This window comes from Pristis pectinata, chromosome 1 (assembly GCF_009764475.1).
Source record: "Pristis pectinata isolate sPriPec2 chromosome 1, sPriPec2.1.pri, whole genome shotgun sequence".
Classification (NCBI taxonomy): Eukaryota; Metazoa; Chordata; class Chondrichthyes; order Rhinopristiformes; family Pristidae; genus Pristis; species Pristis pectinata.
In genome coordinates this window covers 119,625,952-119,863,332 of record NC_067405.1, presented here as the reverse complement: position 1 = coordinate 119,863,332, position 237,381 = coordinate 119,625,952, and the positions used below count along the sequence as shown (strand labels likewise).

The window sequence follows — 237,381 nt, the reverse complement described above, 5'->3', positions numbered from 1 at the left end:
GACTGTTACTGGTAGAGTTCCATATGGACTAGTAACGCATGTTGAGGTGTTTGTAATTTAATAATTTTAGATGAAAGGAGAGAGTGTAACATATCCAGGTTTGCTGATGATACAGAGATGGAGAGGAAGGTGAGCAGTGAGGACAGATGGAGGCTGAAAGTGACAAAGGCAGGATAACAACTGGGTTAGAGGGTGGTAGAAAGAGGGTTATGTGGGAAAATGTGAGGTCACTTGTTTTGGGAGGGAGAACAAAAAAAAACAAAATAGTTCCAATATGGTGAAAAATTAGTAAACATTAAACTGAGGGATGCTGGTGTGTTGGGTTCATACAAAGTAGATAGACAGCGACAGCAAACGATTAACTGAGGGATGCTGGTGTGTTGGGTTCATACAAAGTAGATAGACAGCGACAGCAAACGATTAACTGAGGGATGCTGGTGTGTTGGGTTCATACAAAGTAGATAGACAGCGACAGCAAACGATTAACTGAGGGATGCTGGTGTGTTGGGTTCATACAAAGTAGATAGACAGCGACAGCAAACGATTAACTGAGGGATGCTGGTGTGTTGGGTTCATACAAAGTAGATAGACAGCGACAGCAAACGATTAACTGAGGGATGCTGGTGTGTTGGGTTCATACAAAGTAGATAGACAGCGACAGCAAACGATTAACTGAGGGATGCTGGTGTGTTGGGTTCATACAAAGTAGATAGACAGCGACAGCAAACGATTAACTGAGGGATGCTGGTGTGTTGGGTTCATACAAAGTAGATAGACAGCGACAGCAAACGATTAACTGAGGGATGCTGGTGTGTTGGGTTCATACAAAGTAGATAGACAGCGACAGCAAACGATTAACTGAGGGATGCTGGTGTGTTGGGTTCATACAAAGTAGATAGACAGCGACAGCAAACGATTAACTGAGGGATGCTGGTGTGTTGGGTTCATACAAAGTAGATAGACAGCGACAGCAAACGATTAACTGAGGGATGCTGGTGTGTTGGGTTCATACAAAGTAGATAGACAGCGACAGCAAACGATTAAGGAGGCAAGTGGAATTTTTGCTTTTATTAAGAGGGTATTACAGTGCAAAACTAAGAAACTCCCGTGATATTGTGCAAGTTTTACTGAGGTCTTTTCGAGAACTGTGTGCAGTTTTGGTCTCCGTGACTCAAGATGGAGAGACTATCCTTGGAATCATTGCAGCATATCGTTGCTAGATTATTTGTTAAGAAGGGGAGTTCACACTGTAAGGAGGGATTCAGTACGATTGGACTATTTTCACTGAAATGTAGAAAAGAGGTGATCTCATTCCCTCCAAATTCTGTGATGCAAGAGGCCATTGATGGCAAGAGGTTGTTTCTTCTAGCTTGAGACTTTAGAACTTGGGATGTAATCTCTGGATAAGGGGCTAGCCAATGTTTTCTTGTGCAGAGTCAAAGAGCATGGAAGCAGGCCATGCCACCCACCATGTCCACTTTGACCAGTGGACCCATCCATATGAATTCCATCTTCCAGCACTTGGTCCATAATTCATGTGCTTGGCTAGACACTTCTTAAATGCTAAAGAAGTTGCAGAAGTTAGTAACTTTGAAATTCTCCACTTCGGAGAACTGTAGAGTCTCAGCGATTTGAGTACACTTGAGGCTGAGACTGATGGGTTTTTAGACACAAAGGGGTATCAGACTTGTGATATAGGATCAGCCATGATATGGAATGGCAGAGCAGGATCAAGGAACTGTATTGTCTTCATTTACTGATATCTCTTTAAAAACTAAAATCATATTTGACCTCAACAGTGAGAATAACTCCTTGTTCTCCTTATTCATGCAGGGGCTTCGATTTAAGACTGAGTTTAAAAAGTAGCACCTCAGACAGTGCTCCAGCCTTGTTCTCTGCCAGGGTTTTTGTGCACAAATCTCTGGAGTCTTGAACCCCCTGATTCAGAGGCTAAAGTGCTTCCAGCAGAGCCACAACTGACATCGCAAATATGAAGGTGAAAGCAGGTGGTCTTGGTGAAGGGGTAAATTGTGGGCCCACCACTTGTAAATGAATTTTTAAAAACTATAATTTTGGTATGAGATATCACACTAAAGGTACAACTGGTCTGGTTCAATCTTGACCAAAGGGAGCATAGAGTGGGTGAATAGAGAATGGATTTTATGGAGAGCTCAGACAATGAGCTACGTTTTGCTGGGCTGAAGCTGGTGATTTAGATCAGGAATGTCACCAAGTCTTGGACTTTTCCGCATGTGCTGCCCACTGTGGAAGTCCAAGACCTCCTTGGTGACAAATGGGATTGCTCTGTTCCATGTGGAATCCAACAGAAGGGCCCTGTCTTGACATTGTGGAATCACCTCTCCAATGGGGTAGGGTCAGAGACCCCGTTGATTTCATTGAGATTCTAGGTCAGCAATTACATGCCAAAGGAGAATGTAAGTAATTTATTTCCATGTTTTTATCCTTTAAAAATACTTCATATTTTAATTATATTTAATACGTTTAGATCTCTCTGACATTTAGAAATTTATAAATTGTTAAATTCCCTTACAGCCTTGACAGTTTTTATCCCTTCATCAGAGCATTTGTGGGATACACTGCTTGAGACCCATTCCCTGTTGAGACACCACCACTTTACTTGAAGGTGCTGATTGGCCAGTGATAGCCCTCTGCCATGGGCCAGATGAGGGTGGTTAGGTGACAAGTCCTTTGAACTATACCTGAGGCCCAGTGTCTGGCTCCATCTGGATAAATAGGAATAGAACCAGAGGAGTGTGTCCCATCCTGCAGACAGGTAGGGAGCTAGACCTGGCTTGTCATTTAAGAGCATAAGGAAAAAGCATAGGAGTGGGCCATTCAGATACCCTAGATTTCTCCATCACTGAAGACCTTGATGGGTATCCAATCTGAATTCCAAATTTCTGCTCTGCTTCTTAACTATTCTGAGATTCTGAACAGATGGATTGAAATTGAAATGGATTGGAAATAGCTAAGGCCCAAATACATATCCTTGGTGCACTTAATCAGTTAAAGCCTGACCTGCCAAAAATAATTCATCTATCCTTGCTGTTTTTTCTCCCTTTAATTAGTCTTCACTTCATGCTTACATCATTCATAATCCTGTGATCCCTTATTTGCTGTAATTATGTGTTAGATGGAAGCTTGTCAAGCAGTTTTTGAAAACATGAATACACAACACCCATTGCTTCACTCTTACCTACCATGATAATTACAGCTTCTAACAGAGTTGTCAAAAACATCTCCTTTTTATTAATCTGCATCAGCTATGCAAATTGTATTATGAATTTTTAAGCACCCTGTCACAACATCCCTTGATTTTTTTATCCCCTCCTTTTGAATCACTAGGTTATGTTTGCTGCTTAAAATCAAGGGAATTCTGTGGGATCTGCCATCTCTGCAACCATTTTGTCTAAGCATAAGCTGCAGGACAATGGGCCCCAGGGTTTTGTCGTCCCATGATCTCCAGTGCTTATGCAGATTGTTTTTGTTCCTCATTCCAGCTGAACTATTGGTTCCCTTTTATTCCTGGAATATTTTTGTTTTCTACCATGAAGAAAGGTACAAACAGTATTGTTACTATCTCTTCCATTTTCTTATTTCCCATTTGAAATTTCCCCTATCCCTATCATTAAAGGACCCAGTTTTACTTTTGCTACATTTCTTCTTTTTCCCTTAGCTATACAACTACTCAAGCTGTGGTCCAACCAGGATTTTGTGTAGTTGTAAAATATCTTAAATGCCCTTCCATTCCAGTCCAATGTTAATGCCATTGATCTACTGTAAACTATTTTAATTATCTCTGCTCCAGAGAAAACAATCCAAGTACGAACAAACTCTCCTTATGGCTAATATCCTCCAATCCAGGCAACATACCGATGAACTGGTTTTGTACCCTTTCCAAAGCTTCCACATCTTTCCTATAATGGGGCAACCAGAACTGCACACAATACTCCAAATGTGATTTAACCAAAATTTTATGCAGCTACAACATGACTTCCCAACTTCTTTACTCAGTACTGTGACCCGTGAAGGACGGCATGCCGTATGCCTTCTTTGCCACTCTATCCACTTGTGTTGCCACTTTCAGGGAGCTATGCACTTGCACCCTAAAATCTGCCTGTGCATTAATGACCTTGCGTCTTAAGTCCAACATCTGTGGTAGGTAAGTTACTGGAGAGGATTCTGAGGGATGAGATATATGTACATCTGGAAAGATGGGTTGATTAGGGGTAGTCAGTATGGCTTTGTGTATGGGAAATCACGTCTTACAAACTTGATTGAATTTGTTGATGATGTGATCGAGAAAGTTGATGAGGGCAAGGTGGTAGACGTGGTTTATATGGACTTCAGTAAGACTTTTGATAAGGTTCCACATTGTAGGCTGCTCTGGAAGGTTGGATCACATGGAATCCAGGGATAGCTGGCTAGTTGAATACACAATTGGCTTGATGGTAGAAAGCAGAGGGTGACGGTGAAATATTGTTTCTCAGATTAGAGGCCTATGACTAGCGCTGTGCCTCGGGGATCGGTGTTGGGCCCATTGTTACTTGCCATCTATAACAATGATTTGGATGAGAAATACAGGGCATGGTTAGTAAGTTTGTAGATGACACTAAAATAGGTGTTATCGTCGACAGTGAAGAAGGTTATCAAAAACTACAGGAGGATCTTGATCAGCTGAGTAAATGGGCCGAGGAAAGGCAATTAGAATTTAATTTGGATAAGTGCGAGGTGTTGCATTTTGGAAAGTCAAATCCAGGTAGGACTTTCACAGTGAAGGGCAGGGCCCTGGAGAGTATTGTAGGACAGAGGGACCTTGGAGAACAGTACATGGTTCACTGAAAGTGGACCCACAGGTAGACAGGGTGGTGAAGAAGGTTTTTGGCACATTGGTCTTCGTAAGTCAGGGCATTGAGTATAAAAGTTGAGAGGTCATGGTGCAGTTGTACAGGACGCTGGTGAGGCCACACTTGGAGTATTGTGTTCATTTTTGGTCACCCTGCTATAGGAAAGATGTTATTAAACTGGAAAGAATGCAGAAAAGATTTACAAGGATGCTGCCAGGACTTGAGGAACTGAGTTATTGGGAGAGATCGAACAGGCTAGGATTTTATTCCTTACAGTGTAGGAGACTGAGAGGTGATCTTATAGAGGTGTATAAAATCATGAAGTTTGAGTGCACCCAGCCTTTTTCCCCAGAGTTGGGTAATCAAGAACTAGAGGACATAGGTTTAAGGTGAGAGGGGAAAGATTTAATAGGAACTTGAGGAGCAACCTTTTTTAAACAAAGGGTGGTATCTATGTAGAATGATCTGCCAGAGGAAGTGGTTGAGGCAGGTACAATAACAATTTATAAAAGACAGTTGCATGGGTTGGAAAGGTTTGGAAGGTTATGGGCCAAATGCTGGCAAATGGGGCAAGCTTGGAGGCAGCATCTTGGTCGGTATGGACCTGTTGGGCTGAAGGGCCTGTTTCCATGCCGTATATAACTCTATGACTCTAGTCCAAAGGATCTTGCCATTTACTGTGGACTTTCTCTTGCATTTGACTTTCCAAATTGCATTACCTCAGACTAAACTCCATCTGCCATTTCACTGCCGAAATTTCCAGCTGATTTCCAACCTTCATTTTTGTGCATTACAGCTTGGTACGGCAACTGCTCTGCCCAAGACCACAAGAAATTGCAGAAAATTGTGAACACAACCCAGTCTATCAAGAAAACCAGCCTTCCCTCCATTGACTCTGTCTGTACTTCCTGCTGGCATGGGAAAGCCGCCAACATAACATAATCAAAGGCCCTTCCTACCTCAATCATTCTCTCTCCTCCTCCCTTCCATTGGACAGAAGATACAAAATCTTGAGAACATGTACCACCAGGCTCAAGGACAGCTTCTATACCACTGTTATAAAGACTCTTGAATGGACCTCTCATACAATAAAGAACTCCTGATCTCTTAGTTTACCTCATCATGGCCCTTGCACCTTATTTGACTACCAGCACTGCAGTTTCCCTGTAACTTTAATGCTATATTCTGCATTGTTATTGTTTTTCCTTCTGTGCTACTTCTCTGTACTTGTGAAAGGAAGGATCTGTCTGGATGGCATGCAAACAAAGCTTTTCACTGTATCTGGGTACATGTGAATAATAAACCAATTACCAATATATTACAAACAGGAGGTCCTAGCACAACGCCACTGGTCACAGACGTTCAGTCAGAAAAAAACACTCCTCCACCACCACCCTCTGTCATTTATGATCAGATAAGAGGATCCGTTCAACCCAACTGGCTCACCCTTTCATAAAGACCGAACGAAGGGAGCCCACCGCCTTTTGAATGCCTCTGCAGATTTTGCGATGAAGACCATTCTATATCTTATTCACTCTTGCTTTCGAGCCTTTGTATCACTTGTATCACATGCACGAAAGACAACTTAAAGAAACAATACTTACATAGATAAGGGGAAGTAACTGACACAAGCACAATGAACCAAGTAACTTCCTTCCGTACTATATCAGATTATCACCAACTTGCATTTAAAAAATGCTTTTAATGTGGTAAAATTTACCATGCAGGAACTATATCTAACATGTTGGAAATACTAGGGCAAATAGAGAAGTTTTAAACAGTATCTTAAAGGTTGAGAATGGTGGATAGCCGTAAGGGTTATAGTTGAACTTGAACTTTAAACCTTCAGCTATAAGTTATGGAGTAACTAAAATCAGGGATACTCAAGGCCAGAATTAGCAAAACACTGATATCGCTTGGGCTGGAAGTGATAACAGTATTAAGGAGGGGGCAAAACAGCAGCAGGGTTTGAAAATGAAGAAGAAAACTTAATAAAGTTGTTGCTTACATGGGAGTCAGGATATGTTACCATGCACAGAGGGTGATGGGCAAACAGAGCATGGTGAGAGTTTAGGACACAGTGTTAGTTATAGCATAGGCAGCAGAGTTTTGAGTGGCACATTGCCAGTAAAAAGCATAATACCACTCAGGAAGACCACATCAGTCGCTTTTAGTTTATGTGTCTTCCATGTTATGTACTAGAAATAATGCAGCACACACTCCGATAAGATTAATGATAAATTTCAAATTTGAGCGGAGTATAAGGTTGGAGATCAACTCTGGTCAAGAGTAATAATGGCATGGATGAGGGTTTCAATAGGAAATATGCAGAGTTGGATAGTGCTATGGAGGTAAAAATGCACTGCAGTTACTCATCTGGGCTACACTGGCATCGCCTCCCAAACCTCGCCACCATCAAGAAGGACAAGAACAAGAGGTACAGGGAAACACCAGCACCTGCAGGTTTCCCTCCAAGTCACACACTGTCCTGACTGCTTCATTGTCGTTGGATTTAGTCCTGGAACTCCCTACCTAACAGCACTGTGGGGTACCTTCAACAGAGGGACTATAGTGATTCCAGAAGGAAGCTCGCCACCATCGTCTTGAGGGAAATTAGGCTAAGCAATAAATAGCGACTTGCCAGCAGTACCTGCACCAGGAAGAATGAATTTTTTAAAAATCTCCTCCATTTGCCGGCAATAATGATCCTCTTTAAAATGAGGTTGGGTCTTCTCACATGTATTCAACCTTAAGCCAACTGGCCACAAATTGTGAATTTCACTCAGAGGAGCCAGAGGCTGGAGTTCAAAGAAATGGAAACCTATTACACTGATGCAGCAGTTGGTGAATTCATGAGGATGATAGTGAGCTACGAGCTTGTGAAGTGTTCCAAGAGTACTTGTTGCTGCTATCTGAAAACATTGGCCATCTGAAATGGCAAGTGTTTTTTTGCTATTCACCCTGATCAGCAGTTATAAAAAAAATTAAACAGGAAAAGCTGGAAATGCTCAGCAGATGAGATGGAACCAGTGCAGAAAGAAAATGAGAGTTAACATTATCTCACATCAGAACTTCGAAGTCATGGAATACCTGGCTGACTGAGGGTCTCGTGCACTGGGTGGCTGCACCTGCCGATTTCTGTCTGATTTGAGACCTTCAGAAGATGAAAGAGAAAATTAGAATAAGTTTAATATGTTACTCGGCACTCTGCTTCATTACTGGTTAACTGCTGCAATTACTTCACATGATATTTTCACCCACATACAGTTCAAAGTTTACTGTAAACTGCAAATGAAAATTGCAAAACAACCAAGGGAACGTTCTTGTTGGTAAAGCAACATGTGGTCAGCAAACTTTATCTTCAGTCTGCTATTCCGTAAGTCATGCCTTCTATGGTAACTTTAGTATTTGAACAAGTAGTACAGGAGAAAGTAATCGAATTGCAAGCCAAAATGAAAATAAGAAAAAAAAATCCTTGATTGGGAAGGGTGGGTATGCCAATTCACAAGATTGTAATTCTCTTTGAAAAGGATGACTGATCTGTTTTCCACATGTGCAGTCAAATAAAGCCAATGCATTGATCAAATATGTGACTCTAACATTATCAAGCAAGGTGCAACTTTTGCAGGGGACTTTTTTTTTAAAGACTATGGAAATGTAAACAATGGGAGATTAACATTATTTTGTGCTACCTCGTCTTGTTCGGAATGAGAAGGCAGAAAAAAAACATTGCCGATAATCATTATTCTAGTCATTAAGCCACATCAGTCACTTGCAGTTTGTGTCGTCTACACTATTTATGTACTAGAATTAATGTGGCGTACGCTCTGATAAGATTAATGGTAAATGGTTTTGGTTGATTTGTGACCAAATTCCATCTTCCTACCTTTGTATTGTATTGAAAGATATGGTAATTAACAAAAATCTTTCAATCGGCAATTGATTTGCTATCAATTGCCATTAGCAAAAGAGAGATCCAAATTCTGTCACATTCTGCATGTAGAAGAATAACTTAAATTTACTCCTGATATTGCCAATATTATGCCACTTCTTTGACTCCTTAACCAGCGGAGTCTCTATCTATCTTATCAGTTTCCTTTACTGTCTTGGACTCTTCAACCATTGCCCTTTAACCTTCAAACTTCTAGAGAATACAGTCACATTGGTATAATTTCTCTTTGTTATTAACACTTCTCTGGCATTGCATCAGAGAAATTGCAGCAGCCGATCTGTGCACGGCAAGATCCCACAAACAGCAATGAGGTAAATGACAGAACATTCTATTTCAAAGATAGTGGTTGAGGAATAAAGTTTAGCCAAGCAACTGGGGAAAAACTTCCCTACTCCTCTTTGGAATTGGGCCATGAGACCTTTCAGATCCATCAGGTTAGATGGGACTCAGACTTGTCTGAAAAATAGCAGCTCCAGCAGTGTAGCACTGCATCAGTACAGGTAATGTAGTCGACCCAGATGTTGTGCTCAAGTCTCCGGCAAGAATGTTATGCCCTCAGCCTTCTGGCTCAAAGGAAAGAGTGCTACCATTGACCAGGTCTGACATTTAACTAACTGCAACAAGAGAAGGAACTAGGATTAGTTAAGGAAGTGTTATTGTGCTGACGGTTTTCAGCTACAAAGAATTATCCAGCATTGTCAGGCTATTTTGCATCTTTTGGATCTCTGAAGGAATTATTCACTTAGTCATCCCTCTGTCATGGAATTGTGGAAAATCTGCAATATCTAAGGACGTTCATGCTGGCTGAAGAAGAGCTACCCACATTAATCCCACCTCTAGCTGTAGGTCCCCAGCCCTGCAAGCCACATCACTCTGTTCCTCTGTTTATTGCATATTCCCTTGCCTTGTTGCTTCTCCCCAAATGCAGAAATCTCACACTTCTTGAGATTAACTTCCATTTGCCACTTTTCTACCCAACTGACCAGACCAACTTCTTCATCTATAGACTGAAGCTTTCTCCCTCACCGCCAACAATATAGTCATTTTTATGTATTGTCCACAAATTCCTTTATTGTAGCCCCATTAAAGTCTAAATTATTAATATGTGTGACAAAAAGGGATCAAGTACTGAGCTCTATGGACCCCCACTGAAAACAGTCTTCCAACCACAGAAACTTTCCATCAACCATTATCCTGTGCTTCCTGCCTCCAAATTAATTTTGGATCCAGTTTCTCACTCCATTGGTTACCATGGTTTTCTACCTTTCTGTCCAGCCTGATACATGGGGTTTTGTCAAAAGCCTTGCTTAAATCCATGTGGACTACATCAAGAGCACCACCCTCATTGAACATATCTCTTCAAAAGATTCAATTGAATTAATGAAACAGGACCTTCAATTCATATTTACTTCATATTATTTCATACTTTTTGCAAAATATATAAAGAGGCCATTCGTCCCATTGAGTTTATGCCAGTATCCATCAATCCTATTTGCCCATTTATTTCCCTACAACCTATTCTCTCTCAAGTGCCCATCTCTTGCCACCCATATACACAAGGGATAATTTACAGTAACAAATTAACCAACCGCATTTCTTTACAATCCAGAATAGCCAAGGAATACCCACGTGGTCGCAGGGAGAACATGCAGACTCCATGCTGACAGCTCTGGAGGGCAGGATTGAACCCAGGTTGCTGGAATTGTGAGGCAACAGCACTACCTGCAGTACCATTGTACAGCCTACTATACTGATCTCTCCTTAAATTCATGCTGACTAATCCCTATTTATCTCTGCCTCTCAAAATGATTTATACTGTCCCTATGAATTTTCCAGTAATTTAAGCTAATTAACCTGGAATGATTTCATTTATTCCTTCCTCTGCAATTTAAAGCAACAAAACAACATTAACACACCTCCAATCCTCAGGCACCAGTCCTTTAGTCATAGAATTTAGACACAGTGACAATGAGGTACTGGTGTTATGTTTCCAAGTGAGGATGGCCTGTGACTTGGAGGGTAACCTACCAGTGCTGGGGTTCCCATGTACCTGAAGCCATAGTCCTTGGTGATAGAGGTTCGGGAGGTGATAGCAGAGTAAACTGTCAAGGAACTGCAGTGTATTTTGCAGAGGGTACACACTGCAGTCACTGTGCCCTGTTGGTGGAGGAAATGAACGTTCAGGGTGGTGAATGGGCTATGTTGTTCCTGGGTGGAATCAAGTTTCTTGAGTGTTATTGGAATTGTACTCATCCAGGCAAGTAAAGATAATTCCATCGTGCTCCAAACTTGTGCCTTGTTAGATGGTGTGGAAAGGCTTTGGGGTGTTAGGAACTGAGTCACCTTGCCACAGGATACCCAGCTTCTGACCTGCTCTTGTAGCCACAATATTTAAGTGACTGGTGCAGTTGAGTTTCTGGTTAGTGGTGACTTCCACTGATCAGTTGATGGTGATGGGCTTGTTCAGTGTAATGCCATTAAACGTCAAGAACAGGTGGTTAGATTCAGGACAGTACCTCTTTCCCTTTCCCATTGGATTCTGCTGCTCACAAAAAGACATGTTCCCTGTAGAAGTAGTACCTTGTAGAAACAGACTCTGTATGTTGGCTAATGTGTTTAGAACTAATTAAAAATTCAAAGACTGAAGTAAGTCCCTGTCCCCTGGAAATACCTGGCAGTCAGTTCTTGTTAGTCATCAAATTAACTGTGCAACTACTGCTAGCAAGCAGCCTTCTTACGACGGACGGTGAAAGAATCTGGAAGATCAAAGTCATGTTATAAGTAAATGGTAACTGCAAAACTTCATTCACTTCTAGAAGAACATCAGTTCCAAAAACCATTTAAAACTTCTCTCCTCGCAAAATCCCCAGTTTTGTTCTCTGTAGAGGCAGTAGTTTATAAAGCTCATACATTAGATAAAATCCACTGTATTACGCATAGCTCTACAACTGTCTATCTCCCAGATCATTTACCATTAGAAGAAAAATTATCCAATGCCCTTTGAAAATAACTTATTTCTGCGTCCTCTACTGTTTCTAGTGGAGGAGTTCGGGGGGGGGGGGGGTAGCATTTTGTTTTCTACATTTGAATGTCAGCGTCATTGCAGTACAGCATAAGGAAAGCATGGAAATTCATGTCCATGAGGTGAAGTGGAAATTTAACTTGAGGATTACTTGGATTAGGCCAGGTCTGAGGACAAGGGGACGTGTGCATAACCTAGTTGCAAAGACAATTTCAGGAATTACCTTGGGAACCAATTCCACGCAAAAAAAAAAATTAATGCCTGGCATGATCTTCCAAATTCTGTGATTGACAAAATATTCTTTTCTATACATGGGTGAATTCAATGGGTTGGATATCCTCCTCCATTTTGTATGTTAATAGCATTAAATTCTACTAATGCAACAACCATGAACAACAGTAAGCACCTGCTGACTTTACCTGATGTCATAGAGTCATACAGTAATGAAACAGGCCCTTTGGCCCAATGAGTCTGCATGGACCATCAAGCAGCCATTTACACTAATCCTACACTAACCACTTTTTATTCTTCCCCCATCCCCATCAACTCCCCTCAGATGCTACCCCTTGCCTACATACCAGGGGCAATTTACAGTGGCCAATTAACACACCAGTTTGCATGTCTTAGGGAGGTGGGAAGAAGATGGAGCATCTGGAGGAAATTCATGCAGCTAGAGGGAGAGTGTGTAATCTCCATACAAATAGCACTGGAGGTCAGTATTGACCCTGGGTGCTGGAGCCATGAGGCAACAACTTTACCAGCTGCATCACTGCTAAACTTGATTAGTGAATCTTAGTTTCTGTAGCATTTTTTTCAATTATCTCCTAATATTCCCATAAAAGATGTTTCAGGTGCCTTATACAGACAATGGATTCCTGACACCAATTTCAACAATGCCTCAAACTGGGACAAAGGGAAAATCCCTTGCAAAAATGACAGAATCCTGTTTCTTAGAGATAAGGTACGTAAGCATATAATCATCTTATTTATTTTTCTATTTTATATTCGGACAGTATTGAACAAACTTGTGTTATGCTCTTTTCTTTTGCAGCAGTTGTCAGTTTTTGTGCAAACACCGCTTGATTTGATGGAAATGGTAAGAATAGTTCTGTTTTGTAAGAGGATTTTCTAAAGGGACAAATTGAATTTAAAAGTGTGCTTTATCACTGAATCAGCAATCGTATTTTAATGCTTTAATGTGTTATCTAGAGTAAGCTATTTTAACCCTATGCCTACATATGTGCTTAAGTTGTGTATTTGTATAGATAACTCTGTGAAGGGGAGGATTCCATCCAATTTCTGATGAAGTTAATGTGGCCTATTGTGAGAACCTCAATGAAACTCTCAGGATTATTCCATCAGTATTTCAATGAATGATCTTGCACAGTCTGAAACAGCGAAAAGCAAATGGCTAGCTTTGTAAAGCATGTGGTTCATGAAGAAAGAGAATACATTAGAGTTGGAGAGTCATAGAGCAATACAGGCCCTTCAGCCCAAGGAGTCCATGCCGGCCATGGTGCCCACCCAACTAGTCCCAATTTCCTGCGTTTGGCCCATATCCCTCTAAGCCCTGCCCCTCTACGTACCTATCAAAGTGCTTCTTAAATGATACTATTATACCTGCCTCAACGACTTCCTCTGGCAGCTCGTCTCATTTACTCACTACTTTCTGCGTGAAAAAGTTGGCCCTCAGGTCCCTTTTAAATCTTTCCCCTCTCACCCTAAACTTATGCCCCCTAGTTTTGGACTTCCCCACCCTGGGGAAAAGACTGTTACCATCCACCTTATCTCTGCCTCTCATAATTTTAAACACTTCTATAAAGTCGCCCCTGATACTCCTACATTCTGAGGATTAAAGACCCAGCCTGGCCAACCTCTCCCTATACCTTAGGCCTTCTTTTTCCTGGCAATGTGCTCGTAAATCTTCTCTGCACTCTTTCCAGTTTAACCACGTCTTTTCCATAATAGGCGACCAAAACTGTACACAGTACTCCAAGTGCAGTCGCACCAATGACTTGTACAACTGCAACATAATGTCCCAACTCCTAACCTCAATGCCCTGACTGACGAAGGCCAGCATGCTGAACACCTTTTTAACACCCTGTCTACCTGTGATGCCACTTTCAATGAATTATACACTTGTACTCCTAGGTCCCTCTGTTCCATTACACTCCCTAGTGCCCTACCATTCATTGTATAAGTCCTACACTGGTTTGACTTTCCAAAATGCAGCTTGTTTTGCATGACCTTGCAAAATGCATTACCTTGCAAAATGCATTACCAAGAATCATTTCCCAATAGCTAAATCATATCTGTTTTCTTATTTGTATTTCTTTTATTGCTTAAAGTTGGGTCATCATATTATCACTATCATATAAAAGGGATTGACGGGTTTGCTCTTTGAAAGACAGCATTGACTCATTGAGCCAAATGGTCTCCTTCTATGTCAGGAGGAAATATGAACACATTTGGATCAAATGTTGTCATAGAATAATCCTGTGGCTAAAATAATAGCTGAAAACCTCCTAAGATAAGATATCTATTAGTCACGTGTACATCAAAACACAGTGAAATGCATCTTTTGCGTAGAGTGTTCTGGGGGCAGCCCGCAAGTGTCACCACACTTCCGGCGCCAACATAGCATGCCCACAACTTCCTAACCCGTACGTCTATGAAATGTGGGAGGAAACGGGAGCACCCGGAGGAAACCTGCGCAGACACGGAGAACGTACAAACTCCTTACGGACAGTGGCGGAATTGAACCCGGGTTGCTGGCTAAAGTACAATGGAGACCAAATATCAACTGAGTATGAGCTCTGGAAGAGTAGCCTGTTAAATGTCAGACGTTGAACAATTGCATGCTGTGGATTTTTACCATTTTTCAAATTGGCTCACCTACGTTTATCCAAAATAAGTTGGTTAGAGAATTAATCCTGAGAACTGAGTTTCAACAAATGACCAATACATTGTAAGGAGGGAGAAAATAGAAGATTAAGTTAACAAGAAGTGTTTTAAAAACAAATTGTAAGAGTTTCTGAAGCCCTGTATGTGTGTGTGTGTGTGTGTGTGAGCGAGCGTATGTATTATATACATATAAAAGTAAGAGAGTAGCCAAAAATATGTGTGTCCCATAGATACAATTAAAAAAAATTATAATGGGTGTAAAAGACAGCTGGAAAATTAAATGTTTTGTATCTATCCTCACTGTAAAAGGCACAATAAAGATGAACCTGGTGCCTAAGGAAGATAAAAGAATTAATATCACCCGAGGTAAAATACAACAGATATTAAGTGGTATAAAACCAGACAAATCCCCTGGATCTGATGCCATTCTGCACAGCAGTCTAAGAGGTGGCTGCAGACCTCACACACGCACCAGTGTTGATCTTGCAAAGTTTCTGAAATAATGCCAGCATATTAGAAACCAGCAATTGTAAGTATTTAAGAAAGGAGAGAGACAGACAGACAGAATAGGGAATGGAAGAGAGGTCAGCCTTACATTTGTTGTTAGTAATATGTTGGAATCCATCATTAGGATTGCTTAAAAGATCACTTAAGTAATAATTTGATTAGGCAGAGTTAGTATTGTTTTATCAAAGAAAAGTAATGTCAGACTAATCCAATGGAGCTTTTTCTGAATATAACTTGCAAGGTAGATAGGGGGAAACCAATGTATATGACATAACTGGTTTTCCAAAAAAGAAATTTGATAAGGCACCATGCTGAAAGGTTATTAGTGGTAAGAGTCCACAGGGTTGAGCGAGATTTGGAGTGAGACATTAGCACTGATAGAATTAGCTGAAGATCAGAAAACAGTGGAAATAAATTCATCATTTTCAGGTTGGCAGACTAGTACTAATGAGATGCCATAAAACCAGATCAGGGTCTTCAGCTGTATTAATGACCGAGAAGAAAAATTAGTGGTGGCATATCAAAGTTTGCTGATGTTGCAGAGGAGGATGGAAAAGTAAGTTGTGAGGAAGATACAAAAGGTCTGCAAAGTCATAGGGAGAAGTTAAGTAAGTGGGCAAGCAAGTGACAGAAGGATATCACTTGGAAAAATGTGAAGTTGTGCAATTTGTTTAAAGAATTGAAAAAGAATGTTACCTTTTACCTTTTATTGCAATGGTATTAAAATAAAAAAGCAACAAGGTCTTCCTAAGATTATATAGGGCTAAGGTGACAACTCATTTAGTATCTGTGCCTGTAAAATTTACTTGGCGAGTGCAAGGTAGATTTATTAATCTCCTGGGATGAGATAGCGGTCCTTTGAGGAAGGATTACTTAAAATTGGTCTATAGTCAATGTAATTTAGAAAGGTGAGAGATGATCTCATTGATTTAAGATTCTAAGAGGGATTGATGGACTGGATGGTGGGTGGCTGTGTAGCTTGTCAGTCTAGACTCTGGAGAACACATTGGTAATTTTGGTGAGGAGAAATTTCTCAATGCAAAGGGTTGTAATTCTTTAGATTTCTCCATCTCAGAGGACTGTGGTTTCTCAGTGATAGAATATATTCAAAGCTGAGATTGAGGTGCAAGGAATAATAGAGCAAGCTTGAGGGGCTCTACCCAAAAACATGCAATTGTTTTTGCTGTTTTTGTGCTACACTTGAGGTACTGAATATCTGCTGAAGGTGGCATTGGCAATTTATGACATTTACTACAGTTGTTTATTGCCTTTTTAAGTGCTTGCAGAAGTCTGGCTCCAATGCTGGTTGGTTTGCCCATGCTTGCAGTTGTGTATTTAAAATCCAGTACTTTTCCTCCTCCCACCCAGTATATCACCATTGCATCAAGGATAAAGCATGTGTGATGTGCATGATGATTACTGGGGGGCTTTGTGGTGTGGAAATACTTAAGGAAAACTTTGGACTTTTGCTGGTAGCTCAATTTGTAGTTGTTGAAAGAGGGAGAAACACTTCCATCAGATTTTAATGAGATATTCTAAGTTTGAATTGAATTGCCCACACCTTTTTCTACCCCAATGGATTCTGAAATAACTAACTCTCTTTTGAGCAGGTTAGCATATTCTCGCTGAATTACAGAATAGAAAGCTAGGGAAACAGCTCACTCCAAGCTTTATGTTACAACTTGATGCTCATTACAGCTTTATAGGCAGGATCTGTAGGCATGCAAGACTGAAGTCAGGACTTGTACAGGCAAGATAACTAATGACTATTCAGCAGTCAATCAGATTTCAGTTTTGTATTCATCTATCCATAATTAGTTTCTTTGAGACTATGACTTTTTATGCTTCTCACGAATCATGCTAGTAATTCAATCCTCCATCTCACCAATTGCCTCAGGCTGAACCAGACTATTTGCAACCTCAGCATACTTTCCAACCCTGACTTCATGTCCTACTCTATCACAAAGACCACCTACTCCACCTGGAAGCAGGAGTGGATAATTTGGACCCTTGAACCTCTTCCACCATCCAATCAAGTCATGGACTCCCTAGACTCACCTTCTCCCCGCACTTCCTAATAACTTAGGTTCATTGAATTCTTAGAACATTAACAGCTGACACAGCATCAATTGCTCTTTGTGGAAACATATACCAGACTTCTATCCCCTTCAATGTATGGAAGTGTTTGCTAACTTCACGCCTAGCTGTATTTTTCAGGCTGTACTGCCTTATCCTAGGCCGCTATGCACCATTTGTTCAGTCACCAGACATTTTCTCTCTTCTTTAACCGTCTCTCTCCTTTGATCCTATTAATTCCCCTTAATATCCAGAAAATATAACGCAACTCACCTTCTAACCCTCTAAATTCTAAACTACTACCTTGGTTTCTGTAATCTCTCTTCACAATGAAACCCAGGTATCACCCTGGTTAATCCTTGTTCAAAGCCATTTGAAGTGTGGTACGCCGATCAGCTCGCACTACTTGAGGTGTGGTCTGACCAGGACTCTTTATAACTGTAGCTACCCTCATCTCACTACTCTGATCCATGCCTTCATTACCTTCAGGCTCAATGGTTCCAAGTTTTCCTTGGCCGGCCTCCTATCCTTCTGGATCTGTAAATTTCAGCTCCGCTAAAGTGCTGCTGCCTTTATCCTAACCTGCACCAGGTCCTCCTCTGCTGTCGTGCTTGTTCTTCCTGAGTTACACTGACTCCAGTCCATTGAAACTGAAAGTTTAAAATATTTATCCTTGTACATGAATAGCTTCAAATGCTTGCCCTGCACAATCTCTGTTCTTCCTCCAGTACTACACACTTATGTAATGTGCATGCTTTAAACGTTGAAATCAAATGCATCCCTCACTCAATTCATTCCCTTCCGGAGCAACTGCTCCAACACTTACCCCCCCCCCCCCCCCACCCCAATCCTGATCCTGCCATTCATCCCAGTCCTACGCTCTGAAATTCCCCCCCTCAAACCCTTCCATTTCTCCAATCCCCTTTCCTGCTTTAACTTTCTTCGAAACTCACATTGACCAAGTGTTTGATGATGTATTTCTTTCGTGTGGATTCTTCTGTCTGATTATTGCCTTAGAACTGAGGTAGCATATTTTAGAAGAAGACAAGAACACAAGGAGAAGGAATAGGCCACCATGCCCCTCAAGCCTGCAACCCCCCCCCCCCACCATTCAATATGATCATGGCTGACTTATGCTGGCCATAACTCCTCTTCTGTGCCAGTTTCCCATAGTTCTCAATTTCTCGGTCTTTCAAATATTTATTTATCTCTTCCATAAATACTTCCAATGATCTGGCCTCCACCACTCTTGCGAACAGAATTCCAGAGATGGACTTCCCTCTGAGAGAAGAAATTTCTGCACACCTCAGTTTAAATGACCAGCTTTTGGTTATCTTGTAAGTACGTCCCCTTCATCGAGACTTTCCCACTGGTAAAAACATCTCAGCATTATCCTGTCAAGCCCCCTTAGAATCTTAGATGCTTGAATAAGGTCACGCTTCATTCTTCTAAACTCCAAGCAATACAGATCCAAATTCTTTGGCTTCTCTTGATAGGACAATCCTCTTATCCCAGGAACTAGCCTGGTGAATCTCCTTTGGACTGCCTCCAATGCTACTGTATACTTTTTTTTAGTTCAAGGGTCCAGAGCTGTGCACAGTATTTCACCAACGCCCTGTACAATTGTAACAAAGCCTCCCTATTTAAAATTCCAAGCTGTTTGCAATTAAGACCAAAATGCCATTTGCCTTCTTCACTACTTGTTGAACCTGTTTGTTAACTTTTTGTGATTCATGCACTAGAACACCTATACTTCATACATTTGCTGTCTCTGTACATTTAGATGATAATTTGCCTTTTGATTCCTCTTATCAAAGTGCATGACCTCACACTTCCCTACATTCAACTCCGTATGTCAGATTTTTGCCCAGTCACTCACTCAATCTATATCCCATTGTAGAATCAGAAGGTCCCATCACCTCAACCTTTCTACCTAATTTTGTATCATCAGCAAATTTGGAAACCTTACATTTTCTTCCCTCTCCCACGGTCTGATGTAAATAGTCAACAACTGAGGACCAGGAATTGATCCCTGGGATATTCCACTAGTTATATCCCTTCAGCCTGAAAAGGACCCATTTATTTCAACTCTGTGTTTCCACATGACAGCCAATTTTCAATCCATACTAACACACTTCCTCCAATATCTTGAGTTCTTAATTTATGCACCAGCCTCTTATGTGGCACCTTTCAATGCCTTTTGCAAATCTAAATACACACTATCTTATATCTTTATATAAATACACTGTTATTAAAAACAAATAAACTATCGTCTCTCTCTCTCACATCCTTGCATGTTGACTAGGTTTGATTATAGTCATTTTTCCAAAATGATTATTGACTCTAGCATCTTACCAACAGTAGATGTTAAACTATCTGGCCAACAGGTCCCTGCCTCTGCCTTCCTCCCTTCTGAACAAAGGAGGCACATTGGTTGTTTTCCAATCTTCTGGTACCCTCCTGGAATTTAATGAGTTTTGGAAAAATCTCAACCAATAGTTGAATCAAACAACTCCTTTTACTACATTGAAGAACTATATAAATGCAAGTTAATAGTGTTGCAACAAAATACAGAACAGTGGGTAGTTTTTGCACTCAAGCCTATTAGAGTCTGAGAGGAGTTTATCAAACTCATTTCTGATAGGACCTTTACAATGTAGGTCAGGAAGGAAAAGGATAGGAGTTGAATGAAACAGCGTGGGATAGGACTTTTACAGAGTGAGGAGTATTTCCTTGCACCAGTCTAAAATAAACTGTCCATAATATAGCTGTAGTTGTGACACTAAGTTGTACTGGGTTTCAGAAGTTCTGAGATGGCTGATGTGGGATCTGAAACTACCTCATCTGTGTAATAGTGATGTTTTCCTAAGGCTGTGACTAATTAGAAGATGTTGTTAAAACAATAAAATAAATGTTCTATTCTTCCAAGAATTCATAGGATTGTATAACCCTTGAAAATTGCTGATGAAAATAATGCATTCCATGTAAAAAATAAATAAAACTCTGTCAGTGAGCTGGCTGAATAACTTTGATGCAACTTATACTTTGATGCAACAATATTACACTCTTAAACAATTTAAACCATCAGTCTGAATTTTAACCATCTTTTCTTGATTTGTTAGTATGCGCCTCTTGATGGGGAGTTCATTCTTAGTCACAGTGCTGGATTTGCTGCAAGTGATGGTCAGAGTGAACCAGGATGTGAAAGAGGTATACCATCATTTAGTGACTCATTTTTTTTTACAAGGACTTTTCAATGTATTTCAAGTACTTAACTGTTTCCAACATAAATACATTTGATAGTGTTTACCAGCCTCTGAAGCCTTTCAGTTTTATCAAGCTACTTATTGCCCTCAAGCAGCCACTGCAAGCAGGGAAAATAAGATATCTGACCCAGAGCACTAATTTAATTCATGGAAAAGAAACTTGTAGTTAACTTGCTATAGCTTCTAAAATCAGGTCTGCACCTTGCACTAAATAATCTGTGATCCTACATTATATTTCTTTTTATATCATTCAATTTTTTGCTGAGTAATGATTGTCCAAGACTCCCTGACTTGTGCTCCAAGGTTTAGGTCCCTACTTTCAGATGCGTGTTCTTTTTTCCCCACTCCTTTTATGTATCATGTTGAGCCCAAGGGGTGAATGCCTTTCGCCATCCCCCTCTACATTTACCAAGTTCTTTCTGATTGCCAGCTCCTATATAGGCAGCCATCATTCCGCTTGCACTGTAATGTCTACCTCTTGAATTCTTCAGCATCCTTCAGCAAGGAAACAAGAATGTTACTCCTAATTCTTTAAAAATTATCACATTTTCAGCCAGTCCATCCAATAGGTATCACCTCTTAAATAAGAACGTAAGAGAATTTCCCACTGTGTATTTATACGAAGAGGCGAACGCAGCATTCTGCAGGCTATGCCTCCTTGTCTTTGAGTATGGTTAGAACTAAAATCACAGTTCAAGCGTTACCCCTCCCGCTCCCCCTAAATATCAACATTGTACGTTTTCTTGCATCCTTCAGCTTTTTCTTTCCTCCGTATCCTTCAATTTTGACTTCTCCAAGTTTCTTATTTGGACCTGAGGCAATCTACCTCAAAGGTTCTTGAGACAATTGCAGTTTTAGACAAACCCTGCATACCCAATGGCACATTGATACAAACTGTCCTCTGCATTGTTTGTCAAAGAGGTTACGAAGCTTGCTGTTGTGAGACATGGAATAATCTGACCTTGATGTAATAGTGAGCATGCCACATAACTTCCCATTACAACACATTGCAAATGTTGTTTGCGTCCTTTTATGCTTGTATTTGGAGAGTTTAGTACTGATCCCATATCCACAAAATCAGAATTATTTAATTTTCTAGAATTAATTACTCTCGTTAGAATGAACCCAACAGATAACAAAGAGATTCAGTAAAGATACCAATTCTGAAGTGCTAAAAGTGCCACACTTTTTCAACCGCAGGTGAAGATATCACTTTCAAAGACCCTGATCAGTATAAATGGTACGATCCCAAATATTGGCAGACAACTTTATCAATGAGTGAGCAGGAAAAAAACAAATACATTTTTACTTTGGATGAAGAAAGTGTCCCTTGCCAATATGATGATGTTGTTTTTCAACCTGGAACATCTTTCCGTGTGGATTTGGACAGCGATGCACAAAATATTAATGTTAAAACTATTTCTTTAATGAATATGGTGAGTGCTTCACTTCTTTGAATGCTAACTAACCTCTTCCAATATAATCTGCACCTCTCAATTTAGAGTATGAAGTCCATGTTTTGAGAACAGGTGTATGAAGGCAAAATTATAAATTTGGTCAGGTCATTTGCCAGGGGTAGTACAACCAGTTAAACTAAGGCTGTGGGATAAAACAGAAAATGTTGGAAATATACAGTAGGTTAGGCTGCATCTAAGGCGAGAAATAGAGTTAATGCTTCAACTCAACAAGCTTCCAGAAAATAGACAGCCCTAAACAGGGCAGGCAGTGGGTATTCTAAATGTGTGACCAAGCCAGTGTATCCCCCTGAAGAAGCAAATGTTGACTGCACTATGTTCCTGCCGGCTGGCATCCTGTCCACAGTCCTCCTCACCCTTAAGGGTTTGCCAGCAAGGGATGACCTGCCAGTTCATGTGGCACGCTTGCCTTCATCAGCCACGGTATAGAATATCAGAGTAGGGATTCCATGTTACAATTTTAAGGAACATTGGTTAGGCTACACCTGAATTATTGTGTACAGTTCTGGTTGGCACACTATAAAAAGGATGCAATTGTGTTGGAGAGAGTAGCAGAGGAGGTTCCCTGGGATATTGTCTGGATTGGAGCATTTCAGTTACAAGGAGAGATTGGATAGGCTGGGTTTGTTTTCCCTGGAGCGCAGGAGGCTGAGGGATAAGCTGATAGAGGTATACAAAATTATGAGGGAGGTAGATGGGATAGATGGTCAGAGTCTTTTTCCCATCAAGGGGGTACAAGAGGGCATATGTATCAGGCAATTTTATGATGGTGTTTGGATTCTGGAATGCGTTGCCTGAGGATGTGGTGGAGGCAAGTACTTTCACAACATTTAATAAGAATCTAGATAAGCACTTGAATTGCCAAGGTACAGAAGGGTATGGGCCAAATGTAGTAAATGGGAGTAGTATGGATTAGTACAATGGTCAGAATGGACCTTGTGGGCCAAAAGCCCTGTTCCTGTGCTGTATGATTCTTCATGCTTGAAAACCAGTTTAAGTGAATTTCTGTGACTGAAGGTGAAAGATCACATGTCAATTTGCTTTTACTCATTTAAATAACATGAAGCTGAATATTTTGTTTTACATTGTAGAAATTTGCTAGCAGTGCAGATTTTGATAATTACAAGCAGTCCTACACTGGAAAACTACAGTTCTATGGAAATGCCTCCATCGCTGTGACTAACACCAAGTGTGAAGATAAATCTGGCTGTGATTGCGGTAACTCTGATGTAAGCATCAAATTACTGTGCTGATCTAAAATTTATGCAGCGAACATGTTCTGGATTTCTACGAAGGAGTTTTGATTCAGACTCTGGCAATGCATAAGCTTTTTCAAGGTCAAGAAAGTAGGGCAGCATAACTGTTAAGCTAATTGTCTAGGAATCTGAATCCTGGGCCATTGATCCAGAGATACGAGTTTAAATCCCAACATGGCAGCTGGGGAATTTAAATTCAAGTAATCAAATAAATCTGAAATAAACTCATCTCAGTAATGGTGATCATGAAACCATTAGATTGTTGTCAAAATGAAATCTACCATCCTTTCCTGGTCTGGCCTATGATTCATTTCTCATGACTATAAACGATGCCATTTGGTTTGTTGAGTCTCTGCCGACTCTCAAAACAATCCCATCAGTCCCATTCCCTATTTATTTCCATGATCATCAATAGCCCTCCATTTTCCTGCCTCTTGCCTATACTCATGGCAGTTTCCAGGAGTCAATTAACCTACTAGCCAGCACACCTTTAGAATTCAGGAGGAAACTAATGCACCAAGGGGAAGCCACATAGCCATAGGGAAAAGTTGCAAATTTGACACCAACAGCACCTCTAGACAGAATTGAACATGGGTTGCTAGAGCTTTGTGCATGCTAGCTGCTGTACCACAATACCACGTGTGACTCCTGATCCACTGACATGATTAACTATTAACCCTCTCCTCAGCTCCAGGGCAATTAAGGATGGGCAACAAATGCTGGCATTGTCAGTGAAGTCCAGGCCCCTGAAAAGAAATCTTCCTGGGTAATATCCAATATGCAACCTTTTGAGTTTCATTTATTTGTTGGCAAAACAGTTAACAATATTTCAAAAATAGTTTCCTCAGTTTTTTTTATTTTTAGTCTTCATTCAAACATTTTACTCAATCTGACTGCCAAAGAGCACCTTCCTTGGTGAGAGTTGTTCTTTATTAACTACAGTGTGAGATTGTATGTCACGGTTGAAAATGGGCTTGGCTCAGTTTTGTAGCACCCTTTATTCAGCAGCCACTCCACACCCTGGGCTGGCACTGCAGTACTTTGCTGAGGGAGCTCTGCACTGTACATATCCTGTTAAACTGATGCCCACCTGTCCCCTGGGGAACTGCACTGTACACTTCCAAAAATCTGCCTTTCACTTATCAGTTTCTTGTTACGTAACCAGTTTACTACCCAAGTTCTTTTATTCCATAGACAATTATTCTAAGTTACTGCACAGAGGCTGGTGGGAGAAGCATATGACTGAGGATCAGAGGAAATCAATTCCTCGTGGTTTATCATCACTAAGAGAATACTGCAACAGAAATTTCAAGTGACTAGTCACTGTTTCATAGCCTTAAGATAGAAAATGAATGAACGTTCCTTTGGACCATGTAACTCAGTTGTAAATGACATATCATGTTTATTACTTTTCTGGACTTGATACTGCTGCTTACCCTTCACATGTAATGACCCTGAAATGGAGGAATTTCCCACATACATCCAACGGCTAATATAACAAAAGGTGCAACACTTCTTGTCAGTTCACTTAATGATAACAAACCACAAGAAAGTGATGACATTTTCTCAAAGAACTTCGCTGGGCTAGTTCCATCTGGGAAAAACAGGGGGAAGTTATTCCACTCATGTTTTGGAAAGAGTGGCTTTTGCAAATGTCCGAGGAAACCAAACACTCTTCCTCAACGGCTTGTCTCTACTGACCTAGAGGGACAAGCTGCCAGTCAATCTGATTCAATAGAAAGGTAACTAAGCAGCTGGCTAATAGGCAGCGTCTGTCATGAGATCAGTACCATCTGCTTTGCCCTTCAATGTATGTTAACATATCGAGGGCACCTTACATCATGGCAACAGTATTTGGCTGTATTCACTGCAGAGCTGGTTTTGTGTCACAACACATTTTAGCCACACCTAGAAGATACTCCGAAATGTTGTAATACAAATTTCATGTGATTAGTCACTCCGTCATAAATATTAACAGAACATTTTAAAAAAGCAAAACACAAGCCACAAAAATTTCGGACCAAATAAAATACTGGTGACACACAGCAGCCATTGCAGGAGCCAAAAAGATTTGGACAAAAGGGGCCTGAAACATCAGCCTTCCTGTTCCCAACATGGACTGCATGGGACAAAGTCAAACTACTCCTGACTGCTGATGAAAAGTTATGACCAGCACAAAAAAAACAGATGTTAGATTAGGGTGGCTTTAGTACACAGACAAATTTACACAGGGTGGAGCACGACACATGTGGTTTACATCTCCAAACAAGTTTTCCATATTATTATTGCCAAGCACTGGAGAGAGCTGCTCCAGGGATTAAAGAGTTAGAAGGATGGTGCAGAGTTTACTGGAGTTCTGTCATCGGAATATCTGGTTACGATGCATTGACTTGGGTGAAGGGACTGAGGGTACAACAGCCAAATTTGTAGGAGTTTAAAAGAAGATGAGTGGGTTAGCAAGTGTGAGGAGGATATACAGAGCCGGTAAAGGACTATAGATAAGCAGACAAGTCAAATGTAGTACAGGGAATTGTGTGGTTGTTAGCTTTGGAAGGAAGAATGAAAAAGCAAATTGCAATTTAAATGGAGTAGGACTACAAAGGGTCCCAGCATATGAAACTCAAAAAGTTAGCATGCAGATACAGCAACTAGTTAGGAAGGCTAATGAGAGGGCTCGATAGGGTGGATGCTGAAAGGAAGTTATTCCCTACCAGGGGTAGCCAGAACTAGGGGGCATGGCTTCAGAATAATGGATCATCCATTAAAAGGCTGAGAAGAGGAAGAATTTCTTCTGAGAGTTGTGAATCTCCAGAATTCTCTACACAGAAGAGTTGTGAAGGTAGGATCATTGAATATATTCCAGGCAAAGTTTAAAAGCCTTTCAATCTACAAGGGATTTCAGGGGTGCAGGAAGAGAGCTGGAGGCTGATGTTGAGGCGAGACTGGATCAGCCATGATCTTGTTGAATGGCAGAGCTGGCTCAAAGGGCTAAGTTGCCTGCTCCTGCTTCTTATGGCTTAATGACATAAGTATCTCCAGCCTCTGGCAACAGAAAATCTCCACATTCTCAGAACCTTTAGTAGCACTCCACCACCAATGAGGTAATGCTGAATTTTTAAATACAGTTATAATTTAGGAAGTGGAAGCCACAACAAGATCACAGAAAGCTGTTTAATGACAATCAGATAATTTTGTTAGAAACCTTTTGTTAAGGGATAAATATCAACCAAGGTATCAGGGAGAATCTCCCTGCTCTTCCTTGAAATAATGCCATGGCGCCTTTAAAATCCACCTGAAATTGCAGATGGACCTTTGGTTTATTTTCTCCATCCGAAAGACGGTACCTCCTGCACTGCAGTGCTTCATCAATACTGTACTCTTCAGTTAGCCTAAATGTTTCTGCAGCTGGAGCCTGAACCCTCAGCCTTCTGATACACAGGCATCTGGACCGTTGCTGACACTGTGAGATTAACTCACTCTGAGACTGGAAATCATATTTTCATTTACAGAATCACAGGAGGATTTGTTCTAATCTGCAACAAGAACTCAGAAGCCATTGTACAGAACTTGATTGTACAAACCCCTTAAAGCCTCAAGGGCACTGCTGTGAGATTTGTGGTAAGTTTAGGTTCAATTTATATCCGCTCCCATTTTATAGTTTGTAGAGATCCATTTTATTTACTTTGAACAATTTCATTTGAATTTTGTATTTCTCAAGACACAGGGTATCAATATCATGAAAATGGAACATTTTCCATTTCTGGTATCCTGTTTTCCTGAATTAGAATAATGATGATCCAATGCTGAATAAAGCTCCTTCTGTCTAATTATGAACAGTGTTTTGCAGAGCAGGATTATCAATTTGAGCACAAATGGGAGCGATCTACACTTAATAAGCAATTTGATTGGATCAGAAATTTAGTGCAAATATGATATTTATCAATCAGGAGATGATCTAGAACCTATCACGGTCAAATAAGTAAGAATCATATTTGTACAAATCTGGCTATGTTCTGATGATAACAACAGGGATAGATAATGGCCTATCCAAACATCCCGTCTCTCACTTGTGATACCTTGGGTGTCATGATTTGTGCACTCAACACCCATCCAAAGTCATGTGATCTGGAGAGGGGGCAAAAAACCCAAAGAAAACAAATCCAGGTCAATTTTAAAAGACTAAGAGTGGGGTAGTGGAGGAATGGAAATTAATGGATTCTTCTCTAATCAACCCGAAGATTAAAATTAGCCCATTCTCTCATCTGACTTGTGGCTTTGTGGATAACCATAACTAGTTTTAATACCTTCCATATTTATTTAATACTTGTTCTATTAGTCTAAGGACATGCATGTTTTCAGCATTTAATGTGCGAGTCCAGTAAGTGCATGACTAGATGTGTGAATAATGCATAAATAAAGCCTGGACTATGATCATTTCAAAGTAAGCAAAATGAATTGCATCTTTATTGGGTCTTCCAAGGGTTCAAGATGTCCCAAAGCAATTCACAGCTAGTTAAGTACTTCTGAAATTGAAACTCTGGGGACTCCAGCAGCCATTTTCCATATAGCAAGGCCCACAAACAGAAAGGAGGCAAATGAGCAAACCAGTTGCTTTACTTGCATTGACTGAGGGATAAATGTTGCCAAAGACATCAGAACTCCTTTGCTTTGTGGTGAATATTACTGTGGGGCAAGCAAAAAGAGCAGGCACCAGGATGATATGAAGCAATCTCTCAGGCTGCACTAGATTCAAGAGCAGATTTTGTGTTCAAATCTTAGAGTCATTGTTGCCCCTTGGGATCAAGTATGACTTGTTTCTCTCCTGTTCTGAGGAATGGAAGATGCCTGTGTGTGAATTATTTTCACGCACAGGCTGTTGCATGTTGGTAGTTAGCACATTTGATCCAAGCCAACAAGATAATGTATCAACTAAATGCAAACATGTATGTTGGCACACAACACACACTTTCAAATTCCCTAATTGGAAGGTGTCTTTTTAAATTTGAAAACTATATTTAATACAATTAGTGCTATGTATATTTTATGAATAAAGTATGTGTGTATGTATATATATATCAATGCTACTCATGTTTTCTCATGGACAGTGCACCTATGAAGTGTTTGAGAGACTGTTACCCAGGACCCAGTCCCTCAGTATGGCAGCAGGACTCTAGACTGTGGTCCTTCCCAACAAAGCCCCTCATTCTCCATTCACTTGGAGCCAGTAAGGGAGCTAATACTTGACATGTTCCTCAAATGAATTGTTGTAAGGAGCTGTTGAGGAGCCAATCAAGGACTGTATCCTGTAAATTAGTGGGGAAGCTGGTAGGTAATCACAGGCAGCCAAGACGTTCTGTGTCATGTTTGCAAAATGAATTATAAATGATTAATACATATCACTATAAAATAATGAATATTACTACATTAGATATTTTTCCAAAATGCTGGAAAAATAAAAAAAATAATGCTGTCACATTGAATGCAGGTGCCATTATTTATTTAACATATGATGATCAATTTGATCTGGAATTATACAGAGAGCAACTCATCAATTCGTTCTTTGGTTTGGTATGTTATCTCTAAAACTCTGTTTCCTATCTTGAACAAAATTATTAACAATCAAATAATTTCCCATGTTTTGCTTTTCTTTTGTTCTTCTATATTTTTGACTTTATGCAGTGATTTGTACATTTATTATTTTGTTTCATAATCTTCAATCAGTTTGCTTTAATATTCAAAAATTGTAATTTTCCAGCAAGCAGGCAGTGAATCCCAACTCTTTCTAACACAGGTAGCTTTTTCCCTGCCTCTCCTGAGGCAGAATTTCCTGGACATTAATGGTGAATGTTGCTGGGTTTCATTAACCGTGGGAGGAATGTGAGTGAAGTGTCATTACACCATCACTCAATGTTCAATGTGGAATGGTATAATAGGAACAGAAATTGCAACAGATTTTCCCTTCCATAGACCAGGGTGCTCAGTTTACTGTTAGCTTTGCCAGTAATGCTCTTAGCTAAACTAAGCTAATCTGAAACAATTCTAATGCAATACAAGCCAGAGATCAAACCTGGATGTTCCTTTCACTGTAGATTAATACCATGCCAAGCAATGGAATTAGCTCTTAAGGAGCTATGATGTTTGTTCAAAATTCTTCCTCAAGTGCCCTCTAAATCTCTTTCACCTTGTCTTAAAACTTTCCCTCTGGTTATAGTCACCAGTGATAAGGGGGAAATGTTTCCTACAAGCTGCCCTATCTATGTCCCTTCATTGCCTGGGGCATCTTAATAGTATCTTAATCACTTTAGTATAATGAGATGGACTCTTGTCTTCATAATCTACCTTGTTATGGCCTTGCACCTTATTATCTGCCTGGACTGCACCTTCTCTGTATCTGTAACATTTTATTCTGCATCCCGTTATTGCTTTCCCTTGGACTACCTCAATATAATGAAATGATCTGTATGGATGGCATGCAAAACACGGTTTTTCACTGTAGCTCGGTACATGTGACAATAACAAACCAATTTACTTCCCTACCTGTGCTATTGTCTTCAGTGATTCTTGGGCACGTGCATCAATATCCCTCTGTTCCTTGGTGCTTCCTAGGGTCCTACTGATCATTGTGTATATCCTAGCTCTATTAGTCCTCCCAAAATATTATCTTCTCTCATCTTTTAATGTTTATTTAGTTTAATAGCCTTCGTGCAAAGCAGCTCGGAAGACTCTATGGCACATTGAAGACATTATAGATAAACAAGTTGTTGCTTTTCATTTACTTAGGGTGACAACGAAGGTGTGCAGATATCCATGACAAAAATTTACAAAGAAAATTTTTCCAAGCAAACTATCCCCAATGATGCAGTTTCGCATATCCAGATTGTGCTAATTGATAACGCGACCAAATTAACAACAGGAACACTTGCCGCTCGATTGGCAGAAGAAATTATGGCAGACATCACCTCTCAAGGTATTTACCGTTAAGCTTGTTACATTTGATTGAAACATTGTGTGTCGGGGCAATGTGTTGCGTGGTTCGTCGAGAAGGAACTGGAAGTTATGATTGGCTGTTAATGATGTGGACTGGGTGTTTGTACAATTTCTTTCTTTCTTTCTTTCTCTCTTTGACTGTGCAATTGCTCTATCAGAAAAGGCTCAATGCAAATCAGAGCTTTATTTCACAATAAGGTATAGAACGGTGGTCTTACTTTAGTTATCTTCTCAAAAAAATATGCAGCAATAAGAACTGGAATACATCACCACACACCAATGGACTATGACACCAAACTTAAAGATGAGAAGTAAGGTAAATAGTCTGGTTTGAAGGCTGAGTCTCATTAACTTAGACCCAGCAGCATGTAGGTAGAAAATGACTGCTTCCTCTGTGGCCTCCAAAACACTGTGGCAGTGCAGCCACAATGTGGCAGTGACCTGGAAAGTGAAAGGTGGAGGTCTATTGTCAGAAGTGGTTACCAACTCAGTGCAGGAGTAATCTGGGTTATTTCTGTGGTGCTCAGAGCAGTACTGCTGCTAATCCTAGCTCCACAAAATTGCATAGTTATTTAGCTTTGGCCTACTAACTAATTTTGACCAGTATGGTTCCAATACACACTTTTTGCTGGCTGGGGATAAAGTTAAGGTTTAGATCAGCTGCATCTCATTGAACGGTGGAAGGTAGTTAGAAGACTAAACAGTCCGTTTCCATTCCTGTGTTCTTATGTGTTCCTATTTCCCATTTTGCTAGTCCTCAGTTATTCTATTGGGTAAGAAGCCATAAAAACTTTCCCTATAATTGTAAATATCTTTCTGTATTTGTAGCAAAAATGCTCGTGGTCTACTTTTAACCAAACCTGGCCGTCTTCACAGTCTCCTGGTTTCACTAAAGCCTTTCAGCCGGCCTGTGACCCAGTCTATGTCAGATGTCCAACTGTTAATAGCCAAGAAAGGGATCCAGGAGCTAAGCCAGTCCCACAAGTTGCTTTTTATTTGTCTATGAAGATGTAACATCACTGCACTTTATTGATACCTTATGCCTTTAAGTATTCAACGCTGCATTTTTCTTGTGAATCATAGAGTAATACAGCACAGAAACAGGTCCTTCAGCCCAACCTGCGCATGCCAACCAAGGTGCCTACCTGAGCTAGTCCTATTTGGCTGAATTTGCCCCATATCTCTCTAAGTCTTTCCTTTCCATGTACTTTCTAAATATCTTTTAAACATTGTAACTATTCCACCTCTACCACTTCCTCTGATAGCTCATTCGATACACCCACCACCCTTTGTGTGGAAAAACTTGCCCCTCAGATCCCTTGAAATCTTTCCCCTTTCATCTTAAAACTATGCCCTCTAGTTTTAGTCTCCCCTACCCTGGGAAAAAGACTGACCTTATCTATGCCCCTCATTATTTTATATACCTCTATAGGGTCACCCCTCAGCCTCCTTTGCTCCAGGAAAACAGCCCCAGCCTATCTAATCTCTATAATTCAAGCCCTCTGGTCCTGGTAACATCCTTGTGAATCTTTTCTGCATAATTTACAGCTTAATGACATCCTTCCTTTAGTATGGCGACCAGAACTGCACACAATACTCCGAGTGCAGTCTCACCAACATCTTGTACAGCTGTAACATGTGCAAAAACTATAAAATCCTGAACTGAAGCTTCCGAGCACCAGCCCAGTGTTTTATCTTTAAGTAAACTTGCATTTAAAATTTGTTCGACACTTTTGGTGAAATTAGTAACCATTTAACAAAGGATGAATGCAGTTTTTTAAATAAAAAATTGGTCTGAACTAATGACCTGCTAACAGCCTGTGCCTGTTCTTTATTACTGCAGGTGATGCATTTGGCATTGTGAGTGCTGAACTGAAAAAAAGCACCAACATTGAAGAACAGGAGGGAAGAAACATCAGTGCTGGAAAGATCACGGGGATTGTGGTTGGTGTCCTCATTGCTGCCTTGTTAACTGGAAGCCTGACATTCTTCTTCATTTCAGGAAGAATCAGGTGAATGTATATACTTATGGAATACAGGTGCTTTTCCGAAGCACAGCTTGAAATCAGAAAGACAATAGTCTGGTCTTGCCCTTGCAATCAGTGAGTTTAGGACATAACCAGCCTCTGTGTGTGTGTGTGTGTGTGTGTGTGTGTGTGTGTGTGTGTGTGTGTGTGTGAGAGAGAGAGAGACACGGAGAGCAAGAGGATACATATTATATATATATTATATATATATAGACCCACACCCACACACATACTTACTATATGTGGTCTTGAGAACCTTTAGTCATGTTTCCTCTTGACCTCTGGCTCCAAAGAGAATGATCCACCTTCTCCAGTCAAACTTCGCAGCTGAAATCCTTTGCCCTTGGACCCATTCTAGAACCTTCACATTTCTTCTAAAGTGTGCTGACCAGAGCACAGTGCTCCACTCGAGGCCACACCTATGTTTTATAAAGATTCAGCATAACAATGCTGTTTTTTTCCCACTCTATTCCTTTACTCACGAAGGACAGGATCCCATGTGCTTTAGGAATTGCTCCCTCAACATTTGCTGCTGTTATCCACAGATGTACCCAGGTTACTGTACTGCCTTTAGATCTGTAGACTGTATCAACTCTTGTTAGAAATGTATCACTTCTCTGTATTAAATTCCATTTGCTGCTTGTCTGCCCATGCTGCCGGCTTGTCCATGTCCTCTTGCTGCCATGTTGGTGTCATCTGCAAATTTTGAATGTTACTCTGCATATCCATATGTAAGTCATGAATGAATACCAGGGAAGGTCCGAGCCTGGAGACCACTGGAGTCTATCGTGCAGTCTACCCTGAAGTCTGAACAACAGCCACTTACCACAACTCTCTGCTGAACTGATGTTCTATCCACGCTGTCACTGCTATTTTATTCCACAGGCCTCTGTAGTTCCATGCAGGTGACATCCAGTGCATTTCCTTCATCAATTTTGTCTGTTATCTCATGAAAAAAATCATTTAGGTTAGCCAAGCATAATTTGTCTTTGACAAATCTGTGCTGGCTTTCCTTTTTTTAACAAGTACCATCCCATGTGCCTTTCAAATTTTACCCTGATTATTGCTAAAGGTTCTTGGCAATCATGGTAAACTGTCCTTCAACACTTTTTTGTGTCACATTTGCCATTCCCCAGTCCTCATGCACTTCCCAGTATCAAGGGAAAATTAAAAGCCCTCCCCTTTTGTTTTAACTGTCATTCTCTCTTCAGATCCTCTCTAGATTGCACACCCATTCTCTTCTCCATGTCCTTTGTGACTCAGGGAGCTCTGGCTTCAGTCACCAACCTTTCGCCCTTGTGGAAATGTCCCTAGCCTTTATTCAAAATATCTCATCTCCATTGCCTGTTACTATTATATCTGTTAATATTTGGTTTCATCTTTACTTTGCTGTATCCCGTCTCATTCCATTGAAGTTAGGTCTACTCCAACTAACCAGGTCAACCTTACTTTCCCCTTTGCCCTACTCCATTGCCAATCTAAATCTTATGATGTAATTATCACTGACCTTGGATCCAGTTGGCACATCTCATTCCCCAGCACCAGATCCCACAATGTCACCTCCTTTGTTGGGTTGAAAACATACTGATCAAGGACGATCTCTTGAACACATTTCAGAAATTTCTCCTGTTTGTTGCCCTTGACACTTATATTCCAATGAATACCAGGGGAATGAAGTTCTACAGTTGTTGCACCTCTCTGTAATTTCCCTGCAGATTTCCTTCTCTCGTTCCCTCTCTGCAAAACGCTCCCAGCTGTGAGATAGCTCCCTTCTCGCTTCTCAGTTCTGTCATTCTGTTCTGTCAATTTGCCTGACAATACTGATTAGATTCCATGATCTTCTGAGCTGGATTAGCCAATTCAGCCCAGACCATTGATGTTACTAAATTTAACACCGAGGACAGTTAAATATAGAACAATTCCAACTTATTAGGACTGTGTGCTTTGATAGTGATTTGTTTTAGCAGGATTCTGCTTGGTGCTTCTGTCTCATTGTAAAGCAGTTTAATTTAGAAGCTGTACGCAAACCAAAATTTAATGTGTTTTGAATTAGAGGGGGAATTGGAAACACTTGGGTCTCGTATGTAAGTGAACTTGTCCCTGTTATTAGGTATGCAATTGTTTTGTGGTTTATATTGTAAATCCTGCTTGCTGTTTATAATATCATTTTATACATTCTTTAAACAATATTTTAAAAATACCAGATTTATGTTAAAATGTTTTGAAAAGCTCGATGATCAGTCCAGGAAAGATACTTAGAAACTAGATCTCTATTTGATAGAATTTCAATCTGGTGGCAGTCAATCTGATGCAATAATTTCTGCCACAAAGGTCTTTCATGTCCTTATTAGTGATTTGTTTAATCCTACTCTACAATCCTTAAATTGCAAAGCTGAGAAGCCAAGGAAAAATTCTTCTTCTATCTCATTTGTGGTAGACTGTAGCTCTTAATTATCTCTTTGAAGAATTGTCCTTTCCATTTGGACACTGATAGTTGCTTCTATATTATAGTTGTTTCTCAGGAGACCATCCTTATTGGGTCCAAGTATAGCAGTTGGTTTCTGGCTGCAACATGTTTGGGTAATGAGCAGGCACCAAGTGCAATGCAGCTCTTGTACCCTTGTAATAACTATATGTCCCTGTCATTTTCATCGCTCAAGGGATTGCATGACCTCCAGAGTAGGACACTTGCTGGACTCAGGAATGTCAAGTGTATTTGGGGAAAACTCATTAAAAAATCAAATTTTGTTGGTAGTTGTCAGGAATTATGTAAATTGCATTGACTGGGAATTAGTAGCAAAAAAATTTATGGCATGTAATATCTTTAAGAAATGATTAATAATATCTTTTCACAAATGGTTTTACAGAGTCAAAATTCCATTACCCCTCATCAATTTCAAGAATTATTTTAACTGTGACGTTGCAGAGACTGTTGATAAGGGATTTAGCAATCCAGTGTATGATCCACAAGTAAACCTATCACCTGTAAGTATTAAAACCTGCTTCTTCCCTTTAATGAAGGGTTTTCGTATGATGTTCCACACACCAAAAAGATGAACTCTTAAGAGTAGCTGTCTGCTTAGATGAGGGCAGTCTTTATCTATTTCTTTCAAGCTGCTTTTAAGATAGTTAATGTCCTCCAGATTCCAGGTTCACTGATGTGTGTGGTTGGGGCATTTTCCCCCAGGCCTCATTTTAACATTGCCAGGCCTGGGTCCTATGCCAGGGGAAGGTGTCCTACCAGACAGGAGCAGGAGGCCCGAATGCCCATGACTGACAGGGTGGGATATGTGGTATGGGGAAGGGGTAGGAAGTGCCCTAGGTTTCCTTGTGGAGTTCAGTGAGCAGTCCGGTTCTTCTTTCCACCTCCCCACAACCCCCCTCCCCCCCAATCCCAGGGAAATAGTTATTTGAAACCTCACACCTTCCACCTTGGGTGGGGGTGGGGGTGGGGTTGCTGCTGCTGCTTACTGAAAGCTTTCCTTGGCCAGGTTGGTACTAGACACTGGCCTCATGACGGGAAGTTTAAGTTCCTAATCTGTAACTTCATCACACCTCGATTTTTGAATTTCAATGAGGTCCCTTGCCAAGGCCCCACCTGAGAAATGAAATGGGCTGCAAGGTTGACGGCAAGACCTCGTCACATTGCTGGGATCATAATCTCTCACACCCTGTTCTCGTGGCAGATTAACATTGGGGCTCATTAGATGTTTGCCGCAGACCTGAATGAATTCGTCTCAGCAAAACTGCGTGGTACAGCTGGTCCCCCAATAATTCATCTTGAGTTACAAGGAGGGGCACCACTGGGGACCGACTTCATTAACGTGCACTTGAAATAGTTCATGGGCTCCTAGAACAGTACAGCACAGGAACAGGCCCTTCAGTCCACAACATCTATGCTGACCATGATGCCAATTTAAACTGCACATGGTCTATATTCTTTCATTCCCCCGTCTGTTAATGTGCCTGTCTAAATGCCTCTTGAATGTTGCTGTCGTATCTGCTTCCATCACTTACCCTGGCAGCATGTTCTAGGTGCCAACCACACTCTGTGTAAAACAAAGAACTTGCCTTGTAAATCTTCTTTCAGCTTTCCCCTCTCACCTTAAAGATATTTCCACCGTGGAATACAGACTTTGACTATCGTCCCTAGTTATACCCCTCATATATTATACATGTCTATCAGGTCACCACTCAGCCTCTGATGCTTCAGAGAAAACAATCCAAGTTTGTCCAACTTCTCCTTGTAGCTATTCCAGGCAATACCCTGGTGAACCTCTTCTGTACTCTCTCCAAAGCCTGCATATCTTTCCTTTAATGCGGTGACCAGAACTGCACACAATACTCCAAACGTGGCCTCTCTAAAGTTTTATACAGCCGCAACATGACTTCCCTACTTTTGCGCTCAGCACCCCGACCAATGAAGGCATCCTATTTGCTTGCATTGCTACTTTCAGGGAGCTGTGGACTTGCATCCCAAGATCTCTCTGTACATCAATGTTCCTAAGTGTCCTGCTATTTACTGCATACTTTCCTCTTGCATTTGACCTCCCAAAGTGCAACACATCACACTTGTCTGGATTAAATTCCATCTGCCATTTCTCTGCCCATATTTCCATCTGGTCTATGTCCTGCTGAATCCTTTGACAACCTTCCTCACTATCCACAAAAAAAATCCACAATTTCCATGCCATCTGCAAACTTGCTATATCACAAACAGAGGTCCCAGCACTTATCCTTGCAGAACACTACTGATCACAGACCTCCAGTCACAGTTACACCTCTCCACCACTATTCTCTATCTTCTATGGCCAAACCAACTTTGATCACACGATCTTTAATCTTCTGGATCAGCCTACCAAGAAAGACCTTGTCAAAAGCTCCACTATGAAGTCCCCACCTTCATTCAGTGGGTGGTGATATGGTTCAGAGTTCTAACATTTCACAGTCCATATTCCTTAAAATGTAAGCTTTGTGTATGTGATAAATCAATCTCAGAAAAATAGATCTTTGAATAAAGAGTACTTGGGTGCCATCAGTAAAGATTGACTTAATTGACCCCATATAATTTCCTAAACATAAAGAGAATGGGAGATTTACAGCATTAGAAGTGCACATTCTTTACCCAATTAAAGGGATGAAAACTGAAACTAGTGCATATCATTTCTTAAGGTTGAAATTTGGCTCCCACTAATTAGATGTACGTTATTCCCAAAGATAAATATGGGCCATTCTAAGGTATGCAGTTTGATGCTTAATATGGAGATTATAGCTGCCTTTTCGTACTGCAAATGTTATTTTGCACCCAAAGTATGGTTGGCTTCCGTACCAGTGTCCAATTTCTGTGATCACCTTGTTATGAAGTGAACTCAAAATGCTGGAATGCTGCAGCTGAACTCTTCAGAGTGTAGGATTAGGTCAGTAGCGTAGTTTGTATTGTGTAATTTTCACTGGTACAATTAGCCTGCATTAGAATTAGATAATTCCACTGATGTTGGTTTTTCATCTTGCTAATGTTGAATGGTGCATGTAGAGCATTATCAGGGGTTCTGACAGAAATGAGGTGAGTGGAATGTAAACCCAGTACTGAAACTGCGAACAAGATCAGGAATGCCATCTCTAATCACCTGATATACATGTTACAACACTGTGATTCAGGCACACATCCAAATTCAATCAGATCTCCTGATTTGATTTTTATATATTTTGATCCAGATAATTTTTTTTTGTAGGATTCATGCGGTCATTACCCTGGAGAACATGCAATAAACATTGTCCCACATCAAGCAGGGACCAGCATTATTACTCCACCATTTGATGGGCATGATTTTGGAGAGCAAGAATGTTAAAATTTTGTGCTATGCCATGTATTAATTTTTAACGTACTAAAAAACAATTCAGTCTAGGAGTCGTTTGCAGACCAGTGTATCCATGTAAACCAAAAGTGTGGTAGAATGGTAGTCACGGTTAACTTCATTTTCAGACTCGTTTCAATTGAAGCTATTCTCACATGGTAGTGTATATGGTTGGAAATTGTTGAAGTACTTAAATTTTCTCTGGTGAAGTTTGAATATATGATAAAATGTGTTCTTCCCCTTCAATATGCAAATGTTGGGCCGGCTGAACAGATGAACTGAGTTTTCTGTTAGAAACCCTAACTGGTGAAACTAGTGAATCCACAACGTATTGTTTCCTTTCTGTTTGACGCTAAATATTTTATGTCAGTCTTACTTATCAAAGAATATAATTGAACTTTGAATTTTAGATTAAAGAGAAGATCCTAGTGTGAATCAAGGGAATAATGATGGTACAAAGGTGGATCAATGAAATGGAAAATTGAAAAGATTTTTAAAAAAATGACTAATACTTCGGGAGAGAACTGAACCAAAGGAACTGGGTTACACTTCATTATCATAGAATTGTTATGGTGAATCCTCCTAATTTGAAACTGACTTATAAGTAGTGAGAGAGAGCTCTGAAGTTATTACTCTTGTGCTGGTCACCCTTGTCCTTATTCAGTCCTGATGTGATTAAGTTGTGAGCCTAACACAGGGCTCCTTTCCATGTAGAAGGCCAGGAGGAGGAATTTTAATCATAGCAGAATTGTCATGTCCTGATGCAGGCTGACAAGAGAGTGTTTTATTTTGAACTGTGAACAGGTAAATTATCATTGCCTTAAGTATACGTGATTAATTTGCATAAACTTTTATCGAATGAAGGCAGCTTCATCAAGACGGGTAAGTGGATCGACCATAATAAAACAATATTCAGGCAATAATCAAAATACAGAGATATTCGTAGGTAGTCAAATCAAATCAATCTTTTTAATGCTTGTCATTGTTTATTATCTCCTTCTGTATGGCAAACATTACATCAAACCAATATTTTTAGGTATTTGGTAAAATAAAATTATTATTTCTTAACAATTTCTGAAAAGTTTTTATTCAGTTTTCAAACATTGTTCATAGAAAAAAACTGATGAAATAGAAAAATGTAACTCAGATTGCATTTCTGTGCATCCCCATCCTCTCCTTCCAGACAGTGATAAAAGGATTTAAATAAGAAATAAATAAGAAATTTAAATAAGATCATGAGCTAGTAACCACAGAAATAAACGCGTTCCTTTTATTCAAGTGATTCCTTAAAATAACAACCCAAGTCTTTCGGTAAATGCCAACTATTTACTTTTAAGCAAATATTTTGCAGTTTTTGGTTGGAAAGGTTAATTTTAGTTTCACCAGCAGAGGGAGAAGCGGAGCAGAGCAGCCTTGTTCAATCCATGAATTATAGAAAGATGACTTGCATGGTCAGGTTGATGCGACTGACTAACTTATGCTGCATAATTCTTGTAGAAAATTTTAAGATATTTTATTTCTGTCAAACCCTTTGCTTCGGCTACATAGCTTAGGAAGCAAAATATCTAGAACGGAAAGTCAACTTCTTAGGGTAAGACAACCTTTGATAAAATCTGGTGCACTGCTTTGCGGAATACCTCAGTTCAGTGGAACACTCCCGATCCTACACTCGAAGGGATGATCCAGGAGCAGGTAGACTTTTGTCAGTCTGTGAATCAGTTGTAAGTCTGTCATTTGTTCTGTGTGAATTGCAAGGATCAGCGCAGAGCAGTTACTAGGTGGAGCTACTGCACTACCTTTGTAAATACATTTTGAAATACAGAAGACCTATTTACCGGAACGTCATATTGCGGTGCATATCCCATGCTGTTATTACCCAAGGCGTGGTAACAAACTCTGTACAATGCAGTTAGTATCAGTCCAAAGTCAGGAACCTAAGGATGCAAAATCTCATGTAATTATTCAGAGAAGGGGAGTTTTTTGCAGTGTTCCAGCCAATATCCATCCCTCACTTAAATTACTAAAATACTGCCGATTCTGGGAAGGTGGTGTTTGAAAGCTGGCTGTCATAGTTCCTATATTACAATTGTGACTTGAATTCAAAGAGTTTCATTGGCAATAATGTGCAGAGACTACAACAACTTTCATCTATGTATTGTCTTAAAATAACAAAAGGTACTTCACGGGAGAGTTTACAGACAAAATTTAGATGTGGGGAGGTTGTGACCTAAAGTGCACGTCTTTCATCGTATTTTACAGGAATTTCTACCCCTTCCTCACTCTCGATTGTTATCTTGTTGAATAAGGGGTATTCTTCAGTAAGTCAATGCTTGCGGAACGAATGCACTGTTTTTGTTTTTTGTCAGATACGTTTGATATAAATCAAATGTAAAAGAATGACACACAATATTGTTTCTTTCCAAAAGAATATCTTAATGATTTAAATATTGAGATAATGAAAATCTTTTATTTCACCACAGTTGGGCTCAGGAGCGAGTTTTTACTCATTATTTGTTGGTCAGCTAAATAGCTAGGTTTTAACATTATGCGGGATGTTGTTTCTGAGGGAGAAACAGATGTTAGTGTCAGCTAATTACAGAGGCGTGACAACATTAGATCACACCATCCTTTCTGCTCGTCTGAAGGAAGTTGAAATTGGGAAACCAAGGGGTGAAGATGGATGCAATCTCCACCCACAGTGACACCAACTATCTGTAGTTTGGGGATGATGTGCCAAAAGTGAAATAACATTTCCAACTTAAAACATAATTGCATTCTTCCCCTTACCCCATCTACAGAGACTACCTGACAATTTTTAAGAAAATTATAAAATTGGAACTGGTGCTCAGCAAAGGTGCAGAATTGCAGTTGGTTGAGCATTTCAATTTCTCACAATTTTCCTTTATTTGAATTAACTAATTCAAATAAAAGTTATTGCAAGGGTCCAGAAGACTTCTTACTGGCTTCTTATCCATTCGATTTAATTAATTTTATTTCTGCACTAATGTTAATATAAGCTCCCTCACAATGTTTAGGTTCAGGAATGTCAACAAAGAAATTAATAACATTCCCCCTTTGCTAGTTTACTACATCTCTTGGAAATGCATCTGTTTTTTCCACAAATAATTAATTTAAAATGCAGCCACTGTTACAATAATGGAAAATGTTGCTTTCACAAGATGCAAACAAATGGACAGCAATGAGATAATTGTTAGTCAAGCTGTTTTTAGTTGTCTAAGAATGTTGCACAAGCCATCAGGAGAAATCCCGACTCCTCTGAATAACAGTGCAATGTCCAACTGTAGAAAAGGCGTTAGGTCAATATTGCCCACAAAGGATGAAAAAAGTTCCACAGTATTAAATGCAGAGGGGAAAAAAAGGAAGCTAGGAGGTGGAAAAGTCTGAGATGAAAATTAACATAGGATTAGTGTAAATGGGTGGTTGATGGTTGGCATGGACTCAAGTCTATTTCTGTAATACTGAATTTCCATTTTAATGGAGATGCAGTTTCCAATGATCGGGCAAAAGAGAAATGCCTGAAAGGTGTCAGAATTGCATCCCATCTGCACCCTTGCAAATCTGCATGCCCACCCAGTCTTCTTTCTTTGTGTAGAGAGCAGCAGTTACCTCCCCAAAGCAGGCTTCATGCAGCATAGATTGGCTACCACCACCTGAGGCTAGGAAGTTCGGAATGATGATGACTGTGATCACTGAGCATGTGACTGTGGTTTGCCAGCAGAATGTCACGGCTTCCTGTTGCTGCTGACTTAGAAAACCTTAGTCTCCAGATGATGGAGATCGCAGGCTGAGGTAAGTGGATTTAATTTTATATTTCAGGTGTTGGGGTATTCGGATCCAATGCAGGACTGGAAATCAACTAACTAGGAGAAAACAAGAGCAGTCATAATTTAAGATGATAAAAGGCTGGAAATGGTTTGTGATGTCTCAGATGGCTAACCTTTATCAGAAAATGTTTTGAACTTAAGGGCCATTCAGTTAGGTGATTGTTGAGCTGTTCTTGTGACTCTTTACTGTAATTTCTTCTTGGACTGTTGGGTGGGGGGGGGGGGGGGGTGGCAGGGAGAAGCAGCAAGAATTTGGAGAATTCTATCTAAATATTGGAAACATAATGACCACGAGCTTTTAGCAATAATGTAGTGTACAAATAAAATAACTAAATGAGTTTCAAAGAACTATTTTAAATATCTGACTGGCCGCAATAAGTAAGTTCCCCTCGATCTTGTTCTATGGGATGTTGTAAATTGGTGGCAGGTGGACCCACAATATGCAGCAAAAAAAAACTGGTTGAACTGTTAGCTTTAGATTTTTATCCACTAAACAAACTGAAAACCTGTCAAATAATGAATGGATACATTGAAGGACAATGTGCCTTTGCTCTCCCAGGCCTGTGAAACATTTAATTGCAGACTTGTATTTCATGTCTGGGCAGAGTGCAGTCTTGTGCTTTTTCAAAGAAAAAGCCTCACTGTATGTAGAATACTATAAACAAACATCCAGGTCATCTGAGACTTTTGCAAGTCACTGAAGTGCACCTTATTTTGGACTTAAATAGCATAGTCTGGTGCATTTCTTAATAGGTTTTATTTCTGGCATCCATTGTAATTTCTAATGATAGCAATACAAAAATATTCAAAACTAACAGTAGTTGTCAACTAAAGTGAAAATATAAAGTAATAACTTAAGTGGTTAGACCGCACTTGGAGTATTGTGTTCAGTTCTGGTCGCCTCATTATAGGAAGGATGTGGAAGCTTTAGAGGGTGCAGAGGAGATTTGCCTGGATTGGAGAGCATGTCTTATGAGGATAGGGTGAGCGAGCTAGGGCTTTTCTCTTTGGAGAGGAGGAGGATGAGAGGTGACTTGGTAGAGGTGTACAAGATGACAAGAGGCATAGATCAAGTGGACAGGCAAGAGACTTTTTCCCAGGGCGAAAATGGCTAACATAATTTAAAGGTGATTGATTGGAGTAAGGTATAAAAGGGGATGTCAGAGGTAAGTTTTTTTTTACACAGAGTGGAAAATGGCTAACATAATTTAAAGGTGATTGATTGGAGTAAGGTATAAAAGGGGATGTCAGAGGTAAGTTTTTTTTTTACACAGAGTGGTGGGTGCGTGGAACGCACTGCTGGCAGAGGTTGTGGTGGCAGATACCCTCTATCCTTCATGTTGCTATGTAGGAGGGAAGGGTTAGATAGATCTTAGAGCAGGATGAAATGGCGGCACAACATCATGGGCCAAAGGGCCTGTACTGTTCTATGATACTTCAGAGTATATTTAAAGTTAAATACACTAACTGTGCAATACTTTAAGGGAGGCCAATGCTTCCCCACACAATGAGAGATGATATGGTTAGGCAGCAACATTCAACTTGTTCACTAACTAGGTTTTCTTATTTTGCTAGTAAGGAGAACTTGATGGGCCAATCATTTCACTTTCAAAGCAATTGGATAAATTATGTCTGATTGCATTTGTTCATTCTTATTGCTGTAGGGTATTTCAATACACGTTCTGACCATCTTGCCATCTCTGAAAGTGGTGCTTGGCCCTGGTATCATCATTAGGCTTGTCTTCCCTGCAGGTGATATTTGGTTCTTTGCATTTTCCTGACAGCTTGTGCTTGCTTGTGAAGGAAAGCGATGCAAATGACAGTAATTCTGTGCATTGAACGGAGAGCACTTGTTAATGGTTACTCCGGCAAATAGACATGCTGGTGCAGTAAGTTGCAGTGGAATGCCAATGCTGACTGTGGGATGGATGTGAGAGGGTGCAGACCGAAGGATAGGGTGTCCCTCTTAAGATTGGTGAGAAGAGTGATGTCCTTGAACAGATAGGTGACACTTAATTCCGCATACTTCTAGATGTGTTTTACTTGTCATTGTGACAATCTTTGCTAATTGGATGTGGGCATTAAACAGCTTGTACCTCTTCATGAATCCAGGAGCGAACACAGCTCAGCCACATCTTCCTTCTGAGACCAACAGGCTTCTTTCTCCTATAAGCTGAGAATACAGTATCTATTATGGGATATTGCACACCCTGCAATGACAAGGTGCAGGGGCAGCAATAACTGAATTTAAATATCAGGCATTCTTTCCATAACATGCTAGAAGAACTCAGCCACACTTGTGCAATCTGTTAATGTTTTGGGTCTGGGACCCTTCCTTCCTCAGAGTTGAGGGAAGGTGGAGGGTTTACAGTTCAAAGCAGAACTGGGAGGAGAAGTGAACACATGGAAATAGGTTAAGACAGAGCAGTTGATAAGGAGCTTGAGTATTATGAGGAGAAAATGGGACACAAGCATTAAAATGGCAGCAAACTCAGGAATCAGCCCTGCAGTCTGAGCAGTGGGGCTCTGTGAAGTGATCCTCTAATCTGCATTTGATTTCTCCAGTACAGAGGAGGCTACATTGTGAACAGTGGAAGTAGGTAAGTGAATTGCTTAACCTGGAATGATTGGGCACCTGGATGGTGGGAAGGGAAGAGGTGAAAGGACAATTGTTGCAGCTCCTTGGGTTGTGGTGAGTGGGGACGGAAGAGCAGTCCTTGCAAAATCCAACAAAGGGAGAGGAGATAATATGACACAGTGGGATCTTGTTGGAGTTTCCAGCCTTTGTATCCACCTTCACCCTCAACTTCTAACATGATCCCACCACAAGTCACATCTTCCCTGCTCCCTCCCCCCCACCCCCCCCCCCCCCCCCCCCCCCCACCCAGCCCCGATTCCCACTCTCCCCCAACAGTTATTTGTTCACAGGCCAGTAAGCAGTTTGGTACCTTCCTTTTATGCTTTATTGACAGTTCAATTTTCAGTACTTTATCAAAGCACAATTCCATAATTACAAAGAGTGGTTAGCTGATTTTAAGACTACCCACTTTCACAAATTAACAAAAAAAAATCAAACTGTTTCACCAGTAGTGTTAGGCTCCACAGTGAGCCCTTTTAAGTAAATGAGAGATAAGTAGTTTGATTAGTTGCTTAATGTGGCACGTCACAATTACCATCCACTCAGACGGGGATCTGGTTGACTAAAACATGCAATCTCTTTACAGTGATCTTGAGTAGGGAAATCATACGGCATCTGTATGAACAGTAAATTGTCAAATACGGCACAGAAGGCACACAGGTGTGATGATAAAACAGATATACTGGCTGTGTGTACAAGCCTTTAATGCAATTTGGACAAAATTCTGAGTATTAATGTTTATCATACACTGAACATGAGTTATATATACACTGACATACGCACACTAACTCCCTTCAGAAGGAGCATATCATCTGGGTGCATATCAAAATGTACAAGACTGCCATGAAGTTTGTTTTTACAATAACATAACAATACAACATTTTTGTAGGAATGTATATTCATGCAATGACCGTTTTTGAAAAGGATCAAATTAATGTGGCTTCCTTATATTCCCAGGGACCACCAATTCTTGAAACATCTATGCTACCTCAATCAGCAATAGAACAATCAATCACACTTTTAATATCTTTTACAATAACTGTATATTTTAAGATGCAGCAGGTCCATGTCTGGCATTTCCCAGCATTAATGTTTCAGCATTGGGCGCATAATTGACAGATGTGGTCTTTCACTACAATGCTAGCACAAAGAAAGTACATCTACTTCAGAGATTAAAAACAGTAATACAAAAGGCAACTAAAATTCGTATTCACAGTATTATTTACTGGTGTCATGTATACCCTGAAGAAAACATTTTTTTTCATTTATATTTATAAACTAAGATGCACAAACAAGGACAATTTTATTTCACCATTTACCAACTATTAGAAATTTGGAAGGAAAGTTTGGTGTAAAAGAATGTGTAAGCCTCATAATCCCAAATTTATTTGGCTGTTAAAAGGTTGCAATTTATCAACACTGCACAAAACTGTAATCACCAAAGAATATGCATGATACCTAGTCATTTTATCAGGCTGACAGTCAAAATAAGCTAGAATTGTTCATAAAGGAGCATGAATACATAATTTAATGTGCAATCAGCAAGAATTAAAAGAAGAAATTATTCTTCATTCTTGGCACTTTCTTGTAGCAATTCAAAAAAATTTCATTTTTCTAGATTGAATAAAAATGGAAAATCCTATTGGTTTGTGGCTTTAAACATCGTAAAGTATTACCGAAGTTGATCATCATGCATCACATGTCGAGTGGTCCAAACCATCCAGTGTAATTTGGTTCCTGTGAGGAGAGTTTGGGCTTGGTGGACTACTTGGATTTGAGCTGTTTGAAGGTGTTGAATGCCTTGTTGAATCAGAGTCCTGAAGAGAAGTAAAAGGTATGCACATCAGTTTATGTTTGCACTACTCTTCAAGAAAACACAATTAAATACTGACTAATATTTTCATTATAATTGGAAGTGAACTGAGATTGAACAATTATACCCAAGTACTTACCTCTCTTTCAAAATCTTGGTCAGGATCAGAAATATTACGTGATGTCATAACAGCCTCCCCACCTAAGTACAAGAAATCAGTACATCAAATGAAAGTACCTTGACATATTTAATGAGTAGCACAACTATTTATAGATACCATACAAAGCTCAGGACTAGTAATCAATAAGCAGTGAAGAATATCCAAAAGTAACTAACCTAATAAATGATGACCAGCATATCTTTGGAATCAATCTCAGATTTTTGCTGAAGTGATATCCTGAACTGGCAGGAAAATTATGATCTGGTCTATCTAGAGTTCAAAAAATGTTAACTCAAACTAAAATCAATGAGGAGTGAGCACAAGACAAGGGTGTCTGTTAGTAACTGACTAAAAGGAAGCAAAGGATCAACAATGTGAAAGGGACTGCATTCCAGAGCATGGGTGAGTGACTGCCCTTGACATCAAGGAGAATCAGTAACAGTGACGCCAGTGGGAATCACACCAAAGAGTAGAGTCATACCTTGCACAAAATATGATGGTTGTAGTTTAATGGAAGTCAATTATCTTTGCTCCAGGAAATCACTTCAGGCATTTGCCAGGGCAGTATCCTAGTAGCGGTCATCTTTCGTTGCTGCATCAATGACCTTCCTTCCACTAGGTCAGAAAAGGCCCACTGATGATTGCACAAATGTTTAGTTCCTTTTGCAGATACTCAGCAAATGGAGAAGCCCCTACCGGCCAGGTAGCTAGTCCTAGTCAATGTGCATACATGGGCTGATAAGTGGGAAGTAACATTAACTCCAACAAGGAAGAATCGAACCATTCTTCACATTTAATACCTTTACCATCACAGAGTCTCCCATCATCAACATCCTGGGAGTGTTCATTGACCAGAAACTCAACTGAACCCATCACATAAATAATGTGGTTACCAGAGCAGGCAAAGGCTGGGACCCCAGAGGCTTTTCACTTGCCTTGAAGAGTGCAGCTTGGATAATACTCGAGCAGTTCAACCCCATCCAGGACAAATCACCACCCTTTCCACCACAAGCACAAAGTGGATGATATGCACTGCGGTTACGCACCTAGGCTATTCCAACACACCTTGTAAACTAGTGACCTCTACCATTGAGGAGGATAAGCATTGGAGGTGCATAGAAGCGCCATCATGACTTGTAAATACATCACCAATGGTCCTAGCTCTAAATTTTGGAACTCCCTGTCAAACAGCACTATGGGAGTGCCTTCACTCCAGCAGTTCAAGATGGCTCACCACCACCTTCAAAGGCAATTAGAGATAGACAATAAAGCTGGCCTTGTCAAAAATTAATAAACTACCAAAAACTGAATTTAAAAAAAAAACAGAAAATGGTGGAAAAACTTCCCTTCCTCAGATCGAGACCCAAAATATTGAGTTTCTCTTTCCATAGATGCTGCCTGGCCTGTTGAGCTTTTCAAGCATTTACAATTTTAATTTTAATAACATTAAATTCCGATGAGCTCACCTGCACCTATAGTGCTAGAAAGGAATGTTCTGGAAAATTTGCAATTTCCACTAGCTTCAAGTTCAATTTTGCTACTTAATAGGCCTCTTGCATGTGTGGAACAGAGATTTCTGAATACTGAGTATTGTAGCTGGCAAATAAGAGGTTCTCCTACGTTGGCTCTTGTCTAATTATTTTGCCTAAAACTATGGTTCAGGAAGAAAGTGACACATGTTTTTTTTTCCCCTCCTCCTGTATTTTAATGAATAATCTTTTAATGAAAATGTCATCCCCACATGAATACATGCCCAGGAGATGGAGCTGGGAAACATTTTTAAAGAAGAAAAAGTTATTCTACTTCAATTTACCACTAGAAATAATCAGTGTTATATTAAATGATGTTGGCAAAATTAGATTTCCATCTCCAGCTGTCCTTATTAGTAGCAAACATTTCTGCACCTGAGATGATCCAGAATTCAAAAAAAAAGTCTTTGTTTCTCAATCCTGAGGTTATCAACACTCAGTAACAAGCCAAGGTGCTTAATATGCAGGATCAATGAAATATCATTACCTGAAGCTGTACGTGTAATGTGCTGTTTGCTACGCTGTTGCCTTGAAAGATTGGAATGGGAAACGCGCTTTTCTTTTATCTGCTCATCCTGTGATACCGGTGACACACTCTGGAGCAACAAGTAAAAGATTAAATTAAATTTGATTTCCTTTATTGAGAAGTGCTCAACACCTTGTTAAACACTGTGTTTTATGATAATGTTGTTTTGAGGGAACAGCCAGCTGCAAGATGGGATAGCATTCCAGGGCTCAGGAAGAGGAAGAGAGCAGAGTGGAGTCATGTGACAGATGTGCTCAAAGTTGGTTGGAAGAAATACGAGGACATGGTGTCGAGGACGATTGAGAAGGAAGCTCATTCTGTGCTAAGTCAATGAAAGGAAACAGACTACTTAAGCAAAACTTTACAAAAAGCAGATATTCTGTAATTCCTACAATTAAAACATGGGTTTAAATTTTAGTAATTAAAATCAGAATATCAATAAATAGAGTACACTAAAATTCCAATTTTCATTGTACTTATTTTGGAGTGATTAATATTTGAAAGCAATGATGAGAGTTTGCTTCATGTATAACTTCTGAAATTCTAAGATTTGTTTCTATATTAAACACCAGAAATGCTGCTACAATACTACAAAGTAACTTTAAAAATATTGAATTTAAACTATATCAGAATCTTCACTGGATCTGTTAGTATAATTCTTGCCTTTTATACAAATTCATAACTGACATTTTTCTACCCCTCGAACAGCTCTCAGTACTGTCCTGGAATGTTAAGCCTACATTTTTGAGCTCAGATATCTCGAATGGGACTTGAAACTGCAGCCTTCTGACTCAGAAGCAACAGTGCCAAACAACCAAGCTACTGCTACTGTGAGCTTCAGGACTTAGCAAGTTACGTTAGGTGTAAATTGGAGAGATACTCTCTCATGAAAAGCAATGAAGGCATGCCAGGCTAGAAAGAAAGAAATAGTACAAATATCGATGAACTCAGGGATAGTGTAGAATAAAGAGTTTAGAATCTGCAATACTTATAACATGGTAGAACTTGCTGAACACTTTTTCAAATACCTTTTTAATTTTGTTTGTGGGATGTATTTTAACACCACAGAATGCAACTTTCAGATAATGCAAATGCTTAGCTAAATTTTTAGAGATTTAGATGCAATACTTGTCAATAATTCCTCATGCACAGTCTAACCAAATGGTAAATAAACAGTTGGAGAAAAATTTTGCTGTTCACAATTCTTTTTTTTATATTTACCAGTGGAAGATCCATAAGTACTTGCATGCCATCTCCTGGTCCCATGTGAGCCACATGGTTGAAGTTTGTTGGATTGGATATCAGCTTTGACCGCATCTCAGGATCTCTCAGCATCTCACTGTTATGCATAATACAAGTAAATCAAATTCTGAAATTGGTCACAAAATGGCTCAATAACGTAATTTACACAGATTGTTAAGCCATTCAAGAACAATATCCTACCGCCTCTGTTGTAACCGTTCCTCTTCTGGTATCCTGAAAGCAAATCTCTTTTTGCTGCGTGTCCTGAGCATCTGCTTTCTGCTGTTGTCTGATGTGTCTGGCACACTCAAGCTGTCTCCATCTGTAAATAATGCCCATCACAAAGCCAATCAATTATCAGACAGTTAAGACATAGGGCCTCCAAAACTTCAGTTTAATGAGCCAGATACTGAAGGGTTTAAGTGAATTATTCAAAACAGTTTCACCATATTAGAATGCTTGCAGGACTATATGCTAACCGTACAAAATTTATATTTCTAAAAGTGAGAAGCTGAGTGTAACAGACAGTCTTTGAGAAAAAGAAACCATCAACTTTTAGTACAAGAAAGCTGGGAAGCTTTCCAAATGAATGAAACCAAATAATGGGGCAAACTTACCTGTAAAATGGCAGTTCCATGTGAACTATTGAGACATGGGCCTGTAAGTGCAGGCAGGTTTGGAACTATGGTGCACGAACAAAAATGTAGCAGTCCCAAACTTGCCAACAGATTGTAGCTGGTAAATCTCACAGCATAGCTGCTGAGATTCTTCAGCAGATTAGATCTGGTGCAGCAGCTCATTTGGAAATTTTACAGCTGTGAGACTTTTTAAAAAAATTTCCTGTATAATTAATAATTATTCAAAATATTTTTAAGTGTTTAGGTGACCTCTTATGGTAAATTTCAAAATATTATACAAACTTGTTTATCTGGCATTTTATAATTTGTAATTTCTAGTAAATGGCATCTCTGGAATATCTCCATACATTTTACCCTTCTCCAGTAAGCAGGATCCAGATTGGAGCTATCTGGCAAATGACAAAAGCACGCCATGGTGAATTTACTGAGTGTGGTTTTGGATGCTGCTGGTAGGTGCTCAGTGCACTCCTGATGCTTCGTAGCTTCCAAATACTGTACTCTTCTGTTCTTATTTATTTTCCCTACCATGCAGTACACTTATTGGGTGATATCAGTCTTGATTAGCCAGCAACTCTCAACATCAGCATGTGCAGGAAGTACAACTTCTATCATAATTTTTAATATTCTAAATTATTTTTTTATATAATTAAAATGCTTTCAAACCTCAGGGTCATTCAGAAGCACTCCAAAAGCTTGGCTGCTTTGACAAGCAGCTAAATGGTAGCTGTAGCAGAGATGACACGGATAGTTTTCCAGATCATTTCAGGTATGTTGGCAAGCTACAAGAATCTATTCTTCACTCGATATTCCCTTGTGTATTTTTTCCCTCATCAGGGATCAGTAGTCAGAGCGATAGCTCTATTAATTTTTACTTCCTATTCCAGAAATAATGACTAGTATTCCACAATCACCAGCAGAAAGCAAAATCAAGTCAGAAACTTTTTTGTAGTACAAAGTTAAATAAAGCATTGAGATGTATTCACCTTGCTTTCTTGAAGAGATTGTTCACCTTTTCAAGAATTATTGAAAACTACACCACACTATTACACACAATGTTAAGCGTTCCTTCAATTGTAGATTTTCTCAATTTTAGACTTGCAAAATGCACTCTGACAATGAGATTCTTAGTAATTCTCAAAAAAACATAACTAGAATAAATACTACATATCCATGGGAAAAAATTGTTCCTTGTCAAATATCTTTTATTTTCCAGCTGCTACTGCCTCTTGAAAGTGAAGTCACATGATGATCTCAATGGGTAGGGCACAATACAAAAGTTACTTAAATTAAAGACAAAATGGCAAGTATTCAACATTCTGGAAGATTGTTTTGAAACAAAAGATCCAATTCTCCAATACACATGGAAAAGCATTCACTCCGACACAGTGATATGAAATTAATGAAACAAACCTGAGAAGTTATTCTTGAAATATATTAACCTTGGAGGTTCCGAGTTGAGCTGATTTAGTGTGCCATCAGCACTTAATGGTCGAATCTAGTTACAAAAATCAAATAAATCTTATTAATGCAAAGCTGAAGCTAAGTAATGTCATTGTAAGAACAGATCTTTGTATTTAGACACTGCAACCACCAACAATACCTTTCTAAGAGGAATTGTTTGGACCCATTCCATGGTATTCACATCAAAGACGTCCACGCCATACTCACTGTAAATTGTTAGATATGAAGTAGCATAACCTGGTATAGGCATAAAAAGCAAATAATTAGTCAAATTGAGTGAAGGGTATACCTCCAGCAAAAATTGTCCAAAATTGGCTAAACCCATGCATGAGAATTTCAGGTTCAGATTACATCCACTGTAAATGTAATTTCTGTAAACCTTTGCATTGGTTTAAAAGATATTATAGCAGATAAGGCCTCAGTTCAACATCTTATCTGAAAAATGGCACCCCAAATAGAATTGCATGTCCTCTGTATTGCATTAGAATTTCTGGAGTGATACTTGAACCCACAGTCTTCTAACAAGGGTGCAACCAACTAAGTCACAGTTGACAATCAAACAATGCAGTAGGGAATCTGACGTTAATTGGATTGAGACTAAGTTGCGAAGAGGACAAGGAGGCTGCAAAGGGATACAGGCAAGTTAAATAATTGGGCAAATGGGGGTGTAATTTTCCTTTTTTGACAAGATAAATAGAAGCAGCACATTATCTAAATGATGAGTGATTGCAGAGAGATTTGGGTATCCTAGTGCATGATTCACAAACAGCTAGTACGCAGTACAAAATAAAGAAAGCTAAAAGAACTTTATTTATTTCTAGAGGAACTCTAGATGACGTAGGTTATGTTTCAGTTATACAAGGCCTTGGTGAGATCACATCTGGAGCACTGTCTACACTATTTGGTCCTCTTATTTAAAGAAAGATAGTAATGCTTTGGAAGCATTTCAGAGAAGTTTACCAGAGAAATACACCAAAAGGGCTGGTTGTCTTATGAGAATAGTTTAAAAAGAGGCTAGGCTTGTATCCAATGATGTCTAGAAGAGTGAGAGGGGACAAATGAAACATAAGAGACCCTGAGAGGTCTTGATAAGCAGACATACAGTTGAAGATTCCCAGTTCAAATGAAGTGTCTTTGACACAAAATGTTACCTCTGTTTCTCTTCTCATAGATGTGGCCTGACCTGCTGAGTATTTACAGCTGAGGATGGCAATGTCCTTGGAGCCCCAATTCCATTAGCTGTTTAATTGTCCAAGGACAGATATTCCTGATTTTACTGTTTAGCATGCACATTGTCCATCATGGTGGCATCTCATTTATGATTACAGATTGTGACGGAATACATTTCTGCTGCTGCTGATAATTATCAGTGCCTCACGGATATCCAGTTTTGAGCTGCCAGTTCAATCCATGTCTATCCCAATTAGCACAATAGGATGGATGATGAACTGGGTATGAACTCAGGACTTTAATCCAGCAGAATTATGTGATGGTAACTTTGACCAACACTGTCATGGAATAATGGGTAGAACAAAAGGCTAGGGAACCAATGTCCCAGATGTAAAATTGAAGATTTGAGCTATAGAAACAGCTGCACCTGCTGTTACAATGACTGGCATCTACTCAACCATGGAAAATTGTTCAGGTGCATCCCGTTTAAAAAAAAATGTCCAATCCAGATAATCAATCATCTGGCAGAGAGATGGAAGGTATTATCCACTGTACCATCAAGCAGCACTAACTCACCCACAACCTGCTCACTGACACCCAGTTTGAGTTTTGCCAGGACCTCTCAGTTCCAGAATTCAAAGCCTCAGTCCAAGCATGGACCAAAGCACTGAATTCTGAGGTGAGGTGAGAGCAATGACCCTTGACATGAACGCAACACTTGATTGAGTGTGGCATCAATGAGCCCAGGTAAAACTAATGTTAATTTGTAAAGCATACCAATGTTTCAAGTCATACGTCACAGAGGAAGATAGTTATGGTTGTTGGAAGTCAATTATCCCAGACCCAGGACATTACTGCCAGAACTCCTCAACATACTGTCCAAAGACCAACCATGGTTGGTTCATCAATGACCTTCCTTCTGCCTTAAGGTCAGAAGTGGGAATGTTTGCTGATGACTGCACAATATTCAACTAAATTTGCAGTTTCTCAACAATTGAACCAGCCTATACCTGCACGCAGCAAGACCTTGATGACACTTACGTACAGGCTGGGAGGTGACAAATAGCAGTTGAGCTACAAAAGTGCAAGTTAATGCTTGTCTCCATCTCCTGAAACATCCTTGACATGACATTCTATAGCATTATCATTGCTGTCCTGGGGGTTTTGTTGGGGGGGGGGGGGGGGTTCACCACTGACCAGAAACTTAACTGCACCCACCTATAAGAAGTGGTCAAACATCAAGTTGTCTATGACAAATGAGCCACTTCCTGACATCCCAAAGATTTTCCACCATCTAAAATGCACAAGTTCGAAGTGTGATGGAATAGCCTCCACTTGCCTGGATAAGTGCAGTTCCAACAACTCTTAGGAAACTTCACACCATCCAGGTTTGGTGAGAAACCTACTTGGCCAGCACCCCAACTATCACCCTACCACCAACACACAGTGGCTATAGTGTATGCTATCTACAAAAATGCTCTGCAGTTACTATTCTAGACTACTCCAGCACCACCACCTCCCAGATCTGCGGCCTCTACCAACAACGTGGATGACAGCAACAAGCACCATCCGCAGTTTCCACTCCAAGTTGCGCACCTTCCTGACTAGAAATATGTTTCCATTTCTTCATCATCGATAGGTCTACATGCCAGAACTCTCTCCCAATAGCACTCTGAAAGCACCTTCATGAGGAGTGCAATTGATCAACAAGATGGCTCATTCCCACCATCTCTAGGGCAATTAGGAATAGGCAATAAATGCTGGCTTTGCCAGCAATGCCTACACCCTGAAAAATGAATAAAATAAAATGCATCTGGAACAGAGAGATTGGTGAGGACCAGGTCAAGCAAATTTATTTGTTGCATTGATCCATTCACTACCTGCTGCAGATCCAGCCTGGCAATTATGCCCTTCAGTGTTTTGTTAAGTCAGTGGATGCATTACCAAGCCACTCTTGCTGGTGGTCGCTGAAGAGCCTACTACCCAGATTACAATTTGCTCCTATTGCTACTTTCAGTGTTTCTTCCAAGTGCTGCTCAACACGGAGGAGCACTGATTCATCAGCTGAGGGAGGATGATAGGTGGCAGTCAGGAGGTATCCTTGCCATTTTCTGAACTGATTCCATTAGACTTCATGGAGTCTGGAGTCAGCGTTGAAGGCTCCGAGGCATACCTCTCTCACCTGTATAGACTACAAATATTCACTACAAAGAGCAGATCCAAAAACAAGAGAAGTCACCATTTAGGTGTTGCTACTCAAACGTAATATTTTGAAAATGTAATTAGTGTGATGAAAGATATTTTGTTATCTGTTTAGGTAATTTTTTTTGTAAATGTTTTAAAGAGTTATTCACCAAATCAAACCCAAATTGGTTTTCTGCTATAATATTCTTCAGTTTGTACCATTTTTGTTATGGAGCAAAATATTTTTTAAAAAAACAAACTATTCGAAATCTAAGAATACTTTACATATTTGATCTTTTAACAAGAGGATTGTTTAAAAAAAAACTAAGTGTAGAATACACAAAATCTTCTTGAACCCCAAATTCCTTAAAACATTTCTCCATTCAATTGAATGGAGAATTATTAGATTTCTTATATATGAAACAGCTTGGGGTATTACAGAGATAATGCATTCAAAGGCTCCCTATAGGTGATGAATTTATAGTAAAGCGAGAAAGAATCTGACTAAACAGAAAATGCAAAAAAAACCAATAGCAACCAGCGTAATGAGCAAAAGTATACATACCGCAGGCCACAGGAACTGCAGGCCACATTAACTCTTGCATGCGTGATCTTCTGCCTTGCAAATCCACATATACACCAATATGGCTGAAGCAGAGCAAGTACTCTTTACTGCTAATCTGCACAGCACATAGAGCATCAAAAAGTTGTTGAGAAAGAAATGCAAGCGATGTGTCCATTGCATTTACAAGGTTAATGGAAGGTCCATCTCCCTGGACATTAAGCAGTGAAAATCCAGAAGGGTAGCCAATGCATAGCCTTTCTTCAAAGACCGTCATCCATTGCACATTGCCTGGGGCCTGAATCTCATTGAATTTCTTATAGTAAGGTTTAGTTCGGCTAGTTTCATAGCACAAAATCTGCCGTTTCACTGCCACAAAGAGACAGCTCACAATACCCTGCCGCAAAGATCCAGTTACCATAGTCTGGCAGCCTTTTGTTTCAGCGAGTTTAACGTCAAAGGTGGTCTCAGGTCCATCAAAAGCAGCCCATGGATAAAAATGAACATGTCGGTTTCGGCCACAAATAAGGACAATGAGATTTTCTTTGGGAAGAAGCTCAATCTGGAAGACTTTTTTACAGTCAGCTGCACGTACTATCACTGCAATCAGAGAACATTTATTTTGTACAATGCAAGATTTCCTGCATTCAAAATTTATAATAATGCAATTACCTTACATTTTGATCATCTACTGACTCTTTAAACCTTCCTACATTTAGTAAAATGTTTAGAAAAGTTAAATTCTATAATTTGTTTTAACCAGTTACAATATACATTTTTAAAATCATTAAGTGTTCAGTTACAATTACTGAATTACTGCTGAAAGCCTAAAGTTAAAGTAGTAAATTGATTATTTAGTAGCTTACTATCTCGTGTTAGCTCTACTGCATAAAGTCCTTCGTCTGTGCCTAGAGCTATACGCTCACGATCTAGGAGAAAAACAAATGAGGTTTGATGTGAAAAAAGAAACTCTGAAGTTTAGTATTAGAAATTTTATTTGTTATCCAAGAACAAAAAATTAACTTACCTATAACAGCAGCAGATAAACTTGTTTTAATAAAAGGCAGTGTACTATCATATGCTTCTTGTGGAGTATATACAACTCTATTTCTAAGTTTATTTTTTTGTAGGATATTCTGGAGCCCTTCCAGGATTCCAACCCATTTCCTCTTCTCACTTTCACTTTCTGTTAGAATAAGCAATGAACAAGTCCTTGACGGTGAGGAGAGGAGCAGAGTTGTCACCTACAGAACAAATTGGAGTTATATTCATCAATACATTGCATTTACACAATCAACCTTTCTTCCTGTAAACAGCATGTGTTTTGATTTTTCCACAAGAACGAAAAATTGCTAATCAAGTTTTAAAAGCAAGTATCTTTGTCCTTCAGCATAAGATGTAATGCAGAATGTGCCATAGAACTACAAAACAAAATCATAAATTTGAGTATGAAAACCTCCAATGGGACCTCCTACTCCTGGACTGGATGGCTGGAAGGCAGCCTCCAATATACTACTCATGGTGTCTAAGACATTGCATGGTGCAGAATAGCTCTCTCTTCCACAATCTCCTGCCATTGCAGAGAATGAGAGTTGGGGAGAGGATCTCAAAAGGCTGGATCAGAGAAAGGATAGTATAGGGCGTGAAAAGGATTCATTCGGGTTGAAGTTGAAGAGTTGACCACAGTTGGAGGGCCAAGGCATGAAAAAGGGGAGGGAAGTGTGGATCACGTGGACGGGGCCAATAAGATTCAGTAGTGAAAATCAGCAGGGTTGAGGCATTGAGTGGATGATGGCGGGAGGCTTCCTACTGATGCCCGACAAAGAAGACTTTCTTATTCAGACAGTTTCCGTTATTCATTAATGGTATGAAACTAGTATATGGATTAAGGGCATCCAAGCAGAACAGAAACTCGTATTTCTATTGGATGTTATGCCAGGGAGGAATCATAAGAACTGCATAATTAAGATTAATTTTCAGAGATTAATGCTAACCTTGAAAATGCAAGGAATATCCTTCCGCGAAGCATGAATTACATCGGATGCAAATACTGAACTCACTGAAAAAGCTTCATCCCTGCAAATTAAAATTTTACAACATTAATCACACATTATACGCATTTCGATGACATCTTAACAATGTGAAGGTTGTAAGGAGAACTTCTACGGTTTCTTAAAAAAGGAACACACTCCCGATATCAGTTTCCCCATCTTCTACAAATAAACCTGATGCCTAACATATGCACATTAAGCCATTTATTGGTCCTTGGACAACATTGTGAGTAGATGTAAACAAAGTGGTGGATGGAGTGTGTTTTGGAACAAATTTATGGATAATCACCAGAAGCTATATGACCTCAACTATTTTTAATTATGAAATATCTCCCGAGATAATTCTAAATAAAATTGCTTCTGATTCATCAAATGATTCTGAGCTTCCTCCCTAGTCACCCACTGTAACTTGGGGTTTCCAATAATATTCCACTGAGGCTAAGTCTTTGGGCAGGAATGCACTGGGTAAAGTAATTTGTACTGAATTTGGCATAACTATTTGATGTAAAATTAAATTGAAGTAATTTACATTGAGATGCTTAGATTAATTTGAATTCCACACATTAGGGATTAAATCCAAAGAACATGTAATAAAGCTCAAGATAAACTACTGGAGCATCTGCCTCCACAGCACCTCTGACGTTGCTCTGCAGATCCTAACCATTCGCTGCATAAAAGAGATGTTGTTTTGCCACTCACCTGCATTCTATGTCATCCAGTAACTGACCCCACTGCCAAAGGAAGCAGCTTTTCTCTAACTTCTCTGCCTACACCTTTCTTGATTTTGAAAAGGTTCTTTCAGATCCCCTTGTAGCCTGCTTTGTTCCAAAAACAACCCTAGATTTTCTGGTCTATCCACATAACTGAAGTCCCTCATCCTTGACGTCATTTAATAAATCTCTTCTGCGTCCTCCATAAAAACTTTACATCCTTCCTGGAGCATGTCCCCCAGAACTGGACACAATACTTCAGTTGTGACTGAACCAGTTTTTTTTATATAAAAGGTTTATTATGACTTCCTTGCTTTTGTACTCTATGTCTCTATTTATAAAGACCAGCACCCTGTGTGTTTTAAACACTTTCTCAAATAGCACTACCATTTGCAACAAACTATGCATGTATATCCAAGCTCTCTCTTTTCATTTACTCCTTTTAGAAATTGTTCCCTCTATTTTATATTGCCCCTTCTCATTCTTCCTATCACAGTCAACATTCCTCAGCATCAAATTTCATCTGTCACCCACCCATCTATACCTCTTTGAAGTTTATTACTATCCTCCTCACAATTCACTACATCTCCAAGCTTGTGTCATTTGCACATTTAGAAATCTGGCCACTTGCACTCAAGTCATAGCAGCCTGCTTGATAGGCACCCCCACATATTCACTCACTCCACCACTGATGCACAGCAGTTTGCATCATCTAGAAGATGCACTGCAGCAGCTCACCAAAACTCCTTAGGTAGCACTTTCGACACCCATAGCCTCTACCAGCGAGATGGACAAGGGCAGCAAAAGCATGGAACACCACCACTTGGAAGCTCCCCCCAGGCCACACATCACATCGTTGCTCCTTCACTGTCACTAGGCCAAAATCCTGGAACTTCCTTCCTGATATCATTGTGAGTACATCTACACCTCAAGTACTGTAGTAGTTCAAGAAAGCAGCTCACCACCACCTTCAAGGGCAATTAGGGATGGACAATGTGAGCTCAGCTTGCGAAGTCTACATCCCTTGAATGAATTTTAAAAAATGTCCTGGTCGTTAAGTGAACTTGTGGTCCTAGTACTGACATCTGGGGAACTCTATTACACACTTCCCTCTGGTCGAAAAAACCCTTTCCCACTAAGAGAATAGTGAAAAGTTATTTTTCAGATCAGAGAGAAGTCTAGTGTTCTCTAGAAGTTAGTACTAGGACTACCACTTAAGATATTAACCAACTTCTTAGTCCATTTATACTATATCAACTTGTTCCCTTATTGATCCTCGTAGTATTTCAAAAACTCTATTTAGTTATACTTTTTTTTCTACTTTTTTTAAAGAAAAAAAAACTTTCTCTAATCATTCTGCACTTGACTACTGACTACTAGAAGTCAATCTACCACCATGATTAAACTGACTGGCCTGCAGCTACTGGGTTTATTCCTTTGTCCTTATCTGAACAAGAGTTTATCATTTGCAATTTTCCAGTCCTCAGGCACCACTTTTCTATCTACATTTGAACAATTATGACCAGGACCTGTGCAATTTCCTCCCCCTTAGCAATCTGGGATGCATCTCATCTGGACCAGGTGACATCCAGTAACTAGACCAGTCATTTTAACCCTGGTGGTGGGATAACAGAGTCATAGAGCTGTAGAGCACAGAAACAGGTCCTTTGGCCCATTGCGTCCATGCTGACCTTTTCTCCCCCATCAACACTAATTGCATTTACCTGCATTTGGACTGTATCCTTCTAACGCGTTGCCTATTTAAGTGTCTGTCTAAATGCCTCTTAAACATAGTAATTGCATTGATTTCACCAGCTCCTCTGACAGTGCATTCCAGATATCAATCACCCTGTGTAAAAAAAAAACCCACCCAAGGATCCCCTTAAATCTCTTACCTCTCATCTTAAATCTATGTTCTTTTGTTTTTGTTACCTCTACCATGGGAAAAAGGTTTTAAATATCTACCCAATCAATGCTTGTCATAATCTTATATACTTCTATCAGCCTTAGCTTCCTTCACTCCAGAGAAAACTAGCTCAGCCTATCCAATCGCTCCCCGTAACTGAAGTCCTCCGGTCCAGGCAATATCCTGGTGAACCTCCTCTGCATTCTCACCAGAAAAATCACATCATTCTTAAAGGTTACTCCTTTGGTCCCCAAGGGGCCCTACTCTTTCCCTAGCTACCCTCTTGCTTCTAATGTACTTAAGGAATGACATGATTCTCCTTAATATTACCTGCCAAGGTTATTTCATCACTCTTTTTACCCTCTTATTTTCCTTCTTAAGTACTCTCCTACACTTCAAGGGACTCATTTGATTATAGTTGCATATACTAGTCATACGCTCCCTTTCTTTTCCTGATCTAACCTTCAATAACCTTTGTTATCCAAGGTTACCCTAATCTTGCCATCTTTTCCTTTCACCCTTACTGGAACACGCTATCACTGAACTCTTGCTAATTCTCCTTTAAAATTCTCCTAGCTGGCAAATGTTGTTTTACCCAAAAGCATCTGCTCCCAATTTATTTTTGTCAGGTCTTCTCTTGTGCTATTGAAGTCAGCCTTCCCCCAATTTAGGGCCTTAACTTGAGGACCAACTTTTTCCGTTCCCACAATGAACTAGACTACACCTCTTCCCACCCTGTCTCTTGTAAGGATGTCATTCTTTCCGGCCGAGTTTCTCTCAGTTTCTCTGTCTCCGCCGCATCTGTCCTTAAGATGAGGCCTTCTCCCCAGGACATCTGAGTTTACCTCCTTTTTCAGAAAATGAGCCTTCACCCCCACTGTGGTTAACCACAGCTCTGGTCCCAAAATGTTAACTTTTTTTTTCTTCCTCACCACAGATCTTCCCTGTTCCGCTGAGTATTTCTGACATTTATTGCTCTTATTTCACTTTATCTACAATTAACCTTATCACTTTGGATTTCAGTTTCCCTTCCCGAAAAGCAGAAAACACACATCTCACGTGAATTTTAAAAACCTGTTCATACTGTGGGAATTTTAATTGTCAGGCCATGCAAGTCACTTTAACATCCAGGATGAAGGATGGTAAACGATTTAAGTTGTGCTTAGTGATGCAGAGCTCAGGAGAATATTGTTGTGGATCTAAAATTAATAATGTTTAGGATTCATGAAGAAATAGAGACCCACAAATATTGAATGATTTTTCCATTCTAAGAGCACATAAATCAAAGGAAATATACATCGATATTTTCTAGTCTGAAAGAGTGAATATCAATAATCCACATTTTATCCATTAACAAAATTATTACTTCTAAATATGAAAACTTGCCTCAAGTCCAGCACCTGGCTAGCAACGACTCCAGGCTGTGTAGATTTGCCCTCAGCTACGTCATACAGAAAAAGCTTACAATCACAAACAACTGCATATGCTCGTTGCCATCCTTTCTTCACCCCAGTCGGCTTAGGAACCTTAAGTATCGATAAAGGAAGTAAATAAAAATTATAACGTTTCCAATCAACATAATATTTTGGTTTGAATCTCTGCACAAATTCCTTTAAACCTTTATGCAGTTAACTGTCTTCTCTAATTACTTCTACACCATTTTTATACCTTTTTACTCAACTCTTTAGATTCAGACAACTATTGCTCTTTTAATTTATTGCAGTTACAAAAACAGTATGTGATATTATCCCTTACAAATGAAATCTCCAAAAAAAAAAGGTACACTTTTTGAAAAAGGTACAATGAGAACTGGAAAGCTATGTGAACACTATGGCGCAGTTGGCCACCTGTTGCAATTGATACTCAGGTTGATGACAGGGTACTTTAATTGCATCCCAATGTTTCTGTTTCACCTATGGTATATACAAACATCATTGTAAACATTCAAAATTGAATAAATTTAAACAGGATTTTTCAAAGAGACAACTTTGTCGGTCAGTCTACAAACTCCCATTCTTTCACTGTAGTGTTAACCCTACCAATGTGATTTAAATTAGATTAGTTTATTGTCATATACACTAGGGTGCAATGAAATTCCTTGCTTGCATCAAGCTCAGAGTAAACAGTATGCCTGGTAATAATAAATACAACAATAAATACAGTGACAAATGCAAAACAACAGAATGGGCCAATATTGAATAAATGCTGTGGAACAATCCTATGTAATCTTTGCTTTAACTTCAGAGAAAAAAATTCGTACCTTGACATAACCTTTGTACGCAGTTCCTATGCCCCTCTGGACATCTATTCCAAGTGGCCTCTTTGCTTGCTCAGATGGAATAGGACATACTTGAGGGGCACTATCTTTGCACAATACGTGGCAAATAAATGAGCAAACTATGGAACAAATGAGTAAGCTTTATTAACTTTATAACAAAATGCAATGAATTTTATTACAACACTGAAGTTGCAGTACAGAAATTTGGATACTGCCCAGTAACTACACAATTTTTTTTTTTTACTGAGTGTTGATACTGCACTTAAACAAAATACAGGTACAAAATTAGTTCTGCAAATTGAGAAGTTTTATATTATAAAACTAACATTAAATTTGAATATCAAAAGGTATTAGTACAGATAATGCTAATGTATCACTTACCATCACAGGCATATCCCTGTCGTACTAAACCCACCATTAGGGACGTACAATGGCTACACTGCGTTGGGCTCGAGAAATTTCTGATGCTGACCTGATGGGCTTTAGGCTGAGAAATTAAAAAAATATAAGTGATACAAAATCAGAAATAGTAAATTGATATAGCCATTGACATCTCTACTGAATGGGACTGAGTAAAATTTTCAGTGTTTGGAATTCAGTTGGCATTCAACCTGTCATTTTGCATTAGTTTCATTAGAAATACTTTACAGAAATTATTCTGAAATAAGCGAGGCTTGAACTTCGGTGGCAAAATGGCACTGCAAACAGTGCAACTGTCTCGCATCTCCAATGACCTAGGTTCAAATCTGACTTCCAGAGTTGTTGCACGGAGTTTGCGCCTTCTCCCCGTAACCATGTGGGTTTCCCCCGATACTCTGGTTTCTTCCGACATCCCAAACAAAGTGTTGGTTCTTAGGTTAACTAACTAACGCGAATTTTCCCTTGTGCATGTGGGTAGCAGGAGAATCAGAACGGTGTTCATGGGAATGTGTGAGAGAATAGATTACAGAAAAATAAAGATGCAATGGGATTGCTCTCTGAAAGCCAGCATTAATTCACTAAGTTGAAGAGTCCTGTGTTGTAAGGAAATATTAAGGTATAGAAAACATTACCTTAGGCAAAGGAGTAGGCTGTACAAATATAGGAGATGTAGCAGCAGGAGTAGTTTGCTGAGGCGTCATTGGCTCCTGAAATTTACAAAATAGAAGGAGAAGTTAAGGGACTAGCTTCTGATTTTCAGCACTTAAATAAATTAATGCCACCTTCCGTGTAAATCTTCCCATATTCCTGGTTGATCAGGAAGATGCTGATGATGAGTTTGGACTGTGATTACCATATGACATGACTTTACACTGGAATAACATTACAATGTCAGTTCAGTGTGACAATCATTGCTAAACAATCATTTTTGAAGGTGTGACGTAAAGCTCATTGGAATACTCGTATAATCCCAGAGCAATGGAACACTTCTCGTACCAGTAAAGAGTCAAAGCATTCAATCAAGAGCACTTGGCGTCAGGTCACCAAGCATTCAGCCACTAATCAAATTCCCATTTATTGTCTGGTATTTTAATCAATTCTTTAATTGAAATACTTGTACCTTTGCTACATATTTGTTTATCCATTAACAGAATGAGGACATCACTGAAAAATCCTACATTTATTGCTCATCTGCCCTCAAAGTGGTGGTGAGATGCTCGAAAGTCAAGTTTGTTTTCGTAAGCACAAGAACATGTATGCCCAGGTGCAATGAAAAACTTACTTGCAGCAGCATCACAGGCACATAGCATTAAAGACACAATATTCACTAGAAAAACAAATTAAACCTAAATTATACAAGACAGAATACAAGTAGAACCAAAGAAAACCCAAAGTCCATTGTAGTGCAAAGTAGTGAGTGTTGCTATACTGAGGAACACATGAACTGATGTAGTTCTTCTGAAGATATCCCCACAGTGCCTTTTGAAAGGTGGGTACAGTATTTACACCCAGTGACAATGAAGTATTGGCAACATACTTCCACGTCATTCACAGAAATATGGGCACTGTTGACAGGTCGAGCATTCATTGCTTAGGGTCTTAAGTTTAAACCAAGACCATAATACTAAAGAAAGTAAATTATGAATTAAGGCAATCGTTGAATTTGGGAGTTTGGAAAACTGCATGAAAAGCTATGGCATTAGACAAGCAATAACTGAGAGGTAATACATAGTTTACACAAATATGTACAGTATATCCTTTTATGGCACAAAAACCCAACAGAAAAATGATTCGTGGTTATCAACAGAAGCATATTAGATCAAAGGAAAAAAAGTTATAATATTGCTTATCAAGGGGCAGTGAGCCTGAGGATTTTGAAAACTTCAGGGTTCAGCAAAGAAGGACCAAGAAATTGATAAGGAAAGATAAAGTGGAGTATGGGAGTCAGCTGGTAAGAAACATAAAAACAGACCTTAGAAGCTTCTTTTGATCTGTAAAATGAAAAAGGTTAGCAAAAGTTAATACGAGTCTATTACAGAATGAGACAGGAAGAATTATATTGGGAATAAGAAAGTGGCAGAGAAGTTAAGTATTCCATCTTCACAGAAGACAAAATATATCCTAGGAATAATTAGGGTAATATACAGTAGCCAGTTAACCTACCAGCACTTTTTTGGGATGTGGGAGGAAGCCGGAGCACCCAGAGAAAAACCACAGTCATAGAGAAAATATGCTAACTCTGTACAGACAGCATCCAAGGTCAGGACTGAATCCTCCCCTGACTGTTCCCATCTGCCCAGCATCCCTCCCTTATCTGGTTCCACTCATCACTTTCCTCTCTTATCAGTTTCCTGTCTCTGCCAATCTCCTCCCAGCCTCTGCCACCATCTCCACCCCTCCTTTCCTCACCTGGCTCCATCTGTCCATCAACCCCTCCTCGCCTGGATCCACCGATTGTTTGCCAGATTGGTCAACTATACCTTGACCTTCACAGATGCTACCTGACCCACTTAATTTCTCCAGCAGTTTGTTTTTTTTGGCTCAGGATTGAACCCAGGTCTCTGTAAGGCATTAACAGCTGTGCCCCTGTGGGTATATCTGGGACAGAGATCGATACATTTTTGTATATTAAGGGAGTCAATGGATTTGATGCCTAATGCAGGAAAGTGGTGTTGACAGAGCAGCGATGACCTTTTTGAATGGCGCAACAGGCTTGAGGAGACAAATGGCCTACACTTAATTCTATTTTTTTAATATTCTTATGTCCATCATCAATTGCCCTTAAGATGGTGGAAGTAAGCTGCATCTTGAACAGCAACAATAGCTTAGCTTTTTATACTGGTTTTGATGCAAATGAATTTCAGAGGGCATTTAAAAGTTAAATACAATGTTGAAGGCCAGATCATGTAAAACAATAGGGTTTCTTCCTTAAAGAAGATCAGTGAAGTAGTTGGCTTTGAATTTTACAAAAACCTGGTAGTTTTATAATCGCTATTACTGATACTATTTTTTAAAAATTACGGATGTATATAATTAACCACAGTTATCAGATTTGAAATCATGTCTGTGGATCATTAGTCCTCATGATTACTTGCTCAGAGGGATAACCATCTTCTGTACCCATGAAGAAGTACTCTACAGATTAAAGCTTTTACACTGAGATCTCATTTGACTTCTAATGGCATCTTAGGTCAAAAAAAAATCACACTTTATAAAGCTAAGTGTCCCTCATTTTCATCTCCACCATAAATTCTGATACACAAAATTATAATGGAGATTGCCTATATAAGCTTGCCATGTTGTAATTCTGTCTCTCCACCAGAGGAAATGCTGCATTGCTATGGAGAAATTGTAATTAGTGTACAAGTTTACAACCATCAAAAATCTGCAGGGTGAACCAAGGAGTCTGCTGGATGGAAAAAAAACATAGCTAGTTAACTCCAAAAGTGAAGATTACATTATACTGATCCACTGATTTTCAACCCACACTGTCCCCTCTGTAATATTTGCTTCAACGGCTTGGTGTGCCATTAGCCTGGTGTAGCATTAAAACACATTGATTTTGTTGAATCATGATTATACAGCACAGTAGATCACTATTTGGTTCATCAAGTGTAGCTGGACTCCCAATCTGCCCTAGATTAGCTAGATAAAAATTGGGATACCACATTATCTCAACACCGAATGAGCGAGGTTAATAGCTACTCACTATCCGGTTAGCTTTTAAATAAAATGTGTCAGGTTGAAGGAGTTTGGTGTCTTAGGCTTTTACCTAAATACTACTTGAAACTGTAGCCAACATCAATCAGAGAATTCAAAAGAGCAGTAGATTGAGCTGCAGAAGGCAGAATAAATCAGTTTTCTTAGGCGAATACCGTACTTCAAAGCTAAAGTATTTCACATGAAAGATTTCTATCAGTGCAACAAATCGGGCAATACTTACATCCTTCCGTTCCACATTGCTAGAAGCTGATGGTGATGGAGAAAGGGAAGATGCTTCTGGCTTCAGGGCACTGATGTCAGATTCACTGACAGAACCACTCTAAAAAAATATAAATTTTGAACAAAACTCTGTTAAAGATCCTGCATAAAATTATTGCTTCAGAAAGAATTAGTTGTTGATCTACTTTCTCTTCATAAGAAGTTGTTTCCCAGAAGTTGTAAAGACCATACCCAAGATTGCACTCTTACAACTTACTTTGCACTATTTTTACACGTCACAGGAAGATTCTTCAATCAAAAAGCAAGCTAGGATGAAGCATGTCTTTGGATGCTATTCCACTTACTAAATCTAAGATGTAAGAAACAAAAGTAGGCCATTCAGCCTCAAGCTTAGTCCATTCAATAAGATCATGCCTGATCTTTTATCCTGGTGCCAATTTCCCACACTAACCCTGTATTCCTCAGTTCCCTTGATGTCTACAAAATCTATTGAACTGTGCCTTGAATATACTGTGACTGAACCTCCGCATACCTCTGGTGTAAAGAATTCCAAATATTCAATACTGCTAGATGAAGCAATTTCTCCTCACCTCTATCCAGAATGGCCAACCTCTTATTTTGTGAATGCGTCCCCTGTTTCTAGACACAGCAATCAAAGGACATATCATTCCTGTATCTACCCAGCAAGCCCAGAGGGAATTTTGTACATTTTAAGGAAATCACCTTTCATTTTTTCAATACTCAAGTTAGTATAGGGCCAGTCTGCTTAACCACTCCTCATAATGACAAACCAGCCATCCCAGGAATCAAGCTAGTGATTCAAAATGCACCAACTGAACAAAAGAACCATTTTAAATGGATTGTATCCCAAAAGGTCAAATCATCATTTTTTTCATGGAGTCATTAAAATTATAATTTGTATAAAACATCATCTATTCCGTTTTGAGGAGTGTTGACATGTGGTAAAAGTGGTAGCTAATTTGCAATATCAGTGAAATAAATGATCAGATTATATGTTTTAGGTGCTTTTTGAGGTATAAGCATATGGAGGACGACAGGAGAAATTCCCAAGCTTAAAAATTCCTATAAGTGCTTAAAAGTCTAAATGAAGATGCTCTTAAACGTACTATCCAAAAGAGTAGAAGATTAACAATGCTGTACCGCTGCAATATTGCATTGAAATGCAAGCTAGATTATGTGCTCAGGTTTCTGGAGCAAGTCTTAAATCACAATCTGCTGTCTCAGAGGCAAAATGGAATTAAAAAAATTGCCACCAGCTTGATAAAAAGTCATCAATGTGAAATGTTAACTCAGTCTTTCTCTTCATAGATTCTGCCCGATCGACTGAGTAATTCCAACATTTTCTATTTTTACATTAGCTTAAATATGATTGTCACACAGCTTTGTATTCAAAGGCTTTTCAGTTTGAACTCTGTTCAAAGATGCTGAGTATTATTATTTTGCATAGGTGTGTTGTAACTGTTTTATATACCTATTGAACCTTGGATCTGGATCTTTTTGGGTACTTTAGACTCATTTAGTAGAGGGCATATTTTACAAATTACACACACAATATCATTCCACCCAAAGACCATGTTAAAATGAAGATGGGGTTCACTTATATTAAGCGGCAAGAACCATTTCAATCATAATTTATTCTCAAACCATAACCTAGTCTACAATGGACTAAGGAATGGATGCTGTCAGGTATGGCAAAATATTTTCTTACATGTCTGTTCTTTAAAAAGCAGGGCTTGATGGAAGACATCAAGTTTGAAAAAGATAGCCAGAAAACAAGAATCATTGAAACAATACATTAAAACAATATTTTAGACAGGGAAGAGTAAATGTCAGATCACCTAGCTTCTGCAAATTCTAAAACTCTAGGATGCAGACCAATTACATGCTCATTAAGTGTCAAACAGTTACATATGTGCAAATTCAGGAGTTCAAATAAATGACTGTAAACTCCTTAGTGGATCCAGGAAGTAGGAGCTAATGACAAAGTACTGCAAAAATGTTCATCTTTATTAGGTAATAGTGCCAGGTTACATCTGAAGCATTGCTTAGATATATTACAAATTTAATTAATTAGACAAAATGAAACAATCAGAAATAATTAATAAGGGGTGATTCAAAGCATTTGTTCAATTTTATTTGAACTCCTGTACTTCATTAATTTTCTAAAATAATACTGCTTTTAAACAAATATTTTTCAAAAGTGCCAACCTTTTGTGTTTAGTAGACTGCTTAATTATATTATCAAGAGTCAAAGGATAATTCTTTATTTGTTTCAGCACTATGGTAACAGCAAGTAGGAAGTTAAGTACGAAATATCAACTGTTTGTTTTAATATATTGAACACAAGCAAGTTTCAAACACTAGCAGTGGCAACCAAAAAAGTATAGGAAGTTTCAAATAAAGCGACAGCAGAAGTGATTAACACAGAAATAGGGAAACACAGCTGGTTCATAGGGTCAGATTATGCAGGTTGTAATAGTTAAGGTGACAAAGCAAGCACAGAAACTTACTTCTTCCCAAAATGCTAGAAGAGATGATGTAGACGAGGAAGAAACAGAACCCTTAGTGCAACAGATACGAGAAAAATACACAGTGAATTCCCTTCTGCAAATTGAAAGGTTTTCATCAGGACACCATCTCTTGCAAAGAGACTACTACATTTGGATATAATCAAATTTGTTTTGAAGACAGACAGTGATTTCATTAAAAAGAACAGATGACAGATTCTTGAGAGATGTTTGGAATCAGCATAACTCAATGCCATAAAGTGTACATTTAAAGTTCTAATTTGTGAGGAAACAGCATTGAAAAATAGAAGGCGAATTGAATCTACAAGTAACAGAAACACTTCAAGGATACTGCGTTTCTGGGTATCCTTAATTAATTTTGCATCCTTTCAGCATTTGATTTTTGACTAAAACCTACATCAAATTGCTTTAAACAAATCAGGAAAAAAAACATTCTGCATAGTTGAACTAACATTTTCTACCAGACACAGTTTTTTTGTCCTGACTTACTCAAGTTGTATTTCTAATTTTTTTCCTGCTCAATGAAATTTCTGACACCATGAATAAAATGTTCTTACTGGAAGTTGACCTGATCACTATATAATGAACACTTACTTTAAATCCTAAGTCATGTGGAACTGGAGAGGTGTTAAAGTAGTCAAAAATTGAGTCTTGAAAATCTGGAAGTTTGAGACCTTTAATAGAAAAAGTAAGCGTAGAAATGAAAAATTTAAAAAAAAACACCCATTTTACTGTTGTAGAAAAGCAGTCCATATCTATAACTCACTGTAAAGATGTTTCAAGCTGCAAATATTACTAACCTTTTTCTGTTCTAGTTCTGCTTTCCTCCAATTCTTTCTTTAAATTCAATATCTCCTCCATGAATTGCTGATTCTTGGCATCCGCTTCCTTCAGTTTGCTATAAAATAGTTTTCATGAAAAAGAATGCAGAGTACCAAAATGAATTTGATTGAAATAATTCTTATATTTGGATGTGATCTGACCATCTTTGTAATTCACATGGACACTGGAAAGCCAGAGTGGGGAGGTTTTAAACAGATGTTCAATTCCTCACCAAGATGATGCAATAATTTTATTTTTGGCAGGGGAATGCTAATATCCTAATGGACATCCCACCCAAGAATATACTACTATAAATTTATATTTTTTCAATGATATTAACTTATACAAGTTACACTATCTTGAGAGATAGATCAAAATTTCCACAAATAGGAGCAAAAATAATACAAATGTAAATAGCAATTTTTGTTTAGATCTATCAGTGCTATATCCTTCACTAACTGCAAGTACAGTGCAACCTCGATTTAATGCACCTCATTAAACTATGGTTATTACCACATACCTCGAGATAGTGTGTGTTTTATTCCCATGTCACTGTTTGGCAGTAATATTCTCAGCAGAATATAATACACCTTTGCTTGTTGAAGTCCCTCTAACAAAAGTAGTACTGGAAAAAGAGCAATAGATTCTGGAATAGGATCAGCAATCCACTGCTGAGAATCTGTTTTGAAAATTGTTGTTGTGGGATATGAAGAGATGTATTGAAGAGATGGACACTGGGGAAATCTTTTCTAACTGTGCGTGTACTAATATTGTTTTAAAACCAGTGATAACCTTGATATCCGATGCAACTTGTTGTCCATATTTCATTCTGTAGCTATTATCTTTTTCGACTTCCTTTGGTGTTCTTTATATCCCTCCCAGCCCTTTGCACTTTGATATGTTCTTTCCACTTGTATCATGTTGTCTTTTATCGTTTGTCAAACAGGGCTATTGTATTAGCCAAGAGGAGTTAATTCTCCTTAACTGTGTTACATTTCTCCTTTCGAAGCCACAAAGTCCAAACCAACGTGCATGAATCGAATCATAGCTTTCTGGACACATTGCAAGGATAATGCAAGGCTATGAATGCTCATCATTATTAAGGAAAATAGTGGCGAGCAGTGGCTGGCTCCTGCAACTAAACTAAGAATTCAGGAAGTTGCTATCTGAGATGCTCTGCTCCTCCAGAAGAGGCATCACATCTTCTGGAAACTTGGTATGCAAATACATAGAATGCTATTGATGTTCAGTGTCTTCCCCACAAGCTACCCAACTAAGAATGCCAAAAAAAGTTAAGAGCTTTATCATTCATAAACTTTTAACATTATGGCAAGTCTTAGCTGCTGTCAAATAAAATCTGCACTGAAAATTTACTTTCATGAGTCAGAGTCGTTAAATCCTACAGCATAGAAACAGGCCGTTTGGCCCACCGTGCCCATACTGACCATCAGGTGCCATCTATACTAATCATCAAGACGCTGTTAAATGTTGTGAAAGTACCTGCCTCCACTACCTTCTCAGGCAGTGCATGAAAAATTTCTCATCAGATCTCTTCAAAATCACTTGCTCTTCACCCTAAACATACATCCTCTGATTTTAGACACCTCTGCATACGTTCACTGCTAATGGAAAAATCTAGGCCATTATCACTGTTATACAAATATTCCTTCAATGTTAGATTCATTGTTACTTGTGACATTATCTACTATGCTTTTATCATCTTGGAAGTCTGGATCATATTGGGATGAATCTCGGAGCATCAGAGACCAGTAAAAACTGCTAAATTCAGTTTATTGCCATGACACAAGAGAAGGCTCTTCTCCTAGCTATTAAAACCTGACATGGATGTTCCAAGAGTAGGGTCTCAGCAATACACCACCTGACATTTAGTTGCTGCTGAGACTTCGCAGCTCAACTCAAGGGCATGGAGAATGAGCAAGATCAGCCTCAATGTCCTGACAAGGTGAGAAGGCAAGAATAAAGGGCAATGAACCGAGTGACAAGCCAGGTTCTCAGTTCAACTGCTAACAATGGTGTAGGTTGAGAGAAGACCAGGTTTGTGCAATAGCTCACTGAAGGACAGCCTCTCTACCAATGTAGCAATCCCTTAGGAGTTCCTTGAATTGCTTGTCTAGTCAAATCCTTATCTACAGTAATTTGTGCTTCTAGAGCTGTGCGCTTTCAGACTGGTCAGTGTCTTCCATTAGTTGGTGCCATCAAACCTTGTGACTGGTTGTACTTTGTTGGCACCAATTAATGGAAGTTTATGGTGTAGAGACTATATGGCCCACTGCATTTGTGCTGCCATTCCCAAGTTAATCTCATTAACCTACTTCACTCTCCATGGCCTGCAATTTCATTTATTTAAAGTACATCCAATCTTTTATTAGAAGTACAAGTTTCTTTTGCAACATCTGAACAAAGAAATTCTGCTCACAGCTACACACTCACAGATGATAACTTTCAATTGAAAACTCCAATCACTGATTTCTCAGCAAGAGTAAAAAGCCCTTTCCCAGTCACTCCATTAAATCCCTTCACAATCTTACAAACAAGGATAATGATCTATTCAATCTCCTCTTCTCTGCTCCGGTGGAAATAATCTTTAGGTACCAAGTCTCATCTCAAAATTGTAGTTTGTCACCTCTAGTATTATCTTAGTGAATGCCTGCTGTATGTTCTCCAGGACTGTTATTTCCTTTCTATGATGAACACATCACTCTAAGAATGACCTTGCATACATCTTGGGTAGATGCCGATAAACTGTTTCCCTTGACTGGCAGCCTAGGTCTAGAGCAAGTCAACTCTGTTGTCGAATATATTTAAGACCTAAATCAATAGATATTTGGGATCAAAGGATGTTAAGAGGTGGCTTAGGGAAAGGGGTCACCTGACATTCCTCCTGCTCTCATTTTAGAAAAAGCCTCATATTCCATAAAAATACCCAAACCATAAAAGTTTCACACCAAAAGGTGGACATTCAACAGCTAACCATTTTAAAGTTGCAACTGAGATTCAAAGTTAATAAGTAAAAGTTGAATGTGTAACAAATAGTTACTATAATATCCCTCCAAAATATGAGCACACAATGCAATTTTTTTATTCAATGTTTAGATCAAGTGGTAACAGATGACATGCATGCAGGCCCATTCAACTATGTGAGCAATGTCACGGAAAATGAACAGCAGTGCAACTTAACTCTAACTATAGTTCACAGGAACTCTTAACCATGAAAACCATACCTCTCAAATGCCATGTTGGTCGCTTTCACTCTACTTAGCTCTTCCTGCACTAATTGCTTAGCACGTATTTCGGCATCAAGTGCTGACTGCAACTCTAATCTAGCCGACATATCCAACTTTGCACTGCGTCTTACTTTCCACAGAGGATCCTGGATGAGCAAACATAGAGAATTAACAAAGAATAGTTAACTCATAAGAATATTATTTGCTTAGTTGCCAGTTCCTCATGAGGAGTTGAGATGGCATTTGGTAACATCCTGTGTTAAATATTTTTTTTCCAAATCGCAACTATTGATGCAAATTTGGTTTCTAATGCCTTTAGATTCAGTAATTTCTAAGTTTATAGTAGCATCTATACTCACTTCTTAAATTCAATGACAGATGAAACCAAATGTACAACAAATTCCTAAAATGGCCATTGCTGATGTGGCATTCCAACAGTTAAATGTCAATACGGTTTTCATATCCCTAAATGTGTTTGTTAGTCCATCATCAACAACGTAGGAACAAAATCAAAGTAACATCTCTCTCAGGTTGTACATGGTTTACAACATTCAGTCCACAATGAAATAGTGACTATAAGATTCTCTGCAGAAATATTTTATCATGTAGATGTGCCTTTACATGGGAGTAGATAATTGACAGTTACATTTACCAATTACAGGCACAAAGCATATCTCATTATTTCAAAAAATTGTTTTAAGGATTTGTTGATCAAGTGGATATACAAATGAATTACGATAAAATTTTACTAGATGTGGAAAATTACATGCTTTATCCTTCATGTGTGAAATTATTCATCTGAATTATGTTTTCGCACACTTTTCTAAATAGTAAGGTTTTTACAAGACTATAAATCAATACTTCTTAACAAAAATATTTCCTTTACTTTGAAGAAAGACTAACATTCAACAAACCAAAATAAAAAAAAGAGATCAGGACTTCAATCAGATAAAATAACTATTATAAATCATACCAATGTTCTTGAACCAAGACTAGAATTGCGGAGGGATTCAAGTTCTTCTGTCATCTTGGATGCCAGAGCCTGCAGATATCCTCTTGCATCTTTCTCATCACTCACCCTAAAAGTATACAACATAAGCAGACTTGAGGCTCCATAATTGTTGAAAAAATGTTACATACATATTCAAATCTTTACATAATAATACTTAAAAACACTATTGCATACCATTGTATAATCTCTGCAATTTGAGCTTCCCAGTGAGCCACTGACTCTTTTCTGGCTGCAAGATCCTGCAATTCATCCTCAAGCCGCCTGTTTTGTGCTGTGAGCTTGTCCACAAATGTACACATCTGAAAATCAATTTATAAAAAGCTGCAATTTATAAAATGGGAATAATACAAATATTTTCAAGTGCACTGTTCGTAAATATTTCACATGTTGAAACAGACAACAATCACCTAATACCAGAAAACTCTTAATTGTCACAGGAGCTTAAAAAAGTCCAATTAGATAAAAGCATAATTATTCATTGGTCCATAAGCATGTAACGACTTACGTTAAACATGCATATTCTATAGGAGAGCTTAAATCTTCATTCGATGTCTATGCGTGAATACTTCCCAAAAAAGAAATACTGGAAAACCATAAGAAGCCAGAATCAAGGCAGATTTTCCTATAGCAAACCCAAGTGGCATTGTGGGCAAGTTATGAGCAACCAGTGTTCTGGACCATCAATGCAGAGCCAAGTTCAAACTCCAGCAGGGTAGCGGGGAAATTCAAATTTAAGTAATTAAATAAATATCTTAAGAATTAAAAATACTAATACTAGAATTAACCATGAAAGTTTGCTTCAATGTCCTTCAGAGAAGGAAATCTATCCTTACACAGCCTGGCCTGACTAGGACTCCTAGCTTACATACTGTACATGGTTGCCTCTTAACTGTCTTCTCGGGAGTAATTAGGGATGGACAATAAATGCCAGTGACATCCACAAACAAATAATACCAAACAAGATGAGGTCAGCTGACTTGTTTATCAGAGGGTAATTGGTGAAAGTGAAGATCTTAAAGCAGTCTTATTTTTTAAACCTATGTAAATATTTTCAGATAAATAGCTGAGAATAGAAGGTTCTGACCATCTAACTACATGAAGAAACTACAGTATTTTCGAATATAAATTGTTTGTAATAGATGACAGATAAATTCTATGTCCAGTGCAAATTACATTCAAATCAGATTGATATTTGTCCTTTTGCAAGTGTAGAAGAAACATATTGAACCCAATTGGCTTTGAGTACACCTTTTGATTAATTCCTTACTGCAAGCATTTTTCTTGCAGTGGCAAAACTCCCGATAATAGACCCAGATGCCATTGACACAGTGTCAAGAAAACACTTAATTTCTGAATTCCTACCCAAAATGAACACCTACAAATGATACATCATTTTGTACACTACATCGAAAACAAAAGTATTGGTATTAATGTACATTTTCCTCAAAAGACTTTTAAAACATTAGAATTGAGAATGGCAATAATATTGGAATAATCACAGGTGAATTGTTGACTTACTCGATCGTTCTCAACTGAAAATTTCTTATTCTCTTCAATAAGCATATTTCGTTCACATTCATATTTCTTCTTCAGTTCACTCAGTGTTTCCTCCATCTCATTCTGCCTACACACAAGAAATCTGTTTACCACTTTTTTCCCCCCAAATTATGTCATAAAGCACCATTTCATTTGATCGGTTATAGTTGTGTGCTATATCACTATAATGGTCTACAAGAGGAAGCTGCACCCCCAAAATATCAAGGCAACACAGTAATAGGGATTTAAATCCAGGTTAAATGTATAAAAGGCAGTCTCTTATTTAAATTATATAATGAAAACTCAGAAAACAAATTAATCATTTGCAGCTTCTCCAGTTAACTGTCAATAAAAACTGAGCCTAAATGGGGGAAAAAAAATGAGACTACTGACTTAACATTAGTTATTTTTCTAATACTTGCACATTCATCAAGTAGTAGAACTGCTCCCAAACAATAAAGCAATTATGACTAAAATAAATCTTAAGACTTGTTACAATAGAAACTTTCATTTAAATAGTTTAAAATTGCAAAAACATTCACATGCTTCACAGAAATGTTATCAAACAAAATGAAATGATGGCTATTCACATCAGGAGATTTAGAGACAAATCATTTGATCAAAGAAATTGGATTTTAAGGAATATCTTGAAAGAGGTGCAGAAAGGCAGAAGGACTACAGTAAGGAAATTCTAGTGTTTGAAGGTTTTGGAAAATGGAAATGGAGCATTTAAAATTTGGGGGTGCGCAAGAGTCCAGAAATGATGCAGTACAGGTATCCCGGAGGATCATCAGCCTGGAGAAGATCCCAGAGAAAGGGAGGGGCAAGGCCATAAAAGGGATATGACAACAAGGATGAGAGTTTTAAAATCAAATGGTTGAATGGCGTCCTTCCGAGCCTAAAATTTCCATGATTAACCAGGAGTTAAACAGAAAGCACAGGCGTGATGGGTGAATGGATTTTTAAATAATTACCAAATTCAAAGACATTTTTTAAAATTGGAATTTAGTCATTTGGATTTGAACTTGTGCAGATTTTTAAAAACAAACCATCTTATAACAGCAAAGAAAAAAAACTCCTCTGAAAATCATTATGTTCATACACAACTACAGCTTCAAATTTCAAACCAACTTTTTCAGCTACATTCTCTAAAAGGCTCAGTGAACACTCCACGTTTCGCATTAATGCAATGCACCAAGAGCAGAGTTTCAATGTTTCCATTTTTTCCTCAAAACACTTGAACACTGCAGGCCAAAATGTTACCCAAGTACATAAGACTACATGGTAAGATTACTCCAGAGTTACAGCATGTGCACAATACAACCAAAATAATGAAAACATAGAAAAACATAAATGATTAAAAAGTTTGTGTGGATCAAATGGCTGTTCATTAAAAGTACAGTTGTTATAAATCCATCTTAGTAGCAACAACCATTGCAAAAAAAAAGTCAGGTAAGCTTATGATTTGCAGAGAATATACACCTCTTAGCTCGTTATAAAAGTAACAGTGCATCTTCATATTAGTTATTTTGCCTTCACTCCCTGGTCTCTATAATTGTGTTAAGGTCAACTGAAGAATGGACTGCTCTCCAGAATGACCTTCTCTTGACTGCCTTGGGAAATATCTAATTTGTTCTCTTATCGATATTGATTTAAAGATAGGGAGTATATCAATACAGGTATACATTTTAACGTTCTGTCAACACAAACCTTATCAAGGTAGCTAGATGCGCATTTTTTTTCCTATTCACTATAAATTTAATTCTCAAATTGTAAACATTTTTGGAATGTTGCTTCAAATATATAAAGCAACTAATAAACTTGTTGATCTTATTAATCAATGATTAGGCGCTTTCCTTTGGGTATTTACCTGTCTCGCTTGGCCTTCTCCAATTTGTCCTTGAGTATCATGACGTCTTTCTGCAGAGCTAAATGTTGCACATCTGAATCGTGGACCTCCTTTTTAAGGTTCTTAATCTCTGTACTGTGAGCAGCTTCACACCTCATCAGTTCTTCCTCATAGAAAACCAGTTTCTTTTCTAGTTCTGCTTTTATCTTGGAGAGTTCTTGCTGGTGTTGTAAACTGGATCCTGTGGTCCGACCTCCTTGCTTCAGCTAAATATGTAGAAAGAAAATTGTTGAGCCTACTATTAACATACAAAAATCCTTTCTTATTGACCCTTCCTCTGTCCAAGAGGGCTGACGTCTTTCAACAACATCACTACTTTCGTCATTTATTCATTTACACACAGAAGCTAAATAAGCCAAGGTGAATTGTTAAATCTTGTGGAATCAATTGTGGTTTAGGAGTTGTTTTGTTAATTATTCTACCTCAATATTTTCCTCAAGAAAAAGATAATTTACTTACATAGATCTTTGACAATGCTTCAATATAGCCTAACCTTTAATGTTTCCACTTCATTTTCCAGTTGCTTGGAATAAACCTCACTGTGTTCTCGAAGCTTCCTTTCCTTTGATGCTTCAGCAATCGAGTCTTCCAACTGAGCTTCCAGCTAGGGGGAAAAAAGTCTCAATGCAAATCTAAACATACACTAAACTGTGTATTTTCCACCACAAAACTGATATATTATCCTTTACATGTACATTACAATTGATCATAACAACAATGTTTCAGCAATCAGAAAAATTTTAATATTCTTGGATCAATAAATAGTAAATAGCTTTGGATATTTTAAAAATTCTATTAGAAATACTGAACAACTGTGAAACGATACTGGAGATGATATAGAAAAAAAAACTACCATCTGAAGAGGTTGGAAATAGATTTGAATGGTCAATGGACAAAAAAGGCTGGCTAGCTGCAATGAATGAAAGCATGCTACTGCAAATTGCAACATTATTTATTACTCTAGTTTTATCTCTAGGTAACAGAGTGCATAACAAGTTTGTGTTTCCCAAATGACAAAGCTATGTCAATAGCTTAATCAATTAAATACAGTCTGATGCAATTACCACGAAATAGAGTTACATTTAAAAGAAATAATCACTTCAATGAGTAGTAAACAGAGTGTTAAGTGCAGAATAAACAACAGTATTTTAAGAAACTTGATCATGTCAACACAGAGCAATTAAATAAAAAGCCAAATGTTTCAATGGAATATGATGGCACCAATTTAAATTCAAAATATCTAAAGTCAATAGATCTCAGTAGGGCAGGAGCAATTACTGAAGTTAGGTGTTGCACTCCTGAATTAGGGAAGAACAACAAAATTCGTCAGGGTGCCATATTCTGTAGCAGGTGGACAATGACAGAATAAGGCACAGTTGTGTTAACAAATGTCTATGGGATCCTGGAGAAGTTGGAAAACTGGATCTAAAAATAGCTCAGTAGTAGAAAAGAAAAAGTAATGGCTAAAAGGGAGGCTCGACAGGGCTCAATGCTGAATTTCTTTGTAGGATATATCAACGATTTGGATTTAAATGAAAAAGCAATGTTTAAGAACTCTGAAAGTGATCCCAAAATCAGCAGTGGAAGAAATTTGAAGACTGTGGAAAGTCATCATGAGACCAGTTACGTGAGCAGAAATGTGGCATTAGGAATGCAATCCAGAGAAGTGTGGTTAAGCATTCAGGAAGGGGAATAAATAACATAAATAACGTAAACATCAAAGAAAGATATTGCAGTGCTATGACATGAGGATGTTCTTGAGGAGGCGATTTGATTGAGATTGAGAAGTGAAAAGGAAATGATCAGGCAGCCTGGAGATTCACATTAGCTTAAGGGTGCAATGAAATTCTTTGCTTGCCCGAAGCTTGCAGAGTAAACAGTATACATTGTGATAATAAATACAACACAGTGACGAACGCAAAACAACAGAATGGTGCAAGGTATAGTAGGGAAAACTGAAGTAGTGCAAAAAGTAATGCTAAAGTGACAGTAATAGATGTAAAGTTAAGGGTTCGAGAAAGTAGCAACACCACCAGGAAGGGGATGTGAAAAAGATGATTGGTTCATTCTGATACAGTGGGGAAGAAGTTGTTCTTGAGTCTGGTCACCTGGCTTTCAAGCTCCTGTATCTTCTCCTAGAAGGCAGAAGAAAGAAAAGGGAATGGCCAAGGTGGCAGGCATCCTTGATGATACTGTTAGCCTCCCTGATGTAACGCAGCATAAAGATGGACAGGATGAAAGGATGTGATAAGCCTGTGAAGGATTGGGCAGTGTTTACCACACTGTGCAGGTCCTGATGGTCCAGAGCAGAGCAGTTACCATACCAGGCTAAAATGCAACCCGTCAGGATACTTTCTATAGTGCAGCAGTTAGAATCCTCGTGCACAAGCCAAATCTTCTCAGATGCCTAAGAAGGTACATACATTGATGTGCTTTTTTGATCACCACCATGCTTTCATGATCACAAGCATTCAACAGATCTCTGATTGGTGAGAAGACAATAGCAAATCACCGGGTAATTTACAGAAATGTGCAAGCAGTAATATTGAGATCTTCAATTATCCAAATATTAATTGAGATAATAATGAAATAAAAAACATCTGAAATGTTTTCAGGAAAACTTCCTTGAGCAGAATGTTGCCAGCACAGCTAGGAATGAGGCATTGCTGGATTTGATTCTGGAGGAATAAGGTGGGCTGTGAACCATGTGTTTGTGGGAGATCCCTTGAGTAAGAGTTATCACTGCATCGTTAGATTAGTAATGGAGAGGGGCAAGAAACAATCTAAAACAGAACGTCTGAAGTGGAGTTGGGCCTACCTCTTTGAGATGAGAAAGGATGCAGCCAGGTAAAACAAAATAAAAGTTTGATTGGTAAAACTGTAATGGAAAGATGGGTGATCTGGATGAAGGAACTGATGGCATTGTGGCCAAGTTTGCAGACAATACCAAGATAGGTGGAGACACAGGTAGTATTGCAGAGGCAGGGAATCTGCAGAAGCACTTGGACAGATTGGGAGATTGGGCAAAGAAGTGGCAGATGGAATACAGCCTAGGGAAGTGTGGGGTTATGCACTTTGGTAGGAAGAATAAAGGTGTGGACTATTTTCTAAGTGGGGAGAGAATTCAGAAATCGGAGATACAAAGGGACTTGGGAGCCCTAGTTCAGGATTCAGACGCAAGTTGAGTCTGTAGTAAGGAAGGCAAATGCAATGTTAGCATTCATTTTGAGAGGACTAGCATATAAAAGGATGTCCTGCAGAGGCTTTATAAGGCATTGGTCAGACCGCATTTGGAATACTGTGAGCAATTTTGAGCCCAGTATCCAAGGGAAGATGTGCTGGCCCTGAAGAGGATCCAGAGAAGGCTCACAAGAATGATCCCAGCCTTAATGTACAAGGAGCGTTTGATGGCTCTGGGCCTGTACTCGATGGAATTCAGAAGGATGAGAGGCAATCTCATTGAAACCTAAAGCCTGGATAGAGTGGGCATGGAGAGGATGTTTCCATTAGAAGAGTCTAGGATCCAAGGGCATAGCCTCAGAATAAAGGGACATCCCTTTAAAACTGAGATGAGGAGGAATTTCTTCAGCGAGAGGGTAGTGAATCTGTGGAATTCATTGGCAAGGAGGGCTGTGGAGGCCAAGTCAATGGGTGATTTTTTTTCCCCCACCTATGACCTGAAGATAGGATTAAAAGTCTAAAATTTGTCAATTATATCAAACTTGCAGAATTGTCAAACAGGATAATACCAATTAACTGCAACAGGGTATAGAAAAGCTAGCAGAATGGACAGACAAGTTCCAAGTGGAATAATGAAATTTAACACTGAGAAGGTTTGGGGACAGGCAATATAGATTTAATGGCATAGTTCTAAAGAGGAACACAGGGAACTGGGAGGTCAGGTGCACAGATCTTTGAAGGACATATTAAGAGTGGTTTGCAAAACGTGGATCTCAGGTTTTGTAAGTGGAGAATCATAGAAGTTATACTGAATCTTCGTTGTGCTCCCATTAGAGATGTTGCATTCAAGGATAACAAGGTCTTGACAGGATGCTCACAAGATTTTCTAAAATGGTTCCATGGATGAGGAATTTTAGTTGCAAGATTAGATTAGAGACGCTGGAGCGACACACAAAATGCTGGAGGAGCTCAGCAGGTCAGCAGCATCAAAAGAGGGAAATGGACAGTTGATGTTTTGGGTTGAGACCCTTCTTCAGGACTGGAAAGAAAGAGGGGAGAAAAAGGGTGTGGAGCGAGAACTTGCTATCTGCCCTTTCTTTCCAGTTCAGAAGAAGGGTCTCGACTCAAAAATTCAACTGTCCATTTCCCTCCATAGATGCTGCTTGACCCACTGAGTTCCTCCAACATTTTGTGTGTCGCTCCAGATTTCCAGCATTTGCAGTGTCTCCACTGGAGAAGCTGGAGTAGTTCTCCTTGAAGCAAAGGAGTTAAGGAAACATTTGTAGAAATGTCCAAAATTAGATTAGATTTAGATAAGATAGGTAAAGAAAAACTGTTCCCATTAGTTAATTGGACATGAACAAGGAGGTCACAGATTTAAAGTTTTAGGCAAGAGAAGCGGAGGGTTTGAGGAAAAACTTATTATGCAATGATCTGGAGCTCAGCACCTTCAAGGTGGTGAAAGCAGAGATGATCAACTATTTCAAAAAGGAATTGGATAGGCATCTTGGAAATAAAATTCAGCAAGCTATGGAGATAGTGCAAGGGTATGGAATTTATAGGACTGCTTGGCAAATGGCTGGCATGGAGCTGATAGACCAAATAGCTTCCTCCTGTGCCAAAATGACTCCTTTGGTTCTTATGACTGAATAGTTAATATATATTACTGAGTTAGCAGGAAAGTGCTAACTCAGTAAATCAAAGTAATAAATGTTAAAGGTCAGCATTATCCAGTCCAATAAATAGGATGAATTGGAGACTTGCAGAAGAACAGAGGGATCCTGGACTGCATGATCACAGATTCCTGAAGTTATCAACTCAGATAGAAATTGGCCTACAAAAATCTAATAATCATTTGAATGCAAGTTTGTGGTTCAGTGCAGATGCACAATGAAGAGAGTCAAGGCACGGTAGATAAGGACCCCTGATCGGGCTGCAGTTTCAAATTCTGAAGAGAGATAGCTTTCTCCACAAACTTGCCTTCAATTTTGACATTGCAGGTCAGTTAAGACCCGTGCGAAGGAGAGTTCAGAAAAATTTTCTTGCAATAACTTCATCTGGCATATAGAATTAAAAGGGAAAAAAATAAAGCAGAATGGAGCAATACAGATACAATGGGGTCACGACAAAGAAGCATAATAGAAAAGAACACTGTGAGGAATTTGCAGTGAGAAATATATGGCAAATTAATTTATGAAATCATTACTTGCTGCTGTATCCAGTATTTTCCCCCAAACTGGGGTCAAGATTATATTCCTTTGGTTAGTTATTTGATAATTATTTACCTCCTTTCTTATCCTTTCTGCTTTTCGGATGTCCTGACGCATCGTGTCAATCTTCTGCATAGCTATTTCTAACTCCTCTTCTTTGTCACGGAGGTGGCGGGACAACTTCTGTTTCTGAGAACGCAACTCTGCCATCCTTTCATTGAGTTCAGAGAACTCTTGCATTGCAATCTTCCTCTGCTGATGTGCATCCTTTAATTCCTTGGTTTGGGATTTTTGTCTTTCAAGGGTTTCAACAAGTTGCTATTAAAATTATAGATTGTACAGACATTTCATTAAAAAAACACGAGCTCGCATAATGTTAATAATTTACTACAACTTAAAATGCCATCATCACACAGACACCAAGCTAAGCTAACAGCCAAATAAAATTGTAGGCTACATTAAGCCTAATGACAAAGCACACATCAGTTACAGGGCAATTAACTCCTTATACTGGGCAAAAGCAATACACCCTTCATAACATTTTAAGTTCAAAAATTTACGAGGCTCTTTGAAAACATAGCTTGACAGAAAGATGAATCTGTACGCGACACTAATGGTTAGTGGTGTGAAACTATTAAGTAGAGATGATCGTACACCCTTAGCTTTTAAAGCTTTTAGAAATTACAGATCTGAAACTTAATGACACAAGGTTCAGGAGGTGAGCTAACAGTAACTCAAATTTACCTAAAGAAACTAAACAGCAGCTTTTTTTTTTAATAATGGCATTAGAATGTGGAATTTATGTTTGCACTGTATACAAGGAACTTTCATAGTATTAAAATTGTATGTCACAGAAATTTTAAAATCACTGGATCACAACTTGCTTCAGGTGAGATCCATGCACGCAGGTAAACTGAATAATCGAAACATTGCAGTCAGACTTGCTGTGTTCCACTGTTAGATTATAAAAATAACATATCACTGGCTTGATCAATGTTGAAGTTGCTGTACCTAAGAAATAGATATAGCCACACTCACAAGATAAAGTTGAATACTGTCTACAAGTTCAATGGCACTGGAAATTAACTACTGCAAGGGCTGCAGTTGCTTTTTTTTTCCAGTTTTTTGTTGCTGATTTTTTTTAATTCAAGGTTTTAAAAGTGTTCCGATACTTTTACATTTTGTCTCTTCCTACTCCCTCTCTCAATCCAAACTTTATTGCCCTCTTCTGCATTTGATTTTGCATTGATTTGGCCATTCTAACTTTCATTTCCTTCTCATTCCTTCTGTTGTTAATTTCAATGTTCAGTTTGTTTGATTAAGGAGGAATATAGTTGCTTGATCCATTCACTTCAATCCCAGATGCCCCTTTACCATGCTGAAGGATTTTCAGCTTGCACTTTCAGCAACTCATCAAATTCTAAAATCTAAGCATCCAGAATATTAAAGCCATTAAATTCACTCCTGCAACAATTTGTGGCCCACATAATAATAAACAAATATTCAAATTTCTTTGCTAATATATTGCACGTAGTATATAACAAGCTGATTAAAAGGTTTGAGCACTGTCCCCCAAATGTTGTTTAGTAGTTGTGGGTATGATTGTGGTGCAAAATGGTGGGATTTGGTGCGAGGTGGATAGAGAAGAGAAAATGGAAAAGTAAATGTTTTCAGTCTAAAATGACTTCCTCACTTGTCCTCAAACACCCATCAAATGTTAACTAGTTAAAGCCAAAGTTGCTCAATGTCTCAATTCCTGCAATATATACGGTACTTGATGACTTAATAGCTGCTGGAAGCTAGAAATCCTCTAGAGCTGTAGCTGACAGTAACATGTCAAAAATGGGAATATCACTAGATTTTTGTGTCAAGGTTTTGGAGTTGACAACAACTATCATTCTGCCATCAACTTCAAATCCTGGCCCTATTTGGTCACTGATATTGTGATGCAGAGTGGCAGTGCCACTATTGTTTCTCTCCTATTCTCCAAAATTAACTTTGCTGATCCAAAGGTAATTCCCTATGGAGGGAATGGGAGTCACTGATGGCAGCTTCAGGATTTTCAATCTAACTGCTCCATGTTTTTTGGTGTTGCATTAAATACAGTTAGTAAGCACAAAATTTAGCACTGTCAACACAAATAAAATGTAATAATTTGTCATTTCATTTACCAGATGCTGGCTGACCTCCTTCATATTTTAGGCAATTTATATTTACACCACATTTCAAAGAGTTACACTGTTTATATTAGGATAGCATAAGAACATGATAACACATCAGATCAAGTAACAACATTGTTGATTTCAGGAGCAAGTGATGTCAAATCCCAAAGAATGAATTAAACATGCTTGAGTTTGCAGTTATGCTGACTTTTATTCATTACCTAGTAAGGCCTTTTCATGACGATGGCCAAAATAATTTAACTTGGGTACCTTGTGATTTTCTTCTTTTTCTTGCTTAAGTGCTTTAATCTGCTTTTCAAGTGCTTTTACTTTGTTTGTAGATTCCTCAAAGTCTTGACGAAGAGACACTGCATTTTCAAGCTGATGTTCTAACCGATCAGATTCTAAATAGAAATGATTAAAAGATCAATTATGTTTTATTGTGTTCTAAATTTATAAAGCTTGAACTCCAAAGTAATCTGTTGGAATATTAAGTAAATAAGATCATTAACAAGTGCAGTTTTGTTAATGATTACATTATTTTACTTACTTTGCATTCAGAATACTAGTAAATTAAGAATACAGTGGCATGCAAAAGCTTGGGCACCCCTGGTCAAAATTTGTTACTGTGAATAGCTAAGATGACCTGATTTCCAAAAGGCATAAAGTTAAAGGTGACACATCTCTTTAATATTTTAAGCAAGATTACTTTTTTTAATTTCCATCTTTTAGTTTCAAAATAACAAAAAAGGAAAAGGGCCCCAAGCAAAAGTTTGGGCACCCTGCATGGGCAGTACTTAGTAACACCCCCTTTGGCAAGTATCACAGCTTGCAAACGCTTTCTGTAGCCAGCTAAGAGTCTTTCAATTCTTGTTTGGGGGAGTTTCACCCAGTCTTCCTTGCAAAAGGCTTCTAGTCCTGTGAGATTCTTGGGCCATCTTGCATGCACTGCTCTTTTGAGGTCTATCCACAGATTTTCGATGACGTTTAGGTCAGGGGACTGTGAGGGCCATGGCAAAACCTTCAGCTTGTGCCTCTTGAGGTAGTCCATTGTGGATTTTGAGGTGTGCTTAGGATCACTATCCTGTCGTAGAAGCCATCCTCTTTTCATCTTCAGCTTTTTTTTTTACAGACGGTGTGATGTTTACTTCCAGAATTTGCTGGTATTTAATTGAATTCATTCTTCCCTCTACCAGTGAAATGTTCCCCATGCCACTGGCTGCAACACAAGCCCAAAGCATGATCGATCCACCCCCGTGCTTAACAGTTGGAGAGGTGTTCTTTTCAAGAAATTCTGCACCCTTTTTTCTCCAAACATACCTTTGCTCATTGTGGCCAAAAAGTTCTATTTTAACTTCATCAGTCCACAGGACTTGTTTCCAAAATGCATCAGGCTTGTTTAGATGTTCCTTTGCAAACTTCTGACGCTGAATTTTGTGGTGAGGAAGCAGGAAAGGTTTTCTTCTGATGACTCTTCCATGAAGGTCATATTTGTGCAGGTGTCGCTGCACAGTAGAACAGTGCACCACCACTCCAGAGTCTGCTAAATCTTCCTGAAGGTCTTTTGCAGTCAAACAGGGGTTTTGATTTGCCTTTCTAGCAATCCTACGAGCAGTTCTCTAGGAAGGTTTTCTTGGTCTTCCAGACCTCAACTTGATCTCCACCGTTCCTGTTAACTGCCATTTCTTAATTACATTATGAACTGAGGAAACGTCTCCCTGAAAACGCTTTGCTATCTTCTTATAGCCTTCTCCTGCTTTGTGGGCATCATTTATTTTAATTTTCAGAGTGCTAGGCAGCTGCTTAGAGGAGCCCACGGCTGCTCATTGTTTGGACAAGGTTTGAGGAATCAGGGTATTTATAAAGCTTTGAAATTTGCATCACCTGGCCTTTCCTAACGATGACTGAACAAGCCATAGCCCTAACAAGCTAAAGAAGGTCTGAGACCTTGGTAAAAGTTATGAGAGCTCAAATCTCTTGGGGTGCCCAAACTTTTGCATGGTGCTCCTTTCCTTTTTTCACTCTAAAATCGTACAAAATAAAAATAATACACTAATCTTGCTTGAAATTTTGAAAAGAATGTTTCATCTTTAATGTTATGACTTTTGGAGATCAGTTCATCTTCTACTCACTTAACTATTCACAGTAACAGAAATTTTGACCAGGGGTGCACAAACTTTTGCATGCCACTGTATATCAAGTTCAAGAGTAAATGCAGTCCAACTTTGTCACATTTTTTTAATCATATAATTACAAATTAAGACAGCAGTGATCAGCGAAAAATGCGAATTCACACTATCATTTTCCAGTTGAGAATCCAAACCAGCTCTAAAATATGCCTTCAAAGTGGCTAACCACACAAATTGAAACCAATTTTCATTTAATGTGATCACCACTGATCAGCCAGCTCACTGGATAAATTCCTCAACCTATGCAAAACACTGTTGTGAAAAGTTACTATTAGAAACTGTTTAACAAATAATACTCAGGTTTACACAAAAATTTAATGCCAGCAAAAAGGCATGCCACAGCTCTGAAGGCATTTGTGGAAATTGAGTTTAAAAAGTGGAAATCGTAAAATCTATTTCAGCACTGGGATCTTTAGACACTTCTAAATAAACATTTCTTAGGAATAACCTGATCAAATGTCAAATAATATCTGGTAATTCATTGAGGAAAGCATAAAGTTCATTATCTTGATAAGGGAATAGCTAAGGAACAAGAAACACAGATGAAACATACTCAAAAGGAATTGATGGCTCAATTTTTTCAATCACCATAATGCACCAAGATCTAGAGGGACTTTCCTCTGAAACCTTAATTGACAGCAGTTACAATAGCTGCAAAATGAACTCCAAAGTATACACAAACTTAATTTAAAATATAAGGCTGCATATTTTCCTCAAAAATAACAATTTTTACATAATCCAAGGCATAAACAACATTTCTTGTCAGCACTTCTGCTCCATCCGCCGCGACAGCCAGGATCTCCAGGTGGCCAGTCGCCTCAATTCAACTTCCCATTCCCATACTGACATGTCTATCCACAGCCTCCTCTACTACCACTTTGAGGCCTGATGCAGGTTGAAGGAACAACACCTCATATTCCGTCTTGGTAGTCTCCAACCTGACAGCATCAACATCAATTTATCTAACTTCCAGTAACCACTCCCCTCGGTTCCCCCCCCCCCACCCAGTTTTCCCTCATTCCCGTGGCCCCCTCACCCCTTCTCTTTCCCCTCCCCCACCCTCACAACCTGCCCCTATGGTTCCCCACCTTCTTCCCTTAATTCCATGGTCCAATGTCCTCTCCTATTGCATTCCCTCTTCTTCAGCCCTTTGCCTCTTTCCACCTATCACCTCCCAGCTTCTCACATCATTCCCTTTCATCTCCCTCCCCCACCCACCTATCTTCCCCCTCTCACCCAGACTCGCCTATCACCTGCCAGCTTGTGCTCCTCCCCCTCCCTTTTCATTCTGGCTTCTGCCCTTTTCGTTTCCAGTCCTGATGGAGGGTCTCAACCCAAAATGTTGACTGTTTATTTCCCTCCATGGATGCTGCCTGAGCTGCTGAGTTCCTCCAGCATTTTGTACGACTTTCTTGTCAGCTAGAATCCGATTTACCAATTACTCAGGAGGCTAAGATATGGCCAAAATAATAATCAATTCTTATTTGAAAGATAAAATTTAGCAAAGAACTTTAAATTGAACAAATATACAAAAGTATATACAAGAGATGCAAATATATACATTAACCAAATGCACTTGAACACAAGAGTATGCTTCATTTCAAGCACAAAAGATAAACTCCAGCCACTTTTAAAGTTAGCAGTTATCTTTCACTTATGCCTGAAATGAGTCTGTGCAGTCTTTAACCATAATGAACTTAACTCTCAACATGTTGGATAAAATTTGTCGACCATATTGGATATTTAAATTGATCTCATTAGTTAAATTAGAATAAAAAACTGCAAGAGCTGGAAATCTAAAGTAAAAACAGAAATTACTGAAAATACTCAGCAGGTCAGGCTGCATCCGTGGGAAGTGAAACAGAGTTAATGTTTCAGGTTGAAGACCCTTCAGCACAACTGGGAAGGAGAAATGAAGCTTGGGAGGGTCAGGGTGGGGTCTCTAATCGGGCAAAAGCAGGGTGACCATGGGGATAAGCTGCAAACAAGGTTATCTGGTCAATGGGTGAATGGGAGCAGTTAGAGAGTGGGAACAGAGATATAAGAATGAAACAAAGAACATAGGAGTTGCAAAATGTAGAGGAGGACACGCCCAACAGGTCAAGATGGGCACATCCTTCCAATTCGAGAAAGAGAAAAATAACAACCTGAGCCACCATCACAGATGGATGACTGATACAGAGAGAGAAATCAAGTTAGCTAAAACTGTCTGTGTCAGTCATCTATTTATATTCTCACCCTCTTACTGTTCCAATTCACTCACTGACCAGATAACCTGGTTTCCAGCTCATCTCCATGGTCACCCCTCTGTTTTACCCTATCAGAGACGTCACCCTGGTTTTATTGTATCAGAGATGTCACCCCTTTCCCACCCTGACTGCAGCTTAATGAGCTCCTTTTCTCTCCTTCCCAGTTCTGACACAGGGTCTTTGACCTGAAATTTTAACTCTCATTACTTAAAAAGTTCCAACCCTGGAAATTAGTCTCTAATTCCAAATGGTTCCCTGTTCCTAAATAGCAATTTAGAAATAGAGCACAAAAGAAATAAAAGTTTCTTTTGTCCTTTGACTGAATATAATTGCCCAAAAACTAGTAAGGAATTAAAATTCTTATGTAACGAATTGTTCTGATTTAAAAGTACTACCTGAAATCATGCCTTTCAAAAGGGAACTGGATGCATACTTGAAAAGGATTTTTAAGGTCTGTGGGCATAGAGAGTGGAGCTATTTGGATAGCACTATCAAAGAGCCAGTGCAGACCAATGAGCCAAATGACTTCACATTGTAAAGTATAATTCTGAAGCTCAGTTTTCCTGATCACAACTAATCTAATCAGACTCATTTTCCTAAATGAAATATAATGTAGATTAGAGTTGACAGCATTTGAAAGATTGGAAATGCACTAGTTTGGTAACAGGCCCAGGAGTGAATCATGACCTGAAGCTCATGAAGGGAACGATGACCATATATCTGAAATCTACTTATTTAAATAAATAAGTTGATGAATTTAATAGAGAAAATGCACAGCATCACCAGAGCTGAAAAAATGTTGGTTGCCCCATTATAAAATGTGGAGATTATCAAAATACAATCACTCAATTACTGGACTAATGATAGGATTACATGTAAAACCAACTATACTGAAGTTGGTTGATAAATGTAAAGCAGAATGGCCAACACAAGATTTAATAAGATTGACAGATAACTCGGAGTCACCAATAATAAAATGGGATAGTCAAATAAATAGGAAACTAAGAATTAATGCAAAATGAGTCACAGCATGAGCCATTAACAATAGCACAGATAGAGGGCATTTAAGAGCAAAACCAATGATAATGGACATGACTCTGATGGGAATCGCTGAGGGCAGTATCCGGGAATTAATGATGAATCACTGAGGGACTGTGTGACCATCAACGGGAAAAATCATAAGGCCATTAAAAATAAGTAATTTTTTTTTAAAAAAACTTTTTTTGAATGAAAAGACATTTAAAGTGACCAAAAAACTGATGCCCAGCTAGGCATACTAACTGAAATCAAGAGTGTCCAACCAGAATTGGCAACCCAAGGTGAAAGGCAAGATTACACCAATTTATTAGAAGTGCACAGTACCTTACTGAAGGCTTTGAGAGGATTAAGACAATGGTGAATGATTTATCAGTGTGGCTAAGAGTAAAGTTCGGGAGGAATGTAGCATGGACAAGGCAACTGAACAGCTGTGGTGGAAAAACAAGAATCACATTGAGGATCAATGACAAAACCAATTTTTCAGGATGATCTAAAATTAATACAGAATATATTGACTTAAAGGGAAAAGTATTAATCTGTTGTGTGCTATTACCTTTTTTTATATTCATTCAAGGGATGTGGGCTTTGCAGGCTGAGCCAACATTTAATTGCCCACCCCTAGTTGCCCTTTAGAAGGTGGTGGTGAGCTACTTTCTTGAACCACTACAGTCCTTGAGGTATTAGGGAGAGCTGTTAGGAGGAGAGTTCCAGGATTTTGACCCAGCAATGGTGAAGGAACAGCAAAATATTTCCAAGTCAGGGTGGTGTGTGGCTTTGAAGGCAACCTCCAGGTGGTAGTATTTCCCATGCTTTGCTGCCCTTGTTCTTATGGCTGATAGAGGTCGTGAGTTTGGAAGGTGCTGCCTAAGGAGTTTTGGTGAGTTGTACCCTGGAGATGGTACAAACTTCTGCTACTGTGTGTTCGTTGGTGGTCGAGTGGTTGATGGTTGTGGATAGGATGCCTATCAAACAGGCTGCTATGTCCTGTATGATGTTGAGCTTCTTAAGCTGTTGAAGCTGCACTTATCCAGGCAAGTTGAAAGTATTCCATCGCACTCCTGATGAGTCTTGCAGATGGTGGACAGGCTTTGGGGAGTTAGAAGGCGAGGTACTCACTGCAGGGTTACTAACTTCTAGCCTGCTCTTGAACTGGAGGAACAAATAAATCTACCAAGAAGCTATGATATGAATTTCAGAATGTGAAATATCAACATATAAAAATATACCTGCTAACTGCTTTCTCAGTTTTTCCATTTCCTCATTTAACTTCTTAATTTCTTTATCTCTGCTGATGGTTCCCATTCCACGTGTTGAACTATTAAGTGACTGTGCCGCTTGTGCAGATTCTAAGAGTCCAAGAATATGAAATTTAATCAGCAATTAAAAAGAGTGAACACAGCAAATCAACAGCAATCTCATTATGAAGTTTACGAAAAAAATATAAATAATGGAAATCTGCATTAAATATAAAATGCTGTAAATAAACAATGTAAATTAACAAAAAAATCTTCTAGGATAAGCACTCTCCTTTTGAACTGAAATCTAATCTTTCTGCTTTCTCTTTGAAGCTTGTTATTAAGTTTCAGTTCTGACAATGTATACACACCCAAAACATTTATTTTTTCTTTACAGATTGGTTTGCTATGAGCTTTCATGTTTTTAAATCTCACTTAAATTTCAAAGTTACCTTGCAGTTTCCTAGTTAGTTCCAGTTTTTCTTGTTCAAGCCTGTGGATTCGCCTCTCATAAGCCTCAATTTGTAAACTGTTTTCCAAGTCTATCCGTACATCTGCATCTCTGTCAATCGATTCTGATTGCATGCCTATTTTCAAAGAAGTTCTATCTGACAAAGGACTGAAACAGCAAATCACATTATACTCACTTTTCTAATTAGACAACTTGATTGCACATTAATTCACTATTTATTGGAAACTGTCAGAGAGATATACTTTGCATTCAGCATTTTTTTTTGCTTTTTCAGTACACCACAAATCACTGTCTTTTAAGGTGGTCACTGTTATACATACAAAATCCCATAAAATGGCAAGTGATCAGATATCTATTGCAGAGAGGTTGTTTTGAGGGATATATACTAGCCGAGTCATTGGGAGAATGCCCACATTCTTTACCGTAGCTGCAATGGAACTTTCACATGCACTTGAGGAGCCAGAACAGAGTCTTAATGCCTCATTGAAGCAGCAGCATGTTGCAGGTGCAATATTCTCTCAGTAATGCACTGCAGTATCAATCTAGATTATGAGTTCAAATCTCTAGATAGGGTGGAACACAGTACCCCATTGAAATCCCAGCTATAATCAACTTAGTGAGCACAGGATCAAACCTGGATCTTCCTAGTTTCCTGACTTAGTTCAGGTGCAGTATAACTGTTCTCACAATTAATAAAGGGAACTTTTTCAAGTCTGATGATTTGAGCAACATAACACATTCAAGACTCTGTCATTCTTTTGTTGCGCAGTTAACTATTAATTGAGGAGAGGGTATGTATGGTTGGAGAGATGTGGGTAAAGGCAGAGGACATGACAGAGGACTCATGGGCCAGACAAATTATTTTGGATTGTCAGGCAGTATTTGCTAAGCATAAACATGGCTGTGGCAGGATGCAAGGGGAGGTGTATCTGCAAGGTTCTGATCCAAAATCCCAGAGGCAATATGGATTTCCAAAACAGGCAGATGCAGAGAAAATTGTTCAAAGCTTGTTAGCACAGGGAATTCTGCGAAAAATAGTATCTAAGAATAATTCACCAGTATGTCCAGTCTGGAAACCTGATGGAAGTTGGAGACTCTCACCACAGACTGTCAGGAACAGAATAAAGTTACTCCTTTAACTGTAGCCACGAGTCAGTAAAATACAGTAGCAAAGTGGTTCACTGCATTGGACATAAGTAATGGATTTTCGTCTGTTCCTCTGGAAAGGGAGTGTCAATACAAATTTGCTTCCACTTGGAAAGGACAACAGTATACATAACTCTCCCTCCATTTTCCAGCAATGGTTGGCAAATAGGCTGTAAGTCTTTTCAGCTCCCCAGTGCCTCATTCAATATGTGGATGATCTGCTGTTACAGACAGAGACCCAGGAGGAGCACGACCAATTGTTGAAAGAGCTCCTGCAACTGTTACAGAGGTTGGGTTTAAAAGTTAACCCTAAAAAGGTTCAAATCATGAAACAGCAAGTCAGTTACTTGGGAGTAGTCATAACACCTGGGAGACGAAAAATTGATAAGTAACGTGTGGATGTAGTGGCAAACCTACCCATCCCCACCGACGAGCGAGGGCTGAGGTCGTTTCTGGATTTGGTGGGGTACTGTAGGGACCATATAGATGGCTTTGCCACTAAGGCATCCCCACTTATGGAACTCTTAAAAAAAGGTGTTCTGTGGGAACGGAAACCAGAACATACTAAGGCAGTAGCAGATCTTAAAACTAGTCTGGCAGAAGCATCTGCTCTTAAGGCCCCAAAACCTTCCGAGCTATCGTCTTTGGAATTCATTGCCACCAGTAACAGAATTTCAGCTGTGTTACTCCAGGAGACACATGGCCAACTAGAGCCAGTGGTGCATGCATCTTGAATGCTTCCTCCAGTAGAACAGGGATATACAACACGTGAACGACATCTGTTAGCAGTCTTTGGGCAGTTAACCATTTTGCTTATGTTGTAGGACTTAATCCACTAACCATTTTAAAAGAACATATCCCAATTCAGCTTTTGCTGGATGGGCGTATTAAAGATGGGACAGTCGGTCAAAATAGAATAGCTCACTGGACATTGCTATTACAGGGTCATAATGTCATGGTTAAGAGTGAACAGCACAACCATTCTCGCTGACAATCTAACCTATCAAGGAGAACCCCACGAGTGGAAGGTGACAATAGCACAGGAACAGAAGGGACCATTCATTCCCATCTTAATGGGAAACACAATGATGCTGGAGGAACTCAGCACGCCAGGCAGCATCCGTGGAGAAAAGCAGGCGGTCAACGTTTCGGGTCAGTAGCCCTCTTCAGGACTGAAGATGGGAAAAGGGGAAGCCCAATATATAGCAGGGAAAAGCAGAGCAGTGATAGGTAGACAAAAGAGGGGAGGCGGGGGTGGGCACAGGATGATGAGAGGTAGATGCAAGTAAGAGATAGTGATAGGCAGGTGGGGGGGAGGTGGGGAGAGCAGATCCACCAGGGCATGGGTCAAAGGGAAGGAGAGAGAGGAAGAAAAATGGGGAAAAAAAGGGGCGGGGGGGGCAGGGATTCCCATCTTAAAATCAGGAGAAGGGAATAAACTCATGCAGCTGAAAGATTTGTCTGTAACCTTTACCATCAGCACCCTTGTTGAAGTATATATATTTGAGAAGGTGAGAGCAAACATTTATGGAATAAAAAAGGGTGAAAGGTCACCTAAAAACATCCCCAGAAGGGAACGGAAAGGCAGATAAGTTAGCCAAACCAGGAGCGAGATGTGGGATGGAATGAAGTCCGGATCTAAAGGGGATGATGACACAGAAGCTAACAAAGAGTATACCTATAGACTTAGTCCAGGTACAGAAACAGCATCACGAATTAGCAAAGGTACAGAGGGGAGAGAAATCGGAAGAATATGGGAAATATCCAGGAATACAGGTACGGGATGGGATTGTATTTTATAATGACAGATTTGTGGTGCCAGAAGGTGAAAGGAATCAGATGTATTCGTACCATGACATTTATGGGCATCAAGGAGTGGACAGAACTACTGAACAGTTGAAGAATGTGTGTTGGTCGCCAAGAATGCAAGGAGATGTAGAATATTATTGTACGAATTGTTTGATTTGTGCTCAGTATAATCCAGATAGATTGGCTAGGAAAGCAGTTTTAAGGCACACTCGCCCAGCAGAAGGGCCATGGATTAATTTGCAGATTGATTCTGTGGGACCTTTACCCTCATCTCTTGGTGGATTGAAATATATCCTGGTGATAGTGGATACTTTCACCAAGTGGATTAAGGCATTCCCAACTAGAGTTAACACTGCTAAGGTTACAGCCAGAATTCTCTTTGAGAAGGTTTTTACCTGTTAGGGATTACCAAGGAGTCTAGAATCAGATCAAGGCTCTCATTTCACCACACAGGTGATGCAAGATCTGATGAAACTGTTTGGGGTGAAAGAATTTCCACATCCATTATCAACCCCAATCCTGAGGGACTGTTGAACAGATGAATAGGACTTTAAAGATTATGTTAGATAAAATGGTCAAACAGCACAGGACCACGTGGGTCACTGTCTTACCATATGTCCTTATGAAAATTCATAACTCCATGGCTTCCTCTACTAAGTTTACAGCTTTTAAGCTAATGACCGGAAGAGAAATGAGAGTTAGAATTCTTCGTTGGCTGGATTTGTCTGAGCCTGAGTATGATGGTATTTTAAAGGACAAATGGGTACAACAATCGATAAACACCATTAAGGAAGCCCATTATGTCACAGCCCATAATATGGGACGAAAGAAGCAGCACAGTAAGGCTTATTTTGATGTGCAAACAAAATCTAGGGAGTTGTAAATAGGGCAGAAGATTATGATCGCTGTACATCAGCCAGGCCCCTTTACATCTCCAAGATTTGTAAGGCCATGTGACATTATTGACAGAGTCAGTCTATCAGCATACTGAGTCCAAATTGCTCCCGACAAGTTGGGTTGGTATCATATTAACCAACTTAAACTCTTTGGAGAAAGTCAATGCCCTTTTGTAGCTGAGGTACACAAAACACACTGTCAATGGGAGGCTCTGGACTGGGATGATGATGCTCTTAGTTTTGTTTTTCAGCCAAATGGAAGTAATGAGGATGAAGGAGCTAGTGCTTCCCCATTAAGCTAGGCGGCCACTTCCCGTTTTTACCCAGAGGCTAAAAAGGGGGAGTTAAAGCTAGGCAATTGCCACAAGCAGTGGAAGCAGAGACAATGGGAAAGAGGCAGATGGGAGAATGTGTTCCTTGCCAGATCTTGTGGGAATAAAGCAGGAGATGGAAGAGTTAAATTTAGGAAATACATCAGAAATATCAGATGCTTGAATAAGTACAGGAACTGCTCTTGGTATTCCTTTCCAGGTATTCGAAAATGATCAGGGTTGGAATACTATTGCTGAGTGGCCTGATAACAGTCAAAGATTCTCCTAAAGATTACATGTTGACCAACACAGTGTACTACTGGCCAATTGAATATTCACCTGGACAAATGCAAAGATTGAAGATGAGGGTGGTTACGGATGAACTATCCACAATATTCACAAAAGAGTCTGTTTGGATTCCATCAGATGTCATGGTAATAACTGACTGTGTGGATGGGGGAGATGAAATGGTTGTACAAATTAATGAAGAAGTTAAACAAAATTTTGCAAGAGGTTTGAGGATAATCGGGATCAGGTAACGGTAATAAGGGGAAAGGATGGTAGTGTTAGGATAACTGTAGGGAGTCACTTTTTTTATGGGTCCTGCTTCAGTCAGCAAAGGGCTTATTACTTAAATACAACTTCACTGTGAGTGTAACGTTGACATGAATACAAGACAATGAATTAGCACATCACCCTGGCAACTCCATTCCAGTTACTTTGTTGCCCCGAGACCTTCCCCCTGCCCCTAGTCCAACAGTAGGGTTGACAACTGATACCACAACCATTACAGTACCAACAGTACTAGTCTTTGTTGTGTGATGAGGTCCAGAAAGATACAAAAGGGACAATTACCCAAACCGGTTGTGAAACCATCCATTCACCTCAGTATATAATGCATTTTCCTAAGCATCTTTTGATGGCAACTTAAACAACTTAGATGCTTGTGTGTGATAAGCCATTCCAAATTTTGTCCATAATGATTATTTTTTGACATTATACAATAATTGTAATTTTTATTAATAATAAGCACCTATTATACTTATCAGTATTACATGTACTAACTTGTGATATAAATTATGAATACTTCATAATGATTTTTCCTCCATGTCTTTTGTACTTTCATAACCATTTTGATTTAACACTGTTTGCTGCAATGCTAATTGCATTTTGTTTTATATAATGAAGTTTTCATTATGTGGAAGAATGCATCTGCTTGTTGCTCTGTTTCATAGATATTGACCAATGACTGCATGGGAACTTTCAGAATTCACATTGTATTAACTAACCTTCATTGACAGTTGTTATTTCAAACATAATTTGTTTCAATATCTAGGTAGCACATTAATAATGCTTTACTAATTTTTTTTATTATATCAACATTAGTTAGTGTACTCCTGAAGGCTGGTGTTCCTTTTGGCCTTGTATTCACCGAAACCTCTCTTAAATTAATGTGATCTCTAGAATTTTCTGTGGATCAAAAAGGGGGCAGATGTTGGCCTGAAGAAATTAAAAATCCATGGAACAGTTAGCTGAAACAAGTCAAGGACAGTGGACAAAACAAATGCCTAAGCTCTCGCCAGGCGGCGGAAGAAGTGGAGGCCGTTGTTTTCTAAATTAACTCTTTCTGAATTGAAGTGATCAAAAGTGGACATAATGAAGGCCCTACCAATAATCTGCCAATCAGAGATCATTTCCAAATCAGAAGTTATTTGTGGGATGCTCTCTGATAAGGCAGAAGAATCAACACAGGCTTATAAGAGTAGTCTGTGTCCGTGAACTGGAATGGCCTGAGCCCAGAGTCTGCCTTGAACTGGCTAAAATCAGTGTGAAATAGCCTGATCCAGCAAAAAAAAGCAAAGGAATGACATCGGAGGCATGTCCTTGTTTGGGAGAAGAGCAGTGAGGTGGTGCCACCTGTAGCCTTGGGCCAGAGCCAATAAGGGGTGGACACAGGATGGCCCGATGAATCTGAGCCAACAGAATTGAAGTAGCAGGACTGATGAGGGAAAAGAATAATAATGAAGGTTTTTGGAGGTAGAGCAGCGAGAACTCAGGAGACTAACAAGCGAGAACTCTGGAGACTAACAAGCGAGAACTCCGAGGAGACCAATTATTGGAAGGAAGACCCCCATGTCAGGGGCAGGAAGAAGAAAGGTCATTCGTTGGGCCATCAGAAGATCCCCAATTTTGATGTTGCAAGAGAAGTAGTTTGGGTGAGAACTGGTCCAAAAGGAACAATAGCATTTAGGAATTGTTGACCCAGGGTCAACAACTTGCATGGATATTTGCATTTGATCTAATAAAGTTGATGCAGTAAAGTTGCGAGTTTGAATTAATTAGGATTTGTATGGTCATTTACCTAACCTAAGTTAGTTGGCCAAGGTATGGGTCAACAACTGTAATTGACATTATCTGAGAGGGAAGAAAAATTACATACATTCCTGAACTTCACTGCAGTCCCTACCATGCAGGCAAAGTTACATTCAAATGATATAATTACTTAGGTGAAAGTACATAAAAAGTAACATAGCTGATGGTTGAAAGGCAAGCTGCAAAAGGGGCACAAAGAATTTGGAAAGGAATAAAGACAGGTTAAGTGAGCAATCAAGAAAGTGGTTGTTGGGAGTAAAATGGAGCAAAATGTGATTTTGGTGATTATTTGTTTTGGTGAGAAGAGAACTGAAACAGATGAATAAATTCATATTGAGAAGTCTAAAACTAGATGGAGGGCAAAGTGTCTGAAAAAATGTTGGTCAGTAATGACTTGATGAGGGAAAATATCTTTATTCAGACAGTTGTAAATCATTAAAAATCACAAAGAGCCTGGAAATGGATAGAGATAGGTTAAGTGAATGACCAAGAAATTGGCAGATGGAGTATAATATGAGAAAATGTAAGATTATCCACTTTGGAAGGAAGAATGAAAAAGAAATTTCTTACTTAAATAGAGAGATAACAAAATGTTGTCATACAAAGAGTCTAGGAATTTTAGTGCATGAAACAGAAATGTTCAGCAGGGAGTACAGCAAGTAATTAGGAAAGTTAAAGGAATGTTAATTCCTAGAATGAGGGTTGGTGTATAATGAGAGATTGGGCCTATACTTATCGCAGTTTAGAAGAATGAGAGGTGTTCTTATTGAAACATATAAAATTCTGAGAGGGTTTGCCAGGGTGGATGCTGAGAGGATGTTTCTGCTATTGGGGGTATCCAGAACTGTAAAACAGTGGAACTCCCTACTCCAGAGGACTTGGACTAAGGATTTCTAGACACTAAACAAATTAAGGGATTTGTGGATTAAGTACAAGACCAGTCATCATTTTACAGTATGGCAAAGTAAGCCAAAGGGGCCGTATGGTCTGCTCCTATACATTCTTTAGCTCTCACCACCTTTGTCAAGCAATCTCATGTTTGAAGTAGAGCCACTTGGATGAGATACTGTTATGAGCTAGGAATTCCCAGAATTCTAACCAAGGTAAAAGTCACTTTCTTTCAAAAGCAAATTGGTAAATAAAGCTACAAAACACTTTATCCCGAACTAACAAATTAAAAAAGCCATGCTAATAAAAAAGTAGTAAGCTGCCTTAAACCTCCTAAGTAATTTATACAGCATAAATTAGGGTCAAAATAATGTGTATGTCACATAAATGTTTTGGAGAAAGCAAAGAATACCGTTATGTCACTAAACATAGTATCATCCATCTTTTATAACGGTGCAAATGAACAACATATCCAACATTTACAAAAACGTTCTACCTGGTGGTGGTAAATGTGAAGCCAACAAAAGGCAGATGCAGTCCAGAAAAAGCAGTGTGAGTGGCTGGAGGCACCAATTCCTAGAACAACAGAAAGCATTTATCAGTACAAATAGAGGATTACACTTAATCCAATAAATTGTCAGAATGCCAACTTAATTTCAATTTCTCAGTGTTATACAAAAGCAAAACGCTATGTTGATATGGAGAGAGAAACGTAACATTTCAAATGATTTCATCAGAACAGAGCTAGAGAAAGATCCTCAATCTTTTTCAGTTTTTTTCCCTCTGAAGGTGCTGCCTGTCCTGCTGAATATTTGCAGCACTTAATATTTCTATTTCTCAACACTAGGTATTAGACAGCAAAACTAATTAAGAGTAGAGATAAAAATTGACAAACAATTGAGTTTTTCTTCATAAGGCCTGTTAACAGAACAATTGCTGAAGGGCAGACCTATTCATCATTTCAGGCACAGATCAGTCCCATTGTATAGGGAAAGCAATAACTAAGCAAATTGCTAATAAACAGATGTTGGCTAAACCTCTCTACACCTATGCCCAACATGCTCAAAAAATTCTTTACAAACTGAGGAAAACCAACTTTTAAGTTTGCAAGTATTCTAATTCCCAGAATAGTTTTTAAACCATCAATCCAGAAGAATGGTGCAATTCATGTGAAATAGAACTTGTACTGACCAGGAATAATGATGAATTCACAAAATGGTGTGAATACAAAAGAAATCAGTCTTTGCTCATTGGGCACAGGGTCAGCACAGTGGCACAACATTTGCACACGAGTGGCACAGTGCTGCAGCTAGTAGAACCACTATCTCACAGTGCCAAAGACCTGGGTTCAATCCTGACCTTGGATTCTGTCTGTCTAGAGTTTGCACATTCTTCCTGTGACCGCTTAGGTTTCTTCCAGGTGCTCAGTTTTCCTCTCATATCCAAAAGATGTGCGTGTTTGTAAGTTAACTGGCTACTGTAAGTTGCCCCAAGCATGTAAGTGAGTGGTCGAAACTCGGGGGAGTTGAAGAGAATGTGGGGAGAATGAAAAATGTGATTAATGTGGGATTAACGTAATATGGGCGGTTGATGGTCAGTGCAGACTCGATGGGCTGAAAGACCTATTCCTGTGCTGTACCTCTCTATGACTCAATTCATGTATCTAGAAGTTATTGTCCCCTTCCTTTCCCTCATATTACAGAACGTTACGAGAACTAATCCATCACAAGTGTTGGCTACTCTGTGTAAAGTCTCAACTTTTCCTTTTGTCTATTTGAATCTGCATCTCCTTATGTAATACAAATTCAAGCTAATGTCACCCAAGACAATTAGGAGTACAAGGTCCTGCAAAATTATTCACTTCTCTGACAAAAAGGAAAATAGGTTTATTATAAGACTTAGAAACGGTCCATTTGCTGGAAAGATTAAGAAGTCTTGATCCTGAGAATTTTAAGGTAACTTGTTTCAAAGGGATTTGCTGAGGGGACTGAAGGCAAATCTCCACATTACCTCATGACCAGTGAGAAAAATTTGGTCTCTGGCTATGGAAATTGACTACCCTCTAGATCAACTAATTTTGACTGTATTTTCTGTTCTCAAGAACAAGTTCATTAGTTAGAAATTTCAAGGCTGTCTCATAATCCTGAATAAACCTAGGAATTCTACAAAATAACAAGTACTAGAAAGAATCAGATGTAAAACTCATCTCTAGACAAATCCTGTCACTGGCTGGTGTATGTCAAAAGTTAAATGTGGTATTCCACAAAAACTGAAATACTAACTGGATTTTTGAGAATATCATCATCTACGTCAAAGTTTGAAGTGTCGGTTGGACTGCTGACTTCAGGAATATAAGGTGCTTCAATATTTCTAATATTGTCCCAATCGATCCCTTTGAAAAATGAATGTTTTTTGAAATCTTCCATTCCATTTTTTCCAATTCGATGTTCTCTACTACAGATCAACCGCTGTATCAAATCCTTGGCTTCATCAGATACATCAGTGATATGAGATGGAAATTGGAATCGCTCCTGTCAAACAAAATATAGTCAGAATGCTACTTAAAGTATCGTACCACGCAAGCAGAACAATGATGCCATTTCTGTATAAAGGACAGAGTGGCTTGAAATTTTTTAAAAACAGATATCCTGAAATTAACAGATTCAAAATTTAACACTTTCCCCAAAATTATAATATTTTAATTTCATTTTTATCATAGTTAATTATGCACAATCATGATTGTTCACACACGTTGCAATAGACAATCCCAAACGCTACACTAGCGGAAGTAAAAAGAGCTTTGCCAAAATTGAAATTAAAACATATGGTAACCATTTAAACAGCTTGTCATACGCTACTGCAATACTGCTATTCTTCTTCTACAAAGAAGTGAATGCTGTAGTTCACTACACATTGTTTAATCATTACACAAGTTGTTTAAAATGTCAACCCAAAAAAAAAGTGGTCCTTACTTGGTGATTCATAATTTTCCCATATGTTTCCACCAATGACTCTGCATAAAATGGAGTTTCTCCAACAAGCATTTCATACATGCATACACCAAGTGACCACCAATCACATTCTGGTCCATACTTTCCCATTCCATCCTCCATTGCTTGCAAGATTTCTGGAGAGATGTAGTCAGGAGTACCAACTGCTACAGAAGATTGTACCTGAGCAGAAGAATTGTGGAAGTACATTGAAACCTGCACAGCTTGTGCATGCTTTACTCCGATAAACAATACATGCAACAAAACGTGTACAAAAAGTCAGATTTATGGTTTAAAGATTTATGTTCAAAGTCCCAAGGAAAGAAAACAAGTGTATAAAGACTCTTTGAAAATATAAAATGAATGCTTTAAATTTTAACTGCCATTGCTAAGTTTTGTTTGCACAATTACTGAAATGAGAACATAAGTATGAGGATTAAGCCATTTAGCCATTCGAGCTTGTTCCATTATTTATTAAGATCACGGCTGATCATTAAGATCACCTGCTTTCCCACATTATCCCCAAATCCTTCAATTTTCTTATTATTCAAATATATTTTGAATTCCGTCTTGAACGTGTTTAATAAAATGAGCACCTACAACTCTCAGGGTACAAAATTCTAAAGACTCACAACCCTTTAGTGAAGTCTCCTCATTTTAATTCTAAGTGAGCAACTCATTATTCTAAGACTGATCCCTTGTTCCAGACACCACATTCAGAGGAAAATTCTCCCTCATCTCCCCTGCCAAGCCACTTAAGAATGTTGCACGTTACGAGATCAGCTCTCAGCTTTCTAAATTCTAGCCTTAATAACTCCACCTCTCTTTATAGAACAATGCTTATCACAGTAATTAGTCCAATGAACCGCTGTTGCGTTGTTTCAAAAGCAAATATATCCTTTGTTGAGTAATAAACTCCAAGTGCATCTTCACCCTGGCCTTACATAACTGCAGTAAATTTTATTCACACATACTTCAAACCCCCTTTAATAAAGGCCAAAACATTATTGCTTTCCCAATTGCAGGCTTCAATTTGGATACAAAGTCATTAATGTACCTCTTGACACCAACTATTTCCCCACCTCTCACTTTTTAAACCCATTTTTGCTTTTTGATTTTCTTTCCAAAGTAGGTAATCTCCCTTTGCTCCATATTATATTACATTTGTAATATACCTGTCCATTCACTTAACCTACCCAGAATGCTTTGCAAAAGCAAAGCAGTGTGGACACTAGTAATACGAAATAAAAAAGCTGAAAATGCTGGAAGTATTCAACAGATCAGACTACGCTTGTGTTTTCATTTCAGATGCCTGACTTTTCATCAGATCTTTTTTGATGAACAGTCAACGACTTGAAACATTGTTTTGCCCTCAACGTGTTGCTTTATCAACTGGGCATTTCCAGCATTTTATTTTTATTTTAAACCCCTTTTCTAGTTCTTCGTATCCTCCTCACAATTTAATTCATCCATATTCTGAACCTTCAGCAAATTTGGATAAACCACAGTCAGTCCCCTCCTACACCACTAAAACAGACTGTAAATAGCCAACACCCAAGCACTGATCTATCCGGTATCCTACCAATTTCAGACTGCCACAAAAATACCTCCATTTTCCTTGCCTTTTTTCATGTTAAACAGTCTATGCTAATATAATGTTCCTAATCCCGTGAGCCTTAATTTAGCAGAATTTAAAGTTTCATTTAAAACTTAAGACATTGTTCCAGAATCATTCACATTCTTTCTCTTCATTCCATGCTTATCAAAATCTCAATCAGCTCAGCTTTCTCCAAAGTTGCTGATTTTCATCAGATTAGAAAAACTTTGAACTATATAAGATTTTGGAAGCTTCTTAATGCCGCTGCTTGGCAGACGTTAGCAGTAGGAAGTCTTGTTTACAACAAGATGGAACAAATTTTTAAATTTTGAGCTTCTAGCTGGAGACCACAAGAAATAAACAAATTAAGATTACTAACAAAAAGGATGTTAAAAATACTAGGAATTTACCAGAATTTACCGGACAACTTCTTGTTTTCTTTATACATTCCTTCAGAACATGACATGGTGTAAAATATTGCATGTTCTGTATATAAAGAACAATTTCCTGAATATTGTTCTTATACAGCTATTATTCAATACCGTGGGCGGCACGGTAGCGTAGCGGTTAGTGCGACGCTATTACAGCACCAGCGATCGGGGTTCGATTCCCGTCGCCGTCTGTAAGGAGTTTGTACGTTTTCCCGTGTCTACGTGGGTTTCCTCCGGGTGCTCCGGTTTCCTCCCACATTCCAAAGACGTACAGGTAGGTTAATATGGGTTTAAAATGGGCGGCACAGACTCATTGGGCCAGAAAGGCCTGTTACCACGCTGTAAATAAAATTCAAAACAAAATACCTAGAATACTCTGTAAGAAATAGTACTCACAGTGCCATCATTCATCAACTTCAGGCAGGAGCCAAAGTCGGCAAGACGTATATGTCCATTCATGTCCAGCAAAACATTATCAGGCTTTATATCCCTATACAAAAATGCAACTGTTAACCAAAAGTTCTTTTGGGAGAAGAGAATTCATACACCAAATAATTTTTATACTGATTATTCACCCAAAATATTAATTATGTCCTATTTATATCCACAAAAAAATAAGTATTTCATCTAGACAGATTAAAATGCAGTTTTACACACAATGAAAAAAGCAAGTGAAGCAGATAGCTGACAACAAAGGACAATGTCACAATACAGGAGATTCCTGCATTACGGGGTTTTGTGATCCTAGCAAACGGTCCGTATCGCGATTTTCTGTAACACGAAGCTGTTCTTGATTTCATATTTATTTACTTTTTTTTAAAACCCCCACATAAACTCTATTCTGTATCTCAAATTTTTGGGTTACGATTTGCAAATTCTTTAAGGCAAATTTCCATTATCCAAATAGCCTATAATCATTCAAGCCTATTATTCCATACTTCTTTCCCATACTGCTTTGAAGAGATAGCAGAGGGAATAGTACCTTCGCTGTCAGAGAAAGGTGAATTAAAGGAAGTGACATCCCTTGTCTTCTGTTTGAGTATTTCTTATTCTAGTTTAACCTGATAATGATGGAAAGCGGTGTACCCTTAGATGTAATCCAGACCAAAATTAGAACTGAGTGGCTTTGCAAAAATGTATCCCTTGCACAGCTAAAAATAATTTTGACTGGAAGATGGCTTAAATTATACTTTTGTTTTGCGTTATTAATTCTTCTAAGCAGCTCATTACCCTTCATATGTAGTGAATTAATTTGATGTGCAGTGGTAGCTGTTTCATAGGCAAAACTATTTATATTAGTTCTGCATATTCAAATAGCAAAACACAGGTCAAATAGGTTCTTGGGCCTTAAAAGTGTTTTACTAGCAATAAATGCTCAGGATATCAATTAGAAAGACAGTCTTTCTAATACCACTTTTGATTTATGAATAAAATTTTGCATTACTTCTGACTTTTACATGAAACAGTAAAACATCTTATACAAAGGTAGAAAGATTCCCAATTAGCATAGGTGTGAAAGATTACTGTTGGTACATTAACTGGGTGGCAGGATAATCAGGGAGTGCTAAAGGGCATGTGTGAAACAATAGGTTACAGGAAAATAGAGGAATGGATTTGATGAGATTGCTCTCTCGAAGTTGGCATGGACAATGGGCTGAATAGCCTTCGTCTATGTTGAAAAAAAATGAAATATATGGGCACACAGTTGAGCCACAATCTTATTAAATGGCAGACTCAAGGGCCCAAGTGTCCTTCTGCTGCTCCTAATTTGTATATTTGTGTGCTCATAACATGAGCAGCACAGTGGCACAGCAAGTAGAGATGAGTTCTACCCTGACCTCCAGTGCTGTTTGTGTGGAGTCTACATGTCCTCCTTGGGACCACATGGGTTTCCTCTGGATGCTCCAGCTTCCCCCCACATCCCAAGAATGTACGGGTTGATAGATTAATAGATCACTGTAACCTGCCGCTCGTGTGCAGGTAAGTGGTAGAATCTGGGGGGAATTGATGAAACGTGGGGAGAATTAGTGTAAAAATGGGGCTTGTTGGTCTTCGTGGATTCAATGGGTCAAAGGCTCTGTTTCCATTAGGTATCTCTCTGTGACTCAATATAAAAGGGGGAGAGGTAATGTGAATAAGAAATTTGTTTAGGGACAAAAAACAAAGGTCATGGTGATTGGTTGTCTTCCAAACCAGAGGAAGATGTGCAGTGTTGTTCCCTCAGGATTCATCACAAGACCACTGCTTTGCTTCATATAAATTAGTGAACCTGTAAACAGGCCACAACCTCAAAGTTTGCAGATGACACAAAACTTGAAAGAGTAGTAAACACTGAGAAGAATAATTATGGACTTTAAAGGGAAGGAAACTGTTTGGAAGAATAAGCACTCACATGCCTGATGAAACTTAACACACTGAATTATGATGATATACACTTTGGTAGGAACAGAAGTTTGGAAGGTTATGGGCCAAACGCTGGCAAAGAGGGCTAACTTGGATGGGCATATTGGTCAGCATGGACCAGTTGAGCCCAAGGGCCTGTTTCTGTGCTGTATGACTGACTATGACTGCCATCACCATAGCTGATACTAAAACAATGGGTCTCTTCGATTTTATCAAGGTTGAGCTACAAATGGCATTGTTCATCATCATGGCTGTAAACTACAACAGAATATGCCAGTGTTGATTACATTAAGTGAATATAGTTGTGCATTTGCAAACAATGGAGGCTGAATATTTGAGGAAACTCATTGTTGTAAATTTTAACTGTTACAACTGATGGCAGGAACAAAGTAAATCACAATCACCATTAACAACAAAAATAAAGTCGACTTGAAGCAATTTCTCCACAGTTAGCTGTTTCCGAAAAAACAGCAATACATCTCAACAAATTCACAGTTGAAATATTTTAACTATATCATTATTCAGAGTTGAAAAATAAGTTCATGCTCATTTGAAAATGCACAAAATTAAACTTCACATTAGAAACAGAAATTCTACAGATAACTTCCCACCTTTTCAACAACAATGCAAGTTTGCATTGAATCATGTTCTCCGAACAAGGTGACTATTAAATAAAACAAAATATGGTGGAAACACCTGGCAGATCAGATAGCACATGTGGAAAGAGAAAAAAGTCAATGTTTCTTCAGAACTGGGTAAGAGAAAAACATGACAGTTTGAAGCTTCAGAGGGTGGCAAAAGGATGGGTACGGCAAGGCCAGAGTTGCCATGGGGCTTAAGTCATTCAGGTTAATTATAGGTTAATAAGAGCAGCTAGAGAAACTATGACCAAAGGAACATAAAAGCTATGAAATGCAGACAGTTAAAGAGAGGGAGTATGAACAAAGAAATGTAAAAGCAGTGAAATGTAGAGCTGTAGGAAATGCCCAGCAGGTCAGGCCTTCTGAATGGAGAGAGAAAAATCGAGCCAATATTACAAATGGATGACCTACAGCATTACTGGACAGCCAGTCTGGACTCAATATCAAATTCTACATCTCCAAGTAACTCTCTTTCACTTTTGTATCAGAACTAGATGGTTTTGCTATAGGTTATCCATCTGTAATATTGGCAAATCCTTCTTTCAATATGCTCATATACACTGAAACTCCATCCATGCATTAAAATCTCAAGTGAAGCCCTGTTTTACTCGATCACAATCTCGATGATACTGACAAATAAGTTAAGGCAAAAGGTAAGTTACTGCCAAAAATCTAATCCATTATTATATAATCTTCCATGCGACTATCTTTTGGTTGTTAAAAGAGGTTGTAATTATCCTACATTAATCAACTTTGCCTCCTTTCTCTACTACACATGCTGCAGTATATTTCCTTAGACTGTGCTCTTCAAATGCCATCAGTTGCTTGCCAACTTGCTTATTTATCAGTGGCAAGACTCAAAGCACAACAGCATTAAATAACAGTACAAATTCTGGCCAGTTTTTTGTATCCTCCCCCATTCAAAATTAGATACTGATCTCTTATCAGGCCTCACTGAAAGCAACAGTGCTATGAAAATTTAAGTTTAGTTAATTTAATAGAAATTGTTTAGAATCTTTATGATGAATGCATCTCAGTGCCTCACCAAATACTGTATTTACCTGCTATATGATTAAGTACATCACGTGTGATTCAGGATCATTTTCCACACCTTCTTACAATGCCAAGTTGGACTGCTGTCATGAATTAACCAAATAATTTCTGAACCAAAAGCAGTGCATTCATTCACTCTCTGCTTGAGGTAAATCAGAATAGACAAGGTCTAGTACTTAGCCCCACATTAAGGTCAATCATATCTTGCAGAAAGCTTCAAATTGTTTTTTTTTCGCCCATAGTTCTTTAAGAGATATTACAAAAAGGACACAAAAATGATTCACACTCAGAAAGCCAAGACACCTTTGTCAGAACTTAAAAATGATGGATTAAAATTGTACTATTTCTGTCATGGAATTTATGTAAAACTTTTGAACAATGCAAGCAAACAAAAATAATGGATTCCTAAAACTTTAATTAATAATAGCATACCAAATGGAACAATAGCTTGTTTCTTTTAACATTTGTAAATAATATTTCAATCTTCATTTAGACTGAAAAGGGTGCAAGTAACAATTTACATTAGTTTGATCAGAATTCTCTAGCTCTCATACAAGGCACCGCCAAATAACCAACTTTCAAAAATACAAACTATAGGTGACCCTGCATTACTGGTTATGTTCCTAGAAAGAAGTCTATATCACAATTTTCCATAACATGAAGCCTTGTCATCTACACGTGTCAAGTTGTATAAAAATAAATATTGTGTTATTTATTTACCTTTATCCCCCCCCAACATATATTCTGTAAGAGCAAATTTGATCCAGTATCTCAAATTTTTAGGCAGTGACTTGTGAGTTCTGTTGGGAAGAATTTCCCTATGCCAAACAGTCATAGCACAGGGGTCGTTTGTATTGTCCACCTTGGAGCTGCCACAACTTTAAAATGGCATATGTTACTCACTTCCAGACACTCTCATTAAAATGTATTCCTTTCAGTTTAGCTAAAATGACATTCAGCTTTTTGGAGTCTGTCCAATACTAACTTCAAAACACATACTTCTGAGGTACCATCACTTAAGGGATTACAGCACCGCTACAACTAAAACTACTGAAGTGATCTTATGCATTTGCAAAATCTAATCCTAAAGGTTTATAACACCCACTTTAAAATTTGAGTACAGGGATCTGAAGTGAGAGTATCTTGGAGTGGTCAGTGTTAAAATGTTTGTATTTTTTCAATTTCATTATATTCTTTGGTTTAACATTTGGCTGGTTTGTCATTATATTATTTGTTAAGCAACAGTGTGTAATACAGGACAAGAAATTTCCTGGAACTTATTGGCAATCATAATCCTCAAACCTGTGCCTTGACCACAGAGGCATCAAGTTTCCTCATTGTCCTTGTATTGAACTATTTGAATTATTGCGCTCTAGTGTAAGATATCCATTACACATTTACATAGAACACAAAAATTATTGCTCAAAATACAGGCTTAAATCTACTTTTGAGGCATGAACAAAAAAAAATCAACATGAACTCAATTTCCCTTTTGATATAAGAAAGTAAAAATCACAGATCAAGCAGTGCAGGTCAGCTGTAATACTAAAGGTAATGCTCACAGGACGTGGGCAAATTTAACATTTTAATTCTAACTGCAAGTAGAATTCTTCAATGTGGCTGAACAGTGCCTTCTCTACAAAGAGTACTCTACAAACACCCAACATGTCCTTGATTAGTAATTCTAGATTTTGGCCTAAAGTTAGTGAATTTTGGCCCCCTTTGAAGGTTCTCAACAACTAAATACCAATAAAATCCAGGACTGAGTCCACGCAGAGTGCCTGAAAAATATATTATTGGTCTCACCAAAGGCTCAGTAAATATATCAACCAGTAGCTGGCACAGTTAGAGATGCCTTTCATTTAATTCCATTATCAAATCATCTCCAAATCAATGGAAAAGAGAAGAATGACCCAATTACCCTTACTGGAAATGTGCACATGTGGACTTCAAGTCAAAGTAAGATCCAGTCAATTGATAAGTCCTTCAATTAAACTGCTTCTCAACACTCACTGTCAAAGCTCATAGGGTAAATATTAACTACGTTTATGAAGTACAAGTGAAATATGTGCAACCCCCAAGATGACTTCGGGATGGGGTTTAAAAAAAGAACATAGAAGGAAAAACAGGTAAATTATCCCTCATAATTTCACAATGTAAATTGGCAATACAGCATACGCATAAAAAATATACAAATACCTGTGTACATAATGCAACTTGTGAATGGAGTCGATAGCTAACACCATTTCTGCTATGTAAAATTTGGACATTTCTTCTGGAAGTCTGTCTTCAAACTTGCTGAGCAATGTCAGCAGATCCCCACCCACATAGTAGTCCATAACTAAATACTGAAAATACATAAAAATGCACTTAATAACAAGGCAATCCACACATTGTAACTACAAATATAGTTTGATAATAAAAAACTGAATTTAGTTTGACAATAAGAAAAATCCAATAACACAGAATGTGAGATATAATTTTCTCTGGAATACCAATATTATCATTTTGCTTATCATTTAAAAAAAATTAAGGAAAAACAAACTTACCAAGTAGTTATCATCTTGAAAGGCATAGTGTAATGTAGTGATCCACTGGCAATCACCATTCACCAGAACATTCCTTTCTTCTCGAAAGCAAGCTGTCTGTATATAAGAAACAGCTTTATGAACTTGACTGTGTTTATCAGTGAGGCTGCATTATTTCACACATTTACTTATGGTTGGGTTTATATTCTGACATTAAGACTGGATCACTGGCATAACCAGGAAACCCATTTGCCACATAAGAGGTTAATTAAACAGAGCAAAACTCAGTTTATAATCAATACTTCACAGATAACAATACAACTCAAGGTAAATATATTTTACTGTCCCTTTTCAGATCAATTTTAAGATTTCATATATTCTGCAGACTATCGATCTTTTTCGTTGTACTTATTACTGAATATATTGGTTACCTAATGGTATATGATCTGGTTTACTTATTAGCAACCAGACTTGACGAACATTTGTTATAATAAAATTGTGTAATTAAGTTAAACGTGGCTCCATTGCATTTGTTATCAGAGGGAATGCTTTAAGTGTAGAAAACCAAGAACATGAGAAAAAGGAATAGGCTATGCCACCCCTTGAGCCTACTCTGCCATTTACAAGAATATTTCTAAACTTATTTTGGACCTCAACTTCACTTCCCTGCCCTACTCTATGACCCGGATTCCTCTATACTCCTAACATTTAGCCAACAAACCCTGAAAATATCTACTGACCAATATCCACTGCCCTCCAAGGCAAGGAATTCCAAAGATTCACAACAGTGATTTTTTCCTTATCCTGAAACTGTGCCACCATTCAAGATTACCCCGTCTCTGAAGGTGTATCCTTCCAGCAACTTCGCTGTCAAGCCCTTTCAGAATTTCATGTGTTCCAAAGATATCATTTCACATTCTTCTAAACTCCAAAGGGTATAGGCTTATTCAGCTAAATCTTTCTTCTTAGGGACATCTCCCTCACTCCAGGAAACAAACTAGTGAACTTTCATGGTGCTGCCTCCACTGTAAGCATAACCTTCTTTAAAAAAGGAACAAAGCTACATGCAGTACCAGTATGATGTCACCAAACCCCTCTACAATTGTAGCAAGACTTCCTTTCTCTTGTACTCCATTCCCTTTGCAACATTCCATTGTAAGTAACCTCCTGACCTCCTTGTTTACTTTGTATTTCTTAATAACTCACTCTGTAGAAGGTCATTTTATATTCTCACACTATTTAAACAATATTCTGGTACTCCATTCTTCCAATGAGAATCAGTAACCTCACATTTCCCTACTGACAGACATTTAAACTACAAGGGAATTGGGGGTTCCAGGGAGAAATTGGAAAAGTGATGCCATGGCTAAGATTAGATCAGCCACAATTTTCTTTAGTGATGGACAGGCTAGAGGGGGCATCTAGCCTATCCTTTTTCTTGCTTCTTATGTTTTTTTATACTATATTGCATCTGCTATCATTTTGCCCACTCACTTGACCTATCTATAATCCTTTGCATATGCTGTAATCAACTTTCCACCTTTCCATGTTAAGCAAAGATAATTAATCACATTTAGTCTCCTTATTCAAGTCATTAATACAGATTGTAAATTGTTGAGGACCCAACACTAATCACCTCCTGGTTAAAGTGTGCCAAAATGAAAATGGTCTGTTTATTCTTGCTCTTTGTTTACTGCCTCTATCTATGCTAATTTATCTTCTTAAACCCAAGTACCCTGCATCTAGGTCTCCCCTTTATCTACCCTGCCAAGTTAAACAGGGCATTTGTGAGACCACACCCAGAGTATTGCATCAGTACTGGGTCTCATCTGAGGAAGGACTTAATGTTTTGGAAGCAATTCAGAGGTTTAAAAGGCTGATAATTGAAATGGAGACACATTTCCGGTTACATGCCATTTCAACTCCCCTTCCCATTCCAACCTGTCTATCCGCCACCCTCTTCACTGCCAGGGTGAGGTCCAAGGCAAACTAGAAAAACAACACCTCATATTCTGCCTGGGTAGTCTACAACCCAATGGGATGAAATTTGCCAATTTCAGGTACCCTTACCACCTGTGTTTCCCCCCCTCTCTCTCCTCGTGATCTACCTCTGGTCTGTCCATTTTTGTTCTCTTTCCCATACCACTCATCCCCCCCCCCCACCCCAATCACCCATCTTTGACCCCTTCCCAGTTCCATCCACCTACTACTCATACACTTATCCCACCAGATCTCCTACCCCTTCTATCCGCCCTTCATCTTTCCCTTAATGGTTCCCATTATCATCCTCAGATTCCAGCACTTGTAGCCTTTGTGCCCCCACTTATCACCCTCCCCTTTCTCCACCTGGCTGCACCTGCTTTTTGTTTTCTTTTTCTGCTTCCACCTATCACCCACTTGCCTCTGTTTCCAACATTTAGGGTAAATAGTCTGTAATTCTGTTTTTCTCTTTTACCTTTCTTCAATAACAAGTGACATGTGAAGCTTCCCATTCCAAGTGACAGCTCACAAATAAAGGGAACCTTGACATAGATAGGTTAGTACACTCAAACAGGAGAGAGAGACACCCCATGACCATTTCAACAAAAAATAATTGGGATAGATTGGAGCACATAAATGTATAACATTATGCCATACTCTTTCCAGATCAGCCAAAGAATCATGATCGGGAGAGTAGCCTATCAAATATTAATTTTAGGGATACTTCACTTTCACGATATGAGAGTCAAACAGGCTGGAATTGGTTAGGCAAAATATATCAATTTATCATGAGATGAAATAAAGGATTTCACTGCACAATACTCTTCCTTTTAAAACCATTGGACTTTCAATTAGATTCCATGTAAAGAACTTTCAGTACACATCATGTGGCTCAAAATATAACTTTGTAGCGGTGGCTACCGCGGAATGAACACAAGACACTAGTCGTAGAATTTCAGAACAGAACTGGTTTATTTTCCCACCTTGCGCGGGCCTTTTTTTAAGAGAGCCTGTTCCCGCCCACTCAAAACGGCAATGACGTATACTCCACGTCATCAAACTTTTCCCGCGCGTAGGTTCTCCCTGTCGCTTGGGGAAGACAAAGGCCCACCGCCATCTTGGGCCTCGCCACTTCAATGACACGCAACCCAACCGCCGAGCCGGTTTGCTTGCTCAGACGGTGAGTCGCCACAACTTATCATTTTACTAAGTTGTAGTTACTGTGGGTAATTAGTGACAAAGTTATTTCTGATTGGCAGACACCTGAAGGGAACTGTCACACTTCATTTTAGAAAACATAGGTGAAATCATATCATCAACATCTTCAAATTTTCTCTCGTGCATAAAATGCTTTAAAGTTGTGTTTGCCTGGATAATAAATGACATCTGGCATGTCACTGAAGTTGGAAGTATCAAGTTTTCTTTCTGACATTTCAGCACGAAGGTCAGCTTTTTAAAAAAATGCAGTAAATTTGTGCTGAAATCATAGTATGATTACATGATAACAGAAAAGAATTGTAGCATCATATATGCTGGCAGAAAACAAATACACAATTTTTTGAAATGATCTGCAAAATGATTCATCTTCAAATGTAAAATGTAGCGAAACGTACATTAAGCCATTCTTACCTCAGCACGTTTCAGCATTTCCCATTTATTGAGGATTTTCATAGCATAAACACGTTCCGTGTTCTTCATTTTCACCACTGCAACCTACAATGCAGATGTGTGTTAAACAGGGCATCATTTTAAAATTGTTTACAAATCAGCAGTTCATTCAATCCTAATAAAAGTCAGAATTCATCTTTACTTTCCCATTACTTTACTCTGAAAAACTGTTGGACAACTCACATACATTCTTCCAAAATAATGAAACATTTACAATTAATTTTATAGAACAGTATAAGCTATATACTTGTCCTTCTTGCCTGTTTCAGAGTAATGCAGTTAGCCCCACTCCCTGGTTCTTTCTCCATATCCAGGTCATACTTCCCTACTTCAAGTATCCATCCAACTCTTTTTGAAAGCTACTAATTAATCTGTTTTCATACTGTATTAAGCAAGGTATTCCAAATCCTAAACATTCACATGCATCAAAGCTATTCCTTGTACTGTCACTGATTTATTTGCTGAACATCTCATACCTAACCCTCTGCTTATCGATGCTTTAGCCAGTGAAGGAAAAAATGTTTTCTGCCTTTTCATAATATAAATTATAAATTTTCCCATTAAATTACTACTCATTATCTCATGTCCAACTTGAGAACCTCAGCCAAGGCTTGGAGATTATACATTTCCCCAGAGTTTGTGCTTAATTAATTGCCATTAGATTGTGCAGCACAAGTCTGTGAGATACATCCTTTTGTTCAGGATGCTGCATTGACATTTTGTCAACAATCAGGTGGAATATTCAGCTTCTAGCAGCTCCAGCTTTGCTGCTTTTCAAAATTATTTGGAAAAACAAAAATTCAAAGTTCACATACCAGGCTTACTTTTTAATCAGTTGTGATGAACCCCAGGCTCCCAAACCACAGGAATTCCAGACTACAGAACTTCCCATGTTGCCAAACTCCAACAGATTTATTATTGTATAGTTTCAGGAACCCTATTCCAATACTGCCAAATTTCACGATCAGTTCACTATGGAAGCCAGACCTAGGACTTCCTCCACATGGAACAAAATCCCACCATCCTATTGCTTAACATTAAGTAATTACAAATCAACTTGCTTTATATTATCAGCTATAAATTGTACTGTATAAAAGATGACGTACAGACTCATTTATGATTATCGCAGAATAGACAGATGGAATTGTAAAAATTTAAATCACACCAATTAAAAGTATCAACTTATTCTGTCTCTGTAAATCAGTTGTCCTGATATTATGCCTAATAAGTACTCCAATAAATGTATTATAAATTTACCATCATTGACTTACTATAAGCAATACCACAGATTATCTACTGATAATCTACTAAAATTGGTAAGTGGCCTGCAATATTCCATCTCAAGCTTTATTTTTTGTAAAAGCTGTTCTAATACGGTCACTTGCAGCTTCCATTAGGCCAGAACTTACTGGCTAATGCAGATGGCCCTGATTGGAATCACCGGTGCTTAGCTGTTTAAACGGCAGTTCATATCGAAACTGTCTTCATTCAAGCTTAGAGAGCCAAAAGTCCCAGATTCAGAAGACTAAATGTGTCAGTTTGCTCACAGAATAGGTACAGGATCTGAAAACCCCATTGCTTTCAAAAGGGATTGTAGCACTTTTGATTAGGAGGAAAATTAGGATTCACATATTTTTTAAAATTAAAAGCATTAAACCAAAGAAAAACATTTGTAAAGTTTTTTGATTAACTTTATAACAAAAATGCACCATAATTTTAGTTGTTTTAATTATTTACTTCAATTGTGATAGTTTATTTTTTAAATGCTTATGGATATAAAATATATCGAAAAAATATTAAAATTCACCCTCAGTTTTTACTGCCGACAAAGCAAGGGGCTAGCTGATGGTGCTTTCAGGGTGGTGCTTCCTCACTGTACCACAGGAAGCCTTACCACTGATTAGAACAAATCATTGGAGTCCTGAACAGTCTGCATCAAGTCCAAGCAAGTAAAAACACTGGGAAGCAATAGACAGAATTCTGGAAAGGAGGACTTAGTATTCATGATCTGTTCCAATATGTCTTAAATTGCTGGTGCTGAATGCCCATTATACTAATAGATAAAAATTTTATCAAATAACATTTCTATCACCTTCCAAATCCATATAAAAAAACTGGACAGAAGCCTAGAAATTTGTTAGTTTTCATCTGGGCCCAAGTCATGTCTTTCCCAATTCACAGGAATGTAGTAAATATTTATAATTAATTTCCTTCTTCAATAAAATTTCTAACCACTTCAAGTAGCTGGAACAAACTGTACATTGCACCAAAATGATGCAGCAGAGAACACTGCTACTGACCAGTAATTTCTTCTGTTCCTAATATGCAACTAAATTCAGGTCTTCACATGAACTATGAAAATTCATGTCAAGCAATTTCAGGGTCATTTAACTGAACATTTCACAAAGATTGTTGGCAATCCAACAGTCACCTCCACTATGCCTCCCCTATTTTCACAGCTATTGCTCACAATCTTTTTATCCCTTTATAGCTTCGACCCAATACTCTGTAAAGTCCAACCCACCACCCTATATCAATGGCCAATGATCCCCATTTTCCCAAGTTGCTACAGCAACAACTGTAAATGCACACATGATTAGTCAAATATTGCACATTAGATAGCATTTGTCACAATCCTGATCCTCACAAAATTTGTGTCATTTATAATTTCCGCACTCCTCACTCTCAGACAAGCATTTTGCTGACTACGATGGCAAGTAGTGGAAAGACTTTTCCCTACCATTCACTCATGGAATGTGCTCATGGCTGACAAGATCAGCCTCCGGTGCCCATTTCAACACTCACTATTACCTTATCACTCAAACTATCCCTGACATAAGAGGTTGGGGTGGAGTGAGGGGAAATGGAGGAGGAAAGAGGGAGATAAAGTACAATGCGAAAAAACAAAATCTAACAGACAACACTAGATATACCGAGAGAAAATTAAACAACTAGAATCCAGTTAAGATTAGGTAGTTACCATCTGGTGATCATGGCAAGGGCCAATGATCAACATTTTGCAGCACACTAGGTTATTTGTGAGAATACATCGCAGGGAAGACACTGCTTTGGATTATAGCTCACAACAGTACATTATACCAGGATTACAGCATTGCTCTAAAGAATTCCTGGAAATAATATACTAAACCTCTCAAATATCAAACAACCTAATAAGGACAGATGTTATCATCTAACTGTAATGTCAGTACTTTATAAATATCAAAATGATTCAGCTTGACAAGTTACAAGAGGTAAATGCACAGCAAGAGTATTGTCTTGGGGTGCTTGGCGAAGGGTTTGGGTGGTGTTTGGATGGTGGGGGGGGGGGGGTGGTTGTGGAGAGTAGATGCTCAAGTACATTTGTATTCTATAGTTCATATACAGCCATCAAACCTGGCTCCACGTCAGTAACTTAAGTACACTCATTTAGTTGTGGGGTCATGAATCACTCCAGAGACTTGAATATATAATCCAACATCATTACTGAGGGAATGCTGTTAAAGATCCTATTATTCAGATGACCTCAAAACAAAGTCTCCATCTGTCAGCTCAAATAGGTGTAAAATATCCAATAGATGCATTGTCCAAAAAAGAGAAGCATGGGCTGTTTATCTGTTCAGCTAGATGCAAAAATTTCCATAGCACTATTTTAAAAAAAAAGAGCACAAGAGTTTTGAGTGGTTTCCCCTTGACATTCAACTCATTACATCCTGTGAGACATTGTTGTGCACAAATTGGCTGCCATATCTGGTTATGATACAACAATGACTACATTTCAAAAAATGCATTGTTTCACATACCATGAGATTGTGAAAGATGCTATAAAAATGCTTGTTTTTTTAAAAAAATTTTCTGTTCATTGCAACAAAAGCAAATTGAAGGATACTGATGTACTTCTGGTAAGCTGAAGAGTAGTAACAAATATGGGGCACGCATTCTTTATGTAAAAACATAACCGATCGTACACTAGTCAAAAATACCAAACATTAGAAGTTACTTGCAAAACTTAAAGCTCCCCTGAAACAAAAACAGAAATGCTGGAAGAACTCAGCCAGGCAAGAAGTATCTGCGGAAAGAGTCAACATTTTGGATAAGCGACTCTTCCTCAGAAACCTTTCACTGGAGAAATGATTTTGTTTTCCCCAGAAAGATACACAGATTAGTCCTCAAACTAGTGTTTCATTTCTAATAACATCGTAGAATACATTTTCAGTGAGATCATCATGTGGTTTGAGCATATGGAAGAACTGAAAAGTGTGTGGTGGATTCAAAAACTTGCATGCCATGTATAACATCCTCGGTTAAATGCTTTGGAATAAAACTCAAGTATCAACTACTATGCATTAAGCACAAGGTGCTTAAATGATGAACACAAAAATATGGATATTGTAGACAAAGCTCCTGCATCGTTAATCAGAAATTTGAGATTAGGAACCACAGAGGGGGAATTTCAAAATACTGTATCTACAGTATTCTACCATTGTGTAAAACAATACATGACACAGTGAGGAGCAAGGGCAAACACTTCATGGCAATTTCCGCAGAGGAAGCACATGGGATCTTAAAAATCATTTAATCAATCTGACTCAATCAGTGGTCAACCAAGGCAACTCATTCAAATCTCTTTTGGTGAACAGGAGCAGGAAGGAAAAAACTAAGTACTCTTAGACATTCAATTCCCTCTTTTGTTATAGCAGCTGGACATACTTAGGAAACAAGTCTGAAAGTAAAGAACTCTGTGTCCAGAGGAAGCTTCCAGGGGTGTTGTCTCTATGTAGACACTGTTAACTCATAGAATCATTGGAAAAACTTAACCTCAAAAGATAATTGCTATACACATTAATAATCATTTTTCACCAAAACCAAACATGTATTGCTGATGCAGTGGTTACTAATCATCCAGTAATGTTAATTTGGTTCCTGTACATGATCATGCCTTGTAAGCTACAGAAATCGTTGTTAAATTTTACTTAATGTGACTTCAAATTATTTTGAGAGTTTTCTGTGTTTGTATATAGTTTCTTTACTCATTCATTTTCAGGATGTGGGTGTTGCTAGCAAGACCAGCATTTATTTCCTGTCTCTAAATGCCCTTGAGAAGATACTGATGAGCCATCTTCCAAGACTGTGAAAGTCCTTCTGATGAAGGTACTCCCATATGATGTCATCAGGCAGGGAGTTCCACAGGATTTAGGCCCAGCTTTGAAGGATCTGCAATATTTCCAATTCAGGATGATTTGCAGCTTGGAGGGAAACCGGTCCTTCTTGTTGGCAGAGGTCACAGATTGGGTTCAGGCTGGGTGTATGTTCTGCTGAAACCTTTTGGTTTGAGTTGAGTTGACTGGCCCCAAACAGATCTTCATTCACGTCAGTTTGACTCAGTACCAACAGGCAGTGAAACTGATAGAAAAACACATGGCTAGGGCAGGGAGAAGGATTGGACAAGGGACTGGATGGCAAATGTCGTCTGGGCTCATGACATTTATTTTCAGGTGACTGCTCTAAATTGGCTCAATATTAACGGGAGTGGGGGGAAAATGTGCCTATGTGAGCAGTGGCATCCTCCCCAAGTGTGTACAAAGGACTTCACCTAGGCTTGGAGTGAATTTTCTGGGCATCTTTGTCAAGTTTGGCTCTGTGTTGGTAGTAGAGAAAGGAAGCATGTCCTTGCTTGGGATCTTGGTGTCTGTTTCACGTTAACCTCAATGCCGTGGTCAGGCAGCACGGAATGAACAGCCAATGTTGCCCAGGCTCAGGGAGTACTTTCCAAGTTAGGCTTGGTACCATGATCTGGTGGTAACATGTGCCCATGTGAGTCAAACAAAGGATATCATGCATGCTGAGTGTCAATGTTAAGTCTGACAGAAAAAGTGCTTAGGCTCAGGTTGGATTTAAAGCATTCTTGGGCAGGTCAGGTTTAGATTGGATTTTACTTTTATACCCAAGCAGATCTTTACGTACATCTGAACAGACAGAGAACCTCTATTTAATATCTCATTGAAGGGATTGCAGCCTTGGACAGTACATACCATAGAACCATACAGCACAAAACAGGCCCTTCGGCCCACCATGTTGTGCCGTCCATCAAACCACCCTCACACTATCTAACCCTTTCCTCCCGCATATCCCTCTATCTCACATTCTTCCATGTGCCTATCCAACAAACTCTTGAACCTGTCCAATGTATCTGCCTCCACCACCACCCCAGGCAGTGCATTCCATGCACCAACCACTCTCTGGGTGAAAAACCTCCCCCTGACATCTCCCCTGAACCTCCCACCCATAACCTTAAAGCCATGCCCTCTCGTCTTGAGCATAGGTGCCCTGGGAAGGAGGCGCTGACTGTCTACTCTATCTATTCCTCTCAATATTTTATATACCTCTATCATGTCTCCTCTCATCCTCCTCCTTTCCAGTGAATAAAGCCCTAGCACCCTAAGCCTCTGCTCATATTCCATACGCTCTAATCCAGGCAGCATCCTGGTAAATCTCCTCTGCACCCTCTCCAACGCCTCCACATCCTTCCTATAATGCGGCAACCAGAACTGAACACAGTACTCTAAGTGTGGTCTAACTAGCGTTTTGTAAAGCTGTATCATCACTTCGCAGCTCTAAAACTCAATCCCACGACTTATGAAAGCTAACATCCCATAGGCCTTCTTAACTGCTCTATCCACCTGTGAGGCAACTTTCAGTGAACTGTGAATATGAACCCCCAGATCCCTCTGCTCCTCTACACTGCCAAGTACCTTGCCATTTACCCTGTACTCTGCCCTGGACTTTGTCCTTCCAAAGTGTACCACCTCACACTTCTCCGGATTGAACCCCATCTGCCACTTGTCAGCCCAGCTCTGCATCCTATCAATATCCCTCTGTAAGCTCTGACAGCCCTCCACACTATCCACAACACCGCCGATCTTAGTGTCATCCGCAAACTTACTAACCCAGCCTTCCACCCCCTCATCTAAGTCATCTATAAATATCACAAAAAGTAGAGGTCCCAGAACCGATCCCTGCAGGACACCACTAGTCACTGCCCTCCAATCCGAGGGCACTCCTTCCACCACAACCCTCTGCTTTCTACAGGCAAGCCAATTCCTAATCCACACAGCCAAGCTTCCCTGGATCCCTTGGCCTCTGACCTTCTGAAGAAGCCTACCATGAGGAACCTTATCAAACGCCTTACTAAAATCCATATAGACCACATCCACCGCACTACCCTCATCAATCTTCCTCGTCACCTCCTCAAAGAACTCTATCAGGCTTGTGAGGCAAGATCTTCCCTTCACAAAGCCATGCTGGCTGTCCTTAATCAGTCCAGGATTCTTTAGGTGTTCATAGATCCTATCCCTTAGAATCCTTTCTAACAACTTACCCACCACAGACGTGAGACTCATCGGCCTGTAATTCCCTGGACTATCCCTACTACCTTTTTTGAACAAGGGGACAACATTCGCCACCCTCCAATCCTCCGGCACCATCCCCGTGGACAACGAGGACTCAAAGATCCTTACCAGCGGTTCAACAATCTCCTCCCTCGCCTCTCGAAGCAGCCTGGGGAAAATCCCATCAGGCCCCAGAGATTTATCTGTCTTGATATTATTTAACAACTTCAACACATCCTCTCTCTTGATATCTACAACCTCGAGAACATTACCCTTACCAGCACTCCCTTCCGCGTCATCAAGACCCCTCTCCTTGGTGAATACCGAAGAGAAGTATTCATTGAGAACCTCTCCCACTTCCGCCGCCTCCAGGCACATTCTTCCACCTTTGTCTTTAATCGGACCTACCTTTACCCTAGCCATCCTCCTACCCTTCACGTACGTGAAAAAGGCCTTGGGATTTTCCTTAACCCTACTAGCCAACGCCTTTTCACGTCCCCTTCTAAAGTTCCTTCCTCGCTACCCTATATTCCTCACAGGCCCTGTCTGAACCTTGCTGCTTATGTATGCTACCTTCTTCTCCCTAACTAGTCGTTCCACCTCTCTCGTCATCCACGGTTCCTTCACCCTGCCATTCCTTCTCTGCCTCACCGGGATATATTTATCCCTAACATCCTGCATAAGATCCCTGAACATCGACCACATCTCCATAGTACATTTCCCTTCAAAAAGGACATCCCAATTTACACTCCCAAGTTCTCTCCTTATAACCTCATAGTTCACCCTTCCCCAATTAAATATCTTCTTGTCCTCTCTGCACTTGTCCCTGTCCATGACAATTTTAAAGGTTATGGAGCAATGGTCACTGTCCCCCAAATGCTCTCCCACCAATAGATCCTTCACCTATCCCGGTTCATTTCCTAAAACTAGATCTAGCATGGCATTCCCTCTAGTCGGCCTGTCGACATACTGCGTCAGGAATCCCTCCTGGACACATTTAACAAATTCCGTCCCATCTAAACCTCTGGATGGAAATCTGGTACAGGCACCTACAATTTATTCATGAGCAAATTAAAGAATATAGGCATAAATATATACATCAGTAAACAAATGACTGCACATCAGCACTATACCATGTCCTCTGAATATCCCAAGCACTTTTCTAGTCAAGTCAATTAATTCTGAAGAGTGGCCACTGTCATGTAGGCAAATGCAACAATCTGTTATATGAAAAGGGCCAACAATCAACAAATGAATGATTGCATAAATAGATAATCTGTGGTGCTGAAGGGGGAACATAGCCCAGGGCACCGAGAGAACCAGGTGCTTTCTTCAAAAAATGCTGGTACTATTTATACCTGCGTAATATATGAGTAAACAAATAAGGCTTTGGTTTAATATCTCATCTGAAAGACAATATTTTCAAACAGCGCAGTTCTGTTCTGAACTATTTTATCATTATTCACCAACAGCTACATGCACATACATAGTTACTCTAATAAAGAAAAACATCCTGAAGAACGTGAAAGAGAAAAAAAACAGGCAAATGGGTTAAAAAGCTTGTTAGTGAGAACAACAGTAATAGTGACAGCTGAGAGCTCCAAGCAGTGAAAATATCAAATAATATTGACTTAATATTTTCTGGTATTTCCCAAATTAGTACAGCTTTATATTCAACCCGCTAGATCCTTTTCTGTTGACATAATAAACTGCAAATGCTGGAAATCTGAAACAAAATCAGAAAACGCTGAAAACATTCAGTAGTCATGCAGCAACTGGAAAGATAAACAGAATTAACATTTTGGATGAATGAACTGAAACAATGAGAAAACAATGTTTTAAGTTGCTTGGGGGAAGGGTAGAGAAGTATTTCTATGATAGGGTGAAGACTACAGTTGCCTGGCAACGCAATTACTTTCAAAGTCAAAAGTTACAGAGAGAGGCAAGAAACAAAAGAATATGTTGGCTGGAAATTAGAAATAAAAGAATTCTGGAAATACTCAGCATATCAGGCAGTATCTGTGGAGAAAAGAACTGAGTTAATGTTATAGGTGAAGCTCTGATGCAAACAGGAAAGGCTGGCCAGTTCAGATGAAGAGTTGCAGACCTGAAACGTTGACTGTTTCTCTTTCAACAGATGCTGCTTGATCTGCTGAATATTTCCAGCATTTTCTATTTTTGTTTTATATTTCCAGCATCTGCAGTTTTATTGATTTTCAGAAAAGGCTAGTTACCTGAAATTGTTAATTTGAATACTGAGTTCCAACAACTGCAATGTGCCCAGACGGAAGAGGAGTTGTTATTCCTTACATTAGGCATCATTGGAGCAGTGTGGGGGGGACAAAGTCAAGAGAAGTCGAAGTGGGAGTCTGAGGAAGAATAAGAATGACAGAAAACTGGTAGGTTAGGGTCACCTTTATGGTCAGAATAGAGGTATTCTTCAAAGCAGTCACCTAATCTGTGGACTAACGTGGAGGAGATGCATTGTGAACACTGAAAAGAATACACCAAGTTAGAAGTGCAAGTGAATTGCTGCTTCCTTTGGAATGACTGTTTGGGTCCCTGGATGGTGGGAAAGAAAGCGGTAAATGATACATCATCATTTGCAGTTGCAAATTATCATGAGAAGAGGAGTGGTTGGTGGAAATGGAAGACTGGACCAGAGTCGTGGAGGGAGCATGTCCTTACAAATGCTGAAAAGGGGAGGGGAGAAGAAGTGTCAGGTAGTGAAATCTCATTGAAGGTAGCAGAGTACCAATTTTTTTTAAATATCCAGTTAATGCACCAACAACAATGCAGAACTAATTAAATGTCCCTGTTTTCAGTCAGGTGTTGGAATAGTTTTCAGTCACATAAAAGCAAGAACAGTCAGAGTCAGACTTTTCAAATTTCATTACATTTATAGTCATGCAGTCATAAAGACACATGGCACAGAAATAGGTCCTTGCCGACTATCAAGTCTTATTTATACTAACTCCATTTACCAGCACTTTGTCCATAATATACTATGCCTTGGTGATTCAAGTGTTCGTTCAGGTGCTTCTTAGATGTTGCAAGAGTACCCACTTCCATCACCTTCTCAGGAAGTGTGACCACTCTCAGGGTGAAAAAGAAAATTCTTCCTCTGATTCCCACTAACCCTCCTATTCCTCTACTTAAACCTATGCCCTCTGGTCTTAAACACCTGTCATGGGGAAAAGTTTCTTACTATCTACCTTATCTATGCCTCTTGTAATTTTGTGAACTTCTAGCAGGTCCCCCCCTCAGCCTCCTCTGCTCCAAGGAAAAGAGACCCAGGCCTATCCAATCTCCCTTTCCATCCCAGACAAGATGCTGGTGAACTTCTGTACCCTGTCCAGTGCAATGTTTTTCTATTGCAAATAATACCTCACTAAAAAAGGTCCCAAAAAAGGTTTCACATAGCTGGCAACAGCACAATTATCTAGCCAGATTCAACTTAGCTGATGGACTATTTAACCCATTAAGTGAAAAAGTAGTTGCACAAACTAATAGCACTGTAGAGATCTCTAATGAAAGGCTACGTCCATTTATTCAGCATGAGACTGACATTAACTCTGATGTGCAGTCTCCATTTTCTGTTCATCGCCCCATCTTGGCTCATGTGTTCTCAAATCTATTTATGAATACGCGACTGTTATGACCCATAATTACCCATAAATTAAGATCACTAAAATACCATGATCCAGAACCAAAATAAAAAAAAAATCACATAAGCAAAACTATGCAGTCAACATTTCTCGCTGGCTTGCTTGGACACGAAAATCACAGAAGGTATTTCAGGAAACCACATTCTGTCACCATTTCCTTTCACTGAAAATATCATCTTCCTGACAGTATCCTGCATGCAGTCATCCTCCGCAGTGTGTAAAAACCCAACTATTTCAGTTTAAATGCTAAGGTCTATGTAACCAGCACAAAAATTACAAGAATTAAACAATTACGTGCTTAAATTTTGCTAAGTGTAATGAATTAGAAACAATAATTTAACTAATCACAACATCAATGTCTAGTGAACCAAATTAAGTATTGTACAGTAGTGCCAACAGATTGGTATATTACTTTCCACATTTTCAGGAAGACCTAAATATTAGAACTACACCAAGTCCTCATTATCCATGAGCAATAGGGCATATACTTCCTCGAGATAAAAACACACCAAGGTCTTCTCCTTTGTATCCAATTCAGCCCCCAAATAAACATAAATACGCCCAATAATGTTCTAAAGCCATTATCACACAGTAACAAACATAGTAAAACATTTCAATACATCAAAGGAAATATTAACAAACAAACTATTTCCATTGAAATTTACAAGCAGCAATAGATTTTGAAATCAAAAGGTGCAGCTGTGTAAACAAAGACAACTCTCAATTAGAACAGTGCACAGTAGGGAGCCACTTCATACAAGTGGACAGGAAAGTGATGACCATATTTATACAGACAATGATTGTTTCCTCAATTTATACATATATACAGATATCTTTGTTAGAAAGAATTCAAGATAGGGTCTGGGGCTAACCTTGCGAATACAGAGATGGCAAATCAGCAAATAACTAGGAGTGAGTGTATACTTGGGATTATACTCGCCCTACACAATAAATTTAAAATGAAAAAAGGCACAACAGTTTCAGATAATCAGCCTTTCCAGTTTCTATTATAGTTGACTAGTTCAGACAAAAAGTTGACACAAGGGAGACTACAGATGCTGGAAATCTGAAACAATACACAAAATGCTGGAGGAACTCAGCAGGTCAGGCAGCATCTATGGAGGGAAATGGACAACTGACGTTTCGGGCTGAGACCCTTTATCAGGACTAGAAAGAGGGCAGAAGCCAGAATAAAGAGGAGCATAAGTTGGCTCGAGCTGGTGTGTGTTGTTTCAGACAAAAGGTTGTTTACCTGAAATATTAATTCTGCTTTTCTCCCTCCATTGATACTACCTGACTTTCATTCTGTTCTTATGACAGACTTCCAGCAACTGCTTTAATGTATTTTTACTGCAGTAATCTCAGAATTACCCCCATTTTACATATCTTGTGCTCTGTATTTCATGGTTCCAGTATTTGTTTTCTTTCTCCCTGCTTTCATTCATCTTCTGGTTACAGCTCCTCCAGCACCATCATCACTTGTATCATTTAGTCTCTCTTGCTCTCCAATCTACCATATTTTTTCTCACCAACACTCCCCATTTCACTGCCACTTAAAACATGTTTGATTTCTAATCCTTCTCAGTTATACAAAGCATAGAATAGTACAGTACAGGAACAGGCCTCTTGCCTCATGTCTGTGCCGACCATGATGCCTATCCAAACTAATCCCATCTGTCTGCACTTGATCTAAATCCTTCCATTCTCTGCCTACCTAAATGCCTCTTGAACATGGCTTTTGTAGTTCTGATGAAAAGGTCACAAATTTGAAATATTAACCCAATTCCTCTCTTCCCAGATGCCGCCTGACTGCAGAATTTTTCCACCTTTCTCTCTTTCTAACTCAGATTTCCAGTATTTGCTGTTTTGTTTTGTTTTGTTTTTTTTTCCATTTATGTGATCATGTTGTCTCTGTTTATTGGTATTATGATTCTCTCAAGATGCTTAATAGATTAAATCCCAGTATAAAAGCCAGGTCCATACTGGTCCAATATTAAAAGGTGTCATAAGAATATATTTTTACTGCTGTAAATTACCCTCATTTAGTTTTGTCCTGCCTTCTAGAGAAAGGAATCTCTTTAGCAATAATAGTGGAGATGTTCCATTTAATAAATAATTACAAAATGGTAATGCTTCAATTCTGCAGGGCAGAAATATTTCATTTGTTTTGCTGAAAGTTTTCCAACATATCAGAAAATATTACGGATGTTACAACTTAGACCTGTAGTAGAGTAAAATATGCAGGTTGATTATTACAAGACAAATTGTGCTTGATCATATCTAACTTAAGGCAAATGTAAATACTATTTTAGGTAACTACAATAAAGCACCATGCCCAAAGGATTTACTGAGCCACCTGATATCATCCATAAATCTTTGTCTGAGAATATCATAACCATACCCAACTTTTTCACCATTTCCTTATACCAAATAATCCAGACATTCAAAGGAATGCACAGCACTTAGAGAAGCAATGCCATCACTGTTCAATAATTATACAAGTGATTTAAATTTAGCAGGCAACCTCGATGAACTTGTACATCAATGCTCGCCTTCTCACAATGTTTTCATTAAATGGAGGCTTTGTAGAATCACTTCTTTGCTTTTCACAACAATAGACACTGAGATAAAACTGGCAGAAGAAGCCTCAAAGTTTCTAATATGTGATTTCACATACATTTAAGTAAACATACTGCAGCGACAGTGCAACAGTGTTCAAGCTTATTGCTATCATAGACATACACACAGGGCATTAATGCCATGAAAATTAGCTTTTTGCAGCAGCCGCACAGTACATCACAAGATGAGGAGTGGTGGAAGGAATGAATGCTGAGGGTGATAGATAAGTTCATATATTCATTCATGAATCAGCACAATAACACTGCATTTTGATTCATTTCCTTGCATTAAAAATTATTTAAGAGTGGCGATCTAATGCAAACTTATTAATATAACTAAAAACAAATTTAATTGCAAAAATAATCATTATTGTGCTTACCTGAAAAGGCAGATGGTACTATTAATTGGTATAACTATGGTATAATAGTCAGTTTTGGTAAATTGTGGAAAGGCTATGGGGAGGACAAGCACAGATGTCACTGCTGGAATACATCATTAAGGGATGTAGTAATAGAGCACAAAAATCACAATTAAAAGCCATTCAAAAGGACCTATTGGGACCCTTGTATCTAAAGGATTTTTAAGATCCTTCTCAAAACTTAAAGCAACTTGATAATGATGATTAATTTGATCTGGGGATTTGCACAATTTTCTGGAAGGGGATAGATTCTAGCACAAGTGGTCTGTAAACTAATGCAAACGATGGGGGAGCTCCACTTCCCCTGTTCATGGTTGAAAGTCCTCAATCATTTGCAATGGTTTGGCCAACATTGTGTAAATTATGCTGAAAATGCCAACACAACCAAGCTGAAACTCTAACCTGCACCTCTAAGAAGCCAACAGAATCAAGGTTACAGCATTTTGATACCAAAAAAAAAGTCTCCAGTTAAATAAAAGGAATACTATTCTGTGGGTTAAATACTACTGGAAATTTCAATGCTATCAGAAAAACTGACAACACTCAAATCAAGTTCTATATCTGTTAGAAAATGTTGCCGTCCATCAACTGATTCTCAGTTTTGTTTTAAAAAGTTAGTCACTAAATACCTGGCACTAAATTTGGAACCTAAAATTCAATTTTCATGCTTTATAATGTATTATTCATTTACAGTAAGGTGTTGCTGGAAAGATCCGTAATCACCATCCCCAATAGTTCTTGAGAAGCCTCTTGAACTACTGCAGTCCATCTAGTGAAAATACTCCTCTTTGGCTTAGGTATTTTAGGAATTAGGTATATCAATGATGAAGGCAGTCTTTGATTATACAAGGCTCTGTTTTCTAAAGCTGGCCACATCGTATCGCTCTACGTATAGTTGTTATAATTCTTTCACATCATTGAATAATCACCCTAACAATACCATAATTAAACTAATGGAATGTACACTGCATTCAGTCATTAATGAATATCACAAAACATTTATTCGTAGCTTGAAAAATACTTTAAAAACGTATGGGAGAATTTGCATAAAGTCAGATTTCTGCAAGTCAGGTCATTTGTAATCTGTGGAACCCCTATATTTCCAGGTCAGATAGTGGTTGACTTGGAGAGGAACCTGCAGTTGGTGTTTTCACACATCTTCACTCCATGTCCATCTTGCTAGTAAGGGGCTGTGGGTTCAAGAATACTGTCAAAATAGCCTTGACTATGAACAGATGTGGCATAAGCTTCAGTAGTGGACGGTGTGATGGATGGATGGCAATCAGTCTCCTTGCTCCTGGATGGTGTCAAGCTTCTTCAATGTTGTTGGAACAGCAATGGGGACTATTCCATCACATTCCTGGTTGCCTTGCCGAGAATGGAGAAGTTTTGGGGTTTCTAGATGTAAATGCTACTGCCAGAATCCACCATTAAGGGATGTATTAACAGGACACTTAGAAAATCAGAATTTTATTAAGAAATCAACATGGTTTCACATAAGAAAATCATGTTTCACAAATCCAAGAGAGTCACAACATGGTTACACAAAGGCAAAAACTAGTGCAGATCTTTTGCCAGGATACAACCAGAACAGCAGGTAGGTTGAGGCAAGGGTAAGTAGTGGTTGTAATATCTATTGATTTTCAAAATGCATTTGATTAAGCTAACCCCCAAAGGTTTAACATTAAATAAGATCATGTGAGATTAAGGAGGAAAATGCATTAGCATGGATAGAGGCTTGGTTCAAGGACAGAATGCATTATTAGAATAAAGGGATTGTTTTCACATTGGCAGACTATTATTGGCAAGATGACACAGGGACTAGTACCAAGTTCTAAGCTACTTAGTTTTTATCAATGACTTAGAAGAAAAGATGAAGTATAGCACCCGAGTTTATTGATGACATAAAATTAGGTTGGAAACTGAGCTGCAAGGAGGGCATGGCATAAGCACAAGGATAAAGACAGGTTAAGTGAGTGGACAAGACAGTTGTAGATGGAGTACAATATGAGGTTACGCACATTGATGAAAGGAAAAAAAATCCATGTTTCATAATGAATCTTGGTGTGTCAATTCAAGAAGTTCAGAAAATAAACTTGCAGTTACAAGCAGTCACAAAGGCAAATGGTATGCTGGCCTTTATCCTAAGTGGGCTGGAATATCAAAGCAACAAAGTCTTGGTGAGACCCCTCGTGAAGCTCTGTGTGCTCTTTTTCCCTCCATACCCAAAGGACGCCCTTGGTTTTGGACTTCACTCTGCATTGCTATATATAACAATTCCTGGGATTAGGATGTTGCACTATGAAGAGATACAAGTAAGCAGGGCCTATACTCACTGCAATTTAAAGAAATGAGAGGTAATCTCATTGGAATGAACAAGATTTTGAAAGGAATAATAGGTTAAATACCAAGAGGCTTTTTTTTTCAGTTGGAGAGTCTGGAACTAAGCATTGCGGTGAAGGGAGGGGAGAGGATGAGAGAGGCATAGCCTTGGGATAAGAAGTTAATCACTCTCTCTTATTGAAGATGGTTATTGCCTAGCAGTGGTGCCACGTGAATGCCACTTGCCAATTATTAGTCTTGCTGCATGCAGGCATGGGCTGCTTCATTCTCTAAACAGTAGCAAACAGAACTGAACATTGTACAATCAGCAGCATGCACTGTTACAACTGAACAAGTGCAAGGAAGGTGATTGATGCAGCAGATGAAGTACTAGCAAATGCTAGACAAACACCATATTTTAACTTTGGTGAAAATTATCTTGACCTGAATTTTGTGGTCAGTGGTAAAGTAACAGCACCCACCATTGACCATGAAGAAATAGTCTCACAAAGATTTAGTGCTCTATGTGACATGTTCTTCCCCTTTCCAAAGTCATTTGCTCCCATGGATTTTAGCTGTGTTGTCATAATGCTAGCTGAGCAGTCAATCATACTAAATTATCAGACAGTAACTAAGTGCTAAGGATCAGAACATACAATAATTTTAAGAGCTGAAATATTATAAACATTATTTACTTTAAGATCAATAATATTTTGAAATACTTGCATGAGGGAATTATAATCTCCATCCACAAAATTAGTTTGTTTTAAAGCCAAGGAGATGGCTAGTCAGCAATTATGATTTACTGACTATTAAAAGTTTACAGACCATATTCAACAAAGTAGAAGATTTTCAGGGTACTTACAGCAAGACCGATTCATAAATAATAGTCTATGTCAATTCAACTGATTTTCTTTGATTCTGTTGGAGAAGGCTAAAAGAAAATCATCCTGTGAAGGAGAGTGGAATCATCGACTTCGGTTTTAATCTATGCCAGCATTCACTTTCACAAACTTATGATTGGTTTTGCCATCATTATCCCACTGCAAAATATGAACCCATGTGGTGCTAGGTAGACATATCAGCTAAAGTACTGGATTTAGAAATTCAACGCAAAATGGCAAATTTTCAGATGATACTAAACTAACAAACCATGTTGCTTTGAAATATCAAGACAAGTTAGAGAAATAACACCAGATGAAATTTAATGCAGAAAAATGCTGTGTAAAGGAAAGAAAAAAAAACTGATTCCATGGATGAAGCTGAAATTGCTGATTAAACAGAAGCTGACAGATGAACCTTAGTGCACAATGTTTTCACATTCAAGTAATGCAGAACAGCAATCGATAAAGGCAACAGAAAATACTGCATCCAGCTTTGGTTGCCGTGTAACAAAAAACTCATTGCAGGGAACAATCATAAGACTGATCTCTGAAGTAAGAATTGAGAAGGCCCTTGCACTTTTGGAGATAAGAAAGGAGGTAAATGGAGAGAATCTTAAGCATCCAAAATCAAGAGAATTGAAAATTTAAATAAGGTACACAAAACTGCAAGTAAATGTACAACAGTAAATTTAGAACCATTGGGAAATCCTTCTCAACAAAGTGGTGTGGAACAGTTTTCCAGACGGAGATGGAGAAGCAAAATTCAATTATTTAAAAAGCAATTAGATGGCACAGTAAATGGTTGTGAGCCGAAGGGCCTGTTCCTGTGCTGTACTGTGTTCTGTGTCTTCAGGATCTTTCTCAATTGATAAATTGTGTTGAATGATCTTCCTCATCTAAAACAATGTTGTTATCTTGTAGAACAAATGGGATTTGAGAGATCAGCAAGACTGAAAAATTAAAATGGAGCAGGCTACAAATTTAACATTAGAAAACTCTTTTATAAATGTCATAAATTCGTATAATGGGACAATTTAAAAGAAACAGTCTAAACCAGTTACCCTCCTCTTTATATGCATTTGACAATGAATATTGTTTGTTTTGCTTAAATTAGTAGATTGTTTAAATTACTTTTTGCCACAGCTTTCTGCATACCTCATTGGCTAGAATCCGGATTCCAATGCCAGCAACATGTCCGTAGCTAGCACTTCAAGGGAGGGACCAGCTTCCTTCTCTACTCATTTGTAAATGCCGAGAGGGCTATTAAAAGTGGACCTATCACAATCCCCTGCAAACCCTGACGCAACGCAATGCAGTTTCTCCAGCACATCTTGTATAAACTGCATCTGTGCATCCGCTTGCTGCCACATTCTCACACATCCGATTCTGCACACAATTAGTCTCAGCGGACCCACTTTTATTTCAAAACTTTACTTTTTTGTTCTCTTCTAAAGTTTATTCCCTTATCATCTTACTTTGTCCCTTCCTCCATCTTTATGCTCCTTTTTCACCTTATCTTCTTTGTTCCACTTTTTCTAGTTTTTTTCCCCTCTCTTTCCTTCTCCACTTACCTATTTTACTCCCTACTCCAGTTTTTTATCCTTGAAGTGTTCCTCATGGACTAGTTTGAATCTCCAACAACTTTACTTCAGCCCCTAATTCAATGCCCTGCTGTAGAAGACATTCAGGAGTACCACACCCATGTGTAATCATGACCTGCACAGGTGTTGAACCCCTGTACAAGACATGGGGACACAATCACGTGCTGCCCGTTTCATATACCATCAAGGAAGATGGAAATAAAGACTGCTAGCTCTGAGTGGGATTAAAGGAGTCGGAAAGAGGAAATGAAGGAAAAATTTGAGGTACACCTCACATTAATTCCTGGATTGCAACACTTCAGATTGTGAAGGTATCAATTAAGAGTTAATCAATTTTCCATCTTTTCCTATTCCTACCTTTAGATTTCAAATCAACAAGGTTTTCTGGTACTTCACCACATGTCTGAAAGATATTATATTTCCTTTATTAAAATAATTAACTTTCCTTCTGCAAATCTATATGGGCTGCTCCTAATTAACCATTTTATTTTAAAGTGAGCATTAACTTTACTCTTGTTACCCTTCACAGCACAGCCATAACCAACATTAGAAGAATGATGTTTTGCTATTTTTCTCCCTTCTAAACAGAGCTGTTATACTGGCAAACCTCCAGCCATTTGGCACAACATTTTTATCAGAACCTCTGCTATTTCCTCTAAGACTTCCCTAAAATCTACAGGATACATGTAGGAAGTAAAGATCTGTGGCCACTTTCAAAGATCCACAAAGATTTAGGGCTCTCACTTCCAATTGTCCCTGTTTTACTATTCTAGCATTTCATTTGCATCTTTTCGCTGGCCCAACACAAGCTTCCACAAAAAACAATGTGAAGTCCTCGGTCAGCATCATTGCTGTGCTTTCAGTTTTTCTTTCCCCCAATTCTAATTGGTGAGCTTTTATTTCTTAAATGACCATGTATTTAAATTCAACTGGTATTCTATTTTCAAAGCCTCACTTAACATTAATTTCTTCACATCCTTTCACTTTGTCAACCTTTTCTGCAATTAGCTCCGGAATTAACCTGTACAATTAAAGTCTTGCTTTTATTCTCATTTCTCAACTAATACAAGAAACTTCAGTTTTGATCCATGAATTTATTTCATGTAGGGCTATGTCTAATTTGCACCTTCAACATCTCTTTAAATATTGAATGATGCTTGCATTCTATTATGTGGAATTTTCATTCTAGTTTATTCAAACTGGCTTTGCAATCTTCATCTTTTAACCATGAACCAAATTATGTTATGGTCATTCATTCTTTCCTTACAGTATCTACTTACTCTGCTATCATATTAAGAATGACAGGATTATTATGGCATGGAATGGTTCTGCCTGTCAGGACTGTACCCTCTCTATTAAATCTAACTAACCCCACTCCCTCACTCTCTCCCAGAGCAATGAAATTTATTTATTTTCAGAAACCCACCAAATTCCTTTTTGAATGCTCCAGTTCAATCTGCTTCTTACCCCAGGCAGTACATCATAGACCCTAACCTGATGCTCTGTATGAAAATCTTCATGTCACTTTTGATTCTTTTACCTCTTTGTCAATGGGATTAATCCCTCTCTACCTTTCATGATTTTAAATACTTTCATCACATTTCCTCTCAGTCTCTTCTTTCCAAGGAAAATAATGCAACCTTCTCCAGTCTACCCACACAGCTGAAGTCCCTCATCCCAAAAGAGATTTTGGTAAATCTCTTCTGCACTCTTTCTCCACCATCTCCTAAAGTGTGGCACCCAGACTGAACACAAGTTGTGGTTGAACTACCATTTTATGAAAGTACATTATGACTCCCTTGCTCTTGGTTCTATCTGAGTTTACTTTTTTAAAACCATTTCCAATAAATTGGGTACAAACCCCATTCTTATATTCTTTTTAGAATTGTGCTCTCCAGTCTATGTTCCCTTTCCTCATTCCTGCTACCAAAATCAAAACATTTCTCAGAATTAAGTGTCGTCTGCTCTCTATCTGCCCAGTCTATCAATCTGCATACGTGTCCTTGAAGTTTATTACTATCCTCCTCACAGTTCTCTGTTTTGGGGTCATCTGCCAATTTGGAAGTTATACCCCGTTCACCCAAGATCTATTCATTACTGTACATTAACTAGTGCTTCTAGTACTGACCCTGGGGAGTTCCCATCAAATCAAAAAACAATCTTTCACAACTATGTTGTGTTTCTTGTTACTTAGCCACTTTTATTCCATGGCCTTCAACCTGGATGGCAAACCTATTACATGGCACCTTATCAAATGCCTTTTGGAAGTACAAATATACCAAACCAACTGCACTTCCTTCATCACCCCTCTCTATTCCATCATCAAAAAACTATCAAGCTAGTTACTAAATCCATGTTGGCTTTCTCTAATCAATTCATGTTCATCCAGGAGACTGCTAATTCTGTCCCTGATTATTATTTCTGGAAATTTCCACACCACTAAGGTTAAACTGACTGCTCTGTAGTTTCCCAGTTTAGCCTGATACACTTGTTTTTAAACTTTGAATTCAGTGATTATGCCTGACTGCAAAGATGTCTGAAAGATTACGACCAGAGCCCCTGAATTTCCTCAGCAACCAAGAAAACATCCCATTTATATCACCAAGTACATCTAGCCTTTCTAATACCTCCAATTTATCAAGTTTCAACCCACCCAAAATCTCAATTACCTCCTCATTTGCTGAGACAGCAGTAGTCTTCACCAAGTAAGCATTTATTATATTAGTCATGCACTTTTTGGACTGATCTCCTCTTACAACCCTTTTCCTGTTCACATACCTATTGAATATTTTAAAATTCCTTTTTTATGCTTATTATCAGACTTTTCTCATGCCCCCCCATCATTTATCATTTCCCTTTTTACTTCCCCCCCTGAACTTAGTATTCAGCCTGGTTCTCATTTGTATTAACAAAGTGGTACCTGTCTTTTTTTTTAAAACACTATTTCACTCTTTCTTTTTGATCATGCATGGAGCATTGGCTTTAATTCCTATATCCTTCTCCCTTCTGGGAATGTACCTAGACTATAGCTGAAATTCTTTAAAAGCCTCCCATTGTTCAATTTAGCCTTTCAAGCTCTGAATCCAACTTACCTGGGCTAGACTTGTTTTTGTCCTTATGAAATTGGCTCTTCTCCAATTAACTATTTGGCTAATGGTAACAAACTTAATGGCTAGCGACCACTGTTGAGACTGTTACCATGACAATTTCTCTGAGCTAGGGAGAGTTGTGCAGCCAAACAAAGAGAAGGAGACACAGCAGCTTCAATCACATTCAACTGGTGTTGATGAGAGGTTCCAGGCTGCGTGTTAATGTGCGGAGCAGCAGTTCCTAGTCCCCAACAATGGCTCCACCTGCCATGCTGGCTGGGGTGCTGGCTTAGCGCCATATTTCAGTGGCAGGCGAGCTGAGGCACGTGATGCAGCCATTCAACAGCAGCCCTCACATACAGCCTCTCTGCAACAAGCCATGGGCAATTCTTTGCTGCAGGTGGGCCAGAGGACAGGGGATCATACCAGGTTCCAGGCTCAGCATCGCGCAGTCCATGAAGATGACTTCATTTATAAGGGGGAATGTACCTGGAGGACCAAGAACTCTATAGCAAATTTGCACTCTGCAGGTAGCAATAGCCACGGATACCAATGTAATTTATTCATGTTGATCTTTGGATAATTAAAATCACTTTTTATGATCCACTGTCCCTACCTTTTTCTGTGGCTGCCTTGTATGTACAGGACACAATTTCTAAGCTAACATACAAAAAAAAAATCAGAAGTGTGGTAAACAACAAGATAGCCATCAACTTGAGGATGCAGACAAGTGGGTAAAACGGACAGACACATAGCAGTTAAAATTTAACACTGAGAAACATTTTTAATAAGTACGAGGAAAGGCAATAAAAAGTAAAAAAAGGTATAACTTTGGAGGTGCAGGAACAAAGAACCACTGGTGAGGGATTTCAGAATGGTACTACTGATGAGGATTTTAGTATTGTGGGATAAGAGAAGGTGGGGTTTTCTTTAGAGCAGACATGGTTAATAGGAGATCTGGTCGAAGGTTTCAAAATCGAGAGTACAAGAAGAAACAGTTTCCTGTACAGAAGGGCTAGTTAGCAGAGGCCATAGATTCAAGATGATAAGCAAAAGAACTGAAAACTTTAAAATAAAAGTTATTGTGATTTTGAGTACACTGCCAAAAAGTGGTTGGAAGCTGATTCAATGGTAAAATTCAAAAGCTTAAAAGGAAAACACCTACTTTGCGTGGGTAAGTAGCAAGGGATTACTTGGCTGGGCTAGCTGCATTATTATATGATTCTATATAACTTACTGCCTCTTTTTTTTACTGTTTAGCTCCAATTTATTCCATGGAATAGAAGTCTCTTATTTAACTGAAGCCATATACTGTTCTTGCACCATCTCATAATCTGGAATAATGCTTCAGTATTCCTAGCAAAATACAGTAAATCTATTTTCATCTACTCTGGTAACTACCACATTTCTAAGAGAATTACATACTCACAAATTACATTTTAAGAGAACTACTTTTTTCAATATTCTTAAATATTCTACAAAAACCCTCAATATAATAAGATGTTAATGTTATTTCTTTAATTGCCTGGTGTTGTGAACTATCATGCTGTAAGCAGCATGAGGCAGTTTTTCCATTTGTGATTCTTTGTAAAATGACAGCTTCACATCAAATTAATGCGACAGAATTTACCATACATCTTAAACATCATGCTTTATTACATTCTCGATTTTATCTCTCTTAATTGCTATTGTAATGTTAAACAGATGACACACAATGAGGCAGTGCAGTGGCTCAGTAGTTAGCACTGCTGCCTCACAGCTCCAGAGACCTGGATTCGATCCTGACCCGAGGCTTTGTGTGTGGAGTTTGTACATTTTCCCTGTGGTCATGTGGATTTTCCCTGTGGTCATGTGGGCTTTCCCCCCATGTGTTCCAGTTCTCTCTCTCATGCCAAAGATATGGTGGCTGGTAGGTTAATTGGTTACTGAACACAAATAACATTATATGTACAGATTTATTGAAGGTTCACAGTCCATGAATATTAGCAATTATAGTCATCATACTTCTCATTATCATTGCACAGAATTAGATGCCACTAATAATCTGTCCTTTGTTATAACAATGCCTATTAAGGAAGAATCTAACAAATTATGGAATGCAGTCCTCTTGGTTCTCAGAAAGGCTTTTAGTTCCCCACCCCATTTCAGGAAACTCAAACTACATTACATGCTGCTGAACTCAAGCCAGTTCTGCTAAGAAATGGTTTTCATCCAATTCCAGCACAAATAAATTAAGAGTGAAAAGTGTTTAAAAATATTTTCCCACCAATACAGTACTGGTCTTTTATTACAATTTTAAATGCTACAATCTCAACTTTTACAATCAATAGTGATCCAATCTTTTAAGATTTCACTTCTTGTCCAGTCTAAATTAATCAACATGGTCAATTATGAAAGATAATTGTATTGACGTAGCTCTTATTTTGAAGAGCAAGTAGAGCTGAACATCATGACCATTTATCATGGTGATGATTGAACAACCTACTTGAAACCAGAATATAACTCAGAATTTTAATGTCAAGTGGTAAAAAAAAACTAATATATGGTTGCTGACAGTAAGTTAGGAACTTCACCACTTGACTGCATGTGCAGACTCCCAGTTAAGCAGTGCTGATTTTTAAAATTCTCACCCTTGTTTTTAAAATCCCTCCATGGAGTCACCCATTCCTATATCTGTAATTTTTTTCAGCTTTGTAAGCATTTGAAATATCTTCACTTCTGCAATTCTGGTTTTTGATCATTCCTGAACTTAAATCACTACCCATGACTATTAGGCCTTCAGCTGCCCAGGCTCCAAGCTCTGGAATTCTCTCCCCAGACCCTTCTTTCTCAGTATAGTGCAACATTGATACCTTGTTTTATTAAGCCTTCTGAATTTATCACGAGTGCTACTATTTCTCTCAAGACAGGAATTAGATAAATATTACTTACATTTATAATGCTAAAATTGTCCCTGACAAACATATTATATCAAGTTTTCACTGTACTATTCTTTCCTCCTTTAAGACAATCCCAAAAGTTTACTGATTTCATCAAGCTTCTGGGCATCTACCTTGGGTTATCCATATATGGCTCAATTAAATCTTATTTGTTACCATTCCTACAACATGCCATAAGACATTTTGTTGTGTTCAAGGCACTACCTAAGGGCAAACAGTAGTAATGGTTATTGTTGTAGTAATTTCATCGGTTTAACTCAAAAAAAAAGATTTTCATATGCACAAAAACAAGAGATTAAATTTCCAAACTATTACAGAGAGTATCAGTTAATTATAAGCCAAAATTAATGACTATAAAAAAAGTGATGATCACAATCAATGTTTTGACTAATTTTTATACAGAATATCCAATTACATAATAGTAAATGGTTTATCACTGCCTTAGAAAAGCAACTTCCACAATATAGTAGGATATTATGAAGTATGTGATCACTATTAGATGCAATTTGTTGAATGCTCACCTCGCCAAATGCCCCTCTGCCAATGACTTTCAACATTTCAAAGTCATCTCGGTGTAGCCGTAGTTCCTTTACAGTAGAAGTAAATGGTTTAGCTGCAAAGATCAAAAATAAAAGAATTAGAAGGGTTGCCAACACCAAATATTTGTTTCAGAAATCTAAGTAGGGCACTAAAATATAAGTAATACAGACAAATTAAGTAAAAAGGCTAAGAAGCTGGCAGATCGAACATAATGACGGAAATGCAAGGTCATCCACTAAGTAGTAAGAATATTTTTTAAATTGTAAATTTGGATTTAAAGAGGGAATACAATGCTTTAGTTCATGAAACACAGAAGTTAACATGTAATTTGGAAAATAAATAGTAGATCGACTTTTAATCGCAAGATGATTTGAGCACCAAAGTATGGAATCAATCAGCAATTTATTGGGATTTGGTGCGACTAAACTTGGAATACTGAATGCAGTGTCGGTCTCCACACTGGTCTTCAAGGAAGTATAAATATGTTAAACTGATTTGGAAGAGGGCTGGTTATCCAATCAGTAGATACCGTATGGAATAGACCTGCATTCACTGGAATTCAGAAGCGTAAAAAAGTGACAAAATACAAGATTCTGAGAGAGACTGATAAAGTAGATCATGAGATGCTGTTTCCTCAGACCAAGTGGGCATAGTCTTAGGATAAAGGTCTCAACCAAGACGAGGAGAAATTTATTTACTCAGATAGCTGTAGGACCTGGGAATTCTCTATTCCAGAAAACTGTGAATGCTCAGTCCTTGCATATAAATCAGGACTGTGACTGGTGGATTTTTGAAGACCAAGAGAATCAAGGGATATGGAGATTAGATGGTAAATAGATAAGATGCAGGAACTGTCATGAGCTTACTGAATGGCTGAGCAAGATCAAAGATTTATATGGTTTATTCCTATAATTAGACCAAAAATGTTCAAAATCCTATTTTGGCAAGCCCAGTCTCTCCAAATTATCTGTGCATTTTAGGTTATTGAATCAGTTATTGCACATCCATTTGAATTTTTTTTAATAATGTAAAGAAGCTTTACATAGATTTAAAATGTAATATTAATGTTTTGTGCCATGGCCTACCATACACTAGCAACTGTATCTAACCTTAAAGATGAAACTGTAAAGTTTCTAATGCATTCCCAATTTTGCACCAGACATCAACTCCGCTAAATAAACATAAATACATAAACACTGTAAATGAATTGGGGGTCCAAATACAGTGTGTACGTGCAGCATATGAGTACAAGGCAAGCATGGCAGAGGAAATGGGGGTGGGGTGGGGGAAAAAAAAGAGGGAAAGAAACTAAAGAGACAGCACGAATGGCAAAGTAAGGGCAAATACTTCGACAGTCTCACAAATTGAAGAGTTTTTTCTGACATAGGTTAAGAGAAGTCTAGATTCAGCCACTGGCCTACTGTGTAATCTTGATAAACCCATCATTGTTTTAATTCCAATCAAGCTGTAAAGTAGTAGCTGTGCTTACAAATTCAACTTTGGAAAACTTAAAGAAACATTTAAAGTATGTATAGACTGCATTCAATTCAAAGGAATACATGTTCAGAAAAAAACCCAGACATCTTTGCCAAGCAAAATGCAGCAGTTTGAGACATTAGCCCAGGTTTTCCTCATAAACAGAAAGAGATCTGGGTCTTCCATGCATGTAAAGTCAAGTAGTGAAGTCCCTTATTTACAGGTATGAAATAGAATCAGTCAATTTGCTTAGCTTCTCTATTCTATTTGGAGACCAGTAGCAGAGTTCCATCTTGTTGAGATTCCCAGCATTTACTCTGGGAAATCAGCTCTCAAGACCCCAGTGATGTTAAATGGGATGTGTCGAGCAGTGGAATGAAAGGAAAGAGATTAAGGCACGCAACTATCCTTTTTCAAAATGATTTAACTTTTTAATTATTTATAAGCGTTTTGGCTAATTTGATTCATTGGAAAAGTAATTTCTTTTTTAAAATTTATTTATAAGTGCCTTCAAGTGTCAAGGATATACTGTAACATTTAGCAGACATTATAAATTTGACAGCAAGGCTTTGGCAGGACTTTGCTAGCGATGGAATTTTCAAGTACATTTCACGGCGGTGCTCCTTAAATGCACCACTGCAGCCCTGCTGTCACTCAGCCACATTGCTGGAATCCAGGGCACTTTGGGTCTGCAAATAAGGTACTCTGTATCAAGAGCAGGTGACAGTGGGGATCGCTGGGAAGGCTTGCATTCAATACCCATCCCTAATTGCCTTTGAGATGGTGAGGCAGTCCTTCTGGTGTAGATGCTCCCACAATGTTGAAAGACAAGGCATTCCAGGACATAAATCCTGTGACAATGAAAATAACAGCAATACATTTGTAAGTCAGGATGATATATAATTGAGAGGGAAACCTGCAGATGGTGATGTCCCTATACACCGAGTGCCTTTGTAAAGGTAACAGTACCCTAAGTAAATATAGTGCATTCTATAGATGGGACATACTGCAACCACGGTGCAATAGTGGAGGGAGGGAATGAATTTTAACTATGGTCCAGGCCAACAAAATCACTGATTGCTCCAAATGCTTTAGCATGTAACTAAAATGACAAGCACATCCCTGTCTCATTTATTGTTGTCTAAACATAAATTATCCGAAATCTTGTTCCACCCTTTCAACCACTTGTTTTCTGTGGAGTGCATAATTAAGAAATTGTGTTAAAAAAAAATCATAAATATTTTACAACACAGGAGGCCAGTTAGCCATATTTGAGCAAGTCAATGTCACAATCCTCTAGCACCACTCCTGTACCCACAGGAGATTGACAAGCTAAAGTCTGAGCCTCCATAATTTCTTCCTTTACTTCTTTTAACAGCCTGGGATACATTTCATGGGAGATGGCAATTTGTCCTTTTTTTTTATTAATGTAGGTTAGAGACACAGTCATACAGCACTGAAACTTGGTGGCCCTTTGGCCCACCAAGTCCGTGCTAACCAACAACTGCCCTTTTACACTAAACCTACCCAAATCCATTTTATTCTCTCCACATTCCTGTGTAGCGGTTAGCGCGATGCTATTACAGCGCCAGCGATCGGAGTTCGATTCCCGTTGCTGTCTGTAAGGAGTTTGTACGTTCTCCCGTGTCTGTATGGGTTTCCTCCAGGTACTCCGGCTTCCTCCCACATTGCAAAAGACATACGGGTAGGTTAATTTGGGTTTAAAATGGGCAGCGCGGACTCGTTGGGCCGGAAGGGCCTGTTACCACGCTGTAAATAAAATTTTTTTTAAAAACTCCCCCAGATACTACCATTCACTTATATACTAGGGATAATGTGCAGTGGCCAATTAACCAACCCATAAGTCTTTGGGATGTGAGAGGAAACCAGAGCACCCAGGGGAAATCCACATGGTCACAGGGAGAACATGCAAATTCCACACAGATAGCATCCAAGGTCAGGATCGAACCTGGATCCCTGGAGCTGTGAGGCAGTGGCTCTACCTGTTGTGCCACTGTGTCATTTTAAAGATGAAATACTTCTTAATAATTATTCATTTACAATGTTTACCCCATCCAACATTTCACAGGTTCATTTTAACCGTTTCATCAGCAATATCCCCCTTTTTTGTGAAAACCATTGCAAAATATTCATTAGGAACGATATAAACATTCTCCACTTCCATACACAGGTTACCTTCTTGGTCACTAACAGGCCCTAATCTTTCTTAAGTGACCACCTTGCTTTCATGTATTTATAAAATTTCCTGAGACTCTTTGGTTTTACTTGCCAATATTATATCAACTTTTCCTTTTCCTAATTTCCCTTTTAATTTCAGCCACTCACAATACTCTTCCACACCTTCTGTATCTAACATCAGCTTCCCAATTTTACCCTATCCTATTCTTTATGCACCTCACCATCCTCCTGGAAGGGGTGGGGGGGGGGGGGGTGCGTGCGGTGGTACTTCTTGATTTGGCTGCCTCAACTTTTTGCTTTCTGAGAATGTTTACCCTGAATCTCCTTGTTGAATTCCTTCCATTTCTTCAAAATTTATGTAAAAGAAACCATTTCTAGTCCATTTTGGTTAAATCACTTCTCGGTCTAGTACATTTGGCCTTATCCCAATTTAGAGCCTTGATTTATTATGTTTGTCCTTTTCCTTAACTATGTTCAATCTAACTGTATTTACGATCACCGCAACAAAAATGGTTTTCCATTCATACTCCTTCCACATGCTCGTCTTCATTCCCAAAACTGCACAAGACTGGTGGTACGTCCATCTTACTGACACTGACCAGAAGTTCAAAGAGTTCCTTTAAAGAGCATGTACAATGTGTTGCAAGATTCTTTGAATTACCATCTCTGACCAAGCTTCCCTCCTACCTTTACTCTTAGAGATGGGCTTGTAAAGACAAATCAGAGGGATTCTCAGATAAAGCTGATGCTGCAAAATATAATGATGATTGAGTACTAAACCGACCAATTTAATTGAATTTTTTGAAGAGATAACAAAATGTGTTGACGAGGGCAATGCAGTTGATGTAACCTACATGGACTTCAATAAGGCATGTGACAAGGTCCCACATGGGAGATTGGTCCAATAAGTTAGAGCCCAAGGCAAATTGGCTTGGTGATTGCTGATAGTGTAGGGTTGTTTTTGTGATTAGAATCCCATGACCAGTTGTGTATCCTAGAGATCAGTGCTGCAAACTTTATTGTTTGTCATATACATTAACGATTTGAATATGAATGTAGGAGGTGTGATTACTAGACTGGTGGTGTAGTTGAAAGTGACGAGGATAGTCTTAGGTTGCATGAAGATATTAATCAGTTAGTAAAATGGGTAGAGCAATGGCAGATAGAATTTAATCCAGACAAGTGCAAGGTGTTGCACTTTAGGAAGACGTATAAGGGTAAGGCATAAACAATAATGTTTCGGCTGCAGGAAGTAATGAGAAACAAAGGAACCTTAGTGCACAAGTCCATAGATCCCTGAAGGTGGCAGCACACAGATAAAATAGTGAAGGTGCCACATGGGATCCAACTTTCATCAGCCAGACCACAGAATACAAGAGCAGGGAGATCATTTGGTTAGGCCACAGCTGTAGTTCTGGAAGGACATAATTGCACTGGAGAGGATGCAGAGGATATTCACCAGAATGTTGCCTGGGATGGAGCTTTTCACTTATTAGGAGAGAATGGATAGGCTGGGTTTGTTTTCTTTGGAGCAGTGGAGGCCAAGGGTGGACCTGATTGAGATGTACAAAATGATGAGAGGCAAAGACAGTGGATAAAAGGAAACTCTTCCCATTAACAAAGGGATCAAAATCTTGAGGAAATAGGTCTAGGGTAAGGAGGAAGAGATTTAGAGGGGATTTTAGGAAGAATTTTTTTCATCCAGAGGGTAAATATAATCTGGAATGCACTGCCTGATTAAGTGGTAGAAGTATTCTTACAGCATCTAGAGGAGCACTTGAATTGCTAAGGTATAGAAGCCATGCTAAGTGCTGGTAAATGGGATTAGTGTTGATGGGTAATTAATGGTTGGCATGGTCATGGTGGGCCAAAGTGTCTCTTTCTCTGCTGTATGACTATGAAAGGGAGGAAATGTGTCTAGCTTCCTGACATAGGAAGTGGGAAATGTTTATTCTGAGAGTCAGGAGTAAACAGCTAGCTTTCAAAAAAAAAATACACAGGCATTCGTGAGCTTGCAAGAAGCATTCCTTTGCCTGTTCACTGACAACCAGGATAGATTTAGCATTATTTGCTTATTTTCAGGTGTTTAAGTTTCCCAAAGTCTGGAAAATCCAGCCACCCGAGGTTCTGCTGACCCACAATGTTATACAGCATAGAAAAGCATCCTTCAGCCCAACTTGTCCACGCCAAAGATGTCTATCTATGCTAATGCCATTTGCCTGATTTGGCCCATATCCCTTTAAACCTTTCCTATCCATGTACCTGCCCAAATGTCTTTTACATGTTGTAATCATAGCTGCCTCTACCAGCTCCTCTGGCAAGTCAGTCCATATATTCACCACCCGTTGTGTGGAAAAACTTGCCCCTCAAATCCCCTTTAAATTATTCCCCCTCACCTTAAACATATCACCTCTAGTTTTAGACTCCCCTACCCTGTGAAAAAGACTGTCACTATCGACCCTATCTATGCCCCCTAAAATTATATAAAACTCTAAGGTCACCCTTTAGCCTCCTCCACTCCAGAGAAAACAGTCCCAGCTTATCCAATCAAGCCCTCAAGTCCAGGCAACATTCCTGTGAACCTTTTCCGTACCCTTTCTAGCTTAAATCACACCCTTCCTAAAGCATAGCAACCAGAACTACACACAATAATCCATGTGCAGCCTACCAACAATTTGTACAACTGTAACACGAATTCACAACCCCAATACGCAATACTTTTGGCCAATGAAGGTAAGCATGCCATACACTTTCCTCACCACCCTAACTCCGTCACTACTTTCAGGGAACTTTGTACTTGTACACCATGGTCTTGCTGTTCAAAAACACTCATCAGGGCCCTGCCATTCACTATGCATGTCCTGGCCTAGTTTAACTTGCCAAAATGCATCACTTTGTACTTGTGCCAGTTAAATTCCAGCTGTGAATTCTTTGTCACTTTCGAAGTTGACTTGGGCCCTGTTGTAATCTTTAGGCAATCTTCTTCACTATCTACCATCTGCAAACTTACTAATCATGCCACCTGTATTCTCATCCAAATCATTAATACATATGACAAACAACAGGGGACCAAGTCTTCAATCTGAAAACCCTCCACTACTACTCACTGCCACTTACCATCAAGCCAATTTTGTATCCAATCTGCCATCTCACCTTGGACCTGCTGATCTTCCAGAATAGTCTACCGTGGAAGACCATGTCATAGGCCTTGCTAAAGTCCACACCCTCATCAATCCTCCTGGCTACCTCTTCAAAAAAACTATCAAATTGCAAGACACGATTTCTCACAAAGCCATGCTAACTATCCCTAATCAGTCCTTGCCTTTCCAAATGCAAATGAATTCTGTCCCTTCGAATGCATCCCAGTAACTTTCCCATCACTGATGCAAGGCTCACCAAACTAGCTCCCTGGGTTTGTCTTGCATCCCTTCGAAAATAAAAGCACAACGTTAACCATCCTCCGGTCTTTGTGGTAAAAGAAACACTCAACAGATTTGTTTTGGCTTCATTCACTGTACTCGAAGTTTTGATGGTTATGCGAATAACAGCAGCACAAATATATAGTAATCAATAAGTAAATTCTAGGGGAGTGTGTTTTCTCGGCCCTCAACAACTAATTTAGAATGGAAGGACCATCTCGAGGGTCATCACCAGTATAAATATATGTATTCCAAAATAGACCCAGAAGAAAAATCTCACTTACATAAGACATAGGAGCAGAATTAGGCCATTCGGCCCTTCAAGTCTACTCCGCTATTCGATCATGGCTGATTTATTTTACGCTCTCAGCCCCATTCTCCTGCCTTCTCCCCATAACCTATGACACCCTTACTAATCAAGAACCTATCAACCTCCACTTTAAGTATACCCAATGACAGCCTCCACAGCCATCTGTGGATTCAGCATCCTCTGGCTAAAGAAATTCCTCCTTATCTCCATTCTAAAGGATATCCTTCTATTCTGAGGCTGTGCCTTCTGGTCCTAGACTCTCCCACTACTGGAAACATCCTCTCCACGTCCACTCTATTCAGGCCTTTCAATATTTGGTAGGTTTCAATGCGATCCCCCCTCATCCTTCTAAACTCCAGCGAGTAGAGGCCCAGAACCATCAAACACTCCTCATACATTAACTCTTTCATTCCTGAGATCATTCTTGTAAACTTCCTCTGGACCCTCTCCTATGCCAGCACATCCTTCCTTAGATATGGGGCCCAAATCTGCTCACAATACTCCAAATGTGGTCTGACCAATGTCTTATAAAATCACAGCATTACATCCTTGCTTTTATATTCTAGTCCTCTCAAAATGAATGCTAACATTGCATTTGCTTTCCTTACTACTCACTCAACTTGCAAGTTAACCTTTAGGGAATCCTGCACTAGGACTTCCAAGTCCCTTTGCACCTCCGATTTCTGAATTCACTCCCCATTTAGAAAATAGCCTACATCTTTATTCCTTCTACCAAAGTGCATGACTGTACACTTCCCTACGCTGTATTCCATCTGCCACTTCTTTGCCCATTCTCCCAACCTGTCCAAGTCCTTCTGCAGACTCCCTGCTTCCTCAACACTACCTGCTCCTTAAGCTATCTTTGTATCATCCATAAATTTGGCCACAAAGCCCTCAATTCCATTATCCAGATCATTAACGTATAACGTGAAAAATAGTGGACCCAACACCGACCCCTACGGACCACCACCAGACAATGGCAGCCAACCAGAAAAGGCCCCTTTTATTCCCCCACTTTGCCTTCTGCCAGTCAGCCAATCTTCTATCCATGCTAATACCTTTCCTGTAAATAGCATGGGCTCCTATCTTGTTTGGCAGCCTCATGTGTAGCACCTTGTCAAAGGCCTTCTGAAAATACAAGTAAACAACATCCACTGACTCTCCTGTCTATCCTGTGTCTAAACTACATGTGTGGCATAAGTATGGGATTGTATATGGTTTACAGCGAGTTGCAAAGTATTATTTTAATCACGTGGTTTTAATAACATCTTAAACTATAAGTGCACAGCTGAAGCAGCTAAAGAACTTTAACATGACTATGACTAAGTTTTTGGCTTAAACACACTGCCAGCTTCCCTCTTTACAACAGTATATAGTTCCTTAGAGGTGCCTGGAAATACAATTAAACAAACTATTAATCTACCTTTTAAGGAATGGGCTGAACAATAAAGCAGAGGTTGATACACTGCCACCCATATATACCATCTGCTACATTTACAAGTTCCATAAATACATCATGCATGTAATCCTTTTCAATCATTTTTGAGTGGTCTGCTCATTATTTACTTGTATTTTTTTTCCAAAAAAGTACTATAACTACCACTACATAATTTCTTCCCATTGCTTTAAGTACTACACACATTTCTAAATCAATGACGGCTAAATAAAATGCATCTTGTAGCTTTTTAGAGTACATATACCCGCACTGAGGCCAACCATATAACCTGAAACAATAACATATGCCCCAGAAATTCCTTATTCCCTCACTGTAGATAAACAGTCCAATCCCATTCACTCCCATCTCTCAGCAACATCTCTTCGGTGTGGTGGAATACAAGTACAATATGCATAATGCCACCTTCAACATTTACTTGTGTAAACAGGGGATAGGCTTATTTTGTTTACTCCAGTGTACAGAAGGCTAAATCATCCTAGTGCTAGTAACATTCATTGTTTATTTTGTCCTTTGAAGGGGACAATAGTGGCACAGTTAAACATTAGCTGATATGTCCTTCCAAGTTCAAATTTACAATATACCATCAGTAACATATTATTGTGTGTATAAAAAATAAAATCACATGTACATCGAAACAGTGAAATGCGTCTCTTTGCATTACTGAGAATGTGCTGGGGGTAGCCCGCAAGTGTTGCCACTCTTCCGGTGCTAACATAGCATGCCCACAGCTCCTAACCTGTATGTCTTTGGAATGCGGGAGGAAACCGGAGCACCCAGAGGAAACCCACGCAGACACACAGGGAGAACGTACAAAATAGCTGCCTATATACACTCATTTGGTGAAGATGGTCATAAAACTGAAAACTGTGTCCTCACAATAGTGGACGTGATTCACTTCAAAATTTTGAATGTTATGAATATTGCTGCAGTATTCATAAACTCTAATGTGGAAGTGAAGACAAATTATAAAACTGGGATTAATCCAAGATTAAAATCCTTCTCCAATGTACTTCAGATAGATTGCAATTAAAGCCAGTTAATTCTACATGGGCTCTAATTGATAAGTTATAAAGAATTACATTTATTTTTAAATAAAGATAGGGAAAGTAGGAAATAAATTTGTAGCATTTCTTTCCAATTTAATATTAGGAAATAAAGGCAGAACATATATCGCTTATTAGCTTAGAAAAATTAGCTGAACCTAATGACGGTGATGCAGTAGTGAGCAGAACACAAAGGTGCGCCGGTGGCTCTACTTCATTAGGAGTTTGAGGATTTGTTATGTCACCAAAGACTCTTGCAAATTTCCATAGACGTACGACGGAGAGCATTCTGACTGGTTGCATCACCACCTGGTATGGAGGCTCCAATGTGCAGGATCGAAAGAGGCTGCCGACAGTTGTAGACTCAGCCAGCTCCATCTCGAGCACATCCCCACCAACCATCGATGACATCTTCAAGAGACGGTGCCTCAAGAAGGCAGCATCCATCATTAAGGACCTTCACCATCCGGGACATGCCCTCGTCTCATTACTACCATCAAGGAGGTGGTACAGGAGCCTGAAGACCCACACTCAACGTCTCTGGAACAGCTTCTTCCCCTCTGCCATCAGATTTCTGAACGGTCCATGAACCCATAAACTCCGCCTCGTTATTCCTCTTTTGCACCATTTTATTTATTTTTTGGTAACTTGAAGTAATTTTTATATGTCTTGCACTGTACTGCTGCCACAAAGCAGGTTTATTATCACTGACATAAATTTCACAATGTATGTCAGTGATAATAAACCTGATTTTGATTCTGCGAATATTTTCAACAGGGAAACCACCGAGAGCTAAACAATATAAACTATTAAATTAATTTGATGTTCTAAGGATGGCTTGATAACTTTCAAAATTCAATAGTTTCATTTCCCTGCAAATGGTTTAATACTTCCATGGAGTGGAAGAGTCTGCACTCAACATGTAATACCTTTTCTCACGTATTTATTGTTCTTGCATTTTGTCAATTTATGAGGTTTGTCAAACCTTTTCCAGTACTAGGAAAAGTAATTATTCAATCCTCTTGCTTTGGTGTCCCTGTCTCGACTGACATTACTAGTTTCAATACTTCTATACATTTACTGAGTGTTGCTTTTAGAAAGTATATCAAAACAAATTAGAGATTGAAATAAAACAGTCTAATCCAGGGGTGTGTGTGTGTGTGTGTGTGTGTGTGTGTGTGTGTGTGTGTGTGTGTGTGTGTGTGTGTGTGTGTGTGTGTGTGTGTGTGTGTGTGTGTGTGTGTGTGTGTGTGTGTGTGTGTGTGTGTGTGTGTGTAAAAAAACTTGATTTAAATCTTGATTTTCTTCCCCATATAGCAACAAACACCTTACTTTCATTGTGGTTTATTTATTTGGATCAACCATGCAGTGTATTGTGCTCCTGTGTCTGGGTTGCCAGCCCTCATTATTTTCCTTACAGCAACATTCTATGTCATTCTGAAAACTTCCTTACATTTTCAGATTAACAGAAGCTTATGTTTATAAAGTAATCTTTTCTTTAAAAAAAAGTGCTATGCAAGAGTTTATCATGGTTGATTGTTATGCTCAACTGATCTTCTGCCATTCACAAAAGTTCTACAAATAACAGTTAACCATAATCTTAAACATATGGAATACCTTCATTTCTAAACATTGGCAGGCATTGCAGTTATCCTTTATAAAGTGGTCACAACCCTTTTTTTTAAAATAAAGGCTAGCTCAACTAGATCAACAGTCCAGTGAATAGAAGTTAAACTAGCATGTCAATTTAAAGTATGTCAATTTTGATATTAATATAGTCATAGCTAAACTTTTACTCTCCAGTCCTCAAGGTATAAAGGCCAGCATTCCATTAGACCGTTATGTGATTTTCTGTTCATGACATACATCGATAGAAGTATTTTTGGACTTCCATCACTTCTAGCTGTTCATCATTTACAAAGTACCCTGTTCAAGTCATTTCAGGACCAAAGTGGATGACCTCACATTTATAACAAACTATAGCATTTTTTGCGAGTCATGTAATCTGTTAAAAATTTTAAAAGTCTGCAGATGCTGAAAATCTGAAATGGAAACAAGAAATACTGCAAACACTCAACCTGTCAAGCGCATCTAAGAAAAGAAAAGCAAAGTTAAAGTTTCAGATCAAAGACCATTCATCAAATATGGGAGAGTGAGAAAACAAGTTAGTTTGAAGTTTCAGAGAGGGTGGGGAAAGGAACAGATAGGATAGAGGGAATATCTCTGACAGAGTGAAGCCAGGGTTACCTGCCTGGTTGATAAGATTAATGAGGGCTTCTAGAGACAGAAAACAAAGGGGCACGTAAAAGCTGTGAAACACAGGCCAGAGCTGTCGCAGAGAAATGAAACCAAAAGGAAATGGCCAGCACATCAGGCTGTGTCTATGGAGAAAGAAAAACTCAAGTTAATGTTACACATACAAAGGAACTGGAAAGCAAGTCATCAGAAATTGCTGAATTTGATCTTGAGTCCCAAAACCTGTCACATGGCCATGGGAAGATGAGGTGGCATTCCTCAGGCTTACACTGGGCCTCACTGGAACAGTATTACAGACCACAGAGAGGTCAGAATGAGAATGGGTTGGAGACTTAAAGTGATGGGCAACAAGAAGCTCAAGATTATTCCTACAGATTGAATAAAGATGCTCCACAAAATGATCACCCAATATGCATTTGCTCCCCCCCCCCCCCCCCCCCACAATGTAAAGGAGACCAAACAGATTAGATTGGAATTGCAAGTGAATCACTGCTTCAGTAGAAAGGACTGTTTGGGTCACTTGATACTAGGAAAAGACAAGGTAAAAAAAAAACGTGTTACATCTCCTGCAGCTGCATGGAATGATGCCATGAGAAGGACAATGGTTGGTGGAGAAGGATAAGTGAACCAGCTGGAAGGAAAAGGGAGGGAAAGATGGTCAGTGACGACAACATGAATTGTGAGGGATGATTGTGAAGGCTTGTGGAGTAGAAGGCAAGGACAGAAGGAACTCTATCTTTGCTCTGGTCAGGAGGAGATGGAATGGCAGCAGAGATGCAGGAAATAGATAAAACACAACGAAGAGCTCTGACAACAATGGTGAAGGGGAAGCCATGGTTAAGGGAAAATGAAGACATGTCATAAATACCTGCATGGAAAGTCAAGGCAGATATGATGCATATAAAGGAATTGGGAGAATGGAATAGACAGCTGTGGGCATTTGTGAGGCTTGTAAGGAAGTTTGTCGTCTACCCCCTGAGAAAGACAGAGAGATCAAGAAAGGGAAGGCAAGTGTCAGAGATGGACAATGTAAATGAGAGAGCAACAATAAAATTGCGAACAGAAGTAATGAAATTTTCAAGTTCCATTCAAGGTGCAGAAAGCAGCACTGATATATTCACCAATGTACCTGATAATGAGTTGAGGAAGGGGGGCTGAGTAAGGCTGAGACAAGGACTGTTCCATAAATTCCACAAAAATACATGGCTCTGGTCAACCCAAGTTTCCATAGCTATATCTGTGAGCTTGAGAAAGTAAGTAGAACTGAAGGAGAAGTTTTCTTTTTGCTTCAATCTACATCATTTGTAGTTATGACTATCTCTTTTGGGGGAGACATGGAGCAGTCTTTTCTCAGCTTGACTCAATTATTTGTTGATTGTATTCCTGCAATCATTAAGAACTCAAAAGTTTCATTAATCTTTCTGCCAATTTCCACCCTGCTCTTTCACTTGATCTATCTTTGGCTTAACATCCAAGATAGATTCATGGTGGACAATTAAACAATAAACAGGATGTAGGATCTTCAAGAATATTTCCATCCTGAATAACAGCAGGGATTATCCTAATGCCAAAGACAAAGCTGAAATATTTGCATCCATGTTCATTGTTCAGCCAGACGTTCTGAGCAGATGTTCTATTTCGGCTTCTTCCCGAAAACCCTAGCTTCACAAAAGTCAGTCTTCAGAAAATTCAACTCACTCCATGTGATAAATAAACGACTGAGATCACTGGATAAAGCAAAAGCTATGCATCCACGTCAGTTGTAATACAAAAGACTTGTGCTGTTAAATTAGCCACACATCCAGCCAAGCTCTTCCAGTACAGTTACAATATTGACATCTATCTGACAATACATTAAACAACTTCCACACAAAGAGCTGAACAAATCCAATCTCACCAATTACCACCCAGTCTATCCTCAACCATCAGCAAAAAAAAAGATGTCATCATTTGTGTTCTTAAGTAGCAGTCACCAATAATTTGCTCAGTTCTGTTCAGGTCAAGTGTTGCCAGAATCACTCAGCTAGAAATCATTACAGTTTTGGTCCAAAATGGAAAACACTCCAATGGTCAGAGTTGTACATGCTAAGGGAAGATAGCCAAGTTGCTGGAGGTCAATATCCCAGACTGAAGACACAACAGCACATTTTTTAAGGCAATATCTTAAGCCAGGCTACCTTCAGCTGTTTAATCAAAGCCCTTCCATCAATCATTAGATCATAAAGAATAACATTTGCTGATGATTGCACACTGTTCAATTGTATTTGCAACCTTTCAAGTAAAAATAAAGGTGTCCATGTCTGTAGGCAACAAGCTCTAAACAATATTCAGACATGAGCTGATTAGCACCAAGCAATAACTTGCTCCAACCCAACTGAATTCAAACATCTACCTTTGACATTCAGCGGCATTATAATCACTGTTCCACTCCATCTGCATCCTGGAAGCTCAAATGAACTAGCCATATGGATACAGTGGCCAGAGTTCTTTGAAGAGGGAACCAGAAGGATAGATGAGAGTAGGGCAGTGGATGTTGACTATTTAGACTTCAGCAAATCCCGTATGGCAGGATGGTCTGGAAGGTTAGGTCCCATGGAATCCGGGGAGAGCTAGTTGGGTGGATTCAAAATTGGCTCGGAGGTAGGAAGCAGAGGGTGGTGGTTGAAGGTTATTTCTCTGAATGGAGACCAGAGACTGGTGGTGTGCTACAGGGATCAGTGTTGGGACCCTTGTTATTTGCTATTTATATAAATGATTTGGATGTGAATGCACAAGGCTTGATCGGCAAGTTTGCAGATGACATGAAATTAGGAGGTGTTGTTGACAGTGAAAAAGGCAATTGTAGATTACAGAGGGATCTTGATCAGTTAGGGATGTGAGCCAAGGAGTGGCAAATGGATTTCAATGAAGATAAGTGGAAAGTCAAACCAGAGTAGGCCTTAGACTATGAATGGTAGGGCACTAGGCAGTGTAATAGAACAGAGGGACCAAGGAGTTCAAGTGCATAGTTCTTTGAAAGCAGCGTTACAGGTAGACAGGGTGGTGAAAAAGGTGTTTAACACGCTGGCCTTCAAGAGTCATGGCACTAAGTATAGGAGTTGGGACATTATGTTGCAGTTTAAAAAACTTTTAAAAACTTCATTTACAGCACGGTAACAGGCCTTTCCGCTCCAATGAATCCGCGCCACCCATTTTAAACCCACGTTAACCTACCAGTACGTCTTTGGAATATGGGAGGAAAGTGGAGCACCGGGAGGAAAGTGGAGCACCAGGAGGAAACCCACGCAGACACAGGGAGAATGTACAAACTCCTTGTAGACAGCGACGGGAATTGAACCCCGATCGTTGGCACTGTAATAGTGTCACGCTAACCACTGTGCTACCGTGCCGCCCAGTTGTACAAGTCATTGGTGAGGCTGCACTTCACCCATCACCATGAACATTCACTCCTTCTCCCATGGGTGCAGTCGTCACAGTGTGTACCATCTATAATGTGCACTGTAGTTACCCACCTATTGCAACAGCACCTCCCAAACGAGTATCCCTTCATCACTCCATATCAAATTGTGGAACTTTCTACTTGGGAACAGTGGAAGGACTGCAGTTCAAGGCAGCAGCTCAACACCACCTTCTCATGGATAAATAGGGATGGGCAATAAATGCTCCATTTTCTAGCAACACCCATATCTCATAAACCAAATAAAACTGCCAACTAAAATCAAATAGCATGCAAGTTTCAGGATCTAGATAAATTCCCTTTACAAAATTCTGTTGATTATATTCCAATATAATCCATTCCATACATTGATACTGTGCACAATTTCCCCATTTTTCTGCAAGACAAAGTTCAGCAAAACACTAATTATAATTTAATAAAAGTGAGAAAACACTTTTCATAAGCACTTTTTGTTATAAATTTATGTTTAAAAATGGCCAACTGCACTTAATCGAATAACTCTCATTGCATTTACTATATCAGTCAACATTTTGCAAAGCAATGATCACTGCTTTACAAACTTCCAACCTCCGTGCCAAAATACTACTTTAATAAGGATTAAAAAGTGAGGAATTCGTGAAGTAATTAAACAAAACATGCTATACAGCATGTTGCAACTATCAATAAAAAAAAACTGACTGAGTACTCCAGACACATTCCATGTGCTATCAGTTTGCAGAGACCGCTGCACTTTAGAATCAAATAAACCTGCAGCAAATCAGAAAAGGGACACAGTAAATTATTCATCTTGGTTTGATTACCAGAAATTATTAAGGTGCATAATGAATTAAGTAATACATTAATATTGCAGACATACAGCACTGAACAAATTCAAGTAAAACCATTATTAAATAGCGTGGAAATTGGTAAAACTATTCATCCTGTGTTGATAAGTTCCATGATAAGTTCATAATATGGAACTGTTTTACAGCTTGGCCCAACATTTGTACCATTAGCCATGGCCTCTATAATTCACCGTTCAACTGGTTACTGATTTAGGAATGCCAATCTTTTTTTATATAATTTAAAGCAAACTCCCAATGATTACTATCCAGGTATCAAAAAGCAAAATTACACCTATTTCTGCATCTTAACAGCTTACTTCTTCCAAATCTTCAGTTCACGAATTTTGTTACAGTAAAGTATTTTTTAAACTAGCAGAGGTGCATTTGGCTCTTTCTCCAAAAAATAATTTTTCAGCTGTAACAGGCATATTTACTCTGCATCAGCTTTGGACACAAAATTAAAATAAAACTTTTGCTGACCTATTATTAATAAGCTCAGCTGCTCGGCTGAAGAATTTTTAAGTTGGCAGATGGACAAAAATATAATCCAAAATGTGTAAGAGCAATAAAGAATGCTGATTACAATAACACTACTTAAACCTCAAATTTTATCCCACTTATCAGTGCATAACCATCTCACGTTGGTGTACTGGGTTTACAAACTGAAATAGGTTGTAGATATAGATGTCAGTATGTTCCAAGATCAGCCTTTAATTAACATTAAACACAGCCAATCAAAATTGCTAGCATGATTTACCACTTGAAAATCTTCAACAGAAAATTAAATGAGTTCTATTCTTCTTGTAGTGGTATAGATGAGTAAACGATTTGAACATTTACTTATGCATTGATCAAAATTTATTAGCTAGTACAAGAACAGGTTTTAGAGCAAGTTATTACCTTCATACAGAGGATCCACCCCAATGTACATCCAGAAGATAAAAAAAATCACATGACTGGTAGATTTCGTAAGATGAAACAGAGGATACCTCTTAAGCTTAGGTGTATTTACAAAGTAATAGCACACCACCATAGTTTGTGGCAATCTAAGATTCTTGTACAGAAATGGAACATGGTGTTGAATCCACGGAAATGCTCAATATAAAAACCCAAAATTGTCGCATTCTAAAGGATTCTGTGAGACAAATAAATCATGACAGGTTGTTTAGTACAGCTGTGGCACTAACATCTGCCCAACAATGAGGAAGATTGGCTAGTGCAAATGTTGATGCATTGGTTTTAACTATCTAAAATTCTCCAGACACTGAGAAAGTTCTATTGGATTGGGAATAAACAAATACAACTCCTTTAATTCAAAGAAGCAGTGAGATAGAAAAGTAGGAAACTACAGGCCTATTAACTTAAGATCTGTCAAAGGGAAAATGCTGCAAGCTATTTTTAAACAGTATTATTAAAGCTATTTCTAAGTGCTATGTTACAGAAGGGCACTTTGAAAAAATCAAGGTAACAAGTCAAAAACCTAGTACACTGATACAGCATGAATTCAGGAAAGCTAACACAATCTTATTGTTTATAGTTTAGGGAACACAATACAAAAGTGGAGAAGTTATGCTCAAGTTATATAGGATAAGTTGTGAGACAAGTACTATAGACAGCAACACACAAAGGCACTGGAGGAACTCAGCAGGTCAGGGAGCATCTATGGAGGAAAATGGACAGTCAACATTTTGGGTCAAGACTCACCATCAGGACTGGAAAGAAAGAGGGAAGATAGCTAGTATAAAAGCATGGGATGGGGGTGAACCGAGACCTGGATCCACCCATCACCCGCCAGCTAAGAGGGGGAAGATAGGCAGGTGGGGGAGGGGGGGAATGGGAATAATGTAAGAAACTGGGAGGTGATAGGTGGAAGTGACAAAGGGGAATCGGTGGGAGGAATGTGTGGTGAGGGGCAGATTGAGAGGGCGAGGGAGGGGAAAGAGGGAAAGAGATGGTGTGACGGGGGGGGGGCAGTGGGATAAGGGAAAAAACGGTGGGGGACGGGAGTGGTTACCGGAAGTTAGAGAAATCGATGTTCATGCCATCAGGTTGGAGAGTGCCAAGGCAGAATATGTAGTGCTGTTCCTCCAATCTGCATCTAGCCTCAACTTGGTAGGAGAGGAGGCTGTGGATAGACATGTCGGTATGGGAATGGGAAGTGGAATTAAAATGACTGATCACTGAGAGGTTCCAGCTGGTACAGCAGAAGGAGCAAAGGTGATCAACAAAGCAATCCTCCAACCTGCGTCAGACCAGATTAGGCATGGTTTTATTAAATGGTAGAGCAAGCTTGAGGGCCCAAGTGGCCTATTCCAGCTCTTCACTTAAATGTTCATACTAATCAAATCCAATCCAACTAATTCCTACACCAATCACCTACTATCAATTATCAAAAAGGCAATGGAAGGTGTGGTGAACAGCAGTATCAGGCAGCACTTAAATCAACAATAAATTGTCTAATGATGCTTAATTTGTATTTCACCATGACCACTCAGGTCAAGTACTCGTCAATGTCTTAATTCAAACATGGAAAAGACGGAGGTAAGAACAACTGCCCATGTTGTCAGCACAGCATTTGACCAAATGTAACATCAAAGGGTTTCAGTAAAATAGAAATCACTCTGAGTCAAGGGGGAGACTTTCCTTTGGAGTCATTTGCAACACAAATTAAAACAATTGTGATTGTTGGATGTCAGTCATCTCAACTCCACAACATCAGTGTAATGCCCTGGGCCCAAACATCTTTGGCTGCTTTATTGATTAACTTTAAGTTAGAAGAGGATTCTGTGCTGATAGTTGCCAATGTTTAATTATATTCAGAGCTATACTGAAGCAGTCAATATATGAATGAAGAAGACATGGAGAACATTCAGGTATTAAGTTATTTGCTGCTACTTATCCGTTGAATAGAAGTAATTCATCAACAAATCCAAGTAACAGGCAATGACCATCTCCAACAAAAAGAGAACTTAACCATCCACCCCTGATATTCAATAATATTACTATTGCTAAGAATCCCACCATCAACATCCCAGGTGACACCATTGGCCAAAAACTTAACTGGACCAGCTCTACGATTAACTACAAGAGCAAGTCTGTATCTTTTGACAAATAGCCTTCACCTGACAACCCAAAGCCTCTGCACCATTCAGAAAGGACAGATCAGAAATATGATGGAACATTTGCCACTTGCACAAGAATACTTAGAAAGCCCACTCAATTGCCACCCATTCCTCCACCACCACCACCACCACCACCATTTTCTCCTTCCACCACCAGCAGACTGTGTGCCAAAGGCAAAATGTACTGCCAGAACTTGAAATGGCTTCTGACAACCTCCAACACCCAGAAAGGGAATGGCAACTGGTGCATTAGAATGCTACCACCTTTCCAAGTCACACACTAAGCTGACTTAGACATCATATTTCTTCTTCATTATCAGGCCTGAACAGTTAAACTCCCTACTCAAATAGCACTGTGGGAATACCTTTATCGCAATGACAACAGTAAATCAAGGAGACAGCTCACCATAACCTTTTCAAGGGCAATCAAAGATGTACAGTGACACACAAATCCTGCAATTGAATACAGTAATCACAAGTTGAGCCGAGCAGCTCATCCGAATGAAGAATTTTCACTAGGAAGGAGAAAACAGACTACTTAGGATGAATAAATTAAACAGTTATAGAGAAATAAAGATCAGACCACTATCAAGGACAGTACTCCTGATCCATAGTAATGATCTAGACTTGGGTATACAGAGAATATTTTCAAAATTTAAAACCATTATAAAAATTAGAAATGTAGCTTACAGTGGTCAGGATAGTATCAGATTTCAAAGTAAAAAAAAACAGGAAAACTAAGCAAACTCATGACATGTTTCATATAGCTGAGAGAGAAGATACATTTTGGAAGGAAGAATGAAGAAAGGCCATGTAAATATTACAATTTACGAGGTGGTGGAGGAAGAGAGACCTGAAGAAACACATATACAAACCTTTAGACAATTTGAGAAGTCTGCTATAAATGCATGTGATCTTTGCCATATGGATTGATGCACAAAGTACAAAAGCAAGAAATGTCTCCATTGCCATATTACGTACAATTCTGGGTGCCATAGAACATTACAGCACAGTACAGGCCCTTCGGCCCACAATGTTGTGCTGACATTTTATCCTGCTCTGAGATCTATCTAACCCTTCCCTCCCATATAGCCCTCCATTATTCTATCGTTCATGTCGCTAAGAGTCTCTTAAATGTCCCTAACGTATCTGCCTCCACCACCTCTGCCGGCAGTGCATTCCATGCACCCACCACTCCCTGTGTAAAAAACTTACCCCTGATGTCCCCCATAGACCTTCCTCCAATCACCTTAAAATTATGTCCCCTCGTGTTAGCCATCGTCGCCCTGGGAAAAAGTCTCTGACTGTCCACTTGATCTATGCCTCTTATCATCTTGTACACCTCTATCAAGTCACCTCTCATCCTCCTTCTCTCCAGAGAGACAAGTCCTAGCTTGCTCAACCTATCCTCATAAGACATGCTCTCCAATCCAGGCAGCATCCTGGTAAATTTCCTCTGCACCCTCCCTAAAGCTTCCACATCCTTCCTATAATGAGGCAACCAGAACTGAACACAATACTCCAAGTGTGGTCTAACCAGAGTTCTATAGAGCTGCAACATTACCTTGCAGAACTCAGTACCCCAACTAATTAAGGTCAACACAACATATGCCTTCTTAAGGACCCTATCGACCTGCACGGCAACTTTGATGGATCTATGGACGTGGACCCCAAGATCCCTCTTTTCCTCCACACTGCTAAGAGTCCTCCCATTAACCTTGTATTCTACCTTCAAATTCGATCTTCCAAAGTGTATCACTCCACAGTTTTGCAGGTTGAATTCCATCTGCCACTTCTCAGCCCAGCTCTGCATCCTATCAATGTCCTGTTGTAACTTACAGCAAAATTCTACATTATCCACAACACCAAACTTCACGTCATCTGCAAACTTACCAACCCACCCTTCCATATCCTCATCCAAGTCATTTATAAAAATCACAAAGAACAGGGGTCCCAGAACAGATCCCTGCAGAACACCACTGGTCACGGACCTCCAGGCAGAATACACTCAGTCTACAACCACCCTCTGTCTTCTGTGGGTGAGCCAGTTTTGAATCTACACAGCCAAGTTTCCTTGGATCCCATGCCTCCTGACTTTCTGAATGAGCCTTCCATGAGGAACCTTATCAAACGCCTTACTGAAATCCATGTACACCACATCCACTGCTTGACCTTCAATGTGCTTTGTCACATCCTCAGAGAATTCAATCAGGCTCGTGAGGTACGACCTGCCCCTCACAAAGCCATGCTGACTGTCCCTAATCAGCCTACGCTTCTCTAAATGCCCATAAATCCTGTCTTTAAGAATCTTCTCCAGTAACTTGCCCACTACTGAAGTAAGACTCACTGGTCTGTAATTCCCAGGGTTATCCCTACTCCCTTTCTTGAACAAAGGAACAACATTTCCCACCCACCCATCATCTGGCACTACTCCTGTGGCCAGTGAGGACGCAAAGGTCATTGCCAAAGGCACAGCAATCTCTTCCCTCACTTCCTGTAATAACCATGGATATATCCCATCCGGCCCTGGTGACTTAGCTATCCTAAGGTTTTTCAAAATTCCAGCACATCCTCTTTCCTCACATTGACATGCCCTAGCGTATCAGCCTGTTGTACACCATCCTCACAAACATCAAGGTCTCTCTCACTGGTGAATACTGAAGCAAAGTATTCATTAAGGACCTCCCCTACCTCTTCCGACTCCAGGCACGTTTCCCCTTTTATCCCTGATCAGTCCTACCCTCACTCTAGTCATCCTCCCATTCTTCACAAACATGTAGAATGCCTTGGGGTTTTCCTTAATCCTATTCACCAAGGCCTTCTCATGCCCCCTTCTAGATCTCCTAAGTCCATTCTTAAGCTCCCTCCTGGCTACCTTGTAACTCTCCAGTGCCCGGTCTGATCTTTGTTTTCTAAACCTTAGGTAAGTTTCTTTCTTCCTCTAGACAAGATATTCTACGTCTCTTGTCAACCACGGTTCCTTCACTCTACCATCATTACCCTGCCTCAATGGGACAAACCTATCCAGAACCCCATGCAAGTATTCCCTAAACAACCTCTACATTTCCATTGTGCGCTTCTTCAAGAACATCCGTTCCCAATTTACGCTCCCAAGTTCCTGCCTAATAGCATCATAATTCCCCCTCCCCAATCAAATACATTCCCATATCGTCTGCTCCTATCCTTCTCCAAGGCGATGGTAAAGGTCAAGGAGTTATGATCACTGTCCCCAAAATGCTCTCCCACCGAGAGATCTGAAACCTGATCAAGCTAGTACCAGGTCCAGTATGGCCTCTCCTCTAGTCGGCCTGTCCACACACTGTGTCAGGAATCCTTCCTGGACACACCTAACAAACTCTGCCCCATCTATCCACTTTACACTAAGGAGGTGCCAATCAATATTAGGGAAGTTGAAATCACCCATGACAACAACACTTATTTTTGCACTTCTCCAAAATCTACCTCCCGATCCGCTCCTCAGTTTCTCTGCTGCTTTTGGGGGTCTGTAGACTAGTCCCAATAGAATGAATGCTCCCTTCCAGTTTCTGACTTCCACCCACACTGACTCAGTAGACGATCCCTCCGGGAAGTCCTCCCTTTCTACAGCTGTGACACTGTCCCTGATCAGCAAAGCCACTCCCCCACCTCTTTTACCTCTGCGCCTGTCCCTTTTGAAACATTTAAACCCCGGAATATCTAGCAGCCATTCTTGCCCTTGTGATAGCCAAGTCTCTGTAATGGCCACAACGTCGTAGTTCCATACACTTACCCATGCTCTAAGTTCATCAGCCTTGTTCCTGATACGTCTTGCATTAAAGCAGACACACTCCAGCCCATCCAACCAACTGCAATTCTGCGCTTTCAAATGCCTATCCTTCCTCAGTCTTTCTACATGCTGCATCTACATGTACACTAAATGCACCAACCTCTGACCTATCACTCTGGTTCCCATCCCCCTGCCAAACTAGTTTAAACCCTTTTAACATGTTTTTAACTATTTTAAACATCTTGACGTTTGCTGAGGGCTATAGAGGAAATTTACTGGAATGATGGCAGATTTAAGTAACTTCAGTTGAACGAAGATAGAGGACATGCACTGTTGCTGTCTGAGCAGAGAACTTGAAAATATCTACCAGTCAATTCTGTTTCAATCAATAACCAAACAGCAGAGATTTAAGATAAGCAAAAAAATCAATGAAAAGCTGAGGGGAGTGAAACTTGTTGGACAACTCCACTTCGATGATTCTATTAACATTGCAGCACAGATCAAATTTGTTCCAAGAAATTAATGAGGAAAGGATAATGATTCAGTAATTAAGTCACATCATTGAAATTAGAAGTCAATAAGTCTCACTTTGTACTGTCACCTGAAAATCGTGTATAGGCAGAAGGAGTTAAAGAATTCCACTGCAGTACTACAATGTTTGCTTTATTCCAAATATTTTCGACTCATTGCAACTGATCATGTCTTTTTACAAGCACAGACTTGACACATTTGAAATTCAGTGATCAAAAAGTGTTTTCTTTTAAAGTGGGTGGGGTGAGGCAACACCCTCCTCGCTTAACTACACATTTCACATTCCTTTCCCTCAGAAGATTATAGGCATCACACTGCCTATGTCTCAACTTGTTCACACATCACATGCCCTAACCACTTTCTGCATCAAATTCACAATTTTGGAGCAGTGATCTTCAAACAGATTAAGTTTTTCGACAATTAAATGCATTCTCCGTGGGAGGAACACAAAAATAAGAGGACTAGATGGAATTTACAATTGCTAGGTACATTTGAATACAGTACAAGAGAAGCCTTGATTTCATTCTGTACCTTCATTAAAAAGGGCCCGATACATATTTTAAAAACAGAATTCTAACAAAGAACCACCCATCCATTTCAGTATTGCTTACTGCTGCAATGCAAAGAAAAATGTATAGATATACTTCTTGGGGATGGATAAAATAAAAGGGTAACAGTATACAATGGAGTTTCCATTATATCAGCAATATTTTTTAAAAGAATGAAGTTGCAAATTGACAATTGAAGTTAAAACTGATTTATAGTTACAAGTTGCCTTTAAGTGCAAGATGCCCCAATACATCTCAAGGGAATTAACAAGAATGATAGTCACAGAAGAAATGTTGGAAAGAAGCACATGTTCAGAGTGAATGAAAATTGATGTGAAGAAAATGCTTTGCAGGGGAATTTCTTGGGCTTGGGCACCTGAAAGCACAGTGAAGCAATTAAATTTAGGATGTACAAGAGATCATAATTGTAATCAAAGCTCGGTTATAATGGATGAAATTTGCTATCAACTCGGTATTTGCACATTCTGGCACGACAGTCAGTAATTCCCTGTTGGTGCTCAGGACAAGGCAGCTAGAGAATTAACAAGAACTTTTGATATTTCAAGCTATTTCTTCTGTAAAAACACACCTGAAAATGTTACATCTTGTTGAATCAGGTATAATTGAGATGTTAATAGCAATCACTTCTTATCAATCTTACTGCTGCATAAAAAAAATCTAATTTTAGTTGTATGGATTGCCATTCCTTGGATAATTATTTAAGTTTTTAAAAATGAAAACATTGAGACATTTCAGATTCCACATTAAACCCATCCCAATCTTTGCCCTCTGCAAAATATTTGAAAATTTAGTGAAAAGTTCATATTTTTTGCTTCTGTGAAAAATGATTAGGTGCTTTGCCTGTTCGATGATATCACTGCTGCTGGACGTCATACATCTACAAACACCACTTTCCTCCCCTCAAGGCTGGAAACTGACGGTGAAAATCCATGCTATACAAATCATTAAATGACTTTGAGTATTTTCTTCAAGGTCAGAAACAAGATCAATTCCTTTGTCATTGACCACAAAGTCCAAGTCACTGTGGTTTGGGATGATGTCACAGAGCATCAGGAAATAGACAGAAACAGAAGAGAGCCAAAGGCAAACTTAATTATGAAGAAACTTACTTGATTTCACATGGCTCAATTTCAGTGCCAGGGTATTTCATAATTGGACTTCAAAGCTCAATACGTTAAATGAAGCATCACTATATTCCATGCATTAACTCTCAGCTCAGTAGGAGAATATGAAGAAAGCCAGGTTATATGCTATTGAATATTAGGAAAAGCAACCAAAACTGCAAATAAAAACAGAAGAATGTTGTAAATAGTCAACAGTTCAGGCATCATCTGTGTCAATGACTTTCATTAGGGAAAGTAAGTGGCAAGGTCATGGAAGGATTTTAAAAGGATGAGTACTTTAAGACCAAAATTTAGACTATAATGCGATAGCTACAAAAACTCAAAATACTCCCAAGTGGACTATAAATAGCTTTATCAATAATTTCAAGTTTGTAGCAATAAATCAAAAGGTTCATGCTTCCTTGGACGATAATTTGATACAAAAGGAACACAGTACAAAGGAGCAAATGGGGAAGATTTCCAGCAAAATTTCAATCATAAAGTCATTAAATATCTTTTTTGCAACCCATGCTACAGCTTCATGGAACTTAAGTTTATCCTATGGAAAACTGTGAAAACAGACCCATTGCTCATTTCCTGGGAGTTAGCACTGATTGTACTCACAAATTGAAATTAATTTATTGTATAATGAAAACAAGTCCTTCCTTAGAATATAGTATAGAATGGCTAGATATCTAATTAGTCAAGGTATCCAAGGATATGGGGATAAGGCCGGAAATTGGGGTTAGAATAGTTTTTTTTTGCTCATGGAGCAGACTCCCGCGCCCCCCCCCCCCCCATTTCTTTTTTATTTTTCCCCTTTTCTTTGGAGCAGACCCGATGGGCCGTATGGCCTACTTCTGCTCCCTTGTCTTGTGATCTTGTGAGTATGTAAAAAAAGTACACTTTTTCTCTGTTGAAATACTAATTGCAAGCAACTGGATTAAGTTTGAAACTAAAACCTTGCTGGCTCATTACAAATATAGGTGCCTGGATGTGCAAATGTACTAGCTGAATTAGCATGCTACCTCATTCCAATACCTAATCATCCATCTTTGTGAAGAAGTTTCTAGTCCGTTTGTCAAATAACTCAAACAAAAACAAAAGAGAACAAAATCTCAATGAAGTCAAAACGGGTAGAATTTAGCCAGCATTCTGACGATTGTTTTTCAGTGATGTGCAGTGAACTGAAACCACCAAATTCTTTATGTTATAATAAAAAGATTTACTTCTGCTTATAGTAAATAATAGAATCATTGTTTCCAACACAAGGCAATACCATGCTCTTCCTCTAAAACTCAAAAGAATTGCATAATTGTGACGTTTTACCATTTGCTGCTGGCAGGATCTTCACTAAATTTCCAGCAAATTGACATGACCTCCACCAATATCTCAACTTCAATGTTAGGCAATATTCAAATATTTTCCATGGGACTTGTAGCTTGGTCTTTATTCGTCAGCTCAAAAAAGAAGAGTAAAATGGAACTAGGACATTCCAAGTATATACATTTTACCAGTTAAATGGAAAGATCCTTTGAAGTTGTTGAACGGTGGCTAATAGGGGCTTGTTTCTCTTTGTATGAATGGCAGTTTAAACGCAATCTTCAGAACTTAATTATTAAAAGCGTCCAGTTAATTTGTTTCGTAACTTTTGAACTTTCATTTGTCAAAATGTACCAACCAACTTGCTTGAACACATAATTAAAAAGTAGAAGAAACTAAGGACAAAGAAACAAAAAAACATACAGCAATTTGTCAAAAATGCTTTGCACCAAAACCAAATGTGCAATTTAAAAATACTGATTGTATGGCTTAGACTAATTTCAGAGTGAAAAAGATTCAGTTTACCTTAATTTTTCTATGGTATTTACCTGTAATTCCCAATGCAGACTGCACTCACTTCACACGTGCAGCATTAATGCAAAATTCATCTGCCTTGTTGCAAATGTTATAAATACAGCCTAAAATGTAAAGCAGTTCAATGCACTAACCCTGTAACTTTGTGCATGCTTTGCACGAAAAGAATTCATAGGAATCTTTATGTTAATCATATAAACACAGAACATGTGTAATAGGAGATAAGGCAACATGCATCCATGATGTGTGTTTCGAATATATTTCACTGTAATCACTTTATATTATTTCTAATATTTAGCACTTTTCCCATAAAGATAATTTAATTTGTTCAACTGGACCAAAAGCAGTTTGTCAGTGATCGCAGACACTAAGATGACTTTTGACCCATGTACATAACAAATGGTGAGGCCAATCACAAGACTTGCAGCTGCAGAATATTTGTTTGGTTGTATAAACTAAAATTATACATATATTCAAAATTCATATCTTAGAGAAACATGAAAAAGTTTTTTTTTCATAAATACAAAGTAATGACTTATCTATGCTTCTGAGAGTCTAAGAAACTGGAATACTGAAATAATTGAATAAAGGGAAATAATGGAATAAGGAATAAAGAAATGGTTCTTATTCAATCACTTGCACCTCTCTCCCCACCTCCGTAAAATTCAACCTTTTTATTTCAATGAGTACAATTAAATCAACTCTTCACGGTTAGCACCGGGTTCAGGAAAGGAATGTAATGCTAGGACAAACAGATTTAACATTTTCATTTTAAATTGGACTAAACAACTGAGGGATGAATACTTTCACAAAGTACCATCAGGCATCACCTTCTTTGCTTACTTTATCCATTTCATACAGTGAAATGTAGCAAGTCACGTAAACACGTAGCTGACCATGTATTATTTGCAAGTGCTCTGAGGAGAACACCATCTAAACAAAAGCTTCAAGCTGTAATGGCAATAAAAGCATCCAAGTTAATTTTATCTTTTAGTCTTCAGATCCTGCTTGTTCATATAAGTGATCATATTTTATGCTCAAAACAAAAAATAGATTGAATAAATAAAAGATCAAAGAGCTCAATGTTACTAAGGCTTGGTCTGCTTGCTGGCACAAAATCAAATTATGCAGCTGTCAGTTCAGTCTTGTTTATCACAGGAGAACAATAAAGTGTCATACAATGAATGAAACAAAAAATCATTACTTATGTTCCATCCAAAATTACACATGAAGATATCCATTCCAATTTACATTACAGCTGCAAAGAATAACCTTATGATATGTTTTATAGTAATTTCTAAATAACAAAGTGACTCCAGCAGAATCACTCCACATTCTGAAATACTGGTAAAGTGGAGGCCAAGATGTCATAACTTTTAACGAGACAGTGCAATTGAGCTGATATTACAAATACCACCCTCTTCACAAAATATCATGTATTTAAAATAAATTTATCAATTCACAGTTAAACCATATGACTAACATGGAACAGGGATAATTAATGAAAACTACAATAGGATGTGCATAATGAATTTGTTGCATCATGCAGTTACATAAAAGTGAAGCATTAAATTAAATAACCCAAAACAATTCAAAATGAATTAGTTGTCTGTCTGAATATTCTTTCCTAGCCAAATTCTCATTCCAGTTAAAAATTTTCTCTTACTCTGGCTTTGAATGTATCTAAAATTTTACAATAGCTACCCAAAAGTTTTAAGATCACCTAAACCAATACAAACTGGTGAACATCTTGCTGGAGAAATTGAAAAAGAACAATATAAAATTAAAAGTGAACTGAAAATATTGAAGTTTCTCACACATGAATATAATCTTTCCAGGCTTCTTTATTCCAGTTTTAACTGCAATGAATTCCAATCCATTGCTAAGTAGACTTCATAGTTTTAAAAAGAGGCTTAATAAAAAACACCATTTGCCAAATGCCAAGCGTATTCCTGAGTCATTCCCATTTCCCCTACATGTCTGAGATTCTGTCTCCTTGTTTCTGAAATTTCAGTAATTCTATTTTTGGCCCTCTCCACCCTTTCCTTCCACCTCACAATAAAATCAGATCATTCTGTGAGAACAGGCCATCCCAGCCGTGAGAAGTCTTATCCATTCAGTGTTTCAGTAATGCCAATATGCTCATTTTCTGTGGAGTAATCAGCCACTTATAGCAATCAAAGAATCCAGCCATTTAAAAATAAAAATAAAATTCAGATACTGGAAATTTGAAATAAAACCAGAAAAATAATAGAAATACTGGACAGGTTTGGCAACATTTCTTAAATTAATTCATTTTTCAGGATCTGGGCATGGCTAGCAATTATTACCCATGTCTAATTGCCCTTGAGAAGGTGGTGGTGCTAAGGCACTAAACTGATGAAGATACTCCTACAATGTTGTTGGGGTGGGAGGGGGGGTGGAATTCCAGCGATAATAAAGCAACATCAGTATAGTTCCAAGTCAGAGTGGTGCAAGACAGATATGAATATGCTGTGATGTTCCCATGAGTCTGAAACCCACCTTTCTTGGTTTTTCCTCAGGAAGTTGCTGCCTCAGTTGCCTAGGCAAGTAAATGCAGTGTATTTTGTAAATGGTACACTATGCAGCTACCATGGTGGTGGAGGGAATGCATGTTTAGGGGTGGTGGGTGGGGTACCAGGCAATGGGCTGCTTGGTCATCAAGTTTCTGGTGTTTTTGAACCTGTACTCATCCAGACAAGTGGAGAGTATTCCATTACACTCCTGACCTATGACTCGTAGATGCTAGAAAGGCCTTGAGGTATTAGGAGGTGAATCAGTCACCACAGGATACTCAGTTTTTATGTGGTTGATCAAGTTCAGTCTCTTGTCAATGGTGACATCCTCGTATATTGATGATGGGGGAACTCAGCAATGGTAATGCCATATTGAGGATAGTTGGTGAGGTGTTCTCTTGTGGGGGATAGTTACGATCTGGCAATCCGTGGCACAAATGTAACTTACCATTTATCAGTTCTCACCTCAATGATATCTAGGAATTGCTGCATGCAGGCATGGATTGCATCATTGCTGAGTTGTTGCAAATGGAATTGTACATTATGGAATCATCAGCGAACACCCCCACTTCTGATAGAAGATTACTGATGAAACAACGGAGGACGCCTGGGCCTGAAACACTGCTCTGTGGAGCTTCTGTCATAATATGCTGGGACCAGGATGAATGACCACTAACAATCTCAACCATCTTCCTCTGTGTGAAATATACCTCCAACCATTCTAACGTTTTCCCCCAAGGCTCATCAATCCGTTTTATCACAGTTCCTTGATATCACACTAAACAAAATACTGCATTGGTGTCAAGGGCAGTTACTCACACCATACCTCTGGAATTCAGTTCTTTGATCCATGTTTGAATTAAGACTGTGACAAAGTTTGGAGGCATGAGATCCTAGCAAAACCCAAACTGGACACCTACAAGCAGGTCGTTGATGAAAAGTGCCACATGATACCACTGCAGACAACACCTTTTAATCACTGCTGATGAATGAGAGTCGACTGGATGGTCATTAGCCGGATGTGATTTGTCCTGCATTTTGTAAAAACACCTAAACGATTTTCCACAACATGATAGGGTGTTGTGAAGACGGTGTTGTAGCTAAAGTAGAACAGCTCAACTAGCAGCACACCTAGTTCAGGAGCCCAAATCTTTAGAAGTACAACGGGATACCTTCTGGTCCCATAGTCTTGGTTGGATTCAATGCTCACAGCTCTTCTTGATAACAACATAAAATCAACAGATCTGGCTCTAAACTGGGGAAAACAGAGGTGATCATCTACTCAGAAATTCCAGATGAATACACTTAAAAATGCTACTGCCTTGACTCTAGCATTCACATATTGGCGGTGCCATCTTATGAATGAGATGTTCCTGGAGCCTCTTCCTCATTTTAGCTGTTAAACTGTTCATACAAGTAGCAAAACTTTGATCTGATCTGTTGGTTGAGAGGTCATTTAGCTCTGTCGATTGCAAGCTCTTTTCGCTAGTTAGCATAAATGTGTTGCAGCTTCACTGGGGTTGGGAGGCACCTCATTACTAGACAGGCCTGGTACTGCTCCCAGCATGTCCTGCACTCATCATTGAACCAAAGTTGATTATCTGGTTTAATCCAAAGGGAGAATGGATGATAAATTGGACCACAAGATTACAGATTGCAGTGGTGTACACTTCTACTGCTGCTGATAGCCCACTTTGCCTTTTGAATGCAGGTATGAGCAGGCAGATTCATGCAGTCTATCCCATCCAGCACAATCCAATACCAAGAAACAAGATTTTTTTTAAATGCAATTAAACTCTCTCTGGATAGCAACAGTTCACAGCAAATGCTTTCAAAAGAGAATTGAGCACATATCTAACAAGGGAGTAAACTATAAGGTAAAGACTGAGGAAATGGCATTAATTTGGCAAGCAGAATAGACCAAGTAGCTATCTTCAGTCCTGTGAGTACGTCTTTTATGTGATAATGTACACATGGACAACTAATTTCTTTTCTGCCCCATAGATCCTAGTCTCGCACCATTATTATGAGATGTGAAAGGAATGGATCCACATGAGTGCAGTACTCTAATGAATGAAAAGCTTCACTTCCTGACATTTATAGATTCTCCCTACAAGGGGAAAGAGTCACTACTATGAAAAACATTCAGCACGTATTTACAGTTTGAAGTTAATAAAGCCAATGATCATGAGCAACTGTTGTTGAAGTACACACTGCACTTGAATGAAACAATGTAATTGATAAAACTGTTTCATGATCTCCTTTTTGCAATTGGACAGAATTAACAATATTTATGGATATGGATAAAGAAAAGGAAGCAAAAAAACTGTAAACATGGAACAGAGTCAGAGTTATATAGCAGGGAAACATATCTTTCAGCCCAACTTGCCCATGCCAACCAACTTACTAATCATCATAACAAACAAATCATTAGGATTTGAGTATGACAAACAACAGTGGACTCTGCACCAATCCCTGCGGCACACCACACTTCACAAGCCTCAAGTCTGGAAAAACAACCCTCCACTACCACCCTCTGACTTCTTCCAGCAAGTTATTTTGTATCCAATTTGCAAACTCACCCTGGATCCCATGTGATCTAATCTTCCAGACTAGCCAATGCGCGGGACCTTGTCAAAGTCCTTGCTAAAATCCACGTAGACAACATTCACTGTCCTGCCCTCATCAATCCTCTTGGTCACCGCTTCAAAAAACTCAATCTAATGTGTGAGACACAATCTCCCACACACACAGCCATGCTGACTATCCCAAATCAGTTCTTGCCTTTCCAAATGCTGGTAGATCCTACCCCTCAGATTCCCCTCCAGTAACTTTTCCATTGCTGATGTTAGGCTCACTGGCCTGTAGTTCCCTAGCTTGTCCTTACAGCCCTTCCTGAATAAAGGTACATTTGCTACCCCCCAATCTTCTGGTACCTCATCCGTGGCTAAAGATGATGCAAATTTCTTCCCTTGCTTCCCACAATGTCCTAGGATACATTTGGTCAGGCCCTGGGGATTTATTCTTTAAGACTGCCAGCACCTCCTCCTTTGTAATGTGGATATGTTCCAACTTAAAATAAAAAGAAAATGACAGAAATACAACAGATCCTCACACCTGAAACAAAAGATTCATTAATGTACTGACAGATATCCTAATCAGAATTACAGTGATAACCTGTTACTTCTGAATGTGATACCGAGCAGCCAAATAGAGACGAATGCTTACCTGCCTTTCCAACTTTTAAACACAAGTGAAATAAACACTAGTTTTGGCCGGAAGCATCCAGATCCTGCGTCAAATAGATGCTGATTCTCAGAGCAATCCCGTCAATCCCATTACCTATTCTCTCACAAGCGCCTAACAATACTACCCTAAATTCTCCTACCTCCCAATGACAGTAGGGTTAATTTATGGTAACCAATTAACCAACCAACCAGCACACCTTTGGGATGTGGGAGGAAACCAGTGCACCCAAGATATCTATTGTAGTTCCAGTTTTTTTTCTGTCCTGCAAAATTGAACCGAGTCAATGCACAAATATTCAATGGGATGAAACTGCTGTGTGAAAAATTTCACACCAGGGAAAACATGAATGTACCACAGGACAAGATCAACCCCAGGTTGCTGGAGCAATGAGGCAGCAGCACTACCTGATGCACCACCTTGCTGCATCTAAACAAGAGGCATGCAGGGAAAAATCTTTCCTCATTTCCCTCTAATTCTCTCATCATAGGTTTTAAGTACTTGGTTGAGGGGTTAGAGGGGAGATGAAGAAATATCACCTAGAGACTGGAAGAGAGACTGGATCTCATCATCTGCAGGGGTAATAGTGACAAAATTCCTAACCATACTTAAAAGTTATTTGTACTTACAGCTGTGAACTGCAGGGCATTTGTCCATGATTTGGAAGGTTAAATTAGATTAGATAGCATAAGCACAATGGAGTGAATGGCATCCTTCTACATTGTATGTTTTTTTTTAATGATTCTATGTAGTCATATTAGAAGTTCTAAACATTTAAATTCTTATGCATGCAACCTCCATAGCTTACATCTCATCAGTGCTGAGACTAGATTTTCTCTTCAAAGAAAGCCAGTACTTTTCAGTCAATAACAAATAAATGAAGTGCCAAAGTCAACTATATAAAAGGCTGGCTTTATATTTATTACAGTTGAACATAACACCACTTTTACATTACCTGATGAAGCTATCGGAACAATAAATGAACAAGCAAAAATGCTTTTGAAAGGAGAATCCATCAGCACTATTCCAACTCAGTCTAATGCAAGGGTTAGTCCTGGAAGGTTTTTAAATTGGGCCATCAGAGCTTTAAATCACACTTTGTTCTGTACTAGACAGCCAATGTCAATGTTGCACTTTTAGTGCTGCTGATAAAAATTGCAATTTTATTTTTAAATCACTTTTAAAAATGCTTAGAGTAATATTGCTTTCAAGAATAATATAATTTAGCTTTGCAAAAACGGCAAAGTATTCTAATCTGCACGACAAATGAAGAAATTCAAATAGTGAATGGACAAATTCCCAACTTTGATATAATTAATTCGAGGAGGTGTTAAAAGCACCATATTATGCCTGAAAAGAGTTTTAAATCAAGATGTCGTTTCATGACCTCCCTTTTATGAGGTCGCAAGGTCATTAGAGGTCATGGGAAACCACAGTTGCAGGATAATACCAGTTTGTAGCTCGGGTTGTGATGAAAAATAACTTTAAGCACACAATCCTAAGTCAAAAATCACTCACAATAATACAAGGTTGTGTCATATAGCAGTGTAACCAAAAATCCCTTACACTGCCGAATGCTTGTAAGGAGATTGCATGTAAGCACAACCCAGTAATTTAATCTCTCAAGAGCAATACCACCGCAACTGAATGGTTAAATTTCAATTTTACATTGTGATTCTTCATTAAGATTGATTTCAACCAGGCAGATAGCCTAGTTAAGTTGTGAAATGGAAATGAATCCCTTCGGTTGCATGATTTTGAGACAAGAAAAAAAAACCTACAGTGTGAACCAACACCCTTCACACCTCTTAGCTCATCAGTCATATAGAGATTTTCCTGAAACAACTGTATGCATCTTTGAATTATGCACAAAAAGAAAGCCCAAGAAAATAGTTGTAATGGAGAGAAAATGTGCTCAATTAAAGAAGGATTAAACTCATGCCTAGGAATTGTAATCTCAAAACAAAATGAAAACTTCTATGTTAAATGGACATACCATAAACAAACAAAAGATGTTACAGTGCTCTAGCTTAATTGTTGCAATCAGGTTAAATCCTGCGACTTCAAAATTTTCAATCTGAGCTACATTTAACCTTATTTCGCTGCATAACTAATTTGCCGATGACACCACTGTTGTTGGCAGGATCTCCGACGGCAATGAGGCGGCGTACAGGAGTGAGATAGACTGGCTGGTTGAGTGGTGTCGCAACAATAACTTCGCACTCAACGTCAGCAAGACCAAGAAAATGATTGTGGACTTCAGGAAGGGGAAATCTGGAGAACACACACCAGGCCTCATTGAGGGGTCAGCAGTGGAAAGGGTGAGCAGCTTCAAGTTCCTGAGCATCAACACCTCAGAGGATCTATCTTGGGCCCAACACATTGATGCAATCACGAAGGCGGCACGCCAGCAGCTCTACTTCATTAGGAGTTTGAGGAGATTTGGTATGTCACCAAGGGCCCTAGCAAATTTCTACAGATGTACGGTGGAGAGCATTCTGACTGGTTGCATCACCGCCTGGTATGGAGGCTCCAACGTGCAGGATTGAAAGAGGCTGCAGAGGGTTGTAGACTCAGCCAGCTCCATCACAGACACAACCCTCTCCACCATCGAGGACATCTTCAAGAGGCAGTGCCTCAAGAAGACAGCATCCATTATTAAGGACCCTCACCATGTGGGACATGCCTCTTTGCATTACTACCATCGGGGAGGAGGTACAGGAGCCTGAAGACCCACACCCAACGTTTTAGGCACAGCTTCTTCCCCTCCACCATCAGACTTCTGAATGGTCCATGAACCCTTAAACACTTATGCAGAGTTCAAATTGCTAATTAAAATCTGTTGAACAACAGAAAATGTGATTTTGAATTATCTAGTTGGGATTTCTTATGAATAAGTTTGCAAACTGAATGGAATAAAAAGGCACACTATTGTTGCAGCATAATTTCATTTGGAAACTTGCCATCTCTTAACAAGCTGATTAACCATCAGAAGCTAGCAGTTCAGCACTCAATACTACAAAGTCAGTGTCACATATCAAAAAGAATTAGCATGTTTAGGAAGGACGATTTCAGAATCAAGTTTGACATTCAATTTTATAACTCACAGTTTAGAAAGAGCATACTGGCTACACATTGGAGCAGAAGTGAGAAAGATTATTTTCTGCAAATCATAAATAGTATATTACCAAACAAAACTCCTGATTCAGTAGAAACTGTGAAGTGTAGAAACTGCAACCATTCTGATTGTGGGGCACACTGGGTATGTGTTTATGCATGGAGTCATGCAAAGAAATCATGATCCAAAATTTTAATCCCTTGATTATTAGCAACGTCTAGACCAGTCATTTCTTTTCAAATAAAGATTTCAGCTTCCTCCTTGCACAGGCAGAGTGATTTCATTTATTCATAGCTGCTGATTAAAGTATTGAAAATTATTGCTGTACAATTATTTAATTAAAGTGTACAAATTTTGTCCTTTCATTCTTTTTTAAAATGCAGAATGTAGAGTGCCAAAACTCATCTTTCTGTCCAATTGGTCAAAGCTACTGTTTATTCTTCACAACAGCCTGCTTCTGTCTCAATTACGACAGGAAGAATAAATATCGCAGTTCTCAATTGGGAGGTGCTCCAGTCAGTTTGAATGTGTGAGGAGTGAGAAGTGGAAGGTCATTCTGAGAAACTGCATTGGGAAATAGAATTCTACCTGAAGAAAACCACAATGACCAAATTAGTATTTTATCCTATTTGTGTGCTAGATAATTAAATGCTCTGTGGTAGTTCCTAGTTCTTTGCACTTCAGACAAATAAGTTGGGCATATGACATCTATGGCTTTAATTTTTATGCAACTGAGTATATTAGGGCAAGAAAATGGCTCATACTTTATCAATAACTATGGAAATATTATTACAGATTCCCAGAATGTGTGCTAATTTTAATGTCTGAAGTCAAGAGGATAAAGGCTACAGTCTGTCACGTCACATTAATTCCAGTCTCTAGTCCTTTTGGTGGTTGCCAGCTCCTACCCGATAATTATACCTTCCAGTTCAGGGCTGAAAATGGTCTTGATTAGCAAACATTTTGCGAATAAAATAGGAATTAATAAGCACTGAATGCTTAACAGATTTTTGCAATATGCACACAACACCTATGAGAGATGCAATACCTTTAATGAGAATTTTTAGTCATATAGGATTTACCTTCTTCTGAAGTGTCAAAAATTCTCTTCGTACAGACACAGGGCTATGATACGAGTACAAATTGTCCTTAAAAGAATTTGTATTAACCCAAGGAGCAACAAATAGATGTGTTGTGCGTCAGGTTCCATAAAATGAAGTCACACTATCATCCATACCCAGAGACCGTCAGAGGCAAAATAATGATTTTTAATGAACATAATACATTTATATATTAAATTTCTGCCTTAAGAAAAATATGCATCTTTAAACACTGTGAAAGGATAGAACACACTTTCAATCTGAAGATGTACTTCTATATAAAGCTTTCCCTTAGACGTCATTGACATATTCCCTAAAAAATTCGAACAACAAATTAGATGGAGTCATCATGGAACTCCATTGCAATCCCTCCGTATTCCAAAGCCACAAAGCTTGAACTTCATAGTAACCTAGAAAAACAGCCACACACAGTTACTTTTACAGTACATTACATGTCAATTTAACAGATCTGTCAGGAGACAAGGCTTGTGAATGTGCAAAGCTGTAAACCTATTGTTATAAGCTAGTAGGTGCCTGTGCTCAGACTGGGGAGTTGCCATGACGTCTTATGCTAATCCCCTGATAAAACAGGTTGCTATGTAGAAACTGTGCTCCAAGCATTTTGACAAGAAAAGGACCCCGTTGGAGTTAGTCATCCCTACTTCTTCCTTGTCAATCAGACCTGGCAGAATGTTGTGTCCCTTTGCACTCTGGCACTGAAGTCACCCAGGAGATTCAGTTTGTCTCCCCTTCAGATGTGAAATAGGAATTTTTAAGGTCCGAGTAGAAGTGCTTCTTGGTCTTGACTGAAGCTTCAAGAGTCGGTCCATATGAATTGATGACCATAGCGTACTGCTTCCATGCTAGCCGAAAAGTCATAAGTCGTTCACTACTTCAACTGGGCTAGTCTGTGGACTGACTCATTCTTGATGACGAAACTCACTGCAAAGACTGTGTTACTCTTCCTGTTTGCCCCTCCATAAGGTGTACCCACATCTTGTTCTTTAAACCAGCCACCTCCTGCATGTTAAACCTTACTCTGTGCAAACAACATCAATGTTGAAGTTTTCACTAGCTTTGATCATGAAAAGCATTCAGGTCTATCCATTTTCCATGAGGATCCCAATATTCCAGCTCCCAAACTTTCATATTATGGTGTGGAAGTTACCAATGCATGGTTTCTTTTATTGTCGAGTAGTTGCATTACACCAGATGCAACACAGGCTCTTTTGTATTTTTAATCAATGCTATTATAATTGGATACAATGTTGATGGAAAGAAAGTGCTCACGTCTGAAATGCTGCCATTTGAATTTATACAGCAATAGAAAAAGTTTCATATTTGCCAATGTATTTCCTTTAAAAATAAATGACCCAAACTAAGAGCATACAAGAATCCTTCAATGCCTTCAAGAGTGGTGGAAACAAAAATAATCAATGCCTTCAGAAGAGAAATGAATGGGTACTTGAGAGATTAATTTGCACAGGAATGGAGAAAGACTGGAATGAAACTAGCAAAATTGCTTTGCTGAGAGCCAGAAATGGCATAATAAGCCAAATACCCTCCTGTGTAATATCAATTCTATGATTCTGCTCCAAAACGTATCCAATTTTTTAAACTGATGTTCTTACTACCTTAGTTATAAATTAAAACTAAAAAAATGTGAACTTCTACAGGCTGTTTTAAAAAGTGAAATTTACTTCAATTGCTTTGAAATATGGCTGCATTTTAATCAGCACAAGATTTCATAAGTAAAATGTACTTGTGAATGACCAAGTACATTTGATTACCAAGAGAGAATTTTCATTCAGCTATCTACTTAAAAAGAAAAATATCCACAAGTATTTCAGGCAAAATATACTGCAACTGTTGAGACAAATGCTAGTTTTAAATCTTCTCCATTTACAAATTGCATTTCAGCGATATTACCTGTAAGCATGCATGCAAATACACATTTGCAAACACAAATATTCAGACAACATCGAGAAAGAACAAATATATGCTTGTATAAAGATGGCACTGTCCAAAAGCTGGTGCTTTACATCTCACATTTACATTTTATGTAATCTTCTGTACAACTAAGCATTCATCTTTGGTGGATGAAATTGCTACTCCTTCATTTTCATTCAACAAGGACTTAATCTATATAATTTGCTGGAGGAATGGAGATACAAGATTAAAACAAAACACTAAAATCTTGTATCTTATAGGACTCAAAAGTCTCCACCCTCCCCAGGCAAAATAGAGCTAAAAGGATAAACCAAAAATACTCAGAATGCACAGGAGATTTGACTAATCTCAGTGAGAGATTCTGTTTATTGAGTAACCTTTATAAGGTTCTCAAAATGCTTATCTATACCTATTCTTAGATTTTAACAAATACACACAGTCCAAACATTTGTTTCTAAGTTCTTTATAAAATGCCAGTGTACAATAATGAATGTTTATCTCTATTAACTTCAATTACCAAAGAAATCGTGCTTTAAAGAACATAAATCAAATACTGCATTAAGAATGAGAATATTACTATTGCACTCCTCACAAATAGTAAGCTTGGTAATAGGTGTATTATTGTCACATGTATCAAGATACAGTGAAAAGCTTTGTTTGCATATCATCCAGACAGATCATTCCATACACATGTACATCAAGGTAGTACAAAAAGGAAAAAAAAAAGAATGTAGAATATAGTGTTACAGTCACAGAGAAAGTGTAGTGCAGGTAGACAAATAACGTGCAATGGCCATGATGAGATAGGTTGAGAGATCAAGAGTTCATCTTTATCTTATAAGAGGTCCATTCAGGAGTCTTATAATAGTGGGATAGAAGCTGTCCTTAAGCTTGATGGTACATATTCTCAAGCCTTTGTATCTGCTGCCTGGTGGGGGTGGGGGGGGGGGGGGGGGGGGGGGGGCAGAAAAGAGAATGACTGGGGTGGGAGGGGTCCTTGATTACATTGTTTAGCTTTTTAGTTTCAGCTTTTGTTTCTTTATTCATTTTTAGGATCTGGGCATCACTGGCAGGCCAATATTTATTACCAGATTTAATTTGTCCTCGAGAAGGCAGTGGTAAACTGTCTTCTTTAACTGCAGCAATATACAATGATATACAATGCAGCAGTTCCAGAATTTGGACCATCTGGCAATGAAGTAATGATGAATATTTCCTAGTGAGAATAATATGCAACTTTGGAGAAGTTGGGGTGGGGGTAAGGGGAAAAAAAATGTAGACATAAAGTTAGTGATGCAACACACAAAATGCTGGAGGAACTCAGTGGGTCAGGCAGAATCTATGGAGGGAAATCGACAGTTGATGTTTCAGGTCAAGACCCTTCTTCAGGACTGGAATGAGGGGAGATAGCCAGTACAAAAGGGTGGGGGTTGGGGTGGAGCGAGAGCTGGTAGGAGATGAGTGAATCCAGGTGAGAGGTGGAAGATAGGCACGTGGGAGGGGGTGGGGATGGGAATGATGCAAGAAGATGGGAGGTGACAAGTGGCAGAAGATGAGGACGTGGACAGATATATTGGTGTGGGAATGGGAAGTGGAATTAAAATGGCTGGCCACCGGGAGATCCTGGCTATTACAGCAGTCGGAACAAAAGGTGCTTGAAGCAATCCCCCAATCTGCATCAGGTCTCATTGATGTCGAGGCAGCTACACTGGGAGCACCAGATGCAATAAATTACACTGATGGATTCACAAGTGAAGGACTGCCTCACCTTGAAGGACTGTTTGGGGCCCTGAATGGTGGTGAGGGAGGTGGTGTAGGGGCAGGTGTAACATTTAGCACAATTGCAGTAATAAGTGCCTGGAGGGGAGGGGCAAGCGAGACATGGAGAGAGCAATCCCTTGGAGAGGGAGGGGGCAGATGTGCCTGGTGGAGGGATCGCATTGGAGATGGCAGAAGTTGCAGAGAATATGTTGGATGTGGAAGCTCATGAGGTGGTAGGCGAGGACAAGGGGAACTCTATCCTTGTAATATCTGGGGCAATGGGGTGAGGGCAGATGAGTGGGGAAATAGAAGAGATGTGGGTCACACCCAGTTTTCTGGAAAAAAAAAGACACCTCTGATGTCCTGGAAAGGAAAGCCTCATCATCAGAACAGATGCGGCGGAGGAACTGACAAAAGGCAAGTGACAGGGTGGGAAGAGGTGTAGTCAAGGTAACTGTGGAAGTCAGTGGGGCTGCAGGAGATGTCGATGGATAATCCGTCTCCCGAGATGAAGACAGAGAGATCAAGAAAGGGGAGAGAGGTGTCGGAGATGGACCAAGTGAATCTGAGGGCAGGGTAAAAGTTGGAAGCAAAGTTGATGAAATTGACAAGCTCCACATGGGTGCAGGAAGCAGCACCAATGCAGTCATCAATGCAATGTGCCGGAGAAAGAGTTGGGGAGTGTTACTGGTATTTCTTGGAACATGGACTGATCCACATAGCCATTGAAAGGGCAGGCATAACTGGGGCCCATGTGAGTGCCCATGGTTACACCTTTGGTCTAGAGAAGGTGGGAGGAGCCAAAAGAGAAGTTGTTGAGGGCGAGTACCAGTTCTGCCAGATGGAGGAGGATAGCGGTGGAGGGAAATCAGTTGGGTGTGTTACCCAGAAAGAAGTGGAGAGTCCTGAGGCCTTCCTGATGGGGAAAATAGAGAAGTGTACAGGGACTGGACATCCATGGTGAAAATGAGGCAGTCAGGGACAGCAAACTGAAAGCTGTCATTGAAGTGGTGGAGAGCATGCGAAGTGTCATGGATGTAGGTGGGAAGGGAATGAACCAAGGGGGACAAGATGGAGTTAAGATACAAGTTCAGGAGGGCAGGAGCAGGTAGAAACAATAGGCCTTCCGGGTCAGTCAGATTTGAAGATGTTGGGTAGGAGGTAGAAAAGGGCAGTGCGGGGTTGGGGAACAATGAGGTTGGAGGCTGTAGAGGGGAGATCTCCGAAGGTGATGAGGTCAGTGATGGTGCAGGAGACAGTGGGCTGATGCTTCTTAGTGGGGGCCTGGTTCAGGGGTAAGTAAGAGGAGGTGTTCGAGAGCTGCCGCCTAACTTCTGCAAGGTTAGAGATCAATCCGCCAGACTGCAACAAGTCTGTGAGTTTCATGGTGAGGTTGGGATTGGTACGAAGAGAGTGGAGAGAAGTGCGTTCAGAGGAGGTGAGGTTGGAGCAGGTGAGGAGAGTGGTGAAGTCAAGATGGTTAATGTCCCATTGGCAGTTAGAGACGAAAAGATCCAGAGCGGGCAGAAGGCTAGAGCGGGGGTGTCCAAGAGGAGGAAGAAGGCGTCATCGGTAGCGGGTGGGGAATCCTTGCCGAAGTAGTAGGCGCAGGGGCAGAGGAAGAAGAGTTCAGTGTCATGGCGTGTGCAGAACTCGTTGAGGTGCAGGTGCAGAGGGACAAAGGCAAAGGCCCTGCTGAAGACAGATTGTTCCGCCTCAGGGAGGGGACAGTTGAAGGGGATAGTGAAGACACGGCAAGGGTTGGAGCTGGGTCAGGGGAGGGTAGAAGGTTGGAGGGGTTAGTGGTGTTCCCATCCACCTGATGGTGGTGGTAGTGCAAGTCATGGATTTGGAGGTGCTGTCAGAGTAGCCTATGTGAGTAAATGCAAGGTCTCTTTATTAGTAGTACACATCATAGGCACCATCTGCGAGTGGTGGCAATAATTATTTAGTGGATGGGGTACCAAAAAAGCACATTGCTTTATCCTGAATGGTCTGGAGCTTTCCAATTATTGTTCGTGCTGCACTTATCCAGGCAAATGGAAAGTATTCCATCACACTGACGTGTGACTTTTTGATGGCGGAAAGGCCTTGGGTGTCAGGAGAGTCACTTACCACAGGATACTCAGCCTTGAACCTGCTCTTGTCACCACAGTATTTATGTGGCTGGTCTCAATGAGCTTGTAACCAAATGGTGACACCAGGGATGTTGCTGGTGGGGTCTCAACAATGGCAATTCCAGTGAATGTCATTGACACTTTCTCTTGTTGGAGATTGTCACTGTCTGGAACTTTTGCAGTGCAAGTGATACTTACCACTTATCAGCCCACGCCAGATCTGTGTCTAGGTCTTGCAGCAATGTAGGCATGGGTTGCTCAGGACTTGTACATGGAACTCTACATTCAGCATTCATCAGCGAACTTCCCCTACCTCTTAATGGAAGATCACTGGGCGAAGGATCATGTCCTTGGAATGCATGGAGTAAAGTCTTAGGAGTGAGATGATAAATCCCCAACAACCATAACTACCTTCCTTTTTGCAAAGTTGATGCCTAATGTTCGTCTTACCAGAGTTCCTTGATTCCACCCTCAGTCACATGCTGCCATTATGCCAAAGGTAATTACTCTCCACTCACCTTCTGAATTCAGCTCTTTAGTACACATTTGAATCAAGTGGTCTTGGTGAAGCAAACTGGGAAATGGTGAGCTGGTTAGTGGTGACATGCTTCTTGATAGCACTGTCAACAATACCTTCCACTGAGAGTAGACTGATTAGGGGCAAGCTGCTGGATTTGATTAGTAGTATAGCTGGGAGAATGGTAATCGGAAGATGATGCATGGTTATTTTATCCATGTTTGATCTGATGTCATGAAACTCAGAGTCTGCAGCCAATATTGAGGACCCCCAGGACTATTCCTTCCCACCTGCATACCACTGCACCACTGAGGGATCTGTCCTGCCAGTAGGGCTTATTGAAGGATTGTGAAGGAGGAGTCTGGCAGCAACATTTGTGTAAGATATGATCAGTGAGTACAACTACATCAAGCTGTTGCTTGATGAGTGTGTAGGAAAGCTTTCCCAATTAAGACACCCATTTCCAGATCTTTGAGAGGAGGATTTGCAAGATCTATTGGGCTGGAAGCAACTATGCCTTGTCTGAATCTGGTGTCAAGGTAGTTAGTCATATTTTATTCACCACACATGGTACAACTGAGTGCCTTGCCAGACCACTTAAGAATCAACTACATTGGTGGGTCCAAAGTCATGTACAGCCTACAATATTTCTGTGACCATCATTACTAATGATGACACAAAAGATTCTGCAGATGCTGGAATCTGGAGCAATACACAAGAAGTGCTGGAGGAACACAGCAGGTCAGGCAGCACCTCTGGAGAGAAATAAACAGTCGACGTTTCAGGTCGACACCCTTCATCAGGACTGGAAAGGAAGAGGGCAGAAACTAGAATAAGGTCAGGGGAAGGGAGGAGCACATGCAGGCAGGTGATAGGTGAGTCCAGGTGAGAGGGGGAAGGTAGAATGATGGGGAAGCGAGGAGATGTAAGAAGTTGAGAGATTATAGGGCGGGGGAAGAGATGGGCAGGTCATGAGGGCGGGGGAAGGGGAAAAAGGGGGAGGGGCCACAGGAATGTGGGAAGACAAGGGGGCGGGGAGGGGTTAGAGAAATCGATGTTGAGGCCATCAGTTACTAATGATGAATCTTTTTTAATGATTAAATTATTAACTGCACTTAAATTACACAATACCACTGTGGGATTTGAACTTAGGTTTCAGGGATGTTGGTCAAGGCCTTCGGATTACAAATCCTGTAAATTAATGAATGCACTACAATGATACCACTTTACCACCACCTTCCCCCGCACCCTTACCCATCCCTTTTAGGGCGCGCATCATTTTTAACTTTATAAAGAATGAAGGTAGGAGGGATTAGCTATGTCGGCACAACATTGTGGGCCAAAGGGCCTGTCCTGTGCTGTACTGTTCTATGTTTTAAGTTTAAACATGTTTGCATATACCACCACATTAGTTCTGTGGTAGTAGCAACTGTATCATCACCCTGCCTTCATGGTATGGGGGTACGAGTAGTTGGTTACATATACGTATTGGATACCAGTTTTCTATCTGCATCACTGCAGTCACAATATGAAAAAAAAGATTTCAATGTTTTGACTTCCGAATCAATAATGGAAAAGTAGAACATAATCCCAGCTTCATTCAAAAAAAGTGCATGAAAGACATCTCTAACAAATTAACAGAACAAAACTAATAATGCAGAGGCAAACTGCTTAGATTGACAATGTATCCAGTAGTATGAGTCAGCACCATTGCCAAATAGGTTAATCTAAAAGGATGCAATATTAAAGATACAAAAAAAAAGGTAAATAAATGTCCAAATATCACAAGAAACAACTAATTCTCCATTATCTCTGACAGGATTTTCTAGAATGTGAAATTGTTAATCTCAGGTTTAATCTGATGTAACAATTAAGACAATGTTATTGTTTTTCTGTAAATGTGACTATAGACATTGAAAAATTGAACATCCCACCATAAACTGGCAAAGTTTTAAATATAGCTTTAATACTCATGTTTTTTTTATATGTCCCACATCCATACATTTATCACCAACAATGTTGCACAAATAAAAATACTAAAAGCAAAATAAATCTGAAGCTGTATTAAAAAAAAGATTCATTTTCTCAATGCACTCCCTTTCCTCAAATATTCCCACCCTATTTCATTCCACATCTGTGTCAAAATCATGAGATCATACTATAAGAGGAAAGATTCATCTGCACATAGCACTAATGGAATATCATAAGCTTTTATTTAGAAATGCAATTTTAAACTGATTTTTTTTTAAATTAAATGAAAGAAACTAAAATTAAGCTTAGGACACACAGAAATCTGCACGCTTTGGGCTTTTCCTGATCTCTAAATTCATGGGCCACTAAATCCAAAAGGCTGCATCTTCTGCAAAATCAATAACAGTAATGAGAGCAGAGCAACACAAGTTTAGGGTATTACCAAAACTTCTGTAAATAACTTTAAATCTAGGGAAGAAACTACAATTATTTCTTGGCATGTGTACTCTATTTCACATGTGGACCAAATACAAACTGTGTCTGGAAGTTACTTACAGAACTGATTGATTTTGTCTACATCAGCCTACCTCAGATGTCATTTGAAATCATAAAGTCATATAGCACAGAAACAGACCCTTCAGCCCACCACGTCTAAGCCAAACATCAAGTACCTACAGAAAATTTTTAAAACTGTAGATGCTGGAAATCTAGTATTTTCTCTTTTTATATCTCTTTTTAAGTACCTATCTATATTAATACCATTTAGCAGCACTTAATCCATAGCCTACTATGCCATGGCAATTCAAGGGCTCAGCCAGATGCTGCTAAAATTTTTATGAGAGCTGCCTCCACAACCTCCTTGGGCAGTTATTTCCTCATTTGACAACAGAAGGTTTAACAAAGCATTTAACTAGCCAGCTGAAAAACAGGCAGTGGCTAAACTACTGTGAGCAATCAGAACTTGGCAATTTTTTTAGCACTGAGAATAATTGCCAGGAAAGCCCGTCATTAATCTCAAATACAAAAGGAAGTCGATCTCTTTCAATTCATAAAGTGTGCATCCCATTGATTTTGCCACTGCATCCAAAATCCTCGTACAAGAATGAGGTTTGTTATCTCTGACGTGTGACATGAAATTTGTTGTTTTGTGACAGCAGTACAGTGCAAAGATATAAAAATTACTATCAATTACAAAAATAAATAAATAGTGCAAAAGAAAAGGAATAATGAGGTAGTGTTCATGGACCGTTCATAAATCTGATGGCAGAAGGGAAGAAGCTGTTCCTGAATTGTTGAGTTGACGTCTTCAGGCTCCTGTACCTCCTCCCTGATAGTAGTAACGAGAAGAGGGCATGTCCTGGATGGTGAGGGACCTTAATGATGCATGCCACCCTCTCGAGGCACCACCTCTTGAAGATGTCCTCTTTGGTGGTGAGGGTTATGCCTGGGATGGAGCTGGCCAAGTCTATAACCCTCTGCAGTCTCTTGTAATTCTGTGCATTGGAGGTTCCATACCAGACGGTGATGCACCGGTCAGAATTCTCTCCACCATACATCTATAGAAATTTGCAAGAGTCTTTGGTGACATACCAGATCTCCTCAAACTCCTAACGAAGTAGAGCCGCTGGCATGCCTTCTTCGTGATTGCATCAATGTGTTGGGCTCAGGATAGATTCTCTGAGATGTTAACGCCCAGGAACTTGAAGTTGCTCACTCTTTCCACCGCTGACCCCTCAGTGAGGAAAGGGTGAGTGATCACAAGCATCACCAAAATGGGCAAGGCCATTTTCCTTTTACATAGCTACATCTACTTCAAAGGTAGGATGCCACATTCTGAGAACAAAAACAGTAAACTACGCTGTACACCACAGGAACAAGCAACAACATGCATCTTAGCCAACTCTCAATATTATGAGGCTATAGACATTACGATTTTTTGCATCTCTGCTCCACTAACACTGTCATAGTCATTAGAAAAACTCATTTGAAGGATTTTTTTTAAACATACTGAAAAATCACTTAAATAGACTTCAAAATCAGCCTAGCTATCCAAGCAATTTGGTTATTTTTTTAAAAAAATCACTTCTCATCATATGTGCAAACAAAATGGTCCCAACAAGTGGCTGTGCTCGTAACTGGTCATTTCTTGTTTTGAAAAAAATGATTTTGCTCAGTTCGACACCTTATGAGCTTCATAAAAGCCATTTGTTGTGCAGTGGATGAGCTGGTAGAAATCTTTGTCAGAAATATTGAGATCAATGTTCCATACCAGAAAGTGCATTACAAAAAAAGATGCAAGAAGAAAGCCTTACTGTTACAGCAAAGAAATAAAAGATCACATTCTTGTTCTGGCCTTACCCATTTATTGATGACATACAAGTGATGACAAAGTGTATTTTGAAAAGATATTGTTGTAGAATAACAAAGATATCTACCAGCTCATCCACTGCACAATATGGCTTTTACAAAGCTCATAAGGTGTCAAACTGAGCAAAATCTTTTTTTTCAAAACAAGCAATGACCAGTTAAGAGCACAGAGTAAGGAATGAACTAGAAGCCATACTATACATGGATCAATAATAATGCAATGCCACTTACAGTATGCATTAATGTCAGCTGATATTGTCAGTACCCTCTCCTCAGGTACTGTTCCCTCTAAATCAGTCATCAACACACACCTCAGAACCTTCTGATGCGACTGCACTTCTAAAGTTCTAACAAAGTCCAGTATCTCTTTCCACTCAAATTCACTGAACATGACAATACCTCCACAACTCTTCCCCACATCTCCACGTTTCAAAAGGTATCAGGGTGTCTCAAAGGCTTACTGTTGGTGCCTTCTTATATTTCATTTACACTCAGGCCAGGCAATATTATAAAATGACGGTGTGTAACTAAATACATAGGCAAACAATATTCTGCTCTAACACACCACCACTTCTCTCAACCACTCCAGTAGCTTGGATTTATCATGCCACTCATCAAACATCCAGTATTCCCAATTAAGTAGTGGATAGACTAAAAACAATCTTTGGTCACCACAACACACCATCCCTCAGTTTAACCATGGGACATGGTCCAATCCAACTGTTCAAACTATGATATGCTATTTAACCCTGAGATAAGTTACCAACCGCAATTTCACTACCATCAAGACCATCGACATACATTTCTGTGAAATTAACTATCTCAACTTTTCCATGGGCTCTGCCGCTGCAGAGACCATCCATACCTGTTACCAACATGGTGGACTAATCAAACATTCTCTTGGCTAGACTAACACCTCGTACCAATAGTAGACAAGTTCATCTAAAACCTTTCCACATGTATCTTAATCCACATAAGACTCCATTAACATTACCACTATGCTCAGTGACCTAAACTGGCTCCCAGTCCATCCATGCATGACTTGTGAAATTCTCAAATTGCTTTTCAAAAAAACCTCCAGGGCCTTGCTCCTCTCCATTTCTCTCATCTGCTCTAACACCACAACCCACTGAGATCTTGAGTGGCTCCAGTGATGATCACTTAACACATGCCCCAGGGTATCCAAGTTCGAAGTTTGGAAATTCTCAACATAACCTTCTCCTTTTAAGATGTACTTTAAAACCCAACTCACCTATTCCAATTTCTCCTTATGAGACTCTAGTCAAATTTTGTTTCATACTCTTGTAAAGTTTTGCAATATTAATGGCACCATATAAATTCAAGTAGTTGTTGAACCCTTCACTTACTTTTGAAACCAAGAATCTCCTGTAACAAAGCCACAGTGTTTAACCAAAAATCATTAAACTGGCCAACATGGATAGGTCCAAAAATAGTTGGTTCTTAGTTTTGAGTGCTAAAAAGAAACCAATGATTAACTGAAGAATAAAAGCATAACATATTGACAAAAGTGAGACTTTTACTTTGGACATTTATTATGAAACAGCTTTCAGTGCTGAGCTTAATTTTTAAAAAATGGCTCATTACAAACAGCTCAAAGAAAAAGATACACACACCCTTATCCTTGTTCGTACATTCCCCAAAGAGGCGCGGTGATTGTGGGTAGTAAATTATACTTATCTTCAAATGCCAATACACTAACATTGCTTTCTTGCCAATAGAGAGCAAGTTCGTGCAGAACTTCCATAGCAGTTGAGCTCCAAATTAATGGGCAGTGAAAGTCAAGGCTCAACCTCATGCCTTTTTATTCCCTCCACAAGCATGTGACAATCAAATCAGTTACTGTGCAATGTTTATTGTAACACATCTGCTTAGAAATGGTTTCCCATTTAACACAGGATAGAGGACAAGTACAAATGTAACCCAGTTCTAAGCATCTCTAAATTATTACACCTCAATATAACATTTCACTCAATTACATTTCTGCATGTCCGAGTTAACAAACTAACATTTTCCTGTTTATATCATGCAAATGATACCTATTAAGGTTAAATCACATTTCAACGTCATTCTTAAACAGGTACAAAAGTGTTTGAATTAGATATGTTGAACAATACTTGGAAGAAGCACTGAAAGTAGTAGGGATACAGAATATAATCTGGATGGGGCACTTCAATGTATATTACTAGAAGTGGCAATGGAAGCACCACCACAAACTGAGCTGGCCAAATCCTAAAGGATACAGCTGCCAGACTGGGTCTATGGCTGGTAATGATACCAGGGAATACATACTTGATCACGTATTCACCAAGCTGCCTGTGCTAGATACATCTGTCCACGATAGCATAGGTAGAAGTGACCATCGCACAGAGCCTTGTGGAGACAATATCTATTCTTTACATCAAGGTCACCTTCCATGGTGTTGTGTAGCACTACAAACATGAGATAGTCTCAAAACAGATCTGATATCTCAAAAATTGGGCATCTATGAGTTACTATGGACCATAAGCAACAGAAATGGCAGATCCCTCATTCTCCCATTACTATCAAGAAGGCTGATCAACCATGGTTCATTAAGCACTAAAGAGCTTGCCAGAAGCTTACCTAAAAATGATGAGGTGCCAGCCTAATGAAGCTGCAATTAAGGACCAACTACATGTTCAACAACAAAAACTGCATGCAATAGTGCTACATAATCTCACAGACAACAGATCAGATTAAAGCTCTGCAGTCCTGCCACGTCTAGTCTTGCATAGTGGTGGACAATTAAACAGCTGACAGTGGGCTGGGGGAGGGGTCCAAATACATTCCCCTCATCAATGATGGCTGGATGAGTGCAGCTCCAACAAATTTCAAGCAGTTGACGTCATCCAGGGCAAAGTAGCCCACTTGACTGGCATCCCATCAACCACCCTAAGTATTCATTCCCTCCACCACTGGCACACAGTGCTGGCAGTGTATTGAATTGTACACTATCTACAAAATGTGCTGTAGTTACTTGCCCAGGCAACTGCCAGTGGCTCCCAAACCTGCAACCTCTACCACCAAGGACAAAGGCAGCAGGAGCATGAGAACAACACCACCGACAGGTCCCTCTCCAAGTTGTGCGTCTTCATCTTTGCCAGGACTAAATTCTGGAACTTCCTGCCTAACGGCACTGTAGAAGAACTTCAGCAGTTCAAGAAAGTAGCTCACCACCCTCTTCTCAAGAACACTTAGGGATGGGCATGAAATGCTGGCCTACCAGCAACAGAGGTCACAAAAATGAATATATCAAAAGCTATCTTGTTTCATACAAGATCCTTCTTGAGGCAGCTAGGTTTAAATCAATTCCTGGCCAGTTTCCAATCCTTAACACAATCTGGGCGGCACCCTGGCACAGCTAGTACTTCTGCTGCCTCACAGCTCCAGCAACCCAGATTTAATCCTGATCTCTGGTGCTGACTGTGTGGACTTTGTACATTGTCACTGTGTGGGTTTACTCCAGGTGCTCCACTTTTCTCCCACATCTCAAAGACATACAGGTGGGTCAGTTAATTGGCTCCTGTAAAATTGCCCCTAGTGTGTAGGTGAATGATGATATCTAGGGAAATTGATGGGAATGTAGACAGAATAAAATGGGATTAATGTAGCATTAGTGTAAGTGATTGCTTGATGGTCAATGTGGACTTGGTGGCCAAAGGACCCACTTCCATGCTGTACGAGTCCATCACAATCAATGTAACAGGATAGAAGATATTTGTAAAGCATGCCCATGATCCAAGCAAAATACTAATCATCAAATAAAACAATTCAAAACAAAAACAGAAAATGATATAAATACTCAGCAGGTCAAACAGCATCTGTGGAGACAGAAACAGAATCAATGTTTCATATTCGACATATTTTTGCTTCTAAAACCATTCAAAATTTTGCTTATGAGATAACTGCATCTTTATTTAATCTTTTGCAATTAATCTTGTTCCATAATGTCAATAAATTATATAGAATAATTGTAAGCCATTGGGTCTAATATCACATTAGAAATGGTTATCAAATTTGTTACCCATTTCAGGAAATGCTCAATCACAGCCAATTTTTCAAGACCTTATACAACAAATGTATCCAAGAGTAAATTTATAAGCATCTTAATACCACTTTATATTTCTGCAAGTGTTAAGAATTCCTAAACTATTCCAGCTTTAAGCCAACAGCTGCATTTTCTCTCAAAATCAGCAATGTTGCCTGGGAGGTCGGATGCAATTTCCCCAAAATCTTCAAAAGCTGCATTGTTCTAGTTTGTCTTAAGAAATGCACTTCCTGCTGCTGTGAAATTGGTGTCAGAATTGAGAAATATAATTTCAGTGCATACTTTTGAGAACAACTAGTTACCAAATGGGCCCAACAGGAAAATACCAGTTTATTTATTGGAACCTTAAAACAAAAAAAACACATTAGCATAAAATGCAAAAGCTATAAAGATAATGATGAAAGTTTAGGGGAACTCATTATGGGTATGCCTATTTATTTGCCATTTAACAACAGATTTTTGTTTTAAACTTGTAAAAGTAAAGTATCAGGTTGATTACTATTAAAACCTTCTGACCTGAAAGGTTATTTAGGAAATTTTCAAGATCATTGACTAACAGCTCCAAGCACAAGGAAAGCAATATCACGTAACTAGAAATGGGAGGATGAAAGAGGAGAAAGGGCAAAGTCCAACATGCTGAAGTGACATTCTTATTAAATATGATTAAATTTGTCATAACAAACATTATCATATTATAATACATGAAATCAGCCATTTTATATTATAAGGCTCTTTTTAATTAATGGAACCTCAACAAGTACTGAGGAAACAGATCAAATTCACAGCTAAAATCCCAAGTCAACTAATAACCTAACACTAAACTGCCCCATGAAACTTAATAAGTTTCACAGGATGGTCACTCACAGCATAAAGTAAAAGATATTTCTTCAAAGCAAGAAAGGATTCTCTCAATTCAAAAGTATTATTTGAATTGCATTATAAATGATCACACACCAAATTAGAGCAGGAGCATTTTCTTAATATTAGTTTTGTTTTAAACTGCTAAACAAAGAAAATAGCTGTTATTGTATTGGCAGTCTAACAGCATTGAGATTACTTCAACATGAAGCCCAAACAAATTTTGCCCAAACAAATTTTATCCAAGGGAGATTTTAATAGCCAAATGACAAACATCACTGTTTCAGGCATCATAGCAGGATTTCCTCATGAAAGATCTTAGATCTAACCATGTTCAGCAGCTGCACTAACAGGAACAGAGAGGTCAAGAATGGAGTTTTCCCACTAAGTAATCTCCTCCATTCTTGGTGAAATATTCACTGATCCATTATCACTCATGGATCAATTCCTGAAACTCCCTTCCATTAAACTATTTTATGGGCACCATCTCTACAAGGACAAAAAATGAATAAGAAAGCCCACAACAGTAACCAATATGGATACAAGAATCACCCAAATCCCAAGAACACTCTTTAATGAGTATACTATAGCACTGAAATACCACGTGCATTAATTTTAAATGGATGTTAATAAAAACTACAAAAAATACAACAAACTTTGCAAGTGAAAATGTACAAGCCTTCCCTGTGGCAAAGGGACTTCCAAGAAGGGACTGTCTAACATTGCAATTGAACTTGTCTTTTATCTTCAGGTACCATATGTACATGTACATAAAAATTATTATTCTGCACTGTCTACTTATTTCATGCCATGAGTGGAAGGTATAGAGGATTTTTTTTAAAACAATCTATTTGATAATTTTGCCATTTGCCTTATATCAACATTAAACAAAAGACTGCTTTCTGTAACCTATTATAATCTTCAATTGCTGCTTCTCAAGTATTTAAAGCTGTAGCAGCTTTTACATTAAATATTCATTGCATCAGTTGTTTTCATTAAAGTGGCATAAGTAATTCAGTGGTAGACCAAAGTGAAAAAAATGTTCAATCCACCAAAAAAATGATTATTTTTCAGCAGCTGCCACTCACTTCCAAGTTTTCCACAACTCGGTATTTTAATAGTAATCATAGAGAATCCTGGAAAAAAACTGATGAAGGTTCTCGACCCAAAACGCTGACTGTTTACTTCCCTCCATAGATGTTGCCTGACCTGCTGAGTTCCTCCAGCACTTTTTGTGTATTGCTCCAGATTCCAGCATCTGCAGAATTTTTTGCGTCTCCATGATTATGAAGTTCTACATTTCCTATTTTCTGGATGCTGCATGAAAACTGTATACACCACATATCTCAAATCAAAATCTAGTAACAAGCACAGTTAGAGGAATAGCCAATAGGCTTTAATAGTTCAATAGAATCTATGAATTAAGTTGTTAAGCTGTCCCCTATGAGCTTGTCTTTTTGCAGCAAAGCATGTCTATATTGTAACTCTCAGTTGCAGTTATGTCAGATTGTTTGCTTTTTTTTGAAAAAACAATCACAATAAATATTTCATTACTTAAGATAGCAAGCCATGAATCCAGGTTTGCCAATAACACAATGAGAGGCAAAATTGTAAACACTGAATATGGAACATTATATTGCAGAGGCATTAGTAGATTGAGTGAAGGGGTAAAACCGGTAGTAAACATATTAGGACTGATAGATTAGGCTTGGAGAGAAAACAGCATAGAATTACCTGAATAATACCTGGACTCCAATGGTTAAATTGGGAGAAAAGAGCCTGTAATTTAGAAATTTACGACTTGATCAAAATTTTCAAGATATTACAGGGAACTGCAAGTGAATACAGAGAACTATTTCTACCAGTTGAGGGGTTGAGGATAACCAGAGGACATTGTCCAAAAATTAGAACTAGTCCTCTCAAGAGTCAAGTTAGATGCTTACGCAGATGATAGAAATTTGTAACTCACTTCCCCAACTAATGCTGGGTCAATTGTTCATTTTAAATCTGAGAGAATGACAGATATTTGAAAACCAAATGTTAAGGAATCCTGGAAAAAGTCAAGCCACAGATCACACGTGATCCCACAGAATGGTAGGATAGGCGTAAAGGGCTAAATGGCCTGGTTATGTTGCTAGATTCCTAGAGAGCAACAGAGCAAATTACAGCCATGCAAGCTTAATATTAATGAAATAATATACAAGTGGTCCATCTTTGGTGAAAAGAGAATCAGTCACATTTTAAATATTACTCACGGTTTCTGCAAAAGTTATAAAATACCAGTCTGTGGTAGATTTGGAAACAGAGGCAGAAGCTACTACAAACAATCATACTGAATATCATTTATATTTACTCAGGAATTTTTTTGGTTGTAGGCATCAACAAGGCCTAGTGGGCAGAATCTTACTGAATCTAGCCAACCATCCACAGTCCCTATGCGCCACTACTGACCTCGTGTAGATATAAAGGACTGATCTCACTGGTGTGCTTGAGTCAGATGACGAAAGCTCAGCAACGACCAAGCTGCAGATGGCATAATTCAGTGGGGCAACCCTATAATGCCTCCCACAGGCTTTGACAGAGGCAAAGCTGAAAGAATCAGAGCAATACAACACGGAAACAGGCCCTTCGCCCCAACTCGTCCATGCCAACCAAGATCCCATCTAAGCTAGTCCTATTTGCCAACATTTGGCCCATATCCCTCTAAACCTTCCGATCCAAGAGTTTTAAGTGTATCTGACATTCAGAGATATTTAAAAACTAACAACAGTAAAGTAAATAATCAAAATAAAAGAGTAATTAAAAACTTAAAAATCTGTTGAGTAAAATAAAATAATTATTAAAAGTTAAATGCCTTCCACTTTGCCTCCAAATCTGCAAAGAATTTGGTTCGAAATCAAGGAGGTCTGTTTGATGATTGCCCAGTGTAATGCTGGGGAATCCCAGCAAGACCCAGATCATGTAGAATCCAACAAGGAAATGAGCAATGATGAACCATCTAACAATAAGTCTCAGACTTCTGTGCTTCCAAGACACAAAGATTCAATGGCTGAAAGCTTGTGCTTCCGATTTGTACCTGTGACGCCAGCTAACAAGATTTGGCCCATTACAGGTCTTGCTTCACTCATCTAAATTATTTGAGGATACAAACAAAATAATATATATTAAAAAAAATTTTATGGGGTTACCAAACAGATATTATTGTGGATAAAAACTAATTAGATTCCAACTTAAAGGTCATTAATATTAGGACAGAGGTTGCTCAAGTTGAGTTCCAAAAGGCCTCATAATAATGCCACCATTGTCTATAATATAATTTAAGATTTGGATGAGGGCATTAATGGAATCATGAGATTTCACAGATGACATTAAAATGTGCACAAAGGTTAGTAATTTATAGCAAATCAATAGGTTGCAGCTCAATTTAGTTAACTAAGTAGGCTAGACCTTCTCATCATTAAAGATACAAAAGGTGAATGGAAGGTGATTATAGAACGTCTAAGTGCTTTTAGGCTGATTTGTAAGGATTACATAGTGCTGTATAAAACAATATCATACCTATATAAGCTTACTGGTACACCTGCAGTGGTATTTATATCTAGTCTTAGTACTTACACATGCTCTGGAGAAGGTACAAATTATAATCAAAACTTTGTTCAGCAAGAAACAAAAAAAAACTGTCAATGAAGAAATCTAAAAATAAAAACAAGTTCTGATATAAACTAAATCAACCAGAAAAATGAACCAAATGTCTCTATCAACAGATCCTGCTGACCTACTGAATGTTTCCAGCATTCCCTCTAGTCTTTAGTTATCAGAATAGGCTTGTAGAGTTAGTGCTACTTATTTTAGAAAAGCAGGATTAGAAGGATTGATGCTTTTAATTTGTTCAACGGATTAAATGCAGGTTAGCTAAGTTATTTGAAACGGATGGAAACAAAAGGACAACAGACAATGCATATGAAACCCTTCTGGAAAAAAATAGTATTGTGTAATAGCAAGTTATGCCCTCAAAAATAAACTTTAAAAACAACATGGATTCATATCTGTTGCTTGAAAGTGAAATAAAAAATCATAAGCAAACAAGGCATCTCTTGGTATATGGGTAGTTTGCTATTTAGTTAGGATTAAATGAAATTATGATCTGACATGATATCCAGGAACTTTGCTCGATTACGTCAGAAAGCCACAAAGATTTTTTCCTAAATTGGCTGTATTTCTTTATCTGCTTCTTCCAAGCTTTTAGATGTTTGGGGTGAGTCAATAACATCTGTATGTGTGGCTTAATATTTTTGTAAATTTGTATGTTGTTAACTGACTACTGCAGATGAAATGTGGGTGTAAAACAAGGGTACAATTTAGCTGCAATTAAAGAACAGGTTAAAATTTGTAAGGTTTCAAAAAAAAAGTCTTCAAAACTTCAAATGTTAATAGATCTGGGGCCCGATGAATATTTAAGACAAATGACAATACCGCATTTAGAACAAAATTAAATGTTCTTCTCTTCAATAACTCAGCTATCTACAGAATTCTTATTTCAAATTTGAACACCATAATAGCAAAATTATTGCATATATGTGGTACAAAAAGGGTCATATGGATAATACCTAATTCTTCCTTTAATATTTAAGATACATAAACATATACAGGTAGTCCAAATTACTTAATTCCAATACCAGGCAATACAAATTTTCACACATAAATAGTTCACAAAACCTGCGGCACTGAGATCTGATATAAGACACATAAACAGCAGCTGACATTTTTCTAACCACATTGTTAGTCCATACTAAACATCCTCCTTAACCAAATTTCGTAAGTGGAAAACACAAGTAACTTTTCAGATATTTGAAAAAAATGCAAGTGTTATGAAAATATCAAAATGCCAGAATTGAGCATAAAGGTGCAGATGTCCACAAGAAAATTAAAATCATGTGAAAAATACAAGTCTTCTACAATTTAAACAGTTGATCCAATTCTTAAAAAGAGTGGTTTCTGTCTAGTTCTGAAAGTACCGTAACTGAACAAAAAAATTAAAACTACCTTTGATTGCCAAAATCTGCATTTAGAACTACAGAAGCTTATAGCATATGAGCAATGGTAGGGCATCAAAAACAAGAGAGCATAGGTTTAAGAAGGAGTTTTAGAGGGGATCTGAGGGGTAGGGTTTTTTCCCTTTACACAGAGAGTGGTTGATATCTGGAAATACAGTGGCAGTAGAGGCAGTGGAATCAAATACAATTACTGTGTTTAAGAAGCATTTAAACAGTCACTTAAACAGGTCATGCATAGGGACACAGTCCTAATGCAGGCAATTTTGATTTGTGTAATGGGATAAAAAGGTCAGCATAGACTGGTGGAACGGGGACAGGGATGGGGGGGGCACATTTCTGTGCTGTCCAACTCTATGATTCTAAAGCCATTCAAGCAATCTTACTCATGTTTATTCTTTGTTAAAAATAATCAAAACTGACCTATCGTCCTGCCTGCTTCCCACAGCCTTTGATGTTCAAATATAAAGGTCCAATTTTCCATTAAACATGGATTTTGTTGAACCTCAGAAGGAGCACTGCTAGCACCAGCAACAATATTCTCAAATGCTTCACTGTTTCCCAAATCCTACTTCTCTGTCAAAAACGAACTTTAACATTGTAGACTAAGTGCAGAACATCAAATATACAAGGAAGCAGAATCAATCCACTTCGGTTTACCACCTTAACTCTTGTCTAATCCAAGCAAAGTAGGATTACTATAAGGTGAAGATCCTAGCAGCCTATTCCCAACCCCACCAAGGCCAAGCAGAAACCCCACTCTCACACTTATGTCAAAGAAGACTAAGAAAACCCCAAGGACCAAGTTGTTTTCTTTCCAAACAATTTGTATCAAGCCTAAGACACAACCAATAGAAGGATATGCCATGTGGTCAACTCACATCTGTTGTCTTTTAATAAAATCATGGATGATCATGAACTTCTTCAATCTTTCTGCCATTCCCACAATTTCCTTGTCATCCAAAAAATCAATATCAGCCTTGAAACAACGTCCCCATGTTCTAGATTCTCCAGCCAGAGAAACAGAGAAAAGCAGCCCCTCAGAATATTGTATGCCGCCATGCACTTCCCATTTCTCTGAACGCAGTGATTATAGGCGAATGCAATACACTCTCACCTCACACAATGACCTCTTCATTCAGGAAACATTCTTGTAAATTTATGCTACACCACCCCCAAGGCAATTATATCCTTTCTCAGGAATGAACACCAAAATTGTACATGGTACGCCAGGTGTAATCTCTCCAAAGCCCTGAATCATTCCAGCAAATTTCCTTACTTTTGCATTCCATTCCCTTGCAATAAAGGCTAACAACCCATTTGCTTCTTCATCCGTCCGTCCCCCCCCCCCCCCCCAAAATTGCTTGCCCTACCTGCATCAATACATTTTGCGATTTATGAACCTGCACACAAAAACAAACTGGCTTCTCGTATTTTCTGTATTTCTAGAAGGCATAATCATATTTTCCCACAATGCACTCCAACTGCCTCCTTATTTGTTCATTCACTTAATCTTTGCAGGCCTCTGTGCCTTCCTCATAGCTCAACTTTCTCACTTAGATTTGTATCACTGATCAACCTCAATCCACCACACTCTGTATTTTTAATCTAAGGCATTAATATAACCTGTGAATTGCTGAAGATTCAATACTAATCTCTGTGGAATCCTAACCCTAAGCTCAATGGCAAATTATTTTCATGGATAGAGCATTAGTTAAAGGACAGAAATGAAAAAGGCAAATATGTTTCCTCTCCCCACAACCCTGTGAGCCCTCATTTAATGCAACATCTTTTTATGTGGTACTTTCAGAGGTCTTTTGAAAATGCAGATAAATTACATCTATTTGTTCTCCCTTTACTACTCCTGGAAGATAACTTTTCAAATGCTTTTTGGAAATCCATATATATGACTGCTGCAGTCACTTTACTTAACCAATCAGTAACATTTTCAAAAAATATTGTTTGTTAAGTAGATTAAAGACAAATAGGTGAATAAACCCAAGTATATTGGGGCATGGTACAGTACACACCTGTGTTACAAAGGGGATGCATTCCTAGAAAGTGGTCCATACTGCAATTTTCCATAACATGAACCCTTGATAAAATTTGTTGTTTCTTTTGCAATAGGCTTATTTGGTTATTTTATTCCCACATAAATTCCATAAGAGCAAATTTTTATTCCATATTGCAAATATTTTGGTGGTGATTTGTGAATTCTGTAAGGGTGAACTTCCATTATCCAAAATGCTGAAACTAAAAATCAAAGTCACATATTCATTCTACATAAATCAGAATATGTTGTTACAAATCTCTCCATAAAAGAAATCTAATCACTCTAATACAACTGACTAGCTTGCTTTATGATAAAGTTAGACATATAGAAGCTTGGAAAGGTTCAAAAAAAGCATAGACCCAAGGTCAGGACTGTTTTTAAATTATAAAACGTTAAGAGCTGTACAAACATAGATATTTTAGAAAGCTCAGAAGTAGAGATTCCTTCCACATCTGTAAAATTTCATACATGCTGACGTATTTTAATAAGTTTGTCCAGATGGCTATTATTGTGCTGTTGGTGAAGGATTTTCTGCCTAATAATCATGAATGACACATATTTTCATGGGTTTACATGCCTGAATATTCCAATGTTTGAGATGACCCATATAGCATTGACAGCTGTTAAAAAAAATAAAATCTGGTACTACATAGGAATGTAACAAAGTTTACTGGATGTAAGTTATAAACAGTATATTAAAATAAATCCTTTAACATCTTAAGTTACATTGAGATTAAATTTTACTGCAAAGGCAAGTCTCATAAGCAGTTTAGAAAATGTAAGTAATGGGCATCATTGATTAAAGCAATCAAAAGACAGGAGAAAAGTACTGATGTGGGAACTATAAATGTTCGATTGTTTACTTCAAAATCTGATTATACTGAGTTAAAATAATTTAATACAATGCACTTAAAAGCAAGTTGGAAGTTAATGTTAAATCTTTCTTTTGTGAGATAATGCTTATTTTCCTAAAATGTGATTAAAAATTCATTCTCGACATCTGTCTAGCTAATTTATGCATATGCACCAAACAAAAGGTATTGTACTTACATTCCATGTGCATTTTACAAATCAGTCCAAATTTAAAATTTTCAGATTCTGTGTGCATGTAGAAAACTCAAGTGTAAAATATAGAACAAGCAGTGAGTGTTAAATATTCATTCTATCCACCACATCATGGCTGCCATGCAAAGCATCTAGAAAAAGTACTACGACAACATGCCAATGGTTCTATTATAGCATTCATCATGCCTTCATACTTTACCACCTGGAAGGCATACATGAACATCACCATTCTGACTTGGAAACATAAGTGCCATTCCTTTGAGGTCACTGGGTCAAAATCTTGGAACTAACTAGCAGCATTGTGAGAATACCTTCACCACACAGATGACCTGAGGCTGAAAAAGTCATCTAATCACTACCTTCTCGAGTGCAATTAGTGATGATCAATAAATGCAGATAATGCCAGCTACACCCACATCCTCTGTACAAGTTTGAAAAGCTAACAATTTCTCAAACTACATTAGACATTGCTAGTTACACCCAATGATGTGAATCTCAAATAATACCAAAGATATGTTTCTATAAATGGAATTGTGCACATTGTAAAGCTGCTACTTTTCATAAAATAACTATGTCCCTTTCAAGCAACTTAAATTTGAAGCTGAACTGGAACTGCCATTCACCTTTGGAACAAAGCAAACCTTACAAACATATGACACAGCCAGGAGATATCCAATAGTTTAGCTCTTCGTGCCAGATGTGATACAATGGATCACCATTCAGTTGTTAATCTTATTACTGACGTCAATGAAAGAGCACAGGAAGTGAATCCTCTTAATTTGGAACATAACAGAATGTTGGCTACTTAAATTGGCTACTAAACTGAATATTAAAACTATTACTACTCTCATATAACTAACGTTATATCAGTCTCCAACATACAGTTGCAAACTAATCTCCAGAAGGATTACGTTAAGAATTAAAATGTGGTTAAACTTGTGGTAGAAGGAACACACCACACCTTTTAAGCATCACATCCCCACCTACTGATCTCAAATTGTGAAGTACATGGGTACTCATAAATAAAAAAGTCAATAGACTGTAATGACAGCAGTGGATCAAGCAGTTGACATTCATGTTCATAAGGAATCATCTTTTGAAAAGGAATCAACCACACGTATTACCATCAGGTAAACTGTGTGTTAAATTCCATATTTTTATCCGTTTGGAATTTTTAACAGAACCTCATTTTGACGTTCTGTAAATTTTCGAAACATAATACGAATTATTAACTGCTGGCTTTAATAAATCCCAAATGAGAGAAAAGGTTCGTTTTCCGATGTTTACCTCGCCAAGGAAAATCAATGAGATTCAAAAAATCTGTCCCTTAAAAGTAAACACAGTTGCTTCACGCATATGGACACAGGTCAAGTAATGCTTATTATTTTACGACAGATCATCTAAGGTTTTGCTTACCCCATTCCAGGAATTCTGCAATGTATTTTTCCCGTCGTATAGGCGAGCTGCTACATTCGTTGTACAAACATATTAAAATATCCAACAAAGTCTCCACACTCATTGAACTTGCATTCTTCTGAGGTCCGTTCAGGAGCAATTGCTCCAACTTCTTCAGGCGAACCTTCGCTGACATTTTATCGTTTCAATTTTTTTTGTCTAACCCCAAAACGATCCTCCTAAAAGGGCGACTGTTGAGCGCCTCACTCGCCCAAAAGAGATCAAAGCAGTGATTTATTTCACATTAAAAAGGCAGGAACCGACATTTTCACGGTTGAAGTTAAAAGGCAAAAAAAAAGCAGCCGCACTCAGGCCCAGCTGGTCATAATATTTTCTCCCGTCGCTTTCCCCACCACAAAAACAATCTCTCCTTTCCTCTGCAGAAATAAACTTAAGCCTTAGTTAAACTGAAGCCCTGCCCTGCAAAGCCAGCTCGGCTGCTCAAGTGCGTTGTTCATTTCCTTTTTTTTTCGCTCTCCCGAAGCGCCTCGGCGTCTTGTCGTCAGTGTGAAGCCGGCGGCGCTCATCCCGCGGTCCGCCTCGTTACGTGACTCGATCCCCGACCTTCTCCCCGCCCGGAACCCTGATACCGGCCGTCACACACTGGGTTTCTCCTTTACCGTATATGGGGAAATGAAGGCCGATTCAGGGCACCTCACTCCGGCGCTGACCGACTCTCACCGATCGGACACTCTCCACAAAGCAACCCACCGGAAACACACAGACGTCACCTGATTGACAGCAAACACCCCCCCCCCCCCCTTCTCTCTCTCTCTCTCTCTCTCTCCCTCCCTCCCTCCTCCCGCCCCTCCATTGGCAACAGGGTGGAACCTGGAGAGAGAGCGCAAGGGTCGGGAATGTGTCTCGGCAGATGCACGCTGCGTGTTTAGCAGCATCAGGCACGGTGGGAGTGAATGAACAGACAAGTCAAAACAACACTCGATGCATGCTAACTTGTGCACACCGACATTACTTTATTCTGTTGTCCGCACGCTATCTTAGCCTTAGGATATGCTGAGCGCAGTCTCCGTTGTAGCTCTGAATGTAATTTAAGCTGAAAAAAATTGCTTTCCATTTCAGTGAAGCAAGTGTCCAGGAAGACGTAAAATCTGGATTGAAAAATGTTAATACCGCTTTTAGCGCAATCTGTGTATTTATTGACCATATATTTTATCTCAAACCCGTATATAATCCCCGTCTCAGATGAATGTGTGAAATCTCGGGCTGCGTATTCATTGAAACGTATTTTTCGTTAAACTTAATCCTATGCCTTCTGTAAGAAACATGCTCTGATGCAGGGTCTCGATCCGAAACGTGGACTATCCCTTTGCCTCCACAGATGCCGCTGAGTTCCTCTGGCATTTTTTTCCATAAATCATTGGGTTCTCTGTTTCAAACCTTCCGTCAATCATTGCGCAATACTCTTTCTCTATGAAATGAAGGTGATATCTTCGGTGAATAACCTTTGATATTTACTGCCGATTTGCACTTAGCAAGGTTTTACATTCTGTTTTTATTGACCTAGAATGAGGGGTAAATATGGGCCAAGACTACTGTAGTACCAAGCTTTTCTTCAAGTAAAAGAAGGCACCTCCAATAATGTAAGTCTTTCAGCCCCTCAGTATCAAGCGAGATGGCACATACCACCTTAACCCTTTTGGAATCCTGGGGATGCATATTTTCTGGGCTAAAAGAATTCTAGTGATAAGTAGTGTTAAAAACTGGTTTGGTAAATAATTTTTTCAAAGGAACAAGAAGCATTGATTGAAGCATTTCTGGAATTACTTGGCTTCAATTTGCATTTATAACATTTGCACACAAATAAAAAAACAAAAAATCATCTTACAATGAATATACATTATGTTCAATGCTTAACAGACCACTGTTCACTGTATGCTTAAACAGGAGGTATTGACCTGAGATTTTAGATGCCATGGAATGGATTGCAAGACACAACAATGTAACAAAATATTTTGTTGGGTTTTTGGCAAAATGAATAAGTAAGTATAGTACTGGAGTATCAACCTAAATTGTGTGCTCTAGCCTCTGGAGGGACAGCTCAACACATATTCCTGTGACTTAGAGGTGAGACTGCTGCTACTTGAGTTACCATTGGGATTAGTATGTGATGCTTTATGGCATTGGTCTGATGACCCAGAGATCGTGATTGTGATATCAATGTGCTGAAATTGGTTGGCTCACACCAGGGAAAAAAAATAAGCTGCAATTTTGTAAATAAAAGTGTTGAAATAAAGTTTGCTTAGCAGGCTTGTAGAAGCATAAAGATAATATAATGCTTAACATCAAAGGATCTAGATGCTGGTTATCTTTGAGTCTGATGTGAATTTCACTAAGTACATTTTGACATTGAAAACTAGCATATAATTCATACATTGCTCCTTCTACTGTTATATGACAATGTACAACCACCAATAACCCTCCCTGACCCCGGGCCTCAAATCTAAGCTGCTTTACCTTTTAAGTGCAGGGCCCTCCACTTGCCTTATCTAGCCACATGTCCTGACTATTAATCTATAAAAAGTTGGGTTCTGACAAAAGGTAGTCAGTCTGTTATATTAATCCTTCTTACCTCTATTAACATATTTCTAGATCCTTAGTGAATCCAACATTTATTTTAATCTTACATTTTCAACATTTGCATCATTTTATTTAAATTATTTCCTTAACAAACTACCACTGCAGTTCATAACTTTAGTCATTACTTTAAAACATTGCAAACATACCAAATGACATCTAGAACAAATCATGAAATTTATTGTATTAAGGAAATACTGCAGAATTATCTACTAATCTAATTAATCTGCAGAAATTCATTAAAAATCTTTAAAACTCTCTCTGACTTTCAATCACAAAACACACACCTTACACAATATATTGTGACTTCCTGGATATATGGTTCAATGCCAAATAAATTAGAGATCATTGTCAGCTTTAAATGCTTTATTAAAAGCCTAAAAGGAAAACAGGACACCATTTGGGCCATTTTCACAGCTACTATCAGGTGGGAAGTACAGAGGCTTGATGTCCCACACCACCAGGTTCAAGAATAGCTACTTCAACCATTTGCTTCTTGAACCTACTGGCAAAACCCTAATCACTGCAGTTCAGCAACACTATGACCACTTTACTCACTCTGCACTAAAATATACTTTTTTTGTTCTAATTATGTTCCTTCTTGTAAAACTTGTGTATAATTTATGTTTAACATGTTTTTCTTGTGAATGCTGCTTATACGATGCCATGTGCCTGTGATGCTGCTGCAAGTAAGTTTTTCATTGCACCTGTGCATATATGTACTTGGACCTATAACAATAAACTTGACTTTAACTGACCATATGCATGCAGAAATAATGATGACGAAACTTTTTTGGTCTGGGGATGGATCCTTCTTGAAGGAGAACAATTAGTATAAACAGTACACACACAATGTCATAAATATTTGAATCTCAGCTATTGCTTGGCCAGTAGCATCTTCCTCTTGACTCAATGTTAATTTCCTGTGAGTACACAAACTAGGCACCAGGAGACTACTGCGCTACCAGAGGTACCATCTTCGATGAGATGTTCAATCGAGGCCAGAAAAGATGGGCACAGAAGATCTGATGGCATTGCCTAAGTTCCTAAATGGCTGTAAAATCTTGGAGGATTTATTGAAGACTTTATTTTACTTTAAATGAATGGTAAAATATTAATCTTACTTTGCCCATGTACTGAATAATAGGCAAAGGATATTGAGCTGGCATATCAGCTTAAAATCTTAGCTGTCAATAGCTTGTAGGGTTTAGGAAAGCTCTCTATCGCCCATCCACTTCCATCTTCAACTCAGTAAAAATTGGAAGATCAAAGCCATTTCAGTTCACCTCCACAAATGCAATACACTGACAATGATTGCATTCCACACCCAGTCACTGCAGGATAGCAACTTCAGGATAATGGATTGAACCATACTCAATTCGCCCACTGCCCATACTTGCCCCATCACTCCCCAATTCCACAATCTCTCTGCAAAGTTATATGGGTCCAATCACCTGGGCCTTCCAATTGGAGAGATGGGCAGCAAAATCTCAGGCAACTCATCCAATATATCACTGAGGCACTGTCCTCAGAATAGCCTAACATTAGCAAGGCTGGGGGCAGAGCGTCACCTACTATCAAAGTCTGTGAGGCTGTCAGAGTTTTTAAGTGCATCTAATGTACAAAAAAGCCTGTTGAAATATAAACAAAAAATGCTGGAGACATTTGATAGGTCAGGCAGCATCTGTGGAGAGAGAAATGAAGTGAATGCTTCAGGTCAATGTCCTTTCATCAGAAAGGTTTTGATGAAAGGTTCTTGTCATGAAACCTAACTCTGTTTCTCTCTCCACAAAGCCTGCCTAACCTGCTGTATCTCTCTAACGTTTTTTGTTTATATTTCAGATTTCCAGCATCTGCATTTTTTTGTTTTTTAAAAGCATATGAAATTGCTTTAAATCATTAAAATATATTTAAACCACATCAAACACTAATAAATAATTTAAAATATTAAGATAAGGAAAATCAGGTAAAAAAAATTAAAAAGACTCCTTTGTTTCCCTCATCTCCATGTTAGGAATTGGAGATTTCGGGTCTGGCCTGGCATAGGATTGCAGAGGTAGAATTCCTGGCATATTGCTCTGGTATCCCAGTATATTCAGTCTCTGCCTGTGAATCTGGGAGGTCCTGTAATATGCTTACCTGAAAGCAACTGAAAGCCAGCAGGACTTCAGAACTACCAGCCACAGCCAGCTCAACTCAGCCTAATATCTGATTCCTCTGAGCTATCAATCATGTATCCTCTTTATCTTGTAAGACTGTCCATTTCTACCCCTTCTTGCTGTTCCTCTCACCCCCAAAGCTTATCTGCTTCTGATTTGCTCAGCAACCACTACCTACACCCAATGCCCTTGAATTCTTGACCTAAACACTGTTTTCTCCTTTAGGAAATTCCTTAAAACTCACATCTAAGCCTTTATTTAACCCTTACATTATCTCATTCTTTGGCTGTTTTTTCTTATCAATTCATGTCTCTGTAAGGCTCTGTGGAACATTTGGCTACATTAATTATTGAATGCAAGTTTTTTTTATATTTTATGAGAGCACTGAATACCTTTCATGCTCTTGTGCATGCCTCTTATCACCAGAAAACAGAGGAACTATCTGAATATATTTACCACTTCCACCATATACATAGAATCAAATTGTCTCATTATTTTCTGATAAATGCATCCAACATAGAAGGAAGCCATAGCTGACTAATAAGGTACTTTCTTTTAATACTGCTTGATCATTTATTATACTTAACTAGTCATAGGACTAGATAGAAAAAGCCATGGAGTAAATAAAATGTCTTTAAAATATAAACTGGTATGAGCTTCACGAAGCCTTAATATAAAATGTTATGGAATTGTACTGAAGGGGGCCATTTGACCAACTAAGTTTACATGGGCTTTAATGAAGATCAATCCAGTTGGTTCAACCCCCAATCTTTCTCCATATCCCTGCACTTTTTTCCCCAATCTTATTTATTTATCCAGTTTCCTTTAGTAGGTTACCATTCAACTCTTATCTATCAGGCAGTACATTTCAAATGCTAACCTTCATTGTTTTAAAATGTTTTTCCTCATGCCACCTGTTTCTTTTGCCAATCTCCTTAAATCTGCATTGCCCTTTTATCAACCCTTCTGTTATTTGAAACAGTATTTTTCACTTACTCTATTTAAACTCTTTATGATTTCAAACATTTTTAGCAAATTTTCTCCTATTCACCTCTACACTATGTGGATCAAGATTGGGTTCTGTAGACAATTCACATAACAATAATTCCTGTTCTTTCGATAAATTCTCATAACTTTCTTCCAAACCCTTTATGAAATCATCAAAGTGTTCCTAGACTGGGCTGCCAGACTTGGTCACAACATTCCAGCAAGGGTGAAGCTAGTTTATTTATAGGTTTAGCAAAACTTCCCAGCTTTTGTACTTTATGCCTCCATTCATAAACCTCAGAATTCCATATGTTTTATAAACTCCTTCGTTAGCCCATCCTAACATCCTCAAAGACTTGTGCTGATCCACCCCCAATCTGCCTGTAAATATGTGGTGCCATCTGGCATACATTATCTCTCTGCGTTCTTCCCAACAAAAGGCATAACCTCATAATGTATCTTGTACATATACATGCTAGTCCATGCCCCCTTGAAGTCCATCATCCTCAGACTTCATTGCACATTCAAGTTTCTTCTCATCTTCAAATTTTGAATTCATTCCTTCTAGCCCAGTCATTGGTGTATAACAATAAAGTACTAACCCTTGGGAGATCCATTGTACAATTCCTTCCACTACTTAAAACACTCATTCACCAAAACATTTTGTTTGCTATTCCATTGCCAACATTTTATCTTTGTATCAGTACAGTTTCTGCTGATGCAGTGACAATATCTACTTTGATGCAACCATGATCTGACACCATATCACAGACAGAACATCATTGGAATTGCTTTACCTTCCTCTTTTCCAGATTGCTGTGTAGTATCACTTAAGACAATTCAACTGATATGGAACATTTTTTACTTGGGATTGACTCTTTTGCAACACTCTTATTAGAATGTACTGCAGCAATAATGTCACTTTACAAAAGGGTCGATGTTCTAGATTATGCACAATGCAAGCCACTGGTTGACCTTACAGCCTCAAATGTGGCACCATAAGTTGCAAAGCAACTCATGAGCCTGCACAAGCTGCTAATAACTCTCCCATGCTAAAGAACCATTAGAAGAGAATGTGATAAACCACTTACTCTCAACCTAAACATTGGCTTTGTAATGACACCAACCCAGTTGTCTTTGCAAATTCCTTGTCACTGTTGTCTGAGGATGTATTAAAATTGGGAGAGCTAACCATAGACCAGTCAGGCAATAATATGGCATTGACCTACACCATTGTCACACTTTACAGCTGAAGTCCCAGATTCTTTATCACTATCCTTAGATTGTCCTACCCCACCAGCAGGTTAGACATTCAAGAAGGAATGGCACATCGCTATAAGATCAGGAGAAAGTAGTCCTGGAACCCATGAAGTACTATAGCTATAAACATCTTACCTGCTGGTGGGGCAGGACAATCTAAGGTAAGTGACCACCATTTTGAAAACTGGAAGAAACAATAAAAGAGTGGTGTCACAAATATGATTTTATTTGTCTTATGAGGATTGGTTGAGCGAGCTAGGGCTTTTCTCTTTGGAGAGAAGGAGGATGAGAGGTGACTTGACAGAGGTGTACAAGATGATAAGAGGCATAGATCGAGTGGACAGTCAGAGACTTTTTCCCAGGGTGACAATGGCTAACATGAGGGGACATAATTTTAAGGTGATTGGAGGAAGGTATAAGGGGGATATCGGGGTAAGTTTTTTACACAGAGTGGTGGGTGCGTGGAACGCACTGCTGGCAGAGGTTGTGGGGGCAGATACATTAGGGACATGTAAGAGACTCTTATATAGACACATGAATGATAGAAAAATAGGGGACTATGTGGGAGGCAAGGGTTAGATAGATCTTAGAGCAGGATAAAATGTCGGCACAACATTGTGGGCTGAAGGGCCTGTACTGTGCTGTAGTGTTCTGCGTTCTATTTATCCAGTCTTCCAAATTACCCACCTCCCTTGCAACTCTCCCAATCCTGTAAACTTTCCCTCACCTTTGAACTCTCTCTCCTCTCTGCAAAGCTACAAACCTCCACCCTGTAATCAATGACCATGAACTCAATTGCTGGGGGACATCATGACCCTTTTTTCGAAATTCTGTACAGTACTTACATATCCATTGATGGCAAGACCAGGAGTTATTGTTCATCCCTAATTACCCTTTGAGGGGTTGGTGAACTACCTTCCTGAATTGAAGATACTCCCTCAATGCTGTTTTTGAGGTAATTCCAGGATTTAGACCTAGTGATGATGAAGGAATCATGATATATTTCTGAGCCAGAATGACGTGCGACTTAGAGGGGATCCTGCAGATGGCGACATTCCCATGTTCCACCTGCCCTCCTATTTTGGGTGATGGAGGTTGGGGGGCTGGAAGTTATCAGGGTAGCCAAGCTGAATGACTGCAATTCAATTTATAGATGGCACAAACTGCAGCCACTGTGTTTCAGTGGTGGAGGGAATGATTATTCAGGGTGGTGAATCAAGTGGGCTGCTTTGTCCTGGATGGTGTTCAACCTTTTATGTGTTAAAACTGCACTATTCCATCACACCATTGGTGTGCCTGGGAAATGATGGAAGGGCTTTGGGATGCCAGGAGATGAGTCACTTGCTGCAGGATACCTAGCCTCTGATATACATTTATAACCACAATATTTATGTGGTTGGCCCTGTTGGTGTACTGGTCAATGGTAACTCCCCATAACCATGTCTTGCGACTGGGATAATTGACCCCCAAGAACTACAACCACCTTCCTTTAGTTGAGGTATGACCCCACAATTGGAGTGTTTTCCCCATGATGTCCATTGACTTCCATTTATACCAGGACTTGTTGATGCCACACAATATCCGTTGCTGCACTCCCTGATGGTAGGTTGAAACCCTCTCAAACTGGCTGGTCACTGAAGAGGAAGCAGAGAATAAAAAAATAAATGTGGAATCACTGCCCGCATGGTACATTCACATTTTACAGCCACTGATAGGTACCCCACTCCCCTCTCTTCAGGAATAAATTAAGCTCAGTGAATGGAATATGAATACCTTCTGATTTAATTAGTTTACTTCTGTCTGTATTGGATTGAAATTTAACCAATACACATTGGGGAGGTCAGCAATGAATGGGACTCAAAATATTCTCCCAATGTGTTTGTAAAAGGTGCTTTAACATATCAATAGCATTAACATACCATTCCCAGATTTCCCAATCATTTAGGGTGAGCTGGTACACTGATACAACGTATGTCTCAATTTAGATCCAAACTTAAAGGCAAAATTAAAGGATTACTTTTGATGGACTCTCAAGTTGGCTGCATAACAGAGGTGAAGAAAATGGTCAGTGGATGGATCAAGTTTGTTCCTTGCCACAGTAAAGCATCACCAGATGTCTTTCTGGGGTTAATTATGGCCCGTAGGGGAATTATTTTCTCTTCTAATGAGAGGAAGAACCCTACAGGCTTCACCAAGAAGACATGTTTTAAGATAGCTGCAAAAGGCAGCATCTGTGGCGTGGTTCTATCTCTTGAGTTCAATATTGCAACTAGCGATGAGCAGAATGGTGCATTTGCCTGCATCTTGTGTTTACCTTACTTGTAACCAATTCTACATTCTTAATTATGTTACAGTTCAACACTTCCCATCAACTCGTGTTACAACACTTGGTCCATGCTCTCCCTCAGATGCACATCTGTCCAGCCACCACCAACATTCAATCTACTAGAAACACAGGAGCAGGAAAGACTACTTAGTACCTTACACCAGTTTCACCATTCAAAAATCTATCTTTCCCTCATATTCTTGCTAGCTTTGGTTATTAAAAGGCCATCAGTCCCAGATTAAAATTCACATTTGGCCTTGCTTGAATTGTTGTTTAAGAAAGTTCCAAATTAAGTCCAATATCACACTTTGCCCTCTTAGCCACCATCAATAAATGTTTTCCACTCATCTGTTCAACGCACACAATTACTCTAACTTGTATGTCTTTTCCTGCTGCAGAAAAATGCATACAACATTCATGTGAGGCAGAGAATCGGAGATGACTCCCACCTGCAAAGGCAACCCTGGAGATCACCATCAAGATATAATGCATCACTTTCTGAAGTAGGGAAACAAGGGGTCCCGTAGACACACAGTGACAGAATTTCATCTCATTCAACCACATTGTATGTAACACCCACTTGTCTGGATGAAGTTAACAGAAAGGGTCAAATGATCATATGAATAATGATAATCTTACAGGTCTTACCTTCACAGATTAATTTATCTTTAATATCTCACAAGGCCTTTATTCATTGTCTAAGACATTCAGATGATATACTGTAGACTTATCCTCACAGGATGGCATTCATTCTGAAAGTGCACCATCATGGGACTCACACCTACCAAAGCACATCCCAAATGTTCGCACTTCATTGGCATTGGAAATGGAACTGGTTTATTATTGTCACATGTACCAAGGTACAGTGAAAAACTTGCTTTGCATATCATTCATACAGATCAATTCATTACACAGTGCATTGAGGCAGTACAAGGTAAAACACTAACAGAATGCAGAATAAAGTGTAACAGCAACAGAGAAAGTGCAGTGCAAGTAGACAATAAGGTGCAAAGTCATAACAAGGTAGATTGTGGGGTCAAGAGTCCATCTTATTGTACCAAGGAACCATTCAATAGTCTTATAACAGTGGAATAGAAGCTGTCCTTGAGTTTGATGGTACGTGCTTTCAGGCTTTTGTATCTTCTGCCCGATGGGAGAAGGGAGAAGAGAGAATGTCTGGTGTAGGTGGGGTCTTTGATTATGTTGGCTGCTTTACCAAGGCAGTGAGAAGTATAGACAAGAGTCCATGGAGGGGAGGCTGGTTTCCGTAATGTGCTGAGCTGTGTCCACAACTCTCTGCGGTTTCTTGCGGTCATGGGCAGAGCAGTTGCCATATTAAGCCGTAATGCATCTGGATGGGATTCTTTCTATGGTGCATCAATAAAAATTGATAAGGGTTAACAGGGACATGCTAAATTTCTTTAGCCTCCTGAGGAAGTAGAGGCGTTGGTGAGCTTTCTTGCCTGTGGTGTCTATGTGGTTGGACTCGGACAGGCTATTGGAGATGTTCAGTCCTAGGATCTTGAAGCTCCCAACCCTCTTGACCTCAGCACCATTGATGTAGACAGGAGCATGTGCACCGCCCCACTTCCTGAAGTCAATGACCAGCTTTTTTATTTTGCTGACATTGAGGGAAAGGTTCTTGTCATGACACCATGTTACTAAGCTCTCTATCTCCTTCCTGTACTCTGACTCATTGTTATTTGAGATATGGCCCACTACGGTGGTATCATCTGCAAACTTGTAGATGGAGTTAGGGCAGAATCTGGCCACGCAGTCATGAGTGTATAAGGAGTAGAGTAGGGGACTGAGGATGCAGCTTGTGGGGCACCAGTGTTGAGAATAATTGTGGCGGAGGTGTTGCTGCCTATCCTTACTGATTGTCATCTGTTGGTCAGGAAGTCAAGGATCCAGTTGCAAAGGGAGGTGTTGAGTCCCAGGTCTTGGAGTTTAGTGATGAGTTGGCTTGGAATTATAGTATTGAAGGTGGAGCTGTAGTCAATAAACAATAGTCTAGCGTAGGTGTCTTTATTGTCCAGATGCTCCAGAGATGAGTGTAGGGTCGGAGAGATGGTGTTGACCATAGACCTGTTGATTTCACAAAGATAAAAGCAAAAAAGAACATTTTGGTAGAAAGAATAGGAAGCTCACTTATTATTTTTTCTCTAAAGTTTCCAAAGGAAAGAATCAACATAATTCTTATGATCAAGACGGTGCAACTCTAGGTGGGGTGGAAGAACGACGTTATCTCAGGGTGCAAATACACCAACCTTGAAAAGTTGCACCACAGGTTAACACGGACATTAAAAAAAAACAAAGCACTTGGGTTTATCTCCAGTGTCATGGTTCCGAGTGCTGTCCCTCGATTCGGCTCCATTGGTAGTGCCTCGTTGTGCAGCACATGGAGTCCATGCACTACTAATCGCATAACAACACACACCTGAGCCCCATCAGGAGACTAGCATAAGAGCCCTGGTTTCACTAGCACTAGTTGCCAGAGTATTGGTCAATCTTTGGGTATACTCTGTCTCCTGGCTGCTTAGAGTTGTCAACACTAGAGTAGTCCTGGTTTCACTGTTCCTCTTAGGATATCCCATTTTTGTGTTGGGACCCCACCTCAGAGCCCCAAGGCAAGATTTCTTCTGGTTGCTGCCTGTGTTTCCTTCTGAGGAAGCATCCTGACTCCAGTCTTGTTCCAGTGTGCTGCATTTGGGTTCTCTGTGAGCTCACTCTTTGCTTGACATTGTGACATCCAGGGCAATGGAATTGACAAATAGGGATGTTGTATTAAACCTGTATTGACCCATGGTTAGAGCACGTTTAGGGTAATGTAGTTCCAGTTGCCCTTTTATGGAAAGTGTCTGGAGCCACTGGTGAGTATGTAGAGACTTCCAAGGATAATACCAGAAATGCAAGTGTATACACACTGGGAAAGGATGAACAGATTGTCTCTCTTCCCTTGAGAAAAGAATGCCAAGGTCTGACCTAACAGAGGATTTTAAGGTAATTAAAGTTTTGATCAAGAGAAGCAGATACAGAGAAAAGGTGGCTGCTGTGAGCAGAGCAAAATCAGAGGTAATTACATAAGATCCAACAGGGAATTCAGTGGTGAGAATGTGGAACTTGCTCTCACAGGAAGTGTTTGAGGTAAATAGTATGCATGCATTTGAGGGGAGGCTGGACAACTATATGAAGGGAAATAAGTAGAGAGTTATGTTGGCAGATTTAAATAAATCAACACGGGTACCATTTCGGGTGGAACAAAAGCACTGGTACGGCTTCTGTGCTGTTTATCATATAAATAATCCTAAGTAAAAGCAGTCTGCTGCTGGGCCTAAGGCTTTATAGTTGTCTTTCATGGTCCTCCTCCAGATCCCAAATATTGCTGTGTGAGCTGCACTCATGGTGTGTGGCTACAAAAAGCAGTGAAGTTCAGTGATCAGAGAACAACATGGATAAGTATCAAATGTTAAAACTAAAAAGCAATATTTGTAAAGTTAACACAATTCCCAGAATTTTTTCTTGTAAAGTTTCCAAAGGTAAGAATCAACATAAAACATAATTCCTATGAGGAAAGTCCTTCACATGATCAAGAAGGCAGTGATGAAGCTGCAGTGATCATCGGCGGATTAGCTTCACTACTCATTAGGCTCCATTCAACTTCTTCCCTTTTCTCCTTCCAATTCGGTCCCTGAAGCATGAATTGCTTCCACTCTAGTTTTGCGAATTCTGAGGTGGCTGATGAGGCCAATGTAGAACAGTTGGTACACAAAAGCAACTATTATGACAACTTGGGAATGGCTGTGTTCCTTCCGTCAGTTACATTGGGTTTCTGTGAGCTCCCAACTCATGAACTCAAGATTTTCAGAGCTATCCTGAATGCTCTTTCTCAACTTTGAGCCATCATGGACAACGGCAGGTCAGTAGAGGACCTTTGTTTTGTCATGCAGATGTTAAGTGTAAGGCCAGTCCATAATGACTTGGAGCTTGGCCTCCAAACACATGTATATGTTAGCATCATCTACATAGATCTGTTTAATGAATGAAGTTGAAGTGACCTTGGATCTGGAATGGAGAAAACATAACTGAACAGTTTCCCATTTGTCCTGTATACTAACATTCCAGCATGAAGCTTGTTGGAGGTGAGTTGCAGCTTTGTAGCAAAAAGATCAAGGAAAGTGTTGAGGCGATGGACCAGCCCTGTTTGACACCAATTGACATGGAGATTATGAACCCATTAGTTAACACAGCCTACATGCCACCAATGAATTCCTGTGGCAGTCAAATTTGAGAAGGATACTTCAGTCCCCCTTGATTGATGGTATCAAAACTTTGAAGTCGAGTACGGTGCCTGGTGCTGCTCCCTGCATTTCTCTTGAAGTGGACACACATGGTGAGCATTGTGCCTCTAGATGGATGGAATTCATACTGTGATTTGGGGAGCTGCTTTTCAGCCACCAGGAGGAAGTGATTGAGGAGGCCCCTAACATTGACCTCCCCTCTGGCAGACAGCATAGAGACCCCACTGCAGTTACCACAATTGTGTTTGTCTCCATTCTTGAAGATGGTCAGGATTACAGTGTCTCTGATGCCTCCTGGCAAGTCCACTTATTCCCAGAAACAAAGGGTGAAGTTACGAACTTGTGACTGATGTTCCTCGCCACCTAGTTCAAGAACATCAATAAAGATATCATCTTTTCCTCAGGCCTTGCTGGTATATGGCCTTTGTGTTGGACAGAGGTGGCAGTGCAGATGGAATGGATAATTTGCTGTTGTATTGAGTGAAGGGTACTCATGTCAGTGATTTATGTCCCTTCTCTGTGCTTAATAAGTTCCCCTCTGTTCCTGGCATTCAGTGGGTTGGTCCTTCAGTGTTTGGGCATAACTGACCTTCGAACAACAGTGAAGGATCTGCTCAGTAGAAATACCATCTTTTCCTGGGGCCTTGCTGGTGTATGACCTTTTCAACTTTGTTGGACATAAAGCATATCATGGTTATCACTGAGTCGCTGGACCTCCTGCACTCTTTCCACCAACTATCTCTTTAGGTCATGGCTTTTCTGTTGGATCTCAGCCTCAGGTGCCTGCAGAGCTGTTTCTTTTTCCTTGAGGAGTGGTGGAGTTTTCAATCCAAGAAGGCCATGTGTTTGTGGTTAATTAGCTCCAAGTCATTCTAATCAAACCTGTCCTAGTGCTTTCCAGTAGAGAATCCAAGAATCTCTTCGGGGGTTCCTATTATGATGGACTTCAGAGCAGTCTAGATGCTGTGAAAACCCTAAGGCTCCTGCTCGTTGTGGGCTGTCAACACCACCAAGTTCTCACCATTGTTCCATTGGCGAGTCCCAGGAAGCTCAAGATAATATTGCTTCCTAAATAATTTCAAAAGCTGTTGTCATTTAATGAGCAATTAACATTTTTAAGTTTCGAATACCTCCCTCCCAAGAGGCTTTCTCAGTCTCAGCCCGTTCATTGCTAGTGTCAGGTTTCTGAGGCAATAGCATGCTCTGCAGATTTAAAGCTCCTGTCCTTACCTCAACACGCCCACTTGCAGGGATTAAAGTTCCCCACAGTTGTGTAAAACCTAGTTTATAAAACTTTGTATGTGTTTATCTGGAATTTGAACCTTTGTCATTCATATGATCTTTGACTCTTACTTACAATCACCACTTGTTACTGTACTACCAGCCACCTGTACAATCTGCTTTTGTAATATGAAACTGAAAATATTTTATAAACATGAACTAATGGTAAGGTCATTTCATATATTTTCAAATAAATTGCAGCATGTGCTAGCTTTGATTTGTTGTCCAAGTATAAACACATGACCTAATACCAAATATAAACCACTTACATTTCTTAATTCAAACCATTATTTATATTGCACGTTTATAAATCTGAGCAACAAATGCACTCTTCAGACAGTTTCTATTTTGATCAAATGAATTTTTCATACCAATGTTAGGATAGATACTGCAAGATCCTTCAATCCTGGAGATATTTAAATTAATCTTACATTGCCTCCAAAGTGCTACCTTGTATACTTTGTAATCCAGTTGTCATTGGACTACTTCATGATCCACCTGGGTCTGAAGTGCTTCATTTTAATTCATTGACCTGCCTGTTTTCTCAACGTGTGGGGGTTGGTTTGCAGCTGTTTTTTTGCAGATGGTTGTGGAGGCTCCACTTTCTGAAAGGTGCAACCGCAATGATGGAAAACCCTGGGATGTCAGTGCACAGCAGGGCTTCATTGCTATCGCAGCCATCTGCCACACAATTAGGAGAGGGTGAACATCATGTCCTTACATGTTTAAAACCAAACAGAGGAGATTCGTGAACAGTTCCTAGCAGCATTAGCCTACAACGCAAACCTGTTTTTAAAAACTAGCACCAATTGACAACAAAAAACAAACTTGGAGGAACTCAGGGGGTCGAGCAGCATCTGTGGGGGGGAAAAGGAATGTTTCAGGTTGAGACCCTGCATCAGGACAATCTGATTCAAAGCGTACATAGGAATTGTTCAAGTTCTACAACAATGGATGTTTTATTGAAGTTCTGATTATTGTGGGATTTAAGTCTGATACTCAACACGCTGTGCCTGAATTAGGAATTTGCTCTTCCCTCTTTAGGCACAGTCAAATGCAGGTACTGGAAATGTATATAGTAAATTATGGATTTGTTGTTCAGGACAAAATGGTAAATAAAAGTTAGCAAAGAGATTCTGTGCAAACATCAATTGTTCAGGCAGGTACTGGTTGAAAAGAAATAAATACATGCTCCACTCGCTAGCACCGACATCTGTCACCCACTTAGGCAGCCCCATAGCAGGCACGTTAACAGTGGGTGTTCTTACATTGGATGACAAAGCACTGCATTCAGTGATGACCCTGTAAGGATCCACAACAGCTGTTGCCAGGTATGTGCAACTGTGGGTCCAAATATGGCTGTGGCATCTTGATGGATGTAGTCTTAAATAAATACCAAGATTGCCACCATATAAATCATGGCAAGTGGTCAGCATTAAAAAATTACAAGTTGTCACTACTTGCCAAGATAAATATCTTTCTATTTCCTGTAAAATTCGAAGATTTTCTGGCTCTCCCATGGATTTTTATTTTATCCGTTCCTTTAGAACTGCTGCTACCTTTAAGATCCAGACAAGGGATCTTTGGGAGAGCCTGCTCCTCCCCATCTCATACCCTCTAACACCAAGGGACTCCAGCACATACCTGCTCATCCCTATGCTATATCATACCTACATCTCCACCCCTCTGTCCACCAACTTTACTGCAACTTAAAACATCAGTGCTTTCTAACTTTATAGAAATGTGGTCCTCACGCTGCTCTGTGAGATTGCAGTTGCTATTTCAAATGACAATTATGTAATCCTATCAAAATGCAGACATTGCACACATTAGTTCTCACTCAGTGTTAGTTAACAGAATAGATCCTCCAATACTGTACAATCTAGTTGTATTCTCTTTGCTTGTTCTCCCAGTCATGCTGTATTCCAGAGAAATGCCTACTAACACACCCTCATCATGGAACAATTGATTTGTATAGAAACTGAGATAAACTAAAATACCTTTAGTAGTTGTAGTATTTTTCCATGTATACTTCACTGAATCACAGAATCCAGAGAGAGATTACATCACATTCAGAGTGGATATGGATTCACAGTGGAATAAAAACAAGCAAGTTCAGCTAAAAATGGCACTAGTGAGCCCAATGTTATCCATTTTATTTTCAGACATCTAAGTGTAGATGCAAAAGAAAAAAGAACACTAACATTTCCAGATACATTAAATTACTAATCTTGTGCCCCGGAGTCCACCCATGACACTGTATTGTTTTCACTAATTTAACCATGCTTCCTCTATTAATTACAAAATTCATTTCATTAACTGCATTTCTCACTACAAATATAAGCAACAGGTTAAGAAGCTCCAAAATATCTCACTCTTTGCCAGTTCTGAGGCATATATAGAGTATGAAAACAATTGTTTAGTGATTCTCTGCTTGTAAGAACAGCAATCTCAGAGCTGAGAATTAATCCCAAGGCAATTGTCAAATTCCTCCCTCACATGAATTCTTGATGTATAAGTTAGATGTTGCAAGTTTTGACAGGCCTGTGCTCAAAATCAATAAAAATTAAGAGATGCTATAGGAAATAAAATTGAGGTCTATTTTCTTAATTTATCATGTTTTTTACTCTACTAATGAAAAAAATTGAGAATATATTATTCGTTGTGAAAACCCTTGGGTAAGAATGATGTTCAAAATAAATAGATGAGAAACTGTGAATACAATTTGAAATCTTGTTATCTGCATGAAATATGATGGTAGTCAACAAGTGAAGGACCAGAATTAATAACACATGTGACGGAGGATACTTTTAATGGGCCTGGTGCTATAATACTGGAAGTGGAGAGATTGGTAAAAACTGATGGTAAAATTGGTAACATTGGTAAAAACTGTTTACAACCCACAGGAGGAGGTATAAATCCAGCCAAGTTTATTAGGTCATAGGAGTCACATAGGATGCAAAAATTCCAAACTCAACTGCTGGTCTGCACTGAGCTACCTAATTTGTTCAGGTTTGTAATAGAAATGCCACAATTAACCAGAGAATAAACAGGCATTATACAGTTAGTTAAAATATACTGTCATGAGATAATTACGGACCATACAATGGGTATGTTGCTATACTACTGAGTGCGAATCCTCTGTGATACTACAATTGTTATGGCTTGATCAACCTGCCCCTGTACTTCTTTATCTCATTCTGGACAGCAAAACATAAGGCAAACATCCATACAAGGCAGGGTACAGAAGAGTAGTTAAGTTGATCCCTTATGCCCAGGAGGAGAGCTATCAGGGATGATTCGATATGTTAGAGATAAATTACTTGTAAGATCTGATCAAACCAAAGAGAGGCAATAAAAGAGAATTACAGAAATGGATAAATTAAACATAAGCCAATAATTTTATACTTTCTAGGACAATAGAATAAGAGGTACAGTTTCAGAATTATGAAAGACAAATGTAGATTGATATTATGAAGTTTTTCTTCATACATAGAGCTGGAAAGAAACAACGGGAAAGACAGTAAGATTTATTCACCAAATTGAAATTAATTTCAATGAAGACTCATCGAGTGATTTTGTGATCTCCAGTGTGACCCCAGAAGTCAAATACTTTACCAAAACTTACAGTATCTAATGTCAGGGACAAAGAATGGTACCTGGGTGTGGTACCATAAAGCCACAAGGATCCATGTAATAATATTCGTTCCAGGTTCAAGACCAGAAGGGGTGTAATAAAGATACAAAAGAGAGGTAAAATTCAGCAGAGCACAAGGGATCTCCCTTTCACTTTATCGAGTATAATTACAACAATTTGAAAAACATGAAATAGTAACATGCCAACCCACTTGCTGGCTAGATGATATGACAAGCCTGGTTTATCTATTTTTGGGCTATATCTAGCATGTTATATTACATCTGAATATATGATGGCATTTATTATGGTTATCTATGCAGGGTGCTTGCCATTCATTAAGTCACTTTGCCAAGAACAGTCACTTTTTGGTGGATCACAGCATTCACCACAGGTTCAACCTTGGTTGGTAAAAATGCCTCAGCAGCAACGGTGCAAGCTTCATGGATTGGCCAACACAATTTTGCATTACATTTAGATTGGTAACAGAGTGGAATACCTAGATGTAAATAAAGAGGCAGGTAATAAGGATAATGATCAATATAAGAACAGATTGGCAGCTAACATAAAGAGGTCTTCCATAAGCAAATTGATAAAAGGGTTGTCAGAGGACGTCTGCTCTAGGACACCGAGATGTCCTCTGTTTTTTCAGAAAACAGGTCTCCCCCCACTGCTATCGATGTAGCCCTCAACCTCACCTACTCCCCACACATCTGGCCTCACCAATTTTGGCACCCCCCCCCCCACCCCCCAGACATTAGAGGGATAGAGTTCCCCTTGTCCTCACCTACCACCCCATGAGCCTTCTCATCCAACATATCATTCTCTGCAACTTCTGCCATCTCCAATGGGACCGCACTACCAGGTACATCTTCCCCTCCCCTCCCCTCTCCGCTTTCTGCAGGGATTGTTCTCTCTGTGATTCCCTTGTCTGTTTGTCCCTCCCCACCAATCCTCCTCTAGGCACTTATCCCTGCAACCATGCTAGGTGTCACACCTGCCCCTATACCTCCTCTCTCACCCCCATTCAGGGGCCTAAACAGTCCTTCCAGGTTGAGCAGTCCTTCACATATGAATCCAGCAGTGTCACTTATTGCATCCAGTGCTCCCGATGCAGCCTTCTCTACATCGGTCAGACCCAACGCAGGTCAGGGGTTCGCTTTATTAAGCACATTTGCTCTGTCCATTGTACCAGCCAAGATTTCCTGGTGGCCAGCTATTTTAATTCCACTTCCCATTTCCACACCTGTCCACAGCCTCCTTGACTGCCAAGTTGAGGCTAGATGCAGATTTGAAAAACAGCTCCTCATATTCCGCCTTGGTAGTCTCCAACCTGACGGCATGAACATTGATTTCTCTAACTTCTGGTAACCACTCCCCTCTGTCCCTCCCTCCCCCTTTTTTCCCCTTATCCCACCAACCCCATCACCCCTTCTGTTTCCCCTGCCCCGCCCTCTCAATCTGCCCATCACCCACTCATTCCTCCCTCCAGTTCCCATCCTCACTTCCTTTCCTTTATTCCATGGTCCACTGTCCTCTCCTATCAGATTCCATCTTCTTCAGCCCCTTGTCACTTCCACCAATCACATCCCAGTCTCTAACATCATTCCCACTCTCCCCCTCCCCTGCTCCCACCTGCCTATCATCCCCCACTCACCTTCCCACTTCTTCCCACCTTTTTATGCTGGCTATCTCCCCTCTTTCTTCCCAGCCTTGATAAATGTCTTAATCCCTCTGTAGATGCTGCCTAACCCACTGACTTGCTCCAGCATTTTTTGTGTTGTCAGAGGAGTACTGGGACTGATTAGAGAGCAAATTGGACACTTATTGGTGGTGGTGGGCATCATGGCTAAGGTACTAAATAAGTAGTTTATTTTGGCATTTACCAAGAAAGAGGACTTTGTTAAACCCATGACAAAGATAGAATATTGCTGAGCTAAAAAAGTAGATATAGAAGAGGTACTGGAAAGACTGGGAGTACTTGAAGTGGAAAATTCATCTAGTTTGATGGAATGCCTCATAGGTGACTGAAGGAATTAACAATTGTGTAGACGTGGGTCACAATCTTCAGGTCCACTTTAGATATAGTGGTAATGCCAAAAGATTAGTGGATGCAAATATTTATATTCTTGTTCAAAACAGGTGGCAATCTGGGAATTGTGTGACAGACAGTTTAAAGCATGTGGTAATGTTGCTTTTGGAAACTATCATCTGGGAGAAATCTAACAGCCACATGGACAAACAAGGACGAACGAAAGGGATGCAGCATGGATTTGTTAAAGGAAAATATGTTTGACTCACTTGATTCAGTTTTTTGATGAGACATCAAACAGATTAGTTAAGGGTGCCTGTGGATGTAGATTCTTTATTAGACGTCATATTTTAACTTTATTACTGCAGAATAAAAGTGGAAGTGACAGCATGCACACAACATTGACTAAGGGATAGAAAACAGAGGGTTGCAGAAAATGGCTCATTTTTGGACTGGAGTTCTCTGTTTTCAGGGATCACTACTGCTTCTGATGGACATTAATGACTTGGATATTGGGTGAAGGGGAAAACCTTGAAACTTGCAGATGATACAAAACTTGAAAGTATTATAAATATTGTGAAAAGAGGAAAAGACATCAAAGTACCTTGGACAACCTGAGGCGGGTGGTGGGGGGGATGAATTCTAAGTTGTTCAACTTCAGTGTGGAGATGTTACATTTTGTTGGGAAGAATGAGGAGAAACAATATAAGCTAAGTGATACAATTTTAAAAGGGATCTATAAAGAGAATATGGGTGGTTGTGCACAAATCCTTGAAAAGTGGAAGGACAAGTTAAAAAGAAAGCAGCTAATAAAGCACAGCATATTCTGCTTTTTATAAACAGAGAGTGTAAGCCAGGAAGTAATGCCAGGCCTACATAAAACCTTAGTTTTCCCTAGCCGGAATATTGTATTTAATTCTAGGCACCACACTTTATAATGGTAATGCAGGCCTTAGGACACAGAAGAGATTTACAAGAAAATTGCAAGGTTGAGGGATTCTGGAGGCATGGAGAGACTGTAGGAATTGGGATTGTAAACTGTGATTGGAGCAGAGAAGGCTAAAATGAGATTTTATAGAGATGTTTAAATCATTAAGAATTTAGATAGTTTATCTTTATTTATACTAACTACAGTTGCTGGAGGATCAGTAACCTCAGGACACACATTTAATGTGATTGGAAAAAGATCCTCAGGTGACTTGATGGAAAAGTTTTTTTACTAAACATGGTAATGATTTGGAAAACACTGCCTAATTGAATGAAGGAAACCGATTTAGTAGTAGTATTAAAATGCATTAAGAACTGTTCTTCAAATGAGTTGGTAGAGATTAAAGGGCTGAATGGCCTTCCTCTATGCTGTACTATCCTGAATTCTTTACTACGTCAAAGTATCTCTTCAACAGAGACATGTTGGAACATGTTTTGTTGCTATTACACAGGAAGATTAGTGACATGACCTGTGATATAATTTCAGGAGGCCAACATTCTTCCACCCGTCTCCCAGGATCCAGATTATTATAAGAAGGATCAAACTGGATATCCTAAAATATATATCAATATAAGTATATATTGCTATCACAGCTTCTATGCAAATGACTGCCAGCACACAGTCAAAGATACAACCCAAGAATGAATGAATGAATTTATGCATGAATAAGAAGAAACAGGAGTGAAAAGGTAGTTAATGTGGAAACGACCCAAAAATACAATAAATTAGATAGAGAATTCACATTTCATTAGATTGAAAAGCCACTGGAGGTCTCCAAGACTGGAATCCTTAATACAATTTGTCAGAGGGGAAATGTTAAATGTATTCAATGCCGATGTATTAAGAAGTGATGAAAGATGACTAGTTGAATTCTATCATTAAATTACTTTTAAGGTCATCAGTACCTTATTTATCTAATTAAGTGGTGCTAGTAAAAATTCTGATTTTGCAACAATTTGTTTTCAAACTGAATTTAAGCCATTTGATTTTTATTTCTGAACAAGTTGCAACCTATCATTTGCAACAATTCAACTTGATATATTGGAAGATTTAGAATCAGGGAATATTACATTATGGAATGAGGTCGCTCAAAGCAACCAGGTACTCCCATTCTTTTCACTTAATTTTTCCCCCATCTCTTCATCCAGTTCTATTCTGATGGTTGCTATTGATTCCACTGTCATCACAAATTGTAGGTTCCTCTTGCAGATGCAGCTACTCTTTGGATAAAAATGCATTGATTTGATATTGAATTAAAAAAGCTGATATTGCCGATCAGCCTAACACAGTTCTGATGGAAGTTCTGCTCCAGAAGAACAGGCAATACTGTTGCAAAGCTTTACCTTTTAGAAATTGTTAATGGGTATTGCTCAAAATGTTTACATTTGTTAAATGGGATTAATTGATGTCTGGAGTTCTGACAAATTGTAGGATTTTAGAGCCTTTATTATTTATTTACTCAAACTTTAATGCTATTGGTTAAATGTATCTCATGTGCACCTCAGCTTCAATTAACATTTTTGAGCAGATGGTTACCCATTCAGCAGCTGAGCAGATTGCCACCTCTAATATGATGACAATCATATCAATTATTCCTTCTGGGATTCAGGTCTAATCATTAGAAACAGAAATTTTTCTTTGCTTTATTCTGAATATAAATGGCTTTAATTATTACTCCTTTTAAAATAGTCACTCTTCAGATATCTTTCAAGATACTTCTTGAAACTAAGGAGAATAGAATTTGAAAAATATCTTCATTTAGTGCTTAAGGCCAGCTTAAGTACATTTTGTTTGAGAAATGCTTAACTAAATGCTATTTAAGATATAAGACTTTAATGGTATGAATACAATGGTCTAACTAAAATGCTATTTGTCACTATACAGATTTCTCCCAAAGCTACAAAGGTCACCAATTTGAGCTTTTGACTATGGTGTTGGTGTATCATGCCTGGTCTATGCAAAGGTTGAAAACAATTCATGGGAAGTAAATGATAATGTAAATGTGAGGTAATTACTTAAAAATTATTTTCAATCGCTCATGCCTGCTCTACCATTTAATGAGATCATGTCTGATAATTAACCTCAGGGCCAGTTTTATGCACTAACCCCATATCCCTTGATTCCCTCATATACATAAATCTGATGATCTGTCTTGAATATATTCAGTAACTGAGCTTCACAGCCTCCTTGAGAAGAGAATTCCAAAGATTCAATACCCGCTGGATGAAGATTGTAATAGGAATTCATAGTTAGGGGAGTAGACAGATGCTTCTGTGCTTACAGATGTAATTCCAGCTTAGTTGGTGAGATGGTGTAAGAGAGAGCTTTGGATTTTTGGTGCAGTGGAACTGGAAGGATGTTATCAGTGAGATTCCACGGATTCAATACTGAGTCCTCTGCTTTTTGTAGTATATATTTTTAGACTTAAATGTAGGGGGCATAACAATGAGACTTACTGTTGAGACAGCAACTGTGGTTCTCAGTGAGAAGGGGAGCTTTGGACTGCAGGAAGATATAGATGGTCTGGTCACTTGGGCAGAAAAGTGGAAATGCAGCTTACTCCAGAGAAGTGTGAGGTTATGCATTTAGGGAAGTTCAACAAGGCCAGGGAATTCACAGTCAGTGGAAAAACAAAGGGAGAGCTTAGAACCTATGGTCACAGATCCTAAAAGAAATCTGGACAGATCATTAAGATGGTTAACAAAAGCACATGATATGTTTTACTTTCTTTGCTGAGGCATGCATTATAAAAGAAGGGCAGTTACACTAGAACTGTATACAACATTTGTTCGACCATGGGCTTGAGTTTCGCATACAACATGTTACCACATTATCATGTACTGGAGTTGGTGGAGAGGGGATTTATGAAAATGTTGCCAGAACTGGAAAATACAAGCCATGAGGAAAGATTGGACAAGCTGTTTTTATTTGAAACAAAAGAGGCTGAGGGAAAGGTGTGGTTGTGGTGTACAACATTATGAAGGGCCGAGGTAGAGTAGATAGCAATGGTTTACTTGCTTTAGTAAAGGTGTCAAAAACCTGGGGGCATAAACTTAAATTTAAAATCATTAGCAGAAGGATTAGAAGGGAGAAGAGGAAAATATTTTTACCCAGAGAATGGTCGGGATCTGGAATTCACTGCGGGAAAGGCTGGTGGAGGCAGAAACCCTCATCACAGTTAAAAATTACTTGAATGTGCACTTGAAGAGCTGTGACCTGCAGGGCCATGGACCTAGTGATGGAGAGTGCTGGGATAGCTCTTTTTTGATCTGCATGGACATAATGAACTGAATAAATTTTCTGTAGTTCTATGATACACTAACTTTTAAGATACTTTATCAAAGGCAGCGACAGGAAGGGGGTAACAAACAATCTGCAGGTCGAGCAGCATCTGTAGGGGGGAAAAGGGTTGTTGACATTTCAGTTTAAAACCCTGCATCAGGACCAGCAGATTGTTGCTCCAGATTCTAGTATCTGAAGTCCCTTATGTCTCCAAGGAGAATGGGGTGTCTGGTCATCAGCATCTTGCCAGGCAAGTTAGAGGGAGGAAATGGCAAGGGGAAAATGGCCAGGCAGAGTGACACGAGTAGCTGTGGGACCAAGAACAACAAGGTGCACTGATTCCTACCTGCTGATACAGGACATTTCTCCTTCACCGCGTCTTCCAGTCCCTGCATGACTTTCACTTAGTCCTTGTGCCATCTTAAAAATTGCCGCAGTGTGTCAGTCAGTCTACTCCATACCTTCAGTAGAACTGGGGAGAACACTGCTTATTCATCGCCTTAATACCAGCCCTGCAGGTGTCTGACTTAATACCTTCAGGCACATTCAGACTATGATAATCAGTAATTAGGACCAGAATTGTGCACCATAACTATCTTTTAAATGGGTGTGTCTTTGTATCACAACACCCATTTAATGTCTGATTTCAGTCTTTCACTAAAATCAATTTCTGCAATGGAGCACTTTTTAAAGGCTGTATTAGATATTAATTTCCAATACCTAGGTTTAGTAAAACAGCAGAAGCTTAATTTATTCAAATGCAAAATACTGGAGATTCTCCAAATCTGTAAATACTCAGCATACCAGGTAGCATCTGTGGAGAGAAAAAAAGAGTTAGCTTTTTATTAATAAAAAAGGGTTTAGAGTAAAGTTAAAGGCTGGGAAAGGGAGGAGAGGAGGTAATGACAGATCAATGCTAAAATGGAAAATAGGAGATATTAAATGATGTTATGCAGGGCAACTGGAGAGAGTAATGGGACAAATAAAGAAATAAAAGATCTTTATTAAAGATGAGTTGTTATTCTTTAATTGATTTATTCCATTCCTTGCCTGAATTTTCTTGGAATATTTCACCATTGATTTGAGATTTACATTCTGAATAAAATTATTCAACATATAAATGAACAAACACCATAGAATCTTTCAACCTATTCTGATTTCAAGGTAGCAATGGGTCAAACCACAAACTTCTCCAGTTGCCTGGATCGTATGAAGGTTTCCAACTTCAGGTAATATATTTTACCACATTTCATATTTGATTCAAGATTAAAACCCAATGTATGTGTTTTCATAAAATCACTTACACTGGTTAAGGAAGAGGCATATGAGTGGTGTAATGGTTTACATAAATGACTTTTAATGCTTGGTTTTGTATCCAGGGGTTCTTTACTGGATGAATATTTTCTCTCTGTAATTGCTGCAGATATCTAAAACACAAGGAACTTAGATCAATCTCTGAGCTAATCATTGTGGGGATTGTCCTGTGGGACAATACTGCTCATAACTGTTTTACTGGTCGTTACTGTATTACAACATTAATCAGAGAGGCCATAAAAACTGAAGGGATGTGGCACAATGCTGTAGTATAAAAGATTTATAATGCATTATGGAGTAGGGTGGAGGATTTTTACCATGTGATTTTCTGTGCTTACTTGATCAAGGATAGCTTGATATTGAGACTGTAATCAAAAGAAACAGAAAAACTTTTCTGCAACAATAATAGTTATTACCAGATTGAATGTATATCCTCTTTTCTCTGCAGCATTTCGTATCAATATTAGCATATTGGATACTTATTTGATGTGTGGAAATGATTTTCTAGTCATGTGCTGTGATCATAATACAGCTGAATTATCTGGTCTCTACTGATTCACATAACGCTGGTGTGAAAGACAGGAACCTAAGAAAATTATTTGCTCGTTGATCGGAGAGGCCTGAAGCAGTTTAGCACAATTAAGATGATGGGATTCAAAAAGACCTGATTACTGATAAAGATGTTGTGGGCAGAGATTTTTGTTACAGAATGTAATCCACGCCCTAAGAAAGCTTTATTCTCTTTTTGAATAATTATGCTTTTAGTCCTTTAGACTTTGAGCTCCCGCTGTATCCTCAGGGAGGAATTTGATTGCTGCAGGTAATAAATATAAAAGACAACATATCATCATGCAGGCTGTCTTTAGGTAATGTGGCATCTCAGAACTCAGTTATGAGATTAGCTGAATACCAGGAAAGGGGAAAAAGGTTTTATTTCAAGTCTTCAAAAAATAAATTGACTTGAATGGGACCAGAATTTTTCAATCACCGATCACTGCTTTGTTATTGCTCCACTGATTATTTTATCAAATAAAATATTAGAACAAGGCCCTTGAATCTGAATGGCAGTTGTGCAATTCAAATGAAAATTGAGTTAAATTTTAGCCTTGTGCCGTACTATTCCATACAGAATAATGTATGTGTCTTTGACAGTAATGCAGATTATAAAGCTGAGTGCATCCTGCTGTCAACATTTTTTTTAATATATTGCATTCAAACTTGCTAGCATAGCTTGTTATTGTGAGTAATCTTTCATTTAGAGCTTGATGAATTAGGATATTTTTAACTACATAGGTAACTTCTTGTTTATAAAAAAAAACTGTACCTGGAATTTATCCAGGAAAAGAGTCCCATAAATGAATAAAGTGAGCCATCAAAGGTGAAGAGTTGTTTATGGAAAAGTAATGATAAACCAGAGAAAAATTCAGCAACACCCAGAATTTCGACCGTGGAACAATAAGGGGAGGGAGGCAGATGGATGAGTACATCTTAAATCCAGCAATTAGCAGATTTTCAACTCATTAACACTGAGTAGTTGAAGAAAATTTTTTTTAGAACTAATTTCCTGGTCAAATCACGTAGATGCCACAGCCAAGAAAGCTCACCAGCGCCTCTACTTCCTCAGGAGGCTAAAGAAATTTGGTTTGTCCACTTTGACTCTCACCAACTTTTACCGATACACCATAGAAAACATCCTATCTGGATGTATAACAGCTTGGTACGGCAACTGCTCTGCCCAAGATTGCAAGAAGCTGCAGACAGTTGTGGACACAGCCCAGTGCATCACGGACACCAGCCTCCCCTCCTTGGACTTTACCTCTCGTTGTCTTGGTGTAGCAGCCAGCATAATCAAAGACTTGGGTAGAAGATACAGGAGCCTGAGGGCATGTACCACCAGATTTAAGGACAGCTTCTACCCCACTGTGATAAGACTATTGAAAGGTTACCTTATACAATGAGATGGACTACGACCACACGATCTACCTTGTTGTGACCTTGCACCTTATTGCACTGCACTTTCTCTGTAACTGTGACACTTTACTCTGTACTGTTATTGTTTTTTACCTGTACTACATCAATACACTCTGTACTAGCTCAATGTAACTGCACTGTGTAACCTGTATGATCGGTTTGTAAGACAAGCTTTTCACTGTACCTCAGTACAAGTGACAATAATAAACCAATACCAATAACAATACCAATAATTTATGGATATGTACTACTTCTTGTTGTTCCCAGAGGTCTGTTACTTAATTATACCTTAAGTTTCGGATTTGAGACTTACATTGTCTTTACAGGCTAGGCGTAGCATAGAGATTTAATGTTTGTTTTGTGCACAAAGTATGGACATATGAACATGCTTGGCAAAGCTATCATGTACCTTCAGCCACTCAGTAGCTCAACAATATTGTCTTAGAAGGTATGGCCTACAGTGCCAATAAGACAAAGTTTGTGCCTTCTTTTTTCCATTTTCGTTTGAAATGGGTCCTCCTGACTGTTTAAACACATCTCACTATGAAACTGTATCTTCTCGGATAGTGTTGGGGTGAAGTCATCATAGTGAATCCATATCACCCTGCAGAGTCTCTAACTTGTCATGCACAAGGCTTGATTGGTAAGTTTGTGGATGACACAAAATTAGGAGGTGTTGATAGTGAAGAAGGTTATCGTAGATTACGAGGGGATATTGATCAGTTAGGGAAGTGGGCTGAGGAGTGGCAAATGGATTTCAATACAGTTAAGTGTGAGGTGATGAAATTTGGAAAGTCAAACCAGCATAGGACTTATACTATGAATGGTAGGGCACTAGTGAGTGTAATGGACAGAGGGAACCTAGGAGTACAAGTGCATAGTTCATTGAAAGCAGCATCACAGGTAGACAGGGTGTGAGAAAGGCATCTAGCATGCTGGCCTTCATCAGTCAGGGCATTGAGTTTAGGAGTTGGGACATTACGTGCAGTTGTACAAGTCATTGGTGAGGCCACACTTGGAGTACTGTGTACAGTTTTGGTCACCCTGTTACAGGAAAGACATGGTTAAACTGGAAAGAATGCAAAAAAGATTTACGAGGATGTTACCAGGGCTAGAGGGCCTGAGTTATAGGGAGAGGTTGGGCAGGCTAGGTCTTTATTCCTTGGAAGGTAGGAGAATAAGGGACAACCTTATAGAAGTGTTTACAATTATGAGAGGCATAGATAAGGTGGATGGTAACGGTCTTTTCCCCAGGGTAGGGGAGTCCGAAACATGGGGGCCTTGGTTTAGGGTGAGGGGGAAAGATTTAAAAGGCACCTGATGGGCAACTGTTTCACACAGAGGGTGGTGAGTATATGGAATGAGCTGCCAGAGGAAGTGGTTGAGGCAGGTACAATAGAAGCATTTAAGAAGCATTTGAATAGGTACATGGAGGGGCAGGGCTTAAAGGGATATGAGTTGAATGCAGTAATTTGAGACTAGCTGGGTGGGCACCATGGTCAGCATGGACTGGTTGGGCCGAAGGGCCTGGATCTGTGCTGTATTGCTCTATGACTAACTTCTCCAAAGGTGAGTTGAATTACATATCACATGTGTTTTTCAGGAATCCTTTACCTTGCAAACAGGTTGTGGTAATTTCTGTCGCTCTGATGAATAGGAATGGAGTCCACAACTGAGATGTTGACAAAGTGTGAACAAATATGCTCCCATGATATACCATGGCCTTTAATAGCCACCAGCTGCTCTTTGGTTGTATATTTCTGAATCTCTGGCATACCCTGTGTGTTGTCACCATTCTCTTTATACTTATGTAGATGCCAGTCCAGTATATGGCTGATCTAGCACTCAGCCTGCACTTCTGTACACACTTGTGGCATCATGTATCTTCTGGAGTGATTCTTCTTGCGTCTTTTTGGGTATGATGATGATTCTGGATCCAGCCATAAGAACACCATCTTCCTGTGAAATGTCATTTCTGATTGACCAATAATATCTTATTGGTGGCTGCGTTCGTTTCACCTTTATGGGTCACTCCTAAATCCTGTGGAGAAAGCATCTCTAATTCCTTATATTTATTGCTCTCTGATTTTACCCAGACTTGTTGGTGTCACATTTACCATTCAGCGTATCTTCACACCTTGCCTCTCACCTTGTGCTTCCCATGTGGTAACAGATGAGGTAGTGCATCTGCTAGCACCATTTCTTATTCCAATTTGTATTTTTGGAGAAAAAGCATTACACCGAAACCTTGAGTAATCTTACAGTCCTGCTGGTGCTATATATGGTCTTTTCTTATGGATTTATTCTAAGAATCAGTGTTCACATTCTGTAATGAACTTCCTTCAGTACAGGTAGTCGTGAAACTTCCCACAACCATACATCACCCAACAGTTTGCTCTGTACATTGGCATCTGTTGTTTCTGCTGTCATGGGTGCTTTAAAACCAAATACTTTTGATGTTCCATCATGGAGTAGGGCTGCTCCCAGGGCTTTAATAGAGGCACCTGCCCATAAAAACAGGGTTTTTTTCTGTTGTGGTCCATCATGTTCATTTCAGAGCACACTACCATCAGTTCATTATAACTTGTTTCATGGGATTGTGTTCACTGGCATTGTATGTCTACTTTCATTAGTTTTCTCGAGTTTGCTGCCTGTTCTGACATGCGAGGAATGAAAGGATTCATGTACTGGATTAGGCCCAGAATGGTGCTCAGTTCTCTCTTGTCCTTTACCACTCCCATCTCAGTGATAGTTGTGATAGTGGGTTTGGCTTCTCTCCATGTAGTGTGATACCATTCCTAAGAACAGGCACTGTTTCTGATGCACTCAGCTTCAGCACAGCCTTTTTGCTTCATTCCACCACCCCATGGAAATGACAGCCATGGGCTTTATCATCAGCTCCATAGATTTAGAGGTCTGCTCCTTTGCATTCTCTGTATGGATCCCATGCCTTGAGCTGAAATACATACAGGTTTATTCTAAGACCATCATATTGGAAATTATTCTGCCAAAATAGTACCAAATATTATCCATAGTGATGGTTCCTCATCAAGCTTTACATTCCAATAAAACAAACTGCTGGAGGAGCTCAGCAAGTCGAGCAACATCTGTGGGGGGAGAGGAATTGTCAACGTGTCGGGTCAAGACCCTGCATCAGGACAATACTTCAATTAATTAACTGGAGCCCTGGACTGCTGCACCTCCATCTACAGTCGCCATTTCTCAGACAGATACAGAATGAATAAATGTCCGTGCAACTTTGTTAAACCTCATAAACATTCCCCCAAGCAGCCATAAACTTAACATGTCACAGGTTGTTCCTTCTGAGGAGTTGGGACTGTCCTGAGTACGGCTAGCAGCCCTTCAGCTGTGGTATTCAATGTACTAAGAATATTTTTATTTATTTTTACTTTTTTTGTGAATTTTCTTATTCAATTACCCAATGTTATTAGATCTTTGGTGCTCCCCCAAAGGGTGACAAAATTGGGGTTGGGAACCACTGTTCTATCAGATTGAAAGGATAGAGAACGTCATTTTAAGTTAATAAGGGCAAAAATGTTAATTAAAAAACAAAACAGGGAGGCACTTGACGTGGTTTGGGAATGCAGCTGCGGACAGTCTATAGTGCCATCTGCTGGGGTGACATAGTCCCATGCAGGACCTTCAGCACTTCACTGTTGGGATTTTTTTCGGAGTGCCACCTGGCGATGGTTTAGGGAAACAGACCCAAGTTGCACCTCCAGGCAAGTTTATGGTAATCAGCAATTGGACCCCAACTTGTGCTTTCAAATCAGAATTTCAACAGATGTGAATTATATGTGCAGCATACAGATATTGCCTGGTTCACTCTTTCACCACAAACGTCTTCATCTGCTTCAGCTATTGATCTGCTCAATCACTCCCTCACCTTCAAATAAGCCATCCATGTTTTGTTTCAAACTTTAAACCGAGGTCTGACTGGTTTTCATAGATGGGTATAAAAGAAATGATGGCACTATTTTGAAGAAGAGTGTGTAAGTTATCTGCAGGATTCTGGCCAATACTTATCCCTCAATCAATATCGTGGAAACAGAGTATCCAGTCCTTAGAGTTACAGTGGTACTTCACTGGCTGAAAAGCCCCTGAAGCTGGAAAAAAACACCTTATTAATGCAAGCCTTTCTTTCTTTCTTTCTTTGATGCCCTTGCTGTATACTATCCTGGTCAATCCCTTGTCTGTCCTCCATCTTCACTTACTTAAATACAATGCCATAGACTTAAACATAAATGATAAACAGTTTTAGCAATTTATGCCAGATCTTGCAGGACAACACCAAGTTCCAGAGGGCTTCAGTGTTCCTACCAGCTCTGACCCCTTGTGTATCCATATCTCCCTTCTTCCTGAATAAGTGGACATACCTCTTAAACACCTAAGCTTTACAATCTGGCATTCTCTCCCCTAAATATTTCTATTGTCTCCTTTAAGCCCTCAAAATCTACCTTTCTGACCAGGCTTTAAATCTTGTTCTTTTGCTTGACACTAATTTGGACTCAATTACCTCCTGAGAAATGCCTAGTATTTTACTATGTTGAAGATGTTAAATAAATGCAGATTGTTGTTGTCAATCTGCCCCGGCCAAGACCCAGGTCACCAATAGCTCTGTACTAGAAGGGTTGTCCCAAATTTAAAAAGGAAATTGTCTGCCCTGTACTAAATCAGTAAACTGTAAAGATTTCTTCACTTTTATATAAGATCACATGTTACTGTATGTTAAAAGCACCAAGAAATTCTCTTGGCAAATGTAGGTGAGTACTACAATTTAATTCCTGGAGAGTAGGAGATGGGCAGAGTGCAAAATAACAAACTCTTCGTTCTTTTTGAAATATAACATTGGCAAACATAGTGTCACACTATAGGAAGGATGTGGAGGCTTTGGAAAGTGTGCAGAAGAGGTTCACTAGGATGTTGCCTGGATTAGAGGGTATTAGCTATAAGGGGAGGTTGGACAAACTTGGATTGTTTTCTTTGAAGCATCGGAGGCTGAGAGGCGACCTGATAGAAGTGTATAAAGTTATGAGAGGCATAGGTAGGGTATACAGTCATTTTCCCAGGGTGGAGATGTCAAATACTAGAAGGCATTGCTTCAAGGTAAGGGGGGGGGGAACTTTAAAGGAGATTTATGAGGCAAGATTTTTATGCAGAGAGTGGTAGATGCCTGGAATGCACTTCCAGGGAAAGTGGTAGAAGCAGATATGATAGAAACGTTTAAGAAGCATTTAGATGGACACATGAACAGACAGAGAATAGATAGATACAGAATATGTGCAGGCAAGCGGGATTAGTTTAGATTAGCATCATGGTCAATGCAGACAGA

The 237,381-nt window shown here is 39.1% G+C and overlaps 2 protein-coding genes across 3 annotated transcripts; one reads left to right on the top strand and one right to left on the bottom strand.

Annotated features, from left to right (window-relative positions):
• Positions 1-8,180: 8,180 nt before the first annotated feature.
• On the top strand, positions 8,181-39,116 carry amn (amnion associated transmembrane protein). 2 transcript variants are annotated; one of them, XM_052025222.1, is made up of 12 exons: positions 8,181-8,244; positions 12,685-12,803; positions 12,897-12,938; positions 20,452-20,539; positions 21,796-22,031; positions 23,162-23,299; positions 26,836-26,944; positions 28,812-28,894; positions 30,107-30,293; positions 32,157-32,325; positions 35,208-35,325; positions 38,073-39,116. In XM_052025222.1, the coding sequence occupies exons 1-12, from the start codon at positions 8,208-8,210 to the stop codon at positions 38,187-38,189; spliced, it is 1,443 nt and encodes a 480-aa protein (XP_051881182.1). In that variant the 5' UTR covers positions 8,181-8,207; the 3' UTR covers positions 38,190-39,116. The 2 variants fall into 2 exon arrangements, with proteins under 2 accessions (XP_051881182.1, XP_051881172.1); XM_052025212.1 differs by having other exon boundaries at positions 12,894-12,938.
• A 5,875-nt stretch (positions 39,117-44,991) lies between these two features.
• cdc42bpb (CDC42 binding protein kinase beta (DMPK-like)) lies at positions 44,992-204,631 on the bottom strand. The gene is made up of 37 exons (XM_052013435.1): positions 203,860-204,631; positions 141,239-141,330; positions 115,754-115,837; positions 112,166-112,261; positions 111,816-111,964; positions 105,916-106,009; positions 103,474-103,674; positions 102,784-103,032; positions 100,998-101,077; positions 93,059-93,225; positions 92,598-92,717; positions 86,166-86,299; positions 83,809-84,051; positions 78,837-78,947; positions 78,305-78,549; positions 76,417-76,522; positions 75,073-75,197; positions 74,860-74,965; positions 73,884-74,032; positions 70,620-70,717; positions 70,414-70,493; positions 67,272-67,370; positions 63,961-64,035; positions 63,290-63,395; positions 62,891-63,027; positions 62,017-62,156; positions 57,958-58,039; positions 56,991-57,207; positions 56,830-56,892; positions 55,967-56,563; positions 52,187-52,284; positions 51,997-52,081; positions 50,150-50,270; positions 49,928-50,045; positions 48,668-48,776; positions 46,631-46,692; positions 44,992-46,495 (listed from the first exon to the last, which is right to left on the bottom strand). Exons 1-37 carry the CDS (start codon positions 204,032-204,034, stop codon positions 46,367-46,369), a joined length of 5,142 nt encoding a protein of 1,713 aa, XP_051869395.1. The 5' UTR covers positions 204,035-204,631; the 3' UTR covers positions 44,992-46,366.
• Positions 204,632-237,381: the final 32,750 nt, after the last annotated feature.

Excerpts from the sequence above, each read along its gene's own strand:
- amn (XM_052025212.1), top strand. The coding sequence starts at position 8,208 with ATGTGGTCAGCAAACTTTATCTTCAGTCTGCTATTCC. Across the intron at positions 12,939-20,451 it reads CGCTTGATTTGATGGAAATG|TATGCGCCTCTTGATGGGGA; the intron begins GTAAGAATAGTT and ends TTGATTTGTTAG. Across the intron at positions 22,032-23,161 it reads CTATTTCTTTAATGAATATG|AAATTTGCTAGCAGTGCAGA; the intron begins GTGAGTGCTTCA and ends TTTACATTGTAG.
- cdc42bpb (XM_052013435.1), bottom strand. The coding sequence starts at position 204,034 with ATGTCAGCGAAGGTTCGCCTGAAGAAGTTGGAGCAATTGCTCCTGAAC. Across the intron at positions 141,331-203,859 it reads TGCAGAATTCCTGGAATGGG|CTAAACCATTTACTTCTACT; the intron begins GTAAGCAAAACC and ends TGATCTTTGCAG. Across the intron at positions 103,675-105,915 it reads AGTTGATGAATGATGGCACT|GTACAATCTTCTGTAGCAGT; the intron begins GTGAGTACTATT and ends TCTTCTGCTCAG.